Below are 288,358 nucleotides of genomic sequence, written 5' to 3'. Positions count from 1 at the left end.
AAAGTCCTGGCTCCTCTGGCTCCTGGGTGTGCAGAAGTTTGGGGGTTTAAAGAGCTTCAACAGGACTTGTCTGATAGTGGATTGCTCCACCACAGCTCTGTTGGTCTGCAGATTTTGTTCTGCAGTTTGGTCATCATCAGTCATAAGCTGGTCAACAGACAGTTCAGGTAGTTGTAGGTTTTGGGCTCCATCATCAGATTGTTGTTCTTCAGAGTCAGAGACTTGTTTGTGGTCCTCACTGCAAGGTTCTTTCTGCAGGCAGCAGGTATCATCTGCAGTTTTCTCCTCCTCTTCAGAATCAACCTCAAAGTCCTTTTCATCCCCAGACTCAATGTCCTGGATGGACTGAACAGGCTCAATAAGAGGTTTCTGGTTCTCCAGGATCTCCTCTTCACATGTTTTTGGGAATGCTCTCTGGAAGATCTTCATGCGTCTTATCCAGGGTCCATACTGCTCCAACATTTCCTCCTTGATGTTCTCAGGAAGAAACTGGGAGAACAGCAGGACGTCTTCATCAAAGGGTATCTGTGGGGGAATCCACACATCTTCAGACTGGTCCTTGTAGATTTGAAGGACAGTCTCAATGATTTGGTCCTGGATGAAGCTCAGGAGTGTCGGGTCTTTGTTCACCACTAGCTTCCTTATCCTGTATGTTGTCCCAAACCTCTCCATGACGCTGCAGACGAGAAGCGCGACAGCTTTCCAAACCTCACAGGAAGGAGGAGGGAGGTCTTCATCCACAGAAACACCAGGGTCTTTCCTCAGGGTCTCCAGAGTTGTTGCACTCAAGTGGAGACAGTGTGTCAGCAGTTGTTGTTGGTCTAGATGAGCGCTACTGTATCTTTCCAGAGGGTTCAGCTTCAGTAGCAGCTGGACCAGCAGATCCTCAACCAGGTCAGTGCTGACAGTGACCACAGCAGGGACAGAAAGGCTGGAAACGTCTTCCACAGGGGAAGCCTTGAAACTGTCGCCGGTTTGAGCCTCAGCTCTCTGCATGTTGGAGTTCATCATCTTAACAAAGTGGATACCAGTGAAAGTTTGCTAAAAGCAAAAGTTCAAACACAATCGAACACAACGAGCAGACACGATCAAACAGTGACTTGCTTGTAGAGAGGGTTTGTGTGAAATGAGACATTTGAAATGTTCTCCTGAAACAGTGTTGGTACTGTGACGTCACAAAGTTACATTATTATGGAATGTGATGATATCACGGTTGCATTGAATTCAGGCAGCAGCCCTGTCCACTTTGCCTCTGTTTGTCTCTTTAGGTCTTTTCATGTATATCTTAATGGCACTCCCAAAGCAAAGCTTGTCTCCTTAGTGATGAAAACATTACCTGTATACCACACAACAGGTCTCTGTCCAGGATTTGAACCCTAAACTATATCACTGAAAGCACGCAGGTCCTGCCACCTCACCACAGGCCTGCCTGGCAGTGCATATCTAACTGAGATTTAGGTGTTTTCATTGAAACATTTTTAAAAGCACATGTTAGAAAAAACTGTTTCTCACATTGAAAGCCTCGGTCCAGGATGTGAACCAAGAAGTATCTTGTTGAAGATTGTCAGTGCTAACCACCACACAATTGACATGCCTGTAATGATCCGAGTTCTTTGGCCAAACTAATCAGAAAGACTACCATCCTGTAACTGTTCCTAAAGTCATCACATTACATGTTATCAGAGTACTCCCACAAAAGCATTCAGATTATATCTAATCAGAGTACTTTTCCCATTTTATGATGAAAATTTAAGTAACTTGTAGGAAAGGTAGTATCCTCTCTCTACACTATATAAATATATACTAGGGGTGTAACAATACGTGTATCTGTATCAAAACGTTGGATACAGTGGTCACGGTTCGGTACGCCCTATGAACTGAACAATACGCAATTTTATATTTATTTGATCAACTTCTGACGAGGCGCTCTGTGCTGAAAGTTCAGAGGATCTGTGCTGACTCCTCAGGGCTGCATTGTCGAGCGCAGGTCCGCTGAACTGCGCGCTCCTCCCACATTCATTCTGTCCAAGCTGGTCACGTTTGTTTTAACTGTGCTTCATATGGAAATCTATATTTAGACATACAACGGTCTGCTGGGTTCATATGTTCACGTATTCGTGTGAGTGTGCCCGCATGAGAGGGAAGCCTGAGTGTCCTCTTTGGTTGAAGAGCACAGTTGTTCCTTGGTCCTGTAGTGATGCTAGACTGGGTGATGTGGTTTTAAAGTGTGTATATACATTACTTGTAGTCTTACACTGCATGTTGTGTAAGACTAAATTATATTCACATGATATTAATAATTTTATTAATCTTAGAATAATGGACTTAAAGTATCTAACATCAGTTATAACAATTAGAATTAAATTAACGGTAACACTTTATATTAACTACACACTTTTAAGCATTAATTAATGCTTAACTCATCATCTGTAAAGCATTGTTCATACATTAATACTCATCTATATATCATGTACAAACACAATTATAAATGTTTTATTATTCATGAATATGACTCTCTATAATGTGTTAACTAACTCTTTGTTCATACTTTATAAATGATGGTTTCACCAATTACAAATGAGCTATTATGGTCATTATAAACCAGTTATAAGCACATTTACAGGTTATGATTCTAACATTTAGTAAGGGTTAGTGAACACCTTATTACATAGCAAATTATGATTAATCAAGGTAGTCACAAAGGACTTATCAGCTGCTTGTTCATGGTTTTGTGAGCTGATCTAAAGTGAGGACTTTATATGCTTTACAAAGAATTCATTAATGAGATTTAAGACCAGCAGCACCTTAAAACACAGAAGTCACAGATATTGATTCAACAGAATAAGGAAACAGACTCAACACATGGACTTAAACTTGTGTTTATTATAAAGGAAACGACTTCTGTATAATAATAACCACGTTTATCAAAATAACTCTTCATATGAACTTAAAATACTCTGCAACTGAAAAAGAAAATATCTCAAACTTAAAGTGCTCACAGTGGAAAACTCAAATAAAATATGACATATCAAATATATAAAAAAACACAGTAACATTTAAACGCTGGCTGTATAAAACCATTTGTGAACACAAGTTAAAATGCAGCTGCAAAACTGAACAATAACTTGGATTCTGTGTTTTAAGTTGCTGCTGGTCTTAAATCTCATTAATGAATGCTTTGTAAAGCATAAAAAGTCCTCACTTTAGATCAGCTCACAAAACCATGAACAAGCAGCTTATAAGTCCTTTGTGACTACCTTAATTAATCATAATTTGCTATGTAATAAGGTGTTCACTAACCCTTACTGAATGTTAGAATCATAACCTGTAAATGTGTTTATAACTGGTTTATAATGACCATAATAGCTCATTTGTAATTGGTGAATCCATCATTTATAAAGTATGAACAAAGAGTTAGTTAACACATTATAGAGAGTCATATTCATGAATAATAAAACATTTATAACTGTGTTTGTACATGATATATAAATGAGTATTAATGTATGAACAATGCTTTACAGATGATGAGTTAAGTATTAATTAATGCTTAATTAATGCTTAAAAGTGTGTAGTTAATATAAAGTGTTACCCAAAAAATGTGATGCAACATTACATTGTTCAGTATTGTAGTGTGATGTATAATCTGAGCGTCCTCAGTTTCTGTTTACCTGCTGTTCTTTGTGTTTTACACAGTACCTGTATTTTCAACATTTCTCTCCTGAATCTTTATTAAATCCCAAAATAATTTTTGGTTCACCTCAAAACTTGCACCAATAATTCTGATGGCAGCTTTGGCTTCATCTGACTGCATCCAAACTGTTAGAGTTTGGATGAAATGTACACAAAGAAATCCAAACAGACTCCTCAGCTGAGGGTGAAGGCCGGGCAGGAAAACAGCGTTGAAATGAAGCACCTAGGACTCTTTAACCTTTCCTTTTGGGAGACGATGGAAAGAAAGTTTGTCAGAGATCAGGAGGAGGGACAAAGTGAAGGTGAAAAACTGTATTAATAGATGCCTTTGCATTGACACTAGACATATTAATCATAGACGAAAGGAAGCAGCTTACTCCTCAAGGCGGAGACATGCCTTTTCAGACAGACAACAAAGGTTATAGAGTATGAATTTTGACAGCTGTTTAGATAACTCTGCTGTTTTTGTGAGGTTTCTACGAGACAATCCTCCTCACACAGTCCTGACTGATTCTGGAGAAACTATTTTCCTGCTATAATCCAGAAACTTTGAAATGGCAACCGTCCCCTCGTCATGAGACCTGAATTCAACCGCGGGAATGTGCCGGCTTCCATCTGTCAGTGGATCACCAACTTCCTGACTGACAGGAGACAGCAGGTGAGGCTGGGGAGCATCAAATCCAGCACCTGGACCATCAGCACTGGCGCCCCACAGGGATGTGTTCTCTCCCCACTGCTCTTCTCCTTCTACACCAATGACTGCAGCTCAGGGGACCCCTCGGTGAAACTCCTGAAGTTTGAAGACGACACCATCATCATCGGATTCATCCAGGATGGAGATGAGTCCGCTTACAGACAGGAAGTGGAACAGCTGGCTTTTAGTGTAGTCAGAACCATCAGGAGCTGAACCCGCTCAAGACTGTGGAGATGACAGTGGACTTCAGGAGAAGTCCACTCCACGCCCTCACCATCCTGAACAGAACTGTGTCTACTGTGGACTCTTTCAGGTTCCTGGGATCCACTATCTCCCAGGATCTGAGGTGGACCTCCCACATAGACACAATCAGAAAAAAGGCCCAGCAGAGGATGTACTTCCTGTGTCAGCTCAGGAAGTTCAACCTGCCCCAGGAGCTGCTGATCATGTTCTACACCTCCATCATCCAGTCTGTTCTGTGCACCTCCATCACTGTCTGGTTTGGATCTGCAACCAAACTAGACAAACACAGACTGCAGCGGACTATAAGGACTGCAGAAAAAATCATCGGTGTCGACCTGCCCCCCATCCAGGACTTGTACCGGTCCCGGGCCAGGGGGGACCTCCCTGCCTCCCCTCCGGCAGGCGCTACAGATCACTGTGCGCCAAAACAACCCGCCATAAGAACAGTTTCTTCCCCCAGGCTGTCACTCTGATGAACACTAAACCATAACAGTGTCATACCTGTTGGATCAATACTCTCTGTAAACATACATGTAGATATACAATGAAACAATTCTCCAAGCAGAATTCCATATTTCTATTTTTTGTATTATTTAACTACTATTTTTATAATGTAAAAACTACCTCTGCTACTCTCCACTGCACTTTATCATATTACTTTAACCTGTACATATTAGTCATGCCTATTTGTTGTTCTTTTGTATTTATAGCTGATGCTATTGTTATTATATATTTATTTTATTTTTATTTGTAGGTCTTATTCTTATGTCTTGTACAAAGAGAGCACAGTTTACCTAAGTCAAATTCCTTGTGTGTTCAAGCATACCTGGCCAATAAAGCTGATTCTGATTTAGATTCAGATTCTGAAAAAAAAGGAAAATCATGTTTTATTTGATGGAGGTGCAGTTCCTTAAACAGACCACTAGATGGCATTAGAGTCCAGCTTTTCCACCTCTGTTGTGTTGTCCAAGGAGAAGAGGATGACTCACTCCACAGATTCAGACCTACACAGTGATTTGGGGAATAAGTGTTTACGGAAAACCACAGATATTAACATACACACACACACACACACACACCTAAACACAAGCTTGTGCACTCCTAGAAGTAACAGAAAAGACACACACACACACACACACACTGCAGGGCTCTACACACTCATCATGCACAGTGGCCTTCATAGACAGAGGGCATGCAGCCCCTCACACAGACTCAAGTGTTGCAGACAGAGCAGACCAGACGAGGAGCCTGTGGCCTTCATACATACACAGCGATAACGGGAAACGCTGCCAGCGTGACAATACCGGGAATCAGACGCTGTTCACAAGGGCAGAGCGGAACCAAAGAGAGGAGAGAGAAAGAGGAGGAGGAGGAGGAGTGGAGGATGTTTCTTTTGAGAGACTGGAGGTTACATTTCTTCAGAATAATACATCTGTTATTCCAAGTACTTTGTGATGTTGATTTGAACTCAGAATGAATAATCATCACACCAGATCAGAGGTTGGAGAAAATTCTCCCTTTACCTCAGAACTCGTTAGAACTGGGCAGGTTTGACCACATGCAGATGATAAGCCATCAGGCTTATCGGTACATCAAAGGTGTGTGGCTGATTTTCATTCAGCCGCATTAGCTTCAGGGTCCTGGTTCTGCGCAGCCCGGCTCATCGTCACAGCTTACTGGAACATTTAGGGACACCTTCGAGGAAACATGTGCCGGGAAGGAAAAGGCTCATGAGGTGCAAATTTAAGGAAGTAAAAAAAGAGAAGCATATTTTGCAGACACAGTTAGACTTTTGCAATGACGTTGGGAAGAAGTTATGATGGCACCAGAGGAGGATGAGTCAGTGATCGGCCCTTCCTCACCTTTAACACAGATCTACTGTTACAATCTCACACAGGTCTCCCTCTCTTTAAGACACGCTCACATGCAGAGACGAGCAGCTGACAGGAACACGTGTTTCAGTCTGAGGAGAAATCTGTGGGTCCCTGACACTTGCTGCTAACCCCCCGTCTGGGCTCACAGCCAAACCTGGAACTGAATACCTGAAGAAATGAAGGATTTCATATGCTCTCAGGGTCTTTTCAGTTCTTCCAGAAAATGGGTTAGTAGAAAAGTTTCCAAATGAGGTATCAAGCATTTCCTTAAGTCTCGTGCTGACACCCTCAGAATGACCACATGCGTGACTCCAGAGGTTATGAATCACTTTAAGAGGGCTGGTGACCCATGAGAAACACATGTGGATTCAATCTAGACCAGGTTGAGCATTCAGAAGCAGAGGAGCTATTTTAAACGTACTTTTGACCCAATGCATGACAATGTAGATTTGTAACACAGCCTGTATTTTTCCAGATGATTTCTCAGTAGGAACTCGGTGGTGGGGATGTACTTCTCTTTTCTGAACCCGGCTGACTACATGATGATGAAATACTGGAGCTGATTCCTCTGATCCCCCGGCCAAAACCGCCACAGAACACATTTATTTCTATCTCCAACTCATTAGACGAGAAAATCACCAAACCAGCTTACTCTGGTTCTCCGTCCAAGCACGTGAGAGTGTGTGTGTCTGTGTGTGTGTATGTGTGAGTGAGTGTGTGTGTGTGTGTGTACATCTGCAACATTCCTCACTCTACCTTTTAGTTCTCAATATTCTCTTTTTATTATTCAAATGTAGGCAAGGTATATTTCAGGGGGAGAGGAAAGTCATTTTTGACTCTTCTTTTGGTCCTACGTTGATATCAGAAACAAACATTTTTAATTTGTTCCTGTTTCTCTATGCTATAATGCTGTACTCGTGTTTTTCTCCTCATGTTACGTTCTTTTTGTGTGATTGTCTTCGCACTTTTTGCAGACATAACACAGACGTGCTCTTCTGCATGCAGCGTGATCAGCTATTGAGTCTGCAGGCTTCAAGGGGACAAAAATACAACCAAATTGAATAAAGAGTGATACTGACAGTGCTGACAACTAGGGGTGACCCCAAATAGTCAAATACTGGACGATTCGTTCTAACGAGCCTTAGTCGACTGCCAATCTCATAGTCGAATATTTGCATATGAAACGTGGATCATTCCATTCAAACCATGGGGGTGCTCAATGTCTAATTTTACATTATTTTACATTATTTTCCTGTTTCCCATAAAAATAGTGTCTCATATATCCTATTTTGATATAAATATAGACTTATTGGTAACACTTTATATTAACTACACACTTTTAAGCATTAGTTAAGCATTAATTAAGCATTAATTAATACTTAACTCATCCTCTGTAAAGCATTGTTCATACATTAATACTCATTTATATATCATGTACAAACACAGTTATAAATGTTTTATTATTCATGAATATGACTCTCTATAATGTGTTAACTAACTTTGTTCATACTTTATAAATGATGTATTCACCAAATACAAATGAGCTTTCATGGTCATTATAAACCAGTTATAAACACATTTACAGGTTATGATTCTAACATTTAGTAAGGGTTAGTGAACACCTTATTACATAGCAAATTATGATTAATCAAGGTAGTCACAAAGGACTTATAAGCTGCTTGTTCATGGTTTTGTGAGCTGATCTAAAGTGAGGACTTGCTTTACAAAGAATTCATTAATGAGATTTAAGACCAGCAGCACCTTAAAACACAGAATCCAAGTTATTGTTCAGTTTTGCAGCTGCATTTTAACTTGTGTTTACAAATGGTTTTATACAGCCAGAGTTTAAATGTTACTGTGCCTTTTAATATAATTGATATCTAATATTTTATTTGAGTTTTGCCACTGTGAGCACCTTAAGTTTGAGATATTTCTTGTTCAGTTGCAGAGTATTTTGTGACTACCTTGATTAATCACAATTTGCTATGTAATAAGGTGTTCACTAACCCTTACTAAATGTTAGAATCATAACCTGTAAATGTGTTTATAACTGGTTTATAATGACCATGATAGCTCATTTGTATTTGGGGAATCCATCATTTATAAAGTATGAACAAAGAGCTAGTTAACACATTATAGAGAGTCATATTCATGAATAATAAAACATTTATAACTGTGTTTGTACATGATATATAAATGAGTATTAATGTATGAACAATGCTTTACAGAGGATGAGTTAAGTATTAATTAATGCTTAATTAATGCTTAAAAGTGTGTAGTTAATATAAAGTGTTACCAACTTATTTAATGTAATTCTGAGAACAGCTCTTGAAGTGTTAAATCTCCTTAAAGTGGTAATTAAATCTCCCCTGGTAATTAAAGGTGGACCATTTAGCAGGACCTGTGGAGCAGACGTACCTCAGCTGGTCTTTAAATCTTTCTACGTTCATGGTAGCTCAAAATGTCAGGAAATAAAACTTCAGTTAATCCTAAAAACTAGTGATGAAGATGAGGAGCAGCTTCATGAAGAGGACTGTGAGATCAAGGATTACCGGACCACACAAAAACTGTACGGGGCCAAAAGAACTAAGACGCGATGAAAGACTGTTTTAAAAGGTTCTGTTAAGAGATTTAAAAACCCTTTAGCTGGTTCAGGTTTGATTTTGAACATTATACAAATGTTTAGTCTTAAGTTGGACAAACTACCCTCTGCAGTGCTGCTCTCCTCTGTGTGAACACTGTTTAAATATCTCCTCATTCCTTATTCTATAGTTGAGCGTTGTTCCATGTTTAATGGATGGTGGTCTTATTTGAGTTTTCTCTCCTTCATCACCTCGTTGTTTTTACAATATAGATTCAAAAAATCTAAGTTTTATACTTATAATATTCTGTTGTCCCTTTTACTTTAAGCTATGAGTCTCTTAATTGTAAATGGTTATGTGTAATATTGTCATGCGGTCACCATCATGCAGACTTTGGGTCAATAAGGAAAAACAACAAACAATCCACTATTCATCCACTATGGGCAAAATCTGATGAATCAGATTCGACTAAGCAAATCCTTAGTCAGGCTCACCCCTACTGACAACATGCCATTGATACATATAAACACCTTCACGAGTTCACAGAGGTAAAGGCAACTCCCTACAGCAAAGGACAAAGGGGAGAAGAGAGATCTCACGTTACCTGGTGTTGCAGGTGTGTAAAATGCGAGCTAATGACGACAAACCGAGCAAACTACGTGCTGTCACGAGTAAGACTTGGTAACAAGTTCAACAGCACCTCTGGACCTTTGAGTATGAAGATAAACCAGCAGATCAAACATGGCTGCAGTCTGCGACGCTCACCAAGCAGTCCACTGCCGAACTGAACGCCACAGTTAGTTACCGACTTTCTTCAATATTCAGAAGGTCAGAAAACCAGAGAAGCTGAATGTAAGTTCATCTTCAAAGTAAGTCAATCAATCAATCAATCAATCAATCTTTATTTGTATAGCGCCAAATCACAACAAACGTTATCTCAAGACGCTTTTACAAACATAGGAGGTCTAGACCCCTCTATGTCAAATTATGAACAGAGACCCAACTTCAAGACAGGGTAAGATTCAGTCTGACCCCACCTTAATCCATCATGAGCATTGCACATCGCAGTATTTAGCTAGTTACAGTGGTGAGGAAAAACTTCCTTTTAACAGGCAGAAACCTCAGGCAGAACCAGACTCATGTTAGACAGCCATCATGCCTCGACCGAGTTGGGTCTGGAAAGACAGATAGAGGGGAGTAAGAGAGAGAGGTGATAGTGATGAGACGAGTCGTAGAACCTGTTGCCGCTGGAGTGCGGCACGTCCGTATCAGCTGGAGTCCAGATCGTCCACAGCAGGAGGACGTCCACGGCAGCTCAGAGGAATCTACGAGACAATGGAGCTCAGGGACTCCAGAAAGGTCTATGGTTAGTAACTTTAATGGGACAGGCAGTGTTTTTCATTGCATGTTTACATGATCAAAATACACTCTACTCATTACCCGGCTCTCTTACTGATCTTCCGCTTGTGTAAGATGCTTGATTCTGATTGGTCAAAACCCCTTGACAGCGGTCATTACCATTCACCAACATGAGCAACACCAGAGGTAAACTGATCACACGTCATGTCAAATCAATCCACAGAAAAGAGTTTAGACACTTTTAGGGTCAGAAATGTGTATTTGTATTTGAAGTTAGTAGCCGGGTAATAAGCAGGATAATATATGGTTAGAAGGGTATTATGGGATCACCCCACATACAGTACATCACTGTGTCGGTGGGGCAATCGTAGGTAGTTCCTGTTTCACATAACGCAAAACTGAGACGCAAAAATATCCAAATTCACCACATATCAGTGATGTACTTCACAGATCTGATTAGTCGATCAGTGTGCTGCAGGCGGAAGAGCACGTCTCTGTTGCTTCTGCAAATAGTGCAACAACAAACAGGCTTTCTGAGATGAGTGCTAGGGTAGACTCGGCCTGTCTGCAGAAAGTGTAAGCCTGTGTCCCTGTGTCTCCCTGCAGCTTGTCATTGAAGGGGTCAGGCCCACCGGCATCCAGTTTTGCTAGTACAATTACTGTAACTCATGCCACCCCACTTCAAAACTACTGAAACATCTCTTTAATATGAAGAACCTACATTTTGTTTTTCATCCCCTGGTCTATGTCTTCTTCTTCTTCTTGCTTTAAAGAAAATGTAACTGGACGACTAAACGTCTAACAGCTGGTGAAGCTGGCTTTTTGGCCGAAGGATGGAGCGGGATTGCCATGCAGCGGTGTTCATCAATCTTTATCCTTTTCACGTTCCTCCATCCAACTTCCCTGCCTCCTCCCTCCCTCCCTCCCTCCTTCCTTCCCCTCCTCGCTCACGTGGATGCAGCAAGAGCAGCATGAGGGGGAGCGAAAAAGAGGCTCATCTGTTTCTTACTGGGGCAGCTGTGTTGCTCTCCCTTTTTCCTTCTCTCTCTTCTCACCTATTCTCTGCACCTCTGCTCGCTCTCATTTTGTTGAACTGTTCCTCATCTTTTCTTCTTCTTCTTCTTGTCATCTTGTCATCTGTATGTGTTGTTCAGCTGCTTTCAAGGTCAGGGCAGACAACTGGAGCACTTTTTGTCTTGGTGTTTGGATGTAAATGCAGCAGAGCTTCTTTTCATCTCAGAGATGAATCATTCTTTTGTGTTGCTGCTTTTTGATTATAGATGTAGCTCTGCAGGGCACTTCTTGTCAGAATTAAAGCCTTTTGTGCACCAGCTATTGAAATACATTGAACAAAAGCACTGAACGAAAACCTGCGTGCATGCACTGGACTGGTTAGAAGTAAGGAAAATGGATTGTTCATAACTCTGTCCTCCTTCGACATGGGCCTGCTGTGTGTCTGAGGTATTTATTTCTGCTCCTGTCATCCTCAGCAGGCAAGAAATATGGACGTCAATGTGTTTATTGTTTCCCATAAATAAGCCACCCTGCATGTCGGCCAATTTGATAGATTACACATGTGCAGGACATTGAGTCTTCTTTTGAACATTTAATCCCACATGCCATCCAGAAAGTTATTTAGGGTTGCAGTAATTTGCAGGGAAGGCAGGGGGAGACGTGGAAAAAGCTGGACTAAACCTTCATACGTTGAGGTTCTTAACCCAGCAGGAGTTTTCAGATCCAAATAAGAATCCGTTGGGATTTTGGACTTACTGCTCTGATAACAGAAGCAGCACATCAGTTCAGGAGACAAGCTAGCTTCCATCGGGACAGTGTGGGACAAGGGGATGCAAGGTCAGCCCCTGCCCTAGGCTTAATGTCCTTGTTGCCTCTCATGAGCTGCTGCCCCTTCAGGCAGTATCATATTAATCATGATCTGGGCTTTCGGTGATGCTGCTTCATCATAGAAGGACTAGGGACTGAATGTAGTCCTGCACATGGAGCATGGACAAAGAGGACACAACATCATATGTAGTAACTATTTTACTTCACACACGGTGGAACAGGAGTTCTTTAAGAGGTGGCCGATGTTGTAGTAACTTGGGATGTAAAGATATATTGCAGTTGATACAGATAAGGCTGGATTTATAGTTATATTTCTGGGGCTTTTTGCCTTTATTTGATAGGACAGCTGAAGAGAGACAGGAAATGTGGGGAGTAGAGAGCGGGGGAAGACATGCAGGAAATGGTCGCGGCTTGGAATCGAACCGGCGACCCCTGCAACGAGGACTGCAGCCTCTGTATGTGGGGCGCTTAGACCTCTAGGCCACCAGCACCCCATAAGGCTGGATTTAACAACATTTTTAATGCAACATCATTTTTTAACAGTAGAAGGCGCTATTTGCATTATACTCTGCTTGTTCAGCATTATTAAGTCTCTTACGCTGCTCTCATGTCAGTCGCTGAGTTGAGCGTAACAGACATGGAGGCAGCAGGTGAAGACAGAGCAGATATGCTGATATTTAATACTTCTATTTGGGAATCATTCACTTTCCATTTCTTCATAATTGTACAAACATTTTCCAAAAATGCATTTTTGTATGTTAATTTTAAAAAAAAATATTTGAGTTACAACACACCTTCAAAATGAAAAAGGATGACTTTGTTTACAAAGAAGTATAAGAGAAAAAATATATATGGCAACTGTCCATATCTGAGAATTGCAATAAAATGATAGTTATTTAAATTTTGAGTTCAATCCAGTTTCTTGAAAAACATTAGAGAATCGTGAGTGAATCGTATCGTGAACCAAAACTTGGGATTCGATTCGAATCAAGGTTTGAGTGTATCCTCACATCCCTATAGTAACCATACCCTGCCAAGAAATGCAGAAATGTGTTACTCATGAAGACGGTGCAAAAGGAAGGGGGGGGATTCATCATGGTTATGGGACCATAAATGGAGGAGCTGAAAACATGAACAAGCTGGTCGTCCTAGTAGTGGTGCAGGTTGAGGCCTTTCATAGTATCCTTCTGTTTTCTGATGCTTTCATTACGAGAGTTTTCATCATCTCTTTATTTCTATCAAGGTAAGAAAGTTTCATTTATTAAAAGGGATGATCTGTTTGGTTATTTTGGCATTTTCTCTCCCTGAAGTCTTTATTGAATAACCTTTATGTTACAATAAATCACAAATGCAGATACTCGTTTGCTTGGTCGTCCTTGGAAGTGAGGAAGTCGAGAGCCACTCTGTTGCGCTCTCTACCACAAGGAAGGTTGGGTGTGAGAGTGTGGCATTGGTGAAATTGCAAAACTAGAATTAAAAACCCAACGATGTGGCGTGCCCTTCAAACCCACGGACATTTGCTGGGAAACAAAAACATGAATACCGCACTGTGAGATCTTTCTTTTTCAAACCAGAAAGAGACATCTGTCTCAAGAAGAAGTTTCACCATCTCAGGAGAAGTGATGCTACAAATGTGAGTTCATCTGTGGAGGGATCTTTATTAAAGTCTTGTCTATGAGCAAATGACTAACAACACATGCAATGACAGTTCCATCGAAAAGCCTGTTTTGGAGCTGCCTTGGTGAAGGATTAGCCTTCTATCCTTCAATCTCTTCAGAGAGCTGTGCATGCAAAAACACTGACCAGGAAGCAACAGCTGAGTGACTAACTACATAGTCATTAGATTCAGCCCTGATGTTGTCACACATGTGGAATGAGGATCAGGACCAGACTGTGACAAAGACGAGCACTTTTACTGGTCATACACTGATGAAAGAATGTGGCAGTCTTTGCAACATGTTATGTTACTGCAGCCTGGATCAGGGGTTCCCAAACCTTTTAGCTTGTGAGCGCTAAAATATACTAGCCAAAACCTTGCGACCCCCACTGTCCCTAGAAGTGATTAAATGTTGCTTCATAATTAGAAAACTAGCCTACCTATATGCACATGTGGCTGTGCTGCCTGTGCTGTTATGAACTAATGATTTCAAATGTAACAATCAATCAATCAATCAATCAATCTTTATTTGTATAGCGCCAAATCACAACAAACGTTATCTCAAGATGCTTTTACAAACATAGGAGGTCTAGACCACTCTATGTCAAATTATGAACAGAGACCCAACACCAAGACAGGGTAAGACTCAGTCTGACCCCACCTTAATCCACCATGAGCATTGAACCTCACAGTATTTAGCTAGTTACAGTGGAGAGGAAAAACTTCCTTTTAACAGGCAGAAACCTCGAGCAGAACCAGACTCATGTTAGACAGCCATCATGCCTCGACCGAGTTGGGTCTGGAAAGACAGATAGAGGGGAGTAAGAGAGAGAGGTGATAGTGATGAGACGAGTCGTAGAAGCTGTTGCCGCTGGAGTCCAGCACGTCCGTATCAGCTGGAGTCCAGATCGTCCGCAGCAGGAGGACGTCTACGGCAGCTCAGAGGAATCTACGAAACAATGGAGCTCAGGGACTCCAGAAAGGTCTATGGTTAGTAACTTTAATGGGACAGGCAGAGTTAAAGTAAGTGATGAGGGGGTTGGGGGGAAGGGGGTGAGCTAGGATCCCAGTGTGTCAGTGTGCCAGCCATTCTTGTGGACATTATTTCAATTCTAAAAAACATGCAATTTTAGATCACCTAAATAATAAAACATTCTGGAAGACATCTCCGACCCTCCAGGAGTCGCAACCCCCACTATAATAATAATAATAATAATAATAATAATAATTTTATTTGTAGAGCACCTTTCAAAACAGGTTACAAGTGCTTTACATGGGCAGCAAAATAAAACAGGCAGATCATAAAAACACACAAGTCAAGATAAAGAAATAAAACATATTTTAAAAGACATAAAATTCCCTTAAAAGAACTCTAAAGGAATAAAAGTCTTTCAAAATATATTTCTTAAGACGGTTAAAATAAAATAAAGTCAAATAAAATTCAGAAAAAATCTGGGAAGGCTCTGCGATAAAAGTATGTTTTAAGAAGGGATTTAAAGGTGACATATCATGCAAAATTGACTTTTTAATGGTTCTCTACCTGAAATATGTTTCCCTGGCATGTCTACAAACCCCCCGAGAATGAAAAAAATCCATTCTGCCCCTGTTCTGATTTCTACACCTTTCTGTAAATGTGTCTAAAATGAGCCGTTTCAGACTTCAGTGTTTTTGTTACGTCACAACAATATCCGGTCTGTCACGGAGTCAGAGCTCGGAGCTTGTTCAGCCCATAGACTGTATAAAATAATACTGAATCCCTCCTCTGTTTTTCATTACCTGCACACACGTGTGCTAACAATGAGCTTAGGAGGGAGGCATGCTAGTTGTAGGCTGTCTTAATAAACACAAAGGTCGGTTTTACTCCCCACGTCTGCAGATTTGAAGATCTAGTGGATGATTTTTATTTATCATGGATAAGTGCTAGCGCTAGTTAGCATAGCTACATAGATACATGTTGTAGCTGTAGCTGTGTACCAAGACACACGTCGACATACTGACAAATAAAACAACAAGAAACACTAAATCTGTGACCAATCCTTCAGAAAGGTCCCGCTGCCTTCTTTGCAGAGGTTGGTTTTACTCCCCACGTCTGCAGATTTGAAGATCTAGTGGATGATTTTTATTTTTCATGGATAAGTGCTAGCGCTAGTTAGCATAGCCACATAGCTACATGTTCGTAGCTGTGTACTAAGACACACGTCGACATACTGATAAATAAAACAACAAGAAACACTAAATCTGTGACCAATCCTTCAGAAAGGTCCTGCTGCAGGCGCCTCTCCATCAGGATCAGATTCTGGATCAGATTCAGAGGGTTGAAGTAACGTGATCTCTGAGCAGCCGTGTATATTCAGCCAACATGTAAACATTAGATCAACGTGCTGGAGAGCCGAGCCACATCCACTTCCTGAGGGGGCGTGGTCAGAGAGAAAACAGAGTGTTCTGAAGAGGGCTGAAGAAGAGGGTTTTTCAGGCAGACCAAAATCTGATTTCAAAGTGTTTTTTTGAGCATAAACTTTAAAGACATGTTTTGGGGACCTCTTAGACCAATATATATTGATGAAAAAAGCGTGATATGTCACCTTTAAAAGAGCTCACTGACTCAGCAGACCTGATCTCCTCGGGCAGAAGGTTCCAGAGTGTCGGACCCCTTACTACACTGTGGGAACCCCTGGCCTAGATTAACCTTTTTTCCACCAAATTTAAAAGTTTTGGTACCTTTGAGTCGTATAGACCAGGGGTTCCCAAACTTTTCAGCCTGTGACCCCCCCAAAAATGGAGTCCTGAGAAAATGCTACATTCAAATTCATGCTAGTTTTCCATGGCTACCAACCCTAGCTTTAAGAAAAAATCATTCTGGAGCAGTGCTAATTTTGCTAACACAATCATGGCGATAAATGTCTGTGAATGACTCATTTTTTCATGACGAAAACGAGACTATTACGAGCTAAAGTGCATCACTGATAATAAAAACTCTGAAGAAAATATGTTTTGATTTTGTTGACGAGACGATGAGGAGACGAAAACATTAGTGGCCGACCGCCGGACATTCAAAATCCATGTTTCCCCCGCTGTGTGTCTAATCTTTAGAAATAAAAGTGATGACTTCCTGTGACAGGCTGAGTTATTATCTGAGGGGCTCAGTGTTAGCTTGGTCTCTACCTGCAGCAGGTGTGCTTTATGAACCAGCTCTCCTCTCCTCCATGCATCTGTCTCATCTTCATTGAGGATTTTTACCCCCGGTGTGTGTTAGTGACAAAGACACAACCGGGGGACGTCTGTTTAATATTTGATGTTTTCACCGTCATTACCGTAAAAAGCTGCACGTCTAGAGTTGATTTGTTTCAGTATGGTGATACATCAGGCACATTTAGTAAGTTTTGATCCTTGTTGAAAGATGCAGATGCATTTCAGTGTGCCATGAACTGACTGTCTGTCCAGTGCCTCTGTCACTGCAGGTACATTCAAGGACCATCGTGAAAGTGCAATACAGTCCTTTCATGGCATTTTTCTGAGAGTCAAGAGAATCAAAATATCTTCACAGTGGTCACATCAAGAATGTGTTCTTTTGACAGGATGAATTATTAAACTTAAGATATTACCCAAGCAAAAATGTTAAAGGAGTGTTGACAATTTTAACACTTGGTATAACCCTGATACTGATATCTGATCAACTACATGAAGTATTTAAAGAGTGAAGATGTTTTGGCAAAAATCAAAGACTAACATTTTTTTGGAGTTTCTGCCGACTAAAACTAGACTAAAACTATAAAGGGCTGAAAAGACTAAAATGTGACTAAAACTAACAGGCATTTTCGCCTAAAGACTAAGACTAAATCTAAAATAGCCGCCAAAATTAACACTGTTCTGGAGGACATCTCACGACCCCCCATTTGTGTCTCGAACCACACTTTGGGAACCCCTGGTTTAGACCCTAAAACTGTGCAAAAATAGGTGTGCTTTAATTTGTTTAAAAACAAAATTAATTTAAATGTACTCAGTGTTATTTTTTTTAACCTTTATATAAAACGGTTGAAAACTTTGAGCTTTGAAATGTATTTTTCTTACATGATGGAGCAAATTCTCATCAGCAGAGCACCAGTATGTCCAACATATTCTTACTGATCTAACTTTGAAGAGATAGAGCTACATGAGTGAACTGATACTGTGATATTAAGAAATGTTGAGCAGATCAACACCTCTCCGGTGTCTATATCAGAGTGAGATTGTCCGTTATCTAAATTCCCTTGACACTTTTTTTTTTTTGCACAATTGTCAAAAAGATCCACATGTTTCTGATGAGATTTAAAGGCAGTATTTGGTGGATTATTTTACCCTGAGACTGAGCAGTGCTGGCTGTTTCTTGCACCTAATCAGCTGCTGTTGTTTCATCATGCCTATGAACACACCCGCAGTAATCCTCTCTGCTCTCCCTTCGTCTACAGAGGATCCTCTATGTTATTCAATCGCTTCCCTATGAACTCTCTCTCACTCAGTATTAAGTCCTCCACACGGCTCGGAATAGACATGGATTCTCCTTTGGGAGCGACAGCAGAGCTCTGCTGTAATAATCTGTGTGTGTGTGTGTGTGTGTGTTTGTGTGTTTGTGAGTGTGTGTGCACGCTCATTAATCCATGCCTTTGTTCATTTCAAGCAGTGTTGATAGGAATGAATACACGTGCACGTACGTTTTCCTGCAGATTTCATGTTAAAGCGTGATATTAAACCTGCTCGCCTCCTTCTTTTTGAAGCCCGGTGCTCTAATTTCAGCATCTGGAGACTTCTTCAAACATTTGAAACTGAGAGACAAAAAAAACTGCCAACAGAGATTCAATAACACCGAGGAAGACGTTTCAGAGTCACATATAAAACCTGCCTGACAGACTTGCTCGGCCTTATTTAGAGTAGTAACGTGATCACAGAGATCTATAGGTGTGTGTGTTGGTGTGTGTTGGTGTGTGTGTGTATGTGTATGTGAAAAAAATGTTGCTTAATCAGCAGAGTCAAGAGGCCCTAACAGGAGAAAAACAACCACGGCAGCAGAAAGAGAGAAAGAAAAATATGGGACAACTATTTCAGATAGTTGGGGCGAGAGAGGTGGAGAGCACAAAGAGAGATAGAGAGAGAGAGAGAGATTAATGGGAAAAGCAAAACAACATACCTTTCCAACACAAACTAAACATTCCTGAAATAGCCTGAGCGAACAGAGAGGAGATTAACTGAGTAAAAGATGCAGGAGAAAGAAAAATACAGATAAAACATTAATAGACATTTTTATAAAATCAGGGATGTTATATAGAGTTTCTGTCACATCTACCTGATCTAACCCTTTTTTAAAGTCTGTATAAAGACCATCCCTGCATCTCTGTTTCATTCGGATCAAGCAGCTTATCTTATCTGTCTGCGCTGTCGGGGATCAGCACACCAGGGTTCACAACCTAGACAGCCTCAAAGGTGATCTGGCAAACCATCAGGTGACTCAGGACGGGAAAGAAGGGTTTGGCTCAGGCTGTTCTCAGCAGGGGTGGAGAAAGGCTGACCAGGATTGGGAACATATTGTCTTCTGGATGGAAGGAACACTTTGAGGATCTCCTGATTTCAGTTGACACAACCTTCTCCAAGGAGGCAGAGTCTGAAGACCCAAAGGAAGACTTGTCTGTATCCTAGGCAGAGACCAATAAGGAGGTCAACATGCTCCTCAGTGAAAAGGTACCACGTATGGATGTGATTCGCTCTGAGATGCTGAAGGCTCCAGACCAGGGGTGTCAAACTCATTTCAGTTCAGGGGCCACATACAGCCCAATTTGATCTGAAGTGGGCCGGACCAGTAAAATCATAGCATAATAACCCTATAAATAACAAAAACTCAAAATGTTTCCCTTTGTTTTAGTGCAAAAAAGCACATTCTAAAAATGTACACATTTAACGATCTATCTTTTTACATAAACAGCTGTTGTATGTTGACTATTATGGACCCCCCCAGCTCCAGCATGAACAGTGTGCTTGCTGGACAGTGTTGTATGCAGGGGTGTAGTGCTAGTGCTAGTAGTGACGGAGCGCACCTATAACGTACGCACATGTATGGTAAGCATGAACACGATATGTGGCTCCTTTTTTCGAAAATAGTGGATTCACCGCTCCTGTTTACATATAATAATAATACATATTATTTAAAGGTGCCTTTCTCAGCACTCAAGGACACCGCACAGATATATATATATATACAAAAACGAATTTACTTTAAAGGTGACATATCATGCAAAATTGACTTTTTAATGGTTCTCTACCTGAAATATGTGTCCCTGGCATGTCTACAAACCCACCGAGAATGAAAAAAATCCATTCTGCCCCTGTTTTGATTTCTCCACCTTTCTGTAAATGTGTGTGAAACGAGCCGTTTCAGACTTCCGTGTTTTTGTTACGTCACAACAATATCCGGTCTGTCACGGAGTCAGAGCTCGGAGCTTGTTCAGCCCATAGACTGTATAAAATAATACTGAATCCCCTCCTCTGTTTTTCATTACCTGCACACATGTGTGCTAACAAGGAGCTTAGGAGGGAGGCGTGCTAGTACTAGGCTGTCTTAATAAACACAAAGGTCGGTTTTACTCCCCACGTCTGCAGATTTGAAGATATAGTGGATGATTTTTATTTGTCATGGATAAGTGCTAGCGCTAATTAGCATAGCCACATAGCTATATGTTCATAGCTGTAGCTGTAGCTGTAGCTGTAGCTGTGTACCAAGACACACGTCGACATACTGACAAATAAAACAACAAGAAACACTAAATCTGTGACCAATCCTTCAGAAAAGGTCCTGCTGCCTTTCTGGCAGAGGTCGGTTTTACTCCCCACGTCTGCAGATTTGAAGATCTAGTGGATGATTTTTATTTATCATGGATAAGTGCTAGCGCTAGTTAGCATAGCCACATAGCTACATGTTCGAAGCTGTGTACCAAGACACACGTCTACATACTGATAAATAAAACAACAAGAAACACTAAATCTGTGACCAATCGTTCAGAAAGGTCCTGCTACAGGCGCCTCTCCGTCAGGATCAGATTCAGAGGGTTGAAGTAACGTGATCTCTGAGCAGCCGTGTATATTCAGCCAACATGTAAACATTAGATCAACGTGCTGGAGAGCCGAGGCACATCCACTTCCGGAGGGGGCGTGGTCAGAGAGAAAACAGAGTTTTCTGATGAGGAATGAAGAAGAGAACTTTTCAGGCATGCCAAAATCTGATTTCAAAGTGTTTTTTTGAGCATAAACTTTAAAGACATGTTTTGGGGACCTCTTAGACCAATATATATTGATGAAAAAAGCGTGATATGTCCCCTTTAAAGGAAACAAAATCAAAGTCAAAATGAAATCAATATAAACTAACAAAGTGGCAAGAAAAAATAGAAACAATAACAAAATGACAGAGCAATTGGAGTCACACGGAGTAGGCGGTTTGGAACAGGTATGTTTTGAGTTGTGATTTGAAATGGGGGAAAGAATCTGTGTTTCTGAGTTGAGGTGGCAATGAGTTCCAGAGGCGGGGAGCAGAGCGGCTGAATGCTCGGCTCCCCATAGTGGTGAGACGGGCGGAGGGGGCAGACAGGTGTATGGAGGAAGAGGATCTGAGGGAGCGGGAGGGAGTGGGAACATGGAGGAGGTCGGACAGATATGGGGGGGCGAGGTTGTGGATGGTCTTGAATGTTAACAGAAGGACTTTGAACTGAATACGGAACTGAACAGGGAGCCAGTGGAGCTGTTGGAGGACAGGAGTGATGTGGTGGATGGAGGGGGTTCGGGTAATGATCCGGGCAGCTGAATTCTGGACCAGTTGGAGTTTATGGAGGGATTTGTGAGGGAGGCCGAAGAGGAGAGAGTTGCAGTAGTCCAGACGGGAAGTGACAAGGCTGTGGACAAGGATGGCGGCAGTGTGGGGGGTGAGGGAGGGGCGGAGACAATTGATGTTACGAAGATGGAAGTATAAAATATAACTTTAGTGTTGATTGGATCTTGAAGTGCTCTAAGAAGTCTACGAATTTCCAATTATACAAACTGCAAATATTCTTTTTGGGGAAAAAAAAGTCCCTGAGCGGCATTCAGATGCGCTCCGTCAGCACTGTGAATGTATGCGACCCCTAGAGGACAAATCTGTAATAGCAAAAGTGTAATTTTTCACTTTTGGAAGTCATCTGCGGGCCGGATTGGAATCCCTGGCGGACCGGTTTTGGCCCGCGGGCCATGTGATTGACACCCCTGCTCCACACACTGTTTGGTTGTCTTGGCTGACCCATTTCTTGGTCCCAATTTAAAAAAAAGGGACTGGAGAGTGTGCTCCAACTACCGTGATATCACATCAGTCAGCTTCTCTGAAAAGCTTATTCTCGGTCACTGGAAAGGAGGCCCCAGCTGATTGTTTAACATTGGAAACAGGAAGAGGAATAGAGGAGTGGGACGGTGGATCAACTCTGTACCCTTCCAAGGCTTCTAAAGAGGGCATGGGAGTTTGACCTTCCAGTCTCTTAGTGTCTTGAAGACTTGGAGAAGGCCTATGATCCTGACCCTCAGGGGTTCATCAAGGTCTCCAGTTTGAGGGCCCCAGATTTCAAACTCTACTTTTAGCAGATGATGTGGTTCTGTTAGCGTCTTCAGGATGGGACCTCCTGCAGGCATTGATGCAGTTTGCAGCTGAGTGCAAAGCGGCCGGGATGAGAGTCAGCATCTCTGTGCCCGTGGACAAGAATACCTGCTGGAAAATGGAGCACTGCTCTCTCAGAGTCGGGGGAGGGGTCTTGATCCCAAGCGAGAGAGTTCAAGGACCATTGTGGTGAAGAGCCGGAAGGTGAATCTTTTGATTAACTAGTTGATCTACGTCCCAACCTTCACCTGTGGTCATGAGCTATGACCGTAAGAATGAAATCTCAGATACAAGCGGACAAAATTGGTTTCCTCTGAAAGGTAGTCTGGGCTCAACCTTAAGGCTGATTTATACTTCTGCATCGCCCCTACGCAGCAGGGGCTGACGCAGACATGAGCACCACATACTTGTGAGTCGATGTGTCCGTGTTGTGTCCTCTGCCTAGCGTACAGGAGCTACGCCCACTCCAGCAGAGGCTACGCTGTAGATTAGACTCAGAAGTATAAATCAGCCTTTGGAGATCAAGATCAGGAGCATGGACATTCAGAGGGGGCAGGTTCACCCTGGATGCTTCCTGGACACCTCCCTTTAGATGTGATCCGGTTGTATCCAACTGGGAGGAGGCCTGGAGTAGAACGAGAGCTCGCTGGAGGGATTAAAGGTGACATATCACGCTTTTTTCATCAATATATATTGGTCTAAGAGGTCCCCAAAACATGTCTTTAAAGTTTATGCTCAAAAAAACACTTTGAAATCAGATTTTGGTCTGCCTGAAAAGCCCTCTTCTTCAGCCCTCCTCAGAACACTCTGTTTTCTCTCTGACCACGCCCCCTCAGGAAGCGGATGTGCCTCGGCTGTCCAGCACGTTGATCTAATGTTTACATGTTGGCTGAATATACACGGCTGCTGTTACTTCAACCCTCTGAATCTGATCCAGAATCTGATCCTGACGGAGAGGCGCCTGCAGCAGGACCTTTCTGAAGGATTGGTCACAGATTTAGTGTTTCTTGTTGTTTTATTTATCAGTATGTTGACGTGTGTCTTGGTACACAGCTACAGCTACAGCTATGAACATGTAGCTATGTGGCTATGCTAATTAGCGCTAGCACTTATCCATGACAAATAAAAATCATCCACTAGATCTTCAAATCTGCAGACGTGGGGAGTAAAACCGACCTCTGCCAGAAAGGCAGCAGGACCTTTTCTGAAGGATTGGTCACAGATTCTGTGTTTCTTGTTGTTTTATTTGTCAGTATGTCGACGTGTGTCTTGGTACACAGCTACAGCTACAGCTACGACATGTAGCTATGTAGCTATGCTAACTAGCGCTAGCACTTATCCATGATAAATAAAAATCATCCACTAGATCTTCAAATCTGCAGACGTGGGGAGTAAAACCGACCTTTGTGTTTATTAAGACAGCCTACAACTAGCATGCCTCCCTCCTAAGCTCCTTGTTAGCACACATGTGTGCAGGTAATGAAAAACAGAGGAGGGGATTCAGTATTATTTTATACAGTCTATGGGCTGAACAAGCTCTGAGCTCTGACTCCGTGACAGACCGGATATTGTTGTTACGTAACAAAAACACTGAAGTCTGAAACGGCTCGTTTCACACACATTTACAGAAAGGTGGAGAAATCAAAACAGGGGCAGAATGGATTTTTTTCATTCTCGGGGGGTTTGTAGAAATGCCAGGGAAACATATTTCAGGTAGAGAACCATTAAAATGTCCATTTTGCATGATATGTCACCTTTAAATATCCCATGTGGCCTGGGAACGCCTCAGGATCCCCCAGGAGGAGCTGGAGAACTGGGATGACTTGTTTAAATTGCTGTCTTCATAAGTGGGCAAAAGCGGATGGAGGATGGATGAAGTTTATCTTATCTTTAAGCTATGGCACAAAAGTCGTCACTCGAGAAAGACAACTTTTATCACTTTTATGGTCACACAGCACACTGATTAAAAAGTGAAATCAACACTCTTTGAGTTTCTGGGTAAGTTCATTTGTAAATAGTCAAAACTGGTACATAACAGAGAGGTTAATGTTCCCTAAAATCTGGTAAATATGTTGTGATGTTGCTGAGATTCCAGCACGAGTAGGAGATCTGAATACCCAGACTGAGACAAGAACAGACAGAAAGACAGAGACAGAGAGAGAGAGAGAGAGAGAGAGAGAGAGAGAGAGAGAGAGAGAGAGAGAGAGAGAGAGAGAGAGAATGACTGAGGTCAGTGCGGCCGCCAGCTGTTTGAGATGAATAGACCTTTATGTAGAACAGAGGGCAGCAGATGGCTAGTCAGCACACTGACACACACACACACACACACACACACACACACACACACACACACACACACACACACACACACACACACACACACGTTAGAAAGGCTCAAAGTCACAAGACCATCACACAATAATTCACCCTCTTTAGACTTTTTCTGATTACATTTTCATATGTGTGTTTTATGGAAGAGGATTAGGGCCACTGAAAAAAAAAAAAAAAAAGGGTCAAAAACTTTTTTATTATTATTATTCTGAGAAAAAAGTCAGAATTCTGAGATTAAAGTCAGAATTCTGACTTTATTCTCAGAATTCTGACTTTAATCTCAGAAAATGAAAGACCTATAAATTAAAGACAGAATTCTGACTTTAATCTCAGAATTCTGACTTTAAACTAAGAATTCTGACTTTAATCTCAGAATTCTGACTTTAAATGAGAATTCTGACTTTAATCTCAGAATTCTGACTTTAATCTCAGAATTCTGACTTTAATCTCAGAATTCTCAGAATTCTGACTTTAATCTCAGAATTCTGACAGAATTCTGAATTTAAAGTCAGAATTCTGACTTTTTTCTCAGAATAATAATTAAAAAAAAAAAATTTGACCCTTTTTTTTTTTTTTTCAGTGGACCTATTCCTCTTCCGTAGTGTTTGCATTTAATTTATAGGTCTTTCATTTTCTATATGAACAGGGGATAGAGAGGGGGGGAAACAGGTGGTTAACATTTACACAGAAAAATACTTCACAGAAACACAAGAGCCTCAAACAAAGATGGCAGACAAGGTGAGTTCTAAAGATAGAGATGGCATGTGGGAGGATTTCATGTGTGTCTGAAGAGATTAGTCAGATTTGATCAGAGATGATTCTGAAACATTTTAAAGGATTAAAAAATAAAACTTGTTGACAGAAACATCAGAGGATAGAAACACACTCAGCCTCAGATGCACTCAACCTTAAATGCTCTCATGTAGAAACACTAACACACATACACACACACACACACACACACATGCAGTGGTCAGGCACATTCACAATGGTCGCCCACTGACAGCACGGTCAACTTATGCAACTCACTGCATAGAACAAACAGCTCTCACCTACGACAAGCTGAAATCTCTGGGTGATATTTCTGGTGCACAAACCTTGAGTGTGTTCAGAGCTCAACAGGATCATACTATCAATGCATGAGAAGGGGATGGACTGAATGTAGTTATATTTTCTCATTAATGCCAGCTGCGATTAAAGACCTACACCAAAGATAATCTTAACATCTTAAAAAATTGAGTCACGCAGGTAATAAACAGGATAAAAGGCCCTTTATGCTTCCTTCACATATGCAAATTAAAATAAAGGTTTTGAATGATATATGACTGCAACCACTCACATACTCCCACTATGCTGGGATTATGTATCCATTAGAGGGCACCACTCAGAGGTGGAATTTACACCAGTGCAGAAATATCAAAAGTTTCTGAAAACAAACATGGCGAGGGTGGAGCTAAATTAATGAAGTATCTGTAAAGAAAGAGGCTAAATCAGAGGCAGAGTTGTAGACAGTGGTGGTCCACTGATATCGGCTTTGCAGCAGCTAAGTTCAACCCTGATTGTTAGAGAGCAGGTCAGCAGAAGACCAATATGTAATTCCGATATCTAATCTGAAATATAAAACAGATTCTGCTTTGTTTAAAGGTGACATATCACGCTTTTTTCATCAATATATCTTGGTCTAAGAGGTCCCCAAAACATGTCTTTAAAGTTTATGCTAAAAAAAACACTTTGAAATCAGATTTTGGCATGCCTGAAAAGTCCTCTTCTTCAGCCCTCCTCAGAACAGTCTGTTTTCTCTCTGACCACGCCCCCTCCGGAAGTGGACGTGCCCTCGGCTCTCCAGCACGTTGATCTAATGTTTACATGTTGGCTGAATATACACGACTGCTCAGAGATCACGTTACTTCAACCCTCTGAATCTGATCCAGAATCTGATCCTGACGGAGAGGCGCCTGTAGCAGGACCTTTCTGAACCATTGGTCACAGATTTAGTGTTTCTTGTTGTTTTATTTATCAGTATGTAGACGTGTGTCTTGGTACACAGCTACGAACATGTAGCTATGTGGCTATGCTAACTAGCGCTAGCACTTATCCATGATAAAGAAAAATCATCCACTAGATCTTCAAATCTGCAGACGTGGGGAGTAAAACCGACCTCTGCCAGAAAGGCAGCAGGACCTTTTATGAAGGATTGGTCACAGATTCTGTGTTTCCTATTGTTTTATTTGTCAGTATGTCGACGTGTGTCTTGGTACACAGCTGCAGCTACAGCTACAGCTACAGCTACGAACATGTAGCTATGTGGCTATGCTAATTAGCGCTAGCACTTATCTATGACAAATAAAAATCATCCACTAGATCTTCAAATCTGCCGACGTGGGGAGTAAAACTGACCTCTGCCAGAAAGGCAGCAGGACCTTTCTGAAGGATTGGTCACAGATTTAGTGTTTCTTGTTGTTTTATTTGTCAGTATGTTGACGTGTGTCTTGGTACACAGCTACAGCTACAGCTACGACATGTAGCTATGTAGCTATGCTAACTAGCGCTAGCACTTATTCATGATAAATAAAAATCATCCACTAGATCTTCAAATCTGCAGACGTGGGGAGTAAAACTGACCTTTGTGTTTATTAAGACAGCCTACAACTAGCATGCCTCCCTCCTAAGCTCCTTGTTAGCACACATTTGTGCAGGTAATGAAAAACGGAGGAGGGATTCAGTATTATTTTATACAGTCTATGGGCTGAACAAGCTCCGAGCTCTGACTCCGTGACAGACCGGATATTGTTGTTACGTAACAAAAACACTGAAGTCTGAAACGGCTCGTTTCACACACATTTACAGAAAGGTGGAGAAATCAGAACAGGGGCAGAATGGATTTTTTTCATTCTCGGGGGGTTTGTAGACATGCCAGGGAAACATATTTCAGGTAGAGAACCATTAAAAAGTCAATTTTGCATGATATGTCACCTTTCACACGTCTTTGTTCATTCAATGATGTGCACAACAGCAATCTACTTAGATCAGAGCCCTACAATGGATCCTCAAAGACCAGATAGCGTGTGTAATAGTTTAACAAGGTCACCACACCTTGACATTTTCAAACTCACAATAAAAAAAACAACAGAATCAGTGCAGAGGACCCAGAAATACTCAAACGCCATTGTACACATGAACTGCTTCAACTCCATTTAGGGTAAGGAGAGCAAACACAGCAGACTTTATAACATAGAAGTCACACAACTAATGGTGGTGCATTCACATGTAATATTAATGATGCTGAATTTCCATGCACAACCAATGCCAACAATATCACACAACATAAACAACACGCCACATACAAACCAGCAGAGTGCAAGAGGCCTATGCGAGGCCTTTCGTTAGACACGGCGGTCCACAACACAAACAGCTCCAGCAAACAACATCAGCAAACATCAGCACTGACAAGCATCCAAAGTAAAACAGAGATGACTTACTGTTGGTGATTTCTTCCATCAGCTGTGTCTGCATGGCCCATGTCCAACCGAAATGAAGTATCTGTAAAGAAAGAGGCTAAATCAGAGGCAGAGTTGTAGATAGTGGTGGTCGACTAATATCGGCTTTGCAGCAGCTAAGTTCAACCCTGATTGTTAGAGAGCAGGTCAGCAGAGGACCAATATGTAATTCCGATATCACATTGTTGTTGTTGTTCATGCATTTGATATGATACAGCAAGTTTATAACAACAAGTGTTTAATTAAGTTATTCCATGCACATTACAATCTGATACATATGATTATCTTAGCCAGTAACATGTTTTAGACACCTTCTCACCTTCTCATTCAAGGGTTTGTATTTATTGAAATGATTGTAAACACTGTAGATTAATACTGAAGACATCAAAGCTATGAAAGAACATATATGGAATTATTGAATGAACAAAGACGTGTTAAACAAAGCAGAATCTGTTTTATATGTTAGATTCTGTAAAGTAGCCCCCTTTTTCCTTCATGACAGCTTTGCACATTCTTGGTATTCTCTCAGTCTGCTTCTGTAGTGGAGATAATGTTGAGAACTCCGTCTGGACACTAGTTTGTGTGGTATTACCAGGTTCACACAGGGGTGTCGGCCAGAAAACCACTTAAGGCCAAATGCTCGAGAACACGAAAAACACAGAGAGTTGGAAGTTGGTTGATTTGGGTTTTACTTCGTGTTCGGGTGTGTGTGTGTGTGTGTGTGTGTGGTTTTTCTTTCATTCACGCACATGCAGCTTCTTGTCACTTGTCTGTCACTGCACCAGTTCTCATCACCGCATGGCCTCACTCACTCACAGTCAAACACTAGCTGGGGAAGCCCCGCCCACATTGAAAGTGAAAGCATAACTTAAACAGAACTGAAACCTAACAGGATTTAACATTACTTTGGGGCCTTTTCTACAGCTTCATGAAGTGGTCTCCTGGAATGGTTTCTAATGAACATGAGCCTTGTCAAGAGTTCATTTGTAGAATGACTTGCCTTCTTAATGTGTTTGAGACCATCAGTTGTGTTGTTCAGAGGTAGGGTTAGTACACAATGGATAGCCCTATTTGACTACTGTTGTAATCCAGATTATGGCAAGGGGGAAACATGTTATCATTTAGAGAGGCTTTAAACTGCTTGACCACAGCCATGCTGACAAGGCTGTTTGCAGTGTCTGCAGACTCTTTGCAGAGAAATTGACGATGAGCCTCACTCAAACAGTTCAAAACTGTTGCCATGAAAGTTCTAAATGATGTATTTGAGGCATTGGACTCTAAAAGGTTTTGTGTTGCTCTGTTCATTGACCTATCCAAGGCATTTGACACTGTAAGGCAAGGCAAGGCAAGGCAGCTTTATTTGTATAGCGCATTTCATACACGAGGGCAACTCAATGTGCTTTACATTAACACATTAAAAGCATTGGAGACATTCAGACAGGCATCAAAGAACATAATTAAAATGACAAATATGATAAAACAGAAAAGAAAAGGAAAATTAGAAATATATTAAAAATTACATTAAAATTTTAATTTAAAGTGGGTTAAAATAATCTAAGATAGGAAGGCAGAGGTACATAAAAAAGTCTTAATCTTTGATTTAAAAGAGGTGAGAGTTGGAGCAGACCTGCAGCTTTCAGGGAGTGTGTTCCAGATATGTGGTGCATAATGACTAAACGCAGCTTCACCATGTTTCGTTCTGACTCTAGGAACTGAAAGCAGACCAGTACCTGATGACCTCAGAGGTCCAGGTGGTTCATAAAGTAGTAGCAGATCAGCAATGTATTTTGGGCCTAAACCATTCAGTGCTTTATAAACCATCAGCAGGATTTTAAAGTCTATTCTCTGACAGACAGGAAGCCAGTGTAGAGATCTAAGAACTGGAGTAATGTGGTCTACTTTTTTGGTCCTTGTTAGGACTCGAGCAGCAGCATTCTGTATGAGCTGCAGTCGTCTAATGGACTTTTTAGGGAGTCCTGTAAAGACCCCGTTACAGTAGTCTAGTCTGCTAAAGAAAAATGCATGGACGAGTTTTTCTGCATCCTGCTGAGACATAAGTCCTTTAATCCTTGATATATGTAGATCACAGTCTCCTGTTAGATATTCTCTTGAAAAATGGCATCTCCAAACAGGCTGCCTCTTGGTTTGCCGATTATCTGGCAAATAGGACACAATGTGTTCAGATGGCTGGAGTTAGTTCTGCCTCTCTTGAGGTCACAAAAGGTGTACCTCAAGGTTCAGTCTTAGGACCCATTCTGTTCTCAATCTACATCAATGATCTGTGTGCAAACTTGCCAAATGCCTCATACCATCTTTATGCAGATGACTCTGTAATGTACTGCTGTTCACACTCGATTGCACAGGCTTTTAAATTCTTGCAATCCGCCTTTGATGCAGTGCAAAATCGACTGGAAACATTGAAAATGGTTTTAAATGCAGAAAAATACAAACTAATGCTTTTTTCAAATGCATCTGTTCCTTCGGAGGGTATCCCCTCAATTAGAACTGTCCAGGGTAAAACTTTAGAGCTGGTCACCAGTTACAAGTACCTGGGACTAATTATTGATGGAGACCTTTCATTCAAAGTGCATGTCAAAAACCTGATCTCTAAATGAAGGGTGAAGCTCGGTTTCTATTACAGAAACAAGTCATGTTTCTCCCTTAGAGCTCGGAAGCTCCTGATGTCAGCTACTTTCTTGCCTGTACTTGATTATGGCGATGTTGTGTATATGTGTGCTTCATCCAGCTGCCTACAGACCTTGGTTCCGGTCTACCACTGTGCTCTGAGGTTTATCACTGGTTGTAGCCGCCTCACCCACCACTGCGAATTGTACGCTAAAGCTGGCATGCCTTCCTTAAATGTCAGGAGAAATACACACTGGATGACTCTGGTTTATAAGGCTCTTCTTGGCTTGGCTCCTACTTATTTATGCACTTTTCTTCAGAGAACTGGAAGCCATTATGCCCTACGATCAAATGACATTTTGCATCTTTCTACTCCTCGTGTTCGAACTGAAACGGGAAAAAAAGCATTCAGTTTCTCTGCCCCCTCTGCTGGGAATGCCCTCCAATCTGAACTGAAACTGTCAGCATTTGTTTCATTGGAAGCTTTCCGCTCTATCTGAAGAAAACGACAACGGAAACCCTTCGAGCAGTGCCTGTGTTCTTAAATTGTAACTGTAAAATAACTTCTGCACTTTATTTGATCAAATTGCTTGTATTTTATATTTTAATGTTTGTTGTCGTCGTTATCTGTCTGTTTTGTTTACTATGACGTATGTTGCTGCCTCTCTTGGCCAGGTCACCCTTGTGAAAGAGGTTTCGATCTCAATGGGTCTTTTACCTGGTTAAATAAAGGTTAAATAAAAAACGGTTCACTTTTTACGAAAGTTATCTTCTGTTTTGTTTTTGCCAGTTTGGAGTTTGGTGGTTAAACTGTCGGCTGTAATGCTCAACACTGCCCCCACATTTTTCAGTGGTATTGCAACATTTGGTTCATATTGGTATGTTTCTAGAGAACGTGCAGAGACACGGTTGAAAGGGCAGACTCAAGATCCCCAACTGGATTTTAGTCACACACAAATTCAGTTAAAGTTATGTATTCATATTTGTATTGCATAAATGAGCCATTACAAAGCTTGCATGTTATTAAATCTTGAGAGTTTCAGGGCACTGCTTCTGAACACGCTGACCTTAGTTAAAGGTGACATATCATGCAAAATTGACTTTTTAATGGTTCTTTACCTGAAATATGTTTCCCTGGCATGTCTACAAACCCCCAGAGAATGAAAAAAATCCATTCTGCCCCTGTTCTGATTTCTCCACCTTTCTGTAAATGTGTGTGAAACCAGCCGTTTCAGACTTCAGTGTTTTTGTTACGTAACAACAATATCCGGTCTGTCACGGAGTCAGAGCTCGGAGCTTGTTCAGCCCATAGACTGTATAAAATAATACTGAATCCCTCCTCCGTTTTTCATTACCTGCACACATGTGTGCTAACAAGGAGCTTAGGAGGGAGGCATGCTAGTTGTAGTCTGTCTTAATAAACACAGAGGTCGGTTTTACTCCCCACGTCTGCAGATTTGAAGATCTAGTGGATGATTTTTATTTATCATGGATAAGTGCTAGCGCTAATTAGCATAGCCACATAGCTACATGTTCATAGCTGTAGCTGTAGCTGTGTAGCAAGACACACGTCGACATACTGACAAATAAAACAACAAGAAACACTAAATCTGTGACCAATCCTTCAGAAAAGGTCCTGCTGCCTTTCTGGCAGAGGTCAGTTTTACTCCCCACGTCTGCAGATTTGAAGATCTAGTGGATGATTTTTATTTATCATGGATAAGTGCTAGCCCTAGTTAGCATAGCCACATAGCTACATGTTCATAGCTGTGTACCAAGACACACGTCTACATACTGATAAATAAAACAACAAGAAACACTAAATCTGTGACCAATCCTTCAGAAAGGTCCTGCTACAGGTGCCTCTCCATCAGGATCAGATTCTGGATCAGATTCAGAGGGTTGAAGTAACGTGATCTCTGAGCAGCCGTGTATATTCAGCCAACATGTAAACATTAGATCAACGTGCTGGAGAGCCGAGGCCACATCCACTTCCTGAGGGGGCGTGGTCAGAGGGAAAACAGAGTGTTCTGAGGAGGACTGAAGAAGAGGGATCTTCAGGCAGGCCAAAATCTGATTTCAAAGTGTTTTTTTGAGCATAAACTTTAAAGACATGTTTTGGGGACCTCTTAGACCAATATATATTGATGAAAAAAGCGTGATATGTCCCCTTTAAGCCTCACTGAGGGAAAACTGGATGGAGTGTACATTAAAGACAATAAATCACTTCATATTTCATAACATGTCTCAAGGTCTGCTGCTAAAACAGTCTATTCATGACCCCACTGATCCAGTGTTGCTCTACTTCAAAATGTTTTTAGCTTGGAGCAAATCTAAAGGATCAGAATGTGCAAAAATATCACCATGATGATGGAAAACAAACAGCTTTCTCTTTATGAAAACCATCAACTTCTCTCCAGACTGATTACTATGATCACTCGGGCCTGTAATTTCACATTAACCCACGCCATGTGACTCTGCACTATGACCCACATCTTTTAAAGGGAAAGGGGATGTTTGCTTCAGTCAGCACCTCAGAAACAGTGTGAATCTGCATGAATTGCACACGTATGCATTTGCTTGTGCACATGCACTTGTGAGTCATACCCGCTGCCAAATCGAAGGCGAGAGCGACATGCGAGTGTTTGCGTAAGGAAAGAGAGAGTCGATACGCTGCACTGTGTCCACAGAAATCGGAGGCTAATTTGTGCCACCGACAGGTCAGTATGACTTTGAAGTGCACTAAGAGGTCACTGAACTGCTGCTCAGATATGAAGTCAGCGGGTCTGAAGCTGTTTCAGGATTCAGGTTACACAAGGAACAGTTACATATTCATAACGACAATAACAGGTTCTTGAGCTGATTATCAGAGTACACAGAGTTTGTTTAGGAGCAGAACTTGTGTATTTATTAAATTTGATGATCTGTAAACTGTGTCCATGGAAAATGTTGAGTGCAATCCCTGCAGACATGCCGAACCAGATTGTTTGACAAACAGAGGCCTGGGTAACAGGATCTGCTGTAGATATTATCAACAAAGTGACCAATAAAATGAGGAGCGCTTGAGGGATGTGCAAAGGAATGTTCCAGATATCCTCACAGCAGAGGTCAGCAAATAGACCGAGCAACAGGAGTGTTTATTACAGTGTTTGTCACTTTAAGCTTGGCAGGCGAAAAAGGCCTCTACATTTTAATTTTCTGTTGGATTAAGAGTCGTTTTTAAAATCGCACAGAGACGTTTCTTTGATTTCTTCTTGCCGTCATGCATTGTTTTAGAAGTTGTGCATGCAATTGTTACAGATTGTTTAGATGTGACAGTACCAGGAGGATGTTGTTTAGAATCAGAATCAGAATCAGCTTTATTCGCCAAGTATGCTTGAACACACAAGGAATTTGACTTTGGTAAACTGTGCTCTCTTTGTACAAGGCATAAGAATAGGAATAAGAATAAGAACTACAATAAAAATAAAAAAAAATAAAAATATAATAACAATAACCTTAGCTATAAATACAAAGAAACAACAAATAGCTTGACTAATATGTACAGGCTAAAATAATATGATAAAGTGCAGTGGTGAGTTGCAGAGGTAGTTTTACATTATAAAATAGAAGTTAAATAATACAAAAAATAGAAATATGGAATTCTGCTTGAGAATTGTTGCATTGTATATCCACATGTATATTTACAGAGAGTATTTATCTGACAGGTATGACACTGTTATGGTTTAGTGTTCATCAGAGTGACAGCCTGGGGGAAGAAACTGTTCTTATGGCGGGTTGTTTTGGCGCACAGTGATCTGTAGCGCCTGCCGGAGGGGAGGAGTTTGAAGAATTTGTGTCCAGGGTGTGAGGGGTCAGCGGTAATGCTCCCTGCCCGTTTCCTGGCCCGGGACCGGTACAAGTCCTGGATGGGGGGCAGGTCGACACCGATGATTTTCTCTGCAGTCCTTATAGTCCGCTGCAGTCTGTGTTTGTCTAGTTTGGTTGCAGAGCCAAACCAGACAGTGATGGAGGTACACAGAACAGACTGGATGATGGAGGTGTAGAACATGATCAGCAGCTCCTGAGGCAGGTTGAACTTCCTGAGCTGACGCAGGAAGTACATCCTCTGCTGGGCCTTTTTTCTGATTGTGTCTATGTGGGAGGTCCACCTCAGGTCCCGGGAAATAGTGGATCCCAGGAACCTGAAAGAGTCCACAGTAGACACAGTGCTGTTCAGGATGGTGAGGGGGGGGAGTGGGGGGGGGCTTCTCCTGAAGTCCACTGTCATCTCTACCGTCTTGAGCGGGTTCAGCTCCAGATGGTTCTGACTACACCAGAGGGCCAGCTGTTCCACCTCCTGTCTGTAAGCAGACTCGTCTCCGTCCTGGATGAGACCGATGACGGTGGTGTCGTCTGCACCAGACGACACCACCGTCATCGGTCTCATTTATCGCAGTTTGTTGTGATTTCTTCTATAATATATAGTTGTATTTACTTTGGCCCAGACTGGGGAGGCTGCATGTGTTTAAATATCACCTGCAGTGAATGCGGTTAAGAGGCTGACGATGTGTAAAGGAGCATCATACCTTCAGTCCTAAGAATGGTGCATCAGTGGCATAAGAGAGAGCATCATTATGCATGCAACAAAAGGGCACAACTGTGCAGCGTTTGCAGTGAGAATAAGCCTGAAGGGATGCAAAAACTGGTTTCTATCATGAATAATAACTGGGTCTTATGAGGTGAAATCCACACAATGCAAGAAAAGACAGTGATGGAATCAAAGTGAGCAGCTTAAGGGATGTGTGTGAGAAGAATCATACCTGTAGGTTGGTGCACAACAGCAATCTACTTAGATCAGAGCCCTACAATGGATCCTCAAAGACCAGATAGTGTGTGTAATAGTTTAACAAGGTCACCACACCTTGACATTTTCAAACTCACAATAAAAAAACAACAGAATCAGTGAAGAGGACTCAGAAATACTCAAACGCCATTGTACACATGAACTGCTTCAACTCCATTAAGGGTAAGGAGAGCAAACACAGCAGACTTTATAACATAGAAGTCACACAACTAATGGTGGTGCATTCATATGTAATATTAATGCACAACCAATGCCAACAATATCACGCAACATAAACAACACACCACATACAAACCAGCAGAGTGCAAGAGGCCTAGGCAAGGCCTTTTGTTAGACACAGCGGTCCACAACACAAACAGCTCCAACAAACAACATCAGCAAACATTAGCACTGACAAGCATCCAAAGTAAAACAGATATGACTCACTGTTGGTGATTTCTTCCATCAGCTGTGTCTGCATGGCCCATGTCCAACCGAAATGACCCAGGGACTCCTGCAGCCTAGAGTCCATGAAATGTCCAATATCCACAACATGGAAAGTTGTAAGTGCTCGTGCGTCAGATTTATTTAATTATGACAGAGTTTTTGCCAACACAAACGCAACACGACTCACAAGCTTACAAAATAAATGTCATGCTACCTTCATGTGCCAAACAGACGCCATTACGCCTGCCTCTCTATTTCAAATTCTAAGGTAGCGTGCGAGTGATAGTGATTGACACCTGTGATGATGACGTCACATCGCCTCCCATACGACTTACCTGGATTTTATGTGGATTTAAAACAGTATATTAAGACTGTTACTTTTGGTGCCAACTCACAACACCTATCCCATTTATAGAGAAGAATCAGAATCAGCTTTATTCGCCAAGTATGCTTGAACACACAAGGAATTTGACTTTAGTAAACTGTGCTCTCTTTGTACAAGGCATAGGAATAAGAATAAGAATAAGAACTACAATAAAAACTAAAATAAAAATATAATAACAATAACATCAGCTATAAATACAAAGAAACAACAAATAGGCATGACTAATATGTACAGGCTAAAATAATATGATAAAGTGCAGTGGTGAGTAGCAGAGGTAGTTTTTACATTATAAAAATAGAAGTTAAATAATAAAATAAATAGAAATATGGAATTCTGCTTGGAGAATTATTGCATTGTATATCTACATGTATATTTACAGAGAGTATTTATCTGACAGGTCTGACACTGTTATGGTTTAGTGTTCATCAGAGTGACAGCCTGGGGGAAGAAACTGTTCTTATGGCGGGTTGTTTTGGCGCACAGTGATCTGTAGCGCCTGCCGGAGGGGAGGAGTTTGAAGAATTTGTGTCCAGGGTGTGAGGGGTCAGCGGTGATGCTACCTGCCCGTTTCCTGGCCTGGGACCGGTACAAGTCCTGGATGGGGGGCAGGTCGACACCGATGATTTTTTCTGCAGTCCTTATAGTCCGTTGCAGTCTGTGTTTGTCTAGTTTGGTTGCAGAGCCAAACCAGACAGTGATGGAGGTACACAGAACAGACTGGATGATGGAGGTGTAGAACATGAAAGATGGATAAGGGCCACTGAAAAAATATAATAAATAAGGTCCAATATATTATTATTATTATTATTATTATTATTATTATTATTATTATTATTATTATTATTATTATTATTATTATTATTATTATCATTATTATTATTCTGAGAAATAGATCAGAATTCTGGCTTTTTTCTTAGAATTCTGACTTTTTTTTTAAAATTGGACTTTTTTATTTCTTATTCAGGAGCTCCATAATCCTCTTCGGTACATTTAAATATGTATGTAAGGAAATGTTTTAAATTTTAGTAGGCTTTTTTTGTAATGTTTGCTTATTTACAAGCTGCTTAATAAAGTTCATTGAAAAAGAAAAGGCTTAAATGTCAGTGTGTGATTGACACCTGTGATGATGACGTCACATTGCCTCCCATACGACTTACCTGGATTTTATGTGGATTTAAAACAGTATATTAAAACTGTTACTTATGGTCCCAACTCACAACACCTATCCCAATTATAGAGAAGAGGATAAGGGCCACTGAAAAAATATAATAAATAAGGTCCAATATATTTTTATTATTATTATTATTATTATTATTATTATTATTATTATTATTATTATTGTTATTATGAGAAATAGATCAGAATTCTGTCTTTTTTCTTAGAATTCTGACTTTAATCTCAGAATTCTGGCTTTTTTCTCAGAATCATTTTTTCTTTTAAATTGGACTTTATTTTTTTATTTCTTATTCAGAAGCTCCATAATCCTCTTCAGTACATTTAGATATGTATGTAAAGAAATGTTTTACTTTTAGTTAGCTTTTTTTGTAATGTTTGTTTATTTACAAGCTGTTTAATAAAGTTCATTGAAAAAGAAAAGGCTTAAATGTCATAAAAACTAATCTGGGAAGTTTGTGTTTTATGTAATAAAGTTCTTTTGTGCACAAACATCCAGGAAACATACATTTTATAGACACATTTTGAAACTCCTTGTCAGATTGAAAGAGGTCATGTTAGGAGGGGAGTGAAGGTGGAATCAACAACACAAACATCCTTTAAGGCCCTCACTGGTGTTGTCTGCTAAAGATGGATGAAGCTGCAAACATATCAATACAAATAATGCTGATCCAGAATTGTCAATATTCATATGGATAACATAGTGATGCTGTTTTAAACAGTAAGGTCGGGTAAGTGTACAGCAGGCATGTTATTTGAGCACAGAACACACAACAGTAGTGAGGAAATACAACACAACTTGTTAACTTAAAAATAGCTCTGTAATAAAATACAAAGAGTAACTTAGATGAGGGAAGGTGATCCTGTATGATATGTATCCCACTGATGCAAGAAACAATCTTTAAAGTGAGGGGGATAGTGTTTGTAATATTGATGTTTTGGTATTGATCTTTCTCTCGTGCTGCCGCTTTGCAGTATAGATGTTTGCGTCTGATGTATGGCAGATCTGGTTGTGTCTGCCATTTTATTTTTGATGCATCATGACACAGAAATATACTTTATCTAGAGCAGGGGCGTCAAACTCAGTTCAGTTCAGGGGCCACATACAGCCCAAGTTGATCTGAAGTGGGCCTGACCAGTAAAATCATAACATAATAACCTATAAATAACAAGAACTCTAAATGTTTCCCTTTGTTTTAGCACAAAAAAGTACATGTACATTCTGAAAGTGTTCATATTTAATGAACTATCTTTCTACAAAAACAGCTGTTGTATTTTTCTCCATGATGAGTCTCATAGTAGAGCCAAATATGATATTCATTAAGCACTGAAACCTGCTGCGAACACACCAAACACACAGGTTTACTAATCACCTGACACACAGTGTGTAATGTTTACTGCAAAAGAACAGATAGATTATAATGATGAAGAAGGTAAAGTTGATTATTATTGACCCCTCAGCTCCAGCAGGAACAGTGTTGTATGCAGGGGTGTAGTGCTAGTGTTAGTAGTTAGTGGATCATCTTATAGTGCTCTAAAAAGTCTTTATGCAACCACCAGAGGACAAATTTGAAACAGTAGTTACTTTTATTGAAAAATTGCAGTTAATGTATTCACTGTAATTTTTTCTCTCTACAAAGTCATTCCGCGGGCCGGTTTGGAACCTCTGGCGGGCCAATGTTGGCCTACGGGCCACATGTTTGACACCCCTGATCTAGAGTATTAAATTGAACAAAGAAAATGCATGTTGAGTCAGGCAGACTGGGCTCAAGTAAGACTCCTTTGTGCACAAAGTGAATATTAAAAGCTTACCCGATTTAAACTGTAGTGTGTGAACTCTGTTGATTTGTTGGATACTGTTTGTTTAGCGTCTCACAGTCAGACCCTTCATTTACAACACTCCCATTTAGAGATGAAAAACAAACCGTACATGGTGTACACATGAGAGGTCAGAAATTAGTCGGGGTCGTGGATCCTGACAGTGAAATCTTTTCAAGCAGTACGCAGAAAACACTTTCTGAGACTGAGTGCTGCAACAATGGCCTCATTCAGCGGGTGTGCAGATATAGGACACTTCTTGTGCGGCTTCATTACAGCTACATGGGAAATCATTATTCAGTCCGACTGGACACACACACACAGAAGTGTGTCTGCAGCATCACACTGTGTGCAGGGAATGTACATATTGTGTGTTGGGTAATATGTATATAGGGCAAATCATATATCACTTCAATTACTTCTGCTACTAATGGGGGAGTCAGACTGTGGTTCACATCATTGCTTACACACAACATCTCAGAACAAGGGTACACACATGTTACATCACACGTGAAGAATGCTGCAGTATAGTCAATGGAGCTAAATTGGCCAGGTTATTGGGTTCGTTGTGACTTCAAAGCAACTGATGTCTTCTTCTGGTGATAATGCAAGTCCATATATTTTCATGGACTCATAAAGAGAGTCGGTGCTCCAAATACCACAGACATCTGTGTCATTCAAAGCTAATCAAAGCTGAGGCAGACTGTGATGTAAGCTAATTAACATGCATCATTAAACATTTGAGGACATCTTCACATCATCTAGATTTTTTTACATAATTTCATAATGTAATGTTGTCAGTGGTGCAAAGACACAGTGAAACTCTTTATTGTGTTGTGGGTCCAAAGGTTATCCCAAAATACAGTCACTCTAAGAGTATTTGACAATGCAACCCTGAGCTCTCTATGGTGAATTTCAGGGTATAATTTCTGTAATTATTCCGCCTTCAGCAGATAAGAAAGATGATATTCTTCAATTAAATTAAACGCTGATCTTTTTTGTTGCCATTTTTCTGCGCAGTTGCCATTTCCAGTAGCTAATGAGCCCTTTCTTTTTCTCCTCAGCAATCTTCACCCAGCCAGTGACATCATTCCCCTTTCACCCAGTTCTCTGACGGCTGCGGTAAGAGGTAACCAGCGGTCGAATCATGATGCGTTCAGGGGTTCTCGAAAAGGTCGTACATCAAATGTATTATAGGGAAACTAGTGAGTGAGGTGGGTTGTTTCCGGTCAAAATACATAAACGAGTTATTTATTATTAAAATAAGCTTTTTATATTGTAACATTTACTACCAGAGTCACACAGATGAGGTTGTTGAATTAACTGGACTGTGTTGTATTGGTAGAAAATGCTATGTGCGACCTTTAAACATAACTCAGTATGCCTTGAGAAGTCCTGTTTTACTTAAGTGAATTATGCAAGATGAGTGAGCCTGTTTCCTATAGTTCCTCAAATGAAAACGATACAAACTATGTATGTCTAGGCTATTTTCTGTCTACAGTGTGCCCCAGTATTGTAAATAATAATAATGCATATAATAAAAAAAACATAATAATAATTATGCAGAAGGCTTGTCATTGGTGTTTTTATATATTTTGCTTCCTTGTTTTGAGAAGATAAAATAGTCTCCCATATTAAAACGAAGTAAAATACTAATATGTGATTATAGGCCTATTAGTACAACATGTAGGCTATCAAACACATACTTATTTTAAAGGCAGATTAATTTGGGTTCAGTGTAACAAAATGTGCAATGTTGATAAAGACCTGGATGCGAGTTTTCTCCATACATGTTTTATATATTTATTTCTTGGTATGGTTGTTTACATGCCAGCAAAAGTGTTCCCACTGTCCCTGAACGCCGCATCAGCGCCGACGTTGCATACAGGAGGAGAGACACAAAACAGTGTTTATCTAACACAGAATCCTTTTCGTGAAACGGAAACCTTATCATGGGACTTTCGAGAAATGTTTCACCTCGTTTCTCTGCGCCTTTCAGTGTGTTTGCTCCACATCAATGAAAATAATAAAAACAAAGAAAGAAATCCTGCGTTTAGAGAGAGTTTCTTTACGAGTATGGTTTCATCTGAAACGCTGTTTGTCGTGCTGCGTTTAAAAGAGATGTCTTGTGGTTTTCTGTGTCTATCAAACAGACGTGACACAATTAACAGTGCAGAGTTAAATTTAGGCAACCAGAACACCATCCCCCTCCATCACTGCTTTCCTTCATCATACACTCTGCCGGGGTTACTATCGGACAAACCTCCCCTCCTCCTTCATTCTGTGAGCTGGGGTTACTATCGGACAAACCTTCTTTCCTCCTTCTCCTCTTCCTCTCATCCTGCTCGCCTGTAGATGCATCATGCGTTGATGGCTGTGTTTTTTAGTTGTTTGAAATACCACAAGCAGAGGAGTGCAGGCAGAGTTTTTATGGGTTTGAAAAAGGAAATGACACAGGGAGAACTGCTGCTGAGTTTAACCCCACTAAGAACACATTGTACACCGTGTGCTGCTGTTTTGACCAGGGTTATTGTTGGTTAAAGAGGATACTGTTCCAGTTTGAGTCACCTCAAGCAACTTAATCCAGACACATAAATGCTTCCCTGCAACACAGACTGAAGTATGGAGTTATCAAATGACCTAGTTTTAACAAAATCTACTCCTGAATCAACAGGTTACATTCCAGTTTAGATTTACCTAAACAAATAGGCCTCCAAACTGTTGACATAAAGCAAACACAAGACATTTAAAATCCTTGTTTCTGGAAAAAAAAAGAAAAGTGTTACATGTTCTTGGTGTCCCCTCAAGGGTTGACAGAAGTATCATGTGCATCTTCTTCTCAAGTCCCCAGATTAAAAAGACTCAAGGGACCTTTATTTGGCTCAATTGTATACTGAAATGTGTGTGCCACTGACCCTTAAACAGAGATTCTGCTCTGAGTCAATGTTAACTTTAGATCCAGAGCTAAGCCGAAGGCAGCAGACTCAAACACTGTAATTATCTCACAGATGGTTTTGAGCGAGTTCAGGAGCAGCTCAGTGAAATAAAGAATGTAATGTGATTGCTTTAGCCTGGTATATGCATCATTGATCATAGGATTATTTTTTATGTCATATAAAAGTGATTTCATATAATAAGACATAGTAGCATATAGAATAAAATTCAGCTCAGTACAGTGTGAAAAAATACTATCTAAAACAATAGAGTATGGTAGGATACAGTTTAATACAAAATATTATGATATGATTTACAATACATTAAGATACAATATGATATAATGTGATAATGATGTTGTTGTATTCCCCTGTCCTGTGTTGTAAGCTGTTGTAACAAAAGAATTTCCCCCAACGGTGGACAAATAAAGTATATCTTATCTTATCTTATCTTATCTTATCTTATCTTATCTTATAAGCAAGGGATTTTCATGTAATAAGAAACAGTGGCATGTTGGATACAAAAAGATACAATTCAGTTCTGTACTATACGATACAATATGATACACTATATGATACAATACTAGATGACCCAATGGGGTGCGTAAATGTACAATTTGATAAAAATAGGTACAATAAGATGCGATATGAGGTGAAATGATACAATACTATATGATGTATGATACAATAGGATATTAAATGGCTTTATTTCAAGCAATAGCACACAGTGTGGCATATAAGGAACAATACAACACATTAAGTATAGGGTTTAAGTGATTTTTAAACCATCAGATTTTTTTAAAATATACATTTCACAGTGTCTGGACATTATTGTAATTTGGCTTGTATTTCTAAACCTTTTCATGACTTGCTTGAGAACAGTGCAGGCAGACTGATAAAATTTTGTAAAACTGATCAAATTTGAGGGAGATTTGGCTTTCATCAGACATTTTTAAATTGCCCTTTAATATGATGATATGATACAATATGAAACACGATACAATATGATAAGACACAGTGTGGCATAAAGGTTACAAATGATCCAATCAGTGCAATATTCTACAATTTGACACATTATGATACAATAAGTTACAATAGGGTACGAAGTGATACAGTCTGATCAAATCTGATAAATATTAATATGACACGATACAACATGACACAACATGAAACGGTATAATTTCAAACAATAAGACACAGTGTGACATAAAGGATACAATTTAGTTCAGTACTATATGATACAATGTGATACAATACAACACAATAGGGTATGGAAAAATAAAAAAAATTTAAGATCCCCAGTGGCAAGGCGCCGGGGGTGGATGAGATTCGCCCTGAGATGCTGAAGGCTCTGGACATTGTTGGGCTGTCTTGGCTGACACGCCTCTTCAGTGTCGCGTGGAGGTCTGGGACGGTGCCTGTGGAGTGGCAGACCGGTGTGGTGGTTCCCATTTTCAAAAAGGGGGACCGGAGAGTGTGCTCCAATTATAGGGGTATCACACTTCTCAGCCTCCCGGGAAAAGTGTACTCTAGGGTGCTGGAAAGGAGGCTCCGACCGGAGGTCGAACCTCGGATACAGGAGGAACAATGTGGTTTTCGTCCTGGCCGCGGGACAGTGGACCAGCTCTTTACCCTTGCGAGGCTCCTGGAGGGGGCATGGGAGTTTGCCCATCCAGTCTACATGTGTTTTGTGGACTTGGAGAAAGCCTACGATCGTGTACCACGGGGGCTCTTGTGGGGGGTACTGCGGGAGTATGGGGTTCGGGGGCCGCTACTGCGAGCTATCCGATCCCTGTACGACCAAAGTGAGAGTTGTGTCCGCATACTTGGCACAAAGTGAGAGTTAGCACCTCCAAGTCTGAGGCCATGGTTCTCTGCCGGAAAACGGTGGATTGCTCTCTCTCGGTGGGGAGTGAGACTTTGCTCCAAGTGGGGGAGTTTAAGTATCTCGGGGTCTTGTTCGTGAGTGGGGGTAAAATGGAGCTTGAGATCCACAGGCGGATTGGTGCGGCGTCAGCAGTGATGCGGACGTTGTATCGGACCATTGTGGTGAAGAGGGAGCTGAGCCGGAAGGTAAAGCTTTCGATTTACCAGTCGGTCTACGTTCCAACCCTCACCTATGGTCATGAGCTGTGGGTCATGACCGGAAGGATAAGATCGCGGATACAAGCGGCTGAAATGAATTTCCTGTGAAGGGTGTCTGGGCTCGGCCTTAGAGATAGGGTCAGGAGCTCGGAGTAGAGCCGCTGCTCCTCCGCGTCGAAAGGAGTCAGCTGAGGTGGTTCGGGCATCTGATAAGGATGCCTCCCGGACGACTCCCTTTAGAGGTGTTCCGGGCACGTCCAACTGGGAGAAGGCCCCGGGGTAGACCCAGAACGCGGTGGAGGAATTATATCTCCCGCCTGGTCTGGGAACGCCTCGGGATTCCCCAGGAGGAGCTGTAAAGTGTCGCCGGGGAGAGGGATGTCTGGGTCAATTTGCTTGGACTGCTACCCCCGCGACCCGACCCCGGATAAGCGGAAAAAAATGGATGGATGGATGGAGAATACAATTTGATACAATCAATATGATGATATGATAAGATATGAGACATGATACAATACGATAAGACACATCATTGTTTCAAACAATAAGACACAGTGTGGAATATAGGATAGAAATTATTCAGTCAATACAATATTGTACAATTTGATACATTATGATACAATACGGTGTGAAATTATACAATTTGATAACATTTGATACAAATTAATATGACAAAAAAATGAAATGGCATTCAAACAATAAGACAAAGTGTGCCATAAGAATACAAAATCATTCAATTAATTTCAGTACAATCCTGTACATTTGATACACTATGATACAATACAACACAATAGGGTACGAAATGACACAGTTTGATACAGATCGATATGATATGATGTGATACCTTACAATTCAATTGGATATGATATGATATGATACAAGTCCATGAAAGTTTATACAAAATCAGATGTTATACTAAAATATACATCACTACCATATGACAGCACATATGAGATACGATTGGAGGAAATACAATATGGTAAAAATGCATTCAAAATGAAATGAAATCATATGATTGGATAGAATACAGTATTGTAAGGTACAATACTAAAGGATACGATACGATATAATCCATTAGGATAGAATACTATATGACCCACATGTGATAGCATGTTATATTTCATGGACCCAAGTGAAATATGTGTCTCATTGATAAATTCAAGTTATAAGTAAACTATAATTCTGTTTACTCTTTGATGTAAAATCTCAGGTTGAAAAATGCAAGAAGGGCTTCAAATAAGGACTGAGAGAAAATAATACATCAATGATTTTATCAGTGAAAATGACAAAATCCTTGTATATCAGTATTATATATAAGTGTGGAGTGTCGTGATATAGTTCTGATATGCACATCAAAGAACTTGTCAAGCAGACAGGCAGCTATTGAACTGTTGAGGACGTCATGATGATTAACACACATCCTACCTGTGATCTAACATTTACATACTCATGTTTAAAACTTACAGGTGAATACACTGCTGTTGATCCCGATCATGAACTCATGTTGAGACTGACTCATAACATGAATAGCTGCTGTATTGGGGATTGAAAGACATCGATGTTGGTTTATGGCTCCCTCCATGCTACCTTTGAATGAGTCAGACTTCATGATGAGCTCAACAGATCCTCCTCGGGGCAGTGACAATCCTTGTTTACTGGATATTCTCAGTGGTTCCTCCTCCCTAACTGAACTGCAGCCTACTTGGTTGAAAGGTGCTTCTACTTTTTCTGCAGCTGTCTATTTATTGAAACAGTTTCCACAACTTTAAACATTCCGGTTTTCAGTCTTCAGCTTCAGCTTGAACTCCTAGTCAATCCAAGTGTGTCTTGAGATCCTAAGTGGGTTATAGAGCAGTGATCCCATCAGAGCTGAGAGTGTAGACTGCCTCACGCTGTGCCAGCCAAAACAAACCATTGTTCTCTATCCGGTGAGAATAACAGCACCTGACAGCTCACTATAAACAATCACAGAGAACGAGATTTGAGCCGCTGTACTCAACTCAGGGAGACATTCTTCATCGTTTTCCACATACCTGACGTTACTGCCACAAATTTCCCCCTGACCCTCCTGTGTAAGCTCATGGATTTGGAGTATGCCTTCATTATCATCTTAACTTTTGTTTACAGCAGGGTCGGGTTGAACACTGTGTGCCTGTTCATGATAATTATAATCTGTAAAAGCAGAGTGGCACAGATAAGCCAGTTTTGCGTCTTCAAAGCAGCACATTTCCCTCTCCAGGAATCAATTCATTCTGCAGAAATTGACCTTCTTTAACCCAGCTTTTGTTTTTCAACTGCATTAGAAATTCATTAATTTGTTGTTTATGGAACAGCAGACTGACCAAATGTTAAATAGGCATCATTGAATTGATTAGTAATTGCTATTCCTCCTCTATGGTGATGGAAGTGTAGATAATTTAATCAGCTTACTGTGTTGATGTTATCACTGAGGAGGCCATCATTATTCCAAGAAAATCATATCTTAATAGAAAACAACTTGACCCTTTCACTATCAACAAAATGATGTAACCTCAATGGGCCATTTTAAAAACTCTTTGCAGATCATTGAACTTTTAATTCCTCTAAATATCAGGATCAGCTGTGTTTTGTTGTCTGTGTGAATTATGTTGTGCTCCGAACTCTTGATTCAGAGTGATGCAGCACTTCTATCTTCCTCTGTCCCCCTGAATTCTTCTGATAAAAAGGAGCTCAGTCATCTTGGATGATTATAATCTCCATCCAGGCAGACAGCTCTTTGATGGATTAAAAGACTAATCAGTGTGATCAAGGATTTAATCAGACCCCATACGAGGCGGGAGACCTCGCTCTGACAGAACCCTCTCTATCTCTCTCTCCATCTCACAAACAGCAGAGGAAATGACCCTGGTTTGTATTGTCACACTTTTACTGACTTCACCCTTGTTGATGCATTTCCAAATTAAACTGTGACTAATGCTATCACTTGTTGCATGAGGACATGTGCTTTGGGACTTGAGTGCAGCAGCTGATTTCCTGTTTGATCATTGAGGGAGTTTGATTACCTTTGATTGATTAAAAATGAGAATTTCATCTTTCTCTGGAGGACAGGAACGTACGTTGGCACAGACGAGTGAAAGCGAGTAGAAGCTGGGGTAAAAATATGAGCACTTTTCTTTGTAATGATGTGCAGAGACTTTAGAGAGAAGGGGAGCGACTGGACCGTCCTCTGTCACTTGTGTTATAGTTAGAGTAATTGCACCCTAAAGCAAAGTGAGCAGAATGAAGACAGTGGAGGCACAGGAGGCCAGATAATCACTGCCAGATGGTCGTCATGTTCCCTGGACTTTAGTTAGCCTGCATGGCACGACAGGCTCTCGCAGCTTCCTGGTACATCAACAAATGCAAACCAGTACACAAACAACATCACTTTAAAGGGAAAGCATCATTTTTATTTCTTTATACAATAACAATTCACAGATGATAGAGAGGAAAATGAATTCCTGCAAAGTCACATTTCAGCTTTTGATGAAGCCGAACCAGCTCCAGCAGCACCTGCTGTTCCACATGAACCTCCACTTTGACTGAAGTGAGTGTTTTCTAACGGGGTCATCGCTCAGACCTCAGACAGCCTCTGCACTCTGTTTGATCTGGTGTGAGCGCAGTCGAACAAAGCGTACCCCGGCCACATATCAGGCTCTGTTGACATGTCAAATGTTTACAGTTACTGCTGAACCGAGGGAAGTTGGTCAGTAAAGCAGTTCAGTTATTTAGTGACCAGGCTCAAGACACAAGTCTGTTATTGTTTAGACTTAATAAGCAGGCCGGGAGTGTTTTTGGGACACATTCACTGAGCTGAGACCAAGGAGGGAATTTTAACCCTCTGCAGGAACACACGCACCGCAAAGCTGGTTATGAGAGTCCTTCTTTATTCTCTAAGTCAGGGGTGTCAAACTAATTTCAGTTCAGGGGACACATACAGCCCAATTTGATCTGAAGTGGGTCGGACCAGTAAAACCATAACATAATAACCTATAGAGAAGGACAACTCAAAATTGTTCCCTTTGTTTAAGTGCAAAAAGCCTGCAGGCTGTATGTTTCACACCCCTGCTCTAAGTGTTACCATGAATGGTTAAAAACAAACCATTCGTGTACTCATGAATAATATCCATTTCCTCCTTTGTTATGTAACTAAAGCGTCCATTTTGTCTGTAAACTGTTTGTGTTACATCATGAAGTGTCCTGCAAACTGTCTTGTGACATGTCCTGCAATCTTGAATAGTTGTTCTATGTATGACCACAGATGAAAATGTGGCTATTGTGCTAATTCCAGCATATTTACACTGAGGCATACAGCTGAAGTGTTGATGACTATGCATTCATTGTCCTCATAAATAAACTCAATCAAAAAATTAAAAATGGGAATCCATGAAGTATAGCACGATGTCTGGGAGACATTAGTTGTTGTTCATGGTTATAATATCAACAAACTTATTTTGGATGTTTTATAAATGATTCTATTGATTGAGTTTTTTTCAGTATCTTCATAAAGGACTAGTTGCTGAATGAATCAGTCAGTCCTCAGCCATGCAATGCAAATGAAACTCACCTTCATCCACAGGCCTGAGTCACAGCAGCAGCCTGAACAGGAACAGGTCATATTAATGTGCTCAGGTTAAATATATATATAATATATATAGAGTCTGAAGCTCAGTTTCACTTTATGATTTTCACTCAAGACTTTTTTCTGTATATTCATAGATATTTAGAATTATAGACATTATAACATGAGCATCTGCTGTGTTACATAAAACAGTAAGAAAGGAAATAACTGTGTGATTGGAGTTAATGTAGCTCTGTTCTTCAGGTGGCCTGTTGTCCTTGCTCTGTGTAGGTGTGATGGAGGATGCATCAAATACACAACACGCAACAGCAAATAAGATCCATCCATCTGTCTTCTATAAGATGCTCACTCTCTCTTGGGTCGTGGAGGGCTGGAGTCTATCCCAGTATACATTTGGAGAGAGGGGCATGAAGGTGACCTTCTAACACGTGTATGCACGTATACAAACACATTCAGGCAACTGTGGCGGGAGGGGGGAAAGAAGAGAGGGATGTCACGACGCTTATATCTGATTTGAAAGAGGTTTTCATCAAGACAAACAACAAGAGATTATTCTTCTAATTCAAACTAAGAACTTTGTTGAATGATGTTCACATAGACTTTTTCTAATTACCCAATAACACCAGCATTTAAACATTTTGAGATGCAGATTTGGGTGCAAAGCTTCTTACATGAACACAACACAACTAGACCATTTTGCATAGTGCTAGTCAGTCCAAAACTTAGCATTTTTTGCAAATATTGTCCCTTTATTAATAAATTAGATAAATAAATAACATATGTTTTCTGTTTTCAATCTATCTATCTATCTATCTATCTATCTATCTATCTATCTATCTATCTATCTATCTATCTATCTATCTATCTATCTATCTATCTATCTATCTATCTATCTATCTATTGTCGTATATTGACAGCCTGTGATGTGTAGATGCAGAAGGAACTCCGTGACACTGGCTTGCTTTTAGAGTAATAGGTTTATTACAGAAAAACAACACCAGGATCAAACAAGCATTCCGGACTGCTTGGGAAGACGACTCGGCCAGATTGTGTCTCTCTCTTCGAAGGCTGTTAGACACGTCCTTTATATAGGTTTAAGTGAGGTCCACGACGCACACACATTTCTCATAACATCTGGTGTACATCCAGTAGTGGACTTCAACTCTGTTGACCTATGCATGCTAACTCTCATCGTGACTTACAACAATACTGGGCTCAAACCCTTGATGTAAGCGTGCTAATTTTCACCGTAATTTACAGAACAGTAAAGGTGACCCTATCTAAACTTTCTGTGACCACTCCAAGCAGTAAAAACTGTATGTATTGTATAACTTCATATGAGATACCTCACTATCTATCTATCTATCTATCTATCTATCTATCTATCTATCTATCTATCTATCTATCTATCTATCTATCTATCTATCTATCTATCTATCTATCTATCTATGTGTCTGTCTGTCTGTCTGTCTGTCTGTCTGTCTGTCTATCTATCTATCTTTCTATCTATCTATCTATCTATCTGTCTGTCTGTCTGTCTATCTATCTATCTATCTATCTATCTATCTATCTATCTATCTATCTATCTATCTGTCTATCTGTCTATCTATCTATCTATCTATCTATCTATCTGTCTATCTGTCTATCTATCTATCTATCTAGAAAATATCCTAAAATATTCAAAATTATTGTTTTTGTTGATCTTTTTTAAATTGATGGTGGTAATGTTATTACATAGGGATATTATTATTGTTGTTCTTATTGTTAGCATTAATCAGCATTATTATTAGTATTATTTTTAATTCATAAATTTTTCCGCTCTGTGTTTTGGGGAGGGGGTGATGGTGCATAGTGTTACAGCCATAGAGTAATTTGAGTGTATGTGCCTTTAATTGTGCTTTAACATGCTGCAGGTGATTGGGGCTGCTAAATTGGAGCAACTGAGCATGTGCGCTGCAATGTGTGCTTTCATCTGAGCAGGACAAGGAGCAACATATTTTTTAACCATGTTTTTTTTTTTAATAGTTTTGTCGCTCTTGTGGAAAATATAAATTAATAACAACTTGTCGATATTTTTAATAAATTCTCAGTTTGTTTAATTTTATATGGCATCAATTTCATTTTTGAGTAAACCTGTTTTACAAAGCACGAGTCAGAAATATCACGTCCTGCAGAAGTGGCAAAGAGGGTTTGTGCTAAATTGCCACTACACATATATTGTCTGAAATCTGCCTTGTACACACAGTGAGCCTTGAATTTTGTTGTTTTGTTCTGAAAATGATAAAATAATAAAAACATGTATATTAAAAAAAACATTCAAAATGTCATATCAGCAGAAAGTAACTCTATAACATACACTGTTTAAGTTAGAAATATGTATTTATTAAAGACTGTTTGACTCCATCCTTTCTGTAGCCTAATTGGAATTTCAATTACCTCTACATTGTAATGATTTAAAGGAACCGTACATCGACACAATGAATCACGGCGGCCTCTGACTGTCGCTGGCCCTTTAAGGGATGTTTTGACTCCACACGTGCTTGCCTTATATGGCAGCAGCATCAAACGGTGACCGTTAGTTACCTCTGCTGCTCTCCTCTGCTCCGCTCCGCATCGAGCAGCGCTATAAAAGCCTGCTGGAGGAAAAAAAAAGTGTTTGTCAGACACTGAGACTCAGAACAGAAGAGGACCGTGAAGGAGTACACTTTATTTATCTTCTTCCGGACGGGGGGCTCGTTTTTGGAAAAGAGAAAGAGTGGAGAATCACAACGTTCAGGATAAAGGTGGGTGAGTTTTTGGTGTTTTTGTCTGTGGAGGACTTTTGGGATGATTTGTGAGTTCCTTTGTTGGCTCAACAATGGGATGTAAGGCACCGTGTTACAGCTAAAACTCAATGTCATACCTTTATTTCTCTTCATATTACCTCTCTTCTGTATTCACTTTGACTTTGAGTGATAGAAACTGAAAATAAGGGAAATCTTTTTGTTCTTGAGTAATTGTTGCTTCACGCAGTTTTTTTCCCCGTTTATTCATTTTAAGTTATCAAAGTTGAGATGTTTTAAAATGCTGGGAGAATATTTTAGTTCAAGTTAAAGAGATAAACGCCGAGGAAGTGAAATGACAAGCTTTTTAATGTGCTGGTTTTTGTTGTTTTCATCATGCATGAAAGTCTGACTAGGACCAAAGTCAAGTTCGCCATAATCACACACTGAGCTTCCGGTTGGGATTCCAAAATAAAAGCTGTTTGGTTGCAACATCTCTATTTGAATCTAAATATTAGCCTTTAATCCAAACATGACACATACAATTATTTGTTTACATTTGAGTTTGTATTAAAACACAAATTGATGGCTATTTAGAATTTTTAGGAGGCTATTTCAGCATCTTAGGACAAGTTTTTCTCCAGTCTCAGTTTTATTCTGAAATCACATTGACTTCCTTCGTTCTCATAATGTCTCTATCTTGACTTCTGAGGCTCAGCATCGCGGAGCTGAATGACCGACTGTAACCTCAATTCAGGAGAACAATGAAACACAAGTAATGAAGTTTCAGACGATGGATTTATGAAATGTGAAGTAGAGTTTATGATGTTGTCATCGTGTCTCAGTGAGGAAAAAACGCCACATTTATGTCAAATGACAAAGAGCGTTTCATTTCTTTATTATCTGAAATGTTCGTTTTCTCTGTTGTTGTTGGTCATTGAAGGCATATGTTGCTCAGATGTGTAAATGAAGTGTGTGTGTGTGTGTGTGTGTGTGTGTGTGTGGTGTTGGCGCAGTGTTGACCAAATGTTGCTCTCTGTTTTCTGTTTTTCATCCTTTTTTTTCATGCAAAGCATCGACGCTCTTTTTTATGTTTTCATGCTCGACATAATGAACTTCATCTTTGAATAACACCATGAATGGTGTGTCGTGTGAGCTCTGAAATCAGTGAAGAAAATGGAGTTTGGAGGAAAAAGCTCCTGTATGAGTGTGATATGACACGTGAGCGAGAATTGATGGTAAACAAGTATTAAAAAAATGGCATATTGTGGTGGGCCACTAGAGGCGCCCTGGCTCTGCACCATTTGTGCTCAGCAGAGAGCTCTTGTCATCTCTGCAGACGATGTGTTTTCACCAGAGTGAACCAGAATCTGAAAACACACGAAGAGAAAACTCGACGAGTTAAGCTTTACTGCTCGGAGACAAACTACAGAAAACACAAGTAGTCTCCAATCAGGCTGATGCAAATGAGATCGCATCAGATAATGAAATGGCTCATTAACATGAGAACATGATATCATCCCCCAAATGAAGACGCAGCAAAGAAAGCTGATTAAGGAAGAGGGCAGATTATAAATAACAAAGTGATGACATTTCTGCACACCCACTGATTTAGCAGCAATCTGTAGATGTAGGTGGTGTTATGTTACTTTATATCACGGGATGTGTGCACAATGAAGCAGAATCAATTCAGAAAAAGATCCTGTATCAGCAGAGGAAATGATATCCTGAGCTGTGTTGATGATGTTGATGCACAAACCCAGATCTATTCAGGGGACTGCAGAGTGAGATCCATTGTTAAACCCCCTGATGGTTTCTGTTGTGTCATCTGTGGATGTGTTTGCTTAAATTGTGTCTGTCGGTAAGTCTTCAACAGGTATTTAACATCGTTCCTGGATGAAGCAGTTAAACACATACCATTAACAAGGTGATTCATAGCAGATGCGCGGGTACAGCAGATGCTGGTCATGGGTCACCGTGTAGTTCTGTTGTTTTTTTCATTGCAACATTTCAAACATCACAGGAGAATCACTTAATGCAGTCCCTCTAGGATTTTGCAGTTTTTTTGTGTGATTGTTGCAGCCCAAAAAGCCTGAATTTGGGACAGCTTTTTGAAAAAAATTGCAGTGAAATCTGCAATTTTTAAAAAAGCCTTTTCCCCAGTAACATCTCAGGGGCAAGTAAATATGCTAAATTATTGGCTTTTTTTATTAGTTTTGTTGGTGAACTTCCTAAAAAATGCTTGAGATTTCAACTATTTTAACAAAGTATACTTTATTTGCACACAGGTAACATCACAGATAGTCTCCATCTCAATCCTCCAGACTTTGTGAAATACTGCCCTGGCATTTAGTGAAACAAGAACAATATTATTTAACTTCAAACTGAGTAGGAAAAATGACCCTCTCCCAACTGTTTTTTTGAATGTATCACATTAAATTCTAACTGGGCAAATCATTTCCCTAAAACAAACAAAAGATTGTGTTTTCAACAGATGCTGTGTTGCCTATGTGCTATCTTAAAATGAAATGTTTGTTCAGTGTTTGTATTTATATTCCCCCCCTACTTTGAACTGTTGTACTAGAAAAAAATACACTAAGTAAATAAATACAACTATAGCTTATTAATACTAAAAGGGTATTTGAGTATCTATAAATAACGTCGTCATTGTCACTTGTCTTGCGTGTTCTGCTGTTGAAAAGTGGTGATCAAGTGAGGACTTATGTTTATGTTCCACCATGATATTACACACCGTGCAAAACAGTTTACCCCAGCTTTCATATAAAGCATCCAGAAACTGACTTGCATGAACTTCGGTGGAATTATAAGTTGGTAAATGTGCTTTTTTCGCATTGGACAAGTCTTCATCTTGTCAACCACTAACAAGGAAGTGAAACTGATGACGAAACTGATGACACACAGCGGCTGATGTTGAGGTGATTGTTCAATTTCGCAGTTATTATATGAAATTACAAAGCTGCACAGAAATGGCGCTGATTGGTTGAATTTGCGTTGATAGTTGCGGTCGAGATATCACAACTGCCTGGAAGGACTGGCTAGAGTTTGAAAAAGTTGTGATTTCCAGGAGGTTACTGGTATACAAGTCAAGTTTGTTTAGTCACCATGTGTTTATTATCACTGTTAGATATCTGTGGACAACCCCACAGGCTGTTATTTAACTCCATGTCACACAAATTAAAGCTGTGATGGTATAAATCAGTCACACCCTCCTCTGCCGGGTCAGATGAGGATCAAGAGTTCTGAATTCATGAGAAAATGTGGCATGAGAAAACTGCATGAAACTGGAGGAATGGTTCAGATACGGCCGGGCGTACTTCAGCTTCAGAGCCTCTGATTGATTGAGTCCACCATGTTTAGATATCACTGTGTCCTTGACATTACTGTGCTGTCCTCCCACTCTCTTTGGCACACTATCAGCTTTTTCCTTGCAACGCAAGTAACAAAGTGAAGCTTCTTTTAGAGTTCCTTCTTTGAGTTTAAGTGAAGTGGAAGAAAAAAGAGACAAACAGTCACACTCATTAATGTGGGAACATTCTTCCTTCCCATAAATAACTTTCCTTCTGAGTATGAAAGTAATGTGTAATCCTCATTATTACTCAACCTCTCTTTTAAGATTACATAAATACTTTACATTTTAAGTCCTGGCCTATATAATCCTCCTCTGCTGTAACACTAGTTGACCTTAATAAAGGTGTTAAGGGTCTTGAGTCACCGTGTCAGTCCCAGCTCTTGATGGCGACATGTTTGTCCCAGAAAACAGGATTATGAGTTTGTGAACAAACTAAACAACAAAGTGATTTAAGACGGTGACACCAAATGACAAAGAGAACTCTGAAGTCCTTCTTCTTGTTTCTGGTCTGATGCATGGACTTGTTGGAGAGATCCAGCTGGTTACGTAAAACCAGGTAGTCCACTGAGCCACGGACTTTTGAGTCTGCAAATAGGGTAAATAAATATGCGTAGCCCACACATGTTTACATACGGGATGAATCACTCGACTTTGATAAAATCTGACAAAGCTGAGCGCCAAAGATTGAGGAGTGATTAAACCACTCACCTCTGCCTCATCAGAGGTTCTTTTGTTAGGACTGAACAATAGGACTGACCCGGGTCGTCAGTGAAGTCGTCTCCAACATTTGCATGAAATGTCGTCTTGAAGTGCAAACAGGGTGACGAGGTTGGCTGATGAAAGGCTTTCCAACCACTTTCCCCAGATAAACTGCCCACCACCCACTCATCCCTCCATTTGGAGCGCAGTTTGACCTTTAGACGCATGAGTCCACATCAGGTGGAGCTGAATCTGCAGCTGTGAGCAGCTTTCTTCACTCATCAGTTCTCTTCTTCGTGTGCTTGGTGCTGAACTTTTGGCTGGTTTGTGTTTCAGTGTTTTATCATCTTCTCATCGTGTGTCGTAGTTTTAATTTGGTTGATGCTTGGTCTGCTTTCATTTCCTTTACTGAAACTGGACTTCACCTTTATCCCAGTTCCATGCGTTTGATCGTGGTTCCTTGATGTAATGACTTTCTGTTCTGTTTTCACATCACTATGTGCGTCATACTGTGAGGGAATTATATTTCTGGTATAACCACATCTTCATTTCAGAGGAACAAAGCCTGTTGAGGGTTTGTTCTTTTCCACAGGGAGAAACATGTGAAGTGTTGGGTCTCGTTTTGCATGTAGGAGATAACAAAGGTTGACCATCTTGTATCGTGTCCTTGACTTCACAGTGAGGAGCTGGAGCGTGCTCAGTGAGGTTGGGAAGACGTCAACATGGCTGTCTCCACTCAGCTGGGTTTACTGCTTTGGAAGAACTTCACATACAGACGGAGACAAACAGTAAGTTCACATTACTGACTCCTGATTCGGCTATCTGCTTGTTTAAAGGGTCTTTAAAGTATGTTTTATAATAATACATAATGATAAGAAGAACAGAAATAACAAAGGCCGAACAGCAAACTTGTGATATATCTTTGTTCTACATGTTTCCACTGAATGCTCTGCTGCCAGTACAGTTTCCTCTGAATCAGGATCATTTGTTAGCAGTCATTACAGCCTTACAAAGACTCAGTAGGTATTTATTATTTCCTCATTAATATGCCGCCCTCAGCCCTCAGTCGGGGAAATGATGCAATCCCCTCGTGAGCCACAAGGACTGAGAAGCTACGCAGTTTACAGATCCCCATGTCTCAGTCACAGACGTGACGATGACACAGATACACGTTCTATGTGCCCCATAATGCCCACACACTCCGAGTTATGTTAATCAGATTCACTCTGGCTGCAGCACACTGCCTCTTTATACGTGAGGACACTCATCTGCATACAATGAAGCCGTCTGAGCGTCAAACAGAACCCTCTCCTCAAAGTGACGGCGGAGGCTGCTCGACATTCAGTCCAGTGATTCCCAACAAAAGGGTCCAGTACATTTTCTGAGACAGTGACTTTGTTCTTTATCCCGCGCTGCATGTCTGCCGTGCTGTTAAAGGCCGCGACGCAGCAGGCAGCTGAAGAGGAGAGGCCATATGGAACAGATGGACGAGTCCTAGTCCCTCTAAACCCTGCAGACTTCTCTCTGTCTCGGCCTGTCACCCCTTATTAACCCACATACTCTTTACCCTGTCTCATGGTGGGATTACAGTGAACTAAAGGGGACAGCTGACAGACCCCTCACACACATATATATACACACACACATATATATAAACACATAACTCAGGATGCTTTTTCTCCCAAAGGAGAGGGGATTACCTTAGCTGAACTGAATATACACAAACTGCAAACTGAACATGAACACGATGCTGCTCTGGATGATTAATTCATTTGTTTTATGAGTTTTTATTTCTCAGGAATGTAAATTCTTAATTTATTTTCTTGGTTAAGAACTGTCATCATCCTGTTTCTCTTTGTTTTCTTAGATCCAGTTGCTGATCGAGATCATCTGGCCCCTTTTTATCTTCTTCATCCTGATCTCTGTCCGGATTCACTATCCACCCTACGAGCAACATGAATGTAAGCGCAAAAAACATTACAAAGAAAATACATAAAGCACAACTCTTGAATTTCAGAGGTTTACTGCCACTCAGCTTTACATCCAACGTAGCAACTGAATCAAATACATGTACTGTAGTTCCACTATTTGAAGCCATTGTCTGTTTGCTTCCAAGAAAAGCCAACATGTTATTTTCGCAGAGGGAATAGTCAATATTTGTTTGCCCTCTGCGAACATGTGACAGGACCTTTAGCTCCTGGAAAAAGGGAATTGTGAAGTTGTTCCTCAGCGGAGCAGGTTTCACAACCACGACCACGTTTCAACTCAATAAGATTATTCTCACTGATCCGAAGCACAGAAAAGCCCCGATCAGCATTTACGAAAGCGTTTTCATCAGCAGGAAGGAAATCAGTAACCTGCAACATAGTATTAGTCACAGTGCTTATTGGAATTCCACAGGCATATTTATGTGTATTTAATCTAATTGGATGGATTTAACAGCAATAATCTGCACATGTGAGGAACTGTGAGTACGAGTTGAAGTTGAGTCCCCCTAAATTCTAAAAAAGCTGCTCCAGATTGGCTCTTGTTCACAAGTACAGTCAAGTGCACCGACCGAGTGTCTTCATGTTGTCTCTCTGAGCGTGCATGTGAGGCTTCTGTTTCTGTGAGTGAGCACTGATATCAACACAACAGTTACAAGTCAATTAACCCAGTGAACTCCACAGAAACAAGTCAACATTTTGACCCTCTTATCTTTTCAGTAGAAGAGTTAACTTCAGTAAGTTGTAAAGTGAGCTGATAAGAGCACAGACAGTCATAAAGATAATGTCAGTGCTTCTAATACGGACTCATTTGACATTGGTTGTGCTGAAACAGTTTTCAGAGGTCACATTACTAAAAGGAAGTCCTCATCTTGTAATCTAACATCTCTTTGGGAACTGATTGTTGAGCCTAAATCTAATCACTGTAATGAAACCTTGTCTTTCCTTCCAAAGGCCACTTCCCCAACAAGGCCATGCCCTCGGCGGGCACCCTGCCCTGGGTACAAGGCATCATCTGCAACGCCAACAACCCCTGCTTCCGTAACCCTACACCTGGAGAGAGTCCTGGTGTGGTGGGAAACTTCAACGACTCCATGTGAGTCCTGGTTCAAACCCTGAGCTCCTCACCCGATCGAACATTCAGTGATTTTATTGATCTTTTCTAAGCTTTAGGAGAGATCCTCTCTGACGTCTCATCTCCTCTCTTTCCCGTCTCTCTGCAAACATCAGAATCTCCCGGCTGCTCATTGATGCCAAGAAAATCCTGCTGTACTCTCAGAATGATAAAAGCTACGAGGGCTACAAAGGACTGCTGAGGGCTCTCCGGAAGCTGCAGAAGAACACTGCCCGTAAGGACACGCTCTCTTTCTGCCAATATTTGTTTAAATGAAGTTTCTGAATGACTGACACACTCCAATAGATCACCCAGTCAATCATTGCTCTGCTGTTTTTTGGAACACTCCTACACAGCTGCGCATGCAGATATGATATAACCGTATCACTGACTCACACCTCCAGGTTATTCACACGTTACTGCTGTGAATGTTTATCATAATCAAAACAAACGTGAGACCTTTTCATGACTTGAAATTACATCTTGTTGATAGGGTGTCAATCATTTAGTGAGGACGATGGTTTCTTTTGTGTGCCAGGAGGTGAAACTTGTTTAGAAACATGTGTTATCTCTTGGATTTTTAAAACAAAGAGGATGATGACGGAAGAAAAAACTGATAGAAACATGAAACGTGAGTTCTGCAGTGTAGAAAATGGAGCCCGTGTCGGCTCTGAGATACTGCGCCCCTCTCTTATCTCTCCCTGCCAGCTGTGGTGGATCAGCTCCCAGGACCGGTGGGTGTTGCACTTTCCTGTGCTACCCTCGGTACGATACAGGAAAGACAGAAAACTGTGCACCACCCTGCCGTCATTATCGCCACAATCTCTGCACTGATCTGGTCTATAATGAGCATTTGTTCATGCGATGTTGCTCCTTCCTGTCTGAGGTGCAGTTTCTAGTTCTCAGCAGTGAGACTTGTTTATTTGGCGTTTGGCACAGAGAGGGAGAGTTTCATCTTTACGACTCTGGCAGAGAAAGGTCATCTTTCCAAAATAACTCCTGCTTGACTATCTGTGTCAAAGCAACCTGATAACGGACTCAAAACACTTAAACTTTGCCCAGAGACGGAGATGATTTTATTTCAGCCGTGGAGTGAGCTCTGACAAACAGATAAAGAAATAAGAATCTAATAATAAATGGAGCATGATAATGATATAAGGAGGAGCAGGGACGGTAAACAGCAGTGATGACCTCATTAATGTCCCACATTGAGGCAACAGGTTAATTATCATGCCTCTGTATTTGCTCTGTTGCCTCAGTAATGTAGGTCTGATCCACATGTAATCATCAGCCCTCTCATTTTCTACACAAACAACAGCTTCTCTCCACGTCGCAGACACACGTACGGGTCAATTAAGCATCGTCTGTCCGGAGAAATTACACAACTGAACAGAACAATCAGGGTTCTTGTTGGCGTGGATACCTTCTGTTCTCTGCCTGAGGTAGAGTATGTTATGTAACGGAGCCATAAGGCCCGAGAAAGCGAGGGATTAGACGTCAGATCAAGTGAGGAGGAACATATTCTTTAGATCAGGGGGTCGTGAGCATAGACTGTATACTGATATAATGGACAGCGTTGCTCCGCCTTTTCCCATTGTACAGTTTTGAAGCCAAAATATCCTGTTTCAGAATGGTGACATCTTGTAAATTTTCTGCAGCCGGAGTCTGCCCGGTAGGGAATTTGTGTGTTTCCACGGTAACAAGCTCCGCCCTACACCGTCCCTCGAGGTCCTACAGCAGGGGTGTCAAACTCATTTCAGTTCAGGGGCCACATACAGCCCAAGTTGATCTGAAGTGGGCCGGACCAGTAAAATCATAACATAATAACCTATAAGAAAACAACAACTCTTCATTTTTCCCTTTGTTTTAGTGCAAAAACAGTACAAGTACATTCTGAAAATGTTCACATTTAATGAACTATCTTTCTACAAAAACAGCCGTTGTATTTTTCGCCATGATGAGTCTCATAGTGGGCTGAATATTTTACTCTTTAAGCCCTGAAACCTGCTGCTAACACACCAAACACACAGGTTACCCATTCACCTGACACCGAATGTAATGTTTACTGCAAAAGAACAGATAGATTATAATAATGAAGAAGGTAAAGTTGACTATTTAGTGGATCATCTTATAGTGCTCTAAAAGGTCTTTATGAATCTCAACCGGATTATGCAAACAGCAAGTAGCCTAATCCATTTCCTCACTTTAAGAAAAAAGTCCCTGGAAAAAAAGCGCCGTTCTGGTGCGCTTCGTCAACACTATGATTTAATGCGACCCCTAGAGGACAAATCTGAAATCGCAGTTACTTTTATTGAAAAATTGCAGTCTTAATGTCTTGTCTATGGAACCCTTTCACTTTGCAAAGTTATTCCGCGGGCCGGATTGGACCCTCTGGTGGGCCGGTTTTGGCCCACGGGCCGCATGTTTGACACCCCTGTCCTACAGAGTTTCTCTCTATGGCATCTGTCAATCAAAGTGAATCTGAAAGTAAAACCCTTTTTTTAACCTCTAAAAACTAACAAAAAAGAAACTTTTCAGGAAAAAGAGGCCTTGAACACAAAACAGTTAAATAATAACTACATATCACCACAGCATACAGTTAGGAGAAACATTCGTACCATGTGTATTTATTTTTTAAAGCTTGCTCCATTGAAATGAATGGGGGAGACAGCGTTTTTTGACCAATATTGCAGTCAGCCACTAGGGGGGGCAGTTTTTGTGGCAGCCTCACTTCGAGCCGAGCTAGATGACATCCATATTATATACAGTCTTTAGTCGCAAAACACAAATGTGGGGTTGTGAGATGTCTTCCAGAATGTGTTTTTTTACTTTATCTAAAAATAGTACATTTTACCCATTGTAGTAAAAATATAGACAAAAATAGTAGCTAAACTTGAAAATATAAAGTGTAATGAGTTTTCTGCCTTTCTTTGTTTCCAGATGACTCCTAAGTTTAGGGTTAGTGAACAGTTAATTATCTAAAGCATCAGTAGCAGCAGGTTCATTCATAACAGCACAGGAAACACAGACACATGCTCATACAGGTAGGGTCATTTTCTGCAGACCAGCTAAATGAAGACACATTAAATCACTTTGAGGGACAGTGGGGGTAGTGAGTCTTTGGCACCTATATTTTGGGGGTTGCAGGCTGAAAAGTTTGGAAACCCCTGATATAGAGTTTACATGTTAAAGCCTCCCTCTTCTTGTTCTTCCTCTCCTCTGTGTCAACTCTCAGTGAGTGATTCAGTTTAAGTGGAATCAGCCGAGCACATCGATGTGTTTCTTTTTAAAGCGCTCGTTTTTCTAAACAGACTTTAATGCATCACGATTGATTTTTAAATGCACGGTGATCCGATGCCGCCTGATCTCATACTCCTCAATATACAGTACGGGCCTCACATCCACGTGAGGGAACACACGATCCAGGGAGGGGACGGGCACGTTTGATGCAAACATGGCAAAGCTTATGCCTGCTGAGTCTATAGGAATAAGCGCCGAGGCTGGAGCCCCTCACGTGTCGGTTAATAATTCAGCCTCTGATGGGTCAGGGTATGATATTTATTCTGACAGGGTGGGGAGGAGTGGAAGTAAAGAGGGATTAGCGTTTTCCCATAGGATGCCTGGATGAAACATACAGGATATACCTTCATTTAATAAGGTCTAATGCGTCTGCTCTATGACACAGCAGATAGATAAGAGGCAGGAGATCAGCAGACGCCTGAACTTTTTAAGAGCAGCGGTTTTGACGTGAGCAGGTTTTTTAATACTTGAAATATAAGAAGGAGAGATAATACTGTCTGATCCTTCCCGTATGTCACAGTCTGCACAGACTGAAGGCTGAAAGCTGATTTTCAGAATAGAGGAGAACATTTTTAGCCTTAAAACACCTCCATATTTTATCTGCAGGACTCTAACAGACTCTATCTGACATCTGCTCGATTTGTCCTCATCCTTCAAAATGGAGACTTTTAGATGTAAGTCCTCACTTTAGGGGGAGGCTGAAGGAATACACGAATTCCTTATCACCTTCACCTCCGACCCTGCTGCCAGCCTCATGTCTCTAACCTGAGTGCTAAACCAGGTCCCGCTCTCAGAATAGCTTCTGTGGGAGGAGAGAACGAGTGAAAATGACATCTCCGCAGAGGTGAGGTCTAAATTAGGATGTCCAAAACTTGAATAGGTTTCCACAAGCAGCCGAATGAAGCAGTATTTTTAGAGCACCTTTCGTCCAGAGGAGTACAGACTAACGCAGCGGTGTCATCCAACATGGAGGGGATCACACAATGAAGCAGTATGCACAAAACACAAAGACTTCATCACACTCAAGATATCTCCTAACAGGACATCACTCTTCTGGTTTAGTGCACAGACTTCTCTGCAGGAAGAGTTCAATCTGCAGCCGTCTTTTGTTGCTTCTTTAGACCAGTTAGGGTTTTAGTGCATGTGGTTTAACAGAGGTCACGTATGGACCAGTTTGATGACACTGGTTGCTGAGCTTGTGTTGTCTCATGTAGAACAGGATGGGCTGCAGCAGGTGCATGTAGAGACCTGTAAGTGTTCATGAAGGACTCACTCATGTTTTCAGCAAATGAAGGAAAAACAAACACAGACAAACACAGAGAAAAGTGTGTTAAGATAGTTCCTCTGTGTCTCTGATAACTCTGGAGGTTTAAGCACTAATGTAGTGAAGTTAGGGCAAACACACACACACACACACACACAGATAAAACTTAAAGCTGAAATGTTTGACATAAACAAACGCGACAGCCAGAATTTCAATTTTGTAGAAGTTGTACCATCCTGCCTGCTCCGTCCTCAAGAGCATTTGGCTGCAGTGCATCATGGGAGCTGCGGCTTCCTACAGGGATGCTGATTAGACCTTATTAGCACTCCCTGGTTGTTCACTCGAGAGAGTTCAGGATTAACACATGGAACACAGGTGCACACACACACACACACACACACACACACACATACACACATGAGCATGCACATAGGTCTGTGGAGAGCAGGGGTAGTGAGGTTGTGTTTTATAACACACTCTGATGCTCTGCCACCGAGGCTCTGAGGGAGAGAGACACCACACACACGTGCACCCCCGACACACAGAAACACACTGTTCTCCTTCACTTCCTCCTGAGGGATGTTCAGCCGAGTTGCAATAAATTGTTTCCTGTTTGTGTGTGTGAGCGTGTGTGTGTGTGTGTGTGTGTGTGTGTGTGTGCCTGTGTGCCATCTGATTCCCCTTAAAAGACAGCTCGTAAAGGAAGAGAGGAAAGATGTTTCTTTACAGGAAGAATCCACATTTAAGTTAGTCTTTAAAGTTGAGAACAGACAAGGAGACCAAAGTAAGAGCAGAAATCAGACTTATTTTGCTGTTCTATCTATTTTTTTAAATTGACCTTTTCCATTATACATACATACACCAGAACAAACAAACAAACAAATGAAACAAAAACAGACAAATGAACATTTAAGCAAAAGAAAACAGAACAAACTACACACACACAAAAAAGCCCTAAGCTGATAGAAAATAAAGATAACATACATTTTGTGTTCACATCTCAAATGATGCATCACTGCAACAATAATTATATTAACAAATATGTGTATTTTAATATTTGATTATGTCTTAGTCATTTTTCAAGAAGAACTGCATCATAACTTATATTTAAGGCACCTTTAATACAGATATTCCTTTTCCTTCTTTTCTTTAATTATTCTACAGCAAGGCATCTTTTGGTAAAATATGTTATTATAATTAGTAATCTGCACTGTTTTTTTTAATCTAAATAAAGACTTGGCATATCATTTAATAAATGAACAAGGTTTTTTGTTTTTTTTATATATATTTATTGATTTTACATGGACATAAATTCATAAAAATCGAGGATAAGATGTTAAATATAGACACAAATATAATATAGTCAAAATTAGCCTAGAAAGGAACATCAAGGGTGCTGGTGGAACTACCAGGCACCACTAAACCAACAACAGAAACCTTAAAATGTTAGAAAAAAATAACAAAAGCAAACAAAACAAAAACACATACACACACACACACACACGGGGGGCCTCCAGTTGCACACATAGGTTAAGTGTTGCCAATCAAAGTATTTTAACAGTATACCAAATCTGCTGGATGTTAATCAGTCCAACTGCAGGCCATCAAGATCCTTGACAAAGTTCATAAAACCATCCCAAGTGCTATGGAAGTTCTGGAGGGCGCCATTTACACTGTATCGGATCTTTTCCAACTGAAGACTAGACATTATGTTACGGACGAGATGAGTGTGGGTGGGTGGAGCAGCGTTCTTCCAGTTCAGCAATATCAAACGTCGTGCAAATAGGGAAGAGAACGCAAGAGCTTTTCTCTGTTTGGTAGTTGTGGTTATGTTTGCTGGGGGTACACCAAAGATAGCAGTGAGGGGGCAGAGGGGAATATTTTTCTTAAATATTTTAGAGAACAAATTAAAGAAGGAGGACCAAAATTGATCTAGTTCTGAGCATCCCCAAAACATGTGGTAAAGGGTTGCAGGCACTATTTTGCATCGATAGCAGTGAGGGTCTATGTTAGGGTACAGTTTAGCCAGGGCAGAGTTACAGTAATGAAGACGATGCAGGACTTTGAACTGGATCAGACTGTGACGCGCACATATAGATGAACAGTGTACATTTTTAAGGGCTGTGTCCCAAACATCATCCCCAATGCCGAATGAACAAGGTTTTTGATCAAGTTTCACTTTTAAAACTGATTCTGTGAATCTGTGAATTGAGTTCCAAAAATGTGTCAGTAATTCAAACTGCCAGAACAGATTCATAAATGTTCCTACTTTAGTTTTGCATCTTGGACAATTTGGTGAGTTTTCTTTTGAGATTTTAAGCATCTTTAAAGGAGTTAATTAAATTATGTAGCAGAAAAATAACTCTCAGTTAGCCTTATAGACTTATTTTGAATTAAATTCAAAGTTTAAAAAGGCCAGTAGAGCAATAATCACTTAAGACTTATGAATCAAACTAGGTTTACTCAGAAGAATGTAGTTACACAACAGTTTGAGTAAGTGCTGCACGAATCAAATCAACATTTTGCAGAGCTGGCAGCGAATGTCAAGGAAAAGATCGTTCTAAAATAAAGAGAGGAAGGAGAGACAGTGGGCAAGACGTGAGTGAGGGTGCAGAAAATAGGTGAGAGGTGGAGAAATTTAGGAGGGAGTGGGTTACAGGGAGAGAGAGAGAGAGAGGACATTGGTTTGCACATTCTGGAGCAAAGTGGAACGCCCTGTAGTAACCTCAACTAAGAACCAACTGAGGGGAGCTGAGGAGAGGAGAGCAGTGTGTGTGCGTGCGTGTGCGTGTGTGTGTGCAATAACTCAGCTGACTCGGGCCAGATTCATAAATGGTTTGACTTCTTGGGAATGCTGCAAAAAGCACAAAAAGTTCTCAGAGTGCAGCGAGGACAGTTTGTGAAGCCATCAGTATTCAGAGTTGTGCAATCGAACGATGAGTAATAAGACCTCACTGTAAGTCCGTGATTATGAGTTTATAATGAAGATATGATACTGAATTTTGAAGGGGTTGACTCAGGGCAGGGGGAGTCTGGGAGTTTTCTTTACTTCCGTGGAAGGATTTTGAAGAATTTCTGATTTAATGACTTTCTTCACATGATTACTAAGTTACAGGAATTACAAGCCAGCTTGAAATAAGAGAAGGAACTGGATTCTGCCGTTTCATCCTGGCACCAAGCCTCAAATACGGACTCATATCACGTCTATGTCTCACACTTCAATGCTTCTGTGTTTTTGTCCTCTTCCTTGCAGGTTTCAAGCTAAAAGATTTTCTCCGGGACAATGAGACCCTCTCCCACTTCCTGCACCACAACGCCTCTCTTCCTCGTCACGCGCTGAAGCAGATCGTGGAGGCTGACGTGAATCTGGAGAAGGTAAAGAGTCTCTCAGTGTGTCATAAATGAAACGATGAAACCACACTGAGGATACATGCACGATGTAGACCTCCACCACAGTCAGCTGACAACAGCACAATGCGATGTTGTGCACAGTCTTTGGTGTTGTCCCTTTCATATATGAGATAATCACCTTCTCATAATCGAGTGCTCATGCATAAATGCAGTGACCTTGGCTTGACAGTATCTGGCGGGCTGCAGCTAAGCCCTTAATACCCAACAGAGAAAACACTGAGAGAGAGAGAGAGAGAGAGAGAGAGAGAGAGAGAGAGGGGCAGAGAGAGAGAGAGAGAGAGAGAGAGAGAGAGAGAGAGAGAGAGAGAGGAGGAGAAGCTGCTGGTTATCAGAAGGCCCCTCTGGACTGTCTGAGCAACATTTTCTCAGCACTGGAACGATGGATTTTTTTCTGATGCAGCAATCTTCTTCACCTCTCATTCATTTCAGTTCAACTCAAAAACTCATTTCCTCTAGCTGCACACACACACACACACACACACACACACACGCACACACACGCACACACACTGTCTCCTCTCCCCCCCCAAATCAGGACTGTTTGTATTTGTAATCCTATATCACAGCCGTGCATTGACTGTTTCAGCTGCCCACCATGCCATCCCTCCTTCGTGATTGGAGGGCTGCTGTCACATAGCCGCTCCTCTCCCTTCTCCCCTTCCCCCCTATTTTCCTCCTCACGTGGAGAGATGCAGACTCCCAGACACATTCACGTTACTCATCCCAGACATGTATCGATCAGAGTGGAGGACTCCATTAGTGCAGGAAGGTCGTTGGGAGCATTATTTAAGGAGAGGAAGCTGTCCAGACACTTCATGAAATGAATGACATGGTGTTTGAGTTTGCAGCAGAGGAAACACACACGATGAACATGAAACTCCTTCATTGGGGGAACATGTTGTCTGTTCTTTATTAGATGGTTTATATGATTACAAACGTCCCGACCCGACGTGTAAGCCCTGATGTTTTTCCAATGAGCAGATTAACCGCCGTGACTCTCTGTTCATGTGTGAGTGTGTGTGTGTGTTTACAGTTTGCAGTCTGATAGACATGATGGCATAACACAGACTTGTCAAGGACATTCGCCTTCAGACACAGACTCAAGCATCTTGTCTCCGTCAGAGAGGACACGGTCTCTGCCCGGTCCTCGACACGCTGACATGCATGAAAAGGATATCTTGTTTTTCTGACGACAGAATCATAAATCTGATTGTGTTCAACATTTTTTCCTTCTTCCGCAGCAGGGAAGCGTTTCTCCCATTCAAAGCTTCACACTAATCTCGCCTGTGAGCCATGTTGTAATCAAGTTTCAGAAACATTTTTAGATGGATACACAACATTCTTTCATGAACTAACACCAAGGGAACTCAAGGATGAATCATGATCAGTGTTAGTCACCACAATGCAGTCCAATGTTCCCCGTGAAGGCACAGTGATGCAAGAATCATGAAACACACAGCGGAGCGTTTCACGATGTTTATTTTGTTGTTTGTTTCAAGCAGATTATTTATTGTGTCGTATTTGTTTCATCTTATTACAGTAACATTTCAACCAGCTGATGTTTAATCTCCTCCTCTACCCTCTCACGATACACACACACACACACACACACACACGTCTCTGATCCGCCGCGCTCTGCTTCTCTCCACCCAGGTCCTGACTAAAGGGTTCGGCTTCCACCTCCGAGACCTCTGTAACGCCACCCCTCTGGAGGAGTTCGTCCACATAGCTGACAGCAACGTGTCCCGCCTGACTCAAGACATCATCTGCAAGTCCTCCAGTGATTGGCTGGACCAAGCACAGAGCCACTTCCTGTCCAACCTTGACTTTCTCAAACCAGTTCGGGTGAGTTCGTACATGAAGTCAGACTCATATCCAGCACTTGTGCTTGATTTGAATCCATCATCACAAAAAGAATCAATCTGCAGAATATCACAGTATTAAAATGATTATTCTGCTCATTTAATTGGGAAGTACATGACGTTCCCTTCACACACAAGTTTACACTCAGTCTTTCCATCTCTCCTCCTCACTTCAGTAGCTTCTCTTAATTGATTGCCTTTCGAGGTCATTCTGCTGTGACTTCTAATTTGGACTCAGAAGCTGTGACACTGATTGGAGCTGACAGGAGGACTCACTGTTTATGTAGCTCTTTTATAAAACAACCAACAAAGACCTGAAGCAGATCCCACCGATCTTTTCCGCTTACTCTCAAACTTTCTTGTTTTCTTTACTTGTTTTTCTTCCTCTCTTTCCCCTCTTTGCTGCCCGTCATTTCTCCTCCGCCTCCACCCCCCCCTCCCCCGACAGCATGTCCTCTTCCCATAAAACCCGTGACCTAAATGTGAGTCATGTTGGTGAAGCATGGTGAGAGGTGAAACAAACATTGTGTGCTGATCTTTAGAGAGACAGAGAGTGTCAGCAGTAACCCGGGCCACGCTGTGTCTCTTCTTTCTTGATTAAAGAATAAAGTCATTACAGACCGACTGTGGACTCAACTCACTAAAAACACATGCAGTTCTTTTTAATGGAGCAAGAATGGAAATTCCTGCCCAAAAGTAACACATTTTGTAAAAAGAGAGTATTGCAAAACTCCTCTGTGCCTCTGTGAGGGGGTGTTTGTGTATTTGAGGAGCAGAAATCATTAAACGAAGAGAAAACAAGTCAGAGGAGAGAACAAGAGAGGGGGAAGCTGCTGGGCCTTTCTCTTTTCCTAGAAGGCTTCTCTGTCTTCAGCGACACGTGCCTCACCGAGTGGCAGGCGTTCCAGCAGCTGACAGCTTAATGTGATGGACGAGGACACACACACACACACACATTACTTTGACTGACAGGAACACAGGTCAACACCAGGCTGCCCTGTTGTTCTTCCCGTCACCCCACGTTCCTGACCTCTGACCCCGGTGTTTTTCTTCCTTTCTTTCTCTCACACCTTCCCCTACTCAAGCTTTTTTTCAGCCCCTTGTCCAACACGCTGCATTGAGCCTTTAAAGTAGAAGTTAATACAATGAGACAATGAATTATTTATAGTTTGGACACACCTTCTCATTCAAGGGTTTGTATTTACTGTAATGATTGTAAACACTGTAGATTAATACTGAAGACATCAAAACTGTGAAAGAACAGATATGGAATTATTGAATGAACCAAAAAGTGTTAAACAAAGCAGAATATGTTTTATATTTTAGATTCTGTAAAGTAGCCCCCTTTTTCCTTCATGACAGCTTTGCACACTCTTGGTATTCTCTCAGTCTGCTTCATGAAGTGGTCTCCTGGAATGGTTTCTAATGAACATGAGCCTTGTCAAGAGTTCATTTGTAGAATGACTTGCCTTCTTAATGTGTTTGAGACCATCAGTTGTGTTGTTCAGAGGTAGGGTTACTACACAATGGATAGCCCTATTTGACTACTGTTGTAATCCAGATGATGGCAAAACCAGATTATGTCATAGTGTTGATGTCTTCAGTATTAATCTACAATGTTGGAAATAATTACAATAAATAAAAAAAATTGAATGAGAAGGTGTGTCCAAACTTTTGACTGGTAGTGTACCTGTCACTAAAGTTGCATGAAGGGAGTAGTTTTGGCTTTCTTCTCTTGTCTATGCAAATCCCTTAAATTGTTTGTTTCATCTCACCTCTCTCTCTCCAAAATGCAATCATAGTGAACACAAGCGATGTGGATTCTTTGCAACATCTTAAGTATCGCTCTTTCTCTCCAACAGAAAGATGTAAGGGCCGACCCCAAAGTGGTCCAGGAGGTCTCAGCTGCCACCGACAATCTTCTGCAGAATATGGGAGCACTGGCCGTGGAGGTAAATTCCCATCACGCATGCATACATACACAGAAAGTACACAAACACAGAGATCACAGGTTGGAGTAAAAAATCAATTCTGAACTCAGCGGTCACACAGGGCCCTGATAATATGAACATACATATGTGCACACACATGCACTTTGAACTATATATATAGTTTATCAGGTGAAAGAGCGAGGCAGGTCATCGTGATGGAAAAAAAGTCAAAGACAAACACTGCTACACTTAGAGTAACTGATTTCTAGTAAACCTTGTAAGAGTGTATGACTGAAAATGAGATGGTCAGCTGGCAGTCATGAGTCTTTTCTCATGTTAACAAAGGATTTTAAACTCCAGCACAGTGGGTTTTCACTCCGCCCCTTATTAAAGCTAGATTCCTCCACCGATCACAAATAGCAGTTTCAAAGTTCTGCAAAAAAACATTCAAACCCAGAACAAAAAGGCTGTGCACGATGTTCCCGTAGATGACGGCACCAGAGTCTTACTCAGCTGACGACCAGGTGCATTGTCTTCATTGTCTGGCATTCACACACACACACACACACACACAGCGTAGGAGCACACACACTCACATCAACGCTCACTGGCACACCTGGCCTTAAATAACGTAACACAGTCTGATCGGGGCCAAATGAAAGGAGAGACGCAGCAGCCCGTGATGCAAACGCACGAAAACAACACAAGCCCCTCTCTCTCCTGGGCTCCTGCTCTGCTGAGTTGGCAAAACATTAAGACCCAGCTGCATGTGCATGTGTGTGAGAGAGTGTGTGTGTGAGAGAGTGTGTCGAAGCAGCAGTGAAGAATAGTAATGGGCTTTTCTTTTCTTGTGCAAGACCAGTAAGTCGTCAAGTTCTCCCAACACTCTTTATCCCTCTCATCGCTTTCCATGTGAGAGCACAACTCTTTTTGATGAAGTCAAAAAGCACAATGTGTGTGTGTTCTTGCTGAGATTTTAAACTCTTGTGTGTTTACCTGGAGCTTCTGGTACCTCAGGTTTGACATTTGAACAATGAGTGTGTCTCATTCTCTGAAAGAGCGTCTCATTTAGTGTCTTATTCGTTGTTGATTACCGAAATCCTTCCTCTTTGGGGGGTGTTACTCTGTTTGAAGCAGATTACAGGTTTGTGTAGCTGGTTGGTTGATGTGCTCCGAAGCTGACAGGGTGGAAAAATGTACTCATATAACCTCCGCTCCCTAACCAGTAATCATCTGCAGCCTGTGTTTCAATCCGGGCTTATCACTGTTGGGAGGCAAAAAGGACCTCAGGGGTAATGTGGTTTTTTTTTTCTGCTGTGAAACAGACGCCTTGAAAAGGTGCAGAATAAATCTGCAGGGAAGTCTGAAACATGTTTAGAGCTCACAAAACTCTCACCATGTGAAAGACAGAAAGCTAAACTTCTCACTTTAGGCTCATGGGTAGACTTGTTCCTCGTGTAATGTTGTTAAATCCTAATTAGCTGCACTTCTCGCCTTCAACCCTTCCCTCTGCTCGGAAGGAAAGAGATTATTTCGTTCAGCTTTGGTAGCTGGCAGTGCAAAGATCTCTAATAATCCGAAATCACTCTCAGTCTTTTACAACAAGTGATCTTACAGCCTCTGTGATGATAAAACACGGCTCTTGGATTTCAGTAAACTCCGAGTTCTTCGACGTAACTCTCGGAAACACAAGTGGCATCCGTTTTAATTGTGCTGTTTGCTGTAAGAAGCTTAAGTGGTTGCTAAGCAGAGCGATTGTGAGTGTGTTAATGAACTCTAGTAACCTCTCCACTCCAACAACCGGTCACTGTCACTGGAGAAATTAACAACCAGCCTCTATATTTACTTCTTCTTTACTGGGATTTTATAATCACAAGGATTCATTTTCTGTCTCTGCAATCATCTTCTTATTAAGCAGGTTTATGATAATAAAGAGCCAAGGACTCAACTTCACAATCTCCCAAACTCTTTAGATATTCAAGCCACGACTTGAAGTTAAATCATCTGACTTTATGATAACCATTAATTGATGATTGGCCGCTCAGCTGCTCTGCACTAAATAACTGTGTGCTGAAGTGGAAATGTGAACTCTAGTAACCTCAAGCAGGCTGCGCTGCGAGGTTACTGTGGGACAATCCTCCTCTGCTGCCTTCCCATCTGCCAGTCTGCATGTGTGCGTACATGCGTGTCTGTGTGTGTGTGTGTGTGTGTGTGTGTGTGCGTGCGTGTATGTGTGTGTGTGTGTGTGTGTCTGTGTGCTACTCATCTAGTCACTCAAGATAACATGGGCATCATCCCTGTGGGGAAGTGACAGAAAAACTCAGACACACCAAGTGTTTGTGCACTCACGCAGACACACACACACACTCTTGGCAGACGGTCTGTCACACACAATCAGAAGTTAAGAAACCTACAGTAGAGGATGTTGGTTTGTGTTTGTGTGTGTGTGTGTGTGTGTAAACATCCGACACCTGAACAGCAGGAACTAGAATAGTGGTTTAGGTTTCTGTCAGTCATTGCTTTGTGTTTGCAGCTACTGCAGCCTCAGGCATGAACACACAAATATGCATAGTTACAGGAGCATATGCACACACAGCACGGGGACCTTTTTATGCAAAAACACAGAAGAAACCCATAGACCCCAAAAAGCGACCCAGATCTGCACCCAGTCAAAATCCACACACTTCCTCACAGCTGGTTTTGTGCAGGAAAGCATGTGACGTGTTTGATGTCACTGCAGCTTCAGCTGCACAGCTGATCTGTGATCTGAGACGCGACGGTTCACTCAGTCTCACTTTCTCTTTGGTGGTAAGCAGTGTTGAATATCTTGCGGATGGAAAGAGTCGCACAGTGTGGCCAGCTGACTTGAAACAACACAGAGTCAACAAAGAGCACAGTGTTATTTGTCCTGAAACAGCCATGCATGCCATGTTTGGATCTTCTGTCCATTTGAGCCTCATCCCGCCCGCGCATGTTTGTGCGTGCATGTGTGTTTGTGTGTCAGTGTGTGTAATCGCGCTCTGCCTGTTGAGCCTGTGCAGGTTTGCCTATTAGGAGATGCCCGATAGTAACCTCTCTTTGTTCTTGCACCTTCCTCTCCTCGCTTATTACCAGCTCGTGCTCTGCTGCTTCCTCACGACCGTTCTCTCCTTGTTTTTCTTTCTTTCTGTATCTCACCTGCTCACATATTCAGCTCAGGGAAAGGTCTGCTACCCTTAGCTTCAATCCCTTGTGCACATTTGGACACACACACACACAGATCTTGAGCTTAACCTAAGCCCGAGCCCCCTCCTGTGGTTCACACTTGGCACACAAAAGATCCCCTCTTCTTCTTCTTCCTCCTTTTCTTTGTTTAACACGCACAGAAAACACAGCTCCCCCTTGTAGTTCCTTTCCTATCACGAGTCGGTGACATAATTGCATGTTGCACTGTGCAGTTGACCAGTTTGGAGACATGAACAGGGAACTTGCAACGACTTGTCCCTTGACCTGTAGTAACCTCAGCTTGAACCAAGATGAACTCGCTCTGCCTTCACTCTGATGTAACGGCGTCTTGATAAGAGAATGTGGAGCACATTATTCAGGAGATGTCACGTCTGTTTGAGATTCACATGAAATATATGAATCTCAAACTCCTCAGCTGGAGGTTTCAGCTTTACTTCCATTTAAGGCTCAGTTTCAGTTCTTAAAAACACATGCTTGGTCACATTTGAGCTTCTAACTTTTATTTATGACCACGAGTCGCTCTGAAGTATGATTAGAGTGTGAACAGCAGCTGAGCAGAAGTCATTTTTGGTGATAAGAAGGCGACAGTACTGTGCCACCCCGGGGCCTCAAAGTCAGATTCCCCCTCTTCTTTTGGACAAACAGAAAAACCTGTTAACAGTAAACACACCGCTCTGCTGCTCCGTCATCTTACATCATAGTTGTTGATATTTGATGACATATAATCACAATAAAGTGTTGAATGTAATGTGACCTCTCCTCTAGAAAGAAATGCAAGTCTATGCAGACCGACACTCACACAGAGAGAGAGAGAGAGCAAGAGAGAGAGAGAGAGAGAGAGAGGCATGTGCGTGTGACGAGGGGAGAGATAGGACGGGAGCAGCAGTTAAATTTATCTGAGTCAGGCAGACGGTTAAGTGCCGAGTGTCTCCACCCGACAGCAAAACACTTGACTTCCCCGTCTACCACACCAAACAGAGAGCGGATGATAACCTTTGATAACTTGACGCTTACAGATTCACCACAAACATGCTCAAATATGGAGCTTCTGATGTGAGAGATGACAGAGAAGATGTCTCATACTGTGTCTGAGACGCTTATCAAAGCAGATGTGCAACATGTGGAGCACATGTGACTATCAGACCTAAAAAACATTCTTCACCAGTTTTTCCTGTGTTTCAATCAGTTCAATCATTGACTCTATAATCACTTGCATGGTATAACGCTCATGCTAATATTTCCATGTCTCCATCCCTGCAGCTTGCCAGCATGAAAAGTTGGAAGGATATGCGTAAGGAGATCCTGTACCTGACCGCAAACGCCACAGGCTCCCCGAACCAGATGTACCAGGCTGTGTCACGTATCGTGTGCGGACACCCGGAGGGAGGTGGACTCAAAATCAAGTCTCTCAACTGGTACGAAGACAACAACTACAAGGCCTTGTTTGGAAATCATGGCAACAGCAGCGACAGTGAACCTCTCTCTGCGTACGACAACTCCTCAAGTGAGTAACCTGAAGCTCCCTCCATCTGTCTGTGTTCCCGGAGTCCTTGCAGATTGTTTACAGAAGTTTAGAGTCTTAAAATGTGTCTGTTTCTTCTCCAGCACCTTATTGTAACAGCATGATGAGGAACCTGGAGTCCAGCCCCATTTCAAGGATGATCTGGAGAGCCTTGAAGCCTCTGCTCATGGGGAAGATCCTGTACACCCCTGATACCCCTGCAACACAGAGAATCATCCACGAGGTATAAACATGCTCCTCTCACACATGAAAATCATCACACTCATGAGTAAAGCCCAGTTTAATGAGATGTGTGTGTTTGCAGGTGAATAAGACCTTCCAGGAGCTCGGCGTGCTCAGGGACCTAGGAGGGATGTGGGAGGAGATGAGACCCAAAATCTGGACCTTCATGGAGCACAGTGAGGAAATGGATTTGGTCAGGGTGAGTGGGGATGATTTACAACACGCCCATGCAGACGTCAGAGCTTTGTTCTCAGCCCTCTTCCTGTTTACACGAGGAGCAGTTTAAAGCCAGTGATCTGGAATCTGTAATCAAGTGTCTGATGTAACCACGCAGGAAGGAAAACCCTTCACGATGCTTCAACCAGGCTCCAGATAAACAAAATAACTTAAGGGTTTATAAATGTCACAAATCTGTTTATCCATTCTTTACACGGAGATGAAGTAGTTTAAACTGTGGAGGAAGAGGACGGGGACAAAGAGAGGACAGTCCTCTGTGATGACAGAGTGATAAGCAGAGGGACAAACTCACAGAAAGGTCACCCTCAAAACTTCATGACCACAAACATGACAAAGACTTGTCGACATGATAACATGATTTAAAATATAATTTAAAGAAAGAGGCTCCATATTTTGTTCTGATTTATGGATGTCAAATGCAGCAGACTACGCCTGTATTTATCAATTACTGTCCTAAAGAGCTTCTATCAGCAAGCTCATGTTTCCTAACATGGCTGTAAACTTGTTGTTCTTCCCCTTCTGGTTTTTTTAACACCACTTTTTTTCTGCAAAAATGCACAAGCACCATCTCCCCCTAGTGGCGAACGGTGGTACTTTTAGATAACGTCACTCTAAAAGGATTCGCCGAGGCTGTGAAATAAGCCTCTTTTTAACTCATAGCTTCATTTTTAAGTCAGTTTTGAACATTCCTTTGAGCTGTTTCTGTCAGAGGTGAATCAGACTTTACGTCACATCCAGCTCTGCTGCCCTCAGCCATACAGACTCTGACATGAACAGTGCAATAAAACAGACTACTGTAAGATGAGATTTTATTTTGGTCTAAGTGTTTATATCATTAAGTCTTTAATGAAGTTTGAAAGACTACTGTTTCATATATTGCACTGCTTCTTTAAGGTTGCTCAGGGTGATATTGTCTGAGGTTAAGTAAATGTGTCACGAGTTTGATGTGCGGTTGTCCAAGACGCAGAGCAGAAGTTGTCCCGTGCTATTTCTTCCCCACAGCCCTGAAATATATTTAATTAAGTTTTAAGTTAACGCAGTAACAGTTTAACAGATCTGAAGAGATTAAACAAGGTACGGCGTTACACTACCTCAAAATTTACACATTGTACATTTGGGCATTCAATTGCACTTTTATATAACAACTCAATCAGTCTATTCCTCACATATATGCACAATATTTATATGTTTATTTATATGTACAATATTTTAATTGTGTGTTCTTATTGTGGCTTTATACAGGACCTTAGAAACAAAATTAGGTTCCATCTCATGTGATAGCTTCTGTTGGTATGACAATAAAAAAACCTCGAATCCTTGAATCCTCTGATCACTATTTGAGAAGAGGGCTGTCTCTGCTGCGTGAAGACACAGTTTGATCTGTCAATGGGAACAGTCGTTCTGATGAGAGTGACATAGGTCAAACAAAGCCAAACAGAGCTCAGCAGCATTAAAGGTCACATTGATTATTCTGTTTGTTTGACACAATTACAGATCAGGAGGAGGAAGGTCACCAAGATGTTAAAGTTTTATAACAGGGACCACTTTGTCTTTTTATCTGCTCTACATTTTAGTTTTTTAACGAAATAAACGTTCTTCTTTTCAGACTTTACTTCAGAACAACGCCAGCGCCGCCTTCTTCAACGCCCAGCTCAGTGGGACTGACTGGAAAGTGTCAGATGTGTCCAACTTTCTGTCCAAGGTCTCAGAGGACCAAAGGCCGGCAGGATCGGCCTACACGTGGAGGGAAGTGTTCAACGAGACCGATCAGGCCATACAGACCATCTCTCGCTTCATGGAGGTTAGTTCGGCTGCAGAACATGCAACAAAACAAAAGCACGCACAGAGATGTTGATGAAAGTTTGTGTTAAATTCAGTTTAACACTACTTTCAGAAGAAAGAAGAAGGAGAAAGCTCATACATGCAACAATAAACATAAAGTTATTTGAGGTTAGACGTGAATAACCCGAAGACGTCACTGCGTTACATCCTCGTCCGTCTTTATTGTTTTTTTGGCTCGGCTATTTAAAGTCTTAAAATCAAATGTTCTTTTCCCGTCCCTCCCCGATCAAATCAAATTAGCACCCCGCTGAGTCTGTCGCTGCTCTCTGTCCCTGTGTTGTGGGTCAGTGTGCCAGAGCCGAGCCCTAAGGATAAACAACCGCCGCTCCACTCCTGCCAAATGTTAATTGATGTTCATGCACTGATGAATAGGTGGTTGTAGTCTGGTTTATCTCTGCCAGGGAAGTTCTCAATCGAGCCTTAAGAGCAAACATGAATGTTGAAGTTCGGATGTGTCATGATCAGAATCCTGATGTTGCACCTCGTGACCCCACCCCCCTCCTCCTTCTCTTCATCGTTTATTCCATATCCCTCGTGTTTTCTCCCTCTCTGCCCTACTGACCGTGTCCTGCCTTAAAGAGGTCATATGTGCAATCCCACATTCCTCACAAAGAAACGATGTCAAGGCCGTGTCTGCCGTAAACACCTGTCATGCCTTCAGCATTAGCAGCCTTGTTTTTTCATTGCCTCTCACAGGTCGTGAGGGGATGAGGTTTAAGTCAGCTTATGTCAGCACTGCGCTGCCTGTTAGAGGCTAATCTGAGAGTTTTCCCAACAAATCAAGCCCAGCTCAGTTACTCAGTGTCTACCTGAAGCACATGATCTGTGTCACAGGTTGTAGAGTTCATTGTTGTTTTCAGCACCTGAAGAGAATCAGAGAGGAGAGCATGTGATTGTATGAGCTGGACTTAGAGTTCATTTGTTTGTTCAGAGCCTGTAAGAGCCTGTCAACACGGCAGGGCTTTGATTCATCACAATCAGGAGCTTACAGCGAGGACGGTCTCTTATGAGCACTTTGAGTTTATGCAACAAACACAGTGAGACATCGGGGGGATAACAGCTGCATTAACTGATGTGAAGATAAAGCAATGAAGTCTTAAACCTTCAATCCTGTAACCCCGCTCCCTTCTTCTCTCAGTGTGTGAACCTGGACAAGCTGGAGCCCGTAGCCGATGAGGAGCGGCTCGTCAACAAGTCCATGGGTCTGTTGGACAACCAGAAGTTCTGGGCTGGGATTGTGTTTCCTGACATCGCGCGCACTAACAGCACCGACCTTCCTCCCAACGTCAACTACAAGATCCGCATGGACATCGACAACGTGGAGAGGACCAACAAGATCAAGGACGGGTAAGAGGCTGCGCCCGGCTCTTATGTCATGTAAGATCATTTGAAGTTTCATATCCGTGTACTGACTCTCCTTTTGTTTCACAGCTATTGGGACCCTGGTCCCAGGGCAGACCCCTTTGAGGACCTTCGATACATCTGGGGCGGATTCTCTTACCTGCAGGACGTCATCGAGCACGGCATCATCAGAGCCGTCACCGGGAGCAAAGAGAAGACAGGCATCTACATCCAGCAGATGCCTTACCCCTGTTATGTGGATGACATGTGAGTGTCCGCCATGCAGAGAAGAAAACATGCTTCACCTCATAACGTCATGAAAAGGTGTTTAACCACTCTTTGTGTCACAGCTTCCTGCGCGTGATGAGCCGCTCCATGCCACTCTTCATGACCCTGGCGTGGATGTACTCGGTCGCCATCATCATAAAGGGCGTCGTGTACGAGAAGGAGGCGCGTCTGAAGGAGACGATGAGGATAATGGGACTGAACAACGGCACCCTCTGGCTCAGCTGGTTCATCAGCAGCTTGATCCCTCTGCTCATCAGCGCCGGCTTGTTGGTGATGTTATTAAAGGTCAGCGTTCATACTCACACTTGAATCAACTTCTTCACTCTGCAGGAATGTCTGCAAACTCACAAGGTCACGAGGAAAGTATCTAATCTTCTGTCTTTGGTTTTCACCCTGCGTCCCCTCTCAGATGGGGAACCTTCTCCCGTACAGTGACCCAGGAGTGGTGTTCCTCTTCCTGGGCTCCTTCGGGGTCGTCACCATCATGCAGTGTTTCCTCATCAGCACCATGTTCTCTCGTGCCAACCTGGCTGCAGCCTGCGGCGGCATTATCTACTTCACCCTCTACCTGCCGTATGTGCTGTGTGTGGCCTGGCAGGACTACGTGGGCTTTGGAGCTAAAGTGTTGGTGGTACGTTGAAGAAATGTTGTTATCAGAAATGCTGAGACATCCACAAACATCCTACCTCCAGAGCTAACTTCTCTCTCCTCTCTCAGAGCCTGCTGTCTCCTGTGGCTTTCGGTTTCGGATGCGAGTACTTCGCCTTGTTTGAGGAGCAGGGGGTCGGGATCCAGTGGTCCAACCTGCTGGCGAGCCCTCTGGAGGAGGACAGCTACAACCTGACCACGTCTATCTGCCTCATGCTGTTTGACGCCGTGCTGTACGGAATAATGACCTGGTACATCGAAGCTGTCTTCCCTGGTGAGTAGACACCTGACATCCTTCTCTTAAAGAGCTTCATCTTCAACCTTGAGCCAAACAGTAACACTTTTACTTTATCTCCAGGTCAGTACGGGATCCCCAGGCCCTGGTATTTCCCTTTCACCAGGACTTACTGGTGCGGAGAGAAGGAGAACTTCAACCTCTCCACACCTCTGTCCAAGAAGGGCAACGCTGACGGTACAAATCCTCTCACTGAATATGTTTCCTCTACTTTAAGAAGACGTTAAAGACTGATTGATGATTTTTGACATGTTGTCCACAGCTGTGTGCATCGAGGAGGAGCCCAGCCACATCGAGCCAGGAGTCTACATCGAGAACCTGGTGAAGGTCTACAGCCATGGAAACAAGCTTGCAGTGGACGGACTGTCCCTGAGGTTCTACAACGGACAGATCACCTCCTTCCTGGGCCACAACGGAGCCGGCAAGACCACAACGATGTACGATAAACCAGAAATATATCTACCATACTTCAGCTGAGGTGACAGAGACATGAGATAAGATGCTAATGACGGTTTTGTTGTGTCTGCTCTCTCACAGGTCAATCCTGACTGGCTTGTTCCCACCCACCTCTGGAACCGCCTACATCCTCGGCAAAGACATCCGCACTGAGCTCAGCACCATCCGGCAGAACCTGGGCGTCTGTCCCCAACACAACGTCCTTTTCAGCATGTATGTGTCCAGTCTAGATGTTTATGTTTAAACATGGAGAGCTGGATTCTGTGCAGACATGCAGTGTTTCTGTAATTAACTGACTTGTCTTTTCCTGCAGGCTGACAGTCGAGGAACACATTTGGTTCTACGCCCGTCTGAAGGGTCTGCCCGAGGAGAAGGTGAAGGCTGAGATGGAGCAGATTGTGAACGATGTCGGACTGCCTCACAAGCGAACGTCCCGTACGAGCACGCTGTCTGGTGAGTTCAAACTTTTCCACACTTCACAGAAACATCAGACATGTTTTATACCTAAATACACACATATGATCACATTGAGTGCTGTCAGTCTGACTTTTTCCACCTGTCATCTTTACAGGAGGGATGCAGAGGAAGCTTTCAGTGGCTTTGGCTTTTGTCGGCGGCTCAAAGGTCGTGATCCTGGATGAACCGACTGCTGGGGTTGATCCTTATGCACGCAGAGGGATCTGGGACCTCCTGCTCAAATACAGACAAGGTAAATTCAACAGATCATGTTTTAAAGTTCATGTTTAATCTTATAAATCTCTCATGTGTATCCTGATGTTTTAATCTGAACGTGTCCCTCTGTTTCCGCATCAGGCCGCACCATCATCCTGTCCACTCACCACATGGACGAGGCCGACATCCTCGGTGACCGCATCGCCATCATTTCCCACGGTAAGCTGTGCTGCGTGGGCTCCTCGCTCTTCCTGAAGACTCAGCTGGGAACAGGCTACTACCTGACCCTCGTCAAGAGAGACTACGACCTGACGCTTCAGTCCTGCAGGAACTCTGCCAGCACCGTGTCCTACTGCAAGAAGGCCGAGAAGGTAAGAGCAGATGTTACTAAACAGAAACCTCTTGACTGTTTTAAACATGTTCTGAAGTCTTACTGAACTGTTTCCCTCTTTGTCTCTGCTTCAGGAGGACAGTGTGTCCGAGAGCAGCTCGGATGCAGGACTAGGCAGCGAACCAGAGAGTGAAACCACCACTATCGGTAAGATCTGACTCTCACTCAGTCTAGAAAAGTTGATCCCTGTAAAGTGTGTCCGTCTCACCTCTCACTCCCTCTGCTTCTTTCCTCTCCTCAGACGTGTCCCTCATCTCCAACGTGATTTTCAAGCACGTCTCTGAGGCTCGCCTGGTTGAGGATCTCGGTCATGAGATCACGTACATCTTGCCCTACCAGTCCGCTAAAGACGGAGCCTTTGTTGAGCTCTTCCACGAGCTGGACGACAGACTCACCGACCTTGGAATCTCTAGTTACGGAATATCTGACACCACGTTGGAAGAGGTGAGGAGCTGTGAGACGCTCAGACGACATTTGGTCCCGACTGTTTCTTTTTGATTTCATGTTATTATTTGATGCATCTCATTTCATGTCGTGTCTCTTCTCTGCAGATCTTCCTGAAAGTGGCTGAGGACAGTGGAGTCGATGCAGTTGAGCTTTCAGGTGAGTTAACACTTGCATTAAGTATCCTGTTGCACTTCTACAGTTGTAGATGTTCATGAGACTACAGACCTGAGCTCAGATACTTTAACATGTGGACTCCTCTTTTCTGCAGATGGAGTCGTGCCCACCAGGACTCGTCGCCATCACGCCTTTGGAGACCACCAGAGCTGCCTGAAGCCCTTCACCGAAGACGACTTTGACTTCAATGACTCTGAAGGTGACCCAGATAGAACTGCATTACCCATCATGCAGTGCAATGATAACAGCATCCTTACTGCTATCATTGCTTTAGAAATAAGAAGCATGATTTAATAAGCAGGACTTGAATCAGCATGCTGACTGTTGTCTCTCGTGTGCTCGGCGTCTGTGTGCAGAATCTCGTGAGACGGACTGGCTCAGTGGAACAGATGGCAAAGGTTCATTTCAGGTCAAAGGCTGGAGTCTGAAGAGGCAGCAGTTTGTCGCACTTCTCTGGAAACGATTCCTCTACGCCCGGCGCTCCAGGAAAGGATTCTTCGCTCAGGTATCGATGATTCGTTCAGTCACGCTGAGTTTAAAAAAAAGAGGGCGAGTGTTTCCTCTCATCAGGCGTGAAAGATTCTCATAATGATGTTGTTGTTTATTTATTCCAGATCGTTCTCCCGGCTGTGTTCGTGTGCATCGCTCTGGTGTTCAGTCTCATCGTTCCTCCTTTTGGAAAGTACCCAAGTCTGGCTCTGGACCCCGGCATGTACGGAGAACAGTTTAACTTCATCAGGTGAGCCAGCGCTATTTCTGTCTTCAAGAAAATGCACCTCCCTCCTTCTTTTAAAAAGAAACATCACATCTAAATATGGGTTCACTGGTTTTATTTCCAGCTGCAAAGTGCTGAATCATTAAAGATGCAGAAGGTTATCTAACTGCAGTGAGGTCTAGTTGCTACCTAATGCATGTGTTTAACTCCACTGCTGACCACTTCACTCAGCTATAAAAAGAGCTGACTGTAAACCTTAAGAAAGAGGAGGATAGAGCTCTGGATTGTATCGTTAAAGGCGGTGTGTTGTCTTTGTCTCGTTAGTAACGACCTTCCTGAAGACCCTCACATCAACAAACTACTAGGAGCTCTCACAAATCATCCAGGATTCGGAACCCGCTGCATGGAAGGAGAGCCCACACCGTGAGTTTATAAAACATTAACATTAAATCTGCTGATCTTTCACACATGTGACAAATATCTGAGCTTCTATCCTGTACCTTCACTCTCCAGGGACACTCCCTGTACGGTGTTAGAGGACGAATGGTCCATCCCTGAAGTCTCTGAAAGTGTGCAGGACCTGTTCGACAGAGGAAACTGGTCCATGGAAGATCCGTCCCCCCTGTGCGAGTGCAGCTGTGAGGGACGCAAGAGGATGTTGCCAGAGTGTCCGGCGGGTGCTGGGGGACTTCCTCCACCGCAGGTTTGTTAAACAACACAAGTCCATTATACACTTGAGGTCAAAATGATTAGGCCCCAGGAATTCTGGAACATTTTCCTTAAATTCTGCCCAATGTTTGAATCATTGATAAAACTTGATATAAGCAAACATTCACCAGTGTTCTTTAGTAGCTTTGGTACATTTAAGAATATAAAATAAATTTTTAGGGTAACTTTATATCAAATATAGTGAAAAATGGGATGGTCAAAAATATTAGCCCACATGTGAATTTTTGCTTTTAAAACACACCTGTGCAGTCAACTGGCTTCCTAACAACACCTGAGCATCCAATCAGCATTGAGATTTACTTCAGGGACTCCAAACAGGGCACTTGAACACATTATTGAGAGAGACTACTCATACTAACCATGCCAAAGACAAAGGAAATCAGTCTTGAGCTCAGAAAGAAGATAATGGAGGCTCATAATAAGGGGGAAGGCTATACTGCCATTTCCAGGCGTTTTACAGTGTCTAGAATAGCTGTATGTTGCATCATTGTAAAGTACAAGGAGACAAACTCTGTTAGAAACAAACCTAGGCGTGGTAGAAAACACAAGATTTCAAGAACTCTGGAGAGGAAAGTAGTTGAAGATGTCTGCAAGAAGCCCCGGACATCTGCCAAGATGATTGTTGCTGACCTGACCTCCTCTGGAGTTGATGTTTGAAGGAACACAGTTGTGAGGGATCTTCATCGTAGTGGGCTTCAGGACCATCGTCCCAGAAGAACCCCTTTACTCAAAGAGTGGTACATCAGAGTCAAGCTGAGGTTTGCCCGTGAACATTTGAAAGGTAAAGATGAGTTTTGGAAGTCCATCCTTTGATCTGATGGAACTGTTTGGGAACATAGATGTTGATTATGTTTGGCCAAGAAAGGGAGAGTCCTTCAACCCTTAGAACACGGTCCTCAGAATTAAACATGGTGGTGGGAGCATCATACTGGCACAGGCAGCCTTGTTTGGGTGCATGGCATCATGAAAAAACAAAGTTATGTTGACATTTTGAGGGATAATATGAAGAACTCTGCTCTTAGTCTAGGCTTTGGTCGGCGCTTGGTCTTCCAACAAGACAATGATCCAAAGCTTACGTCAAAATTGGTCAAACAGTTCTTAAAGGACACCAAAACCAAGGTCCTGGAGTGGCCTGTACAGAGCCCAGATCTCAATCCTGTGGAGAAGCTGTGGCGGGTGCTCAAAGTGAATGTCCATGCTCATAAACCATGTATTTTGGAGCAGCTGGAACAATTTACATTGTAAGAATGGGCCAAAATCCCTCCAGAGACATGTGCCAACCTTGTAAAGAACTATTTGAAGAGGTTGTTGTCAGGTGTGGCTCAGAACGGGGGAACTATTGACTACTAATTGACTACTATTGACTACTACGAAACAAATAAACTATAAACACTTGTTGTTAATGGTCATTTTCAGGGAGAAATCAAGGGTTTTATCAGATTTCACAAGGGGGGCTAATCATTTTGACCTCAACTGTCCATGTATTTCTTTTTACTCACAAATATACGAGTAAAGTGATGATGCTTCATGACTTAACGGATGTTTCTTTCCTGTTTGTAGATGAAGATCAGCGAGAAAGATACTCTTCAGAATCTGACCGGCAGAAACATCTCAGACTACCTGGTTAAGACCTACGCTCAGATCATCGGCAAGAGGTAATACTCGTCTCATATGCTAAAATGTGCTCTTTTCTGATTCATCCATTCATCAGCATTAATCTTTTATTTGTTCAATTTTTTCCTTGCAGTTTGAAGAACAAGATCTGGGTCAACGAGTTCAGGTACGTCATCAGACATAATCCACGTTGAGTTCAATGTTGGAGGATAGAAATCGAGTCTCTCTCTGCTGCGTCCGTCACTGATGGTTGAACCGTTTCTCTCCTCACAGATACGGCGGCTTCTCGCTCGGCGCCAGGAGTTCTCAGCTTCTGTCCCACACGGACAATATCGACGACGCAATCGCTCAGCTGAGGAGACGCTTCCGTCTGGAGAGAGTACGAGATTATTTTGATCTTTCGCACTGAGTTTAAGTCAAACACTGGACTGGAAAGACTTGTATCACTGCAGGTCAGAGCTGCCTATGAATTAAATAACACTCTCTCTCTTTCTTTCTTTCTTCCTCGTCCTCCAGGGAACGGCTGCAGATCGTTTCTTCCACAGTCTCTCCAACTTTATCCAAGGACTGGACACCAAGAACAACGTCAAGGTCAGCACACGCACACACACACACACACACACACGCACGCACACACACACACTCTTGTCATCTAGCTGCACGTGACTCCAGGTTACCTCCAGGCTCTCCTCTTCAGATTGTTCAACAGTGCTGCTGTGACATTCATTCACTGCAGCAACATGCTTCACTGTCACTAAGGCTGTGTAGATAATTTAAGCTTAATTGGCTTAATAGTGATTCCTGCTGTTCTGCAGATAACAGACCTCATAGTGCTCATTCATATTTTGCTCTTTAAAAAAAGAATCTCCATTTGTAGTTAATTTGCATGAATATTAAATAAAAATCTCAATTTTGCACTTAAAATTTGAACATTTTGGGCATGCAGCTTTGGCTTTTTTCAAAGAAGACACTGAAAATGCTCCAATGCAACTACATAAAACCAAAAAACATATCATAACTGACTGGAAAGGTCAAGCCTAGAGTTTAAAATATCCCTGCAATGTCATGCAAAAAATGCATTTACTCTCCTGCAGAATTGTTGCATTTATCTGATCATAAAACTAAAACTCTGTGCATGTCAGAAACTAAAGTACAATCATCTCTTTCTTCAGATCTGGTTCAACAACAAAGGCTGGCACAGCATCGGCTCTTTCCTCAACGTGATGAACAACGGCATCCTGCGGGCGAGCCTGAAAGGTGGCAAAGACCCGGCCAAGTTCGGCATCACGGCCTTCAATCACCCGCTCAACCTGACCAAGGAGCAGCTGTCACAAGTCGCGCTGTGAGTTTCACTTTTACATTTAAAACATGTTGTTGACTCAATCTGAGAGACGTCACTCCTGACCCTTACCTGTCCTCTTCTCTCTGCTCTCACAGGATGACAACATCAGTCGATGTGCTAGTTTCCATCTGCGTGATCTTCGCCATGTCCTTCGTCCCCGCCAGTTTTGTGGTCTTCCTCATCCAAGAGAGAGTGAACAAGGCCAAGCACATGCAGTTCATCAGCGGCGTGCAGCCTTTCCTCTACTGGCTCGCCAACTTTGTCTGGGATATGGTGAGAGGCGAAACATTGCTCCCTTCACATGACTACATCAGGAGATCATGCATTTATCGTGTATAAAATGAACCTCTCTTCATCTCTTCTTCTCTTACAGTGTAACTACATCGTCCCTGCCACGCTCGTCATCATCATCTTTATGTGTTTCCAACAAGACGCCTACGTCTCCTCCACCAACCTGCCCGTCCTGGCCCTGCTGCTGCTGCTCTACGGGTACGTTCAACACACTCTTAATCAACTTAGCTGTTCCTACCTTTACTTATAAAACGTTATCTCATGTAAAATGATCTTCATGTCTCTCCCCAGCTGGTCCATCACTCCTCTGATGTACCCGGCCTCATTCTTCTTCAAGATCCCCAGCACGGCCTACGTGGTCCTGACCAGCGTCAACATACTGATAGGAATCAACGGGAGCGTCTCCACCTTCGTCCTGGAGCTCTTTGGAAGCAATGTAAATAAAGTCCCATATCCCTTTGACTCAGATCGTGAGCTGATTGTTTTTAGGTCTTTAAATGTGCAGAAAAGGATGTCTTGGACTGACTGTGAGTTCTCCCCTTTTCAGGAAATTGGTGGCATCAACGACATCTTGAAAAACGTGTTCCTCATCTTCCCTCACTTCTGTCTGGGTCGAGGTTTGATCGACATGGTGAAGAACCAGGCCATGGCTGACGCTTTGGAGAGATTTGGTAATTACAGCAGATCTCTGTAAACACCTCTTTTTGTGTCTGAAGAGAAGTAAAGGTAGATTTCTTTGCATGATTTTTAACATCTTGTCCCCGGTTCTGGTTGCAGGTGAAAACCGGTTCCGCTCCCCTCTGGCGTGGGACATGGTGGGGAAAAACCTGTTCGCAATGGCGATAGAGGGAGTGATCTTCTTCACCATCACAGTCCTCATCCAGTACCGCTTCTGCATCAAGGCCAGGTCGTCCACCAGTCACCTGAAGCCCATTGGAGAAGAAGACGAAGACGTGGCCAGAGAGCGGCAGAGGATCCTGAGCGGAGGGGGACAGACGGACATCCTGGAGCTCAGGCAGCTCACCAAGATCTACAAGAGGAAACAGAAGCCAGCAGTGGACAGGCTGTGTGTGGGCATCCCCCCCGGAGAGGTACGATAAAATAAAACACAGACTTCATACTCACATGATTAGAAAGCAGGCATGGTGTTGACACTGTGTCTCTTCTCCTGCAGTGCTTTGGTTTGCTGGGAGTGAACGGCGCAGGGAAAACCAGCACCTTTAAAATGCTGACAGGAGACTCTTTGGTCACCAACGGAGAGGCTTACCTCGCCGGCAAGAGGTGAGAAACCTGGACACATCAGATCCATTTGAGTTCTTGTACTTGTCAAGCTTTCTCTTTACTGCTGAGATGTTTAGCATCAATGAATTTGTGAGGGAACATGTTCAGTACAAGCTGAATAAGTTCCTATAAAGCTTCATTATTCTCCTCTTTGTTTTCCTCTCTCTAGTGTGAACACAGAAATAGACGAGGTGCATCAGAACATGGGTTACTGCCCTCAGTTTGACGCCATCAACGACCTGCTGACGGGCAGAGAACACCTCGAGTTTTACGCCATCCTGAGAGGAGTACCGGAGAAGGAAGTCTGTGAGGTCAGTGACTCAAAAACACACATGGACGTGTTCTTTTAGTCTGATTTTATTAAACAAATATATACATATTAATTCTCTCCAAAGTAAATTAAGATGGATGACACTCATGAAGTCTTGGTTTCGTCCACTAGGTGGCAGAGTGGGGCATCAGGAAGCTGGGCTTGGTCAAATATGTGGACAAATCAGCGGGCAGCTACAGCGGAGGCAACATGAGGAAACTCTCCACCGCCATCGCTCTGATCGGAGGACCTCCTGTGGTCTTTCTGGTGAGTGGAGCATGTTCCAACACGTGCTGAGACATGTGATTTATTCAGTCTGAAGCAGGGCAGCTGGGGCGCCCACAGTGTTCTGGGTTCAGTAGGTTGTGTGTTCAACCGTTTTGCAGCACCAGCTGAGAATCTGTTGTTCCCTTGTTCACAGGATGAGCCCACAACAGGCATGGACCCAAAAGCACGACGGGCTCTGTGGAACGCCATCCTGAGCATCATCAAAGAGGGACGGTCTGTGGTCCTGACCTCTCACAGGTGAGACTGAACCTGAACAACATCTCTGTGCAGTCAGGATGCAACAAAGAGAAGATTTCTCTTTAGTATTTTGTGCTGATTTCTCTCTGTCTCATCTCTAACCTGTGTGAACCTTTGTTTTCCTGCAGCATGGAGGAGTGTGAAGCTCTCTGCACCAGGATGGCCATCATGGTCAACGGCAGGTTCCGCTGTTTGGGCAGCGTGCAGCATCTCAAAAACAGGTGAGGTGTCAAGCTGCAGAAGCTTTTCAGAGATCACACCAGATAAAAAAGTAATATCCCTCCAGTATTTAACCCATCGTGCTCTTGATGTCCTGTTTCATATCAGATTCGGCGATGGTTACACAATCATCCTGCGGGTGGCGGGTCCAGACCCTGACCTCCGGCCAGTGATGGAGTTCATCGAGCGGGAGCTTCCTGGCAGCACGTTGAAAGAAAAACATCGCAACATGCTGCAGTATCAGCTGCCCTCCTCCCTCACCTCCCTCGCCCGCATCTTTTCCCTGCTCTCCACGAACAAGGAGACGCTCAGCATAGAGGACTACTCCGTCTCCCAGACTACTCTAGACCAAGTAAGAGCACACACATAAGACTTCAACTGTATCAACACTAGGGTTGCAAAATTCTGGGAATTTTCAAAGTTGGAAACTTTTCATGGGAATAAAGCAGGAGTTTACTAAATTGAAGGTTGGCTCTTAATAGGGAACTTAAATATAGTTGGGGAAATTATATTTTAGCATAATCCTGACTACAACAACCAGATTTCATGCAAGAACAGTTCAATATCTCTGCTATTCCTCAATTATATGCACATAGCACACTGCTTACTGCAGGGCTATAGAGACCACGCCCCCTTCATGCACTGTGCATTCCTCCATCACATGCACAGGTGATTTCTATTTTGGATGGATGTCTGCTTAAAACAAAACAAATATTTATGCTTGGATATGATACATTTCCATTAAGTTACCTTCAATTCCCAGTTAACTCCCATTAATTCCCATGGAAAGTTTCCAATTTGGAACATTTCCAAAATTCCCCACCTTAACTTCCCATGGAAATTTACAGGAAACCTTCTGGAAATATTCCACCCCTTTGCAACCCTAATCAACACCACAGTTTGTTTAGTTACGGCTGAGTCTAATTCCTGGTTCTTCCCCCTCCTGCAGGTGTTTGTAAACTTTGCCAAGGACCAAAGTGACGAGGACCATTTGAAAGACGTCCACCTGAACAAGAGGGACGCTGTGGTAGTGGACATTTCCAAGCTGAACTCTTTCCTAACGGATGACAAGACCAGAGAGAGCTGTGTCTGACTCCACCATCAGTGGGAGTTGTGATGCCTCCCTCATCCTCCGCCCCACACACCCTGAAAACATGGACCACTAACCCTCGGGGGGAGGGAAACAGACTCTGTTGACTTTTTTTAATTCTATTTTTTAGTCTTTTTTAATTATCATTGTTCAGTGGACCTGCACTTCAGCGCACAGCCTCTTACAAAGGCAGACACTGCAGGGTTCATGACAACCACTGAAACAATGAGAACTCAATGCAAATCAATGCAAGAAATATAAATAAATATATTTAAGATGAGGAGATATTCCAGTGAAGGGAGGAGCCCGGTGCTTCTCCTTCACTAGACGGATGGAAAGAAGGAAAGACTCAGACACTTGAAGCAGCAGGATTATAATCCTGTGTTGGACTGGAACGCTCGCAGCTCTGCGACTCGAGGAAGAGCGGAGTCGTTCGAAGGAAATATCTCTGAGCCCTGCGGTCCTAAAAGTAGTCCGCAGTAGTCGGTGGGACGTGTTTGTGCTACTTTCACAACAGCAAAAAAAAAGCTTTGTTCATTCACTGCCAACGACTAAAACAAGGACAGACTACTTTTCTATCAGACGACGTTGTTCTCTATTGGTTACCCAGAGCAGTTATTTTGTAAAACAAATGCTGGTTTAAAAAAGAAGTATTTACAATCCTATTGATTTCAACACAAAGAGAAATCAAACAAATATCCTTTTTTACTAATTTGTTGTTTTTTAAAGACCGTTTGATTCTAATAGACCTAATAACAAGTTTTATTTCTGTCTTATTTTGGTTGGAAACAGTCGAGTTAGAGACTGATGACAAAGTTGTCTTTTTTTTATTCGTGGTTCTCAGTGTCCGTGACATTGTCCAGCACAGTGCCTACACTGGTGGAGAGAGAAATCTGAGCACTCCAATAATAAACAACAATGTTTGTGGGCTGCTAAGGAATGTACACGACCGATACCGTCATGCATCAAAGCACAAAAGAGGAGCTTTCTGCGGAGACGATGGATGAAGTTTGTCTTTAAAATGTGTCAAAACAAACAAACACACTCGATGTCTGTACACGACGGCGCAGCCCGCCCCGTCCTCTTTACAAGGAACTGAAGGATTATCAGGAAGGATGCAAGGTGACCCATCCAAACTGGCCGGAGTGACGTCAGCGGAGAAGATTATTGACTGGGCTTTTGAAAGATGGAAATATATGTTGCATGCTTTCCACTGGCCTGCACACCTGGACTATCAGCACTTCTGTGTGTGTGTGCAGGAGCATGCTGTCAGATCAGCTTGTAAAGGTCTGGAGGAGACTGAATTGTGCTTTATTGTTGGATTACTGACGCATAAGCGGAGTCTAAATCTATATTCTGTTGTAAAAATAGCAAAAAGCTCTTTGAAAATGTGAGTTTGGAGAAGAGAGAGAATCAAAAGGAAATGTTTCTTGGAGCTGGGAGTGCGAAGGAGGAAGTTTAACAGCTTCTCTGCTCGTGTGGGGTTCGAGGTTGTTGCTTTTCCACATGCATTTGCTTTCTATGCGAGAGTTTCAGAGACCTGAGCCATCACTGATGTGGATATTATGTACAGTAGCAGTTTTGTGATGTCGAGTCAGAAAAAAAAAACGTTACCAGTGGAGTGAACAAACATTATCTGTGCCAAAAGAAGCTGAATATGTATTGTCGATCAACCAGCATAATCTGGAGGAGGCAACTGTTTTGTAAAGTTAACAATGTGCTTTGATATTGGTTCTTTATCCACCAGCTCACTCAGACATCCTCCTCTAAAAACAGAAAGCACATTTAAGTTCAATCTGTGCGTTCAAGTTCTTTTTTTTATCCTCTGGTGAAGTTGCCAAATTCCAAACTTCCAAGCTGCCACACAAAAGTTTACTGTCGCGTCAGTAACTCAAATTTTAGACGTGAAGTTTAAAACTTTGTGCTAAAATATGTTTCCAGAGTTAGTTCAGAGGCCAGACTAATCCTACCCAGGGACCACACCGACTCAGAGTTGTGCTTGTAATGCTTTATAGTCCAAAAACTGTACCCAGGTTTTTTAACAGTGACACACAGTCACTACGGGTGCTTTGTGTCATGTCAAATCTTCGAGGGGGGTCCGTTATCTGTGGATCCGACCTCTGCAGAGAGGCGTCACACGACCTCTCTGCTAAACGTGAGCACTTTAGAGACGTCAAACATGTCAAAGTAGGGATTTCAGACATTAGATATTTAAACACAAATCTCTGCACTGGAACACAGAAACAATCCACGCTACAGGAAGCTACACCTCTGCGTTACGGCGTCTTGAAAATGAGAACAAAGGCGTTCTTGTGGTCGAGGGAAGAAAATAGAGAGAAAGCAGAGTCCGCAGTGAGATAGAGAGAAACACAGGACGAGTGTAAGGTGGTGACATTTCTCTTCTCGTGCTCAATATTATTTGTTTACATGTTTTTTAAGTATTAAACAGCTGTTTGAGTCTGTTACTCATTGTGTATAGGTATTCTTTGCATTAATAAATAAAGAAGTTCATACATTTTGAAACAAATCTCCTCTTCTTTTTTCATATGTGTGTGAAAAACTCCCACAGAGGAGCGACTGTGGGTGAACAAAGGTCATATGTTTGGGCATGTGTGTGTGTGTTAATGTGTGCTGATGACTATGTTCTAGAGTGTGCATGCGTTTGTGTGTCTTTTTTTTCACCTGCTGTGCTCCCACGCACACACATCCTCACACACACACACACACACACACAATTATACTGCCTGTAAAAGCAGAGATTACCTCAGAGGTTTCTGTCACCCAGTTATTCATCCACCAACGCCATGAAGGGACGAGTTGTTTTTCTGGGACTCCTGCTCATCTGTGTGGCTGCAGGTAACACACCAATACTTCATAATGCCGACTACAATCTTTAGATTGAAGCCAACAGATCAATTTAAAGGTTGTATTTATCATGAAGGAACATCGTATCTTTTAAAGTGAAGATTTAAGGCTGATTTGTTGACACTACATGAGAACAAAAACACACCTTGAGGCAGAGAAGTGAGAGAGGGACGAATATACATGCATGTTTAAAACAAAATATGTATGTTTTATCTTCTTTAACTGGGTTAAAGCTCCTGTGAGGAGTTTTATAGCTGGCAGTAGAACAAACCAGAATGAATTACAATGCATAGATATGACCTGGAAAAGCAAACAAGACCAGAGTCATTTACAACATGCTGCTGCAACAGTGTTTGAGCTTCTCAAGGCCAGAGTAACACAGCAGAAGGATGTTTAATTTGTTCATTTAAAGGGACAGGGCATTTCAGTGTAGCACAATACACCACAATACATCAGATATACAAAATAATGCAAATGGTGCTCATCATGAGTCTGGTCCTGCTGGAGGTTTCTGCCTGTTAAAGGAAGTTTGTCCTTGCCACTGTAACTTGCTAAATGCTGCAAAGTGCTCTGCTCATGGTGGATTCAGATGAGATCAGACTGAGTCCTGTCTGTAAGAGGGGACTGCATCTGATCCTGTCTTGATGTTGGGTCTTTGTTAACCCTGTAAAGCCTGAACCATCAAATAATTGTTAGGAAATTCTAATTATTTGAAAATGGAGTGTTTATTGGACCTTCTGACAAAAAAATAAAAATTGAATTGCTATTTTTATATATGGGTTTTAATTTGTATCATATTTGATACATCAGGCATTTTTGGTGCAAATTTTTGTTGCACAAAGTTTCTTCATTTTTAAACAAACCAAAACATACAGAAACAAAATGTGCTTGTCAAACTTTGAGTTTTCTTCAAATTTTTTCCCACAGTTATTGGTGTTTTGGTTTCTCCTACCTTCTTATTTTGATCTTATTTTACTCTATTTTATCTTTGTTTAATCTTTGGCCTTTTTAACATCTGGCAAGGGACTACAGATGTAGACTAGCCTTTTGGCTAACTCTGCTATATTTACAGAAGTGTTAATTAATATGCATGGTCCTTTTAAATAATCAATCAATCAATCAATAAATCAATAAATAAATAAATACAATTTCAAACAGAAATTATTTTTGTCCATATTCCATATAGAAAGTTTTTTTCATCCAAACTTTTTGAAACTTGGTAAAAATATCCCTTAAAAAACCTTGAGTGGGTCTCTGATCCACAGCTGACATTTTGGAAGTCTCAAGTGACGTCCTTCTGCTGCATGAATTACTCACACCTGGTGGATTATCCATGCACTGCATGTCTCTGATTGTATACATCAGGGTTTTTCAGAAAAAAATATATCACACTGATGATGTAGAGGTCTCAAAAACTGATGGATCAAATATGATATGCTTGGCGTTACAGTTAATAATAGAACATAGAGTACGGTCTAGACCTGCTCTGTTTGGAAAGAGTCTGAGGAGAACATTTGTTGGGATTTAGTCTACATAGAATAAGATTGATTGCGAGATTAAAGCCATATTAGAAAGGATAAGTAAAAACTAAAGACAAACGTATAGGAGAAAAGCAAAGAGATAGTTTCGTTTTGTCCACAGGGGTCACCAAACTCAACCCAACCAGGAGCTTTATGCATGGACCTGAGGGGATAAAGTCCCTGCAGGCAGAGGCCTTTCTTGGATGATTATTTCTGCGTGTCGGCCCTGTGATTAAAGGGCCCTGCTCCTGGGGTCCAGCTCCAGCCGCCTGTGACCCTCAATAAGATAATGAATGGATGAATACATTCAGAGATGTATTAATGCATGAAAATGTACCATAAGTGATACACGGGAACTCCCATACCTTCATCTTCTGGGTATTTCCAATGAAGACATAACATTTGAACCTCTGAGTTTAGTCACTTTTGCACGTTTATGATATTTTGCATCCCAGAATCACTTGGATTGCTCATGTATATATAGAAAGTCAAAGAGTATTGGGTTTATTGATACATGTATTAATAAATGTATGTTATCATAAGAGCTCCTCTCTCTTCACAGATGCCGGTGAGGACTCTGATCTCCTGAGAAAGGTGGGTTTATCTTTACAAAGGAGAGACTGACAATGAGAAAGCGGTGCTGATGTGATTTCACCTCCGTCTGAGGTGAAGAAAGTAGCACATCATCTCATGTGTTGTTGTGTTGTTGTGTTGTTGTTTTGTTGTGTCCTGGCAGCCCTCCTGTCCTGACATGGAGGAGATTGTGGCGTGCCCTCTGAACCTCGCTCCAGTGTGTGGCAGCGATGGTAACACATACGCCAACGAGTGTACCCTGTGTGCCCACAGGCAGTGAGTACACACAGCTGCTGTATTCACACAGCTTCACACATTGCATCAGCATCATGCAGATAAACTCTCACTGAGGATACTGACGCACTGCTGCCCTCTGGTGGCGCATGGGTTTAAAGAGAGCAGCCTCAGTGCTGAGCTCTGATTGGCTGACAGCAGCAGCTGATTTAAGCTTTTTCCAGTTTGGTCTGGTATTCATCAGCTGATCTTTGCAGGAAATTCATGAGCCATTACTAGAAAATGATGGTCAGAGCACTGATGAGCCAAAGAAAAACACAATGAGCCGTGAGAAGAAATCCTCATTGATGGCTTCTACATTTACTCTGATATCTCTGTCCTCTCTGTTGCTCAACTTTTTAAACACAGTCAGGCAGTTTTTATGTGTTTAGATTATCAAAAAAAGCTCATTTTGTATAATTCAGCTGTTTTATGACTGAGATTTTATGACTGGCCTGATTTACCGACACCGATGAGTCACAACAACCATCACTGGGATCTGGTTTTCCCCGCAGAATGACCAAGATGGACGTTTTAGTCGCCAAAGAGGAGAGCTGCTGACTGACCTCCTGGGGATGATGTAACTGCTAATCCGACCAATCAGATGAAGCACTCAGCATGAGTCTTTGAAATGTCAAAACTACCCTCGGTTCTTTTGTCATTGTAACTGATAATAAACTTAAATCTGTGAAATAACCTCGCTGTGTTTTTCTTCTTTGTTATCACTCAAAACAAAACTTCAACCTTGACAGAAATGAGGAAACAACTAAAGTTTTGCTCCAACTTAAAACTCTTAACAATCAACACAGACTGAATTATGCTGTGTCATGTTTAGATAAGGTTTGGTAGTGTTCCATCTTGCACATATTGTGTCCAGACTCTGAACTTTGGCTGGTGATGGAGTTTATTGAGGGGAGCTTTCTGGCAGCACGCTGAGAGAGAAAGTGTCCAACATGCAGCAGTATCAGCTACCTCCCCTCCTTGCCTCACCCCCGTGGATTCACTCCCTGCTGGACTACAACTACTAGGACTAAAACAAAAAACTAATGGCAAGCTGATTTTAAAGGTGACATATCATGCAAAATGGACTTTTTAATGGTTCTTTACCTGAAATATGTTTCCCTGTCATGTCTACAAACCCCCCGAGAATGAAAAGAATCCATTCTGCCCCTGTTCTGATTTCTCCACCTTTCTGTAAATGTGTGTGAAACCAGCCGTTTCAGACTTCAGTGTTTTTGTTACGTCACAACAATATCCGGTCTGTCACTGAGTCAGAGCTCGGAGCTTGTTCAGCCCATAGACTGTATAAAATAATTTTGATTTTGTCGTGTCTTCTTTTGTGTCTTCTGAACTTTTAGTGTTCATCAAGAACATTTTCACATCATGATAAAATCATTAATTTGAAAACCTGTCAACTTTAAGAGTTCTTGTGATTCTTCTTAATTGCCGTCTTGCAGAATTCCCAGAGCTTTAGCTTTAGACAGGTAGTCCATGTGAAGCTTTCTGAGACGTTTCTGGATTGACTTTAGTTTTGTGTGTGCGCTTGAAAGAAACGGCAAATGAACAAATGATTCAGAATGTGATTAATTTCTAATGCTATTAATTAATGCTATATATAACACACTTTAAGATGGAAGCTTGGGGCCATAAATAAATGGATCTTGGGCCGCAATTGGCCCCCGGGCCGTACTTTGGACACCCCGGGATCTCAATGAGAAGTGTGTTACAGTAATCGACTGAAATGGCTTCGGTTTTGGAGCTGTTTAAATCAAATTTTATACAACTGACAAAAATGTCAGTGTCATATCATGTCCCTGTGTTTCTTTAGGCTTACTGTACAAGCAAACATTATAAATATGAAGTAAATTCTTCATCATACACCTCTGCCCATGTGTCTCACTTTGACAATAATTTGTGGGGAGGAAATTTCTTACAGAAATCTGCACATTATGCATACACCTTAAGTACCAAGTAAAGCAATTAAGCAAGCAAGTAAGTAAGTAAGCAAGTAAGCAATAAAAGGAGGGTAAAGGGTACACAGCACTTGTTGGTGGCTCTTCCTCTGGTCACAGTGGGTCTACATTGTCTCCAGAACCTGCTGAGTAATCCAGATTGCTCACAGACTAAATGAGAAATGCTTCTCTGATAGGCCTGTTAGTGTCAGCCACAAATTGGCCCTGGGTGATCCCTGTCTCCATCCACCAAAAAACACAATATACATGTGAGCTCGCCAAACAGGTTCCTGTTCGCTGGGTTTAATTCTGCAGCTAGTTTTCAGCTAAACAAATGCTACGTGGAGAACTTTGTGGTGATGCCTCGTGCAGAGATCTAGCTATCAAGATTTCTGCAGGAGTAAGGTAAAGTGCAAAAAGACTGAAGAGCAGAGACTGTTACAGTCCCATGTGCAGGCCTTCCTTGCCTGAGACAGTCCCACTAAAGGACTCCTCAAGTTGGTGGAGGCGCAATCCCCGATATTTTTGTGTTTTACAGGGTGTGTCGACCAAAAGGGAACTTTGCTGTTCATTTCATGGGTTTGCAAATAACAGTTAACCCCCCGGAGGAGCATGGATTAAAGCCAAGTGAACTAAGTTACTTTTCTCCTCCTTACTTTGCTGCAGACTTTTGTTTAGCTTCTGAAGCACACATGACCTTATTCCTGAGGTGGAGGATTGTACACCAGCACTTGTGCTTTCAGACATGTTGTTCTCCCCTTGTAAGCTCCCTGAAGATGACTGACAAGCCACTGGGAGAGTCTTGTTGAAGGTGAAAGGTCAATATCAGACCGTTGAACCTTTACAGCTCTATTAAATAAAGCTCCAACAGGACCATGTCTGTAATTTGTGCTAAGTCAAATTTATTTTCCCTCCTGCAGATGGTTATAAAGAAAACAAAGGCCAGAGAGATGAGGACACTTTGAAAGACAGGCACTTGAAAAAGAAGGCCTCTGTGATAGTTGACGTTTCACAGCATCATCTGACTCCACCACCTTCCACCAGCAGAGGGAGCTGCCTCACCCACTCAGACTGTGTTTAGCTTCCATTTAATGATTGTTTTTAGTGGACCTGTACTTCAGCACACGGCATCTCACAAAGGCTGACCCTGCAGGTTGAAACATGAAGAAAATCAGTGCAACAATTTTAAAAGGATGTTTTTCACTGCATGTTTTGGCATGACTGTTTGTGTGTGCTGACAGAGTGTACGTGCATTTGTGTGTTTGTTTTACTCCTGTCAAGTTCCAAGGCACACTAACACACACGCCCCCAGATGATGATTGTGTCCACAAACAGCAGAGATAAATTCAGAAGTTTCTGGTCCCTTTGAGTTAATCATCCTCAGACATCATGAAGGGAAGCATTGTTTTTCTGGGACTCTTGCTCATCTCTTTGGCTGCAGGTAACGCAAAATAACACTTTTATTAAGTTCAAATCAAAAATGTTCACACACACAAGGAGTTTGCAAATGTTATTGTCTCTTACTACATCATAATGTGGCTCAGTGATAGAGTCGGTCATCTCTCAACTAGGCGTATGTCATCAGATCTGGCTTTCTACACTCAAAAGTGTCCAAGATACCTGAACTAACACTGCCCGGGGGCTGTACCTGTGTGGATGGGCTTACTTAATACTGTTTGGTGTTTTATGAAGCAGGATTTTTGGGTGAAAGCAAGAAAGTGACATGTAATGAAGAAGTGCTTTGAATGTTTATAAAGACAAGAGGAAGTGCTGAATAAATACACTATAACCAATATTTATATATATAAATAGTTTTGTGGATTTTTTGTTATATTTTTATCTCATTTTTTTATTTATCTATTTATTCATTTGTATCTCATTATTTTATTTATTTATTATTATTTTATTTCTGTATTTAATTATTACTTTTTATCTCATGATTTTATTTTCTTATCTATTTTTATCATTATTTTATTTATGTTTTAAGTTATTTATTTTTATCTCATTATTCTATTTATTTATAAATTTTTCGTTATTTTATGTATGTATTTAGTTATTTCTTTTTATCTCAAAATTTTTTTAAATCTATTTTTATCATTATTTTATTTTTGTATTTAGTTATTTATTTTTATCTCATTATTCTATTATTTCATTTTTATCTCGTTACTTCATTTATTTATTTAGTTATTTTATCTCATTATTTTATTTATTTATTTTTATCTCATTGTTATTATGTTTTTTGGTAACACTTTACAGTAAGGGTCCCTTAATAAACGTTAGTTAATGCATTATTAAGCATTAATTAACAGTTTAATAACTTTTGATAATCATTGTAATGCATTACCTAACATTAACTAACACATTAGTTAATGCATTAATAAGCAGTTAATTAATGTCTACTGCTCAGAGTTAATTAATACGTTAATACTTATTACATAATGTAATTAGTTAACCATTAGTAAATGCTTTCTGGACTTATTGTAAAGTGTAACACATGCATCCCTTAGGTAACTCATTATAATTGCTTAAGTGCCTCATAAGCATTACTTAACCATAATTAACCATTAGTGAATGCTGTAGACAGTGTGGAAACTGACAGGGGTAGACTCATACAAGTAGACTGACATACAAGGAGATTGACAGATTGGGTAGATGGACAGACGGGTAGACTGACTGAATGGGAAGAGTGATCGACAGGGAGTGGACATTTCCAGGCAGGGTAAACAGGTGGGCAGCCTGATATTGCTCTGCAGCATAAACACACACACACATACACACACTGTGTTGCTATGTTCATGCCCCCTCACCACATTTTCATGTTTGTGGCTAAGAGATGTTCATGTTGTTCAAAGCTCTCCTCTGTGCGAGTTGAGATGTGATAATCTGTTTTATTGTTTTAAATAAAATGAGTAAAATTCTTTATATGTGTTGCTTCAACTACCTTTCATCTAATAGTGGTTCAGCGTATGTGTTACCTAAGGGATACATGTGTTACACTTTACAATAAGGGTCCAGAAAGAATTTACTAATGGTTAACTAATTACATTATGTAACTTTTATTAATGCTTAATAATATATTAATTAACTCTGAGCAGTAGACATTAATTAATGTTTGGTAATGCATTACAATGATTATTGTGCAAGAATTGTTATTTACAAGAAGGGGGTGAACACTTGACAGGAATGTTTTTATAAAAATAAAAACAAAGAAAAAAAGCACTTTCATTTAGAGAATGCAGAAGGAAAAGAAAGAAATAGTTGTCTAAAAGTTTCTTTAATATAAGATGTTTAGTTAATTGGAAATTTAACATAGTTTTTCTTTTTGATATTTTTTGCTCTGTATCATGTGGAGAGCTCATGTAGTTGCATTTTGCAGCAATTTTAAAGATATGGAGTAAATTGTTAATACAGTTAAGGTTTTATGTTTGTTCTGTTGTCTTCACAGGTGCCAGTGTGATACCTGAGGTACCAAGAAGGGGGGGGTTTGTAACCTGTGAAAATAAATAATGTTAATAATAAGCAATGCAGAAATTGTGTCACTGGAGGGGTTTGACGTTAATTCACACTGTTCTCATGTTTTGAAACTCATTAGATCTTGTGTCTGTTGTTTTTTGTGTCCTGGCAGCCTGACTGCCTCAGAGCTGGGTCTGGCCCTATCATGTGCCCCATGAACTACGATCCTGTGTGTGGCAGCAATGGAAAGACGTACCCCAACAAGTGTGCCATGTGTTCAGACATTCAGTAAGTACAAGTCATAGACTGTCAATAAAAATGGACAGCGTTGCTTCGCCTCTTCCTGTTGTACGGTTCTGAAGCCAAAAAATCCCTCTCCTGGATGCCGCCATTGTGCAGCCAGAGCCTGTGAAGCCACTGTAATAAGCTCCGCCCTACAGCGTAACGTCACAAGACGCTGTGTGTCCTTTGAAGTTTCACTCCACGGCGGCTGTGAATCAAAGGAAAGCAGGAAGTAAAACCCCGTTTTTTAAACTCTAATAACTAATGAAAAAGAAACTTTTCAGAAAAAAGAGGCCTTGGACACAAAACAGTCAAATACTAACTACATATCACCACAGCATACGGATGTGAGAAACATTCGTACCACGTGTATTTATTTTTTAAAGTTTGACTGCTCCCCAATTCAAATGAATGGGGGAGACAGATTTTTTGACCTATACAGCAGCCAGCCACCAGGGGGCAGACACTCCGCTGAAAGCTTCACCACCAGCCGAGCGAGCTGCTCCCCTGGTACAAACAAGTCGTCCATCCAACAGCACTCTCACATTATATCAACAGCACTCAGTTAAACTTTAAGGAAGTACGGCTGCTGCCCTCTGGTGGTGGAAGGATTTAAAAATTAGCCACAATTGTGAATTGGCAGATTAAAATGACCTTAAGATATTTTTGTATGCTTTAATCACACTGATTGAAAGAGTTATGATCTCCTCTCAAAATCATCTTTGTGATCTATTTCTACCTTCAGGGACACCGGGGAGGAAATCTATATCACCAGTCGAGGCCGATGCTAGATGACCAGTGATGTGTGATGTCACTGTTGCGCTGACCAATAAGGATCTGACTATCCATCAAACACAAATCTTTAAAACGACAGAACTACCCTCAGTTCTTGAGACATTGCAAAGATGAATAAACGTCAGGCAGCAAACAGTGTTTCTCTTGAGTCTTTTGTTCTTGTTATATGTAGTGATAGTTGCACCAGCATCCTGCAGGTGATGGGGACCCGGGTCTTCGGCCTGTGATGGAGTGAGCTGAGCGTGAGCACCTCGAGGCGGTGTTGCAGTTGAGTCCCTGAAAGTCAGAGTTTAGTCCTCTGTGTTCAGGTCCGAGTTCAGTCAGACTCACAAAAGAAGAATCAGAGTCGAGTCACCACTTTCCTGAGTCGGGGTCCGGATCATTTGTATTTTTTTTTGGTTCTGTGGTATCCTCTTTTGTCCACATGATGGTGACTCTGTCAGGACTTCTAAATTGTCAGTTCGTTGTCATTTTGTCTCTCTCAAAGCCCAAACAGCTGTAGAACATGTTAGTCTGCAAACAAAGTGTCCACTGAAGGCAAAGCAAATGCTGAAAACTGTCTGAATGTAGTGTGCACTTTCACCAGTGTCGATATTTGGGTCAGAATTTCATAAAATAAAATAATAAGATAAATTCAGAGGTCAAATTGACAACACCCCGCCCACAGGACTTTGAAAGAAATGAAAGAAATGCATTTATTGGGATAAACCCCTTTGGGATGTGCCGTCTCGTTTTAGATGACAAATAGAAAATAGTACAATACAAAATATACAACAAAACATGAATCCTTCAAAAAACAAACAAACAAAAAAAAAAAAAACAGTCTTTTAAACAGAGGCGTGTCTTTTTGGCTGGCCTGACTGCTGCCAAAAAAAAGATAGCCCATAGATGGAACCTCCCCACTCACTATCAGTGCAGAATTGGCTGTTGGGTTTTAATAATAATAATAATAATACATTTTATTTATATAGCGCTTTTCAAAAACTCAAAGACACTGTACAATTGTTAAAATCACTAAAAGCAAAATAAACAAATAACAAATAACACAGATCAAACAAAACAACACAACAGTACAATCACAAATGAAAAGCTAACTTAAAAAGGTGAGTTTTTAAAAGAGATTTGAATGTTGAAGGGTCAGAGCAGTTTTGTATATGGGAGGGGAATGAGTTCCAGAGGGTGGGGGCATCTACTGAGAAGGCTCTGTCCCCCCAGGTTCGGTGCTTGGTTCTGTGAGGTGGGGACAGGAGGTTGGCGTGTGAGGAACGCAGGTTACGGGAAGGAGTGTGATGGTGGAGGAGGTCAGTGAGGTAGGAAGGGGCCTGGTGGTGGAGGAGGTCAGTGAGGTAGGAAGGGGCCTGGTGGTGGAGGAGGTCAGTGAGGTAGGAAGGGGCCTGGTGGTGGAGGAGGTCAGTGAGGTAGGAAGGGGCCTGGTGGTGGAGGGCTTTGTGGGTGAGGAGGAGGATTTTAAACTGTATGCGGTAGGGGACGGGGAGCCAATGAAGATGTTGGAGGACGGGGGTGATGTGGTCACGGGAGCGGGTGCAGGTGAGGAGGCGTGCAGCAGAGTTTTGAATGTATTGCAGTTTATGGAGGACTTTGGATGATGTGCCGTACAAGATGCTATTACAGTAATCTAAACGGGATGTGATGAATGCGTGGATAAGGGTTTCTGCAGCAGAGAAAGAGAGGAATGGACGGAGGCGGGCGATGTTTCGGAGGTGGAAGAAGGCCGTTTTAGCGAGCTGGGTGACGTGGTGTTGAAAAGAAAGGTTGCTGTCAGAAATGATTCCAAGGTTACGGATGTGAGGTGCAGGAGATAGAGTCGAGTTATTTAAAGTGAGAGTGAAATTTGGAATGGGATTTGTGAGGGACTTGGGGCCGATGATTATGAGGTCGGATTTGTCGTAGATCAGTGATAGGAAGTTGGTATGCATCCATGTTTTTATTTCAGAGAGGCAGTTTGTGATAGTGGAGTGTGTTACAGTGGTTATGGATTTGGTGGAAATATAGAGCTGGATGTCATCAGCGTAGCAGTGAAAATGAAGGCCATGTTGACGGATGATGTTACCAAGGGGGAGCAAGTAAATGATGAACAGGAGGGGACCAAGCACCGAACCCTGGGGGACGCCTTGAGCCAGAGGAGCGATGTTAGAGGTGCAGTTGTTGGTGTAAATGAACTGTTGACGGTCAGTGAGGTAGGATTTGGTTTGTTTGGTTTGTTTTTTGTTTGTTTGTTCTTGTTTTTATTTCAAATTTTCTTTTGCCTACCTATGTTTGTCATTCGTGCTATGGCGATCCTACAGAGAGAAAATGTACTTCCTGTTTGCCTGTTTCTTTTGGTCTCTGCTACCTTATCCTTCATCTGACATCGCCAATGGACATGATCCCTCTCTCCTGTACTTTTCTTTTTGTTGTTTGTGTAAACTTTGTTTTTGGATTTCTCGGTTTTAAAAATTAAAATTAAAAACAACAACAAACAAACAAACAAACAAACAAACAAACAAAAAACAAGAACATTCAAACAATCGAGCGACTTGACGACGACAATGAGTACAACAACAACAAAAACAGGGGTTGGTACAACCTTAAACAAGCTTCAATCGACAAGAGAAAATAGAATAAAATTCAATACACTAAAGGAGCATTGATTAAACACACACAAAATAATAATAATATAATAATCTTCATAAAAATCAATGAATAGATAAGTAAAGGAGGTAGAGGAACAGTGAGGGCTTTACTGAAAACATTAACAGTTTGTTTTGAGATCGAATAAATAATAAATCATTTTTAAATAAGGGAAACTAAGATGAAGAACGAACTGGAGAATGGACTGCACCGCAAGTTCTCAACCTACGACCTCACAGCTTCCTGGTCTCATGATCAGAACTCACTCCCCAGACTCAGGATGAATCATGACTTCAGAATACTAATGTGGTATTTCATCCAGACGGTGGCAGTAGTGCGTTGCTTACGACTAATCGCCGAATAGACGCCAGTGACTATTGGCTTTGGCTTGAAATGCCCGTCCCTATCCTTGACACTCTCAGATTTGACTTCATGGCCTCTCTCGGCCATCTTCTCCACAAACTCACCCTTTACCTAAGCCCCTTTGTGCCCAATACAACATACATGAACCTGACTGAACACACAAAGCTTCATCACGACATCCACTCCTCAACACCCAAACATGCACACGACACACTTCCTGTTCCATGACCTTCAAGTTGTTCTACAGTCAGTGACCTCACATGGACTGAATTCAGGTCTCCTTTCCTCACAGAGCTGAATCTAGATCACCTTGCTGGCCTTGAATGTGTAAAGGAGGATTTTGAAATTGATTCTGAGTTTGACCGGTAGCCAGTGGAGCTGCTGGAGGATGGGGGTGATGTGGTGGAAGGAGGGGGTTCTAGTGATGATGCGGGCTGCAGAGTTCTGGACCAGTTGAAGTTTATGGAGGGATTTGTGAGGGACACCGAAGAGGAGTGAATTACAATAATTGATACGGGAGGTGACGAGGCTGTGGACCAGGATAGCAGTGGTGTGAGGGGTGAGAGAATGTTAATCCAGCCTCTCAGTTTTATATATTTGAGGTTTGAAATATGTTTCTTTCCAGGTGCATACGGGATTTGTGGGGAACCCAGAGAGGTGAGTTTTTAATTTAAAGAAGTATTTCTAAAATGTATAAATTGTGTTAATGCGTCAGCTGATTGGAAACATGTAAGGAGGTGAATTCACTTCCCTCTTATGTGACATTAAAGAGTAAGTCACATTGAATCCTGAGTGTTGTTTTTGTTTTGTGTCCTGGCAGGCCGTGTGTATTACATATCAGGATGAGCTTTTGTGCCCGGTGACTTTTGTGAGGGCACAGAGAAGCAGAAACAGATGTAGAGATAGTCACAGTTACTCTTCTCTTCTCATGCTTAACGTTACGATCATGTCCAGTCAGAACGAAGAGCTGGTTGGTTTCTCCATCGATTTTTTCTTTCGTCTTGATTCTGTGAAAAACAAGCTAACACGGATGTCTATGACGGAAGTTTGCAGTTCGAGACTGTACCAAGGGTGTGCTCAATGTATGTTTTGGCATGTAATAATGAGAGATGATGACTCTAAGTTTCAGAGTGTACGTGGTTGTGTGTGTTTAATTTTCCATGTGCTCTTTTTGAGGAACACAAACACACTCCCTAACATACAATTATACTGACAGTACAAATAGAGGCACACTGTAGGGCTCCTGCCACTTTGAGAAATTCCTCCAACAGAACCATGACTGGACGCGTTGCTTTGGTGGGACTTCTGCTCATCTGTATGGCTGCAGGTAACAGAGGCAAACACTTTACTTATTTTGACATTCATTCCTGTCAGAGTTTTTTTGATTGATTATTATTGATTATCTCTGTAGATTTAAGTCGGTGAAGCAATTTTGAGAGGTTTCTGATTGGACGCCAGCGAGGCATACCGGTGATGCCAACAAATTTCACTCACACCAGAAGTTTGCATGTCGTCTTTGAGACTGACGTTCAAATAGAAAGTGAAATATCGCTATAATGTTCTGTCAATTAGGAATGTCATGTGTTTGTCAACAGAAGAAAGGAATTATCATTAAGAATCACTTCACTGACCTCCCTTTTATAATAATAATAATAATAATACATTTTATTTAGAAGCGCCTTTCAAAGCACTCAAGGTCGCTTTACAGACAGATAAAAAACACAATAAATAAAAGAACACGATAAGATAAATAAAAACAACAAGCAAAGTAACACCAAGTTAAAATGAAGCAGTGGAAATTAAACAGGGAATGCAGTTTGAAACAGATGGGTTTTGAGTTTGGATTTGAAGAGGGGTAGTGAGTCAGAGTTTCGGATGTCCGGTGGGAGTGAGTTCCAGAGTTGGGGAGCAGAGCGACTGAAAGCTCTGCTCCCCATGGTGCTGAGACGGGCGGGGGGCACAGAGAGGTGGAGGGAGGAGGAAGACCTGAGGGAGCGAGAGGGGGTGACGATGTGGAGGAGATCAGAGAGATACGGGGGGGAGAGGTTGTGGACGGCATTGAATGTGTAAAGGAGGATTTTGAAATTGATTCTGAGTTTGACCGGTAGCCAGTGAAGCTGCTGGAGGACGGGGGTGATGTGGTGAAAGGAGGGGGTTCTAGTGATGATGCGGGCTGCAGAGTTTTGGACCAGTTGAAGTTTATGGAGGGATTTGTGAGGGACACCGAAGAGGAGTGAATTACAATAATTGATACGGGAGGTGACAAGACTGTGGACCAGGATAGCAGTGGTGTGAGGGGTGAGAGAATGTTATTCCAGCCTCTCAGTTTTATATATTTGAGGTTTGAAATATGTTTCTTTCCAGGTGCATACGGGATTTGTGGGGAACCCAGAGAGGTGAGTTTTTAATTTAAAGAAGTATTTCTAAAATGTATAAATTGTGTTAATGCGTCAGCTGATTGGAAACATGTATGGAGGTGAATTCACTTCCCTCTTATGTGACATTAAAGAGTAAGTCACATTGAATCCTGAGTGTTGTTTTTGTTTTGTGTCCTGGCAGGCCGTGTGTATTACATATCAGGATCGGCTTTTGTGCCCGGTGACATTTCTACCGGTGTGTGGCACTGATGGAGTAACATACCTAAACGAGTGTGAACTGTGCAGGGCAAGGATGTAAGTACAGCTGTTCTGTCGCAGGTGGTCATTAATCCTAGCCCTGAAATGAATAAAGTACTGTGATTGCCTCAACACTGAATATCAAACTGTCTATCCTCTGAAATATCTATTGTAGCAATCAAACTGTTTGCACCAGTTGTGATCTCTCAAATCAAACAAACAAAGCGACTGTTAGACCTCACTGTGATCTCATTTTTCCTACAGTACCAATAACCTGGACACATTAGTCGCAAAAGAAGGGGCATGCGACAAACCCACCGAACCTGGCGAACCTGGAGAACCTGACAAAGGCGGCAACGCTAGCAGTTCTAAAAGTTCTTCTAAAGAAGAAGCTAACGAATCTGACAAAGGCAGCAACGCTAGCAGTTCTAAAAGTTCCTCTTCTGAAGAAGCTAATGAATCTGACAAAGGCGGCAACGCCAGCGGTTCTAAAAGTTCCTCTTCTGAAGAAGCTAATGAATCTGACAAAGGCGGCAACGCCAGCGGTTCTAAAAGTTCCTCTTCTGAAGAAGCTAATGAATCTGACAAAGGCGGCAACGCCAGCGGTTCTAAAAGTTCCTCTTCTGAAGAAGCTAATGAATCTGACAAAGGCAGCAACGCCAGCGGTTCTAAAAGTTCCTCTTCTGAAGAAGCTAATGAATCTGACAAAGGCGGCAACGCTAGCAGTTCTAAAAGTTCCTCTTCTGAAGAAGCTAACAAATCTGACAAAGGCGGCAACGCCAGCGGTTCTAAAAGTTCCTCTTCTGAAGAAGCTAATGAATTTGACAAAGGCGGCAACGCCAGTGGTTCTAAAAGTTCCTCTTCTGAAGAAGCTAATGAATCTGACAAAGGCGGCAACGCCAGCGGTTCTAAAAGTTCCTCTTCTGAAGAAGCTAACAAATCTGACAAAGGCGGCAACGCCAGCGGTTCTAAAAGTTCCTCTTCTGAAGAAGCTAACAAATCAGGATCTGGTTAACTTCCCATCATGGATGTTTGAAATGGCATAACTGTCCTCAGTTCTTTTGTCATTGCATTGATTAATAAACTTTAATCAGCAAAAAATAAAAACCCTCTGGTGTGTCTTTTTTTTTAATCTCATCCACACTGATAGATAAGTAAACTTCTAGATTCTGTTTGGAGGAGGTATAAGAGAGATGCTAGACATAGGGTTGCAAAATTACGGGAATTTTCAAAGTTGGAAACTTTCCATGGGAATAATGGGAATAAAGCAGGAGTTTACTAAATTGAAGGTTGGCTCTTAATAGGGAACTTAAATATAGTTGGGGAAAATATATTTTATTATAATCCTGACTAAAACAACCAGATTTCATGCAAGTACAGTTGAATATCTCTGCTATTCCTCAATCACATGCATATAGCACACTGCTTACTGCAGGGCTATAGAGACCACGCCCCCTACATGCACTGTGCATTCCTCCATCACATGCACAGATGACTTCTATTATGGATGGATGTCTGCTTAAAACAAAACAAATATTTATGCTTGGATATGATACCTTTCCATTAAATTACCCTCTATTCCCATAATTCCCATTGCAATTTTCCAATTTGGAATATTTCCAAAATTCCCCAGCTTAACTTCCTATGGAAATTTACCGGAATCTTTCCAGAAATTTACTGAAAATTTTCCAACCCTTTGCAACCCTAGCGAGAAATAAAAATAACCAAGAAAAGGATTCTAGTAATCATACTCGATGTGTTAAAGAAAGGAATATCATTTTTAAAAGGACCCTTTGTGAAGTGACAGCAGGAGGTGAATGATCAGCTGGTTATCTCATTGGGAGAGACACATGTTTGCATTCTGTATACTGAGTAACACAGTGATCAATAAAGTTCAGGTGTGTGCATGTGTGTGTTTGGGTGTGTTTGTGTGTGTTTGTGTGTGCGTGTTTGAACAAACTGACGAGCACATGCACCCTCAATAAAAAAAGTGAGGCAGTAGAAAGACTCGTGAGGCACATGAGGACTGACAGTAATAAACGGTTTACTCTGGAGGTCAAAGGTCAAATGTGTGAGTCACATGATTGAAACCAGGAAATGGAGAAGCGATGGCCTATCAGTCGTTTCCTTCATCTTTAGAGTCACGCAGAAACAAAGCTTTGAAGACGTCAGTGAACGGACTGCAGGACGATGATAAGCACAGACAGAGAGGAGCGTGTGTGAGTATGCTCTGAGAGTCAGTTATGATCATCTCACTGTGAGATTAGGCTTCACTACCTGATAGCAACCGGACTGGGACAACACAGAACAGCCATGCACTGTGCTCAATGATGTATCCTGAACCTTTTGAGCCTTGTTCTGTGAACTGAAGTGCTTCCACTTAATTTCTGTGTGGTTTATTAAACTTTATCCGGTCATTGCTTCTGCAGGGTCTCCACATTTGGGGAGGATTGTCAAAGTGGGATCTCTATTGACCTCTTCCTGCATGTTTCACTCGTACCAGCAGTAAGAGCTCCATCTTTTTGTCCTGGAATATGAATGCATGAGATCTGACAGAGATTACAACAAGAGTAGCTGACAATTGTATCAGCTTTACGTAACTTCCTGGAGATGCAATGCTTTTTATGGCTGCTGTCCTTTACTATCTGTTACTGCAAAATTACTTTTCACAGGCAAAGGAAACTCAGTTGAAAGAGAAATAATGTAGTTCAAAGTTAAATAAATAGATCTTATAATAAGTGACTTTGTTGAGGAGTTTATTTCTGGTTATGAAACAGACTGAAGTGAAAACTAACGTCTCTGACACTAACGTCCGACAAAAGCAAACAAGACAACCAGCACACTGGAAAAAATGCCCCTCCAAAAGAAAGAAAAAAATAACGTATTTCAAGGTACTTTTACCTTGAAATAAGCAAAAAACTGTGATCTTAAAATTAACAGAGAAAACGTATTTGAAGCATTAACCAGTATTTTAAAGTGTAGTGTCTCAGAATAAGACAGGAATGATAACAATTAGTATTTTTTTACTCAAAAAAAAACAGAAATTATTTTTTCCCATATTGCACGACAACGTCATATCTTTTTTGTGTCTACTACACAAAAAAAAAACCTAATGTATCGTATATTTCTTCTCTGAATTGTTCAGTTTTTAGTGGAAATCAATGAGTAAAAGACAATTATTTACTAGGGAGCCATGGCAACATGTAACCAGTCATCAATCATCATGATACAGCAGGTTACATATATTAAAATACAATAAACATTATAAATATCTCAATTTCTACTCTAAGTATACCTCATTATGTCATTTAAACATGTGTTTAAATGATAAAAATACTGTATGTTGCTTTATAGAATAATGTATGAAATCTTATAAAATTATGATTGACAGATTTGCAAATAAATGTCCTTATATCCACAGCTGACATTGTGGATGTCTCCAGTGACGTCCTTCTGGTGCATGAATTACTCACACCTGGTGGATTATCTGTGCACTGCATGTATCTGATTGTATACATCACGGTTTTTCAGAAAAAATATATCACACTGATGATGTAGAGGTCTCAAAAACTGATGTATCAAATATGATACACTTGGTGTTATAGGGATAAATGGGCCACATGTTGCAGAGCGGAGCTGCAAGAGGCTTGAAAAGTGACTGTGTTACGCCCATTTCAGCCTCCTTGCACTCTCAGTAGTTTTTAGCATGGATATTCTGTTTTACTGCTGACCTTTAAGGTCATTTTTAGAATATTAGGAGCAAAATGAAGTAGATGTGATTGATATGGAGGACTTCTTTAATGGAATACCTCTTTGATGATGTGTTTACTTTGTCTGCACTGGAAAAAATGCCCCTCCAAAAACAAGAAAAAAAACTTATTTAAAGGAACTTTTACCTTGAAATAAGCAAAAATATCTGCTAATAGAACAAGTGAAAATTTGCTTGTTAAGATTTCTTAAAATAAGACGTAATATTTAGAAAACTGTGATCTTAAAATTAACAGAGAAAACTTATTATAAGCATTAACCAGTATTTTAAAGCTTAGTGTCTCAGAATAAGACAGGAATGATAACAATTAGTATTTTTTTACTCAAAAAAAAACAGAAATTATTTTTTGCCATATTGCACGACAACGTCATATCTTTTTTGTGTCTACTACACAAAAAAAAAACCTAATGTATCGTATATTTCTTCTCTGAATTGTTCAGTTTTTAGTTGAAATCAATGAGCAAAAGACAATTATTTACTAGGGAGCCATGGCAACATGTAACCAGCCATCAGTCATCATGATACAGCAGGTTACATATATAAAAATACAATAAACATTATAAATATCTCAATTTCTACTCTATATATATACCTCATTATGTCATTTAAACATGTGTTTAAATAATAAAAATACTGTATGTTGCTTTATAGAATAATGTATGAAATTTTATAAAATTATGATTGACAGATTTGCAAATAAATGTCCTTATATCCACAGCTGACATTGTGGATGTCTCCAGTGACGTCCTTCTGGTGCATGAATTACTCACACCTGGTGGATTATCTGTGCACTGCATGTATCTGATTGTATAGATCGGGGTTTTTCAGAAAGAATATATCACACTGATGATGTAGAGGTCACATAAACTGATGTATCAAATATGATACACTTGGTGTCATAGGGATAAATGGGCCACATGTTGCAGAGTGGAGCTGCAAGAGGCTTGAAAAGTGACTGTGTTACGCCCATTGCAGCCTCCTTGCACTCAGTAGTTTTTAGCATGGATATTCTGTTTTACTGCTGACCTTTAAGGTCATTTTTAGAATATTAGGAGCAAAATGAAGTAGATGTGATTGATATGGAGGACTTCTTTAATGGAATACCTCTTTGATGATGTGTTTACTTTGTCTGCACTGGAAAAAATGCCCCTCCAAAAACAAGAAAAAAAACTTATTTAAAGGTACTTTTACCTTGAAATAAGCAAAAAAATCTGCTAATAGAACAAGTGAAAATTTGCTTGTTAAGATTTCTTAAAATAAGACGTAATATTTAGAAAACTGTGATCTTAAAATGAACAGAGAAAACTTATTTGAAGCATTAACCAGTATTTTAAAGCTTAGTGTCTCAGAATAAGACTGGAATGATAACAATTAGTATTTTTTCACTCAAAAAAAGATTTTTGCACTAATACATTTCATGTCAACTTCTTCATTTGAGATATATTCACCTTCATTTGAGTTGTATTATAGCAGCACTTCTCTAGGTTTAAGACCATCTTGTACTTGAAATAAGATTACAAAGTTTAATTGTCTCATTTTGAGATATAATGTCTTCTCATAGTGAGCTGGATATACTAATATTCAGTCATGTTGTTCTTTAGGATAAGCCAGCTCTGCTCTAAAGTATGTGTTTCATTGTGTGCATGTAGTTTGAGGATGTATATTTTGATCTGATTTAGAAGGAACAAAAAAACAACTCTTCTTTCTTTCTTTCTTTTTTTTCTTTCTTTCTTTCTTTCTTTCTTTCTTTCTTTCTTTCTTTCTTTCTTTCTTTCTTTCTTTCTTTCTTTCTTTCTTTTATCAATGGAGCTGTTTTCTGATAGATTCTCCAATAAAATGCATTTACTTAAATCAAGTAAAGGGTTTGTCTTAAATCAAGATTATCCATCTTCTACAAATAAGATCTCAGCTTGAAAAAATAAACCGTGTTTCTTCTAAATTACAATTCAAAACAAGATCATTGCAAGATGGTTTGACTTTACAAGATATTTATGATGTCTTCTAACAAGTCCCTCTATCTTGCTCAAATGTTACTTGTTAAGTAAATTTAGCTTAAGTGGGATAAGACATTCAGACTAAAAATGAGACGATTTCACTTGGTAAGATTTTGAGTTTTTGCAGTGCAAAAGGGCTGATCATTTTTTATGAGCTTGTTTTAATGCGTGTTATCAAAGCCACAGGGCAGGTGTCGAATAAAGTGAGCTACAGCACGCTAAAGAAGTGGCCTTAGTTGACATTTTCTACAGCAAACATTCAGAGTGCATGATTCAGGTGACTGATGAAAGACAGCAACGAGAGGTAATTCTTTGTCTATGGCGGCGCCAAAGATGACACAAACCAAAAGTTCCTCACATGAGCTTTAAGCACAAGTCACATGATCTCCACCTGAAGGACCTTATCTCTAAAAACTACTAAGATAACAAATCATCAGAGTAAGGATTTTATCAGTCTGTAAAGGAAAACAAAAATAAAATAACAGCTATCTTTGTGATTCTGGAGATGTGTATTTATGTGCCCACTATTCTTGAATTAGAGTGACTCATACATTTAACTTCCAGAGTGAGACAGAAGGAAAGTAAGAGAGTGAGTATGAGATACCAGACCTTTTTTTTATTAGTGAAGCATGAAGATAGACTATGATGAATGAGGGAATGAATACTTTATTTTCATGTCTGGTCATCTCCACGGCCCACGTCCCTCATTGACTGAAGGTACTTCACAACACAGCAGGATCTAACTCAGCCATAACATTATCAAACAAACATAAACCAGGGCAATATAATAACACACCTCAGGTATACATACACATACTGTACACACATTACCTCCTAAACTGATGACACAAATTCAAACACAAGATGAAAGATAAAAATAAACTGCGTAAGGAGGTGTTGAAGGTTACGTTCTTCCTCTGATCCCATGCTTTAAAGATAATCACACTGCATACACTCAAAATGTCTTCTCCCACTTGATCTAAGATAAATTTACTTAACAAGTAACATTTGAGCAAGATAGAGGGACTTGTTTTAAGACATCTTAAATATCTTGTTAAGTCAAACAATCTTGAAATGATCTTGTTTTGAGTTGTAATTTATAAGAAACAAGGTTTATTTTACATTTCACACATTTTTCAAGCTGAGATCTTATTTGTAGAAGACGGATAATCTTGATTTAAGACAAACACTTTAAAGAAAAGAAAGAAAGAAAGAAAGAAAGAAAGAAAGAAAGAAAGAAAGAAAGAAGAGTTGTTTTCAAGGGTGGGTTACAGTTTTCAGGCACTGTTTCTTTTAAATCAGATCAAAATATACATCCTCAAACTACATGCACACAATGAAACACCTTCTTTAGAGCATAGCTGACTTATCCTAAAGAACAACATGACTGAATATTAGTATATCCAGCTCACTATGAGAAGACATTATATCTCAAAATGCTCAAATTAAACTTTGTCATCTTATTTCAAGTACAAGAAGGTCTTAAACCTAGAGAAGTGCTGCTATAATACAACTCAAATGAAGGTGAATATATCTCAAATGAAGAAGTTGACATGAAATGTATTAGTGCAAAAATCTTTTTTTGAGTGAAAAAAATGCTAATTGTTATCATTCCAGTCTTATTCTGAAACACTAAGCTTTAAAATACTGGTTAATGCTTCAAATAAGTTTTCTCTGTTCATTTTAAGATCACAGTTTTCTAAATATTATGTCTTATTTTAAGAAATCTTAACAAGCAAATTTTCACTTGTTCAATTAGCAGATTTTTTTGCTTATTTCAAGGTATAAGTTTTTTTTTCTTGTTTTTGGAGGGGCATTTTTTCCAGTGCAGACAAAGTAAACACATCATCAAAGAGGTATTCCATTAAAGAAGTCCTCCATATCAATCACATCTACTTCATTTTGCTCCTAATATTCTAAAAATGACCTTAAAGGTCAGCAGTAAAACAGAATATCCATGCTAAAAACTACTGAGAGTGCAAGGAGGCTGAAATGGGTGTAACACAGTCACTTTTCAAGCCTCTTGCAGCTCCGCTCTGCAACATGTGGCCCATTTATCCCTATAACACAATATATGAGACCTCTACATCATCAGTGTGATATATTTTTTCTGAAAAACCCCGATCTATACAATCAGATACATGCAGTGCACAGATAATCCACCAGGTGTGAGTAATTCATGCACCAGAAGGACGTCACTGGAGACATCCACAATGTCAGCTGTGGATCAGAGACCCACTCCAGGTTTTTCAGGGAGATTTTTTACAAAGTTTGAAAAAGTTTGGATGAAAAAAACTTTCAAATTGTTCCTGAAACTTCAAGAAGAATAGTTACTGGATTGAATTAACATTTCATTACTTAATTTATAGTCAAACCGTGTTGAAAATGTGTGTATCAAAAATTGATACAGCAGGTATATAAGGACATTTATAAAAAAAATCTGTAAATCATAATTTTATAAAATTTCATACATTATTCTATAAAGCAACATACAGTATTTGTATTATTTAAACACATGTTTAAATGACATAATGAGGTATATTTAGAGTAGAAATTGAGATATTTATAACGTTTATTGTATTTTAATATATGTAACCTGTTGTATCATGATGATTGATGACTGGTTACATGTTGCCATGGCTCCCTAGTAAATAATTGTCTTTTGTTCATTGATTTCAACTAAAAACTGAACAATTCAGAGAAGAAATATACAATACATTAGGTTTTTATTTTGTGTAGTACACACAAAAAAGGTATTACGTTGTCATGCAATATGGGAAAAAATAATTTCTGGGTTTGAAAATTTTGAAGGAAACTCAAAGTGTAAAAGGCTTAAAACAATGTTTTATATGTTTTAGTTTGTTTAAAAAAGAAGAATATTTGTGAAAAAAAATGTTGCACCAAAATACCTGATGTATAGCATATAATACAAAGTAAAACTCATGTAAAAACTGCTTTTTAATTAATACATTTTTTTCTTTGTCAGAAGGTCCAATAAACACTCAATTTTCAAAGAATTAGAATTTGTTGACAATTATTTGATGGTTCAGGCTTTACAGGGATAAATATGTGTAGTTGTGGCAGGTGAAGAGGTGTTTGCAATAATCAATGTGTGAGGAGGTTAAGGCACATAAAATGGTCTCTGTGTCTTTAAATGATAACTGTGTGTCCCAACAGGGGGGCCGCAGGTGACAGGATTACTTTAGCATTGTGACAGTGTGTGTGTTGATGTATCATGTTCTTCTCCTCCAGCTGCTGATCACAGGGGTGCTCTCGTTCCTGCAGAAGAGAGCCCAGACGCTCCCCGTCGACCACAGGCTGCCCTTTCTCAGGGGACGTTTTGGGATTGTGGTGTAAGTCAACAACAGCAACAAACAACAACTGTGAGAACGTCCAGACCAACAGACTGCCTGCAATATCTGTTTCTATATCAAACTAACGGGTTGTCAAGGTTATTGAATCTCATGTGTTACTTTCTGTGTCCAGGCCTTTTGACACCATCGGCAGCCTCAGTAATCGTTGGTCTTATGGGTTTGCATTCGGTGCTGTTTCATCCAGCGTCCTGATGCTCTTCTCTGAACGTTACATTCCCTTCATCGTCCCCAACTGGGCCAAAGGTACAACCTTTTGTGACACTGTGGCTCTTAGAAAGCAGGTGAACTAAACATGATGGCGTATCTTCATATTTCTCCTCAGCCATAGTGTTTCTGGTCGGCGCACTAGAGATTGGCCTGGTCTACTTCCCTTTCTTTGCCTGTCTGTCCACACCTTTCAGAACCGCGGGAGCAGTGCTGGGAATACTCTACTCTCTGTCCTGGTAAACATGAATTAATGTCACATATTTACACACTCAGTAAAAGTCTGAAAATGTGCATTAGTGCATCAAAAAGTGTTCAAATAATCAATGAGATGTTGTGGTTCTGGTCTGCAGGATCACTATCACAGTCTGGGATATATTCACCTGTCCCAGCGGTGAGGTAGGTGAGTAGTCAGCATCCCCTGAGAGCTGCTGTAGATGTCATGTGTCTGTTCTAGTGGGATAATCTGTTGGTATTTATAAATAACTGTCTTTTGTGTGTGTGTGTGATTTCAAAGATTTTGGGTAAATACCAGAAGGTCATCTCCCAGTGGCCGTGCCTCCTCTCACTCGTCTTCCTCCTGGGACGGTTTATCTACATACTCGTTAAAGACATTCGAATCCATCTGCATTTGGAGCAAGAGGTCAGCAAGTCAGCGTGCATAAATCATAAGTCTTGCAGAGTAGAACTCTTGCATGTTGCATTTGTTCATCACCCCTTACTTTGAAGCTTTCTTTTCTGGTTGTTTCTGATAATGTCTGCACATCAAAGTCCACTCAGATGTTTGATTGTTGATGGTTTTACTGCACATGATGATGCATAATAAGTCTCAGTGATAACACATATGAACTTATGAAATCTGCCACCAGGACCCCGAGGAGTTGATAGAAGAACACCAGGTGCGGCATGTGAAAAGTCTGCTCAGAAAGCCCTCCCTGCACAGGTAGAATATACTCACACACACCTGCATCAATGCATTTTCATGTTTACCGTGATGCAGTCTTGTTTTGTGCTTTTAGTCTGTTATTGTGAAGCACTCTGTGACACATGTTCTTGAGAGGTGCTCTATAATTTACTTTTACTTCTCCAAAGCAGCTTCTAAGAAAGTAATCACATCATTGTCATCTTTAATGAACACAACACAGATTATTTGATGCCTTTTCATTACTTTTCAGTGAGCTATCATTTTAATAGAATCTTAAAGTCAGCTCCAATAGTGAGACTTTGGCGATCTTCTTGTTAAATGAAGGCTTTTCAAAATAATTATTCATCAAAGTGAAAGTTACTTCTGCAGATCTTATCTTTTTATCATCCGTATGCGGTGCATTCAGGTGCTGCCGGCTAGGTCCAACATTTAAGATTTGGAAATCAGCCTTAAAACTGCACTTTTACTATAAATGTCACATGAATTCATGAGGCAATAAGTGTGTGTTTGATCAGCAATAGAACACACTCATGTGCACACAGACATGTTCTCTAAGAATTGTTTTCCTCTTCCTGATGTGCTGCAGTAAAACCCTCAGCTGGTTCCAGGAAAGAGTTTATGAATGGGACCCCAACTTCAAGTTCCCCAACAGGCTCATCGGCACCATCATTATATCTCTCATTGGTCTTTACACGGTACTGAACAACATCTCAGCCAACGTGTCCTCCTGTGTTTGAGAGATGTGCGACACAATTGACCAATCTGTGCTCCTGCTTGAAGTCTCTCTCTCTCTCTCTCTCTCTCTCTCTCTCTCTCTCTCTCTCTCTCTCTCTCTCTCTCTCTCTCTCTCTCTAGATGACGCTGGCAGACTACAGTCTCAGTAATGTGGCTTTTGACCAAGTAGACAGGTACAAGAACACACTGAAATACCTGGTCACGTCATGTAACCAGACTCAAGCTCTGGGGGCCATGATACCACAGCTGGAAGAGTTCATCGACGTAGCGAGGAGTGAGTTCACATGACTGTTGTTGTTATGATGTTTAGAATGAGAATCTGAGTTTTCAGCTCAACACAAAGTAAGATGTTTATACTACATAAACCTGTGTATCTTGTTTTAACTCAACTTTGATCTGTTACAGAAACTTGGCTGGCCACCACCATCTTTGCGAGTATCAACTCTGTGGCTTACACCTTCCATGTCTTGGCATGTTACAGGTAAGATGCATATCAGATATACTCTGAAGGCACAAAGCATAAACTTGAAGAGAAGGCTTTTAAAAGTCAACAGATTTGTTAAGTTTATTGGAAGCAGGATTAAGCCTCACAAAATTACTGCATTGACCATGACGTGGTGTGTGGCTGCTGCAGGAAACACGTGAAGAGACTGTGGAAAGGTCAGAAGAGTTTTCTTCCTGAGAGGTTTCACAACCCCAGCTCTGCAGCCAGCGTAGTGAGTCACACACACACACACACACACACACACACACACACACACACACACACACACACACACACACACACACACACACACTGTCACTAACAGTGTCACTTATTAAATGTTACAGGCTTCCATTGCGAGATATTCTGGTTGGCAGATTGCGTTCACACTGTGGGGTAAGCTCTCATCATCTGAGAGTTGGTACATGAGTCAAATGTGTTGTTAGTTTACTCAGTACAGACAGATTGTCTCTGCTTTGTTTTTCTTTAGGCTACCTGATTGTTCATTTTGTCCACTTCCTGTTCGCCCTGCTGTTCGTGTACGCGCTGATTCTTCCCATACAGCACGGACAAGCGCTGACTATGCTGAAAAACCTGGGGATTATCATGTAAGGCCGCTTTTAAAGTTGTAACCAGCTTTGTCAGTCAAAGTTTAGTAGCAGAAATACGAACTGATTGGTTTCCTTCATTGATCCTCTCAGTCTGACCATTGCCCTGGTGATTGCTCTGGTGATTCTCCAGGTGGTTCTGGTTCAGATCCTCTTCCTTCAGGACAAATTGTCTCCGACTGATAAATACAAACCTCTGGCTCTCAACAACAGGTGGGTTTATTTCATTTCATCAGTGAAACCAGGCTGCAAAAGGACGTCTGTTAAAAAGAGAAGTGGCCAGATTAAGAGAAGTCAAACTGATGGAGGATAAAATGTGACGACTAAGCCCCCCCCCCCCCCCCTCTGTTCTCAGGAAAGCCTTCCACTGCTTCAACTACTTCTTCTTCTTCTACAACGTGGTGATGGGGATCAGTAACTGCATACTGAGGCTGCTTTCCAGCATAATGGTGGGAACATGGCTGGTGTCACGCATAGACCGGACTATTATGCAGAGAGGATATGAAAACATGGATGCTGGTGAGTTAACTTTTAACCCTGACATGTGGTCAACTAAACTGAAATATTTTTCAGGAACTGAGAAGGACTCATTTCCAGATTTTCAAATTTCCATTGTACATAAGGTGGCAGAAGACAAAGAGCATGTTAGGAGAATATAGATGGAGACTTTTATGCATCCTTTCATATTTAAAGTGGTGCAGGTGTTCCACAGCGTGCCTGCTCATCTTCCAGGAGGGGGCGATCCTGCACAGAGCAAAAGGGGACCTACTGTTTTATGCAGACAGATGCACAAATTTATAAACTATGTTACACACTTGTGCACCCACTTAATGTTTAAACTGCTATGAATGCAGTCTTATTTCTCATGCATGATGTCTCTCTCTCTCTCTCTCTCTCTCTCTCTCTCTCTCTCTCTCTCAGGCTACAGTACCTGGGTGGGAATGATTTTTGCTGACCACTACCACAATAATCCCGTCATGGTGTGTTTCTGCCAGCTGCTCGTCTCCAATACACAGGAGAAGAAGAATGCATCTGCATACTCCACATTCAGCAACATTTCATCTGGTCAGTGATGTTTGTGTTTTTATGATTTAAACTCTCAGATTAACAAATACATCTGAGATAATTATCACTTATTCCCCTCTGATATATAAGACGTTAAAACTTTCAAATTTTCCTGTTATTTTGTATGTTTTTTTTGTTTGTTATGTTAACCACTCCTCAGTTCCTGTTTACTGACATGACTTTTTTTTATTTTCCAGAACCCCCTGTGAACAGCCCAGCCAAGAAGCGCTGGATGCTGTTTTATACACTGCTGAGGAACCCTCATCTGATACTGTTCAGAAAGCAACACCTGTCCATATCTTCATTATTACAGACGTCATCACCCCAATCAGAGACAATCGTACATGCTTGGGTCATGGCATCGCAAACACAGAGCCGCCAAGCAGAATCCCAGGCGCTGCCAGAGATCACAGTCTCACCTGCAGAAGACTGCTAAAGAAGCATTTCCATTTAATCTTGTGTTTTCCAAAACATGGGCTGTAGAGATAACTTGTTTATGTCTTGCAGCGTCAGATATTTTTACTGAAGAAGCAGAGGAAGCATGGCAGCTTTTTAAATTGATTACTGAAGGATTTGATTAAAAAGGGAGCCTAAAAAACAGGTTTGGAATATAACTTAACTCAACTATATTAATATTACTTTTCATACATAACAGCATGCACTCCAAAGTGCTTCACATTAGATGGAAATGAAAGGAAAAAAAGACAGCGAAAGAAAAAAAAATAGTATACTAAAACAAAAAAGAAGACATTTATTAAAGTGTATTTTTTTTTAGCACACGTTTATTTGAAAAATACTTAACTCTTGTGCAAAGAGTTCAGATTTCATGCCTTACTTCAGGGGTTCCCAAACTTTTCAGCCCTGGACCCCCAAAATAAAGGTGCCAAAGACTTGCGACCCCCACTGTCCCTCAAAGTGATTTAATGTGGCTTCATTTAGCTGGTCTGCGGAAAATGGCCCTACCTATATGAGCATGTGTCTGTGTTTCCTGTGCTGTTATGAATGAACCTGCTGCTACTGATGCTTTTGATAATTAACTGTTCACTAACCCTAAACTTAGGAGTCATCTGGAGAAAATAAAGGCAGAAAACTCATTACATTTTATATTTTCAGTTTTATTTCAAGGTTAGCTACTATTGTTGTCAATATTATTTACTATAATGGGTAAAGTGTACTATTTTTAGATAACTTAAAAAAACAAACATTCTGGAAGACATCTTACGACCCCCCATTTGTGTCTCGCGACCCCCCAGGGGGTCACGACCCACACTTTGGGAACCCCTGCCCTACTTATCAATGAATGGCCAAACCTTCTGCTGCAACATGTTTTGCTTCAAGTCTAATTTATGTCTCTGCTTACATATTTAAGTTCACTGTGAACCTTTGTACATAGTCACAATAGCCTCTGTCACATAGTGTCATTATGTTATGTAGGCTGCATAAAAAAGCTTTACATGCTATCATTCTCGGTGTTAGAAATCAGGTGTTCCCAAACTTTTCGGCCAGCGACCCCCAAAATATAGGTGCCAAAGACTTGTGACCCCCACTATCCCTTGAATAACTTGTAGCTTCACACTTCATTTTGCTGGTCTGCTGAAAATTAGCCACCTACAAGCACATGTGGCTTTGTTTCCTGTGCTACTATGAGTTAACCACTGTTACTGATGCTTTTGTAATTAATTGTCCTAACCTTAGGAGATATCTAGCTGCAAAGAAAGGCAGACAACTAATTGAAAAAATGTATTTGCAAGGTTTTTATTGCAAATTGAATTACTTTAAAATATATATATATATATATATTTACAGTAATTGACAATCTACAACATTTTGGATGACTAAAAAAAAACAAAAAACAAAATCTCGGGACCGACCCCCACTTTGGGAACCCCAGAGCCAGAGAAGAGAAATTAACATTTGTTCATACTTTATGAAAAAGCTTGTATACTATGGATTTAAATGTGCCTTTGTGTAACCATGCTTTCCTTTTTGCTGAAAACAAAGAAAAATAAAGTTGTGTTATTCAAAACTTGAAATACTGCGTTTAACTTGAAATACTGCAATTTCCTACAGCACCTAAATGCAGCAAAATATTGCTTAGTAGCCAATAAACTAACAAATTAAAGGTTTATTTTTACATGACCTCCTGAATGATTGAACAACTTCTACATTGATCCAGTAAAATGTCAGCCAGACGATTTATAACATCTTATAACTTTAGAGAACTACAATTGTACTAACTCAGACTAAACTAACAAGTTTACGGCAGTGACCTTTGACCTTGTGGGCGTGAACATCGCGTCACTCTGAATGCGGCAGAAAGAGAAGAGAACATCAACGGAAGGAAAGATTCCCTTTATTGGTTAGAGTTACAGGTAATGTTGACAGAAATCATCACAATCTTATATATCTTCGATCTGATGTTTTAAATGATCCCGTTGAGCTCATAAAATTGCATCTTAAGGCCGAAACGGATCCGTGACCTTTAGAAGAAGCTAACCGTTAGCCGTTAGCGGAAGTGCTTGATGCTAATTTAGCATCATGGAGGTTAGCGCTGCTAGCTAGCGGGCCAAACACAGAAAGTTGAAGTTTTATTAACTATAAATTGGCTTTACTTTTCCAGTTTCAAACACTATAAGTGAGTTTCTTGTATTTTTGCGTCACATATCATGGACTTGTTGTTTGAGAATCTGAAACATCATTAGCTTTATACAGTCTTTGGTTTTATTTTATACAGTCTATGGTTTTAGACCACATACCCGGATGTAGTTTGGTGTCTACATCTGCCAGGTACTGTTTGCTGTACTTGCACATATCTGCATGTTTTCTGCACGACTAGAAACTCAGTTTTATTTAAGATAAATAGCTTTTGTGTCTGAAAATGGTCTTGAAAAATAATTGTATTTCACTAGGCTGTGATTAAAACTGAATAGAAAGTTACCAATAGAACTGAACAGTTACAAAGTGCTGTTTTCAGGAGTTACATATTAATGTGATCAACGGTTATACTACTACTAATAATAATATTAATAATAATATTAATAATAATACATTTATTTATAGAGCACCTTTCAAAACACAGGTACAAAATGCTTCACACCAAGGGCGCAAATGGACAGGGAGATTAAAATAGCATTAAAAGCAAGGACAAACATTAGGTGTTGGACCTGAGCTGTTAAAAGTGCCTGAAAAATACAGTCAGATGGAGGTGAAATTACAGTGAATGAAACAATTGAGCCACTAAAACAGTAAAACTGTATACAGAATAAAAACAATTTGAAAATCAATTACAAACAAAACAAACAATAAAATCAGCCAATTTATTCTAAAAAATGCCTTTCTATAAAAGTATGTTTTTAAGAGTGATTTAAAGCATGGTACTGTTTGAGCTGACCTCACTTCGTCAGGTAGGGCGCTCCATAGTTGTGGGGTCCTGACCGAAAATGCCCAGTCACCTTCTGGTCACCTTTACACAGACTGCAAAACAGGGAGTTGCAATAGTCCAGACGTGATGAAATGAAGGCGTGAATTACTTTTTCAAGGTCTTAGTGAGAGAGGAAGTGTTTGAGTTTTGCAATATTTCTGATTTGGAGGTAGCAGGACTGACTGACTTTGGTAATGTGAGTGTTGAAGTGGAGCTCTGAGTCAAAAAAGACTCCCAGATTATGAGTGCAGTGTGTCACATTGATGGATAGTTATTGCTTGATCAAACTGGGTGCATCATCAGATGTATTTAATATCTTGTTCCACCTCTAACCACACTGATTTTTCATTTCTCTGTTCTGTGTTTAGGTGCAAACTCACCAGGATGTCGGATAGTGAATCCATCAAAAAGATGTTGCGGTCTGTGCTGCAGTCCAGCAAGACCGGCGTGTCTGTGAATAAACTCCAGGGTGAGTACCGTTCCCTATGCGGAGAGTTCATCCCGCTGAAGAAGCTCGGCTTCTCGAGACTGGAGGACTACCTCCAGAGCATCCCATCTGTGGTCCACCTGGTGTACCGCATGGGTGAGGTGAGGACCGGTTTCATTAATGTCCTCAGGTTTAAGTTCATGCTTGATGCTGTTGCTTTCCTCTACTTAAGCAAGCATTGGATTGCCTTTTAGACTTCACCTTATGAGATATCCTCTCTGTAGTTGAAATGCTTTGCAGCAGTGTGTGAAGAGACGGCGCACATTGCAGAGCTGGTGGCCAGGCAGAAGAGTGCCAAGAAATGTGGACGTTACAAAGTGGTCAACTGCACGATGAGATTCAAGCCGTCAAACCCGTACATACTCAACGGTAGGAGACGCACAGATTTGTGAGACACTTTAAAGAGCCTCCTCAGAGTCAGATCTGGTTTGTTTTTAAGGATCATGAATCCATCACAAGATATTAGAGGGTTTATTGTGTCATTTTTCTCCTCTAGTGTAGTCCACATGAGTCGTTCAAGTACAAAGATCAATCACCTTTAAAAACACTTCTGATTCATCATCATTAATCAAACCATTTCTCTTTATCTCACCTCCTATTTGTTTTTTTTAGCTGTAACTCGACTTCTCTTTCTCCTTTCCATGCTTTCAGTGAGGCCAAGGTCTTCTCTCCGCCAGCCCTCAGCTGCTGGTGACTCAAACTGGTCCTCAAATCGTTATCGGCCCCAAGGAGCCTGCGGAGGCTTCAGTGCAGCAGGAGACTACAGGTGGAAAAACATCAGCGTTAATAGCAAAGAAACCACATAGCTTATCTTTTACACTTTAGTTTCCAGTCATATTGTAAATGTATTTAGAATTCATCCATCCTTTGCTGTCTTCTCTCCAAACATTAGAAAGCTGGACCCAAAGTTGAGCTCCATCACTCCTGTTGAACACAGACAACCAGTTCCCAAACCAGCTCCACAAACAGCTGTGAAGCAGTGGGTGCCTGAGAGGTAGATACACAGCTGTTGATGAACCAGTACCTGTAATGAAGTGCTTTGTGTGTGTAGATAAGCAGCCAGCGTGTTCAGAAGGAGCCCTCAGATAATCAAATTGAAAAAGAAAAATGCTTCAAACATTTCAGTTTGCATATAATGCATCAAGAATATTTTACATTTTCACTTTCAGTCTAAAAATAATTGACAGAAAATATTGAACTTTTCAAGATATTGCGTTTTTTTAATGTGCACCTGTATATCATTATATTGACTGTGTTTAAAATAATATTATGTTTCCAGCAGGCAGGGGAGTTTTGAAAACAGCTGGAAGACCAAAGGTACGCAGCATCTTTATGTATTTTCGCCATTACCTGCACTACACCACCAGACACCACCTGGTCTGGTGGTGTAGTGCATTTACTTTTTCTCTCTCCATACGTCACTGGCCTGATTTGCACAATCTACCCGGGACTTCAGCCCGCGGTCGAAACGCAGACAACAATAGGGGCACAGGAACCTTTTGGTTCAGAGTAAAGTAGTTCAGGGGGCTTATAGACCCCGGAACTCTTGGTTAAAATGCACCTGATGTGAAGTTGTTGGTCCACCACAAGTGTTTGGGATTAGGTGGTGATTGACTGATTGATGTTCCTTAATGAACATTAACATTTATTCACCATCAGGCTGTTTTTAATGTGCACTTTCAAAGTTATTATAAACATTAAATAACTGCTCTTCAGTGCAGACAAAGCTTTTTATGAATTTTGTGATTCCTGCAGTAAAGAGCCCTGATTCCATTTTAGATCATCATTTAAGTTTCAGTTAAAACAATCAGTAGATATTGAGACGATGTCACAAAGACATGACGAACCATGTGTATCAATATAAAATCTGATAAATTAAAGTTGGAGTGATCAGTTGAGAGAGTTAACATGATTCTGAACAGGAGACCAGGTGAGTTATTAAAGTGTCATCTTACTTTCTAACCTCTTCATTCTGTTGGAACATTTCTTACAGATGATCCTCCAAAAAAAGTGTTGAGAGCCGAGCCATCTAACTTGAAACTCCAGGTGTGGAAAAACCTCTACATGATGTGATGGCCTATATTTAGACTTCAGAGTTTTCTTATTTTCTTAATTACATCCCAAATGTGTGAGCAGATAGTTACGAGTACATCAGAGATAAATACAAGCTGATGTTTATTTGGCATTTAGTTTATCAGCTTGTTATTCTTTGTGATTTTAAAAAGTGATCTACCCTCAGTCAGTGAAGCACAGGGACAAACTTGTCCGAATGATTACCTCGTGAAATCTCTCCCTGTAGTCTTGTCAGTATGACGTGGAGCTGGTGCAGAGCAGGATGACTCAGCTCCTGAGGAAATACTGCAGCGGAGTGTGGATGTCGAAGCTTTCAGGGGTCTACAGGGAAATGTTTGGTCAGGAGCTCCACCCTCAGGTGCAAATCAATCTGGAGCAGTGGACACACGTCTGTCTGGTGAGTCATTAGTTTCTCTTTATACTTCAACAAATTAGCATACCCCCATTCAACAATTGAAGTGTTAAGGCACTTTATTAGGGTAAATCTGTTGGAGGCACATCTGGGTTTTTAAGGGAGAAGTGATCTTACTTCTAAAGTGTAGAAGTTTAAGTGGCTTTTAGTTTTTAGGTCACACAACTGCTTTCAAAATCCACTTGTGAGTGCAACAAGTGCTTTTTATTTTTTACACACTGGTACATACCAAAACTTTATCAAGGATTAAAAGACGTCATCTGAAAATCATGCCTTGCCCCCCCCCCCCACTCTCTCTCTCTCTGTGATGTCTTTACAGGTGGAGAAACCCTCCACCAACTCCAGAGCAGACCGCCTCATCTACCCTCCTGTGCCTTCAAAGCCTGAAACCGTCCCTCCACACAGCACAACCAACACCCTTCTAACATCCTGCAACAATTCCAGCACGGTCACCACACCCATTTCGTCTCCTCCATCAACACCTGAACAACCCCACCCTGACCCCTTTCCTTACCCGACTCCTAGAACTTCTCCACCAACTCCCAAACCGAGAACTTCCCCCAAAAACCCCGTGGCCAAGCCCACCTTCATCTTTCCTTCCCAGCCTGTTGCAGGTTTGTCAGCCAACCCCCCTTCAGTCTCACTCCGCAGCCCCGCTCATAACCCAGCTCTGGCTCCTCGCCTGTCCCCCTTTGCCGGTCTGGCTGCCAGTACAAATGCTAGCTCACCTACGACTGACCTCAACCACAACAAAAACATGCCTCCATTAGCTCCGACCTTGACAAGCCCTGCAAAAACAAACACTTCTCCCCTATCCTCCACCTCAATGCCCGGCCCTGACATCTTACCACTTCTGAAGGTTACCTTTTCCACTTCCTCCGATCCTGTCCCTCGTCCCCCCTCACAATCGTCCGCTCCCGTTATGTCGGCTGATGTGAGCCAAAAACTAAAGGACCTCCTCTCCAAGTACAGTCACGGTCTTTGGGTCCACGGTCTGCCCCAGCTCTTCATGGACACGTTCAAGACACCATTCCCAGACCACATTCTCCACAACCTGTCTCTTTTGATGGACATGTGTGATGTGGAGTATCCCGTGCCAGGTGACAAAACAAAGGTATGTGAAGGAAGTGAGATGACTCAGCAGATAGCAGAGTAAACTAAGCTGTGTGAAAAGGAGGAATCCATGAGTGCTGGTATAAAGAACAGCACCAGTGTGTAACTGTGTGTGTAACTGTTGTTGAGGTTACAGCAGGTGGCCATCATCTTGATTCATCGAGTTTGTACTTTTGAATTACACATGCCATTCATCGACTCTTTAAAACACTGACGATGTCGGGCACATTATTAGAAACTCAGCCTAACTTTCAATCAGTCAAAACACGGACAAAGAGGTGAAGCTGTGTTTTCAGCCTCCTGGCAAACAGCTGCAATGGGACCACTTGTTTGTGAACTCAGCCCTAACTCTTCAAATGTATGTTTAACTTCAGCCTCGATCATATTTAAAGGGATGCGTTTGTAAAATAACTCCCTGTACAGCGAGTGCAAATACGTAAACCTTCCCCGTGTTTTGAACATGGCTGTAAACGTGTTGTTTGGCAGTAACGTTGAACCTTGTAGCCCAGGTGTTACTCAGAAACTCAGGTGTCTCAGGTGACACTGAACACTAGTTTCTTGCTTCATCAAGATCCCCTTCATTTTTCAACACCGTACTTTGCCGCCTTGCAAAGTAATAAGAGTGCAAGAACATGTCTGCCTGTTGCTTCTTGTTGTGGTGCTGTATCCTTGCGTGTCGTCGTCATTGTGCTTTCTGTGGTCAGGCCATCCTGTACAACTCCAGTAGAGCGGACATGGACGCCGAACACAGAGCAGAGAGCCAGCAGTGCAGAAGCCACTTCCTCCCCTCTGGTCTGAGGGTCCTGAGTCCTGTGATTCCTCCCTGTCTGCTGCTTCCCAGCGAACAGTTCCCCTCGGTGCTGGTAACTGAAGCCATGAGCAGCAGCGTGGTCACTATAAGGCAAGACACGTTATTCCTGTGGAGTTTGATTTATTGTAGTTTAAAGCCTCTGGTAACCTAAATCAACGAAAACGTTCCAACTATGATATTTATACTCATATGTACACTACCAGTCAAAAGTTTGGACACACCTTCACATTCAAGGGTTTGTATTTATAGTAATGATTGTAAACACTGTAGATTAATACTGAAGACATCAACACTATGAAAGAATATATATGGAATTATTGAATGAACAAAGACGTGTTAAACAAAGCAGAATCTGTTTTAGATTTTAGATTCTGTAAAGTAGCCCCCTTTTTCCTTCATGACAGCTTTGCACACTCTTGGTATTCTCTCAGTCTGCTTCATGAAGTGGTCTCCTGGAATGGTTTCTAATGAACATGAGCCTTGTCAAGAGTTCATTTGTAGAATGACTTGCCTTCTTAATGTGTTTGAGACCATCAGTTGTGTTGTTCAGAGGTAGGGTTAGTACACAATGGATAGCCCTATTTGACTACTGTTGTAATCCAGATTATGGCAAAACCAGATTATTTCATAGTTTTGATGTCTTCAGTGTTAATCTACAATGTCTAAAAAAATGACATACATACTATTATATATCTAACAATATTAGAACTGAACTTCATTCCATTATTGAAATATTCTCAGTCATGTTTTTGATAACGTTCTGACAAGGGATGGGTACGATTACTTGAGTACTCGCCATTGACCCCATTATTCAAGTAGCAGTTTGTTACTCGTCCACCTGGCAAGATAACTTGAACTCATACAGCGTTACATGTGCTTTTTGTTTTCGCCTAACTCAATATACTAGGTAGGAAAATAATTAACGGGATATAAACGTTTGACTTCTCCGGCCACGGCTTCAGCTTAAGAACACACCGAGACAGATTTCAGCGAAAACAACTGTTGTACGACAGCTACGGCAACTCTCTAGGGACACGTTATTACACCAAAAGCAAAAGCACAACAAATACAGAACCATCTGCGACACCTGTGACATGTCAGTTATAAAAAGTAATGTTTGTAATTGTTTGTTTTTTTGGGGTTGTTTTGTTTTGTTTTTGTTTATACTATTACTTCTCTGATTTCGTCTTTCATGCTCTCCTATCTGCTTTCCATCCCCTCTCTTCATCTATAGGACATAACCGTGCCCCATCACCTCCATCATTAAAACAGAAATACACAAATGCACAGACACACAGACACACAAACACACAGACACACAAACACACAAACACACATAGATACACAAACATAAAAGGACTCGCTGATCACCCATAGACTGTAAAAAATATGGACGTAGTATCCGTGACGTCACCCATCTGTTTCTGAAGAGCTGTTTTGAGACCAATCGGCTGCGGCAGCCATATTGCTTCTGTCGAGCCAGTGTGACGTAAAGAGGCGGGCTTTGAGCCTCCTAGCCAACAGCTGCAGTGTTCCCACAGGCAGCTGTGCCTCTCATTGGAAGACTGGTAATCTCAATATCTTCGAAATTGCCGAATTAGAAAAAAATTCACCCCCCTCACAGTGAGAGGACATCGAGAAATTAGCTATGCAGACTACACTCATCTTTTGTACCAGGCTGTAAACATGTTTATTAATGCTGCAAAGATCGTCTTTTCCCCATTCATGTGTATGTGACTTCCGGTACTTCCGGAGCCAGCCTCAAGCGGATCCTCGATGAACTGCAGCTTTTAACACTTCCGCATTGACTCATATTTTTAGACCGGAGGTTGCCGCTTGTGATCACCGCATAAAACTGGGTCCTCCTCTGCCACCCCTACCTGTCTTACATAACAGCTGTTTCATCATCCTCAATCATTGTATCATCATTGCATGCATCACATGAGGGGGGGCTTCCTCCCTTGGGTCTGATGACCCCCCCCCCCCCAAAATGTATGCACCTGAAACTGGCCTGGCTCTGCAATTCGCAAGTCCCCTCCCAAGGGTCTGAGGGCTGCCTTTGCAGAGCCGGGCCTGGCCAATACCAGTCTGCTGGTACCTACAGCTCCTCCCTCAACCACGCCCTCTCACCATCCGCAGTGGCACACTACAAGCTTGCTAGAGTCCACTTATAAATACCCTGTAATACTCATCAAACTACAACATGCACATAAACATCAACACTCATATAACTGCACACACACATTCAGAATCCCCCTTCTAAAACCTCTCTTCTCCTTCTCAAAAGCAAGTGTCCGACCAACTTTTATTTATTTATTTTTGTTTGTGGTAAAAAAAATAAAATAATTGCAAGTACTCAAGTAATCGTTCATTAGGAAATTTGAGTAATCAGTTACAAGGATTACAGTAAATTCCCATCCCTAGTTCTGACGCTAGGTTAAAGTTGGCAGGGTTAAATTGGATATTTATGACATAATAAATATCTAACCAAACAAATACTCTGCTCCTGCTTAGACCGTCTCCTGATGTCTAAGTGAACTCCTCGCTTCGTCGCCTTTAGCTGTTATTATTTGCTAATCACGTTGTGCCTGTAATCAGTCTGTACAGCTGTCTCTCTGCTCTTTGCATCACTGTGCTCGTGTGTGCCATCCCTGGCTGCACATCCAGAGGTGAGGATGACAGCTTGTTGTCAGTCTTCTATTTTCCTAACTCCGATAGATTTGCAGAAATAGTGGGCCATGATTTGGTTTCCACTCATCTCATTTTGCCACGCCCACACAGTCCTGAGAAATGCTCTGAACTGTTTCCTATCACTCAGATTTTTGTTGACGCTTAATGACACATTAAATGTTTATTCTATAGGAATTGTACATGTTCTAAGTCAGAGGCTTTAAAAACTGTCTTTTTAACCTCCAACAGAAGAATACTCAACATGAAGCTGAGTCAGGGATTTTTATTATGTAGTTTTCCATAGAGCCTCTTTGACCGTGGGGCTTCTGCTTAGTCTAAACTGAGATATATATTTTATTGTTCCTCCATTCATCTTTATGCATCCTTTTCATTCATCCTTCTTCAAGCCAGTGCAAACCCCAGCTCACAGCCTTCATGTTTGATTCATTAAACATGAAGGAGATCAGGTTTGTTATTTTGAACTACATTGAAAACAATTCTCTCTCTGTTCAGGTATGTGGGCGAGAACTACTCCAACGCTCAGGAGGCCATGGAGGAGTCGATGCGCCCCTTCTACTCGAGCTCCCCGCACCTTCCTGTGAGTCGCCCTGTGGTCGGTCAGCTGGTAGCAGTCAGAGGAGAGGAGGTAGAGGAGCTGGCTCGGGCTCAGGTGATGGAGATCATGGACCCTAACAAGATCAAGGTAACTGGTGAAGTGAGAAGCTTGTTGTAAGTGGTTTTGTTTGGTTTCATTTCGTGATATGCACGCTTAGTGCACACCATTACCCATTCGCACAATTAGGCACAGCTCATGGTTGATTGTTCCTGCAGCAAACATCCTTCCTCCTGTCTTGGTGTGTTTCCCAGGTGTACTATGTGGACTACGGCTTCTCTGTGGAAACCAGTAGGACAAATCTGCTGGAGCTGCACCAAGACTTCCTCTCTCTGCCGTTCCAGGCTACAAATGTTAAACTTGCAGGTACACAGAGAGTTAAAGAAGGTCCCCACAGAACCGATGATACATCTACTCTGTTTAATGAATGTCTGGGGTGCCTGCTTCTCTTCTTGCCTCCCTCTATTGTCCTCCTCCTTATCCTCTCAGGTCTGGACACGTTCAGCGCTCATCCCGAGGTTCTGTCCTCTCTGGATACGTTAGCAGTCGGAAAAATTCTCCTGATGGAGACACTGGAGTTGTCTGAAGACAAGACGATGCCCGTAGCCGTGCTGTACGACACTTCACAGGATGACGACCTCAACATCAACTCTGCCTGCCTCAAAGCTCTGCAGGACAAGTCCATGAACAACTCTCTGACTGTAAGCATGGTGGTGCTGACTTCTTCTGTAGTGTGTGTGTGAAGTCAGTAAAAGTATGAATATTAATTTGTTTGAGCGGTGAGAGGTGTTGTTTTTCTCTTTCCATCAAAGTCTGTCTTTTCATGACACTTTAGGAAGTAAAACTAGCAGTCGTGATTGTGAAGTCCTCGATCTTATCAACACTCCACGTCCTCTGCAGCATTAATCTCTTTGTCGCCTGCAGGTAAATGCTACCTATAAGGACTTGTGTGTCACAAACGTGTGTGCAAACGGGATCATTCATTGCCGGCTGCCCTGCAGAGGAAGCACAAGACTCAAGAAGTTACTGGAAGACACAGACATCATCCTGAAGTCCCAGGTAGATCACACCTGAGTGAACAGATGAGCTTGTGTCCACACTTTAAGGTGTCTTGTTGTCGGCTTCACGGACAGCTGTTGTTTGCTACTTGTGTTTTGATTCAGTCTCTTTTTTTGTATCTTTTCTGCTTTTTTTAATTTGTTTTAATTTTAACATATATTAATGTAATCCTACCAGATGACATCTGAGCTGCTTGTGTCCAGACCTTTTAGCGGCAAGTTCTGTTTAGCCCGACACAGAGGCAGGTGGTCCAGAGCGGAGGTAAGAAAATGATCATTCACATTTAAGATAAGATATACTTTATTGATCACCCATTGGGGGGGATTCTTTTGTTGCAGTCATTACAACATGGGACAGGGGAATACAACAATGTACTTACATAGTTAAAAATATAATAATAATAATAATAATAATAATAATAATAATAATAATAATAATAATAATAATAATAATAGCAATGATAAGAGTAAAATAGAATAGAATAAAATACAATACAATAATTTAAAGTAAAATAGAATAGAATAAAATACAATACAATAATTTAAAGTAAAATAGAATAGAATAAAATACAATACAATAATTTAAAGTAAAATAGAATAGAATAAAATAAAGTAAATAATAATAATAATAATAATAATAATAAGATAAAATAGAATAGAATAAAGTAAAATAAAATGGAATAGAATAAAATTAAAATAGAATAAAATAAATTATGGCAAATATTACAGATGTATACACACTATGTACTCTTCTATCTGATGAATGTATTTAGTTTAATCAGTAACACTTGTTTGAACATTAAAACTATTGAGATTCTGTTTATCAGTTCATGTTTTTGGCCTCACTGTTTCACCGCTGCTCTCGTTTTCAGATCACCAACATGTACGGCAACAGAGTGATGGAGATCCTGTTCATTGACTTCGGAGTCCCAGCAACTGTGGAGGTCACTGACCTCCGGGAGATTCCTCCTGTGTTCCTGAAGGACTTCACCATCATTCCGCCACAGGTCTGTATGGGTGTGGGGAGGTGGGTGGAACTATTCAACATTAAATCCTACGCCTGGAGAAAATTATTTTCACCGTTCCTCTGTCAGCTTCGTTCAAGAATACGTACCTTTTGATTTTTGGCAAATAAGTCGGGCAGTCTGTTGTTGTGCTATTCATTCAGCCTCAATAAAAGCAAACACATGAAGGAGCATTACACTGTGTATGTCTCTGTTCTGTTTGCTGCCTCAGGTTATCAAGTGTCGCCTGGCTGAGCTCACAGTTCCAGATGGAGACTGGAGCCAAGAGGCCGTTCAGTGGGTGAAGGAGGCCGTCATGGGCTCTGAAGACGGTAAAATCAAGGTAGGATCATTTCACATAATCAAACATGAAGATCAACACAGTTAAAGTTAACTTTCCCATAATGATTGCTCCTGCAGAACAAACGTTTAGTGAGTGCAGAAAAATCAAAAAGGTTTTATTTTCACCCCTGCTGGTTTGTAAAACTCAATAACAAAGTAATCACATGGCGAATAAAAGAAGATTCTGAAAATAATTTCTACACAAACATGGTGTAAGTAAGAATGCCTGAAATGTCACAGAGCACTGAATGTTAATCTGTTGTGATGGACTCAAAGCTTAAAGCAGTCAGTGTGTGGTGTAATCAATCTCAAGTCTCATTTTTTCTATTTCAGATTTCTAAATTAGACCAGCACAAGGGGGACTCGTTGGTCTACGTGTACCTCTTCATTGGCACTGACAGTCAGGATCTGGACAAGAGCATCAACCATCAGCTGGTCCAGTCGGAGCTGTGGCAGAAACTCACAACCAAACACTCCAACAGAGTCACCAGACGGAGCGCCGGAGATCCAGGTAATACTGCACACAGCACAGAGACTGAACTTTACGTGCTCACTCAGCTTTCATGAGAGTGTGCTGTACCTATCAGGTCTCAGTGAACTCGTGGATGGGTTGACTCTGAACATCCCAGTACCAAACCAGACTATCAAGGCCGCAACACAACCTCTGTCCAGTGCTGGGGACTCATCTCTTCAAGACCTGACAACCAAGACTGCGCAGCCTCTTCTGATGCCTCCTCCGCTGGAGCTTCCCCAGGTGTGCAGACACATACCAACTTCACATGGAAGCAGGACATTTATTGTTGTTTTACAGGGTGTAAGGTTTCATGTTGCTGTTGTGACATTTTTAGTTTAATAAAAGAAAGAGAAAATGATACTTCATGGTCAAATGAGCAAGAAAAAAGCCCTCCTCCTCCTCTTCCTCTGTCTTCTTTCAGGCCGGTCAGAACATGGATGTGTTCGTGCCTGTCGCCTGCCACCCGGGTTACTTTGTCCTCCAGCCGTGGCAGGATCTTCACAAACTGGTGGTGCTGATGGGGGAGATGATCCTCTATTACAACCAAGCGGGGAAGAGCGACGCTGCCATGCACATCGAGAAAGGAGGAGTCTATGCTGCCAAAATAGACAAGAAGTGTGTGATCAACATGTTTACACTTTACATGGATCAGTCCTCTTCTGTGCTCTCTAAGCAGAAGATGATCTTTGAGATGTTGAAAATGTTAACTTAGTAATGATTCATAAAGAGGGTTCCTGTCGTATGAGAATAAACGTGTGTGCATGTCTCAGAGATGATGAAAAACAAGGTGTTGAAATCAGGATGTTGCTGTAATTGATAACTGAATTGTCCTCCACCCAGCTGGCACCGCGTGCAGGTGAAGGGGATTCTCACGAACGGGCTGGTCTCCGTCTATGAGCTGGACTACGGCAAGCACGAGCTGGTCCGCAATACTCTCATCCAGCCGCTGATCGAGGAATTCAGACAGCTGCCCTTCCAGGCGATCGCCGCACAACTGGCAGGCGAGTCAGATCATCAGTGTGTTTGGCGTCTAGTGTTGCAAAATTCCAGGAATTTTCAAAGTTGGAAACTTTCCATGGGAATAAATGGGAATAAAGCAGGAGTTTACTAAATTGAAGGTTGGCTCTTAACAAGGAACTTAAATATAGTTGGGGAAAATATATTTGAGCATAATCCTGACTAAAACAACCAGATTTCATGCAAGTACAGTTGAATATCTCTGCTATTCCTCAATCACATGCACATAGCACACTGCTTACTGCAGGGCTATTGAGACTATGCTTGGATATGATACCTTTCCATTAAATTACCCTCAATTCACCATTAATTCCTACAAATTCCCATAAATTCCAGTTAATCCCCATAATTTCCATGAAAAGTTTCCAAATTGGAACATTTCCAAAATTCCCCAGCTTAACTTCCCATGGAAATTTACCGGAAACTTTCCACCCCTTTGAAACCCTAATGCAGCATGACTTCATCTATAGAGCCTCTTTCTGTTGGTCCTGCAGGTTTGACGCACATCCATTGGTCAGAGGAGACCTCCATGTTATTCAGGAATCACGTGGAGGATCGAGCGCTGGTGGCCCAGGTGGAGAGCGTGCAGGAGGCGTCGGAGGTTAAAGGTCAGCTGTGGGAGCGCAAGTTGACCGTTTACCTGGTGGACACCACGCTGGATGAGAAGGACCTCTGGATCCACAGCATCATGGCCGACCTCAGCGGGGAGCTGTCTTCGGCAGCGTAGGACATCTTGTGGTGCAGCGTGGGACCCGAACACGCACCGACACTGATAATATATTTAAATTAACGACTTTCCCTCCTGGTTCTTTGTTTTTCTTAACCTCTGGTGAAAGTGTTCAGTGAACTTTAAAAAAAAAAAAAAAAAAGTCACCTTCTCCTCCCTTTGTTTATTTTCAATGTGGAATCCTCCCCCCATCAAGGACTCAGAAGAAGCATGAAGTGAAGGGCCATGTCGACTCATGTTAAAGGTTTTGTTGAAGAGTTCATGTTTTCAGAATCGAGGGACTAAAGCACTGACGCAGAAGAATCAACGCTTTGTTTTCTTTAGGTGAAGTCACGTGTGTGTTGCATGGTTCGTGTGTGTTCTTTAAGACTTCATTCCCTTGTGTGTTTAGTTTGGTTTGGTGTGTCTATTTTGCATTTCTTAGTGTGTATATACGTTTTAAGATTTATCCAACCAGGATGACTTCCCTTTGTAAATGTAAAAACCTGTTAAACCTCACCGACGGGTACACTTTCTTCTATATTACTCTAAGTTGTGTGGCTGGAGAGAATAGGTTATTGTTTCATTATTAAGAGCTGTTAAAAGTTTTGTTCTATTAAACATGTAGCCTGAGGAGGGTGAACTCCGGACTCATTTTAAAATGCTGCTGGCTTTCTGACATTAAGACCTGCTGTCCCTGAAGAGAGCAGCGGTTCTTGGTCCATCTTCAGAGCTGCAGAGCTGACATGGCGGCCTTGGTTTTGGATCATTTGAAGGTACAGTTTCATGTTTCAGTATGACAATGTTTGCACCAAAACAAAACAAAAATCGGAAAAGAATGAGTGTTTGGAGCTAACTCTCTCTCTCCATCACAGAGCAGGAAAGCTGCGAGCTGTTAAACTCTACATATTTATATATTTTATATTTTGAAGTAGTTTTCAACATCCTGTTTGTCTTTAAAATGCGTGAAGAAGGTCAAACTGCAGCATTCATCCAGTCTTATTTTTGGTCATTTAACATTTTATTGCATTTTTTCAGTATTTCTTTGTTCGCCACAAGTTAACAAATTATATGTAAGTTATACAAAACCAACAAATAGAAAATATATATATATATTTTAAATAAATAAAAACAAAAAAATATTAAATCAAGAAATAAACTATACAAACAAAAAGGAAGATAAACATAAGAAAACAAGGTAAATAAACAAAGAGTGTAAATCAACAGAAAAAGAAAAGAGCAATCCTATTCCTTTTGGTGATGTTTAAAGGTTAACATGTATAGTATTTCATATTACAATATTCCTATTCATAATCATACATGACGTTCATTAGAAATAGAGGACAGACTAATGCACATCAAATACCAACATAGGCACCTTCTTCAGTCATTTCCAGACAGGGACCCCATATAGAGATCTGAATACTTCAGTGTTATTCATTCTCTAGATAAGATGTTCAAAAGAAGCCATCCTGGCCACTTCATCTCTCCATTCACTAAAACAGATCATCTATTTTGCATTCCAATGCCTCAGCACTATCCTGCATCCTGTTATAAAAGCTCATTTCACCCTAAAATACATGTTTGAGGGCAGAGTATCCTCCTCTGGTAAAATACTCAGTAATGCTGGGCTCTTAGTGAACTCTGTTTTTAACACATTTATACATTTAAGTATAGCTGACCAGAAGTCCTTTACAATTTCACATTCATACAGCATGTGGATCAATGTGCCCTGGCTTTTATTACATCTCCAACAACTGTGGTCCTGTCTAAGCCCCAGTCTTGACATCTTTTTTTTGGAAAATTCTGTTTATTCATTTTTCTTCATTCTTATTCGGACAAACAGTTTACAAAACACCATAGAGTACAACAACAAAACAAAAACAAAAACAAAAACAAAGAACAAAAAAAACAAAAAAAACAAAAACCATGCCATGACAAGGAGAGATGCACCCACAATCTTCAATGTAACATACACATACATACATATCTTCCCCTTACACTTTACTCACACATCTACAGGTGGCTGATATTTGAACACAGATGAAGTACGAGTACCAATAAGTTAAACATTGTATTGACCGGACTCTAGATAGGCCATCCAGGGGTCCCAGGTCTTGTGAAACAGCTGTGGGCTACCTCTGATGGAATAGGTTATTTTCTCCAAAGGAGCACATGAATTGACCTCATTAATAATAACAGTGAATAATGTTTGGAGGGTCTACATGATTCCACTTAGATGTAATACATTTCTTGGCAGCTGTAATGGCTAGGCTCACAAAACCCTTTAAGCTTTGGGAGGGGAGCTTTAAGTCGGTCAAGTCCCCTAGCAGCCTTGACATCTTTGAGGGTGTCCAATTACTCTTATTATTACTTATTATTTTGAATATGATTAGGGGAGTCTGCATGTCTCAGGTTATGTAGTACCATGACTGAACTCATTTTAACCAGGCCTCTCTGTTTATAGACATTGTTAGATTTTTTCCCCATGCAAGTTTAACGCCTGCATAGTTTGGGAGTTGATCTTTCCTTAATTCTGTATAATATCTGGATGTCCCTCCTCTAAGCTTCCAACTTGATCGCCATTGCTCCTCAATGCAAGTGACTGTTTCTTAATGCTTTTAACACACAACTTCTTATCTGAAGATATTTCCAGAAACCTGTCCTAGGTATATTATATTTAGACACTAGTTGTTCAAAGGAGAGTTCATTTTTTCCATCAAACAGATCTTCCATTAACCTTACCCCAGCTCTCACCCAATTTCCCCACATTATTATTATTTTTATTTATTTTAAGGGACTTCTTATGATCCTTTGGTATAATAAGGATCCATCTGCCAAGCTTTTATCCAGTCTTATTGGACAGTGATGCAGGAAACCAACTCATCCGATAATGCAAGCAGTCCCGCTTCATGACATCACTGGAGTGACAGGGCAGCCGCGCCGGGGGAGGAGGAGGAGGAGGAGGAGGAGGATCTCTCCCCTCAAGTTTACTTTGCCCTTTGAGGGAGATGAGTTTCAGCTTCAGCAAACCCGCCGTGAGACGACCAGAGGACCGGGGCAGGAGGTCTTGAGAGCGCGCTGAAACCTACTGGATTCAGGATTACCTCCAGACCATGGACCGTTTGGTGTAGCGGACTGGTTTGCGGATCCCCGGCTTGTGCGCCCCGACAGCAGAGCGGAGCGCTCAGTCCGGCTCCAGGAGGCTCTGAAGGAAACCATATCTGGTCAAAGTATTCGCTGCTGTCACACTGCGGGACCGTCCGGCTATAAATAGCGCTGGAGGAGGTACGGACATGTATGCAAAAATGATCCTGCAGCCTGTAAAGCAGGGAAATGAGTGAGGATCATTATCAAGGTTAGAATAAAGAAGAGTTCAGGAAGCTTTTAAAAGTACTTTGAAAGTTCAGTTTATATCCGGGCTCTTAGATGAACAGATAAAGGATATTTTTCATTGTCTCTTAGTGTTCTCTTCTCTGTTGGAGGAGGTTTTATAGGCTGCTGGGTCTCCTCTCCTAAAGGAAGAGCACGCCACAAGTCCTCACAGCAGAGTCCTGCACAGACAGACTCACTTTATAACCTTCAGGAACACTTTGGGCTCCAGGGTGCAAGAAACTGTAGGATGTGATGAAGTTGAGGTCTGTGTTCAATACCCATTCTTACCTTTAACTTTAGATAGATTCAAAATGATTGAAACTCAATATGATCTTCTAAGATGAATGTATAATATGAAACTTGCAGAATGAAGCTGTCAGTCAACGAGCTCTGTGAGATGAAGCAGTTGTCTCCTGTTTGTCGTCAGCTCCTTTGTGACCTACATGCTGTGGAGTGAACACAGATTTGTAACCTTGGTTACTTGTAAAGTTTTGCTTTTCTTCCTGGTTTTGTTTATCATATCCCCCCCTGCGTATTCTGCACAGGAGCTGCTTCTCTCTCTATGTCACTAATCTATTGCTGCACAGCACTTCACCATCTGAAACATGCATGCATGCAGTCATCAGTGAGCTCCTCATCTCCTACATTAGAATGACTCTCTGATTACAAGAGTGACAAACATCTCACACGTTGACTCCTTCAGAATGCAGACCTGACCTCAGGTCAGCGAGAGAGCTGTGCCCCTTATTCTACAGCTCATGATATACAGCTCCATGGTCCCCGAAGTGGAGTCTGATGACACAGAGGACGGCCGTGAATGATGACTTGAGTTTCTTTAACACTTGACCTGAGAGGAAAAGTAGTCACGGGGAGTTTCTTGCATGTAACTTGTCATATTTAGTTATTACCTCTAGTGCTCAACGTCTACTTGTGTCTAAAATATGCTTTTGTTTCTGTCACAGCAGAAACCCCCCTACACACACACACACACACACACACACACACGCACACACACTCTGTCATGCAGCCTATCCTTTAATACCACATGCAATAGCAGCGTAAAGCAGAGCAGTTGCCTCTCAGCTGTTTTCTAGACGGCCGGCTCAGATGCCTGAGTAATAACGGCTGCAATCATTAAACAAACACTGCTTACATTGTAATCTCTAATCCATAGAGGTTAAAAAGCAGACAATGCCAGTTATAACAGCCCAACTTCAAACCTGCAGTTACCATATGTTAGCTCTAACCAGGTGATCTGATTGGTCTAGAAGTGTTCCATGTGTGCTGATATTCAGTATAACAGCACTGGGACTTTTTACTGGTGTATCCCTCCTCCTCATGTGTTTCGCCTGCAGTTGATTTAGCTACAGCAGACTGTTTGTCTAGATTGATGAAACTGGTACCTCTGAATCACACAGCAGCTCTCAAAATACAACTGGTAAATGGTATAAAGACGCATGTCTGCTGAAGTTAGGAGCACAATAAGAGCTCAGAGGAATGTTTTGGCTGCTCTGCAAATAAGCAGTCAGAACTAGTTGTGGGAGCATAATGAGTGATTACTCCAAACAAACTAATAATCTATTGATTATTACTTATTGTACTATGATTTGCTGCCTTTCAATAAGCATTACCACACTCTGAATTGTGCTTTTGCGCTGAATATCAGCGCTTGGCCTGCCGCCTTGTGCCCATGAGCCTGGCTGGTACTTGATACAACATCACCGCCTCTCAGGATATCGCTTCATTATCTGGACAGGATCATAGACTGTAAAAAATATGGACGTAGTATCCGTGACGTCACCCATCTGTTTCTGAAGAGCTGTTTTGAGACCAATCGGCAGCCATATTGCTTCTGTCGAGCCAGTGTGACGTAAAGAGGCGGGCTTTGAGCCTCCTAGCCAACAGCTGCAGTGTTCCCACAGTCAGCTGTGCCTCTCATTGGAAGACTGGTAATCTCAATATCTTCGAAATTGACGAATTAGAAAATAATTCACCCCCCTCACAGTGAGAGGACGTCAAGAAATTAGCTATTCAGACAACACTCATCTTTTGTACCAGGCTGTAAACATGTTTATTAATGCTGCAAAGATCGTCTTTTCCCCATTCATGTGTATGTGACTTCCGGTACTTCAGGAGCCAGCCTCAAGCGGATCCTCGATGAACTGCAGCTTTTAACACTTCCGCATTGGACTCATATTTTTAGACCGGAGGTTGCCGCTTGGACAGGATATTTAATTTAGATGTTTAAAACTCTAGAACAGGGGTGTCCAAAGTACGGCCCGGGGGCCAATTGCGGCCCAAGGTCCATTTATTTATGGCCCCAAGCTTCCTTCTTAAAGTGTGTTATTTATAGCATTAATTAATAGCATTAGAAATTAATCACATTCTGAATCATTTGTACATTTGCAGTTTCGTTCAAGCGCACACACAAAACTAAAGTCAATCCAGAAACGTCTCAGAAAGCTTCACATGGATTACTTGAATTAAGCCAAAGCTCTGGGAATTCTGCAAGAAGGCATGTTGAGCTGCATTTTGTAATAACGGTGCATTTTGTAATAAACGTCCAAAATGTAATAACTTTTTCATTTCATTTTGTAATAAGCCGCATTTTGTAATAAACTGCCCCAACGCATTTTGTAATAAATTTTGCCGCATTATGTAATAAGTTATTACATTTTGAGAAGATTATTACAAAATGCGGCTTTATTACAAAATGAAATGAAAAAGTTTTTTCATTTTGGACGTTTATTACAAATTGCACCGTTATTACAAAATGCGGCTCAACAAGGCAATTAAGAAGAAACACAAGAACTGTTAAAGTTGACTTCAAATTCATGATTTTATCATGATGTGAAAATGTTCTTGATGAACACTAAAAGTTCAGAAGACAAAAGAAGACACAAGAAAAAATCAAAATTATGAAATTGTGCAGAAAATGCCAAATTTGGTGCATAAAATTAGTTCAGAATGCAGGAAAATAAATATTTCGTTCTTCAAATGTTATCTGCTGGTCAGACAAGTCTTAAAAAACAACATGAAAAAGAAGAATGAAATCCAGATCATGATCCTGCCATAGGAAAATAATGATATAATATTTTTCCCACATTGCCCGACCATTTTCCTCCAGAAGAAGATAAAGTTTGCTAATGTATACGTGGCTTGTGGAGAACTGAGGACTACCTAGTTACTGATTTATTGAGAACAAATGTAAAATAATTGTTATTTAATAGAGATTTCATCTATAACTTTTATGATTCCTAAGTCTTGGTAGGAGCCACTGGCTCTAAGGTATTCTGACAACATCAAATGTGGCCCTCTTTGAAAAAAGTTTGGACACCCCTGCTCTAGAGGGACCCTCAGCGGGTTATTTTCTACCTGAAAAGATATGATAGTTACTCATAAATGTGTATTAGTAGGAAGATAGTATAGATAGAGTTTCAGACTGTCCTATTAAAGCTGGGGTTGGTAGTCTGATTTAGATCCACTTTTTGTTATACTGGTTAAAATGATCTTTATGTCCTGATGGTAATCAATACATAATGTGTTCTTAAAAAAGAGGTAAAAAAAGCTGCTATCTACAGCCGGAGTAAACCTGGGAAAACACCAACCAATCCCTGCCATCAGGAGCCAAATGATCAAACCAATCAAATCCTGTCCTGCCGTTCTGCCCGCCTCCTGCAGAGCGTACATTTCATGTTTGTTTGTGTTTTTAACTTTCACTATGAGAATGTTTTGGTGTTTTCTTACCGCTGAGTGAGACATGAGTTGACGTAGTGCAAAACACAAACGATGAGCTGAGGACCGGTTTTGAATCAGTCACCAGCATATGGTCCTGAATCATTGGCACTCATGCATGTGAGCGGGGGCGTCGTTTTGGAGGAGCTCTGAGGGGAGGCGGGGAGGGGTTAGACGGAGTCCTGAGGAAATGCTACATTCAAATTCATGCTAGTTGTCCGTGGCTACCAACCCTAGCTTTAAAAATAAAAGCCATTTTTTATTTCACAGGATTGAAAGATTTTGAGGGGTAACATACTCAATATGTTCTCAACAACAGTGTTTAAAGACATTCAAATGTCTGCCCAAGCATCTTAAAGTTAACTGCTGAGCTCTCTCTGTGGTTCATGGATTGATTTGTTGGCTGCAGGGTTTTCTACCACTCTGAGAGCATGTGTGACTTTTACAGAGATTGATGTGAATTTAAAGATGAAATAACTCAGAGTTTCACCCTGAAAGATTCTCACGTTTCTGTGTTCAGGTGTAAAAGTGTTGTTTCAGAGAGGCTGTGTGACCAGTTGTCGTGTAACATCAGTGTGAAAGTTTCACACTCGGGCTTCCTGATTGATGATCCTGAATCAGTGCTGCTATTCTTAGAGGTCTGAGAACTGGACCGGCTTGGTTTGGAGGGCAGGGGTCAAGTCAAGTGTTTACGACTTTACAGGGTACATTCTGGCTGGTTAGACTTTGGTCTGCTCAGTGAACATCTAATGAAGCAGAAGCTCGGAGAAACGTTTCAAACACAGGCTCTGGTCTGGTTGATATCATGAGAGCAGGTCAGCAGAGTTTATTGGAGCTCTGCCCAGTTCTTCATCTTTGAGTTTGGAAACTTGTCTGGCTGTGGAGCTTAGAGAATGCAGAACAAAAGAGAAGCACACTTGACCTCACCTTTTAGAAGGTGAGCTTAAACACACTTACTGATAATCTAGAAATGTTGGCACATTTGAGCTCCATTTGATATCAGCATGTTCTTCTTCGACCAAATCTTCAGCCTTTGTCTGATTTGAGAAAACGTTTTAAATGGAGGATCACTGAAGTTATTTTAAAGCTTGATGCAAAACATGCTGCAAGCACCCTGAACCCTGAACACTCCCAAGAAACATTCAGCCTTCAACTAGTGCGAGCATCTGGAGCTGTGACCCAGAACTGTTTGGCTGCAGCTCCTCCATCACTGGTTATCTGGTCTCACAGCCAAAACCCTGTCCTGAAATAAAGAGAGTCAGAGAGAAGACATCAGCTCTCCTGCTGCAGAGTGGGAGAGCATGAGAGGAACAAGTCTTGATTAGATATGTGGATTTTATGGATCGATTTTAAAGCTTTTCTCCAGAGTTAAAGACAAGTTAACTGGTGGAAACCTGCTGTAAGACATGATTCAAGGTATCAAATCTTCTGTTGGATACCTTGGTTTTACCTGCAGAGACTCCACCTGTTTCAGTCCTGTTCTCTTGTCAAACATTTTGTTGTTCATCGTTAATAATGTGTCTTTCAAAGGTGACATAAATGGACTTTCTAATGGTTCTCTACCTGAAATATGTTTCCCTGGCATGTCTACAAACCCCCAGAGAATGAAAAAAATCCATTCTGCCCCTGTTCTGATTTCTCCACCTTTCTGTAAATGTGTGTGAAACGAGCCGTTTCAGTTTTCAGTGTTTTTGTTAAGTCACAACAATATCCGTTCTGTAACAGGAAGTCAGAGCTCGGAGCTTGTTCAACCCATAGACTGTATAAAATACAACTCAACCCCTCCTCTGTTTTTCATTCCCTGCACACATGTGTGCTAACAAGGAGCTTAGGAGGGAGGCATGCTAGTTGTAGGCTGTCTTAATAAACACAAAGGTCGGTTTTACTCCCCACGTCTGCAGATTTGAAGATCTAGTGGATGATTTTTATTTGTCATGGATAAGTGCTAGCGCTAATTAGCATAGCCACATAGCTATATGTTCATAGCTGTAGCTGTAGCTGTAGCTGTAGCTGTAGCTGTAGCTGTAGCTGTAGCTGTAGCTGTAGCTGTAGCTGTAGCTGTAGCTGTAGCTGTAGCTGTGTACCAAGACACACGTCGACATACTGACAAATAAAACAACAAGAAACACTAAATCTGTGACCAATCCTTCAGAAAGGTCCCGCTGCCTTTCTGGCAGAGGTCGGTTTTACTCCCCACGTCTGCAGATTTGAAGATCTAGTGGATGATTTTTAGTTTTCATGGATAAGTGCTAGCGCTAGTTAGCATAGCCACATAGCTACATGTTGGTAGCTGTGTACCAAGACACACGTCTACATACTGATAAATAAAACAACAAGAAACACTAAATCTGTGACCAATGGTTCAGAAAGGTCCTGCTGCAGGCGCCTCTCCGTCAGGATCAGATTCTGGATCAGATTCAGAGGGTTGAAGTAACGCGGGTCTGTGAGCAGCCGTGTATATTCAGCCAACATGTAAACATTAGATCAAAGTGCTGGAGAGCCGAGGCCACGTCCACTTCCTGAGGGGGCGTGGTCTCATTTAAAGGCACAGACACAGAAAACAGCCTGTTCTGAGGAGGGCTGAAGAAGAGGGTTTTTCAGGCATGCCAAAATCTGATTTCAAAGTGTTTTTTTGAGCATAAACTTTAAAGACATGTTTTGGGGACCTCTTAGACCAGTATATATTGATGAAAAAGAGCGTAATATGTCACCTTTGAAGCCTGCTCCAACGAATACACATCCGACACTTCTTTAGAGCTCAAAGTCACTCAACTGTAAGATTAATGCCACGCTCTTTTCACCGTGTGCAACATGAAGCCACAACAAACGGCTAGTTTGCACCATAGACTATGAAAACCGACATAGTATCCGTGACGTCACCCATCTGTTTCTGAAGCACTGTTTTGAGGCCAATCGTCGGCGGCAGCCATATTGCTGCTGTCGAGCGATTGTGACATAAAGAGGCGGGCTTTGAGCCTCCAACAGCTACAGTGTCCCCACCTGTCAATCAAGTCAGCTGTGCCTCTCATTGGAAGACTTAGAATCTCAATATCTTTGAAACTGTCGCGTTACAAAAGAATTCCCCCCGTACAGTGTGTGCCGATCAAGAAATGATCTATCCAGACTACACTCGTCTTTTGAACCAGGCTGTAAACATGTTTATTTCTGCTGTAAAGATCGGCTTCTTTGAATTGGTGTGTATGTGGTTTCTGGTACTTCCTCCATGAACTGCAGTTTTTAGCACTTCTTCATTGGACTCATATTTTTGGACTGGGGGTTTCTGCTTGGTTTGCACTTAAGCTCCATGAAGCTAGAGACCAGGGATAGGAAGACAGAGCATGCTTGATGTTTGCTAATCAAAAAAAATATGCTAAAGAGCACTAGTCAACACTCCACCATTTAACAAACTCAGTGCAAAAAGCTTTAAATGTTAGCTTCATGTGGCTTTAGTTTTCCAGGAAGTTCATTCAGGATGAGTTTTGTTTACGAGGGACTGAGCCAGTGAGCTTTTCCTTTTTACAGACATGATGCTAAGCTAAGTACAGAGAATGCTGCCTTATATCAGGTGTACTTATCAATCTTCTTATTGTGCTCTCGGCAGGAAAGCAAGCTGATATTCGTTCCTCTAAGACAAGACATAGAAACAAATCCAGCGTATAAATCCAGTGAGGTTAAAGCTTGGAACTTGAAATGATTCATGACTTGGAAAGCCGAACTCTTGGATGTGCCGTTTGATCGTAGAGAGGAATGTGAACAGGGAGTAGGAATCTTCAGTACACCTGCATCAGATGGCCTCCAAAGTATTTCAGATGTGATGGTTCAAGGTGGAGCTGTTTGAAACTAGAGATTGGGAAATGATGGAAAGCAAAAAGTTAAACTGATGTATCTCTTCTTCTTTTGTTTTACACAAGAAACCTTCATTCTGTGTCTCTGCCTCTCTCAGGTCTGTCTCACTCCCAGACGCGCCGAAGGCACTCTGCTGCCTCTGCTGTTTCCTTCCCTTTAAACCCTTAGCAGGGGGAACCAAGGTGAGGACTCTCAGGTACACCTGTGTTTTATCCATGAGTAAAAAGAGATGCCGTGTCCAACTGTTACAAAACTTGTAAAACAGGACTTTCTTTCCTGTTTCCCTCCACAGATAACTTTTCTTCTCACAGACTTCGTCACAGTGTGAGCTCCTGATTCACGTCGTTTTCTTTCTTCGTTGGAGGGGTTATTGAGGTGAGAGAGACCTCTCAGATGAAATCAAACATCCTCTGATACATCCAAATATCTGAACCCTGCACGATGAATAAGAATGAGTGGATTCAAAGTTTGGTTTTATTGCTCATGATGTCGCCTCAAGCAACGTGAGGAAGCAAAAGTTGCAAAGTTGTTGTTGTAATACTGTGAAAGCAAATGTTTACTGCAAGAAAGCACGAGTGAATAATTTACCAAACTACAGTTTCTATCCAAATGATTGGGATGAAAACATTCCAGTAAGTCCTGCATGTTTTTTAATGTCGTGTTATCATTCATCGTTCTGCATCGTCTGTGTCTGCAGGTGTACGGTCGATCATGTCGGTGATAAAGAAAGAAATGGACAAGTACAGGGACATCGACGAGGACGAGCTGCTGAAGAAACTGTCCGAGGAGGAGCTGCAGCGATTAGAGGATGAGTTAGAGGAGCTGGATCCTGACGTGAGTTTATAATATAAAGCTTGTATGGAGGAGTTTGTGTCACTGTGTTGGTGTTTGTGAAAAGTAATGTGGTCGTTTAGCCCTTTGATGAAAGATCCTGCAGTGTGTGTTTGCTCCTTTAAAAGAATCTGTAAGAGAAGGGAGACGTTTATACCGTAAAGAAACTCTTGCTGTAGATCTCTCTGACTCATGTTTTGAGTTTTAACATCATTTCACCTGAATTAGAAGAACCAAAAGTCAGGATTACTTTCTCTCTCCATCTGGGTGGTCGTAGAAACATCCGTTCGTGCATTTCCGTCTGCTTATCCGTGGTCGGGTTTCAGGCAGCAGGTTAAGAAAGGTTCCCCAAACATCCCTCACCCCAGCAACATTTTCCAGCTCCTTCTAGAGCAGGGGTGTCAAACTCAAATACACAGAGGGCCAAAATAAAAAAATCGGTGCAAGTCAAGGGCCGGACTGGTTTAATGTTTATTGCAAAACTTATTGAAATGAACTTATTGCACATATTGAACATTGAACTAGCAAAGCTTAAGTTATTGCCTATAAACATTTAAAAAATGAAAAATATGTTGCATTCATTTCTTATTGCTCAATCTGCAGCTTATCTAATGAATGAGCTTTACTAATTTCTTTTGAAAATATTTTTCCACAGGCCAACAACATTAGCAAAAAAAGTTCTGCAAAGAAAACCAAAAATGCCCTGTGGTAGTGAGAAAAAGTGCAAAAAGGAAACATTAAAGCTCAATCTGCTGCTCTGTGATGCACACTAGTCTAAGATACTCAGCATCTCATCTTGGATGTAAGTTCATCAATGTTTGGGGTCAGGCTCTGAGCTGAGGAAATCCTCAGGATTGAGTGAAGGTGTTCATCAGTAAGACGACTCCTGTGAGATGTTTTGTTTAACTTCATCAAAGAGAACAGTTGTTCACACAGGCAGTTCGGCAGCACGGAGAATGGCTCAAGTTTTCTTGCAGCATCTGCGTGTCCCACAGGCGCAGCTTGGTTTTAAAAGCCTTCACTGCAGCGTACATGTCTGTGATCACACGGCCCCGCCCCTGAAGCTGCAGGATGAGCGCGTTGAGATGGCTCGTGATGTCACACAGAAACGCTTCTTCACACGGAAACTTTGTATCACGGAGCTCTGTTGTGTCTTTCCCTTTGCTCTCCATGAACTGACAGATCTCCTCACACAACTCGAAACACCGTTTCAGCACTTTTCCCTGGCTCAGCCATCGCACCTCTGTGTGATGGGGCAAGTCAACATATTCTGAACCCAACTCCTCCAGAAAAGACTTGAACTGGCGCTGATTTAAACCTTTGGCTCTTATGAAGTTAACTGCTCGTGTTACGGTGCTCATCACATGGTCTATTTTCAAGGCTTTGCCACACAGTGATTCCTGATGTATGATGCAGTGATCAGCTGTCAGCTCACCTGCGCTGTTTTCCTCCCACATCTTCGCCCAGATCCTGCTCACTAATCCACTCTTTTGCCTGCACTTCGCGGGCGCTCCATCCGTCGTCAGTCCCACAGGTTTATCCCAAGGCAGCCTCATTTCATTTACACATCTGGATACCTCTTCAAAGAGATCTTTCCCCATAGTTGTGCCATGCATTGATCTTAATCCCAAAAGTTCCTCTGTTGCGCACATGCATATACTCTGCCTCCCACCTGTCTTGAACCCCCCTGTTTTCAAAGTCCACCTTTCGTTTAGCCGTTTTTGGGGGAGAGGGATATCTGAAAGTTGACTGCAGGTGACTAGCTTCATAAGGCTGATGATGAGCGGAGTCGGGTAATGGCTCTCGCGTGCGGGCCCTCGATTGACATGCAGTGCATTGTGGGACTTGTAGTTTTAGTGGTGCGTGCAAAATACCGTCAGGCCAGCTCTATAAATAATTTGATATTATCTCGCGGGCCAAAGATAATGCCACCGCTGGATTTGGCCCGCGGGCCTTGAGTTTGACACATATGTTCTAGAGGGTTCTCTCCAGTGAGCCAGGGTCTACCTTGGGTCCCCTCCCAGTTGTACGTACCTGAAAACCTCCAAAGGAAGGTGCCCTTATCAGATGCTCAAACCTCCTCAAGGATGGGAAGGAGTAGGGACTCTAACTCTAAGACTGAGCCCAGCCCCCCTCCAGAGGAAGCTCATTTGGGTTACTCGTATCCCCTGTTTCATTGAAAGCTTAGCCTTCAGGCTCAACTCCCTCGTCGCCACCACTTCCCCGTACAACGCCTGCAATACTGCTGACATAGCACCCACATGTCTGTTGATCTATTTCACCCTCACTCCTGAACAAGAACCAAAGATACTTGAACTCCTTCATTAAGGCCAAGGACGCACTCCTCCTCGCCCTGAGGGAACAATCCATCATCCAGCAGAGAACCATGGCCTTGGTCTTAAAGGTGCTGATCTCATCCGCTTCACACTGCAATCTGCAAACTGCCCCAAAGCCTGCTGGAGGTCCCCAGGCTGGAGCTGCAAAAGAACCACAGCATCTGCAAAAAGCAGAGATACTATATTAATTATTTATTTAAGACATTTTGACATGCACCATATCACGCTGGGACTGGGAGCCGATCTTAAGACAAGTGGAATAAGAGCCATAGCTTTTGTACACTGGTCCACGCTCTACCAGCTGAACTGAACTAACACCTCCAGAGAGGATACGGAGGTCTCCACACCAGAAACCCTTCGCCTTCTGGCTGCTCTAAGATCAGAACCAGAAGAATAACAAACATGGACTATCAGTTTGCAGAAACTGTTCACCATAAATCACTGTTTATTTCATTATTCAAGCACAGCTGCCTTTGCTGACTGGCTTAATTCTTCATGTTAGATAGCATCTTATGTAAAGGTGCAGTGTGTAGTGTTTGGTGGCATTTAGCAGAAAAGCCGGGGAGGGGAGCGTTTAAACCGAGAATCTGACCACTACATATATCCCTAAATATTCTTATTCCTACACACTTTACCTTTACAATATTTAGTTTTCTGGATTAAACAAATTCTTAAAAGATTTTATCTTTGGATCCTGGTATGCCAACAACATGGCCCAGTAAAATAGCAAAAAAAACTACCTTCAACAAAGTAAATCATGGGAATCAGAATCAGAATCAGAAATACTTTATTTATCCCAGGAGGGAAATTCAGGCATTACAGAGCTTGTATAAACAGTATGTAAGAAAGTTAGATATTAATAGAAGAAGGAATACAATAAGATATAAATACAAATAATGATAAAATAAAATAGAATAAAATGACATAATAATAAATGATACAGAAGTGCAGAATAGTAAGAGAGAATGTCATTATTAAATGACACAAAGAATTAAATACTTCAACAAAGATCAACTACAAACTTAATTAACTAAACACAACAAAAGCACAAAAGTCCCCTCTCCAGGTGAACCTCAGGTGTCTTATCATTTGATTCACCTGCAGGATGAAACACAGAGAGAGAGACACAGAACAGAAACATACAACCATAAAAATCTGCACAACATTTGAATATTTTTTGCATCAATTCCAGAGAAAGAATATTTATCATTTTGCAGAAATCTGCACTCTCCAGCATTTTATTCACCTCCACCCTTCCTCTCCTCCATCATTAACAGAAGCTCTGTATCTGAATCATCTGCTTTGTAAGGCAGACGATATTGCGTATTGGTTACACTTGTCGGTGTTTAGTCGGCCGACTGTTTCTTTTCGGTGCTGTGTTTATTTCTGAAGATGATGCTTGTCCTGCCAGCGTCGTGCTCTCAGTGTTTATCACAGGTTGTGTTGGTGACAGCAGCTATAATAGCTCTCTGATGAATGTCCTCCTGCTCTGAGAGAGGCTAGATTCCCCCTCAATACCAAGGGGATGACAGGAAGGGTATAATGTGCCGGGCTCAGTGCGTGTGCGTGTTTGTGTGTGTTGGCAGGGCTGATGCCAGCAGTGAGTGAGCGGAGGGACTCGGTGACGTAAACAGAGAGAGGCAGTGCGTGCGTGTGTGCTCTCCTTGTTTGTGCCTGTTTATAAGGGGAACCTGTTGCACAACTGTTCAGTGCTGCTTTCCCAGCGTGACGTCCCACATCAGTTCCAGTAATCACTTGTAAAAGCTTCTCTGTGCCGGACAAAGAAACCCGCCTGCAGCTGAATTAAAGCGAGATGAATTTATTTAACTTACAGAGAGAACACTGTGTCAGTAATGTGTGAAATATTAGTTCATAACACAAAGTAGCAGGGACTGTTGATCTGAAACATGGTCTCATTTTTCTTTTGCGTCAGAAGAAAGTTGATCAACTTTTCCTTCAACTTCATAAATAAAAGTTGCACGGATTAAGATTTTTTTAAGTGTTTTAGTGACTTTCAACTCAGAAACTTGACTATTTGCTATTACTCTGTTATTTTTACTCCCTGCTGAGCATCAAACAGTTATCAATAAAAGTCAGGGGACCAGCTGAGGCGCCGGTCTGGCCTAGTGGTTAAAGGTGCTGTGAGGAACTTTTGTTTTGTATCGATTCCGGCGCCCCCCTTGTGGACTAAGTGATACCTCTTATCTCTTGTCCTATACATGCAACAGTAGTGTTTTCAACAGAAGCCTCATCCTGTTGTGTTCAACAGTCAACTTTATCAGGTAATGTGATTATTTTCCATGAAAAAAGTCAAATAAAGGCTGTTTCTGAGGCAAGATGTCCATCATCTGGTCTGACACCTACCCCCCCAGGGCGGTTTCAGGCATTAAAAATTACAACAGAGAAGGTGTCAGTGTTGCTGCTGATGATCTTGTTTGCTATTGAAGGTCATAAAGAGGCATCAGTATCATTTTCAGTCTGTTTCTCAGCAAGTTCAAAACTCCTCACAGGGCCTTTAAGTCGCTCCTTCAATTCCATCCTGCAGTCTATTTCCCACATGCCTCTATCCCTCTCTGTTTCCCTGCTTCCTGCTCTATCCCCTCTGAATGAAGCCTAAAAGCCCAAGTAGGTTAATAACAACAAACGCGACTACCTATTAGGCATAGTGCAGCATGTAGTGGTTGAAGAGGGATGATTATTTCTACAAAGTGGGTGGAGACCAAATTTGTGTTTACAGAAACGTGAACAAGATACCACTGACGTAAAATCCCAGCAGTTCATCACGGCCATGCAAGGAAGTAAACATGCCCCAGTCGTTCAGTTGAATCCAGTTTTATTTAGCTTTGGGTTTAGGACACTGGGAGTGACTAGTGTCTTTAAGTAACATAGATGGCATTGTTATAGTTCGTTCACTTTTCAAAGCAGGGACATTAGCCCTTTGCAGTTGTTTAGACGTAAAGCCTGTTCTGATCTGATCTCCAGTATCAGCTGAGCAGATATGGCTTCATGGATAGAAGACGATGCTTCTGAAATGGATTCAAAGTGGCTACGTGGAGATTCTAGAGACAGTCAGACAGTTGGTGAAAATATTGGATTTCGTGTTAAATCAGAAAAATAAAACATGTTTTTTTGCTTGTGAATTAAATACACCTCCGTATATGTTCCTCTGTTTCTGCTGGTTTTGTTGGGAGTACCTGAATGTTGAATTTTCTTTGTGTTTGAGGTGAAACTTTGTTAACAAGAGTGCAAAAAAAAAATCAGTTCCTGCAGGTTTAAGACTCAAACAACTTGTTACTTAAAGCTCCTGTGAGGATCTTTTGGCTTGCGTTGATTTTGGCGCCCCCTGTGGACAAACAGTGTCTCTAATCTCTTTGATAACCTTCTCCCGCCCATGTATACATTTTCAGACACAAAGCCTGCCTGCTGTCTTTTAACAGTGAAGCATATTTACTACTGTGAATCTCTACTGTGGGAAATGTCAACAAAGGGTGTAGCAGGGGAGCTTTAACTCACTTTATCTGACACCTACCTGGCTGCTGTGGTCACAAGCTTTAAGATGACTCTCTAGAAATGATCAATCTTGTAGCTGATTGTGTGGTTTGCTTTCTGTAGCTCATACAGAGGCATCAGTATTAATTTCAGTGTGTTCTATAACCAGCTAAACACTCCTCACTGGAGCTTTAAACTCCTATCTGTCATATATCTCAGAAGTTAGACGCAGCGTCTCTCAGCCCTGCATGTATGTCCGTCTAAATGACTGCTGTGGCTAAAAGAGGAGAGAGAGAGAGATATGGAGCAACTGAGATGGACTGAGAGGGAGAAAGACCAGAGGAGAGTACAGTTAGAGAGGACAGCAGTCTCATGCTGGTAAAAATAACATGCAGGACTGGAAGTGTGCCTGTTATCTTTAGCTAAAGAACCCTGTGACAGAAAGAGCCGGGCAGCGATGGTGTGATATACTCCTGGCTACTCTATAAATACTGCTGAGAGTCACGTGAACATTTATGGTGCTCTAATGGAAAGACGGGGACAGAGGACGGGGGGATCGTACATTTAAACTAAACAAATCGATGTGTGACAGCGTTCACAGAGAGGGCTTATTTGAATAATGTTTGCTACTTTGGTGATATTTGGTTATTCTTTGGAGGCTTTAAGAGAGAGGAGAAGAGAGAGAGAGAGGAGAAGTTTGAGTGCTGAGAGGACGGATAAGATATGAAGCTATTAGCAGCACTTGTAAGAGCTGGTTTTTCAGTGTAGCTTTAACGTGGTGAGCAGTGAGGCTCTGGGAAATGTCTTTGCCGTGTGTCGGGCTGGACGTTACATTAAACAGAGCAAAGATACTGAACCACCGTCTTTCTATAAAGGACTTCAGGTTTGATACTGTAAAACGTGACCCAGGGGAAAGACTTTAAAGGTGACATATCATGCAAAATTGACTTTTTAATGGTTCTCTACCTGAAATATGTTTCCCTGGCATGTCTACAAACCCCCCGAGAATGAAAAAAATCCATTCTGCCCCTGTTCTGATTTCTCCACCTTTCTGTAAATGTGTGTGAAACCAGCCGTTTCAGACTTCAGTGTTTTTGTTACGTAACAACAATATCCGGTCTGTCATGGAGTCAGAGCTCGGAGCTTGTTCAGCCCATAGACTGTATAAAATAATACTGAATCCCTCCCCCGTTTTTCATTACCTGCACAAATGTGTGTTAACAAGGAGCTTAGGAGGGAGGCATGCTAGTTGTAGGCTGTCTTAATAAACACAAAGGTCGGTTTTACTCCCCACGTCTGCAGATTTGAAGATATAGTGGATGATTTTTATTTGTCATGGATAAGTGCTAGCGCTAATTAGCATAGCCACATAGCTATATGTTCATAGCTGTAGCTGTAGCTGTAGCTGTAGCTGTAGCTGTAGCTGTAGCTGTAGCTGTAGCTGTAGCTGTAGCTGTGTACCAAGACACACGTGGACATACTGACAAATAAAACAACAAGAAACACAGAATCTGTGACCAATCCTTCATAAAAGGTCCTGCTGCCTTTCTGGCAGAGGTCGGTTTTACTCCCCACGTCTGCAGATTTGAAGATCTAGTGGATGATTTTTATTTATCATGGATAAGTGCTAGCGCTAGTTAGCATAGCCACATAGCTACATGTTCGTAGCTGTGTACCAAGACACACGTCTACATACTGATAAATAAAACAACAAGAAACACTAAATCTGTGACCAATCCTTCAGAAAGGTCCTGCTACAGGCGCCTCTCCATCAGGATCAGATTCAGAGGGTTGAAGTAACGTGATCTCTGAGCAGCCGTGTATATTCAGCCAACATGTAAACATTAGATCAATGTGCTGGAGAGCCGAGGCACATCCACTTCCTGAGGGGGCGTGGTCAGAGGGAAAACAGAGTGTTCTGATGAGGAATGAAGAAGAGGGATTTTCAGGCAGGCCAAAATCTGATTTCGAAGTGTTTTTTTGAGCACAAACTTTAAAGACATGTTTTGGGGACCTCTTAGACCAATATATATTGATGAAAAAAGCGTGATATGTCCCCTTTAAAGAAGTGAAAAATAAAATGTTTTGCACAACGTAAGAAAGTTCAGTGTGCTGTTTCGTGTTATTTGCACAAATTGTGTTACTGTTTTCAAAGTGCAAGTGTTTTCTCCCTTTGTGCTCTATCTCATTAGTTTAAAACAAAAAGGAGCACAGCAGTGGATTTTAGTGAGTTAAAGGTGTACCAATTTTAAACAGAATCTTATGAGTTCAATGAACAGATTTAACCCTGAGGTTGAAGAAAAGTCCTTTCAAGACATCGCTTCGACTAGTATCACACATCCTGCTAGCAGCCCTCTATTCCTGTTTGTTATGTAAGTGATAAAGTGTAGTGAACAGGTGGTTATGCAAATCAGGATTCCCTCAGGGCGAGCAGGACCCCGATGTGAAGAAGGGGGGTCTTGTTTCACCTCGATTTCTGCAGGAGGATTCACACAGACATTTCTGTCCTCATTCAGCTCTCCTTTTTCTCTGCGGTTGACACACTTTTCAAAATAAATGAGGCAAATGTCACAACTTTGAACATAAATGCTTTTATGTCTACTGTTTATGGTTTAAGTGAATTTGTAGGGATCAGGACCTAGAGATGCTCTCACAAGCTCAGCTCTTGCAGGACAGGATGTTGCTCCAGTTTTCCCTGTCAGCTCCTCGGGCTGCTCTCAAATCTGTGCCCGCTAACTGTCATTAATTCCCCACTTTTGCCACAGTGTCAACAGGCAGAGGGGAAATGTGCGGGACTCCTTTACGCAAACTGATTTTAATATGGTGTGTTTGTCTCTGGCGTCACAGAATCAATTACAGATGTTATTCCATCTCAGCAGATGTGTGTCTAACATGAACCTGGTTCTGCTCGAGGTTTCTGCCTGTTAAAGGAAGTTTGTCCTCACAGCTGTAACTAGCTTAATACTGCGAGGTGCAATGCTCATGGTGGATTAAGATAGAGTGGTCTAGACCTGCTCTGTTTGTAAAAGCGTCTTGAGATAATGTTTGTTGTGATTTGGCGCTATACAAATAAAGATTGATTGATTGATTGATTGATTGATTGATTGATTGATTGATTGATTGATTGATTGATTGATTGATTGATTGATTGATTGATTGATGTGGATTTGACCACTCAGGATCAAGTATTTAAGTCAACTGGTCACCGTCCTATCACTGTGGATAAAAAGATGAAAATCTGGAGCGTTTGTTTTTATCCTGCTGTTGTTAAAGGAACGCAGAAGCAACACAGACTTTAAAAAATGAATCACACAACATCCAATCATGTCGATTCTCATCTTTATCCAGAACGCTCTGTTGCCGGCCGGGATGCGCCAGAAAGACCAGACAAAGAAAGCTCCGACAGGAACTTTCCAGAGAGACAACCTCGTGGCCCATCTGGAGAAACAGGCCAAGGAGCATCCTGACAGAGAAGACCTGGTACCGTACACGGGGGAAAAGAGAGGTAAGACATCCTGAAAATCATGACTCGAGTCGGACTTGAGTAGGGGAGAGTGGGGTAAAGTGAGACATTTTTTACATTTGTTCCCATCTAAGCGAGCTAAAATGATATATCAGTTAAATTTACACATTTCCCATTAATTCAGGATGTTTCCTAGCAATGGGAATTATCAGAATGTATTCAGGACGAAGGGCAGTGAAAATATGATTGTTTTTGTCTCACTTTACCCCAGCTGAGGGGTAAACTGAGACAGGCCAGAGAAATCAAGGGGGTAAAATGAACCAGCTGGGGAAAAACTGATCCACTTCCTTTTTCCACTCTGAAACAACCATAACAACACATGTTGTAACAGTTACAATCCTGACAGCTAGCTTGACAACCACACATTCCAGAACTAATGTCGGACTAGTAACAGAATCATGGGCTTTGGTCAATTAAGCACATTTTTTTCTAAACACTTGAAAGTAACTCTGAACAAAATCAAATACAACATAATATAATTCAAAATGTTTTATGTTTGTTAACATTCAAATGACAGATAGAACCAGTTAGATTAGAACGCAGTCTGGGGGTCAGAACACAGGACTCTTAGGGCCAGTTAGTGTCTGGGGGTCAGAGCAAAGGGCAATCAGAACCAGCTAGAACAGCCTGGGACTCAGAACACAGGACTAGACCCACCTGGATTAGAACATCAGCCTACTGTCACACTCTACAACCTGGCCTTAGTACACCTACAGAATCATGTGATCTCTTGCACACCCTAGCCTACCTGCACATTGTGTCTTTGTCCAATTAGCAGGGACAGGGATAATGTTTTTTTCTGCGTATTGAAATGCCAGTTGACGGCACTTAACTGGAGGAAGGCCATGGACTGTTCAGCTAGCTGTTTCAAGTGTTTGGCAAGCTCCTCCTCCATCTCATCTGTAAATATTCTCTTTGCCTCAGCTACTGCACCCCGGGCTACTAATTTGAGACAGTGTCTCACTTTACCCCGCATCATTTGTCTCACTTTACCCCACTGCCACAATTTTAGAAAACATGACCTCTCTTAGCATTTCAGGCTAATCTTCAGCTAGCATCATCACCTGGTTTTAAATGTTGGAAGTTCATCAACATGTATGATATCAGTTTTTCTACCTGAATCAATTTGCTTTGGCACAACAGTTGATTAAGTTGACGGCAAGAAAATTTACTTTTACATGCAAAAAATATATTTTTGTGAAAAAAACATGCTCACCACAGCACCATGACGTCCTCTCCTTCATGGCCAAGGGGAAATGGGAGGGGCTTAAAAACATAATGGTCACATGACCACAAATGTGTTCCGTTGCCTAGATACAGGGGGTGTCTCACATTACCCGATGTCTCACATTACCCCACTCTCCCCTACTACAAAACTGATCCGACCTGCCTCAGATTTCTCAGGTATCAAAGTTACTAGAAAATCAAATCCCCCGCAGTTATTTCAACTTTTTGATTTCAGGTTTCACTGGCATAAAAGCTGTCATAAATCATGAAACAGTGTCACAATCTAAACTCAAAGTGTGTTAAAGCTTCTGCAAACCCTCCTGTAAGTGGGTTTGAATTGGGACTGTTTGGAAGCTTTAGTAGTTATGACAAAAAAATGACACAAAACCATCCATCAACAATCTGATGGAAGATTTGATGCACTAACATCATCCTCAGTGGAGAGACTGTGGTTGTCTATTTCTGGCTGCAGAGTTTAGTTCAGGATGTTGATGATCTTTGTTTGCAGCCAGCATTAAATGTTGCCAGAGGGAGTTCAGATTAGTAACAATATATGGTTAGCTAATGCTACAGAGTTATCAAAAAGCATTGCATTCATAACTTGGAGTGCTACTCTGCTAACATTAGCTGCTAACTACGATAAGGCAAAAAACTCCCATTCAGTGACAGAGAGGCAAACATGAATCAGTGTAGCATGGACGGAGAGGTGGATGGTGAAAGATCCCAGACGTCTCTGTGTGAAACTCTAGAAGGTCTTCTATCTGTCACCTTCATTGGGTTCTTCTTTGTGCACATGAGACAGATTTGGTTTGATTCTTAGAGCAGCTTTCAAACTTCAGGCACAGTAAGTGAAGAAGGACGTAGCCATGAGACAGAACCTGTGAGCTCGTGCACTTTCTGTTCAGATCTGTCTGTCGTCACTTCACTTTTTCTCGTTCCACCTTCCCCCTCTACACACACTCAGACAGAGCTGAATGCAGCTTGAATGTTTGGGACCAGGAGAGGACAACGCTCAGGGTAAAATACCACGGTGCCGCTCTGCTGCCAGCAGCTTGTTTGTATGGGGGTCAAAAAAATGTCCGGCTGAAACTTGAGGAGCTGACCATACACACACACACATACAGCTGGCCTATCAGTGAAGCTATAAATCTCTGGGTCTTTACAGTCAGTCAGACGTGGTGACGACAGTCTGTGGTCAGGTGTCGTCACCTCAGATGGATCAGCTGTTATGTAACAGAGCCGGTCTGAGATCTGGTCTGTGATAGCTCACCCTACATGACATTTACATTTAAACTCAACCCACTGTAGGCTACACTGTACAGTATATTTATTCTGTTTCTTCTGCTAAATATGAAGTCTTTATTAATCTCCAGTATTTCTTCAAGAGGACATTTTTCTCTTAAATGTGAAGGACATGATTGATGACCAGCTGACCTTAAAGGCTCACGTGGTTATGGTTGCTTGGTAGTGTATACTTGCTCTGTACAACACAAGGAAGATCAGATCCTACCCACCACATCTTTGCCTTTGTAGCTCCCCTAGTGGTGGAATGAGGTACTACACTTCATTTAATCCACAGAGTCCCAAAGACCCAGATCTTTTATAAACATCTAAGCACTTAAAAAAACTGCTCCAATTCATGATGTTGACGACAATGATTTAAAGGATTTTACCATGGACTGCTTAATTAATGGATGAAGCTGTGCACCTTGGGGGAGAGAGCCTTTGTCATCGCTGCCCGGCTCTCTGGAGCTCTCTCCCTCCACACATCCGCAACTCTGACTCACTTCAATCATTTAAAAAACCACCTCAAGACCTTCCTGTTCAAAAAAGCATACAACACATGACCTCTACTCCTGCTCCACCTCTGTCCTTGTTCTGTTTTATTTTTACTTCTATTTTATGTAAAGCGACTTTGAGTACCAAGAAAAGTGCTATATAAATCCTATTAATTAATATTATTGTTATTATGTAGCCTCTGTGACGTCACATATTTGTCTCTGAAGCAGAGTTTTGAAGCCTATCGTAGGCGGTCGCCATGTTGGAAATGCTGACTCATGCTGACCCTATTTTAATGCACCTCACTAGATACTGATATAGGTAAAGATATAGGGTCGGGGGGGCGGGTTTTATACCGGGGGGGGGGCGGCGGATTGTGATGCAGTTGTGCACTACGGCTCTCCCCCCTCTCTCCCGCCTCCCGCCTCCCTTCCTGCCCCCCCTATTTTAATCCACCTCACTAGCAAACATACATATAACAAAAAAACAAACAAAACAAAATTCAATTCATATCACACACACACAGATCAGGTTTGGCGGGGCCTTAGTGTTTGGCTCGGCCCTACTCGTTGGGGGTCCATCGGGGCTGGGTGGGTGGCTGGTGTCCCTGTCACCCTCCGCCCCCCTGCTGCCCCCTCCCCTGTGGGGGCCTGGTCCGCGGCTGCCCTCGGGGCCGGGTTTCCCGGGGTTCCCTCGCGGTCCTCTTGGGGGGGGTGGGGGGGTGCGCGACTGGGGGGGGTGTTACTACGGCAGCCATTGGGGTGTCCCTCCATGCCCCCGCGGCCTGGTCCATCAGTCGCAGGGCGTGGGTGGGGGGCGTGGCTGGGGGGAGTGGCTGGGGGGAGTGGTCGGGCCGTCTGGGGGGGGCAGGGGGGATTGGCCCTGCCGCCTCCGCCCTCCCCCCGCTCCGGCGCGCCGGTTGGTGGGCTCTGGTCCTGGTCCTGCCCGTCTGCCTGGCTGTCTGCTCCTGGTGCCGGGCCCCCTCGGCCCTGGTGGCTCCTTTGGCTCCGTCTTGGGGGGCTGTGGGGGCGGTGTTGTGGGGGTGTCCCTTGGGGGGGCTGCAGGATCTCTCCCCCCTCGCCCCCCTTTCCTCCTACTGGGTGACCTGGGGGTCGCCCTGGGTGCTCCGGCGGTACCTGTTTGCTTCCGGTCTGGGTCCTTGGCTTGTCCCCTGGCCTGGGTTTCCCGCAGCGGGTTGGGTCCTTCGGTCTGACTGCTCTCGCGGCCCGGGTGCCGAGCCGTACCGCTCGGCTGGTCTGACCCAAGTGGTTTCATCTGCACCAGTGGTGGTCTTGTTACACAAATAGAACACAGCACGGCGGCAACCCTCTGCGACCCAAGCTTCAGTAATGATTGTGGACACTAAGGGTTGCTTAATCATTAGTATCACCACACAGAGTTTTTTTTTTTGGCATCATGGTGAGATGGTCCCTCTCCATCTAAGTGTGTTAGGTCTCTCTCTCCTTCTCTCTCCCTGTCCCTTTGTATATCCTTATGTAATCTTTCTTTCACTTTCTCTTATTTTTTATTTTATTTTTTGGCCCACCTAGGTGTGCACGCCCTCTTTTACAGAACATGATATTAGCTGCCAATAAAAGATAGGCCAGAGTTCTAAGAGGGATGGTGATGGTTGCATGCACACAGTCACAAGCACAGAAGAAAAAGGTTTTCTTTCTTTTCTTTTGCTGCAAGAATAAATTGCATGAATATTTGACAGTTTGTGACAAACATGACACAAACCAGAAATATATATGCAGACAAGAGAAGAAAAAAAAAGGAAATGCTGACTCATCCTAACTTTGGTTGACCTAACATGAAGAGGCAAAGAGATTATCCCTGTTGTCTTCTTTGGGCGGCTGTGGCTCAGTGGGTAGAGTCGGTCATCTATCAATCGGATGGTTGGCGGTTCGAATCCCAGCTCCGGCAGTCACATGCTGAAGTGTCCTTAAGCAAGACACTGAACCCCGAATTGCTCCCTCACCACCTGTTGTTCAGAGGTGTGTGAATGTGTACGAATGAAATTAGCTAACACTGATGGTCCCTCACTACATAGCAGCCTCTACCATCAGTGAGTGAATGGGTATGAATGAGTGAATGTGATGAGTAGTGTAAAAGCACAGAGTGGTCAGAAAGACTAGAAAAGTGCTATATAAGTACAAGTCCATTTACCATTTCAGATGTACATTGCTTTTGACAAAAGTGCCTGCTCCATAAATCTGTAACACTCAAATAGACAAAAACAAAACAAAAAAAATAAAAAATCAAGGTTAGTATTGATCCAAAATGATTGATTTGTTTGTTCAACCTCTGCTTCAAGGTCCTATTTATTATTTATGCTGTCTCATGGTCATACTGTCAGCTCTTCCTGGAACTTTGTAACAAAGTCGAACCATCATTTGGTTTATCAGCAGCACATGCTTTCTTCCTAACACAAGTCAAAATACTGCTGAGATGTGCATTTAGAAATGTGTCATTATTGTTTCAATAAAATGTAGAAAACATGTTTCAGTTCATTTGAAATATATTGAAGATATAACAGCTACTATTGTGTCACTAATACAAATGCATTAGTCTTTTATATGTGTTTACTATTAGGCGTCATCATTGTATGACATTTTGAAAGACATTTTCACCTGCTGTCTCCATGTTTAAATTTTTTGCCTGATGAGACTCTCATGGGCAAGAAATGAAACCCCTAGTTGCTCATAAATACATCATCATCAATGAGTAGCTTCTGCCGTCAGTGTGCGCAGATACAGAATGTGTTAAGGAGAAGATAAGCACTGTGAATTCATTTATTTAATCTGTGTCTGCATGGAGGGGGACCTGTAAGACATGACATACAGTGGGGCAAAAAAGTATTTAGTCAGCCACTGATTTTGTAAGTTCTCCCACTTAGAACGATGAGAGAGGTCTGTAATTTTCATCAGAGGTACACTTCAACTATTAGAGACAACATGAGAAAAAAAATCCAGGAAATCACATTGTAGGATTTTTTTTTTTTTTTTTAAACTTATGTTTTTGGCCTTTTTGCCTTTATTAGATAGTACAGCTGAAGAGAGACAGGAAATGTGGGGAGTAGAAAGTGGGGGAAGACATGCAGGAAATGGTCAACTGGCCGGGAATCAAACCGGCGACCCCTGCGACGAGGACTGCAGCCTCTGTACATGGGGTGCTTAGACCGCCACCAGCAACCCCACATTGTAGGATTTTTAAAGAATTTATTTGTAAATGATGGTGGAAAATAAGTATTTGGTCAATAACAAAAGTTCAACTCAATACTTTGTAACATAACCTTTGTTGGCAATGACAGAGGTCAAACGTTTCCTGTAAGTCTTCACCAGGTTTGCACACACTGTAGCTGGTATTTAGGCCCATTCCTCCATGCAGATCTCCTCTGTTGCCCAGCGACAGCCTCAAAACATCATTGCTCTAGAGGAGATCTGCAGAATCCTACAATGGGATTTCCTGGATTTTTTTTTCTCATTTTGTCTCTCATAGTTGAAGTGTACCTCTGATGAAAATTACAGACCTCTCTCATCTTTCTATGTGGGAGAACTTGCAAAATCAGTGGCTGACTAAATACTTTTTTGCCCCACTGTATATCAGCAAAGGGTTAAGTGCAAGTATTTGCTTTAATCTTCTCATCTATGTTGCAGGAAAAGCCTGGGTGCCCAAAAAGATTGTGGACCCCATCATGGAGAATGTGACTCTGGAGCCGGAGCTGGAAGAAGCCCTGTCTAGTGCTACTGATGCTGAACTGTGTGATATTGCAGGTAAACACTTCCACCCACATCTACTGGCTTTCACAGAATCTCTAAAGCATCATTTGTTTTGGTTTTATCTCCTTTTCAATCCATTCTTTTCCCATTTTTGTCCTCATAGAGAAAGCAGTTGAATCATAATCATAATCCTAAAAGCTCATAGTGAAGGAAAAATGCACAACAGTTGATCCAATTTTATAAATAATTGTGCATTTTTGTTTTGTTCAATCCTAATCCCCCATATACAATACATGTAAATCTGTTTTTTATTCTTTGAAAACTTCAGATTAATTTAAGATAAAAGCCAAAAATAAAGGAAGAGTATTAAACGATACTCATAGTCTGGATCTGAGTGTCTGATTGTACTGAGTTCAGAGAGTTCAGTTGTCAGATCATCCATCATCGCCTCCTTCTAATCAATATAAACAACATCATCTCTCTACATCCTTCCATTCATCTCATTCATTCACTTTTCCTCAATCTTAATCTTCTCCATTTCCTCCAGAGCTCCTTCCATCTTACCTCCACCCTTCCCCTTCATCCCTCCATCTCCTACCTCCTCCTCCTCCACCCCTGCTGGATATCTCTGTTTGCTAGCTGAACACCATCCAGGGTATCTGCACCCATTAAATGCATGTCGTGTTTCTCATGCTCTGTCATGTTCATGTTGGCAGCCTGTGTTACGCAGAGTCGCTGACATTCAGTAAAACAGGCAGCTTGACTCGTGACACATGCAGAGAGTTAGAGCTGCAGGGCTTGACTGTGCAGAATGTGATGTAATCGCTGCATGTACTTACTGTTAGCGTATTAGCTTTCAAGGGGATTGTTATCATGCTTGATCGGTTTAAATGCTTTATTACATAATGTGATGAACAACTTGTTTAAACTCTTCCGGGCGATAAGGGCCTGTGTCCACTGACAACATGTTTTGCACCGTCAGCGCTCACAACCTCAATTTCAGAGCGCTTTTCACAAGTAGCTCTTGAAAGAAAGAAAGTTGTTTCATGACACTTTCACTTCACCAACCAGGAAGTCTGTTTTAAACTGTTCTGTATTTGCATTAACCTGTACTACAAGGGAATTAAACTACAAGCATTTTAAATCAATAGAGGTTTGGTGTCCTGGCTGGGCAGGAAATTAGACCCTTGAAATATGAGTCTGATAAGTATTTCCCAAGCGGCAACCTCCAGTGTACAAATATGAGTCCAATGAGGAAGTGCTAAAAACTGCAGTTCATTGAGGATCTGCTTGAGGCTGGCTCCGGAAGTACCGGAAACCACATACACACCAATTCAAAGAAGGCAAGGCAAGGCAAGGCAGCTTTATTTGTATAGCACATTTCATACACGAGGGCTGAACTCAATGTGCTTTACATTGAAACATTAAAAGCATTGGAGACATTCAGACAGGCATAAAAGAACACAATTAAAATGAAAAGTATAATAAAAGAATAAAAGAAAAGGAAAATTAGAATATAAAAAAATTACATTCAAATTTTAATTTAAAGTGAGTTAAAATAAGTTAAGATAGGAAGGCAGTGGTAAATAAAAAGGTCTTAATCTCTGATTTAAAAGAGGTGAGAGTTGGAGCAGACCTGCAGCTTTCAGGGAGTGTGTTCCAGATATGTAGAGCATAATGACTAAACGCTGCTTCACCATGTTTCGTTCTGACTCTAGGGACTGAAAGCAGACCAGTACCTGATGACCTCAGAGGTCCAGATGGTTCATACAGTAGCAGCAGATCAGCAATGTATTTTGGGCCTAAACCATTCAGTGCTTTATAAACCATCAGCAGGATTTTAAAGTCTATTCTCTGACAGACAGGAAGCCAGTGTAGAGATCTAAGAACTGGAGTGATGTGGTCTACTTTTTTGGTCCTTGTTAGGACTTGAGCAGAAGCATTCTGTATGAGCTGCAGCCGTCTGATGGACTTTTTAGGGAGTCCTGTAAAGACCCCCGTTACAGTAGTCTAGTCTGCTAAAGATAAATGCATGGAGGAGTTTTTCTACATCCTGCTGAGACATGAGTCCTTTAATCCTTGATATATTCTTAAGGTGATAGTAGGCTGACTTTGTAATTGTCTTAATGTGGCTGCTGAAATGAAGGTCTGAGTCTAAGATTACACCAAGGTTTCTGGCTTGGTTTGAACATTTCATCGTAGCAGATTGGAGCTGAGCAGTAACCTTTAACCTTTCTTCCTCCAAAAACAATCATTTCAGTTTTTTCTTTGTTTAACTGAAGAAAGTTCTGGCTCGTCCAGTCATTGATTTGTTCAATGCATTTACTCAGTGTTTGTATGGGACTATAATCCCCTGGTGATATGGTGATGTAAATGTGTGTCATCTGCATAGCTATGATATTTTATTTGGTTGTTTCTTATTATCTGACCTAAGGGGAGCATGTAGATGTTGAATAGCAGAGGCCCCAGAATGGATCCCTGAGGTACTCCACATACGATTTTCATCCGCTCAGATGTGTATTTACCTATAGACACAAAATAGTCCCGGTCATTTAAATAGGACTTAAGCCAATTTAGTACTGCACCAGAGATTCCCACCCAGTTTTCAAGTCTGTCCAGTAGTATCTTGTGGTCAACTGTGTCAAAAGCAGCACTAAGATCAAGTGATACCAAAACTGAAATTTTGCCATTGTCTGTGTTTAAATGAATATCATTGAGGACCTTGACTAGAGCGGTCTCTGTGCTGTGATGTGATCGGAATCCTGATTGGAAGACATCAAAACAGTCATTTATCATTAGATAATTGTTCAGTTGTTGAAAAACAGCTTTTTCAATAATTTGACTTAAAAAAGGGAAAGAAGACGATCTTTACAGCAGAAATAAACATGTTTACAGCCTGGTTCAAAAGACGAGTGTTGTCTGGATAGCTAATTTTTCTCTCTTTACACACTGTACGGGGGGAGATTATTTTTATAACGCGGCAATACGAAGATATTGAGATTAAGAGTCTTCCAATGAGAGGCACAGCTGACTTGATTGACAGGCGGGAACACTGTAGCTGTTGGCTAGGAGGCTCAAAGCCCACCTTTTTACGTCACAATTGCTCGTCAGCAGCAATATGGCTGCCACAGACGATTGGCCTCAAAACAGCTCTTCAGAAACAGATGGAAGACGTCACGGATACTACGTCCATATTTTATACAGTCTATGGTATTTCCTCCACCATTGTTGTTTACAAAGTCGATATTATAAGCCCTGCCCCTTCTTCATTTTCATTGGTTACTTATGGATGAGTGACAGACGAGCGTGGCTGAGTTCTAAAAGTTTAACTTCTTTCAAACTGAGATGACTGTGACAAAATGAAGCTAGTTTTGAACAGGGGTGCATCTCACTCGGCTGAAGGTGAAGCTATCAGCAGTATGTCTGCCCCCTGGTGGATGGCTGCAGGAGAGGTCAAAAAATCCATGGGGGAGCAGTCAAACTTTAAAAAATAAATACACGTCGTACGAATGTTTCTCACATCCGTATGCTGTGGTGATATGTAGTTAGTATTTGACTGTTTTGTGTTCAAGGCCTCTTTTTCCTGAAAAGTTTCTTTTTCGTTAGTTATTAGAGTTTAAAAACGGGGTTTTACTTCCTGTTTCCTTTGATTCACAGCCGCCGTAGAGTGAAACTTCAAAGGACTCACAGCGTCTTGTGACGTTACGCTGTAGGGCGGAGCTTATTACAGGGGCTTCACAGGCTCTGGCTGCACAATGGCGGCGCCCAGGAGCGGGATTTTTTGGCTTCAGAACCGTACAACGGGAAGAGGCGGAGCAACGCTGTCCATTTTTATTTACAGTCTATGGTTTTGAAGGGAATTTTTCCACTCAAGTCTCAGAGCACGTCAAATGTTGAACTGCATAGAAATTGCTACTGCAAGTGCAAAAATCGCTGCCAGTGGACACCCGAGAGTGTGCTCTGAAAATAGTTAAAAATGTCATCCTTGTAAGTCAAATCTCACTTTGTGATTGGTAGATATTTTGCATTCAGTGTGTGTAATGTTTTATAAAACAAAAACTGCTTGCCTGGAGTCAAAGATGAAAACGAGAGATAGATCAGGAGCAGAATCAGCTCCAGATGTTGTCGGGGGTAGCATGCCGTTCCTCTTTTAAGAGCAGCTTGTGTTCCTCCACTGTTTATGTCTTTGCAAACTGCTCCGTTCTCATGCTCTCCATCTTTCTGACAAACAGATGAGGTGATAATCCTCTCTGAATCATTTGGTTTATATAGTGTCTTAGAGTAGCTGCTCACTTTAGAAACTTATTTCAGCTTCACTGCAGCCGGACGCTCGCAGGATTCCTCAAGTGTAACTTTTTTTCACAGGATGAAACTCGTCTGTGTGGTGTGGATGCTGCAGGTGGAGCTGCACATGTTACCTGTTGAACTAGCCTACATGATAAATTGCTTTAATGTTCTGCTCTTTGGGCCACGTTTGATCTGCTTGTTGCAAGTTCTTATGTCCTGTATGTATGTGCATGTTGGTCCACTGTAATCAAACATTCTTAAATCTATCAACTCTTTCTCAACATTTCCTGTGTTTCTCCTTCTGCCACTTTCTTTTTTCTGTATTCTCTCCATCCTCACTTAGTCTTCTTGCTGTTTTCCAGCCATCCTGGGTATGCACACCCTGATGAGTAACCAGCAGTACTATGAAGCCCTGGCCAGCAGCACCATAGTCAACAAGCAAGGCCTCAACAGTACGCACACACCTCTGCACACGCACTGAAACTTATGTAACTGAGTCTGTTATCTGCTAGTTTACTCGAACCAGAGACGGTTCAGGGTTCAGGGTTTGTTTCAAGAAGTAAGTGAAATGATCTGTGAAGAAAGCAGATCACTCCGCTGGTTTAAAGCAAATATGACCTCACTGGAGAAACATGTTGAGAGCTGGACTGTAATCAAGTGAAATGATCTCATGTTGGCAGAAAGATGGTTTATTTTAACAAAGATGATGGACTCACTTACACTCATTTTACACTCTGTGCATGCACAAATATAGTTACACAGATTAGACCTGAGTGTTGAGTCAACAAGCAGAACATGAATGTATATAGTGTCCTATAGCTCCTCCAGAAATAACACTGTATGTTATCATTTCATCCACCTGATGAAATGTGCTGTATTTCGACCTTTATGTCTCCATCACACTCATGAATAAGTCTTTTTTTTATCCTGCATGGTGGTTCAGTGTTAAGATTTTCATAGAGCTCAAGTCTCTTAAAGATTGGAAGCTGTCCACATCTGATTCTTCAACTTAACTTTTGCATTGTATTCTCCTGCTGATACGATAGAAGTACAAAAACATTGAACACATTTTCATTTAGTTTGAAGCTCCTGTGGGGAGTTTTTTTCGAGGTTACGAAACAGAATAAAATTGATACTGAGGTATCTTTATGAACTTCTAAAGCAAACCAAACCATCAACAACAAGATTGAATACTTCTTAATAGTCGTTTTAAACATTTATTGACCTGCTGTGAGGTAGTTGCATGCAAACTGATTAACAGTTAGCCCCAGAAACAGCTGCATATTCATGATTCATGACATATTTAATAGTCAAATGACAGCAGGGTGAGATTTGTGCTCAGAAAAGACTCCTCACACATATACAGGACTGATCAGAAAAGAGAAAACCACTTTGACCACAGGGGGCGCCAAACTGAAACAAACCAAAAGCTTAGATTCTTAATGATAGCATGTAACAAGTGCAGAAAGAGGCTCCTCACAGGTTTGAATGAGGGTTATTCTATCAGGTAGACATGTTTGATCAACAGTCTGAATGTGTTTAAGGTGTGATCCAGTGCACCCAGTATAAACCAGTCCCTGATGAAGAGCCCAACGCCACCGATGTCGAAGATACGCTGCAGAGGATGAAAAGGAACGACCCGGACCTGATCGAGGTCAACCTCAACAACATCAGAGTGAGTGTTAGTTTGTGTGTGTGTGTGTGTGTGTGTGTGTGTGTGTGTGTGTGTGTGTGTGTGTGTGTGTGTGTGTGTGTGTGTGTGTGTGTGTGTTATGAGAATATTGGATTGAAAATCACCTTAATTGCTTTAATTGAAACGTTTCCCTCGATGAGTTGTAAAAACCTGCTGCTGATAGTGTGTTAGACTGGAGTAAACCAACTTAATTCCCTCAAAATTTGAATTATAATTGTTTTATTTTGCAAATTAAATTATAAAAGCTTCTATAGATATAGTCAGGGTTACTGCTTTTAGTAGCCATGTCCTAAATTGAGTCATTACAGTATTAATAAAGAGCGATGCATTAATAAACTAAACAGAAGAGGTCTGGATTGTGCTTCATACATGACATAAGACTGACTAAGAATATAGAGGTTAAATCATACATGTTGAATATATAAAAGACACCAACTTTTATTTTGGTAGTTATTGGGGGCGGCAGTAGCTCAGTCCATAGGGACTTGGCTTGGGAACCGAAGGGTCGCCGGTTCAAGTCCCAGTATGAAAGAAGCTTGGCAAGTGGACTGGTGGCTGGAGAGGTGCAGGCACCAACCCCCAACTGCACGGGGTGCGCTTGTTGACGGCACTTTCCTCACTCTGACATCTCTCCCTAAGCATGTTCACTGCATGTGTGTGCATTTGTATGTATATACCAAAAAAAACTGTATGTGTAGCATGTCCAAAAATAGCATAAGTGAAAAAAATGAATTACCATAATTACATAGCCAACAAACCATGACAATAACTGAGTGTTAATGTTTGTGTGTTGTGTTTTCTTCTCATAGAACATCCCCATCAAGACCCTGAAGGAGTACGCAGACGCTCTGATCACAAACAGCGTGGTGGAGAGGTTTAGTATCGTAGGAACCCGGAGCAACGACCCCGTAGCTTTCGTAAGTCACCGGTGTAACTTGATAAAAGTCCATTTGAGACCGTTTATTGAAACTTCTCTGTCCTCAGTGTTTATGAGGTTCAATATAAGTTATTCATTAAATATAAATCTTGTTTTATGGGTAAGAAAATAATGACTTCTCTGTTTTTACTCTTTATATCAAAATGTAGGGAGGCTAAGAACGACATCAATAAGTTTGTTATAGTTTATTTGGCAGCCAGTGATTGTAGTTCAAAAACCCACAGATTCATTAAGAGTACTTTGTGTGTGTGTGTGAGTGTGTGTGTGTGTGTGTGTGTGTGTGTGTGTATGTTTGTGTGTGTGTGTGCGTGCGTTCCTCAGGCGCTGGCCGAGATGTTGAAGGTGAACACGACACTGAAGAGCCTGAACGTTGAGTCTAACTTCATCACAGGATCAGGAATCGTGTCCCTCATAGCGGCACTGCAGAGCAACACGACGCTACAGGAGCTCAAGATAGACAACCAGGTACCAACGGAGTACACGAGCACACACACACACACACACACACACACACATACACACACAGCTCATATGAATGTGTGTGAGGGTTAGGCAGGGAGCGTTCAGTGTAATGCTCCCTGATTGCTCCGTGATGTGTCACACTGTTCGTCTGTGAGTCACTAACAAGTCATTACTGAATCTTACTGAATGATACAAACCGTGTGAGTCACTCTGCACCAGAAACATCCATGAGACGTCACGCTCTCCTGTCTTCATGTGCATGCGACTCATGTTTGTGAACGGATGTTTTATACATGGCAGGAAGGAATAATCTTAAAGTGAAGAAAGGGTTTGCACGCCTTCTTCAAGAGATGGATGTGCAGACCAAGCTGTGCTGAGCTGTTTGTGAAGAAGTGAAGAAATCTCTATAATATATTCTGCAGAAATACTTTGATACTTACAAATAAAAACCCATCCCTCTGTCATTATATCAGAGCAATGCGAGTAAATATAAACTGCAATTTCAATGAAGTTTGAAGTTTTGATTTTATTATTGTGTCATGCATACAATCATATGCCCAGCCCGCTTGGGCTTACAGGACACCATAAATTCATGCAGTCCAGGGTCAGAGCATACAGAGCGATCACTCCTGGTAAGGAAACTGAGGGGAGAAAATTACAACAGAATAAAAGAAAATAATACAAATAAAAATACACACTACTTAAAGCTGCTGTGAGGAACTTTTGATTAATATTAATTTTGGTGCCCAATTGTGGACAAAGTGATACCTCTTTTCTCTTGTTCTGTACATTCAAAAGTAGTGTTTTCAACAAAAACCTCACCCTGTTGTCTTTTAACAGCCAGATTTATCACTCAATGTGATTATTTACCATGAAAACAGCCAAATGTCAATCATGTGGTCTGACACCTACCCCCTCTGAGTGGTTTAAGGCATTAAAAATGACAACAGAGAAGGTATCAGTGTTGTTTATGGTTTTGTTTGCTTTTGAAGGTCATAAAGAGGCATCAGTGTTGGTTTCAGTCTGTTTCTCAGCTGGTGAAAAACTCCTCATAGTGCCTTTTAAAAGACTATCTTGTCTTCTTTTCCAGCTGTTGATATAAAAATTGGCGAATTTAAAGGTGACATATCATGCAAAATTGACTTTCTAATGGTTCTTTACCTGAAATATGTTTCCCTGGCATGTCTACAAACCCCCCGAGAATGAAAAGAATCCATTCTGCCCCTGTTCTGATTTCTCCACCTTTCTGTAAATGTGTGTGAAACGAGCCGTTTCAGACTTCCGTGTTTTTGTTACATAACAACAATATCCGGTCTGTCACGGAGTCAGAGCTCGGAGCTTGTTCAGCCCATAGACTGTATAAAATACAACTCAATCCCTCCTCCGTTTTTCATTCCCTGCACACATGTGTGCTAACAAGGAGCTTAGGAGGGAGGCATGCTAGTTGTAGGCTGTCTTAATAAACACAAAGGTCGGTTTTACTCCCCACGTCTGCAGATTTGAAGATCTAGTGGATGATTTTTATTTATCATGGATAAGTGCTAGCGCTAGTTCGCATAGCCACATAGCTACATGTTCGTAGCTGTGTACCAAGACACACGTCTACATACTGATAAATAAAACAACAAGAAACACTAAATCTGTGACCAATCCTTCAGAAAGGTCCTGCTACAGGCGCCTCTCCGTCTGGATCAGATTCAGAGGGTTGAAGTAACGTGATCTCTGAGCAGCCGTGTATATTCAGCCAACATGTAAACATTAGATCAACGTGCTGGAGAGCCGAGGCACATCCACTTCCTGAGGGGGCGTGGTCAGAGAGAAAACAGAGTGTTCTGAGCAGGGCTGAAGAAGAGGGTTTTACAGGCAGACCAAAATCTGATTTCAAAGTGTTTTTTGAGCATAAACTTTAAAGACATGTTTTGGGGACCTCTTAGACCAATATATATTGATGAAAAAAGCCTGATATGTCACCTTTAAACACATCAGAATTAAACAACCAATAAAATTTTTGTACATCAGTCCACCACAATATTTCAGGCTTTTTACAGGCAATTTCTAGAAACAATATGTCTCTGAGGTCATTATAATTTGTACAGTACAAAAGAAAATGGGACTCTGCTCCATTCAAATCACACATCTCACAGAGTCTGTTTTCTTCTGTGATATTTCTGGATCAACCGACCTCAATGACCAGAGGAAGACCACCAGATCTGAACTGTGCAACCAAAGATCTTTGGCTTCTAGATAAACGCAACGTTACATAGAACTCAGGGATAAAATGATGCTTGATCTGCACACATGTCCTTAGTTTTGCTTTGGACAGAACATTTTCAAACCATTTTACTTCATATTTGAACATGAGCTTAACTTTCACAGAGTTAACAATACAGCAGAAATGAATCCTGTAGATATACAACATGTCCACCTCCTCAAAAATTAAGTACAGCTCTTCCGTCCATGGAGAGTTATGTATTTTGCTCCAAACAAATACCTTCTTGTTTATTCTGTCATCTGACATTTTTATTAGCCGATCCCACAATCAGATCATTTCACATTTTAGCTGTCCAGACTCTGGTGCCCACCCCAAATCTCTATGAATTGCTGGGATTGGAGCAAATCTATGAACCAACAGAAAACACCTAACAATATATTTTTTGAGTCCTTTAAACCCAACACCCCTGCAGCATAGTTCAAAACTGGAGACATACATGCATCAAGTTAAGTCCTTACATACTTTTATTTTGTTGATGACTGATTTCAGTATTCAATATTTAGCACCCATACAACCTCAAGACAGTTCTCCTGGCTCCGTCTCGCCTGGTTTGCATTCACAACCACTTATCTCCTCCTTTTTCTCTCTTTTTTCTCGCCTCTTCTTCTTCCTCATCCTTTCATCTGTTGTGCCCTCTCCCTCTCTCTCTCTCTCTCCCTCTCTTTACTCACTGCAGAGCCAGCCTCTGGGCAACAAGGTGGAGATGGAGATAGCCAGCATGCTGGAGAAAAACACCACCCTGCTGAAGTTTGGATATCACTTCACCCAGCAGGGCCCGCGCCTCCGAGGCTCCAACGCCATGATGAACAACAACGACCTGGGTGGGTTACACACACACTGATAAGTCCTGGGAACACAAACACACACACTCATTGTAGATCATCACCAAGACACTGATTTGGAACTGAAGTTGATAACGTCTCTAAAGTCCAGAGAGAGCCGAGCTTCAGTCAGTTATGTAACTCGTTGCGGTCTCTCTGTTTTGTTGCGTTTGGCAGATTTGGTTGTTTTGTGCTTTCATGCTGACTTATTATCCTCACTATATTTCCTGGAGTTTAATCACTCTAACAGAAGAAGAAGAGTGATATCACCGGCCTGTAACTCACCAACGTAGCCAATCAAAACAGGCACATTTTAAGTCATGACATCAGCACGAAGAAAAGAGAGAGAGAGAGAGAGAGAGAGAGAGAGAAAAAGACGAACTGACTGAAATGTTCTTTCGGTGCACAAGCAGGCTCTTCTTCTGTGATTTCATGTTGTGCATGTGTTTTATTTGAACTGTAACAAACAAACTGTGACTGTGTGTGTGTCATAATGTTGTCATAATGTTTTCCTCCCCTCCTCCTCCTCCTCCTCGTCGTCTTTAAGCCCGGGCCGTCAGGTCAGAGTCGGACGGCTCCTTCACTCTCACTCTGTCCGTGCCCGAGCTGGAGAGAGCCTTCGGGAAAAAGTTCAAGTCCAAGACTAAGTAAAGACAACGGGAACACGAACAGGCCGCTGCGTCTTGCTTCTCTTCTGCTCAGTTCATTTCCAGATCACCTGAAGGCTCTGCCACATCCTGTCGTACCTCTCAGAGAGTTTCCTCTTGCTTCTCCAAAGAACATAGCATCACTTCTTTGATGAAACTTTCTCTTCCTTTATCCTCCTTTGTGGCTTTCCATCTTCTTTCGGCTGTAAACACCTTCATGGCTTTCATCTTCTATTTCCTGAATTGATTCCTGGAAATGAGTCGGTGCTGTTTTTCTATTTTTGGCCACCTCATCTGTCCTTTGTCTCGTGTGATCAGTCTCTTCTCTGAGCTGCTGTTTCTCTGCTGCCGTAATGTCTGGAGGCACTGAACCTCCTCTTTGAAACCTCTGTCCTCTCTTTCTCCTGCTTCATATACAGTCATGGCCAAAAGTTTTGAGAATGACACAAATATTACATTTTCCCAAAGTCTGCTGCTTCAGGGTTTTTAGGTGTTTTTGTCAGATGTTTCTATGGTATAATGAAATACAATTAGAAGCATTTCATAAGTATCAAAAGCTTTTATTGAGAATTACACAGAATTCATGCAATAAGTCCATATTTGCAGTGCTGACCCTTCTTTTTCAAGACCTCTGCAATTCTCCCTGGCATGCTGTCAATCAACTTCTGGACCAAATCCTGACTGATGGCAGTCCATTCTTGCATAATCAATGCTTGGAGTTTGTCAGAATTTGTGGGTTTTTGATTGTCCACCCGCCTCTTGAGGATTGACCACAAGTTCTCAATGGGATTAAGATCTGGGGAGTTTCCTGGCCAAGGGCCCAAAATCTTAATGTTTTGTTCCCCGAGCCTCTTTGTTATGACTTTTGCTTTATGGCAATGTGCTCCATCATGCTGGAAAAGGCATTCTTCATCACCAAACTGCCCTTGGATGGTTGGGAGAAGTTGCTCTCGGAGGACGTTCTGGTACCATTCTTTATTCATGGCTGTGTTTTTAGGCAAGATTGTGAGGGAGAGCCCACTCCCTTGACCGAAAAGCAACCCCACACACGAATGGTCTCAGGATGCTTCACTGTTGGCAAGAGACAGAACTGATGGTAGCGCTCACCTCGTCTCCTCCGAACAAGCCTTCCTCCAGATGCCCCAAACAATCGGAAAGGGGATTCATCAGAGAAAATGACTTTACCCCAGTCCTCAGCAGTCCAGTCCCTGTACCTTCTGCAGAATATCAGTCTGTCCCTGATGTTTTTACTGGAGAGAAGTGGCTTCTTTGCTGCCCTCCTTGACACCAGGCCTTCCTCCAAAAGTCTTCGCCTCACTGTGCGTGCAGATGCACTCACACCTGCCTGCTGCCATTCCTGAGCAAGCTCTGCACTGGTGGTGGCCCGATCCCGCAGCTGTAACACCTTCAGGAGACGGTCCTGGCGCTTGCTGGACTTTCTTGGGCGCCCTGGAGCCTGTTTGGCAACAATTGAACCTCTCTCCTTGAAGTTCTTGATAATTGGATAGACGGTTGACTGAGGTGCAATCTTACCCGCTGCTATAAACTTCCCTGTTAGGCCCTTTTTGTGCAATGCAATGATGGCTGCACGTGTTTCCTTGCAGGTAACCATGGCTAACAGATGAGGAACAATGGTGTCATGCACCATCTTCCTTTTAAAGTGTCCAGTCACTCAATCATGACAGATTGATCGCCAGCCTTGTCCTCATCAACACCCACACCTGTGTTAATGTGTGTGACACCTGTGTGTCATTGAAATGATGTTAGCTGGTCCTTTTGTGGCAGGGCTGAAATGCAGTGGAAATGTGTTTTTGGTGATAAAGTTCATTTTCAAGGCAAAGAGGGACTTTGCAATTAATTGCAGATGAGCTGATCACTCCTCATAACATTCTGGAGTATATGCAAATTGCCATTATAAAAACTGAAACAGCAGACTTTGTGAAAATTAATAGCTGTGTCATTCTCAAAACTTTTGGCCATGACTGTACTGCTCACACCAAGAGCTGGATTGATGACCAGAACTTATCAATAAAATGAGTATGAAACTGATCATACTGGTACATTTAAAAGGTCAATGTGATTATCTTACAGATTGGTGTTTGGAGGCATTACTGCACATTTGCAATGTTCTTGAAGGCCACTTGTGGTTCGCCCAAAGTGATGCCATGAGGTCGGCATCAGCTGGCATTGAAAAGTACTGAAACTTAGAAATATAAATTGCAGAATTACAAATAAGTCAACCTGACGTCTGTGTTGCTGCTTTGAGGATTATGCAAGCAAAGAAGTGATGCATAGAATCAAACCGAGCAATCCTTCCTGTGTAGATTTTATAATTTGTTGTTGCAGGTCCAACAGTATTTTTAGAGTCTGAAGTAGGTCAGTGGAAAAGTTCTTTAAGGCGTTCTTGTTGCTTCAGTGTTTCTGGTTGTAGCACCATGCCTTTTTACTAAGTAATGAACTAAAAACTTTCATAGTTTGAAAGTTAAGCTCTGATCTGGTTTGTCTGAAGAGCTCCTGCTCGGCTCATGTGGAAGATAAACGTGCCTTTCTTTCCTGATTCTTTGGACTTTCTGTCGTTGCTTCCTCAGCTCTGCTTCAGCAAACTGTGCTCACCTTTAGCTCAAGTTTATGCTGATGATAACATAGATGATGATGATTAACTAATATGCATTTTGGTATTCCATCTCAACCTTCCATCTCCTTCTCTCTCCACCTTCCCTCCATCCACAGTAAGAAAGAGAAGGCTTGAGGGAGGACCCATCTTCCCCAAGTGTCGGACGAATGTGTAGAAACCAAAGCTACTCTCAGCCCTCTGTTCCTCTTCAACCCCTGCCATCTTTACAAACCAGACTTGGATCCCTCCTCGGCCTCACACCCGGCCTCCGCAAGAAGTTCACGAACACCTCGTCAGGTTTCTGTGTTTCTGTTTCTGAGATGATCGCTGAACTTTGTCCTGTTTTCATTTGACATCAGAGGAGCTCAGTGCATGCCAAAGGTGATGTTTTATACTGTTTTTGTTTCCTGGAGTTTAAATTTCATCTTGGTTAAAAACTTCTTTTTAATCATTCATCCTTTAATATCTCTTCCTCAAGTGTTACGCAAAGAGGGCTGTATGTCTGGAGAGCCTCGTGAAAGATGGCAGGGAACTTAAAGCCATCCCTGTTTGTATTTAGGAGTCCAATGATGTATTCTTGTTCAGTAAGAGAGTTGAGTTATTCCTTCTAATGTCGCTTCAAGGTTTTCACACTAAGTATTTTTTACTGATTGTACTCCGAAGCTGAGGGACGTAGATTCTTCAGATATAGAGTGATGGATTTATAATCCTAGCTACTGTGAGATGTGCCGCTTCATATTATCAGAATATATTTATTTGTGACCGACGTGGGAAAGAGTTAGAGGCTGTTCAAACACGCGACTGTGCTGCTTTGAGTCATAACTTGGGTAAAGATGAGAATGCACGCTCTGATCACTCTCTGCAACATTTTACAGAGTTCATATCACAAGTTTCTGCAGAGCGTTCCTGCTAGCTAGGAATAACAAATGCACGTTTCAGTAACATCCAAAAAGACAGGTGGTGTGTAGTGAGGGGTGTTTATGCAAATTAGAACCAACAGGGTGAGCAGGACTCTTCAGGATCTCACTAAACATTATCCATCTTACTACCCAGCTACCCACTGATGGCATCAACAAGTGAACACAGATTATTTATAAACAGATGATTTGATTGGATTGAAAATGAGTGATTTATGAAGCTAAAAGAAGCAGTCCCTCAGGTGTCATGGTTGGTCGTGCTTCATTGTAGGGATGTAAGGATACACTCAACCCACCATTCAATTTGAATCACAATTTTTGGTTCACTCACGATTCTCTAACGATTTTCAAGATAACAGGATTGAACTCAAAATTTGAATAACTATTTTATTTCAATCCTCAGATATGGACAGCTGCAATATATATTTGTTCTCTTATATTCCTTTGTAAAAAAAGTAATCCTTTTTCATTTTGAAGGTGTGTTGTAACTCAAATAAAACCACTGCACACTTTTTTTCAGCACCTTGCAAAAAAACTCAAAATGAGCGTACAAAAATACCTTGTTGGAAAAATTTCAGAACAATTCTAAAGAAATGGAAAGTGAACAATTCCCAAATGAAAGTATGAAATATTCAAACAATTAAGGTCAATCTCTTTAAATGAACTAAAGAGCAGCTTCTGTTCCTGGCTGTGAATTGACATGTTGTTCTTCAGGAATATCAGGGAAAGACAAAATGCTGCCGTACCTCAGACTGTAAACACAAAGGTGCATCCTGACCTGCTCGGTCTTCACCTGCTGCTGCCATGTCTGTTATGATCAACTCAGCAAGTGACGAGAGAGCAGCGCAAGAGACTTCATGAACAAGCGGAGTGAAATGCAGATAGCGCCCTCTACTGTTTGAAAATAATAACACAATTAGGGATGGGTACCTTTCACATTTGAACCGATACGGTACCGATACCCGGTACCTGGGAATCGGTACCGGTACTCAACGGTACCAATTTTCGGTACCTTTGTGTTTTTATGTGGTAATAAATGTTAATTAAAAAAAAAAAAAAATCTCAAATTTGTTTAATTTAACATATTTATTTAATTTAACATGAAATGAACAGAAACAGGATTAATTAGGTGATTAGATATATTAGCTGACACGTGCTCGTGGCGTCTAATTGCTCTTTCAGGAGTTTATCAATGAACACACGTGAATGTCTGCAGACGGGGAAAAGTCAGTTCTCCGTCTCTGTATAAGAACAGGACACACAGCTTACTTGTTGGGCACTCACACACACAGGAACGGTTATAAACAGGGCAGGTAGTCGGAGCGAGAGAGTCAGTCTCAACCATAGACTGTAGAAAATAAACGTAATCCTCCTGCTCTGCCTCATGGTGAGTGCGCGCCCGTCAGCTGCACCCAGAGGAAAATTCTAATGCTCAAGGCTTTCTCTTCTAAGTCTCTGGAGACAAAATTGAGATTCTCTCTTCAGCCTCATTCAAGTTTCAAATTGTTCTCATTCGTTTCTCTTTAGTGTCTCCTAAAATTCACTAGGAGAAATAGTTGAGACTGATTTGACAGGACAGCTGAAGAGAGACAGGAAATGTGGGGAGTAGTGAGCGGGGGAAGACATGCAGGAAATGGTCGACCGGCCGGGAATCGAACCGGTGACCTCTACAACGAGGACTGTAGCCTCTGTATGTGGGGTGCTTAGACCGCTAGGCCACCAGCGCCCAAAAGAATCCACTCCTTTAATTGTAATAATCTGTCTAAATCTGGTCGGCCCTTTTGCGGCTCATATTTTGGTATGAAATCTCTATCTTTTGCAATTTCTCTCAAGTCCACTAAATCTTTGTGAAGTTGTTTTGTTCCAAACAGACTTGTAAAGGAAGGACCAGACTGTGAAGTCAAAGAAGAGATCATTTCACATCTAAATATCTGATCTTGAAGTGGTTCAAATGTTTTAATGAGAATTGTAAGTTTGTGGACAAGTACATTGAAATCTTAATTTTGCAGGGCACTATAAATGTTCATGAAAAGATGAGCTCAGGCTCTTTCTTTGCTCCATCTGAGCTCAACTTGAGACTCAAAAACTGAGTCTGACAAAAACAAATGAGGTTAGATTGAGAGAGCTCCCTGATTTCTCCACCTGAGCTCAAAAGGAGTCACAACACTTGAGAAATACCTGAGAATCATTTCAGATTCTGACCAGATCTCCTTTTGAACTGAAAGGGAGACTAAGCTGAGACTTTTTGAAACTTTTTTCTGGAGGCAAGAATGAGAAACAGGTGACATAAGCTGTAGTCTCATTTTGCTTTCAAACACATCTCATTGTTGTCTAGGAGACATACATGAAACACTTTTGAGATCTCCTCTCTAAATTTATTTTCCTATGGGCAGGCTCCGTTTGGCGCGCTCCCGAGCAGATGCAGACAGCAGAGACGTCCACCCGATCAGTCTCTGACTTTATTACAGGGTGAAAGTATGGAAACTCGCCGTCTCTTCCACTCACTCACAGTCACAGGGATGCGTTCAGGTACCGAAACATGGTATCGTTTGGTTTTACGTGAGTCAGTACTCGGTAGTACCGACGGAATTCACTCTGTACCTATAAAAGTACCGAATTCGGTACCCATCCCTAATCACAATACACACTTTGTTGAATCAATTTTAATCCACCTTATTTGTACCAATTATTTACCGGCTTGTGATATATCCTTACATCCCTCCTTCAATGACAACAGTGTGACCTCATCAGCTTACTCGCGAGTCAGATCATCATTAAACTTCACATTTTCATGCACAGTCAAGTCAAAGCATTGATCTGCTTTTGTGTTACAGATCACAAAAACTGAGCAGAGGTAATGTTAAACCATTCGCATTTTACTACCGACATTTTGAACTCATGCATAAAAAGACTGCAGCACCTGAACAAGGTCGAGTATGTTGACATTTCCTCTTCACTGAACCGGTCCTCTGACGCTGTCAAAGCCCGTACCGTGTTCTGCTTTCACGTTGATCAGCGTCTCCTTAATTCGGCGTGTGTTGTTCAATCTCCCTCGCTGTTTTCCTCCTCTTCTCTTCATGGATCCAAAGTTTCTAGCTCTCCATATAAACCAAATATCCTGCATGTTGTGCAGCCTGCAGAAACGTATGTTTCTCCACAGTGTCAACAGGTAGCGGTGCAATGTGCTGCAGCTCTTTAATCCGATCTTGCGTGCATAATCAGATTGTTCGTAGCGCCGCTTTTGCTGTTGAGAATCACTGTTCCAATGAGGTGTCGACCAATCAGAATCAACTTAATGTAATAAGTAAGAAAGCAGGGTAATCATGTTATTCAGAATTCACCTTCACTCACTTCATAACAACCCAAAGTACTCTAGCTTACTCCAGCTACTGCCTGCATGGACTTCTGTCAAACTTTCAACCAGGTCTGCCTTGATGATAGTGTTATTTGTATTTACTGGAGCTTAAATGTGTGGTTTCATATGAAGAGGGCGGGTACTGCTCAACAAAGGTGTCATATTAAGTGCCTCAACCCAAGTGTGTAGTTTCTTTAGGGCTGTGAACTCTAACAGCTTCAATGATTGTTAGCAGACTGGATGCAGTTTTTCAAAACCAGCCTCTGAGAGTTCACGATGGAGCTGGTCTAGCCGAACATGTCTGTCACACATGTTTACATCCTTGTTACCACACGCTGGTAATGTCAACACTGCTGTATATTTTGTAGCACTTCATTTCAAATCAACGACACTACAGAGGAAGGGTTGGCTGCTATCTAACCGGTAACTAGAGGTGATGTGTGTTGTCGTGTGAGGAATGAGAATACACAGGGTCTGCTATCTGAACTTTATATTTAAAGCCGACAGGTGAACCAGGCTGCAGAACCAAAACGAACCCCACGGTACGATCCACTTTTCCTTGAAGTGCCTGAGACTGACACTCAGTGATAGATTTCACAGCATGTTTCAGGGTCAGATTACGACATGTACTGTTATTAATATCACTGCTCTGTTACTGTCCTGTCAGTGCTGTGGGTGTTAAACAGCTGAATGTAAACTAATGTGACGCAGTAAGTCACTGAATGCTGAGGGTAATGAGGGAAAGGGAACTCCTGCCACTCACAGACTTTGTGTGTCCTTCTCTTCTTCTTTGTTCAGTGTTTTATTCTCATATTTTAGAGCCTGATTTTGTGTTTTGTTAGATAGTTCACTTTTTTTGTTTGATTTTTTTGTTAAATAAATAAAGCTTGAATAGTAATAATAATATTTGCACAGTGCTTCTGTTGTAATGTGTGCTGTGTTCTGTCATATGAAGACAACAGTGACACCCTGTGGCAAGGTGGACAAACAACAACAATGAGGTACATGAGTCCATATTTCCCTGCAGTGCCCTCTGCAGGCCAACAGTAGACATCACAGTTTACACTTGAACAACATTTCTCTACAATGACTTCTGACTCTCTTCACATGGTTGATTCATTCAGGGTGCACACACCAGAAGATGGGAAAATCTGTAGTAGTAATAATAACAAACATCAGTGGGGTCATGGCTACATTAGTCATACATAATATTTTTAATGCAGCAGCCTCACTGGGGTAAATATTACAGCATGTATGACATAAATGAAGGAATAGACTTTCTTACATGTAAGATCATCTCTGATTATATGCAAGATGTTGAAGCTATGTTGCTGTTTTGAGTGATTTTATTCATCAGATAAACTCCTTTGCAAAATGATGGAACCACATGCACAACACCAAAAAGACGGCGAAAGCAAATACAGCCAAAGCATATTATTTTAAAGCTCCTGTGAGTCATTTACAACTGGTTATGAAAAGACTTAATCTCATACTGATGCTTCTGTATGACCTACACTACCGTTCAAAAGTTTGGGGTCACCCAGACAGTTTTGTGTTTTTCATGAAAACTCACACTTTTATTTATCAAATGAGTTACAAAATGAATAGAAAATATAGTCAAGACATTGAGAATGTTAGAAATAATGATTTTTAGTTGAAATAATAATTTTGTCCTTCAAACTTTGCTTTCATCAAAGAATGCTCCCTTTGCAGCAATTACAGCATTGCAGACCTTTGGCATTCCAGCTGTTAATTTGTTGAGGGAATCTGAAGAAATTTCACCCCACGCCTCCTGAAGCACCTCCCACAAGTTTGATTGGCTTGATGGACACTTCTTGTGTACCATAAGGTCAAGCTGCTCCCACAACAGCTCAATGGGTTTGAGATCTGGTGACTGCGCTGTCCACTCCATTACAGACAGAATACCAGCTGCCTGCTTCTTCCCTAAATAGTTCTTGTATAATCTGGAGGTGTGCTTTGGGTCATTGTCCTGTTGTAGGAGGAAATTGTCTCCAATCAAGCGCTGTCCACAGGGTATGGCATGGCGTTGCAAAGTTGAGTGATAGCCTTCATTATTCAAAATCCCTTTTATCTTATACAAATCTCCCTCTTTACCTGCACCAAAGCAGCCCCAGACCATCACATTACCTCCACCATGCTTAACAGATGGTGTCAGGCACTCTTCCAGCATCTTTTCACTTGTTCTGTGTCTCACTAATCTTCTTCTGTGTGATCCAAACACCTGAAACTTTGATTCGTCTGTACATAACACTTTTTTCCAATCTTCCTCTGTCCAATGTCTGTGTTCTTTTGCCCATATTAATCTTTTCCTTTTATTGGTCAGTCTCAGATATGGCTTTTTCTTTGCCACTCTGCCTAGAAGGCCAGCATCCCGGGGTCGCCTCTTCACTGTAGACGTTGACACTGGCGTTTTGCAGGTACCATTTAATGAAGCCGCCAGTTCAGGACCTGTGAGGTGTCTATTTCTCAAACTAGAGACTCTACTGTACTTGTCTTCTTGCTCAGTTGTGCACCGGGGCCTCCCACTTCTCTTTCTACTCTGGTTAGAGCCTGTTTGTGCTGTTCTCTGAAGGGAGTAGTACACATCGTTGTAGGAAATCTTCAGTTTCTTTGCAATTTCTCGCATGGAATATCCTTAATTTCTAAGAACAAGAATAGACTGTGGAGTTTCATATGAAAGTTCTCTTTTTCTGGCCATTCTGAGAGTATAATCGAACCCACAAATGTGATGCTCCAGATACTCAACTAGCTCAAAGAAAGGCCAGTTTTACAGCTTCTCTAACCAGCAAAACCATTTTCAGCTGTGCTAACGTAACTGCACAAGGGTTTTCAAGGTGTTTCTAATCATCCATTAGCTTTCTAATGCGATTAGCAAACACAATGTACCATTAGAGCACTGGAGTGATGGTTGCTGGAAATTTGCCTCTATACACCTATGTAGATATTCCATTAAAAACCAGACGTTTGCAGCTAGAATAGTCATTTACCACATTAACAATGCATAGAGTGTATTTCTGATTCATTTAATGTTATCTTCATTGAAAAAAAACTGTGCTTTTCTTTCAAAAATAAGGACATTTCTAAGTGACCCCAAACTTTTGAACAGTAGTGTATAAAAGCAAAGCAAGCTATCAGCTTCAAGATTGATGATTTCTTTATGTTAATTTTACTATATGATGACTATAATTTAAATCAGGGGTTCCCAAAATGATTTCCTGACTGGCTTCAATACAGGTCACAAGCCCACCTCCTCCATTTTAACAGATGGGATATAGGTCAAAAATTAAATAAACTTAAAACACATTTTTTGCATTTATGCTTCCTGCCATACAGTTATCATACTGATATATGTGACGAAAAAACAAACATATTTTAGCCATCATTATGGACACAAAAAGGAAAATAGTGGTTTCATTTTAAACAAAACCATGTAAAAAATATCTGTTTTCCACTTCTCTTTGTTGCCACATCACCTATAATGAGACTAAGCCGGATAAACAACAGTATCAGTGGGATAACCACGACTTTAGAATAAATGGACGTAGTCTCCATGACGTCACCCATCTGATTCTGAAGCCCTGTTTTGAAGCCAATCGTCAGCGGGCGCCATATTGGAAATGCTGAACTCAACCTAACATCTGTCGAGCTAGTCTGAGGTAAAGAGGCGGGCCTTAAGCCTTTTCGCAACAGTGTTCCCGCCTGTCAATCAAGTCAGCCACGCCCTTATTTGGGCAGAACTTGTAAGTTCATTATCTTAAAAAATCATTTATTATAAATGCACCCTATACAGTGTGTGCTGATAGAGAAATGAGCTATTCAGACTAAACTGTTTTTGAACCAGGCTGTAAACATGTTTATTTCTGCTGTACAGATCGTCTTCTTTGAATGAGTGTGTATGTGTGTCCGGTGTTTCTGCAGCTAGCCTCTAGTGGACACTCAAGAAACTGCAGTTTTTAGCACTTCTACACGGGCCTCATATTTTAAGACTGGAGGTTGCCGCTTGAGGTTAACTGAAGTTTAATTTAGCAGCTAGTTAAAGTATCTTAGACCTTTTTCTGTTGTTCTATTTTATTTATTCTCATGGCAGTGAGGAACATTTCACCTCCTGGACGGACAGTGTGGGTCGCTTGTCTTCAGTATTGCTATTTTGGAGGTGATAGGCTGAAAAGTTTGGCAGCCCTGATTTAAATCATAGTAACCATCAAAGAGATTAAAGGCACTGCTTTGTCCACAGGGGGCACAAAAATCCCTCACAGGAGCTTTAATCAAAGAGTTGCCTTTTCCCCTGAGACCTTTTAGCTTGTTATAGTAAGACAAGCACAAGTACTGGTAACATGAATGTTGTGCATACAAAAACAAACTTGCACAACAGACTGAAAGCATAGTGTTTAAGTATAAAATATATTTTGCAAAGACGCCTTTAGTTACTCATTATAGACAGGATGCACCAGTTCTCAGTTTACCTTCAATTTTTCTCCCAACTGTGTTTGAAAGCCAACCAAACATCCCAGAGGACAAAGAAAGACCCATTTTTAATGTCTGTGAACAAGGTTTTAAGTTTTTATTGAAGTTCAGGCAGAAACATACATGATAATCCTTTATTGCTCATGGCATATCAGGTCACCCTCAGCAGCTCACTCTCACATTTAAACCAACATTTAGTGGAACGACTAAATCAAGCGTCACTGTTTGTCTTCTAGGAAAACACATCCTGTGTAACTACAGCGGCAGCTAAACTGCACGATCACGTCACCGTGAGAGTATCGAGGGAGGTGGTCTTTTCTCTCTACATGACACAAACACTTCTCCTTTCGTATCTTACAAATCATAGCTAAAGATGTCTTATTGTTTCAAACAGATTCTTTCAGTACTCTCTCTCGAGTAATAGATCCTGATAGTTAGAGTATATACTGTAAGTTCTGGTTTTATGGCTGAAGCTTAGGTTTTGGCTGTTGTATGAACGGCTACACGGTCATTCTTCATCAAACAATAAGGTAAAAAAAAACTGTAAATCAAAAGTCCTGAATGCATACACATCTTTTTTTATTTCCTTCTACGGATATTATTAACGGTTATATCGACATGGAAGTGAATTCACACTCAAACTTAGGAGTTATTGCCTTAATATTTTTTGCATGATAAAGAAGAGGATAAAGGGGAAGGTGAGTTTGCACAGATCCACACAACAAACTTGTCCAGACAAATGGCATGCAAGACATAAGAAGGAGACGCACTGAACAGGGGAATAGAAACATTTGTTAAACACTACACTACATGGGTGCCATTACACTTTGATGTCCGGGCGTTCGGGGCGTGTGTGTCGGGCAGACAGACAACAGGTCTGACAGAGAAAAGTGTAACACTGTGTGCAAAAAGTTTGACATAAATATCGGACATGGTTGAACACAAAACAGTAGCTTTAGGAGCACACAACAGTAGTCTTTAATTTTCATTTTTAAAATATGGCTTATCAAGTTATCACATATATCTTTTTTTGTTATTTTAGAGACAGACACACAGTTAGTATAATAGTTTCTCATAATATCTTATGATTGTTTGCCCACCTCCAGGCTTGTAATGTAATCATTTATTTATGTACAAACAGAGTGAAGAGGGAGATTATTTTTCAGAGCTGCGAGAAAGCTCGGCAGCTTCTGCAGAGGAGAGAAAAGGAGTTTTTAAACTGCTCAGACTAGAAGGATAAACCATCTAACGTTGTGTTTTCAGCCCCTCTGCGTGCTGTCAGCATCATCAGTCAAGCTAACGTTCACCTGGCTAAGTCAAATGGCTACAATTCACACCGCTGGTTTGCACCCGAATCCTTCCCCCTGCATGAATCTTTGATTTGTCCAAACACAAAAAACAGAATATTAAAAAAAAAACATCTGATTGAACATTTTTTAGCTTATGAAGCGAATTTCAGATCCATCTTCAGGATGAAAAACAAACCTCTGATTTGACTCAGCTCTGTGAATGTAGCCTTTGAACGAAGCTATAGTGGGCTAGCCTACTTCTTCAGCATGTCTTGCAGTGGGCCTGGCAGGTATTTCATTACTTGGTCCATGATGCTCTCCTCCTCTTCCTCGTCGCCACAGCCGGCTGGCACGGCCTTCTTGGGTCGAGTCAAGCTGCCCTCTGCGGGCTGCTCTGCCGCGGCGGCCGCCTCAGCCTCGGCCTCCTCGCGCTTTTTTAAGCCGTACTGAAACAGAAATATGAAGAACTTAAGACACAGGGTGGGATTAACACCGTGATTGTACGACTTTACACTCATTTGTGATGCCCAACAGCATCCATTAAGGCAGCTTTATGATCCGAGTTGCCTTCTGCCCTGAAAAGCTTGACACCAACTTGTGCTGAGCCTGCAGCTCTGCTGGAAGCATCACAGGCCTGGGATGTAATTCCGATTGGCATTTCTGTGTGTGCGTGTGTGTGTGTGTGTGTGTGCGTGTGTGTGTGTGTCTTCGTGTGTGTTCATGTGTTTGCTTATGTCTGTTTTTAAATACTGTGCAATCATATCTGCTGAACAGGCTGAGCCACACTTTTCCTATTAGAGTTATGATGTTGTATGACTAGCTGTAAACCTGTAATTACTCTTAACTCTCATACAACACGAATACAGCATAATGCACACACAGCTACTCCTACTCACCTGTCCTATTGGCAGATACGAGATACCTCACACCTTATTTGAAGCCTTTTGCTATTTTTACACTCTGCTGCAGAACCCTTCATGTCTTCCTCTCTCTCTTTCAAAGCTTTACTTTGGAATATGTCAGAGGTGTTTGTTGGTGTTTGTCAGTGTTCGCACTGTCAAAAACATCTGTGTATGCATTTGCTTGAAAAAGGCACGGAAGAAAAAAAAGACCACCATTGAAAGCTGCAAAGAAAAAGAGAAGACTTTAATCTGTCACTGCTGACAACTTGCACAAGAGGTGTAGTGAGAATCTCGGTTACTGTGGAACTGTCGTCTCATTTTTCAGGCTGCAACATCAGCGTCATTAAATTCCCAAACAGTAACTTTCCACTTTAAAATATTTGCTCTGTCAAACTCTACTACGAACATCCATTAAGTTACAGGCTGCAGATATAATACGGACACTCTGCTCAGGATCTGGCTCAGAGGGATGGAGCTGTGGAGGAGGCTGATGGAAACCTTTCAGTAACGAGAAAGCTGGGAGTTGTTCCTCGCTCTCTGTTCTCCACTGGGAGAACTTAAGGGGAATGGAGGAGGTGAGGAGCCTGGGGAGACGTGCAGCTTTTCATCCCACTGATTCACAATGTTCCCCTCAGATGTGCCCCACCCACCCACAGACTGCCGGTCTCTCTCTCTGCGTGTCTGCACTGCAGCTCCGCGGTCTCACGTCAGAGGAAGAGCAAACACAGGAAGATGTGTTGATTCAAAATGTGATACTCGATGAGACATTTGGGATGGAAACATTTGAAACATCTTTATAATGCGTCAATATTAGAGAATAAATCCTGATGTTTCATCTGTAACTAAAGCACTGACTCTGTTTATTCAACAAAGAGCTATTATTGGAGCGCTGTTTACATTTATAATGCAGTCCTCTCCCTGAACTTCCCCGTTCCTGTCTCCTTATTCAAATGTATTCTAATTAATCAGAGCACATTCTGTTTATTGACTTCTTTCTTCTGCCCTCTCTCTCTGCAGCCGCTTCCTCATGCTCCACTGATCTATTTTATAAAAGCTATAAATAACAAGAAAGAAACAAACACAGTCTTGTTTCAAACACAGGTCTGTCATGAAGAGAGTTCGCTGTCATGACGTCATTACGAGTGGCGACATCAAAACGTCTCATGCACGGTTCTACCATGATTTTAGTTTTTGCTTGATCATCTCCCCGTTCCTGTTAGCAATGATGAAATATTGATATTAGATGTATTCCCTGTTTGGTTTTCTTTTGTAGTGTTGGCTGTTTTCCTAGCAATGACAGACAGACTGAGTTGTTTGTTTAAGTTGGGTTAATGTCGGGTTATTTCACTTAGTAAGTAGCTCTTTGTGCGTCATCATACCTTGTCCCTGATGCCTTGTCTCATGCTTTCCCTCTCAGCCTCCATCTTGGCATACTTTTCCTTCCTCTCCTCCTCCTGCTGCCTCAGGGCCTCCTGCCTCTCCTCCTCCTTCTTCGCTGCATCGGGGTCCTCCTCCTTCTCCTCCCCGCCCAGCATCTTGCCCACATCGGGAGGACCTCCTGAGAAACGGACAAAACAAGAGGTAGAGATGAGACCATGACACAAACTGCACTTTATTTTACCAGGAATAGTCCCATTGAGATATAATGTCTCTGTTACAAGGGAGTCCTGGCCAAGACAGCAGCATAAGAAGTTTCACATTGGCATTTGGATTTTGGCATGTCTGAAAAACCCTCTTCTTCAGTCCTCCTCAGAACACTCTGTTTTCTCTCTGACCACGCCCCCTCAGGAAGTGGATGTGCCCTCGGCTCTCCAGCACGTTGATCTAATGTTTACATGTTGGCTGAATATACAGGGCTGCTCAGAGATCACGTTACTTCAACCCTCTGAATCTGATCCAGAATCTGATCCTGACGGAGAGGCACCTGTAGCAGGACCTTCCTGAAGGATTGGTCACAGATTTAGTGTTTCTTGTTGTTTGATTTATCAGTATGTCGACATGTGTCTTGGTACACAGCTACGAACATGTAGCTATGTGGCTATGCTAACTAGCGCTAGCACTTATCCATGACAAATAAAAATCATCCACTAGATCTTCAAATCTGCAGACGTGGGGAGTAAAACCGACCTCTACCAGAAAGGCAGCGGGACCTTTTCTGAAGGATTGGTCACAGATTCTGTGTTACTTGTTGTTTTATTTGTCAGTATGTAGACGTGTGTCTTGGTACACAGCTACAGCTACGATATGTAGCTATGCTAACTAGCGCTAGCACTTATCCATGATAAATAAAAATCATCCACTAGATCTTCAAATCTGCAGACGTGGGGAGTAAAACCGACCTTTGTGTTTATTAAGACAGACTACAACTAGCATGCCTCCCTCCTAAGCTCCTTGTTAGCACACATGTGTGCAGGGAATAAAAAACAGAGGAGGGGTTGAGTTGTATTTTATACAGTCTATGGGCTGAACAAGCTCCGAGCTCTGACTCCGTGACAGACCGGATATTGTTGTGATGTAACAAAAACACTGAAGTCTGAAACGGCTCGTTTCACACACATTTACAGAAAGGTGGAGAAATCAGAACAGGAGCAGAATGGATTTTTTTCATTCTCGGGGGGTTTGTAGACATGCCAGGGAAACATATTTCAGGTAGAGAACCATTAAAAAGTCTATTTTGCATGATATGTCACCTTTAAGCTTTAAAACATGTGCACAAGCTGATCAGATTATCCTAGTTTTATCAACCCTCCAATCAAATTAAGCAATCCAGTTTTAGGTGAGCTTGAAGCTCAGACCAAGATGAGGGAGAAAAACATTAAAAGCACTTTTGCCAAAAACAGAGCGAGTCCGAGGAATGACAAAAAGACTTTGTCCATGGGACCGAAGATTACAGCCACTGACGGCTTTAGGAGTCAATAAAGTTGATGTCTCATTGATGTCTTTAAGGTTGCATTCCTGTATTCATAAAGCTGCAACCTTTGTGGTGTATGTAGTGATATACATCTTAATTTAAGTAGTTCAATAAGAAAAAGAAACATGAACTCTCTATGGTCGATCAGTCCGACCCTGAGGAAGATTTAGAGCAGTGGAAACAGTCTGCGCTCTCTCTGTAGTGAGTTTGAGTCTGAAGGCAAGTGAGTGAGCCTGAAGTTAGCTCGGCAGCTTTCTCAGGGCGTAAACCTCTCTGTTTCCTCTAATGTAGTACAAAGTAAATACACATTACACGGTTATAAAAATGTGTTTTCATTTTCACCTTTTAACCCACTTCTGTTCACTTCACACCTCAGTGTTCAGGCGAGGTGTTAATGAAACAACACGTGCAGCCACAAAGCCGTGTGTCTCTTTGTGTCAAGTGTGTGTGTGTGTTTTTATCGGGATGTGGATGGATTTGTAACTCGTTGTGTTCATACTGTTTGCTGATGATGCCTTACTGTCAGCGAAGACACCACCGCATCACTTCCTCTGCTGCACAAAGCTGGAATTCTAATTCTAATAATACTGCCTGTAATTACTTCTATTTAATTTAAATTCCATTTGTAACATTGTATATATCTAAATTGTATTCTAGCTTTATTTATCTATTTTATTTTACTTATTTTTTATTTTATTTTTTATCTTATTTTTTTTTTTTTTTTTTTTGTACTTATTGAAACTTCTTTCTTGATTGTACTTATGTCTGGGTTGCTGTAACAACTGAATTCCCCCCCGGGGGATCAATAAAGTAATATCTTATTTTATCTTATATCTGTCACTGAGAACATTTCACATTATTATCATTCTCATAACACGCTTTAATGTGTTTGAATAATGTTATTCTCTTTATTTTAATAATTCATTATGGTAGGATTATGATGAGAACTATATACAGTGGCTTCTGTTGACGAGACAAATAGACTCCACCCTGAGTAAATGCCACACACACCGTACGCCAGCCTGTCCTAGTTCGCCTGTTTGTTTTACCTCAAATAGAATTGAAGCCAGTTTCATTAATGCAAAAGGAGGTTCATACATTGAATCAAAGATGTTTCCACATTGACAAAATAATGATCGTTTAAAAAGAGTCTTTCTGAAGTCAGGTGAAGTGAGATTGAGCCCTGACGTCCTCCTCAAAGGAAGCGAGAACAATGATATCCCCGTCTCGTTGCTCTTCAGCTGTCACGTCTCCATAATGCTGCTCTTGCGCTGTCAGATTGCAGCAGACAGAAAAGCAGACTGACTGGTGGTTTCACTCTCTGTATGATGAGTGTGATGCATGATGAAGGACTCAAGGAGAGGAAGAGAGCGTACAGTGCAGTGTGAATCTAAGTTTTTGACTATTACACAACTAGGCACTGGAACATGTCTTATGCAAGACTTCCTACTGTCCCTGCAGGAGTTACAGCTCCAGAAATAATGCCTTACGATACCGAGGCAGGAAAACACTGAGTGAAGCAGAAGAAAAGAAGTAAAGAGGAATGAGGAAAAGCTGTCGGCAAGAATCAACAGGAAAGAAAAATAAAGAGAAAAGCCAGAGGTCGGGGGATTAGGACGAAGAGAGGAGTCGTGAGGAAGAAGAGGAGAGAGGGACAAGGGGGAGGGAGTTTATTTTGGGGTAAAAAAAAAAAGGATCCTATTTAGGAAAAACAAGGGAGTAAGGGGAGAGAAAGAATCTGTCAGAAAGGATTGAGTCCAATTAAGTGAGCCGTTCCAGTTAGCAGGATTACCAAACAGTTTCTGTGAGGGAGAGAGGGAGACCGCTGAAAAGATGGAGGCGCAGACAAAATGGAGGGATTGACAAGAAGAAAGAGGCTAATTGAAAGAGGGGGGAAAAGATGAGAGGGGAGGAATTAGGTGTAAGGGATTAAAGGAAGAGGAAAGAGAGGAGAGAGAGGAGGAAGGGAAGGTTGAGAGGCAGACAAAGGGCATCTGAGGAGATAAACTACACAACCAAGAAGAAAAAAAAAAGAGGGAGCACTCCTTCAGCTGGAAGATGCCCCTGGTATCGTTCGTGTTTTTAGTCATCAGCATAAAAAAAAATGAACTGCAGCAGAACGTAGAGATAAAAGACAGGAGAGGGAAGGATGAAGAGAGAGGGATAAGCGCTGCAGCAATAAAGGGGAAAGAGAAAAAAGGGTAGATGAACTTAAGAAAAACTGCAGACTATTAAGGACAAGTTGTCCATTTAATAACGGTTCTTTATTAATAATAAAAATGTTACTCTGCAGCACTGTGTGCAAAAAAATCTAATTAAAAATAAACAGTGTTAACCCTGTTGAATAATGTAGTTTAATCGGCGACATGAGAAAAGAAAAGTTCAAGTGTTCTTATTTTGATTTGAAGAGCGAGGAGAAAAACTTCTACAGCTCAGGACTTGATATCTGATGCACCAATCAACCAGTCCTGAATGCTCGGTTTTAAACCTTTGATTTCTTCTTATGATACAAAGTTTAACTTATATATTTGCTGTGTTTGTTTTTACATCCTCTCAGCAAAAAGGAAACAGAAACATATTGTTCAGGGCTGTCCTGGGACTGAATGAAATGAATGAATGGCCTAAAGCCTGGTTTATACTTCTGTGTTGGTCTTATGCCATGGTGCCCAATGCAGTCGGGTCACACAGTTTTTGTCCACAGTGAACTTTGGAGACTCAGACCTTATCAAACTAAACTGGAGCTGATAAATGTTGATCTTTCAGCAATTATTACAAAGAAGAATAGAGAGGAGACGTCGGAGGACAAGTACATTGATTCCGAAATGTTATAAATGCAGGAAACAGGATGCTGCACAGCGGACCAATCACAGGGATTGTGGTCCACGTGGTTTCAATGTGTACATGTAGTTAGATTTTGGAGGAAGTGCACGTCAGGCTTCTGTGTTGGAACATGGTTAGGAAGACCTACGCTGTAGTCTTCACCGTTGAGTCAACACAGAAGACATAGGTGCAGAAGTATAAACTAGGCCTAAGTCTTCCACAATGGTGTTGACCTCCCTGGTGAACTTGTCTTACACAGTGAAGTAATGCATATTTATTATCTTTTGGGATGTGCACATCTTGTTGACATAACGATTGACCGTCTGCACCTGAATTACTAGTTTGTTTAAAGGTGACATATCATGCAAAATGGACTTTTTAATGGTTCTCTACCTGAAATATGTGTCTCTGATATGTCTACAACCCCCCCGAGAATGAAAAAAATCCATTCTGCCCCTGTTCTGATTTCTCCACCTTTCTGTAAATGTGTGTGAAACGAGCCGTTTCAGACTTCAGTGTTTTTGTTACGTAACAACAATATCCGGTCTGTCACGGAGTCAGAGCTCGGAGCTTGTTCAGCCCATAGACTGTATAAAATAATACTGAATCCCTCCTCTGTTTTCATTACCTGCACAAATGTGTGCTAACAAGGAGCTTAGGAGGGAGGCATGCTAGTTGTAGGCTGTCTTAATAAACACAAAGGTCGGTTTTACTCCCCACGTCTGCAGATTTGAAGATCTAGTGGATGATTTTTATTTGTCATGGATAAGTGCTAGCGCTAATTAGCATAGCCACATAGCTATATGTGCATAGCTGTAGCTGTAGCTGTGTACCAAGACACACGTCTACATACTGACAAATAAAACAACAAGAAACACTAAATCTGTGACCAATCCTTCATAAAAGGTCCTGCTGCCTTTCTGGCAGAGGTCGGTTTTACTCCCCACGTCTGCAGATTTGAAGATCTAGTGGATGATTTTTATTTATCATGGATAAGTGCTAGCGCTAGTTAGCATAGCCACATAGCTACATGTTCGTAGCTGTAGCTGTAGCTGTGTACCAAGACACACGTCTACATACTGATAAATAAAACAACAAGAAACACTAAATCTGTGACCAAACCTTCAGAAAGGTCCTGCTACAGGCGCCTCTCCGTCAGGATCAGATTCAGAGGGTTGAAGTAACGCGATCTCTGAGCAGCCGTGTATATTCAGCCAACATGTAAACATTAGATCAACGTGCTGGAGAGCCGAGGCACATCCACTTCCTGAGGGGGCGTGGTCAGAGAGAAAACAGAGTGTTCTGAGGAGGAATGAAGAAGAGGGTTTTTCAGGCAGACCAAAATCTGATTTCAAAGTGTTTTTTTGAGCATTAACTTTAAAGACATGTTTTGGGGACCTCTTAGACCAATATATATTGATGAAAAAGCGTGATATGTCACCTTTAACAAATGATCTATATTTTTAGTATACATATGTTGTGTTGAAGCTGTAGTGCAGCCACCTGCCACTAGTTGGGGCTGTAGCTCCGGTTAACGGCTACTGCCATAACGCTTTAAGGCTCTACTACCAGGATGTAAACAAGCGCAGATGTCATCTTGTAGGGCAGTGTGGTTTGGCAGTGTTTTAATCTAGAGTATGGAGATAAAGTTGTGTGTAGTTTGGTCGACTGGATCAATGCGTAATCAGCATGTGGTCGTTAACCGGAGGACCGAAGTCTGGCGGTGTAAGCTCTCAGGAAATCAGTTTGGAATGGTTTACGGACAGACGGAGGTCGATAAAGGTCTTTGGAAAACTATCAGAAGTCCTCTTTCTCTCATGTAACTGGGGTTTGGGTCGGTGTCAGTGTAACCTGTTTTCGACCAACGTGAACAGGGTTGTATTTCCGGGCTGGTGCTCGCACTGGTTTGGAGCTGGTTGAACTCTCGAATCACCACAGCACCCGTTTGTTTTTTCGCCTGCTCAAGTGCGTGGAAGAGACACGTCATGACGTCAGATTTACGTGCCTGCTTTTCCCAGCAGCGCTAGCGCCAACTTTCCCTCACAACAACAAAGATGGCGGTCAACGTAGCATGCTTGCTGGTGTTGCTCCTGGTTTTGCATAACCACATGAGGTCCTGAAGAGACCTTGGAATCCATGAGTCTCTTTTATTTTTTCGCTGCAGGACAATGGAGGACACATGTTTGGTTTGTGTTTTTGGTCACGGCAACCCCGCCTCTTGTCCCTGACGTAAGCAGTTCGCGGTTCTAGACCAGCAAAGAGTTGGAGCCGCTCAAGAACCAGTTTTCCCCGGGTGGGAGCCGTTCATTCGCAGACAAAACACGAAAAACAGTTCTGAATTGAGTGCCGGCTCCGAACTGACCCTGAAACTGCCTCGGTCGAAAAGGGGTATGTTTGATTCTAAGCAGCTAGCAGGCTGAGAGAGAGCAGAAGCAAAACAAGAATTAAAAACTAAATAAATAAAGGTTTCCAAACTATTCGCCATCACCTCAACTCCCCTGCTGCCTCCAAGTTTCCCATCAGTCCTGCACAAATGTCCCAGCCTTTCTCATTAACTCTGACAGAATGTTTCCTGTGTGTGTGTGTGTGTGTGTGTGTGTGTGTGTGTGTGTGTAAGCCTCTAGCCTTTATTCCATTTGCCAGCTTAATTCCCTGCCTGCTGTTTTACCTTTGTCTCACTCAATATGTGTGATTGTTTTATCTGTGTGTCGGCTTTTTGGACTTTAACATGATGTAAAGACCTTTTTTCATTGGACTTTGCTCAAGCTTTTCTCTGCAGAAGAGCTGGGACATCATAAAAAGCCAAAATGGCTGAAGAGGCGAGGAAGATGGCCACCAACAGGGACTGAAAACCGATCAACAATCAGGGCAGGGAATGTTGTAAAATGCAGGAAACACCTCAGCTGAGGACGGAACGAAACACAAAGTAATAAAGAAATCTGAAATCTATCACATCGATGATGCATTTGCATAAAAGTGAGTCAGAGATGGATTAAAAAGAAACTCAACTGAGCTCTTGCCGTGTCAGCGTTCGATGAACAGGCGGGGAAGCTGACGTTGCAGTATACGAGCGATCGTGATCCACCTTCCTTTCCCTTTTGCAAGTGTGTGTGAGAGTGTGTGAGAGGAAGACGGAGCGGCAGAAACAGAGCTAAAGTGCTCATACAGTCAGCCTCCATATGTGTACATGTGGGTATAAATAATTACTCTGCTCCTTTTTAAGCTCTCATGCATGATTTCTTATGTGCTGGAGCAATTACTCTTCATGTGTGTATGAATGTGCAGATTACAGTGTGTGTGTGTGTGTGTGTGTGTGTGTGTGTGTGTGGAGGCACATACTGTAAGCACAGTATATGATGTGAATGATAGCATTTACACGGAGCCAGTTTAAGAGATGCAGCTTGTATTGCAGTCTAAGTGTTGGTCGGGCTGTTTGTTCACAGACTTAATATCCACCCTGCTGATTAAATACAAACATATTGTATGGAGTTAAATTAATCTTAAATGAATTGCTAGGAAACAGCTTGCATTTCATATCATAGCAGCAGATATGAGCAAAAACCAAAGGGGGATTTAGATTGGAGCGATCCAGAATCACTGTTCACACCATTTGACTCTTAATTGATACGCTTTTATTCGAGCTGCTCAGTAATGTCAAAATATTACACAGTTCAGGATTATTTTATGATCTGGGAGCAGGAATGTCTTCATGTGAGCACAGCTATTCAGTCCTGTAAGTGGAGCACTGACTCACTGCCTAAGCCTCATTTTCAAAAGATCCTCTCTTTAACTAATCCGTTGGAAACCAAAATAAACCTGGTCTGGTTTCCCAAAATCTTCTGGATCGTCTTTGTCCAAACGTAAAAGAGAGGATCCTGAGAGACAAAGACCGAGTTATATTGAGCTGCATATGATCCGGTCTCCTGCTTTGTGAACCGTTGTAGAGATACAGCAGCGCGCTTTGAAACCAGAGTCATTCCATTAAGCTCTCGGGCATCACATGAGCGATGTCAGGCTGTGTTTCAGATCGAGTGCCTCCTCGTTTTATTCCTGCGTACTGAGTAAAGATTTAAAGTTGTGGGAATGACACTTTAATATCTAAGCTAACAGAGAGCTGACAGGTTAGCCTTCAGCCTCCGTTGATCTCTTTTGGATCATTCACATTAATTATGAGTTAAAGATCCACTTTGCAGAGAAACACTCCAACACAGCTAAGCTAATTGTTCAGAATTTGATTCCTGTACAAAATTTTAAATGACTGGAAGGTTGATATAATTTTTTAATCCTTCATGAAAATAATATTTTAATTAAAAACTTGTACAGATTAAAACCAAACAGATTAAAAAATGTTCTTGTACCAATTTTTTGACTATTTTAAATGGCAAACATTTCATATTATCAACATGACAACCAGTACCTCGTGGTTTTATGCTCAGTAACAAAATGTTCCTCTTTCTTCATGTATTATGTACCCTGAATTTTGCACCAAGAGGACTTTTAAAGGTATTCATGTTATAAATGAGCTGCATTGAATACCGAGAGTATTGTAAAACCAAGGGAGAAGTTCCGGTGGCTGGTGGTGAGGCTTTCAGCCGTGTGTCTGCCCCCTGGTGGCTGGCTGCAGTATAGGTCAAAAAATCCGTCTCCCCCATTAATTTGAATGGGGGAGCAGTCAAACTTTAAAAATAAATACACGTTTCTCACATCCGTATGCTGTGGTGATATGTAGTTAGTATTTGACTGTTTTGTGTTCAAGGCCTCTTTTTCCTGAAATGTTTCTTTTTCATTAGTTATTAGAGTTTAAAAAACGGGGTTTTACTTCCTGGTTTCCTTTGATTCACAGCCGCCGTAGAGTGAAACTTCAAAGGACACACAGCGTCTTGTGACGCTACGCTGTAGGGCGGAGCTTATTACAGTGGCTTCACAGGCTCTGGCTGCACAATGGCGGCGCCCAGGAGCAGGATTTTTTGGCTTCAGAACCGTACAACGGGAAGAAGCGGAGCAACCAATACCAGCGGAGCAACGCTGTCCATTTTTATTTACAGTCTATGTGTAAAACATACTCACAGCGCCCTCTGCTGGAAAACTGTGATGACAGCATTAGTACATAACTCTGAGCACTGTTTTCTGCATGAAGTGTTTTGTAAAATTATAATTATAAAAGAAATACTAAAAAAACATTACTGAAAAAATTAAAAATTAAAAAATAATATATTTTTACTATGTTTTCTGCAGTAGGTATTTTGTAAAATTATGATAATAACAAAATAAAATAATTAAAGTAGTTAAGAATAATGTGATTACAGTGTTACAAAATAAACCTGTGCACTGTTTTTTCTATATTCAATATTTTTTCCGATGATACCAAAAATGTATGAAAATAATAATAATAATAATAAAAAATATCAATGAAAATTTAATATAAATAAGTAAATAAATAATGAAAAATAACAATGAAAATATTGAAGAATAAAAATAAATAAATAAATAGTTCTAATTATAATTGTAATAATCTTAGAAAAAAAATTATAAGGAAATGTATGCTGCGAGTCTTAACTTATCGTTCCATGAATTAATACAACATGATCACATCACTGTCTCAACATAACACTGCATTATGATACCAATGTTGATAATCATCTAAGAGGTATAAACCAATCATCTACGGTTATAGAAAATGGTAAATTGAATTTTTGAACTGAATCAGTCTGTTTGATTTTGCACCAATATGAGTATTCTGAAATATTGCATTGTGAAATGGTAAATATATATTACAGCACATATATTTCTGCTATAAAACATAACCCAAACTGATAAATGTATATCAGCTGGGAGCTTTACTGGAACACTATCAGCTGATTTCTAGGATTAAGTTATTTCCAGTGTGGAAACTCTCCGTACTGAGCTGCCAGAGATAAAGTTAGAGTCTTCTGTCGATACTTGGCTGCTGCCTTGCTGCTTAAATAAAAGGTGTCATCTCTGTAATTCTCTCCTTTTGAAAATTCTCCCCAGAATCTTTGTTAAATCCACGGTCTAAAGGGAAAGACAGAGAGAAGACTAACCTTGGCTAACTCTCTCAGCGCTTGAACTCTGACAGCTTCACACACACACGACTTATCTTCTCTTTTCCCTCTCAACGTTCTCCAGCAAATCCCTCTCTAAATCCAAAGTGTGCTGGGAGAGCGGATGAGCATTAAGATCTAGGTTTGGCCTTCCGGACAGAAACCATTGTCTCCACACGGCTCAGAGATGTGTCAGGGAGGGAAGGAGAGCGTGCGCTCGCTGTTGTTCGGCTGCATAATTGGTGGCAGTTACGCTTAGAGTTTGCTTAAATTTCCCTTAGGTGGAGCAGCTCTGCAGCGAGCATCAAGAAGAAGACTGCTTTTATTAACACTGGATGTCTGAAGTTCACATAAGCAAGCGCACCCTCTCGGCACACAGTTTAAGAAAACATCTTTTTCAAGGCAAAGTGGAAAAAAATGGTTCGGGGTCCGTGTGTTGTTTCCCACTGAGCTCCTTGTTTTTCAACCTATTTGTTTTCTCCTCCCTTCTTTATTTTTTTTTACAGATGACGGGAAATTTGAAGACACTGACAACAGCAGATGCATCTAATTTAAATACGATTTACCAGAAAAGAGAGCACAAAGTGGAGGAAATCAATTCAGAACATGTTCATCTGAGACTTTCTTACATGATCCTGTGTATTTAAAAACGTTAAGATAAAAAATTAACACAAATCTTAAAAAAAAACGTGCTACCTAAATAAATAAAAGATATTAAAAGAAATAATCAATGTTGTTTACTGATTCAAAATGCTAACATAAACCTCATGGTTCTGCCACAGTGTCAACAGGCAGATGTCAAATGTGCAACAACTGATTTCCTAGATTGATTTGATGTTGTTGTTTTTACCCAACAAGAGTCAAGTTTGTCCTCACCACTGTAACTAGCTAAATACTGTGAGGTGCAATGCTCATGATGGATTAAGGTGGGGTCAGACTGAGTCTTATCCTGTCTTGGTGTTGGGTCTCTGTTCATAATGTGACATAGAGTGGTCTAGACCTGCTCTGTTTGTAAAAGCGTCTTGAGATAACGTTTGTTGTGATTTGGTGCTATACAAATAAAGATTGATTGATTGAAGTAATCAATGTGTAATCAGGAAACCCAATTAGTTTCAGTGATGGATTCAAAGTGCCGAAGGACGAGTTTTGTCATTGGTGAAATGAATGTTTACATCACAAAATAATGGCAAGGAAATAATGGCATCATGAGCAAAGTGTTTCACTTTCAATGATGCAGTTCTGACTCCAACCTCTATAAGAACCCTCTGCAAGAAAAAAACAGGAAACAAAGGGTGACAGACCAACAGAGACGTCCAGAACAACTATTGGAAAATTGCACTCTAAGAAGCCTGAATCTTATAAACCCGTTGAAACGTGATCCCACTCTGTCACAGCTCTCCTCTGGACAAAGGTGGAAGTATTACCTGCATATTACAGACCTACTCTCACGCTCCTCTCCCTCTCATGAAGCTTGTAAACCAGCTCTGAGTCCAGCTACTGTCACACCTGTCCTTGCTGCTGATGCGTCCTGAGTGCCAGTTTTTCCACGTGTGGTATTTTGGGGAATGCTGATGACACATACAGATGGTTAGGGGGGACAGTAAAACCTGACTGGGTTACACTTTTTGCAGTATTCACACCCCATCCTGAGTGAGACCCTTTTTAACTACAGGCAGGCGTCGTACCTGCCTACGTCAAAGCTGGAGGATTGCTTAACGTGGTGACTCATTCAGTGCAGTCCTGGTGTGTGTGTTTTTAAATGCTTGTGGCTGCTTTTAAAGATACCCTGTGGATATGTTGACCCCTAGTGGATAGAGCAGCAACTTCCCACTTTGATTGTAAGATTAACAGCAGGAGGGTGAAGAATAATGATCATTAGAACAATCTAGCATCTTTATGAAGTGCCAAAATGTCCTATTTCAGAATCAAACAACAGAAGCATCTCCAGAAACTAATGAGGACTGATTTGGTTGTGGATATTGATGTTTTTAAGGGGAATTTATAATCCTTTGACATCCTGTTTTCCTATTTCAATAATTAATATTGATGTTTTGCTCTTGCTCCATGCATTTGAATCAGTAATGCACACTTCTGCTTCACCCCTGCACAGAGGCTTCCTCTTCCTCGAGGCATCTTTAGAGGGATTCACTTTGTGCACAAAAATATCAATTTGCAGCGTTACGAGTGAAATACAAACACGTTCAGGAGCAGTCTGGTTGTTTCTTGAATATGCATGCAGAAAGGTGTCGATATTTCATCCCACCTTCTTTCAAAATAAACTTCTGTGAAGAAATGACAGATTTGTCTAAAAAAACTGGGCAGATATCAAAAATGAGATTTTTCTTTGCTTAGAAAAGACAAGTGTGATGAGTGCATGTGCTTGTGCTGCAGTATGCACAGTGATTAAACATCAATGTATTTAGATTTTCTAGCTTTTGAAAAATCTGTAAAGTAAAGGACACCCGTTTTTCAAAACAAACAACCTCTGCGCTCTCTCTCTCTCTCTCTCTCTCTCTCTCTCTCTCTCTCTCTCTCTCTCTCTCTCTGTCCATCAGTCCCTCCTCATCAGTTATGCTTTACATGGTTAGATGCATTATTTATGGAATCTTGACAGTTGACTATCAAACAAACACACACACACACACAAACACACACACACAAAAACACAACACACACACACACACACACACACACACACACACACCACCTCTTTGTGCTCTTGCAGATGCTCAAGGTCAATTTGATGCACTGAATTTGATTTCCCGGAGTAGTGAGTGCACAGGAAAAAGATGTGAAGTGTATGTGTGTATGTGTGTGTGTGTGTGTGTGTTTCAGTGTCTCTCAGTGGTAACCCTTTGGACCAATCAAGCGCTGCAGAGCTGATTTTCTCAGCCAATCACATTTGAGCGCTGCTAAATGTGATTATGCAGCACTTTGAGGAGCCGAGGTGGAGGAAGAACATCTCAAGGTGTCGTCTTGTTTCATCTCGGCTCAGACCGCACAGCTCTGTCACACTTCAGGCTCTGAAATGTCACTCATTAGTGGGACATGATGGACTTGCTGACACTTTGTTAAACCTACATGATGACAAACGATCGAACGTTTATGAAGTCTGGTAGAAGAGGTTATAAGGAGGAAGGTTTATGGTTTTTACAGCACGCGTGTGTTGAACACTCGGAGGCTGCAGAGGTTGAAAGAGTACTAGAGTATAAGTATTTGATGGAGGAACAGTGGTGGTACTTTCCAGTTCTCTTTAGAGGTCTTATAAATGTCTGATTCAGCTTGGTGCTGAGTTTTTCTCATTGTGGAGGGTTATTTCCGGCTGATACACATTTAATGCACTCCTGAGTTCAGCAGCAGGACGACTGAGTCAAGTGCAGAACAGGAGCTTTGTAGCTCACCACTGGGTTTCTAAATTATTTGATGAACTTACTTTGGATGACGCTGGAGGTCTGCAGCGTAGGGAGGAATAAAATGTCTTTGAGGTTTCACAGGATTTGACAACAATAAGAAGATTTTAAATATAATACCGTCAGCCTTTTTGTTCTAAGTCTTGTCACAAAAATACGATTTTCCACATTAAGCACCAAACATAAAGATGCCTTCACATATCATCACAAAGCAGCGTTAAGGTTTTGTTGCTCTGTTTGTAATCCATGCTTGCAGTTATTGAAATATAAAACCGAACATTACGCTTACTGTCAGTTTTCCTCCTCTGTCTGTTAACATCTCAACTCGCGGTGGTGGCGAGCGCTTCAAAACCTCCTCTCAAAGGCACATCACTTTTGCAGAACAACAAAAAAATTGTGAAATGTTCGCAGCCTCGAAAAGGATGAAAAATTAAACGTGTTGTGTTTTCCTTTGAGTCTGCCACAGAGCTTCGGCGAGGGCGAGGCCTCTCGTCGTCATACGCTATTTTAAGCAGCTTGGGCACGGTGCTAACCAACCATGAAGGGTTATCCAGAGAGCACGTACGTTTTACCTCCTGCAGACATAAAGGAATCAATAATCCTTTAATTACAGAACCTCATATGAAAATATGAACTCCATCTCCTCTTATCCTTACTCTAAAGTCGAATTGATTTTATCTTTACAGCTCAAAACATGGGTTCAAAGACGTCTCATAAGTTCTTACAGTCTGCTTTAAACACTCTCTTTGCACCCATGGATAAAGAACTCCTCAAGGAACCCTTATCATGATTAAATAAACTACTTGCATTGCTTTTACACATGATGGAAATAAAGCTGTACCAGTACATAACTCAAGACAGATTGATGCTCATTATTCCACAACAGTAAATCTGTTGATGCTGAAAGATTCTCCCAAATTTCCCTTGTACCTCCTTCAAGCTCTGCAGCAAACATTGAAATAGCAGCACAGTCCTGCTGCACATTATACTTTTGATCAAGTGTACAAGGCGGACTGTCAGATTGATTTTGTTGATGTTTTATTCATGTTCAGTTTTACATTAAATTTAATTCTGTTTGCCCAACTTTATTCTTCCCTCCTGCAGCAAGTCATTCCCCACTTTGGCAAACCACCCATTAATTAAAGAGACTAAACTCAAAAGGCAAAATGTTTCCAAATTCGATAATTAAACCTCAACATTCGCTTCTTGCCTGAACAGCATTGACTTTTCTGCTGATGTAGTCAGGGTCTGACGGCAGCCTGAGGCCTTCAGGGTTTAATTGAGCTGCACACCTCGGGACTAATGTCTCCCTGACTGAACAGCCCCCGCAACCCCCCGATTCTGTCAAACTAACTTCAGACTTTAAGAGTTAGGAAGTGCTGAGTCAGCGCCAGAGCACTCAGGAGCAAAAGTACTCGATGCACAAAGAAGCCGCTGGGATTCCTTAGTGTCAAGGTGAGGAGCAAACACTGTGGGAGGGATGGATTCCTAATAACAACAGAGCTCAGTCGATCAACAATCAGCGCAATCAACAAGAGGAGCATGCTGGTCTCATTTCTACACTACCTCAATTAATTAAAACACACCTACGATTTGAGTCAGAATGATTTAGTGCTCATTTCAACTTTGAATCCAAATGTTACAGGACATGTCAGGAAAGATCAAACTGGATGCCAAGCTTAGAAAAGGCATCCTAAAATCATTTCTAATTGTATCACCTTTCACAGGGCTCTTGCTGCAGCCTGCATTATGTAATGTGTAAGGGCTAATATATAATAAGCCAGGGTTTATGCCAAATAGAATCCTGACAGGGTGAGAAACGACTCCGACACAAAGTGTCAGCTGCTTCAGCTTGATCGATGTCTCTCTCACTCAGCTCCTTGTGTATTTCAACGTCCTTGACTGTCTCTCCTCTTCTTTTCTCTGCTCTTCTCAGCGTAGAATTAAATATATCCTCCATGTTGTTTACTGATGCAATAAATGAATGTTTTTTTCACAGTGTCAACAGGAAGAGGTAAAATCCCTGCACCCTAGATGTGCCGTGATTTCCTTTCCGTGCATTTATTTGTTTTATGTGACGTGTGTGTTCAGGCTGCTCCTAACGTTGCTTTTGCTTTTCAGAATCATTAACTGTGTTCAAGAGTTTGGACCAATCAGAATCGAGTATTTAAGACAGCTGGGTAATTAATGTGTGTTGATTTTTTTCATTTAGCCAAATTAACTTCATCTATAAAAAGTTATAAGTGAGAAGAATCACCACAAGATTGGTATCTGGTAGTAAAGTGTTTGATGAACTACTTTTTTATTTCCACATTGCAGCAAAATCAATAAAAAGAGTAACACAGATGTTCTGTAGTCACTGCCTCCAGCTGCTGGAGAGGCCGTACATTTGTACTCTGAATTCTCAATCTAGATTTGGATTAGTCACAGACTTGACTCTTTATTTATTATTCTGCTAAATTCTTGTCACCACAACACAACACTTCTGAATCCCATGTGACAACTTAGCAAAGCATCAAGCAGCGATAAAGAGAATGTGTCTAACAAACATCTGCACTCTGCAGACGCACAGCTCTGGATTTGAGTCCTGCTGAATCATCCCAGCGTAACAATGCGGTTTTCTTCCAAGTATCTGAAACCAAAGAAGCCTCTGAGGATTAGTTAATGCACTGGCAGCGCCCTCTCCTTTATAGAGACTCATCAGACGCTCGTCACACGACAAACTCAGCAGAAAGAGCAGCCTGACAGCGCAGCAAGTCCAGACCCAGACAGAAGCCAAACCATCACAGGATGGAGGGGGCAAGGTCAGGCCAGGTCGGGTACCTGCTGGGGTTCGTTATAGTTAATAATTTAATTATCTCTGTGGGACGTTCTGAGTCTCGTGTCAAAATCATTTAAAGGAATTCGGTAACACTTTACAATAAGGGTCCCTTAATCAGCATTAGTTAATGCATTATTAAGCATTAATTAACAGTTTAATAATAGTTTAATAATCATTACAATGTATTACCTAACATTAACTAACACATTAGTTAGTGCATTAATAAGCAGTTAATTAATGTCCACTGCTCAGAGTTAATAAATACATTATTAAGCATTAATAAAAGTTACAAAACTTAATTAGTTAACCATTAGTGAATGCTTTCTGGACCCTTATTGTAAAGTGTAACACATGCATCACTTAAGTAACACATTATAAATGCTAAACTGCCTCATAAGCATCAGCAAAAACATAAGCATGTGCATCACTTTTAAGTGTCCTCTGGAAACACTTGTGTTGTGTTGCTGTCTATTTGCAGCGCGTTTTTCTAATGTATTGTGTTGTGGTCTTTGCATCGCGTTTTCTAAATGCTGCGCATGTGTTGTCAAATTGGTGAAGATGTTTTCTTAATTTGCTTGTGTTTTGTCTTTTTGCATGTGTTTTCTTAAGTTGCAGTGCTGTGAGCTCTCAGGGCCACCGTACTTCTCTGTGCCAGTTGAGATGTTATCTGTGATTATCTGTTTTATTCTAAATAAAATGTGTTGAATTCTTTATATGTGTTGCTTCAACTACATTTCAACTCATTTTGCTTCAGCGTATGTGTTACCTAAGAGATACATGTGTTACACTTTACAATAAGGGTCCAAAAAGCATTCACTAATGCTTAATTATGGTTAAGTAATGCTTATGAGGCAGTTTAGCATTTATAATGTGTTACTCAAGTGATGCATGTGTTACACTTTACAATAAGGGTCCAGAAAGCATTCACTAATGGTTAACTAATTAAGTTTTGTAACTTTTATTAATGCTTAATAATGTATTAATTAACTCTCAGCAGTGGACATTAATTAACTGCTTATTTATGCATTAACTAATGTGTTAGTTAATGTTAGGTAATACATTATAACGATTATTAAACTATTATTGAACTGTTAATTAATGCTTAATAATGCATTAACTAACGCTAATTAAGGGACCCTTATGGTAAAGTGTTACCAGGAATTCAAGTTTAAATTTGAAAACACAAAAGAACAGAAAAAGATGGATGCTGAGAGGAAACAGAAGCAGCTCCCTGAGGATAAACAGTGTTTGGAGCTAAAAGCTAACTCAGGTATTAAAGACATCTAAATTGCTAAAAGCAGGTTTTCAAATTTTGCAAAAAATTAATTTGACTTTTTTTCAAGCAGGCACATTGCAGTTTGATGTTTTCACAGTAGGAACTATATGCTAACCTTTTATGACTGTAAAGACAACGTGAACAGCTTCTTCTTTGTTTTTCTTCGTGCATTTGATCGTCTTTATCAACGCTTTATTCAGAGCTGACGATGAACGGGAGATTCATCAGGACTTATCTGGAAGTGTTCTCAACTCTTTTTGACAAAAGCAAAACAACCTTGAGCGAGTTTCGGACATTTTTTAACAGTTAACAGAGGTTTTATTTAACTCTTTGGTTTCTAACTTTTCAAACTGGATTGGTAGAAAAACACTTTGTCATGTTTGTTTGGTCAAATGAGTTAGCATGCTAATATTAGCTTAGAAGTGATGAAGTGAGTGAACCAAAAAGATGGGAGGATGAAATTGCATTGGTATCGAAGACATTTTGCTCTGATGATAAAATATCCAACCACTGAACGGTTCATCCTCTGGAGCAGGGGTTCCCAAAGTGTGGGTCGGGACCCCCTGGGGGGGTCGCCAGACACAAATGGGGGATCGTGAGATATCTTCAAGAATGTTTTTTTTTAAGTTATCTAAAAATATTTATTATTATTATTATTATTATTATTATTATTAATTGTTTTCTTATGTGTATCTTCTGTTTTGTTTGAACTATTAATTATCATTTCTTTATTAATATTATTATTATTTTGTATTTATTATTTGTCTTTTTTTTGTTACTTATATATAATTTTTTAACTTGTGGTGAACAAAGAAATACTGAAAAAATGCAATGAAAAATGAATGATTAAAAATAGTAAATTTTATCCATTTATAGTAAAAGATTTTGAGAAAAATAGCTGCTAACCTTGAAATAAAACCTTGAAAATAGAAAATTCTGCCTTCCTTTGTTGCCAGGTGACTCCTAAGTTTAGAGTTAGTGAACAGTTCATTATCAAAAGCATCAGTAGCAGCAGGTTCATTCATAACAGCAGAGAAAACACAGACACATGCTCATATAGGTAGGGTCATTTTCTGCAGAGCAGCTAAATGAAGCCACATTAAATCACTTTGAGGGACAGTTGCAACCTCATAGTGGATCACAAAAATTAGTAGGATTCATCCTCTAGGGACCATGAATGCTGCATTATAAGATAATCACTTACATGTTTTAAAATTCTCGCCTCTTTGATGCTTTTTAAAAATTAGAAAATGAGACAGAAAATGTGCAAAGGGAAATTCTGGGCTTGTTCATCATACACGAGTAAAACCAATGATCATGCAGTACACTGTTGAGACTACAACGCCCAAAAATACATCCAACTGTCTGCAGAATATTTAAATATATGGCTGTCTAAAACAACGAGCCCTCCCCCTCTCTTTGATTCCTTATTGATTACCTCTTTAATTGGTTGGTCTCATTATCTGTTTTTATCCCCAGGGAGCTTTAAAGATGAGGTGCACTGTCAGCAGTTTTGAATGAAAGAGGTCACCGTGTCCAGGGCCATAAAACATGCTCCCAAGACAGTTTGCGTTGACAGCAGAATAATCACACTGAGAGGTATACATATTGATTTCTAATTATAATTGCACCTTCTCTTTCTTGCACCCCTTTCACAAAAATCTAAACCCTAAACCATAATCCATCACCCTGGAGATACAGCACACACTACACACACTCACACACACTCTGTCCTTATACGATATCTATAAAACATCTCAGGCACAGCTCAGACACACACAGGAAAACACCCACACTCTCAAATCTATTCCCAAAGTCTGCAGGCTGAGTGCAGCTCGGCTCGGGCGAAAGCAGCTTCAGATGCAGTGCAGTTGATTTAAGAATTCATAGCGCAGACACACAGCCGCTATGCAGAAGGAGGCAGTGCCGGTGCTCCCTGCATCCCAATGAGGGGCAGGGGCTCAGCTTGGACTCCACGTCCCGACTGTAACCGGCCGACAACAGCGGCTCAGCACCACGAACCACTGACCAATGACTGTACGATCCCTGCATCTGCTGCTTTGCTGACTTCCCCCATGAAGCTGACAAGGAGGATGAATTACAGGGCGATAATGAAGACTAATTAGGGGCAAATAGTAGCCAAGATAGTGTTCTGCAGGATAATACCTGGAGGCTTTAGAGGACAAAAGTCTCCTGAAAAAACTGTTAGTCCTAGTTTCTGGCAAAACAGGCCTCTTTTATTCCTCTTGCCTGAAAAGACGGCGACAGATGGCTCAAAAAGCAAACAGTGCCATGTGTTGTAAGTCTTGTGAAAACCTTAGAAAGCTCATTTTTGAAGAGTAAATTTGTGCAATCGGGACAACCAAAGTTTCAGGACTAAATTCAGCCTTCTCTCACTTTTACTTTTACCGTCCCATCTGCAGCATGCTCTTCTCTAAAAACACTTTTAAAGCATATCTGGCCACTTTTCTACAAAAGCATGAATGCAGAACAGCAGGCAGCGAACATGTCGGCTTACAACTCTGTCATTGTCGAGAATCTGACCAACTGGATGACATTTAGAAAAAAACACATCGTACCCTGAGGGGAGTTTTAAAAGATGGATGCAGAGAAAGAGAGAGCAGGAGGGAAGGAGAGAGGGTGAGGGAGGGGGTAATGCGTAGCTGATGTGTGAAGTCAGGAGTTTGGTGCAGGACGGATTATCTCAGCCCAGCGTCCCCATAACTAGCGGGGCCAGTGCTCGTACAGTGCAGCTTTAAATCCTCAACACTGCAGTGCTGTTAAATCAACCTCCAGCCCGGCTGATACTCACCTCCCAGCGCAGCTTTCATTACAAAATTCATGATGAAGCAGTTCTGTGTTCTCTTCCTTCACTGGTCACGTTATCAGGGACAGACCTGCAGCCAGAGGACAGAATAACAAGCATTGACTGCATGAATATCTCTGTTAGGACATGCAGTTTTACTCCACTGCCTCTCTCAACAACACTTTGATGGGATGGGGGGAGGATACTGATGATGATGGGGCTCGATGCGGAATAGAAACGACCTCCAGGAGCGCCGTGCTCTGTGAAGAACCACACAAATCACTGCAAAAGCTCTTCTTTTACAAAACCCCAACATCTTTGAAATTGTTTAATTATTTATCCTGCTTCCTGAGTATTACCAATTTACATCCAAAATAGACTTCAATGCAATCACCTCCTCTTCAGGGAACAAAAGGAGTATTTAACTGACTTCCCCTCCAGTGCTACATGATATCACAAGTTTTGTCTCAGCACCTGCGCCCTCGATTTACAACCGGCACTTCATCTCGAGTACATTTATGCTGACGCTGTGATGTATCCTCATTGAAATAACTCACAGAAAAATAATTTTAAGAAAGGATGAATAAGCCAGGGTCATAAAGGAGGCATCATTTGGAGGAGTTTATTAGATACATTGAGAATCACAATCTGTAGCAGAACTTATTGTCTCTTTTGAGGACACTTCATGGTACTGCAGGGTCTGACCTTGGACCTATGGTCCTCATTTGTAAGTCAGAGTGCTGGAGGATTTCTTTCTTTATTATTATTGTTTTATCCAACATATGACTACAATTATCCTAATTAAGACATTAGTAAGTCACTAATGATCCATCTAGAAAACAATACATTCAAAAATCCTTGTTAGTGTTATACAACTGTGAGCCTGAGTTTGCAGAGGTAGAACAGGCCTGCTACAAAGCAGTTCTAAAGAGCATTCTATTCTGGAGTAAATTTCGGGGGGGGATGTAGCCTCAAATCTGTTTGCGACATTACATCCTCCCGTCTTTTCTGCGTTTTCTCCACTGCAACACATCCTTGCAGAAAAACACGAATCCTCCTCCTCCTGCAAACTTGCTGCACTCATTTGTGTCATCGCTGTTTCGTCCCCGGGTCATTTCCATTCGCCCAAAGTCGAATCTGCAGCAGATGAGCGCCTCCACATCATTTCCTGGTTCCCTTCCTCACCATCACCACCACCACCATCATCATCATCATCATCCTCATGCAGCACCAGCAGCTTCTCCTCGCATGAACCCTTTACAGTATTCACTCTCAGAGCTCTTTATGCGCTGCAGCATTTCAGCACTATTACACTAACGTCACTGCAGGCGACGTAGACTCCCTGTTAAATGACTGCACCAACAAGCTGAGGCACGTTACATGCAGCCCTGATGGGAAGGAGCCATCAGCATCTCTGCACCAAGTGCATGCACCTCCATCCATCCGGTCCCGTACAGTACAGCCACACTCTCAAACATCCGCGTCCCTCTTGTGCGGGCATCGTTTACCTTGTTCGGATCCTCCTCCAAGTCCTCAAGCTTCGTCGCAGCAACGATATCAAGCAACCTCCTCCTTCTTCTCCTTCTTCGATAGAGAGAAAGAAATCACAAGTTGTGGGTCTGTGCGGCGGGGTTGTGTGTCAGAGTGCGGCTCTCAGTTTGCAGACATTCCGGTTGTGTCAGAGTCAGGCTGCAGCGGCGAAGGAAGAAGACAGTGTATTCCTGCAGGACGAGATGAGAGCATGCAGAGGGAGAGAGGGGGAGGGAGAGAGGGAGCACATGAATGTAACATCACCCGAGTGCAGCTTCGGTTCTATTCGCACGATTTCAACTAAAAAGAAGCTTTTACACTTTTTAACAGATTCAAAGTGCGCCTTAAACAACTCATGCAACTGTGACACAAGTACTGGATATTTTTAATTAGCAATCAGCATGTTTAAGACATTTTGACTCACATCCTTATAGCTGTAAATCAATCATTTCTTATTTCATTAAGCCACTTCTAATTTGATTATATTTTAAAAGATATTTATCATGCAGAAAATTAGTATCAGCATTACAGAAAGCAGAAATATCCTGGACATTAAATATAAAAAAATATATGGCATAATAAAATAAAATGAAACTAAATACATATCTAATCTAAAGAAAAGATACCAAAAAAAATACTATTCACAGAAATATGTTGGTTTGCGGCAGCAGTGTTCGGCCACATGGGGGCAGTAAACACAGATGTAAACCAAAAATTGCTAATTTATTATAAATGAATAAAATAAAAGAATATTACTCCACTTGGTTGCTGGTACAAATCCAGCATACACAGAATCAGATGACAAAACGCCACGTTAAGCTCTTAACTCTGTTTTTGGTCTCCACCAGCTAATGCTGAACATACTTGACCTTTAAACGGCTAAATGCTCTGCTACCAAATACAAAATAACAGACTGAGGTTTGAATGCTCTTTAGACCTCGAGGGACACTCCTTCTGATAACCTAAGCATGCATTTAGCTCAGCAAAGATCCCTCAGGTCAGTGAAATCCACAGTGGAACATACATGTGTTTTTTTGATGGAGACACTCGTGGTTACGAAAAGGTCAATGACTCTTGTGATAGCGTTAGTCACAGCATTTCTTCTCCATTCTGCTTATCTGGTAAAAATTGCTGCAGGAGCATGCAGAGCTGTCAATCATGTTGCATCCTTTCTTTGTACTACGACCAATAGGAAGTTAACTTCTTATAAAAATGAACATGTATACATGAATCAGCATGATAAAAGCTACGAAAGAAAGCATACGTATATTTTTATTTATTAGTTTGATCCAGCCATGTTAACAATGAATCCAGTACTGAGTACTTGATGGTTAAGAACATACTGGAACATGTTTCAAAGCTGAAGGTGTCGCCCCAGGTCTCCGCAAGCAATACACAACAGCTGCCAACATCGACACAGACTCGAAGGCTGAGAATATCACACAGGATATTTCTTCATCGTTAGATTCAAAGCCAACAGACTGGTGGGATGGCACTGATGTTGCTGGCATGCTGGTATCTCTGCAGACCAGCAACATCAGTGCCGCCTGAGTGTGTGTTTTCTGCTGCCGGACTGATCGTGACCTGGTTGTGCTTCTGACTGACAGCCATCCGTGTGGAAATGCTCATTTCTCTCAATGAGAACGAGTAAGCAGAAAAACGGAGGATGTGAGTCTGAAATGTGTTTCTGTTTAGTTCTCTTCATGCAGCAAATCCACATTTGGTAGTTAAAGCCTCATTCTGCATGATTATATGTCTGCATAGATTATATTATAAGCCTGCTCTGCATGTTGATATTTAGCATGTTAAACAACACCTCTACACGTTCTATAGCTGCACAATGCCGTCAGTTATATCCATGAAATGGCTGTGGAAAATGCTTTATTTGGGAAAAAACACAACTAACAGTGTTTTTGAAATAGGAAAAATATGATTTTTATTTAAAGGCCCTATGAGGAGTTTTGAACTTGCTGAGAAACAGACTGAAAATGATACTGATGCCTCTTTATGACCTTCAATAGCAAACAAGACCATCAGCAGCAACACTGACACCTTCTCTGTTGTCATTTTAAATGCCTGAAACCACCCTGAGGGGGTAGGTTTCAGACCAGATGATGGACATCTTGCTTCAGAAACAGCCTTTATTTGACTGTTTTCATGGTAAATAATCACATTGCCTGATAAAGTTGACTGTTAAAAGACAACAGGATGAGGTTTTTGTTGAAAACACTACTTTTGCATGTATAGGACAAGAGATAAGAAGTATCACTTTGTCCACAAGGGGTCGCCAGAATCGATACAAAACAAAAGTTCCTCACAGCAGCTTTAACGAGTGATAGATTGATGATATATCATGCAGAATACGCTGATTTAGCATCCCCAGTTTGATCCATGGTTCCATCTGTTGTGTTTGAGGAAGCAAGCGTTTTGAGCAGTACTGCAGCCTGTCACCTGGGGGAGCTCTAAAAGTGTTGGTCTCATTTCAGAAGAGTTGTTGTGTCGTCCATGTTTTCATACAGGCTATGGTCTGCCCTTATGATGTGCACTCTTTAGATTCATCCTTCATACATGTAGGGGCCATAATGTTGATTTTCTATCTTATTCGTTAACCATGATTATTTCCTTTTTTATTGCTTACTTCATTTCTGGTTTTGGGTTCATGGGTGTGGTTTACCTTTTATCTACCTGTTCAGTTGGGGGCGGGGGTACACACATAGAGGGTGAGTGGGGTTGAGTATTTTTTGTTGGCCGCCACCGTCATCGTCATTTTCATTGTTTATTTCAATCTTTTTTTATATTGATTTATTTTGAGTGTTTGTTAATAAATAGAAAACCTACTTTGAACTTTGATTTTGATTTAATGGCAAGACGCGTCGCAAGCACAACCCCATTTAGTCTCTGCGGCAACTTACAAGCTGAGCCGCTTCAATACATAATATAAATAAATATAAAAAAAATATCTCATTGATTTTCTCTCCAATGTGTGGTTGATTCAATTGTTCTTCAAGTGGGAACAAAGATTAGCACTCCAGTTTGAGAATGAAACAAAGTTAAAAACATCACTTATTAGAATTTATTCCTAGTCTCAATCTGAAGTTACTGTCTGCCCTGAAATGGATAAGAAATAAGGGGACTCTGTAAAGGATTCTCTCTCCAAAAAAAAAAAAAAAAAAGAAGTGGAGTCCTCGGGACATTTGAAACCTTTTATTTCATTTTCCACCAGCAGACCTGGGATCTACTTCAGTGTAATGTCAGCTGTCTCAAAGGTCCCTTGAAAATATTTTCTTGGCAGGCTGGTGAAGACTGCAGCAGCACTTAATGTGATGCTACAGCTACCCACAGGAGTCAATATCAGGCTTCATCCATTTTTGTTATTTACTGTATCTACTGTATTACAGGGAAATGGTACCAACATATCCACATGTTTTCAACTCGCTATAAGTTCCTCTGCTGCTTCATCGCTCTGTCTAGTGTCTCCTTTGTCCATGCTGTCACTTCTGTGTAATGTTTATGCAGCCTAGAAAAAAAACTAGCATAACTGACACAATTACAGTTTTAGTTTGCAGTTTTGTTGATCATGCCTGCATGTTATGTGGCTTGTATTAGTGTAGTACAAGGGAAATGCTGGAGTCATTATATGCTGTTGCTTTATTTCTCTAAATGTAGTCAATCAATCAATCAATCAATCTTTATTTGTATAGTGCCAATTCACAACAAACGTTATCTCAAGACACTTTTACAAACAGAGCAGGTCTAGACCACTCTATGTCAAATTATGAACAGAGACCCAGCTTCAAGACAGGATAAGACTCAGTCTGACCCCACCTTAATCCACCATGAGCATTGCACCTCACAGTATTTATCTAGTTACAGCGGAGAGGACAAACTTCCTTTAACAGGCAGAAACCTCGAGCAGAACCAGACTCATGTTAGACACACATCTGCCTCTACCGAGTTGGGTCTTGAAAGAGGGATAGAGGAGAATAAGAGAGAGAGGTGATAGTGATTAGACGAGTAGTAGAAGCTGTTGCCGCTGGAGTCCAGCACGTCTGTATCAGCTGGAGTCTGGAACATCCACAGCAGGAGGACGTCTACGGCAGCTCAGAGGAATCTACAAGACAAGGGAGCTCAGGGACTCCAGAAAGGTCTATGGTTAGTAACTTTAATGGGACAGGCAGAGCTAAAGTAAGTGATGAAGGGGTTGGGGGGAAGGAGGTGAGCTAGGATCCCAGTGTGCCAGTGCGCCAGTTCCCCCGGCAGTCTAGGCCTATAGCAGCATGACAAAAGCTGGTCCAATCCTGATCCAGCTCTAACTATAAGCTTTATCAAAAAGGAAAGTTTTAAGTCTACTCTTAAAAGTGGAGAGGGTGTCTGCCTCCCGGGACCCTGACTGGTAGATGATTCCAAAGAAGAGGGGCCTGATAACTGAAGGTTCTACCTCCCATACTACTTTTAGAGATTTTAGTAGTCCGCCATCGTTGTCCACCAGTAGTAGTAGTTTTTATGTTACTAAAGATAACTTTTAACCATGATTTTACCTTCTTTTTTTTGTAATTTCCTTTAAAAATACACCGCTTGAATAAAATAATTTCATTAAGTTGTTCAGTCTGTGTGATTGTTTGAACTTCTAGTCACCTGTACTCCAGGTTGATGTCATCACATCACACCTGTCCTGCAGCAACTCCACTGGCTTCCCATCAGAAACAGCATCATTTTTAAGATTCTATTTTTCCCTTTCAAGGTCATCAACAACCAAGCTCCTCAGGACCTCATTTAACCCATTTCCATCAAGGCAGTTTCAGGGCCGGTTTGTAGCCGGTGCTAAATTGAGAACCATTTTTTTGTGTTTCAACTGCGAGAGAATAAGCTCCTGGTCAGGAAAACAGGTTCCAGAGCAGCACCAACTCTTTGTAGGTCTGAGACCGTGAACCACCATTTTTCCTGCATCCAAAAAATAACTAAGACAAAGCTAATTGATTCCAAAGCTAAGCAGTGGTCGGTCGAGCAAACAAGCTGCCATCGTTGTCCGCCATTGTTGTCCGCCATCGTTGTCTGCCATCGTTGTCCGCCATCGTTGTCCGCCATCATTGTCCGCCATCGTTGTCTGCCATCGTCCGCCATCGTTGTCCGCCACCGTTGTTATCGTGAGGGAAAGCTTGCGTTAGCGCTGCTGGGACAAGCGGTCACGTAGAAGTGATGTCATGACATGGCTCTTCCTCGGGCTCGAGCAGGTGGAAAAACAAACTGGTGCCGAGTTGGTTCGCGAGTTGAATCAGCTCCGAACCAGGTTGGCGTTGGTCGAAAAGGGGTAATTATTGAGTTCCTCCATACCAAAATACCCACCTGTAGTCTCAGGTCCTCCTCTTCCACCCAACTCACCCTCCCACCTGCTCGCTTGACTACCAAGGAACTCTCTCCCCCAGGACTTACAAAATTCCACCTCTCCCACCACCTTCAAATCCCGCCTCAAAACTCATCTTTTCCACCAAGCCTACTCGCTTTAATCTGTCTCTATGGGACTGGAATGACTTCACCTTCATTTTATTAGTGTTGCATTGTTATTGTGTTGTATTTATGTTTTTATTTACTGTTGGTATGTTGTAAGGTGACCTTGAGTGTCCAGAAAGGCGCCTATAAATAAAATGTATGTTTATTATTATCATTATTATGTCATACCTGCCTATGGATGCACTTCATTTGTTGGTTGAAATGCTTTTACAGTCAAAAATGATCATTAAAAAAAATGACCAAAGAATGAATAAAGAAAGTGAATGAATCATTAAAGCTTGTTTAGCTTGTCGACCTCCGGGGGAGCATGAATATTTAATATTAACAGAGACAGCCCAGGTGTTCTCTGAAGGTGTTGAAGGTGATGACAGTGCTATGGTAGCGTGCCCTTGTCTTGTTAGACTCTCTTCTAAAGGACAAACAAAGGGACAAAGACTGTTATATTTATCTCTTCATCCTAACCTTGTTGTTGACGCTCACCTTAACCATCTCCCCAGTAAAAAAAAAAACACTGTTCCTGCTCATGCAACTCCTTACAGTGTCCTTGCTTCTCCCTTCATAGTAACACTGCCACAGTCTGCACATGGAGAGGCAGACAAGCCAAGAGCACAGGGAGGGCCAAGGGGAGCTTAAACTGCTGTATCTCCCATCAATTAATCAGCACACAGGAGGCTGTGACCAGTCGACTCACTGTGGCACGAGCATCCATCACCTTGTTTATAGCCTGGAAACACACACACACACACACACACACACACACACACACACACACACACACACACACACACACACACTATCCAGCATCTCCTCAGTACATTTTGGGTTTATTTTTTTATGCGACGATGATTTATGGTCCTCTGGTTTTAAGGTCAGAAGTTTGCAATTTTTGCTCTTGACCCATATCCACTCTACGGGAGTGTCGGGGTTGAGTCTGGTTCAAATATATTCTCTAACCGTGTTTCTTTACACCTCTCCTCCTAAAGTGTTATAGTGGAACACACTGTGAAAAAGCAAGCAGAAACCTGGGGCCCTATAGAAATGAAGCCAATGCAGAAGTGCTGCAGTTCCTTGAGTGTCCACTTGAGGCTGGCTGCAAAAGCACCGTCAACCACACACACACACCCATTCAAGAAGCTGATCTTTACTGCAGAAATAAACATGTTTACAGCCTGATTCAAAAAGTGATTTTGGTATGAGTAGCTCATTTCTCTATCCACACACACTGTGCAGGGGTAGATTTTTATATTACTCATTTGTTTTGAAGATATTGAAGGTGACATATCATGCAAAATTGACTTTTTAATGGTTCTTTACCTGAAATATGTGTCCCTGGCATGTCTACAAACCCCCCGAGAATGAAAAAAATCCATTCTGCCCCTGTTCTGATTTCTCCACCTTTCTGTAAATGTGTGTGAAACCAGCCGTTTCAGACTTCCGTGTTTTTGTTACGTCACAACAATATCCGGTCTGTCACGGAGTCAGAGCTCGGAGCTTGTTCAGCCCATAGACTGTATAAAATAATACTGAATCCCTCCTCTGTTTTTCATTCCCTGCACAAATGTGTGCTAACAAGGAGCTTAGGAGGGAGGCATGCTAGTTGTAGGCTGTCTTAATAAACACAAAGGTCGGTTTTACTCCCCACGTCTGCAGATTTGAAGATATAGTGGATGGTTTTTATTTGTCATGGATAAGTGCTAGCGCTAATTAGCATAGCCACATAGCTATATGTTTGTAGCTGTAGCTGTAGCTGTAGCTGTAGCTGTAGCTGTAGCTGTAGCTGTAGCTGTAGCTGTAGCTGTAGCTGTGTACCAAGACACACGTCAACATACTGACAAATAAAACAACAAGAAACACTAAATCTGTGACCAATCCTTCAGAAAGGTTCTGCTGCCTTTCTGGCAGAGGTCGGTTTTACTCCCCACGTCTGCAGATTTGAAGATCTAGTGGATGATTTTTATTTATCATGGATAAGTGCTAGCGCTAGTTAGCATAGCTACATAGCTACATGTTCGTAGCTGTGTACCAAGACACACGTCTACATACTGATAAATAAAACAACAAGAAACACTAAATCTATGACCAATCCTTCAGAAAGGTCCTGCTACAGGCGCCTCTCCGTCAGGATCAGATTCAGAGGGTTGAAGTAACGCGATCTCTGAGCAGCCGTGTATATTCAGCCAACATGCTGGAGAGCCGAGGCACATCCACTTCCGGAGGGGGCGTGGTCAGAGGGAAAACAGAGTGTTCTGATGAGGAATGAAGAAGAGGGCTTTTCAGGCATGCCAAAATCTGATTTCAAAGTGTTTTTTTGAGCATAAACTTTAAAGACATGTTTTGGGGACCTCTTAGACCAATATATATTGATGAAAAAAGCGTGATATGTCACCTTTAAGGCCAACCTTGACCACACCTCTTTGCCTCATGCTAGGTTGATGAAAAGTTGGCTTGAGTCAGCATTTGCAAAATGGCGGGTGCAAAACCCTTCCAAAGATGAACAAGTGACATCACTAAGGCTACGTCCATGTTTTATACAGTCTATGGATACTAGTCTACCACCAGTTAAGGTCCTTCATTCATACCATTGACTGTGAAGATTGACTAAGTGTCTCCATCTTCGGTTGTTTAAAGTTATATCAAAATGGAAACGATGGCGTCTTGTTTTGGTGTCATTTGGTTTTGAAAAGCATATTAATGGAATTTTAAATATGATTCATATTGATCAATCCAAATTCTGTAATTTATCACAATTCGATCATAAATCTCCTGAAATATCTGATTTGTTGAGCTCATAATATAGTCTGTGCTTAAGCTTTGGATGTAGCTATTGTTTTTGAAAAGTGAAGCCAGAGCAGAAATGCTTTGAAGCTGTTGTCTATCTAATGATCAGCAGGGGGAGACTTCACAAGTGGCAAAAAGTCTCAGTTCATGTGTTACATCTGGAAACATTTTCTTGATGACTTTAAAAATTCAATTGCAAATAAAACATTTTGATCCATAGATGGTATTTTCTTTTTATGATCACATCTCCAGTAAAATGTACTTACTGTTGCTTTAAGGTGACTGACAGGTTGTTACAGCAGCAGCCTAGAAACAATCAATGAATCCCCACCTTGTCTGAATAAGGTCACCTTTGGCTATTAAAAAACTGATAAGGCAAACAAAAACTCTGAGCTCCCCTTCACAGCCTTGTTTTCAGCGCTGTGACGATGCATTCTCCACGAAATCAAAAATATTTTTGTTTTTATGTTTTTATTTGTTTATTTCATTTAGCTTAAGTACTGTGAGAATAGAATAATCCTAAAGCAGAACCAATTATCATGCTCAGTACCCAAATATTTAAGTAGTTATTCAAATTCATATTTCAACACCTTGAACAATAATTAAAAATACTATAATTAATGCATGGTTATCACTTTGTCTGACAGCTTTCCCATCGTGCAAAATAAATCCTAGCTCCCCTCACGGAGCGCTTCATAACAGCTCTGAGTTTTGTGTGTTTTATGGTAAACTGATATGCTCCCTCAGCCTCACGCTCGGTGCTCCTGTGCACACTTTGCTCTTTTAATAGCTCAGAATTCAAACAGCCAGGTGGTACTCTGGCACCCCGCTCCATTCCGTGTCTTTTTGTTATGTTATGTGTGCATTTGATTGTTGTTCCTTGCGTCTTTGTTAGCCTCACAACAGGAGTCCAAATTGTTGTTTTTCCTTAGTTGTCCACCTGTCAGCATGTGGTCTGTGTCCAGGTAATGAGTCACTGTGACTGAGAGCCAAAACAGGAAAAGTTCCCCATATCTGCCTGAGTTACAGGAGTGAACAAACTTGTGATACTCACAGTACACTGATGCTGTGGAAACCTACAAAACACACAAACACAGTCACAGAGAATGTCATTTGAATACTGCATTAGCATTTTATACCAAAAATATGTATGGCAGTGCTCCACGGGGACTGCATGCCATTCAAAAAAGGGCAAATTAACATAGCGCTGCTGTCACATGACAACACAGTTGTAGTGCTGTTTTTCTTCCTTGTCAAGAATACACTTAGTTAGTGAAAATATTTTGACTGAAAAACATATTCCCCCTTGCAGATTTGATGTAACTTTGGAAAGAAAATATCCGGCTTTGGAGCCAGAAACTTTAGGAACAAAACAACAACAGTGTGGAACAGCTGGCACCGTTCACAGGATGTAAATATAACCCTGAAATATTAAATCGTAGAAGAAAATCTGGCTAATTCTGCTGTTGAGAAGGGACAGATCATGTTTTGAATGACATTTGCTCATACCTGTGAGTGTAAAAATCAGTGTCATTCAGCCCTAAAAAGTTTGAGGTGTCTTCTCTGTTTCAGAAGCACAAACTCCAACATCTTAACATTCATTTATTCTAGATGCTCACAGAGAGCTCTCAACTGAATGCCGTGCTATCCACATACTCAGCAGCTAGAATACACATGCATCAAAGCCAAGATGCACTTATTTGTTCACATGCAATGCTTAAAGACACCCCTGCAGTGTTAGCATGAGCAGATTATTCTTCAGCTAAACTCCCTTCAGCAAACCTCTGCCATTAACCCTGCTGTGAAATCATCCACGGCCCAAACTACACTCCTGCAGCTGGAAGTAAACAACAAGGGTTGAGACTCTAATCCAGGGGTGTCAAACTCATTTCAGTTCAGGGGCCACATACAGCCCAAGTTGATCTAAAGTGGGCCTGACCAGTAAAATCACAACATAACAACCTATAAATAATGACAACTCTAAATTTTCCCTTTGTTTTAGTGCAAAAAAGTACAAGCACATTCTGAAAATGTTCACATTTAACGAACTATCTTTCTACAAAAACTCTTGTATTTTCTGCCATGATGAGTCTCATAGTGGGCCGAATATTTAACTCTTTAAGTCCTGAAACCTGCTGCGAACACACCAAACACACAGGTTACCCATTCACCTGACACCGAATGTAATGTTTACTGCAAAAGAACAGATAGATTATAATAATGAAGAAGGTAAAGTTGACTATTTAGTGGATCATCTTATAGTGCTCTAAAAAGTCTTTAGGAATCTCAACCTGATTATGCAAACAGCAAGTAGCCTAATCTATTTCCTCACTTTAAGAAAAAAGTCAGGCTTACGACCGTGTCCCCCGAGGTATCCTTTGGGGGGTGCTCCGGGAATATGGGGTGGATGGCCTGTTGCTACGGGCCATTCAGTCTCTGTATTGTCGGAGCCAGAGTCTGGTTCGCATTGCCGGCAGTAAGTCGAATTTGTTCCCGGTGGGGGTTGGACTCCGCCAGGGCTGCCCTTTGTCACCGGTTCTGTTCATAACTTTTATGGACAGAATTTCTAGGCGCAGCCAAGTGGCGGGGGGTTTCCGGTTCGGTGGCCTTGGGATTCCGTCTCTGCTCTTTGCAGATGATGTCATCCTATTGGCTCCATCGAGCGGTGACCTCCAGCTCGCACTGGGACGGTTTACAGCTGAGTGTGAAGCAGCGGGGATGGGGATCAGCACCTCCAAGTCTGAGGCCATGGTGCTCAGTCGGAAAAGGGTGGCCTGCCCTCTCCGGGTCGGAGGGGAGTCTTTGCCCCAGGCGGAGGAGTTCAAGTATCTCGGGGTCTTGTTCACGAGTGAGGGGAAAAGGGAGCGGGAGATTGACAGACGGATCGGGGCGGCGTCTGCAGTGATGCGGGCGCTGTACCGGTCTGTCGTGGTGAAGAGAGAGCTGAGCCAGAAGGCAAAGCTCTCAATTTACCGGTCAATCTACGTCCCGACCCTCACCTATGGTCACGAGCTGTGGGTAGTGACCGAAAGAACGAGATCGCGAATACAAGCGGCCGAAATGAGCTTTCTCCGCAGGGTGTCTGGGCTCAGCCTTAGAGATAGGGTCAGGAGCTCAGACATCCGGGAGAGGCTCAAAGTAGAGCCGCTGCTCCTCCGGATCGAGAGGAGCCAGATGAGGTGGTTCGGGCATCTGGTTAGGATGCCTCCCGGGCGTCTCCCTGGGGAGGTGTTTCGGGCATGTCCGACTGGGAGGAGGCCACGGGGAAGGCCCAGGACACGCTGGCGAGACTATGTCTCTCAGCTGGCCTGGGAGCGCCTCGGTATCCTCCCAGAAGAGCTGGTGGAAGTGGCCGGGGAGAGGAGTGTCTGGGCTTCCCTGCTGAGACTGCTGCCCCCGCGACCCGGACCCGGATAAGCGGAAGAAGATGGATGGATGGATGGAAGAAAAAAGTCCCAGGAAAAAAAGCGCCTTTCAGGTGCGCTCCGTCAACAGTATAATTTAATGCGACCCCTAGAGGACAAATCTGAAATCGCAGTTACTTTTATTGAAAAATTGCAGTCTTAATGTCTTCTATGTCACCCTTTCATTTTGCAAAGTTATTCCGCGGGCCGGATTGGAACCTCTGGCGGGCCGGTTTTGGCCCGCGGGCCGCATGTTTGACACCCCTGCTCTAATGTGACAACTGAAGGCTTTACAGGAGCATCATTTGTGAGTGAAATTAGTCTTAAATGCCTTCAGATTTTTACTTTTATGAACATAGGACCCTAAATAATATGGATATGATGCTATTGCATATTTGCTGTGAGAAGCTTTACGGTAGCTGTTTCCTTTTAACTCCGAGACACAGCAGGAACCCGGTGGTGTGTATATTTAGGTGCAAACATCTGGTGCAGCCTTGGTTTATGGTGTGAACAAGTTGCAACCTCAGGTGTTGAAAAATGAAGCAAATGCAGAAGTGCAAAAAAAAACTGTATACTTCCTCTTCATGAGACTGAAAGCAAAGGAATATCTGTACAGCCTGGTTTACAGAACAGTTTTGAAATATGTGGCTCGTATCTTTATTCTTACACACTTTTTAATTTGAAATACACATCTGTTAGGACAATTTAAAGACTAGGAAGTGTACAGAAATGTGTGTCACAAGAGGCACGACTGAGATGACAGACAGATCGGCACGTTGAAGTTGCTCACCAGGAGTCTAAAAGCCCGTCTGAGCTCCCCCTGTTCACCTTCGTCTGATGCAAGGTTGACCGAAAGCTAGATTTGGTCATGTCAAATGTCACAAAACTTCAGAAACATCAGAAACCAACCAATGTCACAGAGACTATTTCCATGACTTTTACTGCCTGTGTTGGGCATGAAGCCAAAGCTCCAGGTGGTTGGAGACAGGTGTGATGGAAGCAGAGTATTTGTAGGGATTTGACAATGTGTGTAATGTATCTTTAAGATTACCTTGAGTTTATCAGGACTCTTGTATGATTAAAACATCAAGACCTGCATCCAAATTGGTTCCAGAATTCATCCTTCAGTGATGTATTCAGACGGCTTTAATACCATGTCCGGGGCGTTAAAGTATTTCAGCTGCAGAAACACTTCACCTCCCTCTGGTCTGCTGAAGCTGTCGCCTCAGGACAGGGGAAGAAGAGGAGCTGGTATAAAAATTCAGCACAATACTGGACGTTGAGCAGCCAAGCCTGTTGGCACTGCTGCAGCCAAATGAAAGGTGGACTGTGTCACAGGACAGCACCTTATTACCACAGCACCATGTCTTCAGGCAGACTTCAGCAGAAAGGCAGCCATTTAAGGTTTTTGCATCAGTAGATCATCACTGAATGGCCTTTTGAAATCCTCTCATGGTCCATTTGATGCTTTCATCTCTAGCTACCTGCAGTCAGCAGAAAATGCATCTGACCTATTTGCTGTATTTGAACCTGGCAGCTTATACTGTTTGGTTTTTGAGCTAATGTCAGTCTTTTAATCCTATTTATCAACAAACAAAGGGTATAGAGCTGATATTGTTTCATCATTACTGCATCTCATTGAACAGTAACCTCCGTGCTGACAAAGAGAACCTGTCTCACCTCATGGCCCCCGTACCCCCTCTGATTCATGAGGCATCAGCTACCAAGGCCGTGCTGCAGAAAATATAAGGAGCGTGTATCAAATCGCATTCATCGTGATGCTATATGCAAGCCTGCAGAATGTCAGCTGAAAGCCATAGGGATGCTGTCACTTTGAAGCTTTGAATTGTCTGAAGTACGGGGATACACACAGAGAGAGATTATTTAAAGAAACCACGTGTGCAAGGACAGCAAAAAAAATCCTTTGAGGTTCGCTGTGTGGATAAACTTTGAATCATACGAGCAGAAACACACAAAGATACACCGATCTCAAACAGAGCAAGACAGTGCTGTGGTATAAAGGCAGTGTGAATGATGTGCATGAAGAGATATCAAGCGTATACGACTCACTTAGAATTAAGAGCATCATTGAACAGGTGTTGTTCAATTAGCACATGTAACAGATTGCGCTGCATGGACTGATTCCTGTAAACGCAGTATTCCATTGTGTGGTAGTAGAAGTACTGTACTCATCATGCATCAGTTTATTTAAGATGAAACTCTTTATGTTAAAGTAGTCCGACCCAGGTGGGACTTGAACCCACAATCCCCAGCTCCGGAGGCTGATGCCTTATCCATTAGGCCACTGGGTCTGTGTTATTTGTATTTTTACCCATTCTTCAAATGCAAACCTGTGATGCTTTAATCTTGCTGCCCCAGGCTTCTCAAGTGTTCAGTGTGTGTGAACCATGACAGCTGTGCAACAATCAGACCTCAGAAAAAGCTGCCAACAGCCTCCTCATTTACACTTGGAGTCTTCTTAAACACATGATGTTAAATGTGATCAAATTTATAAATAGAGGAAGAATCAGGGGATGCTTCAGGTAGGGTGGGGCTATTGCTACCTCAAGGGAGCCTCAGTGTTATCCAGCTGGAGCAAAAAAGCCCTGGCATATCATTGTGCCAGCCAAAAATGTCCCTGGTGTCGGAAGTGATCCATATATGGAGGATTGGGGAGTACTGATAACTTAAATCACAGTAGTTATGCAAAACAGTAAGGAACTTTTCGAAAAAAGGTACAACCTGATACCATGGTGTAAAGTTTTATTGCAAATTTTAATAAAATAATGTCTTAAAATTCAATAAATATAAAAAAGTGTATCAATCACCTTTGAATTATGAACATATATTTTTTATTTAGATTTTTTTAGATAAGATTTTAGGTTTCTATATGTATTGTCCTTACTGTCTTGTTATGTACCATTGTTCAAATCACCACGTTAAATTCCTTGTGTGTGTGAGCTCACTTGGCAATAAAGCTTTCTTGATTCTTTATTCTTGATTCTCGATAAAATTACAAAAACACTTTCTTATTTAAATTTCAAGAATTTCTATTTGTCTATTTTCCATGATTTTTTCATGCTTTAACAAGTATACTGTATTTACATCTTTTATAAGATAATAATTGATTTTTGTAGTTATTTTAGAATACATTTAAAGTATTTTCCCCCAAAATTAAATAGATACAAATGCATATATGTCATTTTTGGCACACTATGCAAGGGGCTTTGATACACCCATGGGGCCTCTGGCTGCAGAGCTGCAGAGCTGCGAGCTGCAGAGCTGCAGCTGTGTTTTACTCCAAGGGACATTAAAATGTCTTTTTCAGCATGAGGTGATTTTTTAAGGAATACTTGGCTCATTTCTCACTAACCAAAATTAGCATCTAAATCAAAGATTCATGGATGATGTGTGGTAACCATGCTGCTAGCTGATAAATGAGTGTTTCCAGCTTCACCCTCTCACAGATCTGAGATGAGGAAGTGGATGTTACACACGGTCATCCACCAATGAATGGCTGAGTATGGCTATGTCCATTTTTTTCCCTGAGCAGCTGATTGTGTCCACTTCTTTCCTTCCAGCAGCCAAACGACTCTCTGCTATCATTCAAAGCCTTAATCACTGACTCATACAGACAACAATGAGACCAAAAAAATCTAACTAAGCCTGTTAGATATAAGTGACATTATTTCAGAAGCTAATAACTGAACAGTTATCTCCTTTAAATAAACCCTTCCACATCAGCAGAGCGGATTAACGCACTGCAAGCTGGTCTGTCAGTTCTACAAATGTCCTTGTAGCGTAGCTGACAGGGTTAAACTAACCATCCTTGTTAAGTGCCTGCTCTTACCCCATATTCTCCTGTGGACCCAGCAAGTGTCTACACAGTAACCATCCCAAAATAGCACAAAGGATTCATACATCACTGCCTGTGTGCTGTTGAAGGTTCCTATCAAAGGAGCAGAGTGATCCACTTTATTCCCATGAAAAAAATCACAGAGCATTGATTTAGAGTCTCAATTTGAATATGCAGATTCACCCGCTTCATTTTTGAAGGTTTCAGTTTGATGTTAGTGGATTAACAGCAGTCTATACATTCCTAAACTCCATCTGAAAATTGTTGAATCAGTTCATCTGAGTTGATGTCCTGATCATGTTTTTAGAGACTGCTTCACTACAAAAACCTCTCCAACATGTACCACCTCACACAGTATTCTTTCTTTTTCTTGTATGAATCTGTATCCTACGTTTCTCCTTCCTACAGCAGGACGTCTTCCTCCATCTGAAGGGCACCGTGGCCTCTGTCAGGCTCCTCTGTGGAGTCAGAGGGGAGGAGTCGTTAGCTTTGGATATTAGTCGTCTGTCCATCATCCTCCTGCTGCACTCTGAGCTCCCCAGAGACTCTGAGTGAAGGGGGAGGAGGAGGCGAGGGGAGGGAGAGAAAGAGGGGAAGGAGGTGGAGTGATTGCATGTTATAGTGTGTGTGTGTGTGTGTGTGTGTGTGTGTGTGTGTGTGTGTGTGTGTGTGTGTGTGTGTGTGTGTGTGTGTGTGTGTGTGTGTGTGTCCATCAACCCATAGAGGACCTCTGAAGTCCCAGACAGGGGGAGGTGTGTACTGCTGCAATGCGTAAAGACATCACAGCTCCGTGGTCTCATGCAAGGAGCTGACTGACTGACTGACTGACTGACTGACTGACTGACTGACTGACTGACTGACTGACTGACTGACTGACTGACTGAATGACTGACTGAATGACTGACTGACTGACTGACTGACTGACTGACATGTTGACTGCCTCTGGGATTTACAGTTGGCTATAAACTGGCCGTGTGACCTGAATATATCTCACAGGGAGTTGACAGTTTTGCTTTTCAGTGAAGTCCCACATCTCCTTACCACCACGGAGGAGGAAACGATGCGGTGACTCTGCAGAATGAATTGCAAAAACCTCCAATTTACAGTCACAGGCACCAGATATGAGCCACTTCCAATTAGCCACTGACATTTTCTTCTACACCTTGTTTTAATTTCTAAATGATGGTCTAATTCAGTGTAAAAAGATAGAAAACCAGGCTTTTCTTCAGCACATGTTGCAACCAGGCGGCCTCATTTAGCTTTTACTCCAACATCTTGAATGCGCTGCACATTTGGTTTTCAGCCATTTTTAACAGGCCAATCTTCAGTCACATTAAACTACAGGGATTCACAGCTGTGCCGTGGTTTGTGTTGTCGCCTCTCAGCAATAAGGTTCCTGATTCAAATCCCCGACTCAACAGGGGCGACTCTTTTAGGGCTGTTTGCATGTTCACCCTGAACATAAGTGTAAGTAAGTGTGTATAGCACCTTTCACAGAATAAAATCACAAAGTGCTTCACAGGAAAATATCCAACACATTAAAAGAAACAGACAATAGCATAAATAGAACATTAGTCTGAACACGGTGAGTCGAAGGCCTGTTTAAATAAATGTGTCTTCACAAGTTTTTTAAAGGCGACAACAGATATAGCAGAACGGACATTTACAGGAAGAGCGTTCCACAATGTCGGTGCCACAACTTCAAAAGCACGGTCACCTTTTGTTCTTAAGCGCGCTCGAGGGACAACCAGCAAGCCCTGGTCAGAAGACCTGAGTGGCCTACTGGTAAGGTAGGCGTGGAGCAGGTCGACGATGTATTCAGGAGCCTGACCATGCAGAGCTCTATACACCAAAACGAGAACTTTAAAATGAATCCTAAATTTAACTGGAAGCCAATGTAGGGAAGCTAGAATCGGAGTGATGTGGGTTGTCCGGCTGGACTTGGTCAACAGCCTTGCAGCAGCGTTCTGGACTAATTGAAGACAATGGAGGGACGATTTACTGAGGCAGGTGAAAAGTGAATTACAATAGTCCAGTCGGGATGAAACAAAAGCGTGTATGATCATTTCCAGTTCGGGATGTGACACAACAGACCTGAGTTTGGCAATGTTTGGTAAATGGAAGAAGCATAACCGGGACAACTGTTTTATGTGGTGATCAAAGTACATGGACTGATCGAATATAACTCCAAGATTTCTGAGTTTAGACTGGACAGCAGAAGAGAGGGAACCAATACACTGAGCAACCCTGGAAGCTATAGTCTCGGAACCAACAATAAGGACCTCTGTCTTGTCAGCGTTTAGCTGCAGGAAGTTGTCAGACATCCAGTCCTTAATGGCAGTCAGACAATCAAGCAAAACGATCAGCTTGTCTGTGTCATCAGGCCTAAAAGACACATACAGCTGGATGTCATCAGCGTAACAGTGATAAGAAATACCTTTGAATTTACTGATAATATGACTCAAGGGCAGCAAATACAAGGCAAATAATACAGGGCCCAATACAGAACCCTGAGGGACACCACAGGAGAGAGCAGCAGTTTCAGACATGTATGGACCAAGTGACACAGAAAAACTCCTGTCAGAGAGATAGGAAGAGAACCAATCCAGGGCGCTCCCAAGCAGGCTCCCTCTGGGTTCTCTGGCTTCTTCAGTCCAGTTATACAGATGAATGACTCTAAAAGTTTAAAATACAAAGTGAAAGGCATTCGCTTCTGCTTCCCATTTCTCTGTTTTAATGTTGTTGTTTTTTGTGTGTTTGTGAGTGCCAGGAGTTCTTAGGGTTGCAAAATTCCGAAAATTTTCAGGATTGGAAATTTTCCATTGGAATTAACGGGAATAAACCGAGTTTTCTAAATTGAAGGTTGGCTCTTAATAGGGAACTTAAATATAGTTGGGGGAAATATATTTGAGCATAATCCTGACTAAAACAACCAGATTTCATGCAAGTACAGTTGAATATCTCTGCTATTCCTCAATCACATACATGTAGCACACTGCTTACTGCATGGCTATTGAGACCACGCCCCCTACATGCACTGTGCATTCCTCCATCACATGCACAGATGATTTCTATTTTGGATGGATGTCTGCTTATAACAAAACAAATATTTATGCTTGGATATGGTGCGTTTCCATTAAATTACCCTCAATTCCCAGTTAATTCACAGAAATTTCCATAAATTCCCAGTTAATTCTCATAAATTCCCATAAAAGTCCCATGAATCCCCATAAATTCCCATTAATTTCCATAAATTCCCAGTTAATTCCCATGAATTCCCATTAATTCCCATAAATTCCCATTAATTCCCATGAATTCCCAATAATTCCCATAAATTACCATTAATTCCCATGAATTCCCAATAATTCCCATAAATTACCATTAATTCCCATACATTTCCATGTATTCCCATTAATTCCCAAGGAAAGTTCCCAATTTGGAATATTTCAAAATTTCTCCAGTTTAACTCCCCATAGAAATTTACTGGAAACTTTCCGGTAAAAAAAAAAAAGTCCTCATCAAGCACTTGCACACATTACTTCCTGCTTTCAATACTTCCTGTACAGTTTGATTTGTTGCATAAGAACCGCTGTCTACTTCAGTACCTTGGGACAGACCATGATAGCTGTCGTTGCTAATCCAGACAAGGTTTATGGATGTGATTGTAATTCAAACAGTAGATTTACTGTTATGGGAGAATCACCTAAATAAAAGTTACATGGTTTTCACTCAGCCTTATTACTGAGCCTGCCATATTGTGGTGTCAAAGATTATTCGCTCCCTGAAGTCCAACAGCAGGCCTGAAGGAGTGGAAGAGGAAGCAGCTCAGCGTGACAACTGGAAACCCTCCAGAGTTTGCTTGTGTTTGAAACATACACAAGTTAGAAACCGGTCGAAGAAAAGGTGCAGCTTAGAGACTGAGTCATAGCTCTGTCACAGTGAGGCAGGTATCATTGTGCCGTCTGTCGATGGAAAAACATGACAGGTACTCCGGACTCTGGGAGGACTTGGTGTCTTCTCTGTGCCCCGGTGGACTGTGTTGCCCACACACCCTGACTGCAGAATGTGAACACTGAGAATCTCTCTCTGCCTTCACTTCCCCCCGTATCTCTCTCTGTACCTGTCTGAAATAGGAATGAAATACTGCAGGAGGCTGGGCCCCCCCACTCGCCTGTACAAAAACACTTGGATAACATCCAGAGCGGAGTGCGTCGTGCCCTAGAAAGCTTGTGCAGGAGAACTGTCACAGAGCAATGCAGGGAAGAAGAGAACGTGACAGGACAGTGGGAGCTGGATTTACGCCCACCACACATCCAAACACAGCAGAAAGGTAGCACAGCAGACAGGACGAGCATGCACTTGTGTTTCTCTGAGCAGATTTTGAGTATAGTTCATATAAAACCTGTTGTTAACTCTTGTGCTGTAAAATAATGTACCACAGATGGGACAGAGAAAACGTGTCCCGATGACCATCTGAGTGACGACAAAGAATCATATTAAAAAGCTCAAACCACACCTGAAGATTCACCTTCATCCCTCAGTATTATTCCTTTGGGATACATAAACAGAGACTGTACAATAAACCTTGTCTCATTGAAGTCACCCATTGGATTCAGAAGACAGTGACAGCAGTCACCATGTTGTAAATGCTGACTCAACCTAACTTTCAGTCACCCGAGAGAAAAGCAAAGAGGCAGGTTTTCAGCAGGCTTTAAGCTTTTATCAGCATGCCCACCACACCAGGCCACACAAGCCACACCCCCAAATGATGCCTAATTATGCAAAACCTGTAACTTTTATAACTTTTAAATGGATGAGCTGTTTAAATAACTTTCATCAAGTGTGTACGAACAGAGACATGGGATATTCAGATCCAGACTGGTATTTTTGCACCAGGCTGTATACGTGTTTATTTCTGCTGTAGAAATGATCATGTTGACATGGGAGTCAATGGGGATCTATTAGGCTTTTGGGGCCAGCCTCAAGTGGCAACTCAAGGAACAGCAGTTTTTTTGCACTTCCACATTGGTGTCATTCTTCAGCATCAAAGGTTGCAGTTTGGTCTTAAACTGGACTAAAGAAAACTAAGAGAAATAATTAAAAACACATCAGGATCCCATTCATTTCTTTATTTTCAAATTAGACATTATGCCTCTTCACTGTATCCATGTTATCCTTCCCGTACATTCCCTTATATTTGGAATCTCACTTGATCGAGTTCAACTTAATTCCTTCAATCTCAGGTATTGGCTTTTACTTCTCTTTCAGCGAGGTGTCGAATCCTACTCCTCTGGAAATTCTTCTTTTCATCCTTCTCTATCACTGTGGCTTAATGACGTTATGTCATTTCTCAAATTGGAGAAGATAAGCATAACAGTGAAAGGCAGTTCTAACAATAAAAAATTGAATGTTTTCTTAATTATTTTCACTCATTGCAAGTCTTTCTTCTAACCTAGACCCCCCCCCCCCTCTCTCTCTCTCTCTCTCTCTTTCTCTCTTCTTTTTTTCCTTCTGTTTTCTTTCTAAATTTAATTCATTTTTTGTTTGTTTATTGCATCAGTACCATTGCCATTTACCTATTTGTTAACTACTCTATTTAGAACAATGTATCTGATTATTTTACAGAGGGAAATTGATTTATTGTAATTTCCTTTGAATGCAGAGACAATGTTCACTATTTGGTTAGGGGGAAACAAAGACGGGCATTGTGTATTTCAAATTAACATCATTGTATTTTGCTCTGGTTGTGTCCCAAATAAAAAGATGTTAAAAAAACACACATCAGATGATATACACCTGACAATAATTTACAACCCTGATTTTATCAGTTTCAATAATTTACATAATCAGACTATGGATCACAAATTTAATAACAACTTTGTTAGAAAATTAAGAGAAATAATTAAAAACACATCAGAATCCCATTCATTTCTTTATTTTCAAATTAGACATTATGCCTCTTCACTGTATCCATGTTATCCTTCCCTTACATTCCCTTATATTTGGAATCTCACTTGATCAAGTTCAACTTAATTCCTTCAATCTCAGGTATTGGCTTTTACTTCTCTTTCAGCAAGGTGTCGAATCCTACTCCTCTGGAAATTCTTCTTTTCATCCTTCTCTATCACTGTGGCTTAATGACGTTATGTCATTTCTCAAATTGGAGAAGATAAGTCTAACAGTGAAAGGCAGTTCTAACAATTAAAAAAAATTGAATGTTTTCTTAATTATTTTCACTCATTGCCAGTCTTTCTTCTAACCTAGACCACCCCCCCCCCCCTCTCTCTCTCTCTCTCTCTCTCTCTCTCTCTTCTTTTTTTCCTTCTGTTTTCTTTCTAAATTTAATGTATTTTTTGTTTGTTTATTGCATCAGTTCCATTGTCATTAACTTATTTGTTAACTACTCTATTTAGAACAATGTATCTGATTATTTTACAGAGGGAAATTGATTTATTAGAATTTCCTTTGAATGCAGAGACAATGTTCATTCTTTGGTTAGAGGGAAACAAAGACGGGCATTGTGTATTTCAAATTTACATCATTGTATTTTGCTCTGGTTGTGTCCCAAATAAAAAGATGTTAAAAAAAAACACACATCAGATGATATACACCTGACAATAATTTACAACCCTGATTTTATCAGTTTCAATAATTTACATGTGCTAGCTTCTCTACACTGGCTCCCAATAAAATGTAGAATAGAATTAAAAATCCTTCTTTTAACCTACAAAGCCCTTAAAAATCAGGCACCCTCGTATCTTAAAGAGCTCATAGTGCCCTATTACCCCTCTAGAACTCTACGCTCCCAACATGCATGCTTGCTAGTTGTACCTAAAATCTCTAAAAGTAGTATGGGAGGTAGAACCTTCAGTTATCAGGCCCCTCTCCTTTGGAATCATCTACCAGTCAGGGTCCAGGAGGCAGACACCCTCTCTACTTTTAAGAGTAGGCTTCAAACTTTCCTTTTTGACAAAGCTTATAGTTAGAGCTGGATCAGGCTTGGACCAGCTTTTGTCATGCTGCTATAGGCCTAGACTGCCGGGGGAACTGGCACACTGACACGCTGGGATCCTAGCTCACCCCCTTCCCCCCAACCCCCTCATCACTTACTTTAACTCTGCCTGTCCCATTAAAGTTACTAACCATAGACCTTTCTGGAGTCCCTGAGCTCCCTTGTCTCGTAGATTCCTCTCAGCTGCCGTAGACGTCCTCCTGATACAGACAATCTGGACTCCAGCTGATACGGACGTGCTGGACATCACTATCATCACTATCACTTCTCTCTCTTACTCCCCTCTATCTGTCTTTCCAGACCCAACTCGGTCGAGGCATGATGGCTGTCTAACATGAGTCTGGTCCTGCTCGAGGTTTCTGCCTGTTAAAAGGAAGATTTTTCCTCACCACTGTAACTAGCTAAATACTGCGATGTGCAATGCTCATGGTGGATTAAGGTGGGGTCAGACTGAGTCTTACCCTGTCTTGAAGTTGGGTCTCTGTTCATAATTTGACATAGAGTGGTCTAGACCTGCTCTGTTTGTAAAAGTGTCTTGAGATAACGTTTGTTGTGATTTGGCGCTATATAAATAAAGATTGATTGATTGATAATCAGACTATGGATCACAAATTTAAAAACAACTTTGTTAGAAAATGCATGGAGAACAAGGTCCTGTTATCACCCAGTTAGAATGCATATGGATTGTTTTCCCTCTGGGCTTCAGTTTGGCGTGCAAACCTCACATACAGAGGCCTAGTTCTTAATATAGGACCTCTCCTACACAACACAGACAACTGCAAAAAACTAAATCTCTATACATGTCTTGAGTGATCAATTATGATCATATCTCTCGTATGCACTCATCCTGAGAAAAACATGCCAACATTACTCTTTGCAATGATGAACTGTGTAGCTGTCAGGTGACAGTTAAGTAGGCCATCCATCATTGTTGCATGTGCATCAATAATGATGAAGAATGTTACACCACATCGAGTTTAACCTAACTGATTCAGATCTTCAGTATCACATTCACATTTCTACAGAGAGCTGTCTGCTTGTGTTCAAAGACACACACTGAAAGAGTGCTGTGAATGCTTATATTACCGTTATCATCAAAGACCTGTTTTGCCTACTCATCCTGCCACCACCAGGGACAAATACAGGAAGTATCGAGAGCTGGATCAGGACCAAAGTGTCGTGTTCACCTGGAGACACAAACAGTACTGGGGGCAGTTTCCTGCAGAACACCTCTGACAGGTCGTGCCTGTCCAAACAGATGTTGCTTTGAGGCAGACAAGCTGAGGTGACTGCAACTCACGCTGCACTGCAATCGTTTCAACACAGGATAAAAGGTGGTCCGTGTTTCTTTCAGAGGAAAGCAAACATTTATAATCATAATCATAATGCTAAATGTGTTGGAAGAAAAGCACATCTGATGTTTCTAGCAGGTTTTGTTGATAGTCAAGCTGACCTGTATGAGAGTGGGTGTTGTCTCTGTTTTTTTCTGTCGAGTAACTGCAAGCTTGGCAGCAAAAGACAAAACGACTTCAAGCTTTTCAACACAAATCAAATCGTTTCATATCTATTCAATGGAGACAAATCCGAGGGGAATTCAGCCCACAGATATCTCCTTTTTTTTTAGCAGGAGGGGGGGGATTTAGCACATTTGAAGAGTCCAGCCTGGAATCTGTTTGAAACAGAATCAGAGTAAAAATGCAGAAGTGACTGCAGAACTGAACACACTACTCCCGCTCCAGGTGAGTACAGAGCACGAGGGGACGAAGAGGAGCCAGCGTGGAGAGTGATGCATGAGATATGAGACTCATCACCCCCGTGTAGCTCTCAGAGCGCCTCCACTTTTGTGTGTGCACTTTTGCTTATGCATTTATGTATATGAATATATGTGTGTCCACGTAGGAGCATGAGAGGATCAAAGAGAGAGCCAACAAGTGAGACAGAGAAGAGACAGAGGAAGTGTTTATGTATGTGTGTGTGTGTGTGTGTGTGTGTGTGTGTGTGTGTGTGTGTGTGTGTGTGTGTGTGTGTGTGTGTGTGTGTTTTTGCTGGTGTGTGAAGTCGTCCTAATTAATTGCCGGCAGTGTTTGGCTGAAAGCGGGGTTCCTTAAATTAGAAAACTCTCTGTTGTCTAACTTGGCGGGATAAACTAGCCGTAATAGCACCAATGTTCCTGAGAGTCACATTAATGATGTGTTAAATATCTTTGGAGAGCACTTTCCCAAACAAAACACCACCGTGCAGGAGGAGTAGAAGAACAAGCTACGACTGTATGGAGATAATATGTAGAAGACAATCGATTGTTTCGACCTGCTTTGGCTGACTCAGCTGCAGGATTTTGAAATAACAGTGAGGGAGAAGCTGCATCCTGAGGACAGGGACTGGCTGCAGATAACGGTATGAGCGTGTGCACTTGGTGTGGTAGTCATGCAGGTTGAAGCAGAGCTAGGTGCAGTGATCAATACTGCACAGGTCATAGTTAGTGGTTTTATGAGCTGCAGTCATTCTGCTGCTTTTATTCTATATGTCAGTCACCTAATTCCATATCTCTAATAGCCTATCTCTCTTTCTCTCTTTTTCTACCGCCTATGGTGATACAGATTGCGCTGACAGAGCAGTTTTGCAGTAACCACCCATGGCTCGAGTCCAATGAGAGAGGGTGTGCCAGTGTGTGGCATGTGCATATGTATTTGTGTGTGTATGTGTGTGTGTGTGTGTGCAATTTCCCCATATGTGCATTGCCATAAGGCATAACAGAGAGAGAAGGTGAGCAAGCAAGATGACGTGTTTGAGGTTTTCCCTGCTGAACTCACAGAATGATGTCCCAGAGATGCATGTTTATCTCTTTGATGAGCATTTATTTCACACAAACATGTACAGAAATGAACTACAGTCACATCTCTCTCCTCATCTTTTAATCCCTGTCAATGATGGTGAGAAGTGTGGTTGCATGAAAGACCTGAGGGGGCATTTTTTAAGTGTGATATGAGCTTGTACATCCCGCCCTCAGCTCTGTTGGTTGCTGAAGAGAAACAGACATTAAAGTTTGAGCAAATGTGTTCTAAGGAGAAACTAGAGATGTAAGTGTGAGTGTTATTAAGGCTTTCACTGGGGAACAGTCTGCTTCTGAATATAAGACATGCTCAAAACATTGAGAATTTCAAATCATGACTTAAAATGCATCTATTTGCTTTGGCTTTTGACATGCAACATTTTATTTTGCTTTTATCTTTTGTGGCTTTTTCTTGTGTTTTCTATTGTGTTTTTAACATCTATTCTTTTTAATTACTATTTGTTTTTTACTGATTGTGTTTTTTTAAGCTTGTACAGCACTAAGCCAACCACGGTTGTTTCTTTAAATGTGCTATATAAATAAAGCTTGACTTGACTTTCACACTTCTCTGTAATCCATCAGATGTCTTTTATTTGACATTTATCTAAATAAAGTAAAAATGTCTAACTTGTGCAGATGCAGACTTTGTGTTAATGTGAGAGCTTGGATCATTATAGCTCACAGAGGGCTGCAGTCATGAAATGATTGCACAGCTTTTTGCATCTGTCAGACCTGTATAAATGACACAAAAAGACTGTTTAAATGGGTTAAATGCACCCCAAACTGTGCTACACAGAGCAAATAGCATCTCTGTGCTCCAGTGCTGTTTGCTCATATTTAGATGAGCCATTCATGTGGGGCAGAAAAGGCCCTCTTCAATACAAAAACCCTCATCTAATTCACAAACACCAGTGCCAGCAGCCACACTGTGCAACAGTAACATTTACGGTCTGCTGTGAGTTGGTGTTTATTGCGCCGCAGTTTTCAGGATTGGCGTGATCAAACTGACTCTTCCTCTTGAATAACCTAAAAATAAACCTTCTTTAAATCTGTTCAAGTCCCCCCACCAAACTAGATCATCCACATGTGCACAGATCTGAGCTCTGCCTGGATGAGAGAGCAGCTGCAGAGAGCTCCAGAGCTCTATGGGCGTGTTTGAACCAGGATATCAATACATCAATATCATTAGCTCAGTATGCTTTGTGCATGCAGATTCTGAGCTGAGCATGCAGAGTGTGTGTATACGACTCCAGATACTGAAGTATACGCGCAGAAATAAAGTGTTTTTTCATAATAAGACCTCTTTAAATGTTAGTTTTTTTTATGAGAGTAGAGTATTAATTCAAATCTTTATGATAAACAACATGGAATGAGGCTCTACATAGAAGTGATTACTATAACCTGAGTCTGAAGCAACACTCCCTGCAATTTAGAGGCTCTTTTTGTAGTTTGCCTTCAACTTCTACAAGGGGATATATTAAGAAAACCCAATTTTTTTGTATATCTGCACATGTTGGGTATCTGGAGTAGCACACAATCTGATCGGGATTCGGGATCTGCTATATGCCTGCACCCTCACCTGAGCTGTGGCAGTGACAGGATGCACATGGTCCCCGAGCTCCCTGTCATTACAAAAGCTTCCACCTTGGCCCTTTTAGGACGCCTCCCTTCATGCACTCTCTCCTCTTTCTCTCTCCTCTTTTTCCTTCAACACCTGTGCACTACACTCTCCACACACCCTCACTTACACTACTGATTCAACTCATATTCTTATCACATCTCTTCCTCAGTATTATGTGTGTTGCGTCACTTTAAAGCTGGGGTTGGTAGTCAGATTTAGATCCACTTTTTGTTATACTGGTTAAAATGATCTTTATGTCCCGATGGCAATCAATACATAATGTGTTCTTAAAAGAGAGGTAAAAAAAAAGATCTACAGCCGGAGTAAACCTGGGAAAACACCAACCAATCCCTGCCATCAGGAGACAAATGATGAAACCAATCAAATCCTGTCCTGCCGTTCTGCCCGCCTCTTGCAAAGCGTACATTTCCTGTTTGTTTGTGTTTTTAACTTTCACTATGAGAATGTTTTGGTGTTTTCTTACAGCTGAGTGAGACATGAGTTGACGTAGTGCAAAACACAAACCATGTGCTGAGGACCAGTTTTGAATCAGTCACCATCATATGATCCTGAATCAGCAGCGCTCGTGCATGTGAGCGGGGCGTCATTTTGGAGGAGCTCCAAAGTGAGGGGGTGAGGGGTTAGATGGAGTCCTGAGGAAATGCTACATTTAAATTCATGCTATTTTTCTGAGACGACCAACCCTAGCTTTAAGTGTTATTTCAGCGTCTCTCCCTTTACTTGCCATGGCTTCTTAAGAGGGCCACACCTTCAGAGCCAAAACTGACTGTTCAAGGTCCAAAACCTCCTCCAGTGCTTGATTGTTTTACGTTTTGCACAATGCACAGCACAAAAGCTTCACGTTGACCACCAAATAAAAAGGTATAATCTGTCCCCTTTAAAGGCTTTGAAGGCGACTCTTTCTTGCAATGAAGTATTTCTAAATTGCGGTCACCCTGCTTCCACATCAAGGATATTAACATATACTTCCCCCACTGCTGGGGATAACAGAAGGTCAAGCGTTGTGGTTAAATGAATGAATGAAAAAGCCACTTCCTCAGGTCTTTGCACGTCAATCGGTCTCCACAGCCACATATAGACCAATAGAAACAGGAAGCTGAAGGGTCTAAAATCACTTTCACCAACACCATTCATGCTTCTGTTTAAAACATTAATTTTGAGTACAGCAGAATATATTCTGAAGAAAACATTAAATGATTTATTTCCTGTGTTTGTTTCTGTTTTGGTTGAGAGATAAACAGAACATGCCAACACCAGACTTCTCCCGCTGTCCTTTGTTACTGCCTTCCTCCAGCCGACCGTGAATCAGTGTTTATTGATTATGTTTGTGTCTTGTCAGGGAGACATACACACACACACACTCACACATACACTCACACTCACACACAAAGTGCTGATAGTGCTTTTCAGTGCAGTGGAAATCAGTGAATACATTATGTGTACACTCAGAGGGTCCATGCATATTTGATGGTTATAAAAAGGTAAGACTGAGGCAGAGTTATGACAGCTCCTCTGCTCACTCTCAGTACAACACAATATGCACCTTAGAAACTGTGCATCATTATTATAACAGCATGAATGTCTTAATCATGCTGAATTAAATCCTTAAACCAATGTGTCACAATTTAGTCATCTTCCTAAACATCCTTTTGTTAAACTTCTCTGTGCACACTCAGTGTTTGTCCACTCATTAAAAGTTTAACTCCATATATTTGAAACCGCAGCAGAGTGTGACCTGGTGTGAGAGTGTCAGTGTCAGATTTATGCAAAGGAAGTCTAGACCTAAAAGCTTTTTCAGACCCCGTCCTGTAACTCTTTGTTTGGGCCGGCTGAAAACGCCCATGCAGCCTCTCCCTGCTTTACATGTGACTTTGCAGATATGATGCGTGCCCTTGAAAGAGACCTTGGCTTGCATTGCAGTGATGGTAGTGGAGAGCAGCATCCTGGTTACACTGCTGCCCCTCTGTGGACAACATGGGGACTGTCATCTCTTTGCAGCAGATCTTTGTATACAGCGTGTGAGAGGTACAGCTGGCTCCTGCGGGAGGAGGGGGTTCTCTGGACGAGGGTGTTTCATGTTGTATGTGGTGAGTTATAAATCATGGTGTTTTGCTGTAGCTTTGGAGAACAGAAACTTGAACCACTGAATGAGGACTTGAAATAAGATGTTGTTTTTGTAACAAGTCTGATGAAGAAGTGAAACAGGGTCTGAGAATCTGTTTGAATGCTTATTTTAGCTCACTTTCATGTCTTTGAAACTGCCCCAGTTTGATCAATGAACCAGAAATGACTGCTGGACATCGTCGTGCTTTGATTCCTTATTAGCTTTCAGTCTCTCTTCGCACTAATGAAGTAACACCAGACTACAAAACAACAACAGGACAGGAATAAAGCTTATATTTCGTTGATTGCATGTAGGTTGAAGTTGTGAGGGATGCGTTTTTTGAAACTGTCACTCTTAAATAATCATCAGGTATTTTTAACAGAATGAATGCTTTCTAATCTGAAACATCCAAACCAGGCTGCCTGGATCTGTGACAAAACCTCCCTCATACCAGGGGCTGTTGAAGCCTCCACCCAAATACTGCAGGCAAGAGAGAAGGGAAAGATCCACATGTACCATAAATCACTCTTTAGCATGGTGCAATTTAAAAAATGGTTCCCCTGAGGGATCAATAAACTTCCAGATTTTATCTGATGAACAGTCTCAGCCCATTCTAGGCCAGGGTCTCAACGGGGAGCTGAAACACTCCCCTCTTAGAGTTATTGAGATGACCCAGCTGGGGATAAATGTGATAATGGATATGGTGTAAGTGTCAGCTGAGAAGAAAGAAAAACCTCTGCAGCTGTGATATTACTGGACATAAAAGATAACCTCCTGACGTTTTTCTGGACCAATGAGATGCAGGAGGAAGGGACAAAATCACCAGTCAGTCTTTGAAAAAGAGGTAAAAAGAGACTTCAGTGTTTTATTGGCATTTCCTCGCAGTGAGTCTGGCTCTGATTGCCTCCTGATCGATAATGCAACAGAAGCAGTGTTAAAGACAGGTGGCTGAAGGAAAGAGGAAAGGGCAGAACATTAAAAAGAGAGCAAAAGAGAGCCTCTCTGCACGGGGTGAACAACTCATGATCTGTGATTTTAGAGAGGGAATGTTTATCTGGTGTGCTTGTTTGCTGTTGTGTATTTGTTCAGGCAGGGAAATCCTGTGCTCCTGCCGCCTGCTATCTCACACAGCTGCTGAGATAAGCTGCTCTCTGCATCCAAACCGGGCCTGTAAAAATGAAAAAGTACAACTGGGGGATTCTTCATGCTGCTGTAACATCCAGGTGTGAATGTAACAGAAGGAGAGAGAGAGAGAGAGAGAGAGAGAGAGAGAGAGAGAGAGAGAGAGAGAGAGAGAGAGAGAGAGAGAGAGAGAGAGAGAGAGAGAGAGAGAGACGCCTTGTGGGCATTCTGCATCATGTGAGCACAGATGCAAAGTGAGGGGGTGCAGGAACATTTCATCATAACACTAGGTGCTGCATAGATGCACGATCTGGAAGAATTGAGGCTGTTCAAGAGAAATTATAAATCTTGGAGCTTCTTATAAAACCTCAAGAGACACAAAACTTGTCATATCTTACTTGACTTAGCGTGGGATTATAAAACATCTGATAATGAATGCAAATCAAAGTGAGACGTGGTTCATTAACAGAGTTTTGTTGCATGAGAAATCCTTAATTTGTCTGAATGAGAGCTGTTGTGTCATGTTGCTGAGCAGCCAGTCCTGCAGTACAGCATCACTGTTAAAAGCTGCTACACAAAGCACCAGACCCCACCATGCTTCACTGTTTCCCTGCATTTCCCTCTGGACACTCACATACGAACACACACACGCAGTGAGGTATAAAAGTGCTTTTGTAAAATCTCAGAGCTGAGTGAAAGGAGGAGAGGAGCAGAAGGGGGATAAAGTAAGTGCATTTCAGTCTCAGTGCACGTCCTACTGCGTCACACACACACACATACTCACATTCCTCCTTGCAGTGACTCACTCCCCTCCTCCCCAAACTCAGCCTCCTAACAATCAATCTGTCAGTCCTCTGCTATCTGCCCCGCTCTTGCCTTCTTTCTGCTCCACTCTCCACCTCAGCCCTTCCTCTAACTTTTACACAACTTTTTCTTTATGTCTTGTGGCGAATCCCACCCTGGCCTCCTCCTCATCCTCCCTCTTATGGTCCCCTCCAAACCACTATCATGCCTTCAGTTCTTATGCAACCACAGCTATGAGTGTGGGGGGAAACATCCCTGCAATGCAGCACAGTTACAAAATAGCAGGGTATTATGGGGGCTGCAGCTCAGAGAAAAAGCTGTCACTTTTGCTACAGCTGTGTGGTTACTGTGCTGCATGATGCTGCTCAGAAACATCATTACAGAGTCCTTACTTAAGCTGGCTCCATAGCCTTTACGATGGATGGATGGATGAGCTCTGATTTTACAAAGAATGCATTGCTGTTGGTCCTGACAAACAAAGCCTGCACATCCACCCTGTCTTAGTAATTAGAGAGTTCCTGTCTCCCCTGGACGTCCGACGATGCCTCAAAGTGCTCACACACTTTTACGTGTGAGAAATTTCCTGCAGGTCTTTTGTATCGCTGTGTGAAGTGGTCCACAGCTTGAACGACTGTGGTAATACCACTTCCGGTGAAGTCCTACAAAATAAATGCTTGACAGGAATTATCACCATGGGGTGTATAATATCTTCCTTTGCTGTTCCACAGGGAGGTTCTACTTTTCTGTTCATTTTTGGTCTGGGTTTAGTCTATATGCAATACATTTCTCTGTGTAGTTATAATAGATGCAGATCTGCTCTGACTGGCTTTCAGGACCCTAGAGCAGGGGTGTCAAACTTGTGGCCCGCGGGCCAAAACCGTCCCGCCAGAGGTGCCAATCCGGCCCGCAGAACGACTTTGCAAAGTGAAAAAATTACAGAGAAGACGTTAACTGCAATTTTTCAATAAAAGTAACTAATACTTCAAATGTGTCCTCTGGGGGTCGCATTAAATCAGAGTGCTAATGGAGCGCACCTGAACGGCCCTTTTTTCCTCAAAGTGAGAAAATAGATGACTTGCCGTTTGCATAATCCGGTTGAGATTCATAAAGACTTTTTAGAGCACTATAAGATGATCCACTAACTACTAGCACTAGCACTACACCCCTGCATACAACACTGTCCAGCAAGACAACTGTTCATGCTGGAGCTGAGGGGTCCAGAATAATCAACTTTACCTTAGTAAAGTAAATCTTAGGATAATCTGTTCTGTTGCAGTAAACATTACACTCTGTGTCAGGTGAATGTGTAACCTGTGTTTGGTGTGTTCGCAGCAGGTTTCAGGGCTTAAAGAGTCAAATATTCTGCCCACTATGAGACTAATCATGGCAAAAAATACAACAGCTGTTTTTGTAGAAAGACAGTTCATTAAATGTGAACATTTACAGAATGTATGTGTACTTTTTTGCACTAAAACAAAGGGAAACATTTAGAGTTCTTGTTATTTATAGGTTATTATGTTATGATTTTACTGGTCCGGCCCACATCAGATCAACTTGGGCTGTATGTGGCCCCTGAACTGAAATGAGTTTGACGCCCCTGCCATATAGAGGCACACAATGTGCAGCTACTCATTGTAAATAAAAACAGCCCAGTGCATAAATGTGTTGTTAAGAGAAGTCTGATTTTCAAATGGTAACTTGAGTAGAAGAAAATAGGAGTATTGGCAAAATGTAGAATAAAAAATAATGTAATCATGACCCCTCATAAGTGTCAAATCAATGGGTACATTTTGTTATTTGACTTTTTATTAATGATGCATTAATTTTAGACATTTCAATAATGTGGCTGAATGAGGTAGTTCAGTATTTACTGTTAAGAAATCATATTTTATTCATTCATTTTTATTACCTAGCCTGTTTCTCGTGTGTGTACAACAAAACTGAATTGCACCAAATAACCACCGATCTTATATATTAAATACATGTAGTGGACATAAAAGGTACAAGACATTTTTTGCATCTTAAAGTATTAAGGCCAGCTTAAATAGCATAATGTAAATGTTAAAAATGTCAAAATCGGTTAATCAACACCTAACATTTTGCAGGCCTTCACGTGTCTTTGACTGAGTGTCAATTGTAGCGGTAAATTGACAAGAGTGGTTAATACAGCAAGATTACAGGGCAACCACAGGTTCCACTCAGCGATAGAGATGCACAGATTAGTAGGAAGAAGTCCCTGAACATCACAGGTGACCCATCCCATCCTTTGCACTACCATTTTGAACTGCTCCCAGGTCAGCGTTTTAGACTGCCACGAGTCACAAAGAAGGTTTACAAGAACTCTTTTGTTCCAAGAGCAATTGAATTGTTAAATTCTTAGATTGCAAAATCAAACCAAACTTTTTAATTTTAGCAAGCTCTTAAAATAACAAACGGTAGCATCCTCCCTTTACAGGGGATTTCCTAATTTTTATGACCTCAATTGTAGGATGTATATATATATGTATGTACATGTGTCTGTGTACATGTGTACATGTATGCATATATATATATTCATGTGTGTCTTTATAGAAGAAGGAGAAGAAGAAGAAGAAGAAGAAGAAGAAGAAGAAGAAGAAGAAGAAGAAGAAGAAGAAGAAGAAGAAGAAGAAGAAGAAGAAGAAGAAGAAGAAGAAGAAGAAGAATGTACTTTATTCATCCCCAAAGGATGGGAAATTCAGCTGTCTGGCAGATAGAATTATAAAAATCACATAAAACATAAAACAAGTAATTCAGGTGTTTGTCAGCTCATCTCCCATTGGCTAGAGAGTTATGAAGCCTAATGGCTGCAGGGATGAAAGATTTTCTGTATCTCTCAGTCCTGCAACGCAGATAGAAGAGCCGTCCATTGCTGCTGTTTCTCTGGTCCACAAAGAAGTTGTAAAGTGGATGATATATATATATATGTTTTATATTTTTATATTACATATTTTATATCGGCTCTTTAAGGAATTCACCTGGCCATCACCGTAGAAGAAGAACCCCAAGTGCTATACAAATAAAGTTCTAATCTAAATCTAATCTAATATCAAACATACTATTTGGAAGATTAAGGCTTTTCATTTAAAAAAAAAATAGCCTTAAAAGTGTCAATATTTCAGCTAGTTCTCTGAACATTGTTCCTCTTTTTTTAAACATTTTTTGGGTTTTTTTATTCTGGAGGTCAGAATTAGGTACTTCCGGTCTGCTTCTCGTGGTCAGTGTTATTTTTGTCTGCTTGACTAAACGAACCTGCTTCGCCTGACAGCCCAGGTGCCAACTACGCCTGGTAACCGCAGGTAACTGAAAGCAGAATTGAAAGAAGTCTCCATAACCGTCAAGGATTTTGTCACGACATGAGGACAGGACCACTGGCTGATTCAAGGTAATGATTCTTAACGTTGGAAACCACCAGGGCTCCATTATATGTTCGCTTAGTAACTTCAGCTAAACCCGATGTGAGGGGTTTTAAGCTAACGGTAGCTAACTTTAACAGTTAACGTTCCTCACAGTGTGCACGCTCAGTGCTAGAGGATGACTTAGTCTATACTAATACTAACATTTATAATCTGAGTTGGCTCTGCTAAAGTGGTGTTTGACAGGTTACTCGTCCTCCTGTGATTGATAACGGGCCAGCTAATCCTAGCATAACTTTGTAGCTAAAGTCAGAGCGCGTATGGGTATGAAAGCGAAGTGAGTTCGCCTGTGTTCACTTTCTATGAGACGTCAGCGAACTGGTTCGCAAAGCATTGTGGGACAGACTGAATTTAAATACAGTTCAAATTTAAATTTTTAATATTATGCGCATTGACCAAAATATCTGTTTTAGAGACACATCTCTTGCAAATGTACAAATGTAAAAAAATAATAATACAAAATATGGAAACAGCTGCCATGACAATAATTAACATTACATCATTATGAAATAATAAAATGAATGACAATGTCTTAAAGTGTATTTAATAAGTTCTGGACTTAACATAAGAACAAATCAAAATCAAAAATAAGATAAACAATGAATAAAAAATAATAAATTAATAAATAGTAATTTAATAATAGTAATAGATATATGCTGTACAGAAACAAATCTTTATTTTTTGAAGATTGGTTTAGGACAGGGGTCAGCAACCTGTAACACTCAAAGAGCCATTTGGACCCGGTTTCCACATTAAAGAAAACACCGGGAGCTGCAAAACCTTTTTGACATCTATATAGAAGATAACAGTGCATATATTGTTTTTCTATCTTTATGCTATGTATAAAAAACTATAGTGTGTTGCTTATGAAATCAATGAAGTGCTACAGGGAAAATGACATTTCTGTATGCAAGGAAAACATTTTAAACTCTGGGGGGAAAAAACCCACTGGGAAGGTTTATGTCATAAAAAGCCAAACTTAAATTATCCATATGAAAAACAAAAAAGCTGTGTGCCGTCATCCTTCGTTAACCAGAGCATGTAGCAGAGTGTTGGCCTAAATCATAGACTGTATAAAAGACCTTAATTGAATTTTTTATTTTTAAAAGCGCACTTTTTCACTGAACAAAATAAAATATAAATTTGCAAAGTGTAAGTGCCGATGTGGGAGACCCACCAGCGGGAATTTCGAAGATAGTGATGCATATTTTGATCAGCAAAAAATTAAACAAATAAAGCTGCTTTTTATTTTAAAGCTCCTGTGAGGAGTTTTTGAGTGGTCATGAAATGGACTGAAATGAACAATGATGCCTCTTAATGACCTAGAAAAGCAAAGAAGATTGTTTAGAAAAGGTATTGATCATTTCTGTTTTGTTATTTTAAAGCCTGAAATCGCTGTGAGAGGGTAGGTGTCAGATGAGGTAATTGACAGCACGTCAAGAAAAAAACCTTTTCTGCATTAAATGTTCTTAATGAGTGAAATAGTTGACTGTTAGTTGAAAGCAGGAGGAGATAACATAATTTACACATGTACAGGACAAAATAAGCAAGATCACTTAGTCCACAAGGGGGCACCAAAGTCAACACAAACAGAAAGTTCCTCACAGGAGCTTTAATGTTACAAGTTCAGAATAATCTTCAAATTTAGAATTACAATTAAAACTAAAGAACAGAAATAGAATACACTTAACTTGATTACTCATAATTAATTTTCCAAAGCCACAAGGAGCCACAGCATAAAGATGAAAGAGCCGCAGGTTGCTGACCCCTGGTTTAGGAGAAGTATCTGGTCCGTGGTGGACTTTATGGATGACGATGGTAATACTTTGGATTATGAAAAATTCTGCACTAAACACAACTTTAACCCATTGAAAGCAGATTTTGATAAACTACTAAAAAAAGCGATTCCTCAAGAATTTGTCTTTCTGATGAAAAATATAACGGCACATCAGACTATCCAACCGCCACTGGCTCCACTTTCAATCCAAGACAATGGCTACGTTTACATGAGACTTTTAATTCTAAATTAAGATTAAATCCTCTTTAAAAAGATTAAAAATTACCATGTAAACACCTAATTCCGAATGAAAATGATAATTCCGAATTAAACTTAAATCCGATGTAAGTGTCTGGTTTATTCTGATTTTAAATCCGAATTAAACAATTCCTCGATCATGTATACGTTCATTCCGCTTTAAATTAATTCCGGTCGTTCTGAGCATGCTCGTTCCCTTGTCCTGTCGCGATGACGCACATACTCTTCGCTGGTGGGCACATATTCCAGGCTGAGGTAGAGCAGCCGTTGCTCTAACTGCTTTGATTCGCCAAAGTACAGTCATCCGCCTCCCTTCTCTGGTCCTCTATCTCTCTTCTCCTCCTCAGCTGACAAAAGTGAAGCAGTATGTTTGTGTCAAGCTGCTTTTTAAAAACTATAGTCAAAATCAAAGCGAAATTTGAACTTATTGTGTGGTCTTCCATGTTGTAACCGAAAATGAAAGAAGCAGGAACTGGAGTCTGTTTTCTTCCGGTAAACTTAATTACGTCACGCCCGCCCCTGTCCAATCAGAACCCTTCCCAACCCCCAGACGTTAAGAGGAATTGAATAAAAACAATTAAACGTGTTTTCCATGTAAACCTCAATTTGGAATTACTATTTCCATGTAAACACGAAGGAGAAAACTTTAATTCAGAATTATTTAATTCGGAATTATTAATTCAGAATTAAAAAACATCATGTAACCGTGGCCAATTTAATCTGGGATAAAAAGTGTAATAATTCCTACATAAGATTTTTTTTTTTTTTTTACTGAAAAATCATTCCCAGGAAAACAAAACAAAAATGACATATTACATAAATTTGATGAAAATTCCATCGTGAAACTAAGATCCTCATATCTCAAACTCCCTATACCCCCAAAAACCATTTTACAAAAATGACGTAAAAACCACGGACCATGTATTTTTTTCATGCAATGTGATTCATGCGTTCGGGGTTGAAATCCACAAATGGATTCACTTCCACCTTCTGTCTCCAGAGACGATGTGACGTTTGGTATAACTTTAAACAGCAAAAATGTCTGAACCTTAGAAAAAATCTTTATACACAAAAATAGACTTTTAAAGTCATCCCCCAATTTTATCTATTTTTGGAATTCATTTCAATTTGACCTCAAGTCTTTAAAATTAATAAAAGGAAAAAAAGCACCAACAGTTTATAATATTTGATGAAACTTTCCCAATGAATTATAAACTGCAAACCTTCCTGCAAAACTTCTCTCAACATTTATCAACTACTGCAGTTTATCAACGGGCTACGTGACGTGACGTCATCACGCTCGTTGTCATGAACACCTTTTCTGTAGTTTCTCCAGAATAACAGAAGAATGAGTGGATGTGAGTGGACAGTGTGTTCCTTCCTCCTAATGGACACTAGGGGGCAGTATGTCATTAAGAGAGATACTAAGACAGTTAGTTATATATTGTTTTTTATTGTAGTTTATTAGTATGATTATTTGTGTTTTGTTATCTCACAGTCATGCCTTCAAAGGATGAGGTGGGATGATATAAGAAGAGAGTTGTTAGTAGGCAGTTATGGAGAACTAGAAATCCTATTTCCCTTTTTGATGTTTATTTCAGGAACTATTAATTAGCTAGAACCTTAGATAGCCTTTTTTTTATCTACCAAGATTTGTTTCTATAAGAAAAACACAAACTTTACAATACAGGTCCAATATATCAGGGTTTCCCAAAGTGTGGGTTAAGACCCCCTGAGTGATTGCGAGACGCCAATGGAGGGTGGCGAGATGTCTTACAGATTTTTTTAGGTTTTTTTGAGTAATCTAAATGTGCTTATTTTACTCATTATTGTAAAATATAGACAAAAATGTAGTTACTGTTTAAATAAAACCCTGCAAATAAGTACATTTCATTAGTTTTAGCCTTTCATTGTTGCAAGATGACTCCTAAAGTTAGGGTTAGGGTTAGCTAACAGTTAATTATGTAGGCAAAATAATTTTGAAGTTGAAGTAAATTAAGTATGAGGCAACATTTAAATGAATAAAGTAATAAATGTTCAGGCCCCACCACCACTTAAACACTGTGTGTTACTCTGCAGGAACAATCTTAGGGAGACCAGGGCATCAGCAAGAGGAGACTGTTCAGCTAAACGTAGGAAGACTGCATTTGGACAGTCTGCATTATCAGTCAGAGCAGCAGGAAAATGGAACTCAATCCCAACTCACATTAGAGACTGTACAAGCCTCAGTGTTTTTTAAAGTAAACTAAAATTATGGCTCAATGAAAAACAAGCATGTGCTCATCTGAATGCATCAAACTAGAGACAATGAAATGTAATTTTAAATGTGTCGTTATTATTGATGGACTGTGTTGAGTAGTCTATGTATTGTTTTAAATGCTAGTATGTTTTTGATCATTTGTATTGTACATTTGTTAACATCTTCCTGCCCAGGGACCACAGATGAAAATTAGCTTATAGCTAACTCTGGCTTGACAGTTTTTGTTTTGCATGGCCCCTGTCAAATAAACTAATAAATAAACAAACATTTAATCACTTCAAGGGACAGTGGGGGTCACAAGTCTTTGACCTATATTTTGGGAACCCCTGCAATAAACATATTTTTATGTGTTTTTAAGTTAAACAAAAAATGAGATATAAAATAGAATAAAAATAATTATGATAATAAATTAATAAAAGTCTAAAAAGAAGAGAAAAAAAAAAAATAATAATAATAATAATTTATTTTTACAGCACTTTTCAAAACAGGGTTTAAAGTGCTTTACAAATAGGAAATAAACTAAAGGCAATAAAAGAGAAATTTGAGGAAGACATTGACTAAAGGTCCAAGAGGAAAAAAAAAAATATCAATAATAAAACTGCAGGGAAGTGACAGCAAAAATAAATGACAGAAAAGAAGATAAAATTGTTAAGACCGCAATGAGATAAAACAATGTTGGAAGACTAAAAACAGCACAAGATAAAAAATAAAAAAATTAAAAGATCGGAAATATAAAATATAAAAATATATATAAAGGAATAAATGAATAAAAAAGAATAAAATACTCCAGTGATAAAAACATCTGGATTAAAATCACACTCCGGTGACATCTCCTAATGAAGATATTAATAAAGGTGTATGAATAAAATATAAAGTGTATAATACATCAAAGGTAGGTGTGCAGTTGTGCTCATAAGTTTACATACCCTGGCAGAATTTGTGATTTTTTTTGTGCTATTTTTCAGAGAATATGAATGATTAGAGAAAAACTTTTTGTTTTTGTCACTCATGGTTAGCGGTTAGGTGAAGCCATTTATTGTCAAACAAGTGTGTTTACTCTTTTTAATCATAATGACAACAAAAACTACCCAAGAAATCATACATTCTGCCAGGGTATGTAAACTTATGAGCACAACTGTATAAAAAAATAGATAAATACAAAAGTTACATTCAAACAAGTAAATAGATATATAACTTAATAAATACAAAAACAATGATAATTCAATTAAGAGTAATATAGTACTTAAAATAAAGAAAACAATGTTCATAATTCTGATAATAGTAATGATGACTGTTAAAGTAACTGTCATTATTACAGTAATAATACAGTCTGTAATCAGAACCATCTGGAGCCTTAAACCTCACAGGATGATTAACAGGTAGCGTGTGATTTTATGACTCCCCTACAGAGTTAGCATGCAGGCACACCTCATTTCTTTGTTTGCCTCTTAGTATAAGCAGATGGATTATACTCATACATAAACTCTGGATCCGTGTTTGGTTTACATTGACGTGGCCTTTGCAATCCAGGATCTCCGTACTGTAAAACCACCCAAAGTGACAGTTCAAGGAATCTTGCTTTGTTTAGTTTGCAGAGGTGACATCAGACAAAGATGAAGAGCATTTCCTCATAATGAGATTAAACTAGTCTTTACACTTATCAGTCATTCAGTCTGCAAACCACAAAACTCTGGCACGGCAGGTTGAGATATTGAGGAACGATGTGTTACTTATAAGCGTGTTTGATGATATTAACAGATGTTAAATATCCGTTTCTCTAATTTATTGATCATCTTCCTGGAATAAAACCGCATTGGAAATAAAATGTGAGTCACCTTGTGCTATTTAGAGGAAACCCAATGGTCCGTGGGTCCCTGAACTTCCTCTTCAAACAGTGAATCAGTGACGTGGCAGGCTGCAGGAGGCTGCATCGTTTTATTGCTGTGTAATTATTTGACCTCTGACCTCAGCTGTGTCTGATCAAAGTAAGCTATTCAGGGCCGTTAAGGACTCAGGACACTTCTGACCAATCGGATGAAGGGGTGCAAATGGTGCAGCCGCTCTGTAAAGTTGAGGCCAATGTTTAACTGTGACTGTGTGTGTGCTTATCTGTGTGGGTTTGTGGGAGTGTTCAGGTCTGGACTGAGGCTGATTGTTCCTGGGATGATTAACAAAAAGCAGAGGATGAAAATGAAGACTGTTGAGTGTTTTCTTTTCAACATTAGCAAAGTAAAAACATTCCTTTCATCAGATTCAACTCAGCCTGAAAAGCAGCTCTGCAAACACACAGACGAGAACACACAAAGACACAAAGACAGTTTGTACAGCCAAAGGTTCAGAACAAGGTGGGGCGGAGCAGACCGGAGGGAAAAGAATAATATTCTTGAATGTGACTGTGCAGAGATAACATATCCTGAAACAGGTTCACAGCAGGTGAAGAGGAGGGGAGATGATCTGATACCTGAGCAGGAACAGGTTTTTCCAGCTGAGAGGTGATAGGTACAGCAGGTGGCAGGTTAAAGCAACTTCAGGGGACGCGTCTTTCTGTGAGTTGAATATTTTGTTGCTGTGCTATCATTGAGAGTATTTGCAGCAGTTGTTGTGCTGTTGAGGTGATCAACATTACCTTCCTATAACTCCAGCTACTAAAGCACCAACAACTGTTTGACCACATTTATTTTTCAGGTTTTGAACAATTGGCAGAGAGTGAAATGAAGTCGTCAGGATGTAACACACACTTTAAACTTCCTGAAAGTGCTAGAACAGAGTGCTTTTTGTTTCCGCATGTTTATGCTTCCAAAAGCTGCTGTATTAGTTTCAGTTTGAGAAAACAGGGTTGTTGTTTGTTGTTGTCACACTTAGAAATATATTATCCAGACACAGTCAAGTCTTTGGGGCTTAATAGTTCTGGTTAGGGATGTGTCGATCAGCTTTTTTGGCCCCTGATCCGATTTTTCAATATTGAACATTTGCAGATACAGAGTCCCGATCTGATACTTGTGTTTGCCTTGATAATAGTTGCACAAGAGTTAAAGCTGTGGTTGGTAATCAGATTTAGATACGCTTTTTGTCATACTGGTTAAAATGATCTTTATGTCCTGATGGTAATCAATACATAATGTGTTCTTAAAAAAGAGTGAAAAAAAACTGCTATCTACAGCCGGAGTAAACCTGGGAAAACACCAACCAATCAGCGATTTTTGGCTCCCCAAATTTTAAACCAATCAAATCCCGTCTTGCTATTCTGCCCGCCTCCTGCGTGTACATTTCCCCGGCGTGCACTCCTCCGAGTCCCCGTCTCCTGCCTCTGCTTCCCCTGACTCTACTGACTGCCCCTCTCGCTCGTCCTCGGGCCTGTCCCCTCTGACCTGATGAGGTGCTTTGCTCAGGACTGTAGTCCGGATCAGAGTCTAATAAGCTCTAACCAACAAGCAAAAGAATTAATGACATTTAGAAAGTCCTACAGAAATGTAGATGTACTGTAGCGTCCGTCCGGACGCTGTAGGGATGACGAGCCGATTCATGAACATGTTGAGTTTTAATAACCGGTCACTGTCGGCCGTGACCACACCAACCAACAAAACAACAATCAATGTTTGAATGAATGAAGAACTTCTCCTCTTGTCTCTCCTCTCTCCCGCTCGCACACGCTACACCTCTCCTGATGCCTTCACTGACCGTCAACACTGTAGGAATTAAGAGCATCTATACTGAACAGGTTTAACAAACAGTAGAGCTGTTACAGTGTTATATATGTGTTATAACTTTTCTCCTGATATCGTGTCACCAGTACAACTGGATAATGCTAGAATGACAGTTGTGAGTGCTAACAGCAGCCATGTTTGTTTGTGTTTTTAACTTTCACTATGAGAATGTTTTGGTGAGGACCCGTTTTGAATCAGTCACCATCATATGGTCGCAAGTCAGCGGCGCTCGTGCATGTGAGCGGGGGGGGGGCGTCATTTCGGAGGATCTCCGAGGGAGGAGGGGAGGGGTTAGACGGAGTCATGAGGAAATGCTACATTCAAATTCATGCTAGTTTTCCGTGATTACCAACCCCAGCTTTAAGAGAGTTGAGCTTTAACAAAAATAAGTAATTAAAAAAGAACTAAAATATGTCTCATGTTTGTTCCATTTATCTTAATCCAGTTAGCATTGTTGTAAAACTCCTAATCTGTTTTACAAGCTCTGCTGTATGAGACTCACCAAACCAGTGTGCTTCATTACAGCACGCTTAAATCCGAGGCTGCTCTGAATGCAACTCTCACAAGACATTGCATGATTCACAATGTTCGCATCCGGCTGTGAGACGTTAATATCGGGAGTGATAGCAAAATTGAAAAACACCTGCATGCCACTAGCTAGGAGCGGCATGCAGGTAAAGAGAACGACAGCTACCCATGAGGTTGCTGAGGCCCATGAAGTTATGTAACGGGCTGTCCTGTGTTTGGTTTGTGTTTTCCCCTTTTTGAACCATGTGTCCCTGCAGAGGTACCGTAGGGTGCATAGAGCTTTTTTCTGTAATGTGTCTGTCAGTGCATGTCAGTCCCTCCAGGATTTCGCGGGATTTTTTTGTGATTGTTGCGGCCCAAAATGCCTGAATTGGCGACAGCTTTTTGAAAAAATTGCGGTGAAAGTTGCGATTTTTTTTTCCCCCAATAACATCTCAGGGGCAAGTAAATACGCTAAATTACAGTTGTTTTTAGAAAACATTCTTTATGTGACCACTGTGACTGTATTTTGATTCACTTGATTCACAGAAAAAGCCATGAAAGGGCTGTATTGCACATTTACGACGGTCCCTAAATGCACCTCGCAGCGACAGAGGCACAGTCAGTCAGTTCACGGCACTCTGAAATGAATCTGCATCTTTGATGATGATGAGTTGATCAAAACTTACTAAAGGTGTCTGATGTTTCACCAAACTGGATTAAATCAAGCTGTAGACGCAGAGCTTTTTACGGTAATAGCGGCAAAAACGTCAAATATTAAACAGACGTCCCCCGGTTGTGTCTTTGTCACTAACGCACACCGGGGGTAAAAATCATCAAGGAAGATGAGACAGATGCATGGAGGTGAGGAGAGCTGGTTCATAAAGCACACCTGCTGCAGGTAGAGACCAAGCTAACACTGAGCCCTTCAGATAATAACTCTAGTATCTATAAATAACAACGTTGTCATGGTCACTTAACCTGCCTGCTGTCCCCTCTCTCTTCACCCGTTCTCCGTGTGTGTTTTGCTGTTGATAAGTGCCGATCAAGTGAGGACTTATGTTTATGTTCCAAGGAAGTCAGTTGATGATGAAACCAATGACGTACAGGGGCTGAGATTGAGGTAATTGGTCAAATTTGCGGGAAAGTTGCGGTGATTGTATAAAATTGCAAGGCCGCGAAAAAATCGCGCTGATTGGTTGAATTTGCGTTGATAGTTGCGATCGGGAAATCGCAACTTCCTGGAGGGACTGGCATGTGATGCAAGTTCTACAGTAAAATTTAAATCATGGCTTGAGTTCTACATCAATGTCCCATCTATTATTTTCTCATTATGTACACAAGGTTAAGCAAGATCAGAACGCTCAATTACACTTGTGCGTTAGCCTTCAGCTGCAAATTGTGTTCAGCTACAGATGACGTAGAGCATGGGGTGCTCAACCAGTCGATTGCGATGGACCTGTCGATCTTAGACTGATACCCCGTCAATCGCGAGACGCTGGAAAAACTTTTTCCCCATCTAATAACGTGGCATCATTCAGTGTACTTGCGCCCGTTTGTTCCAAACATATCCTGATACAGCTGAACACATCACAGAAAAACACAAACCTCACCTCAACACATCATAGTTTAGCTTTTGGCTACCTGTTGTGCTAGGGCGGCACTATGGGTACGTAGCCTAACGACTCATAGTCAACCTGGCGGGGCATGGGTGTGATTGGAAGGTGACAGCTGTTCATCATTCAGTTAGCCAGCGTCCTTTTCACAGCACGAAGATGGCAGGTTAACTAGCAAAGATGTATTATTTTCACCCTAAGTGGGAGGAGGACTCTTCTTTTGTTTTCTTGAATTCAAAGTCCATTTGCCTCGTCTGCAAAGCAAGCGAGGCCTTGCCGAAGAAGCGGAACTTGGAGCAGCATTTTAAGACGGTGCACAAACACTACTTCCCAGCCAAAACAGCTCTACGTAGCCAGAAAGTGTATGAGCTAAAAAGTGAGCAGCCTCCTCCCTGTGCCAGAGATCCCACTAAGGTAGACACATGTATTTTTGCCGGTCTAACTTCTGAAACTACTCCATGTTTGACTTTTATGTGGTTTACTTCAGTTTCTGTTGTGTATGATAAATATTGAGGAAAGCTACTACTACAGACCAGAACCTCTGTGTGTTTTATATAAATGTAGTAGACCTCGGCACACTGACAGCTTGGTAGATCTTGGTTCAAAAAAGGTTGGGCACCCCTGGCGTAAATGATCGGATGAGATGATCAGCTATATTGCTGATCACCGATCAACTAAAAAAGGTCCAGATCGGCTCAGATCTGATAGTTGAGATATAAGAATTAAACATCCATATTAACTCTGAGCTGTAAGAGTCACAGCAGCAGGGATTTAAATCTGTACTTCTGAAATTCATAAAAAGAATTGTCAAGCTGAAACCAGCTCAACTTGTATTATTGGAACTTAACTCTGGCGTCAAACCATCCATTCATTGTCAGTGGGAAGCTTAGCTTCACACACGCACACACACGCATATGCACACACACACACAGACTTGTAATCTTTCCCCTTACTTTGGAGCATTCAACACATTCAAACATGCACAGGGTGGAGTAAAGCTCTACGTCAGGGATGTAGTGACACTTTAAGTCTGGATCCTGGTGACGACATAGCAGCTTGCATTTTTTTTTTAAATGGCAAATATTCAGCCAATCACGAGCTTGAATCCACACCAACCCAGCCCGTCTCCCTCACAGCCCCTCCCCCCGGCTGTGCTATGTGTATGTCACCCTTCCTCCCTCGCTTCCTTTCTCTCCTCTCGCTGCTCGCTGGCCGGCACATGCCCTCCCTGCACTGCCAAATGCGGCTGAGCGAAAGAGAGCAGTGAAAAAGATAAAAGGATTTCTGGAACAGATAAAAAAACAGACGAGGGGCCGGAAATCTTAGGAGACGTGGGATGGAAAAGCATCCGGGTTCTTTGCTCATTAACCCTCATGTGAGTCTGATGGCCTCTCTCAGTCTTCCCTCACTCTGATGTGTTTGTCTTTCTTAATCTTTGTGTCCTCCCTTTCTTCCTCACTCTCTATTCTCCTCTTTCTGTACAGTGTCTCTCTCTCCTTCTTGTTCTCCTTCTGTTGCTGTGTCATCCCTGCCTCTGCTTTCTGCATGCGTCCCCACCCCACGGTACCATGACTCTGGCTGCTGATGCTGTCTTGTGATGCTTGAAGTCACACTGAGCTGAGTGAAAATCAGGTTACACTACAGGACTCTGCAGGGTTAGAGAGAGACTGACGGTCTCAGTCTGACAGCAGCTCATCATCAGGGAGGAGGAGTTTTTGATTTGAACTGAAAGGATGAGAAACACTGAGACAGTGAATCTAACTGGGCCACCATGAAAACAACATTATTTATAATTTAACAGAACTAAAACTGAAAAGCAGAGCTTCTTCAGGGCGTTAAGACAGACCAGGACACATGTCGGCTTTCATTTTTAAAAAAACTGGTGGAGTTGAAAATACAAGAAATACAAAGAGCCCCTCAAAATTCCCAAATATCATCCTGTTTGCAGTGATTAATGGATATATGAAGAAGGACTGTCAATGTGAACAAATCAAATACATCTTAACTCGTTCTTTTTTAACATGGAGCATCATTTATCTACATTACCCCCTAAAGATAAAGTGAGACCTCAGCTTGTGAGTGTCAGGAAACCTCTGAGCAGGTCCCTACGGACCGCTGTGATGACGGGTCATAAAATCATTGGTGGATCTTGAAGCTTGACGTGAAGGAAACGTGCTGTGGACTCCGGTCTGGTTTTACTTTATTAAACAAACAAAGGGTTGCGCTGTCTGTTGGACCAGAGGAGTCTGTTGCTGTCTTGTAGTCATTGGCTGTAACGTCAGGATGAACGTGCTCAGGTTGGGGTGTGTGACAACATCCGGTTTAAGTTGGGCAAGAGTAGTCCTGTGTTTGCATTGGTAATAATCTCCCCCCTAAAAAGCCCCTGCTAGAGGGGTAGTACTTTTCAAAGGTCCCGGGACTTTCGGGGTGCAGGGCCTGCAATGCCGAACGTGTCTGATTGTTAGATTAACCGCAGTGTTTTTATTCTGTTATTTTATTTCTTCTATCTTTTTTGTATGTGTGTGTACTTTTCAAAAGAAGAAGCTGTGATTCTCTTGATTTAGCAGCTTGTAACAGTAGTCTTCTCTCAGCCCACCGTGAATGCGTTTCTCCCGGTGTTCCGGTTTTAAAAGTGACCCTGTAAACTGGAGACCTTCAGCTGAACGTGTCAGTGTTTGTGGAGTTTACACAGCTGTTGAAACACAGAGGGAGTTCCTGGGAATGCAATCTAGTTTAGTTTTTATTAAGATTTCAAAATATCCTCATCAGATATTTAATGATCGTCTAAAGACGTTCCTGAGGGATGCATCCGGCTGAGAGTCTCCAGTTAACAGGGTCGCTGTTTAAACCAGAACACCGGCCGATCTCTGCCACGGCTTTTTGAGTTCAAAAGGATTTTAAAGGCGTGTTGAAACGTCTTTGCTACTCGCGCTTATCTCCTCTCACGTGTTGATTTAGTGAATCCATCTGTGATGAAATATAGCACCATCTAAAACAGACCAGTTGAGTCTCTTCATGCTAACAGGCTAACTGTTGTGTTGCTCATAATGATACCTGCCTGTCCGTCTGCTTCTATAGTGTCATCTGTGATGAATGGCATTCCTCTTTGTTTTACTGCCCTCTACTGGTCTGGTGGTGTAGTGCATTTACTTTTTTTCCTCCATACGTCACTGGCCTGATTTGCACAATCTACCCGAGACTTCAGCCCGCGGTCGAAACGCAGACAACAATGGGGAGACAGGAACCTTTTAGTTCAGGGGAAAGTAGTTCTGGGGGCTAAAAGACCCCGGAACTCTTGGTCGAAATGCACCTTTAGAGGCACATTACAAGTATTTAACATTTTGTCAAGTTGTCAGTCTCGGGGTGGTGGAGTCACAAGATGTGCCTTATGCGACGACTCTTTGCATGTTTCACTCTCTAAAGTGAAACACCGGCAGTGTGGAGCATCAAACATGTCGCTACTGATGTTTTATAACGAGCTGCATCCACAAATGATTACTTCCTCAACTTCCACAGTTGTCGTTAGCGCTGACCGCCTCTCGCAATATATGACATTATTGTATTGCAAGGCACACAGAGCCAAGTGGAAGAAGGCATATATAAGGGAACCATTAAGCTATAGGGTAGCTGGAACATGTGTTTGATTCCCATCCCTAAAGGTGTGGCTATATGTAAACTTCTTTACTATCTCTAGGGAGGGACAGCACAGGGTTTGCATGAGACGCCGTCTATTGTTCAGGAAGATGTGAACGAGTCGTACATCATAGCTCATTTCCTCTTTGAAACAAGCTGGTTCAGTTTGAATCCGTCTCACAGGAACTCAGGACGCCAGGGAGGGAGGTTTGGAGGTTGCAGACCAGTTTGTCATTTCATCATCGGCCACTGACGTCATGATTCCATTTTGTCCTCATCGTCAGAGGTCTCCTCCTCCTCCTCCTCCTCCTCCTCTTCCTCCTCCTCCTCTTTGGCTGTCAGCTGAGACTCTGCTTTGCATGTGATGTGTGTGTGTGTGTGTGTGTGTGTGTGTACTCCCAGATGTGCCTCACATGTTACCAAAGCACGACAGACCACACAGCTGTTGTGTCTTTTTCTGGTGTTTGAGAGAAAAAAAAGTGTCCAAAGTTTAAACTTAGTATGAGACGTCCACATTGTTGAAACGCCCCTCCGTAGCTTGAGTCTGCTCTTTCTTGTAGATGTGGTTCTTTCTTTGAGGAAAACAATCATTCTTGAAGAATTCTCGTGGTTTTGACGTCAATGAGAGACAGATATCTTGCTGTTCCACTGTTTGTCGACTTAAAGGGGACATATCACGCTTTTTTCATCAATATATATTGGTCTAAGAGGTCCCCAAAACATGTCTTTAAAGTTTATGCTCAAAAAAACACTTTGAAATCAGATTTTGGTCTGCCTGAAAAACCCTCTTCTTCAGTCCTCCTCAGAACACTCTGTTTTCTCTCTGACCACGCCCCCTCAGGAAGTGGATGTGCCTCGGCTCTCCAGCACGTTGATCTAATGTTTACATGTTGGCTGAATATACACGGCTGCTCAGAGATCGCGTTACTTCAACCCTCTGAATCTGATCCAGAATCTGATCCTGACAGAGAGGCGCCTGTAGCAGGACCTTTCTGAAGGATTGGTCACAGATTTAGTGTTTCTTGTTGTTTTATTTATCAGTATGTAGACGTGTGTCTTGGGACACAGCTACGAACATGCAGCTATGTGGCTATGCTAACTAGCGCTAGCACTTATCCATGATAAATAAAAATCATCCACTAGATCTTCAAATCTGCAGACGTGGGGAGTAAAACCGACCTCTACCAGAAAGACAGCAGGACCTTTCTGAAGGATTGGTCACAGATTCTGTGTTTCTTGTTGTTTTATTTGTCAGTATGTAGACGTGTGTCTTGGTACACAGCTACAGCTACGACATGTAGCTATGTAGCTATGCTAACTAGCGCTAGCACTTATCCATGATAAATAAAAATCATCCACTAGATCTTCAAATCTGCAGACGTGGGGAGTAAAACTGACCTTTGTGTTTATTAAGACAGCCTACAACTAGCATGCCTCCCTCCTAAGCTCCTTGTTAGCACACATGTGTGCAGGGAATGAAAAACGGAGGAGGGATTCAGTATTATTTTATACAGTCTATGAGCTGAACAAGCTCTGAGCTCTGACTCTGTGACAGACCAGATATTGTTGTTACGTAACAAAAACACGGAAGTCTGAAACGACTCGTTTCACACACATTTACAGAAAGGTGGAGAAATCAGAACAGGGGCAGAATGGAGTCTTTTCATTCTCGGGGGGTTTGTAGACATGCCAGGGAAACATATTTCAGGTAGAGAACCATTAAAAAGTCAATTTTGCATGATATGTCACCTTTAAAGTTGAATCCTTGTGAGACTGAAGAGAATACATTGCTCTAAGTTGATATTTTATGACTCTGATGTTTGGCAGCATTCTTTATGCAGCTGAAATCACATGACACACCACAGTCCCCGGAGGGCAAGCTTTTTTACAATGTATAAAACATTAACTCTGGTTTGAGTTGTGTCACACTGTGAAATACGAGGGAATTCATCCTTGGAGGCAAAGTGGGAACTCTTTTTTTTTTTTGGTCTGCTCCTGCAATCTGTTTGTTATTCATTCGGATGTCAATGACCCTTCATTCTCTTTCCCAGAGAGCAGAGGAGTGAAGGGGAGAAATCTCAGTCAGTGGACTAATCTGACCTCGGGAGCGGTTTGTAAATTCCAAACACTCAATCCGCTGTGGAATCTGACGTGCCTGTGACTTTCCACATTTCCACCTACATTAATAGTACACACTGGCTTTCCTTCAGAATTTCACCTGAGAACTGGTGTGTTCACACATTTTAGAGCTCAACACTTTGATGGCTTCAGTGGAAACACGTCATTTGGCGTAAACCGCAGCAGATAAAAGAAGTGTCTGGACTGCGGACTTAACCTTCAGGGAGTCTTGATAAGACCAGAGCCCTCTTAAGACAAGTCTTTTGGTTTTGCTTTTTCATGTCAGGTGGTATACCACAAATTCTTGTTGTACTCGTTCTGTAGTTTCTGTCATCACGAGTAGACTGCACCCACTCATGAACAAAAGGAGGGTTGGTGAACGCCTTTTCAAGCTAAAACACTATTCAATAATCCTTGGCATCTGTTCAACGATTGTTCGAATATTCACCCCCCCCACACACATACACACACACACACACACACACAAACACACACCTTTCCCTGTAACAAAGAGCCCTTCGTTACTCATGACGGACGGCTGTTGTGTTGTAAATATTGCACCAGGGTTTGGGCTCATTGCACTTTAATAAACAACACACAGTATTGATGGCACTTTGCACTTTATTAGCGATCTTTGCACAGTACATTTGCACATTGCGTATTTGCACATTTGTTGTTGTTATTGTTATTTATTGATTAAGGAATTAAGCCGGAGTTAGGCAAACCGTAGTGCGTGGTTGAGGTGTGGTTGTCCGGGGGTTGCCGGCGTGGGGGCGCTGCTCCACCTGGAGAAGAGAGGAGAGTTAGAAGGCTCGGCGATACGATGTTTAACGTCAGCAAGAAGTAATCATGTGTGCAGTGAATATGAATATGTGGGTGGTTGTATTAAAGGTGACATATCACGCTTTTTTCATCAATATATATTGGTCTAAGAGGTCCCCAAAACATGTCTTTAAAGTTTATGCTCAAAAAAACACTTTGAAATCAGATTTTGGTCTGCCTGAAAAGCCCTATTCTTCAGTCCTGCTCAGAACACTCTGTTTTCTCTCTGACCACGCCCCCTCAGGAAGTGGATGTGCCTCGGCTCTCCAGCACGTTGATCTAATGTTTACATGTTGGCTGAATATACACGGCTGCTCACAGACCCGCGTTACTTCAACCCTCTGAATCTGATCCAGAATCTGATCCTGACAGAGAGGCGCCTGCAGCAGGACCTTTCTGAAGGATTGGTCACAGATTTAGTGTTTCTTGTTGTTTTATTTGTCAGTATGTTGACGTGTGTCTTGGTACACAGCTACGAACATGTAGCTATGTGGCTATGCTAACTAGCGCTAGCACTTATCCATGAAAAATAAAAATCATCCACTAGATCTTCAAATCTGCAGACGTGGGGAGTAAAACCGACCTTTTTGTTTATTAAGACAGCCTACAACTAGCATGCCTCCCTCCTAAGCTCCTTGTTAGCACACATGTGTGCAGGGAATGAAAAACGGAGGAGGGGTTGAGTTGTATTTTATACAGTCTATGGGCTGAACAAGCTCCGAGCTCTGACTCCGTTACAGACCGGATATTGTTGTTACGTAACAAAAACACTGAAAACTGAAACGGCTCGTTTCAGCACACATTTACAGAAAGGTGGAGAAATCAGAACAGGGGCAGAATGGATTCTTTTCATTTTCGGGGGGTTTGTAGACATGCCAGGGACACATATTTCAGGTAGAGAACCATTAAATTAATTTTGCATGATATGTCACCTTTAACGTTAAAGTGTGCCAGGGCAGTAGTGCGAATATGTCGAAATTGTTTGTTTGACTTACCTCAGCTTCAGTAAATCAAGAACAATAAAAACAATAAATAAGAGTGAAGTACCAGGACAGGAGGACTGCTGGGTCGCACACGCGCTGCAGCGCCCCTAGCTGTCTCCTAGCATCAAGGATTACCTGTGGTTGCTGTTGGCTGTTTCCGAAATCGCCTACTATACTAGCAGTACATACTGATATGTCCAAAATTCAGTATGTAGTAAGTAGTATGTGAACAAGAGCAAAATCTGCAGTATGCCAAAACTCCCCGGATGTCTACTGATTCGGGAAAATATCTCAGTATGCATCGGGCCAGTCTTCCTCGCGTACTGTTTCCCATAATGCACAGCGCTCGTTCTGCTTTTTCTTTTTCCTCATTTTTTGACGGGAGGAAATCCGTTTTTGGGTGCTGTGAAAGTTATCAAATTACATATAAACCACTTCCTAACTTTTTAAATCATAAATGGATGCTAAATAAGCTTTTTATTTATCGGCTTCGCCGTTGTTTACTTCCGCTTTCCGAAACCGGAAATCCAGCGAAGTCTGGCTCAGCATGCTGCATGACAGATCGAACAGAACAGTCATACTACATACTAAATTCAAATGCAGTATGTAGTAGGCAATACCTACTGCCTACTACATTAGTAAGTAGTATGTAGCAGGCCGTTTCGGAAACAGCCCTTCTGTGTCCGCTCCAGGGTGTTCCGGTTAAAAGATTCCCCAAGGAATGGACACCCAGATAAAGGTTCCGGGGTGGGACCAGAGCACAAATTGGTCAGGGGGGAAGGGAATCAATTAAATGGCATGTTTTAGATGTATTTTAGGAAATGTGGGAATTCTAAAATGTTGTTAAAATTGGTGACATAAAGTCAGGAACAGGGGAAGGTGTCTAAGTTAATGGAGAGCAGAATAAATAATTTGTGAACACCTCCAGATGGTTTGGTCCAGGAGGCCAATTAGTGCCACAGTATAAAAGGTTCCAGTCATAATCTGTCTGTGTTCGTTGTTGGTTGGTGTCTGATGTCGCTGTGGCTGTTTGTGTAATAAACCAGTTTGTGGTACACCTGAACCACCGCCTGTGATTTTGTTCATCATGCCTGCTGTATCATCCAGCCACTAAAGGGTCATTCTAACAGTCCCATTAACAGCCGTTTGTGTGGCAGTCAGGTTAAGCAGCAGCAGGAGGAGGAGGTGCTGCTAGTAGTGGCACTGACAGCGTCTGTCTCCATCTTTATGTCAGTGTTTTCGTGACGCGGCTTGGCGTGTGCGTTTACATTTTACAGCCATTCTCAGTCTCTGGAAATACGTGTGTAATAGTCATAGACTGTATCGATAATGGACGTTGTCTCCGTGACGTCATCCATCTACTTCTGAAGCGCTGCTTTGAGGCCAATCAGCGGCGGCAGCCATATTGCTGCTGTCGAGCCAGTGTGACATAAAGAGGCGGGCTTTGAGCCTCCTAGCCAACAGCTACAGTGATCCTGCCTGTCAATCAAGTCAGCTGTGCCTCTCATTGGAAGACTCTTAATCTCAATATCTTCAAAATTGCAGTGTTATGAAAGATTCCCCCCCCCCCCCGTACAGTGTGTGTCGATCGAGAACTGAGCTATCCAGACTACACTTGTCTTTTGAACCAGACTGTAAACATGTTTATTTCTGCTGTAAAGATGTAAAGACACTTAGACTGGAAGAATACAAGAGTTAAACATTCTTACGTACATATCATATATATATATGTATATATATATATGTATATATATATATATATATATATATATATATATATATATATATATATATATATATATATATATAAGATTTTGACAACTCCACAACATGTGGTTTCTGGTACTCCCAGAGCCAGCCTCAAGCGGATCCTCGATGAACTGCAGGTTTTAGCACTTCCGCATTGGACTCATGTTTTCAGACCAGAGGTTGCCGCTTGATCGGACCAGTAGTTTCCCAGAATGCACAGCGCTCATTCTGCTTTTTCTTTCTTCTTATTATTTGATGGAGGCACTCAGTTTTTAGGTGCTCTGAAAACTATTAAATCTCATATAAACCACTTCTTAACTTTTGAAATCATAAGTGATGCTAGAGAAGCAGGTTCTCTGTCAGCTTGGTCGTTGTTTACTTCCGCTTTCTGAAACAGGAAACACAGTCACGTCTGGCCCAGCATCCTGCAGACCAGATCCAACAGAACAGTCATACTACAGACTATATTCAAACGCAGTATGCAGTAGGCAGTACCTACTAAGCAGTACTTGTGTTTAATGCAGTTAGCATTCTTCTTCTTCTTCTGTTTACTAATGCGGTTAGCAAACAGCTTTGAGACGCTCTGTAGCCACCGTCTGGAAGGAATACCGTATTACAACCAGGCACCGGTAAGAATGATGAAAAATTTAACTTTTAAAATAAAAAAAAATTCAAAGTAACTTTTAGATTTTTACAAAATGAACAAATATTTGAATATTCAGAAATCATTGCCCATCCCTAGTTTCAAACTTCAGCAGCTACAGGAAAGAAACACTAGTAAGCTTTTGAACACGCGTCAACACAAATGGAGAGACAAATGGAGGATGGAGAAGAATCAGAGATGTGAACCCTCACGTTTTTACCCGAACACCATCGTAGCTGATTTGGTGACTTCAGTCTCAGCTGTAGAGTTACTTATCCTCCACTAAGAGTCCTCTTCCTCTGTCATGTGAACAGAGTGTACCAGGTGTGCATGTGACCTTTGCCTTGCCATGCAAAGCGCTGCAGCATGTTCTCACCATATCTTAAGTTAGCATGTGTTGTTGAATGTCAATGCAAAACGTTTTTAGCGTAGCTCTGTTGTGTTTTCATGCAACAGCATCTGAATATTTGGAAGGCCCAAGTGAGTATGACCTGTGGGTGGGTTTGTTTGGACATTTAAGGTATAACATGAGGCTGAACGAAAAACCTGATCGGACCTCACGTCTTCTTTTGTTTTCCAGGAGCTGTACTATCTGAGAACGCAAAAAAGCAGAGACAAGATGGAGAGGAAGAACATGGATGAGCAGAATCAGGTGTGTGATGACATCAAATAAATCATCATATACAGGATGTGGTTAGAGAACAGGGCGGTGTAGAGGTGGCCATCTTTCAGCAGAGGAGGGAGGAGTGTTTATGTCAAGCCAACAAAACTGGATCTAATCAGTTAATGGTGTGTGTGTGTCTGTGTGTGTGTCTGTGTCTGTGTCTGTCTATGTGTCTATGTTTCTGTGTGTCTGTGGTGAAGTGTCAGAGAAAGTTAAAGGTGTGTGTGGCGACATGCAACAGAGCGGACTACTCCAAGTTGGCCCCCATCATGTTCGGGCTCAAATCCCACCCTGATGAGTTTGACCTGGACGTGGTGGTGCTCGGCTCTCATCTCATCGATGATTACGGGTAAGATCAGCTCCTCTACAGCTTCCGTCTTTAATGCACGTTGAGCTAAACTCCATCTTTTAAACTCTTCCTCTACATGACCTTGCTTTCTCTCCACTCTCCAGAAACACTTTTCGTATGATTGAGCAGGATGACTTTGACATCAAATCCAAGCTTCACACCATTGTGAGAGGAGAGGACGAGGCAGCCATGGTGGAGAGCGTTGGTCTGGCTCTGGTGAAGCTCCCTGATGTCCTTCAGAGGCTGCGCCCTGACATCCTGATCGTGCATGGTGACCGCTTCGACGCGCTGGCTCTAGCCACCGCTGCAGCGCTGATGAACATTAGAATACTTCACCTGGAAGGAGGAGAGGTGTGGAGGCAGGGATCACAAATCCAAGAGATTTTACATCCAAAATATAAATTGCATATAATCTGATCCTTGTGTGCAAGAACTTTGAGGTTCATGTTAATAATGATAGGTAACATTTAAGATCTCTGTCTCCTTCGCATCTTTCCCAGGTGAGTGGTACGATTGATGACTCAATCCGTCATTCCATTAGTAAACTGGCCCATTATCACGCGTGCTGCACACGCATGGCAGAGCAGCACCTCATCGCCATGTGTGAGGACCACGCTCGCATCCTGCTGGCCGGCTGCCCCTCGTATGACAAGCTGCTGTCCACTCACCGAAGAGACGACTACATGGATGTGATCAGGAGCTGGCTGGGTACGTGGGGACACAGCCGTGGGACGATTATATGATGTGAGATTTTAGAGCTGTGTGTGTTTTGATGGTGGGTTATTCATTCATGTTGCAGGTGACAAAGTGCAGGACCATGACTACATTGTGGCTTTGCAGCACCCGGTTACCACCGACATCCAGCACTCCATCAAGATCTATGGTCTGATGCTGGACGCTCTGATCTCCTTCAACAAAAAGACCCTCATTCTCTTCCCCAACATCGATGCTGGTGAGTTCCAGTGACTGGTTCCTCACTTCATTTCTCTTAACTTGCATTTTACTGATTGAATTAATGAACACATATTTGTCCGTCTGTGTAAACAGGGAGTAAAGAGATGGTGCGTGTGATGCGAAAGAAGGGCATCGAGCAGCACCCTAACTTTCGGGCAGTGAAGCACATTCCCTTCGAGCAGTTCATCCAGCTGGTGTGTCACGCCGGATGCATGATTGGAAACAGCAGCTGTGGAGTACGAGAGGCCGGGGCCTTTGGCACACCTGTCATAAACCTGGGCTCACGACAGACTGGCAGAGAAACAGGTAGGAAGACCAAACAGATAACAGAAGGATTGCTACTCCCTCCAGCTGCCATGTTCCTGATTCTCCCTCTGCTAGATCAGGAGGAGCTCAGTCAAAAAGTTCCTCACAGATCAGGATAAAAAGCTTGTTTGAGTTTTGCTAAGTGTGTACTCAAAACACACTTTGCAAGTTATCATTGCTTTCATAAGAAGTAAAAAGAAATCACTGATCCAAATCACCCAGGAAGTCTTTCATAATGTTTCTAAATGCATAAAGTCATATGAAACACACCCAGGTGACTCCTAAGTTTAGGGTTAGTGAACAGTTCATTATCAAAAGCATCAGTAGCAGCAGGTTCATTCATAACAGCACAGGAAACACAGACACATGCTCATATAGGTAGGGTCATTTTCTGCAGAGCAGCTAAATGAAGACACATTAAATCACTTTGAGGGACAGTGGGGGTCCTAAGTCTTTGGCACCTTTATTTTGGGGGTCCAGGGCTGAAAAGTTTGGGAACCCCTGATCTAATGAGTCTGAATCACAAGCTGTTGGTTACATCATATCAGACATTAAAGACTCAGCATGTGACCCATAGATGGTGCTGAAACCTTACCATGTGCCCCTTTCATGCTCCATGCATGTTGATCCACAGATTACATGATAACAATAAACCATACACAGAGAACATTCCTCTGTTGAATCAGTCCATCCAGGTTGTTCATCCTAACTTCTTCTTCTACTTCTTTGTCAGGTGAAAACGTTCTCCATGTCAGGGATGCGGACTCTCAGAATAAGGTCTTTCACGCCCTGGAGCTGCAGTTTGGAAAGAGATACCCCTGGTATGACCGAGTGCTGTGTCTGTTTGTGTGTCTCTATCCTCTCATGTTTACTTTTATTGTTTTTCAAAGAATTTCAACAACAATAGAAGCAAATAATGCATATTTATATCTAGAGGAGTAACAGCAGGTGAAATCTCAAGGTAGACGGCCTCATCTGGTAAATACTGTATATATGAAGTCAGTCTTAAATGCAGTCTACTCGCCCGCTCCTTTCTGACGGGTGCGTTGAGGTGGGCTGCAGAGGTTTGTCTCCTCTGGTTGTCACAGTGTAGTTTCTCCTGATTTTCCCAGCAGAGCAGAAAAGACTTTAGATGACACAACTCTTTTAGTATAACCTGATTCAATGTCTCCGTTTTATGAATGATATGAACACAGGTGTATTTTTCTGTTTCCCATCAGCTCTAAAATCTACGGAGATGGTAACGCAGTGCCTCGTATTCTCAAGTTTCTGCGTACCATTGACCTGGATGAGTCCCTCCAGAAGTCTTTCTGCTTCCCTCCTGTGAAAGACTCCAACTCCCAGGACATCGACCACATCCTGGAGACACAGGCGGCTCTGGCTGTCGACCTGGGAGGGTCCAACCTCAGAGTGGCTATCATCTGCCAGAGGGTAAACTGCATACACTGTATCTCTTTTTGATTCTACGTGTGTTTTCTTAGGTTTAAGTGTTGGTAAGGATTTAATTTACATCAATCAATCCTTCAAAATGCAGAAAGGGCTCATTTTTTTATAACGCAGCAATTTCAAAGATATTGAGATTACCAGTCTTCCAATGAGAGGCACAGCTGACTTGATTGACAGGTGGGAACACTGTAGCTGTCTGCTAGGAGGCTCAAAGCCCACCTCTTTACCTCATAATAGCTCGACAGCAGTAATATGGCTCCCTTTTTCTCCTCTCTCTCTTTCCCCTGCTACCTCTCCGTCCTCTCCACCTCTCGCTCCCTCCTTTTCTGTTCAGGGTAAGATCATAAAGAAGTACTTCCAGCCCAATCCAAAGACTTATGAGGACAGGATGCAGCTCTTATTAAAAATATGTGAGGATGCCAGGCGGGACGCCGTGGGCCTCAACTGCAGGTTGCTGGGCATCGGTAAGAATCAACACACTTCCAGTCGCACTTTCATAAATCCACAGACTTTGATCTAAAAGCTCCACCTTCGACTTCTCAGGAGTGTCCACAGGCGGACGTGTGAACCCGCAGGAAGGTGTGGTCCTTCATTCCACAGAGCTGATCCAGGAGTGGTCCTCTGTGGACCTGAGAACACCCATCTCTGACGCCCTGCACCTTCCCGTCTGGGTGGACAATGACGGCAACTGTGCCGCTCTGGCTGAGAGGAAGTTTGGTCACGGGAAGGGAGTGCAGGACTTTGTCACCATCATAACAGGAACAGGTGAGAACTTCAGTTTGAAGTCATTGAGTGTTTGGTGAGAGATGCTGCTGTGAAAGAAAAGTTCATCACCAGCCTTCACTTCAGTGTGAGAGCCTTTCTATCGTCTGTCAACCTAAGAGAAACAGCAAGCTGCATTATGACACCTTGTCAATTCTAAGATATTTGTGTTCCTGTGACATCCAGTATGTGGACCTTCCAAGATATTTATTCAGCTGTGTGACAGTAATCCTGATCCCACTCTCATGCTTAAGAAACAAACAAATAGAGTGTACTGACTTCTTTAATCGACTTATTAACCAGTTACCTAACAGCTCTGAGGATAATAGAAAGGTAATATCTTGTGTCTGTGCATGCAGGTGTTGGAGGAGGGATTATCCACCAGAACGAGCTGGTCCATGGCAGTACCTTCTGTGCTGCAGAGCTGGGTCACATCATGGTATCGATGGACGGCCCTGACTGTCCATGTGGCAGCAGAGGGTGCATAGAGTCCTACGCGTCCGGCCTTGCTCTGCAGAAAGAGGCAAAAAGGCTGCACGATGGTGAGATGTTTGTTTTATCTGTGTGAGGCTGCAGAGTTGAGTCTCAGTTTCACAGTTAAAATTTACAGTAAATTAGAAAAGTGTGTCCTTAAGGAAAATGATGTGCTCACTCTGAAAAGTGTTTTAAAAATGGTGTCTTCTGCTGTTAAATGTGCAGAAAGAAATGATTCAACCAATGAAGGTTTGTAGATTTATTGGGGTCTGCTACATTTATAAATTGAAGAAACCCTGAAGTCATTTTTGAACCATTTATGAATTGTAAACTTCATGCTGATGCTTTTCTGCACTCACTCATTTCTAGCTGTGTTCTGTTACTAAGAAGGCTTTGTAGAACACATAAAACTGGGCTCTCCTCTGCCAACCCTATCTGTTTTTGGGCATACATAACAGCTGTCCCATTGTCAATCAGACTATGTGCACCCCATGAGGGGGGGCTTACTCCCTTGGGACTTTCTTTCTCTAATCTTTTTTGTGTCATGTACAGTCATGGCCAAAAGTTTTGAGAATGACACAACTATTAATTTTCACAAAGTCTGCTGTTTCAGTTTTTATAATGGTAATTTGCATATACTCCAGAATGTTATGAGGAGTGATCAGCTCAACTGCAATTAATTGCAAAGTCCCTCTTTGCCTTGAAAATGAACTTTATCACCAAAAACACATTTCCACTGCATTTCAGCCCTGCCACAAAAGGACCAGCTAACATCATTTCAATGACACACAGGTGTCACACACATTAACACAGGTGTGGGTGTTGATGAGGACAAGGCTGGCGATCAATCTGTCATGATTGAGTGACTGGACACTTTAAAAGGAAGATGGTGCATGACACCATTGTTCCTCATCTGTTAGCCATGGTTACCTGCAAGGAAACACGTGCAGCCATCATTGCATTGCACAAAAAGGGCCTAACAGGGAAGTTTATAGCAGCGAGTAAGATTGCACCTCAGTCAACCGTCTATCCAATTATCAAGAACTTCAAGGAGAGAGGTTCAATTGTTGCCAAACAGGCTCCAGGGCGCCCAAGAAAGTCCAGCAAGCGCCAGGACCGTCTCCTGAAGGTGTTACAGCTGCGGGATCGGGCCACCACCAGTGCAGAGCTTGCTCAGGAATGGCAGCAGGCAGGTGTGAGTGCATCTGCACGCACAGTGAGGCGAAGACTTTTGGAGGAAGGCCTGGTGTCAAGGAGGGCAGCAAAGAAGCCACTTCTCTCCAGTAAAAACATCAGGGACAGACTGATATTCTGCAGAAGGTACAGGGACTGGACTGCTGAGGACTGGGGTAAAGTCATTTTCTCTGATGAATCCCCTTTCCCATTGTTTGGGGCATCTGGAGGAAGGCTTGTTCGGAGAAGACGAGGTGAGCGCTACCATCAGTCCTGTCTCTTGCCAACAGTGAAGCATCCTGAGACCATTCATGTGTGGGGTTGCTTTTCGGTCAAGGGAGTGGGCTCTCTCACAATCTTGCCTAAAAACACAGCCATGAATAAAGAATGGTACCAGAACGTCCTCCGAGAGCAACTTCTCCCAACCATCCAAGGGCAGTTTGGTGATGAAGAATGCCTTTTCCAGCATGATGGAGCACCTTGCCATAAAGCAAAAGTCATAACAAAATGGCTCGGGGAACAAAACATTAAGATTTTGGGCCCTTGGCCAGGAAAGTCCCCAGATCTTAATCCCATTGAGAACTTGTGGTCAATCCTCAAGAGGTGGGTGGACAATCAAAAACCCACAAATTCTGACAAACTCCAAGCATTGATTATGCAAGAATGGACTGCCATCAGTCAGGATTTGGTCCAGAAGTTGATTGACAGCATGCCAGGGAGAATTGCAGAGGTCTTGAAAAAGAAGGGTCAACACTGCAAATATTGACTTATTGCATGAATTCTGTGTAATTCTCAATAAAAGCTTTTGATACTTATGAAATGCTTCTAATTGTATTTCATTATACCATAGAAACATCTGACAAAAACACCTAAAAACCCTGAAGCAGCAGACTTTGTGAAAATGTAATATTTGTGTCATCCTCAAAACTTTTGGCCATGACTGTAGTCTATACCTGATAACTTTATTTGATTATTGCTTTGAAAAACTACATCTTTAATATTGAGCACTTTTATATCTTTTCACTGTTTTATTTAAAATAAATCAATAAATAAAAACAAAGTCTTTCTAGACTGCACAAATTCACTTCCTTAAAATTCAGAAAGAGAAGAAAACCAAGATCAGATCTAGCTTTCCTCCTACATCGCATTCAGCTTCACATCATTGATTATCATTGACCTGCTTTTGTCTGTTTCTCTCAGAGGAGCTGCTGAAGGTGGAGGGGATGGACATGAAGATGGCTGAGCCAATCACTGCTGCACACCTCATCAGTGCAGCCAAACTGGGAAACCCTCGAGCTGAGGCTGTTCTCAACAAAGGTGAGAGCACTGAAGAAGGACACTTCAACTCTATTAATCTATTTATTATGGAGATACATCACTATGAGTCACCGGTGACTGTGAGGGTTTATTGTAAAAGTCTTCTCTTCTCTCCCCTCTCCAGCCTCCACAGCTCTGGGTGTGGGTATCGTGAACATCCTCCACATGCTGAACCCCTCTCTGGTGATTCTGTCGGGGGTCTTGGCCTCTTACTACCAGGCTCCGGTGCAGAATGTCATCTCTGAGAAAGCCCTCATGTCTGCTCAGAACATCAAGGTCCTTGTGTCACAACTGGAGGAGCCGGCTTTACTTGGAGCAGCTAGCATGGTGTTGGACTACGCAACCAGGAGGACATATTAAAGAGACCGCTAGGAGAGACTGCTACCGACCAGATGACTGGATAACTGAAACTAGTACTGACCAGATAGATGCAGAAACACATCTAAGGGATATTTTTTAAGGCTTCAGTGAAAGACAACACATTAAAACTATCATGCCAGTGCCAGGATTTGAACACATTTTAAAAGTATGGAGGTGTGCCAGTTGTTGTATCTAGCCAGTGATACATGTTCTGTGAAGTGGGTCCAATGCAGGGGCCAGATATGCCACCTTTTTTTATTTTCTATGCCTCCCAGTGAAGTCGAGCTTGAGAGCAAACAAGCCAAAATGTCCCCTTGAAGGAATTGAATCCTCGCTGCTCTTAAAATAATGTCGGAGGAAAAGTCTGTCGTGATGAAAGCTTGGTTCATACGTGACCAAAATATTTCTGAAACATTCTCCTGAAGCTTTCTCTCAATTCTTCTGTTTTTCATATCTTTTTTAAAAAGTTTCAATCTCAGTGGTGGGATAGGAGTTTCCGTTATTACGTTACATTTCCATGTCATGTTAGTGATTAAATTATTAAAGGTTCTGGGAGAGAAAATAAGTGCTGAAGAAAAAAGTTCCTTTTGGTTGTGAAGGCTTTCTATGAAATCTGAGGTTAAGGAGTAAAAACGTTTTGCTGGAGGGTGTCATTGAAATGATAATGGCTGCTACACGATGACAAGGACCCGGGGCTGAGTGTTCTGTCAGGGTCCAGGTTCAATTTCTGTTTTTCTTTTGTATTATTTTATTATTAGTCATTACCACAGACCTTACAAACTTTGAGACTGATTTCTAAAGTTTATTTACGCCTTCTCGAGATATTCTGTATCTCAACATCTGCTTTCTTTGTATGTGGTACTCTGTGCCGTATTGTACATTACATGCTTAATGATCATTTTAAATGGAATAACTTTTGGTTTCTTTCCAAATAAATGAAACTCTTGTTATAGATATGCACACAGAGTGGATGTTATTTATTAAAGAAAACAAATATATCAGGGGTTCCCAAACTTTTCAGCCAGTGACCCCCAAAATATAGGTGCCAAAGACTTGCGACCCCCACTATCCCTTCACTTGCCAGAGGGCAACCCCACTTCATTTTGCTGCTCTGCAGAAAATTAGCCACCTAAGCTCATTTGGCTTTGTTTCCTGTGCTACTCTGATTTAACCACTGTTACTGATGCTTTAGTAATTAATTGTCCTAACCTTAGGAGATATCTAGCTGCAAAGAAAGGCAGAAAACTAATGGAAAAAATGTATTTGCAAGGTTTCGATTTCAGATTGAATTACTTTAAAAATATATATATATTTACAGTAATGGACACTGTATGAAATTTTAGATTACTAAAAAAAAAACATCTCGCTACCTCCAGTTAGTGTCTGGCAACCCCCCAGGTCAAAACTATCTTTCCATCCTTCATCAGTTTTTATGTGTCAGTCTCTTTGAGACGCCATATTTAAATCACTCGATTCACACCTTGAGATGTTCTCCAACAATTCTGGATTGTGAGAGTTAAAGTCACCATGAGAGAGAACTTAGGTCTCAAAGTGAGATTAGAATTCCAAAACTATTAACTATTAACAGTAGTCTTTTATGAATATAAATTCCCATCAGAGTTCTGTCTTAAGTCTTTTTAAGTCTTCTTTAAGTATTTTTGCCGGTCTAACTTCTAAAAGTACTCCATTGTCAGTGGAGTTGAAAATACAAGGAATACAAAGAGCCCCTTTAAAATCCCAAATATCATCCTGTTTGCAGTGATTAATGGATATATGAAGAAGGACTGTCAATGTGAACAAATCAAATACATCTTAACTCGTTCTTTTTTAACATGGAGCGTCATTTAACTACATTTAAGATAGAAAGATAAGATTAAAGATAAAGTGAGACCTCAGCTTGTGAGTGTCAGGAAACCTCTGAGCAGGTCTCTACAGACCCGCTGTGATGACGGGTCATAAAATCATTGGTGGATTCCTTCAGAATTTCACCTGAGAACTGGTGCGTTGACTGCGGACTTAACCTTCAGGGAGTCTTGATAAGACCAGAGCCCTCTTAAGACAAGTGTAGCAGGATGAGGCCTGCAACTTATTACCTCTGGGTAATACTAGCCTACCGCCGCCTGGGGGCACCCTATAAACGGGAGGCAGTAGGCTAGTCTGCCCCCTCTTGCTCTTTCCGCCCCGTCCTGTTGCCTCACTTCCACAAGTGTTCACCGACCCAGGTAGGTTGGTAGCAGCTGTTGTAGTCTTTTTGTAAATTGTTACACAAAGTTTGTTTGTGTTTTGGAGATATTGCAGCTCCCCGCCTAAGGAGCAGGAAGCTTCCCTCTCCCTCGGTTCATGCTGTGAAGCGCCTGTCTGGTATGTACGCTGAATGGCGTTTGATTCATTCTGCCTTTAATCATGTAGCGCTCATTAAGATGGCTGTTGTTATTTTATCTGCTATTTAGATGCTATTGTGGCCGATTGGCGAGGGGAGCTGTGATAAGATAAGATATACTTTATTTGACCCCCGTTGGGGGAAATTCTTTTGTTACAGCAGCTTAATACACGGGACAGGAGAATACAACAATGTACTAACATAGTTAAAAAATATAATAACAACAATAATAGCAATGACAAGGTAAAATAAAATAAAGTAAAATAAAGTTAAAATAAAATATGGCAACTATTACAGATATATACACACTATGTACACTTCTATCTGATAATAGATTAGGTAAGTGATCCACTGCTGTTTTGCGGAGGCCTTGTTTTGCCTCTCTTCCGTTTCCCGAATTACCGTTTGGCTGTACTGCAGTCTTTCTCTGTCTTGTGACACTGCTTAGCTTTGCCTGTCTGTCTGTCTGCCTGCCTGTGAGCCGTCTTGCTGCTTGCTGCTGCCTGCCTGTGAGCCGTCTTGCTGCTGCCTGCCTGTGAGCCATCCAGCTGCTGCCTGCCTGTGAGACGTCTTGCTGCTGCCTGCCTGTGAGCCATCTTGCTGCTGCCTGCCTATGAGCCATCTTGCTGCTGCTGCTGCCTGCCTGTGAGCCGTCTTGCTGCTGCCTGCCTGTGAGCCGTCTTGCTGCTGCCTGCCTATGAGCCATCTTGCTGCTGCCTGCCTGTGAGCTGTCTTGCTGCTGCCTGCCTGCCTGTGAGCCGTCTTGCTGCTGCCTGCCTGTGAGCCGTCTTGCTGCTGCCTGCCTGTGAGCCATCTTGCTGCCTGCCTGTGAGCCGTCTTGCTGCTGCCTGCCTGTGAGCCATCTTGCTGCTGCCTGCCTATGAGCCATCTTGCTGCTGCCTGCCTGTGAGCCGTCTTGCTGCTGCCTGCCTGTGAGCCATCTTGCTGCTTGCTGCTGCCTGCCTGTAAGCCGTCTTGCTGCTGCCTGCCTGTGAGCTGTCTTGCTGCTGCCTGCGAGCCGTCTTGCTGCCTGCCTGTGAGCCGTCTTGCTGCTGCCTGCCTGTGAGCCGTCTTGCTGCTGCCTGCCTGTGAGCCGTCTTGCTGCTACCTGCCTGTGAGCCATCTTGCTGCTGCCTGCCTGCCTGTAAGCGGTCTTGCTGCTGCCTGCCTGTGAGCTGTCTTGCTGCTGCTGCTGCCTGCCTGTGAGCTGTCTTGCTGCTGCCTGCGAGCCGTCTTGCTGCCTGCCTGTGAGCCGTCTTGCTGCTGCCTGCCTGTGAGCCGTCTTGCTGCTACCTGCCTGTGAGCCATCTTGCTACTGCCTGCCTGTGAGCCGTCTTGCTGCTGCCTGCCTGTGAGCCATCTTGCTGCTGCCTGCCTGTGAGCCGTCTTGCTGCTGCCTGCCTGTGAGCCATCTTGCTGCTTGCTGCTGCCTGCCTGTAAGCCGTCTTGCTGCTGCCTGCCTGTGAGCCATCTTGCTGCTGCCTGCCTGTGAGCCGTCTTGCTGCTGCCTGCCTGTGAGCCATCTTGCTGCTTGCTTCTGCCTGCCTGTAAGCCGTCTTGCTGCTGCCTGCCTGTGAGCCGTCTTGCTGCTGCCTGCCTGTGAGCCGTCTTGCTGCTGCCTGCCTGTGAGCCGTCTTGCTGCTGCCTGCCTGTGAGCCGTCTTGCTGCTGCCTGCCTGTAAGCCGTCTTGCTGCTGCCTGCCTGTGAGCCATCTTGCTGCTGCCTGCCTGTAAGCTGTCTTGTGACACTGCTGCCTGCCTGTGAGCCGTCTTGCTGCTTGCTACTGCCTGCCTGTGAGCCGTCTTGCTGCTTGCTGCTGCCTGCCTGTGAGCTGTCTTGCGGCTTGCTGCTGCCTGTAAGTTGTCTTGTGACACTGCTGCCAGCCTGTAAGCTGTCTTGTGACACTGCTGCCTGTCTGTAAGATGTCTTGTGACACTGCTGCCTGCCTGTAAGATGTCTTGTGACACTGCTGCCTGCCTGTAAGATGTCTTGTGACACTGCTGCCTGCCTGTAAGATGTCTTGTGACACTGCTGCCTGCCTGTGAGCCGTCTTGCTGCTTGCTGCTTCCTGCCTGTAAGCCGTCTTGTTGCTTGCTGCTTCCTGCCTGTGAGACCTCTTGCTGCTTGCTGCTGCCTGCCTTTAAGCCGTCTTGCTGCTTGCTGCTGCCTGCCTGTGAGCTGTCTCGCCTGCCTTCTACGCGCAACGGTGCGGAGCCCCGCCTGTAAGCCCAGCTGTGGGTCCAGTGTGGGCGCTTCAACTGTTGGGCCGCTGAGGCAGGCTGACCGATTCGTGGGACCGCTTCATACGGCTGCTCTTCTTCTACGGCAACCAGTCGATCTGGGACTATTTTACCTCTTTTTCTTGATTTGGACTGAATGGACTCTGGGGGATTGGGATATGAGTATTTTGTGTTACTGTCATTAGTAGTGTTTTCTTTTTCATTTGCTGACTTGATTTACCATTTGGATAAGTTATTTAAGTTGCTTATTTTTGGGTTTAGTTATTGTATGTTTTATTTAACTGTTTCTGTTTGCTTCTCTTTATTTCAGTAGCTGAGAGCCTGGTGGTGGCGCTGGTGACCTGGGTGGTGGTTCCCTCCTTCTTTGTATGCTCTGTGCCCAATTTGAGTTTTTCCATGTGTGTGTGTGTTCTTCACGTGTGATTGGGGTGTTTTCAATTTGATTTTTCTCACTGGGATCCCTCCCCTCAACCTATCGCACCTGGTGAGCCTCAGCCACATCCCCTCTACCCCCCCCCCCCCCCCCATTTTCTGAATGGATGCTTTTTGTTTGTCTAGTAGTAATTTTAAGAGTATAATAATAAAATAATTGTCTTATCGTAAACCTCGTCTCAAGCCCCTCTCTGTACACATATATCAAACCAGTTTGCAATTTAAGTGTTAAATTGCCTTTAATACTTCCCTGGGTGAAATTCCCAGAGTGGCATTACCCTACCCTTGTGCTGCCACAACCAGTCTTTTTGTTTTGCTTTTTCATGTCAGGTGGCATACCAAAAATTCTTGTTGTACTCGTTCTGTAGTTTCTGTCATCACGAGTAGACTGCACCCTCTCATGAACTAAAGGAGGGTTGGTGAACGCCTTATCAAGCTAAATCATTATTTGATAATCCTTGGCATCTGTTCAACGATTGTTCGAATAATCACCCCACACACACACACACATACACACACAGAAAAACACAAACACACATACACACACACCCACCCACCTGTCCCATTAACAGCCGTTTGTGTGGCAGTCACGTTAACCATCATCAGCGGTGGCAGCCATATTGCTGCTGTCGAGCCAGTGTCACAAAAAGAGGCGGGCTTTGAGCCTCCTAGCCAACAGCTGCAGTGTTCCCACCTGTCAATCAAGTCAGCTGTGCCTCTCATTGGAAGACTCGTAATCTTAATATCTTCCAAATTGCCGCGTTATGAAAGATTTCACCCCCCGTACAGTGTGTGTCGATCGAGAACTGAGCTATCCAGACTACACTTGTCTTTTGAACCAGACTGTAAACATGTTTATTTCTGCTGTAAAGATCATCTTCTTTGAATTGGTGTGTATGTGGTGTGATGGAATTCATCAATAAACTGGACACTGGAGGAGAAATAACATAACAGTACACAGGCAGGGGAGTGCAGTGCAATGCCAAGTCAGTTCTGCCAGACAAATCCTCAGGCATGTACCTTTATTCCCCGTACACTACAGTTAGATAACCATATTTGGACAATAGGAAACAAAACAATTGGGAAGAAGAGCTGTGCTCTAGTCTGGAGACAGTAAGTTGGTCACAACACACAGATAAAGACAGGAACGGGGGAAAGACCTTGATTACTACACTGACCCTGTCTCTCCTATCCCCCCTAACCACAGCTGACATAGAAGTAACTCTGCCCCTGACACTTAGACTGGAAGAATACAAGAGTTAAACATTCTTACATACATATATATATAAGACTATGAAAACTCCACAACATGTGGTTTCTAGTACTTCTGGAGCCAGCTTCAAGCGGATCCTCGATGAACTGCAGGTTTTAGCACTTCCGCATTGGACTCATGTTTTCAGACCGGAGGTTGCCGCTTGATCGGACCAGTAGTTTCCCAGAATGCACAGCGCTCATTCTGCTTTTTCTTTCTTCTTATTATTTGATGGAGGCACTCAGTTTTTAGGTGCTCTGAAAACTATTAAATCTCATATAAAGCACTTCTTAACTTTTGAAATCATAAGTGATGCTAGAGAAGCAGGTTCTCTGTCAGCTTGGTCGTTGTTTACTTCCGCTTTCTGAAACAGGAAACACTGGCTGTTTCCGAAATTGCCTACTATACTAGCAGTACGTACTGATATGTCCAAAATTCAGTATGTAGTAAGTAGTATGTGAACAAGAGCAAAATCTGCAGTAAGCCAAAACTCCCCGGATGTCTACTGATTCGGGAAAATTTCACAGTATGCATCGGACCAGTCTGACTCGCGTACTGTTTCCCATAATGCATAGCGCTCGTTCTGCTTTTTCTTTTTCCTCATTTTTTGACGGGAGGAAATCCGTTTTTGGGTGCTGTGAAAGTTATCAAATTACATATAAACCACTTCCTAACTTTTTAAATCATAAATGGATGCTAAATAAGCTTTTTATTTATCGGCTTCGCCGTTGTTTACTTCCGCTTTCCGAAACCGGAAATCCAGCGAAGTCTGGCTCAGCATGCTGCATGACAGATCGAACAGAACAGTCATACTACATACTAAATTCAAACGCAGTATGTAGTAGGCAATACCTACTGCCTACTACATTAGTAAGTAGTATGTAGCAGGCCGTTTCGGAAACAGCCACAGTCACGTCTGGCCCAGCATCCTGCAGACCAGATCCAACAGAACAGTCATACTACAGACTATATTCAAACGCAGTATGCAGTAGGCAGTACCTACTAAGCAGTACTTGTGTTTAATGCAGTTAGCATTCTTCTTCTTCTGTTTACTAATGCGGTTAGCAAACAGCTTTGAGACGCTCTGTAGCCACCGTCTGGAAGGAATACTGTATTACAACCAGGCACCGGTAAAAATGATGAAAAATTTAACTTTTAAAATGAAAAAAAATTCAAAGTAACTTTTAGAATTTTTACAAAATGAACAAATATTTGAATATTCAAAAATCATTGCCCATCCCTAGTTTCAAACTTCAGCAGCTACAGGAAAGAAACACTAGTAAGCTTTTGAACACGCGTCAACACAAATGGAGAGACAAATGGAGGATGGAGAAGAATCAGAGATGTGAACCCTCACGTTTTTACCATCACCTCACCATCGTAGCTGATTTGGTGACTTCAGTCTCAGCTGGGGGGGGGGACATCCAAAACCAAATCATTTTAATAATAGATAAACACAATCAGAATAAAGATAAATAAATAAGATAAAATAATAATAAAAAGGGGGGGGGTGAAGTAGTTCAGTGGGCAAGCAAGAAGCCGGGTCAACCAAAACAAAGTGCTACAATAGCACAACCACCACCACTAACACCAACAATAATAATAATAATAATAATAATAATAATAATAATAATAATAATAATAATAATAATAGTATTTATAGTAATAATATTAATAATAGTAATTAATTTAATTTGATAAAAATTAAGAATAAATAAATAAACCAATAAGACAAAAAATCTTATAACTAAATAGTAAATAATCATAGTCATGATAATACTAAAGGTAATAATATCCATAGAACTAATCATAATTCTTAGTATCATTTACACATTAACCTTAACCATCATCATCTCTGCCTCTTCCCTTCACCCGGAGGTCCCTCCACTTCCCCAAGTTCACTTCTTTTTTTTTTTTGTCTGTTTATTTTATATATATGTATATAGATATATATACATATATACATGCACATACATATATTTTTTTTTGGGGGGGGGGGTTGTTTGTTTGTTGTTGTTATTATAATTTTTTTTTTTTTGTTTTTTTCCCGATTTTGTTGGGTTCCAAAACGTCTTTAGTGTAGCTCTGTTGTGTTTTCATGCAACAGCATCTGAATATTTGGAAGGCCCAAGTGAGTATGACCTGTGGGTGGGTTTGTTTGGACATTTAAGGTATAACATGAGGCTGAACGAAAAACCTGATCGCACCTCACCTCTTCTTTTGTTTTCCAGGAGCTGTACTATCTGAGAACGCAAAAAAAACAGAGACAAGATGGAGAGGAAGAACATGGATGAGCAGAATCAGGTGTGTGATGACATCAAATAAATCATCATATACAGGATGTGGTTAGAGAACAGGAGGAGGGAGGAGTGTTTATGTGTCACGCTAAAAGAGAGCCAATCAGTTAATGATGTGTGTGTCTGTGTGTGTCTGTGTGTGTGGGTGGGTGTGGGTGTGGGTGTGCGCGTGGGTGTGTCTTTGTGTGTGTATGGGTGTGTGTCTTTGTGTGTGTATGGGTGTGCGCGTGTATGGGTGTGTGTCTGTGGTGAAGTGTCAGAGAAAGTTAAAGGTGTGTGTGGCGACATGCAACAGAGCGGACTACTCCAAGCTGGCCCCCATCATGTTCAGCCTCAAATCCCACCCTGATGAGTTTGACCTGGACGTGGTGGTGCTCGGCTCTCATCTCATTGATGATTACGGGTAAGATCAGCTCCTCTACAGCTTCCTTCTTTAATGCACGTTGAGCTAAACTCCATCTTTTAAACTCTTCCTCTACATGACCTTGTTTTCTCTCCACTCTGCAGAAACACTTTTCGTATGATTGAGCAGGATGACTTTGACATCAAATCCAAGCTTCACACCATTGTGAGAGGAGAGGACGAGGCAGCCATGGTGGAGAGCGTTGGTCTGGCTCTGGTGAAGCTCCCTGATGTCCTTCAGAGGCTGCGCCCTGACATCCTGATCGTGCATGGTGACCGCTTCGACGCGCTGGCTCTAGCCACCGCTGCAGCGCTGATGAACATTAGAATACTTCACCTGGAAGGAGGAGAGGTGTGGAGGCAGGGATCACAAATCCAAGAGATTTTACATCCAAAATATAAATTGCATATAATCTGATCCTTGTGTGCAAGAACTTTGAGGTTCATGTTAATAATGATAGGTAACATTTAAGATCTCTGTCTCCTTCGCATCTTTCCCAGGTGAGTGGTACGATTGATGACTCAATCCGTCATTCCATTAGTAAACTGGCCCATTATCACGCGTGCTGCACACGCATGGCAGAGCAGCACCTCATCGCCATGTGTGAGGACCACGCTCGCATCCTGCTGGCCGGCTGCCCCTCGTATGACAAGCTGCTGTCCACTCATCGAAGAGACGACTACATGGATGTGATCAGGAGCTGGCTGGGTACGTGGGGACACAGCCGTGGGACCAATATATGATGTGAGATTTTAGAGCTGTGTGTGTTTTGATGGTGGGTTGTTCATTCATGTTGCAGGTGACAAAGTGCAGGACCATGACTACATTGTGGCTTTGCAGCACCCGGTTACCACCGACATCCAGCACTCCATCAAGATCTACGGTCTGATGCTGGACGCTCTGATCTCCTTCAACAAAAAGACCCTCATTCTCTTCCCCAACATCGATGCTGGTGAGTTCCAGTGACTGGTTCCTCACTTCATTTCTCTTAACTTGCATTTTACTGATTGAATTATTGAACACATATTTGTCCGTCTGTGTAAACAGGGAGTAAAGAGATGGTGCGTGTGATGCGAAAGAAGGGCATCGAGCAGCACCCTAACTTTCGGGCAGTGAAGCACATTCCCTTCGAGCAGTTCATCCAGCTGGTGTGTCACGCCGGATGCATGATTGGAAACAGCAGCTGTGGAGTACGAGAGGCCGGGGCCTTTGGCACACCTGTCATAAACCTGGGCTCACGACAGACTGGCAGAGAAACAGGTAGGAAGACCAAACAGATAACAGAAGGATTGCTACTCACTCCAGCTGCCATGTTCCTGATTCTCCCTCTGCTAGATCAGGAGGAGCTCAGTCAAAAAGTTCCTCACAGATCAGGATAAAAAGCTTGTTTGAGTTTTACAAAGTGTGTACTCAAAACACACTTTGCAAATTATCATTGCTTTCATAAGAAGTAAAAAAAATCACTGATCCAAATCACCCAGGAAGTCTTTCATAATATTTCTAAATGCATAAAGTCATATGAAACACACCCAGGTGCTTCCTAAGTTTAGGGTTAGTGAACAGTTCATTATCAAAAGCATCAGTAGCAGCAGGTTCATTCATAACAGCACAGGAAACACAGACACATGCTCATATAGGTAGGGTCATTTTCTGCAGAGCAGCTAAATGAAGACACATTAAATCACTTTGAGGGACAGTGGGGTCCTAAGTCTTTGGCACCTTTATTTTGGGGGTCCAGGGCTGAAAAGTTTGGGAACCCCTGATCTAATGAGTCTGAATCACAAGCTGTTGGTTACATCATATCAGACATTAAAGACTCAGCATGTGACCCATAGATGGTGCTGAAACCTTACCATGCGCCCCTTTCATGCTCCATGCATGTTGATCCACAGATTACATGATAACAATAACCATACACAGAGAACATTCCTCTGTTGAATCAGTCCATCCAGGTTGTTCATCCTAACTTCTTCTTCTTCTTCTTTGTCAGGTGAAAATGTTCTCCATGTCAGGGATGCTGACTCTCAGAATAAGGTCTTTCACGCCCTGGAGCTGCAGTTTGGAAAGAGATACCCCTGGTATGACCGAGTGCTGTGTCTGTTTGTGTGTCTCTATCCTCTCATGTTTACTTTTATTGTTTTTCAAAGAATTTCAACAACAATAGAAGCAAATAATGCATATTCATATCTAGAGGAGTAACAGCAGGTAAAATCTCAAGGTAGACGGCCTCAACTGGTAAATACTGTATATATGAAGTCAGTCTTAAATGAAGTCTACTCGCCCGCTCCTTTCTGACGGGTGCGTCGAGGTGGGCTGCAGAGGTTTGTCTCCTCTGGTTGTCACAGTGTAGTTTCTCCTGATTTTCCCAGCAGAGCAGAAAAGACTTTAGATGACACAACTCTTTTAGTATAACCTGATTCAATGTCTCCGTTTTATGAATGATATGAACACAGGTGTATTTTTCTGTTTCCCATCAGCTCTAAAATCTACGGAGATGGTAACGCAGTGCCTCGTATTCTTAAGTTTCTGCGTACCATTGACCTGGATGAGTCCCTCCAGAAGTCTTTCTGCTTCCCTCCTGTGAAAGACTCCAACTCCCAGGACATCGACCACATCCTGGAGACACAGGCGGCTCTGGCTGTCGACCTGGGAGGGACCAACCTCAGAGTGGCTATCATCTGCCAGAGGGTAAACTGCATACACTGTTTCTCTTTTTGATTCTACGTGTGTTTTCTTAGGTTTAAGTGTTGGTAAGGATTTAATTTACATCAATCAATCCTTCAAAATGCAGAAAGGGCTCATTTTTTTATAACGCAGCAATTTCAAAGATATTGAGATTACCAGTCTTCCAATGAGAGGCACAGCTGACTTGATTGACAGATGGGAACACTGTAGCTGTCTGCTAGGAGGCTCAAAGCCCACCTCTTTACCTCATAATAGCTCGACAGCAGTAATATGGCTCCCTTTTTCTCCTCTCTCTCTTTCCCCTGCTACCTCTCCGTCCTCTCCACCTCTCGCTCCCTCCTTTTCTGTTCAGGGTAAGATCATAAAGAAGTACTTCCAGCCCAATCCAAAGACTTATGAGGACAGGATGCAGCTCTTATTAAAAATATGTGAGGATGCCAGGCGGGACGCCGTTGGCCTCAACTGCAGGTTGCTGGGCATCGGTAAGAATCAACACACTTCCAGTCGCACTTTCATAAATCCACAGACTT

The 288,358-nt window shown here is 41.7% G+C and overlaps 10 protein-coding genes and 1 non-coding gene across 17 annotated transcripts in view; 9 read left to right on the top strand and 2 right to left on the bottom strand.

The window, feature by feature from the left end:
- The first annotated feature begins 51,794 nt into the window (after positions 1-51,794).
- On the top strand, positions 51,795-93,334 carry LOC117815651 (phospholipid-transporting ATPase ABCA1-like). Of its 3 annotated transcripts, none has more exons than XM_034687476.1 (48): positions 51,795-52,078; positions 56,806-56,914; positions 57,994-58,087; positions 59,066-59,207; positions 59,342-59,460; positions 67,043-67,164; positions 68,854-69,045; positions 70,925-71,014; positions 75,479-75,722; positions 75,824-75,963; positions 76,045-76,161; positions 77,806-78,000; positions 79,180-79,388; positions 79,473-79,649; positions 79,733-79,955; positions 80,080-80,301; positions 80,388-80,592; positions 80,677-80,790; positions 80,876-81,050; positions 81,151-81,282; positions 81,383-81,522; positions 81,641-81,778; positions 81,883-82,112; positions 82,207-82,279; positions 82,374-82,576; positions 82,684-82,735; positions 82,848-82,952; positions 83,110-83,258; positions 83,368-83,492; positions 83,793-83,891; positions 83,982-84,171; positions 85,758-85,852; positions 85,945-85,977; positions 86,085-86,190; positions 86,328-86,402; positions 86,984-87,153; positions 87,249-87,426; positions 87,527-87,642; positions 87,736-87,880; positions 87,992-88,115; positions 88,222-88,535; positions 88,619-88,725; positions 88,895-89,036; positions 89,168-89,302; positions 89,457-89,560; positions 89,689-89,781; positions 89,888-90,131; positions 90,729-93,334. In XM_034687476.1, the coding sequence occupies exons 2-48, from the start codon at positions 56,849-56,851 to the stop codon at positions 90,870-90,872; spliced, it is 6,807 nt and encodes a 2,268-aa protein (XP_034543367.1). In that variant the 5' UTR covers positions 51,795-52,078; positions 56,806-56,848; the 3' UTR covers positions 90,873-93,334. The 3 variants fall into 3 exon arrangements, with proteins under 3 accessions (XP_034543367.1, XP_034543365.1, XP_034543366.1); XM_034687474.1 differs by having other exon boundaries at positions 51,881-52,078; positions 82,848-82,961; XM_034687475.1 differs by having other exon boundaries at positions 51,881-52,082; positions 82,848-82,961.
- A 274-nt stretch (positions 93,335-93,608) lies between these two features.
- On the top strand, positions 93,609-96,796 carry LOC117816332 (probable pancreatic secretory proteinase inhibitor). The gene is made up of 4 exons (XM_034688541.1): positions 93,609-93,725; positions 95,817-95,848; positions 95,991-96,103; positions 96,616-96,796. Exons 1-4 carry the CDS (start codon positions 93,674-93,676, stop codon positions 96,659-96,661), a joined length of 243 nt encoding a protein of 80 aa, XP_034544432.1. The 5' UTR covers positions 93,609-93,673; the 3' UTR covers positions 96,662-96,796.
- Positions 96,797-99,113: 2,317 nt separating this feature from the next.
- Positions 99,114-102,715, top strand: LOC117816453 (PI-actitoxin-Avd5a-like). 2 transcript variants are annotated; one of them, XM_034688731.1, is made up of 5 exons: positions 99,114-99,205; positions 99,334-99,493; positions 101,498-101,517; positions 101,678-101,793; positions 102,533-102,715. In XM_034688731.1, the coding sequence occupies exons 2-5, from the start codon at positions 99,442-99,444 to the stop codon at positions 102,576-102,578; spliced, it is 234 nt and encodes a 77-aa protein (XP_034544622.1). In that variant the 5' UTR covers positions 99,114-99,205; positions 99,334-99,441; the 3' UTR covers positions 102,579-102,715. The 2 variants fall into 2 exon arrangements, with proteins under 2 accessions (XP_034544622.1, XP_034544620.1); XM_034688729.1 differs by having other exon boundaries at positions 99,183-99,493.
- Positions 102,716-106,766: 4,051 nt separating this feature from the next.
- Positions 106,767-109,280, top strand: LOC117816339 (uncharacterized transmembrane protein DDB_G0289901-like). The gene is made up of 4 exons (XM_034688549.1): positions 106,767-106,903; positions 107,941-107,972; positions 108,136-108,248; positions 108,456-109,280. Exons 1-4 carry the CDS (start codon positions 106,852-106,854, stop codon positions 109,204-109,206), a joined length of 948 nt encoding a protein of 315 aa, XP_034544440.1. The 5' UTR covers positions 106,767-106,851; the 3' UTR covers positions 109,207-109,280.
- Positions 109,281-110,167: 887 nt separating this feature from the next.
- Positions 110,168-122,284, top strand: stra6l (STRA6-like). The gene is made up of 18 exons (XM_034688264.1): positions 110,168-110,410; positions 110,621-110,696; positions 117,207-117,307; positions 117,441-117,571; positions 117,651-117,771; positions 117,886-117,931; positions 118,050-118,175; positions 118,402-118,475; positions 119,044-119,152; positions 119,313-119,466; positions 119,598-119,673; positions 119,827-119,908; positions 120,024-120,072; positions 120,167-120,284; positions 120,378-120,497; positions 120,640-120,803; positions 121,206-121,349; positions 121,547-122,284. The coding sequence occupies exons 1-18, from the start codon at positions 110,382-110,384 to the stop codon at positions 121,783-121,785; spliced, it is 1,959 nt and encodes a 652-aa protein (XP_034544155.1). The 5' UTR covers positions 110,168-110,381; the 3' UTR covers positions 121,786-122,284.
- A 1,105-nt stretch (positions 122,285-123,389) lies between these two features.
- Positions 123,390-138,233, top strand: LOC117815509 (tudor domain-containing protein 7A-like). Of its 2 annotated transcripts, none has more exons than XM_034687268.1 (22): positions 123,390-123,721; positions 125,139-125,358; positions 125,482-125,626; positions 125,909-126,023; positions 126,150-126,251; positions 126,537-126,574; positions 127,251-127,303; positions 127,557-127,727; positions 128,062-128,856; positions 129,560-129,756; positions 132,850-133,039; positions 133,204-133,315; positions 133,439-133,650; positions 133,874-134,008; positions 134,186-134,269; positions 134,880-135,014; positions 135,244-135,354; positions 135,687-135,864; positions 135,941-136,107; positions 136,289-136,482; positions 136,708-136,868; positions 137,379-138,233. In XM_034687268.1, the coding sequence occupies exons 2-22, from the start codon at positions 125,155-125,157 to the stop codon at positions 137,609-137,611; spliced, it is 3,732 nt and encodes a 1,243-aa protein (XP_034543159.1). In that variant the 5' UTR covers positions 123,390-123,721; positions 125,139-125,154; the 3' UTR covers positions 137,612-138,233. The 2 variants fall into 2 exon arrangements, with proteins under 2 accessions (XP_034543159.1, XP_034543160.1); XM_034687269.1 differs by having other exon boundaries at positions 123,542-123,721; positions 126,540-126,574.
- Positions 138,234-140,565: 2,332 nt separating this feature from the next.
- tmod1 (tropomodulin 1) lies at positions 140,566-184,354 on the top strand. Of its 2 annotated transcripts, none has more exons than XM_034686883.1 (13): positions 140,566-140,878; positions 148,644-148,728; positions 148,839-148,921; positions 149,244-149,380; positions 158,551-158,707; positions 165,391-165,507; positions 170,103-170,192; positions 171,285-171,415; positions 172,243-172,350; positions 172,692-172,835; positions 175,781-175,925; positions 176,473-176,572; positions 179,303-184,354. In XM_034686883.1, the coding sequence occupies exons 4-13, from the start codon at positions 149,258-149,260 to the stop codon at positions 179,319-179,321; spliced, it is 1,134 nt and encodes a 377-aa protein (XP_034542774.1). In that variant the 5' UTR covers positions 140,566-140,878; positions 148,644-148,728; positions 148,839-148,921; positions 149,244-149,257; the 3' UTR covers positions 179,322-184,354. The 2 variants fall into 2 exon arrangements, with proteins under 2 accessions (XP_034542774.1, XP_034542775.1); XM_034686884.1 differs by having other exon boundaries at positions 148,644-148,742; positions 179,303-181,148.
- Positions 184,355-188,008: 3,654 nt separating this feature from the next.
- Positions 188,009-214,067, bottom strand: cplx2l (complexin 2, like). The gene is made up of 4 exons (XM_034688138.1): positions 213,749-214,067; positions 212,247-212,331; positions 191,514-191,692; positions 188,009-189,678 (listed from the first exon to the last, which is right to left on the bottom strand). Exons 2-4 carry the CDS (start codon positions 212,275-212,277, stop codon positions 189,487-189,489), a joined length of 402 nt encoding a protein of 133 aa, XP_034544029.1. The 5' UTR covers positions 212,278-212,331; positions 213,749-214,067; the 3' UTR covers positions 188,009-189,486.
- Positions 214,068-227,699: 13,632 nt separating this feature from the next.
- trnar-ccg lies at positions 227,700-227,772 on the bottom strand. The gene has a single exon. It is a non-coding gene; the product is annotated as a tRNA-Arg (tRNA).
- A 20,300-nt stretch (positions 227,773-248,072) lies between these two features.
- Positions 248,073-277,097, top strand: LOC117815671 (bifunctional UDP-N-acetylglucosamine 2-epimerase/N-acetylmannosamine kinase-like). Of its 2 annotated transcripts, none has more exons than XM_034687522.1 (14): positions 248,073-248,233; positions 268,915-268,986; positions 269,199-269,347; positions 269,452-269,698; positions 269,848-270,055; positions 270,147-270,299; positions 270,395-270,607; positions 271,341-271,428; positions 271,828-272,038; positions 272,388-272,517; positions 272,597-272,818; positions 273,175-273,357; positions 275,663-275,779; positions 275,904-277,091. In XM_034687522.1, the coding sequence occupies exons 2-14, from the start codon at positions 268,954-268,956 to the stop codon at positions 276,137-276,139; spliced, it is 2,190 nt and encodes a 729-aa protein (XP_034543413.1). In that variant the 5' UTR covers positions 248,073-248,233; positions 268,915-268,953; the 3' UTR covers positions 276,140-277,091. The 2 variants fall into 2 exon arrangements, with proteins under 2 accessions (XP_034543413.1, XP_034543412.1); XM_034687521.1 differs by lacking the exon at positions 248,073-248,233 and adding an exon at positions 259,571-259,761 and having other exon boundaries at positions 275,904-277,097.
- A 7,571-nt stretch (positions 277,098-284,668) lies between these two features.
- LOC117815672 (bifunctional UDP-N-acetylglucosamine 2-epimerase/N-acetylmannosamine kinase-like) overlaps positions 284,669-288,358 on the top strand; it is a 5,977-nt gene continuing 2,287 nt past the window's right edge. Inside the window, exons 1-9 of the mRNA XM_034687524.1 lie at positions 284,669-284,747; positions 284,995-285,143; positions 285,248-285,494; positions 285,644-285,851; positions 285,943-286,095; positions 286,191-286,403; positions 287,134-287,221; positions 287,621-287,831; positions 288,181-288,310. Of these exons, the coding sequence (XP_034543415.1) occupies positions 284,715-284,747; positions 284,995-285,143; positions 285,248-285,494; positions 285,644-285,851; positions 285,943-286,095; positions 286,191-286,403; positions 287,134-287,221; positions 287,621-287,831; positions 288,181-288,310 (1,432 nt within the window). The 5' untranslated portion in view covers positions 284,669-284,714. The remainder of the gene's footprint in view (positions 284,748-284,994; positions 285,144-285,247; positions 285,495-285,643; positions 285,852-285,942; positions 286,096-286,190; positions 286,404-287,133; positions 287,222-287,620; positions 287,832-288,180; positions 288,311-288,358) is intronic.

Source organism: Notolabrus celidotus, chromosome 7, assembly GCF_009762535.1.
Source record: "Notolabrus celidotus isolate fNotCel1 chromosome 7, fNotCel1.pri, whole genome shotgun sequence".
NCBI classification, from domain to species: domain Eukaryota; kingdom Metazoa; phylum Chordata; class Actinopteri; order Labriformes; family Labridae; genus Notolabrus; species Notolabrus celidotus.
Note: the sequence above shows the minus strand (reverse complement) of the source record. Positions and strands in the feature narration are given on the sequence as shown.

What these genes read in the sequence shown, in the direction of transcription:
- LOC117816339 (XM_034688549.1), top strand. Translation starts at nt 106,852, where the DNA reads ATGACTGGACGCGTTGCTTTGGTGGGACTTCTGCTCATCTGTATGGCT. An exon ending in GCTCATCTGTATGGCTGCAG is followed by an intron (nt 106,904 to 107,940) that starts GTAACAGAGGCA and finishes GTTTCTTTCCAG; the next exon opens with GTGCATACGGGATTTGTGGG. An exon ending in TTTGTGGGGAACCCAGAGAG is followed by an intron (nt 107,973 to 108,135) that starts GTGAGTTTTTAA and finishes GTGTCCTGGCAG; the next exon opens with GCCGTGTGTATTACATATCA.
- cplx2l (XM_034688138.1), bottom strand. Translation starts at nt 212,277, where the DNA reads ATGAATTTTGTAATGAAAGCTGCGCTGGGAG. An exon ending in AATGAAAGCTGCGCTGGGAG is followed by an intron (nt 191,693 to 212,246) that starts GTGAGTATCAGC and finishes TCCGTTTCTCAG; the next exon opens with GAGGTCCTCCCGATGTGGGC. An exon ending in GACAAGGCATCAGGGACAAG is followed by an intron (nt 189,679 to 191,513) that starts GTATGATGACGC and finishes TTTCTGTTTCAG; the next exon opens with TACGGCTTAAAAAAGCGCGA.
- stra6l (XM_034688264.1), top strand. Translation starts at nt 110,382, where the DNA reads ATGATAAGCACAGACAGAGAGGAGCGTGT. An exon ending in ACAGACAGAGAGGAGCGTGT is followed by an intron (nt 110,411 to 110,620) that starts GTGAGTATGCTC and finishes TTGCTTCTGCAG; the next exon opens with GGTCTCCACATTTGGGGAGG. An exon ending in TCACCTGTCCCAGCGGTGAG is followed by an intron (nt 117,932 to 118,049) that starts GTAGGTGAGTAG and finishes GTGATTTCAAAG; the next exon opens with ATTTTGGGTAAATACCAGAA.
- LOC117815651 (XM_034687474.1), top strand. Translation starts at nt 56,849, where the DNA reads ATGGCTGTCTCCACTCAGCTGGGTTTACTGCTTTGGAAGAACTTCACA. An exon ending in CACAGAGAATCATCCACGAG is followed by an intron (nt 75,964 to 76,044) that starts GTATAAACATGC and finishes GTGTGTTTGCAG; the next exon opens with GTGAATAAGACCTTCCAGGA. An exon ending in GCCGGCAAGACCACAACGAT is followed by an intron (nt 81,051 to 81,150) that starts GTACGATAAACC and finishes GCTCTCTCACAG; the next exon opens with GTCAATCCTGACTGGCTTGT.
- LOC117816332 (XM_034688541.1), top strand. Translation starts at nt 93,674, where the DNA reads ATGAAGGGACGAGTTGTTTTTCTGGGACTCCTGCTCATCTGTGTGGCT. An exon ending in ACTCTGATCTCCTGAGAAAG is followed by an intron (nt 95,849 to 95,990) that starts GTGGGTTTATCT and finishes GTGTCCTGGCAG; the next exon opens with CCCTCCTGTCCTGACATGGA. An exon ending in ACCCTGTGTGCCCACAGGCA is followed by an intron (nt 96,104 to 96,615) that starts GTGAGTACACAC and finishes TTTTCCCCGCAG; the next exon opens with AATGACCAAGATGGACGTTT.
- LOC117816453 (XM_034688731.1), top strand. Translation starts at nt 99,442, where the DNA reads ATGAAGGGAAGCATTGTTTTTCTGGGACTCTTGCTCATCTCTTTGGCT. An exon ending in GCTCATCTCTTTGGCTGCAG is followed by an intron (nt 99,494 to 101,497) that starts GTAACGCAAAAT and finishes TTGTCTTCACAG; the next exon opens with GTGCCAGTGTGATACCTGAG. An exon ending in GTGCCAGTGTGATACCTGAG is followed by an intron (nt 101,518 to 101,677) that starts GTACCAAGAAGG and finishes GTGTCCTGGCAG; the next exon opens with CCTGACTGCCTCAGAGCTGG.
- LOC117815509 (XM_034687268.1), top strand. Translation starts at nt 125,155, where the DNA reads ATGTCGGATAGTGAATCCATCAAAAAGATGTTGCGGTCTGTGCTGCAG. An exon ending in AAGCAGTGGGTGCCTGAGAG is followed by an intron (nt 126,252 to 126,536) that starts GTAGATACACAG and finishes TTATGTTTCCAG; the next exon opens with CAGGCAGGGGAGTTTTGAAA. An exon ending in TGGACCCTAACAAGATCAAG is followed by an intron (nt 133,040 to 133,203) that starts GTAACTGGTGAA and finishes TGTGTTTCCCAG; the next exon opens with GTGTACTATGTGGACTACGG.
- tmod1 (XM_034686883.1), top strand. Translation starts at nt 149,258, where the DNA reads ATGTCGGTGATAAAGAAAGAAATGGACAAGTACAGGGACATCGACGAG. An exon ending in GTACACGGGGGAAAAGAGAG is followed by an intron (nt 158,708 to 165,390) that starts GTAAGACATCCT and finishes TCTATGTTGCAG; the next exon opens with GAAAAGCCTGGGTGCCCAAA. An exon ending in TGAACTGTGTGATATTGCAG is followed by an intron (nt 165,508 to 170,102) that starts GTAAACACTTCC and finishes GCTGTTTTCCAG; the next exon opens with CCATCCTGGGTATGCACACC.
- LOC117815671 (XM_034687521.1), top strand. Translation starts at nt 259,723, where the DNA reads ATGGAAAAGCATCCGGGTTCTTTGCTCATTAACCCTCAT. An exon ending in TGTGATCAGGAGCTGGCTGG is followed by an intron (nt 270,056 to 270,146) that starts GTACGTGGGGAC and finishes TTCATGTTGCAG; the next exon opens with GTGACAAAGTGCAGGACCAT. An exon ending in CTTCCCCAACATCGATGCTG is followed by an intron (nt 270,300 to 270,394) that starts GTGAGTTCCAGT and finishes CTGTGTAAACAG; the next exon opens with GGAGTAAAGAGATGGTGCGT.